The 281,258-nt window shown below is 47.4% G+C and overlaps 10 protein-coding genes, 2 long non-coding RNA genes and 1 other non-coding gene across 30 annotated transcripts; 8 read left to right on the forward strand and 5 right to left on the reverse strand.

The window, feature by feature from the left end:
- Positions 1-381: 381 nt before the first annotated feature.
- CIMIP3 (ciliary microtubule inner protein 3) lies at positions 382-1,941 on the reverse strand. Its single transcript, XM_061197440.1, has 2 exons — positions 1,867-1,941; positions 382-711 (listed from the first exon to the last, which is right to left on the reverse strand). Exons 1-2 carry the CDS (start codon positions 1,939-1,941, stop codon positions 382-384), a joined length of 405 nt encoding a protein of 134 aa, XP_061053423.1.
- Positions 1,942-7,507: 5,566 nt separating this feature from the next.
- On the forward strand, positions 7,508-13,663 carry LOC133094476 (uncharacterized). The gene is made up of 4 exons (XR_009701469.1): positions 7,508-7,577; positions 7,832-7,940; positions 10,333-10,518; positions 13,078-13,663. It is a non-coding gene; the product is annotated as an uncharacterized LOC133094476 (long non-coding RNA).
- A 2,155-nt stretch (positions 13,664-15,818) lies between these two features.
- Positions 15,819-48,204, forward strand: C7H6orf132 (chromosome 7 C6orf132 homolog). 2 transcript variants are annotated; one of them, XM_061196222.1, is made up of 5 exons: positions 15,819-16,139; positions 25,524-25,630; positions 40,306-40,381; positions 42,474-45,744; positions 46,356-48,204. In XM_061196222.1, the coding sequence occupies exons 1-5, from the start codon at positions 15,995-15,997 to the stop codon at positions 46,471-46,473; spliced, it is 3,717 nt and encodes a 1,238-aa protein (XP_061052205.1). In that variant the 5' UTR covers positions 15,819-15,994; the 3' UTR covers positions 46,474-48,204. The 2 variants fall into 2 exon arrangements, with proteins under 2 accessions (XP_061052205.1, XP_061052206.1); XM_061196223.1 differs by lacking the exon at positions 15,819-16,139 and adding an exon at positions 24,215-24,351.
- Positions 48,205-49,373: 1,169 nt separating this feature from the next.
- On the forward strand, positions 49,374-52,153 carry LOC133095205 (uncharacterized). The gene is made up of 3 exons (XR_009701561.1): positions 49,374-49,584; positions 50,321-50,489; positions 50,977-52,153. It is a non-coding gene; the product is annotated as an uncharacterized LOC133095205 (long non-coding RNA).
- A 3,556-nt stretch (positions 52,154-55,709) lies between these two features.
- On the reverse strand, positions 55,710-81,379 carry TAF8 (TATA-box binding protein associated factor 8). 4 transcript variants are annotated; one of them, XR_009701562.1, is made up of 9 exons: positions 81,332-81,379; positions 80,406-80,562; positions 78,256-78,354; positions 77,843-77,905; positions 76,342-76,466; positions 73,935-74,082; positions 72,364-72,506; positions 56,078-56,203; positions 55,710-55,891 (listed from the first exon to the last, which is right to left on the reverse strand). XR_009701562.1 is itself a non-coding variant. In XM_061196224.1 (9 exons), the coding sequence occupies exons 1-9, from the start codon at positions 81,374-81,376 to the stop codon at positions 64,437-64,439; spliced, it is 981 nt and encodes a 326-aa protein (XP_061052207.1). In that variant the 5' UTR covers positions 81,377-81,379; the 3' UTR covers positions 62,942-64,436. The 4 variants fall into 4 exon arrangements, 3 of the variants coding, with proteins under 3 accessions (XP_061052209.1, XP_061052207.1, XP_061052208.1); XM_061196224.1 differs by lacking the exons at positions 55,710-55,891; positions 56,078-56,203 and adding exons at positions 62,942-64,497; positions 65,259-65,398; XM_061196225.1 differs by lacking the exons at positions 55,710-55,891; positions 56,078-56,203 and adding exons at positions 64,422-64,954; positions 65,259-65,398.
- Positions 81,380-82,404: 1,025 nt separating this feature from the next.
- Positions 82,405-162,341, forward strand: CCND3 (cyclin D3). Of its 4 annotated transcripts, none has more exons than XM_061196232.1 (5): positions 82,405-82,759; positions 156,228-156,443; positions 159,742-159,901; positions 160,515-160,651; positions 161,113-162,341. In XM_061196232.1, exons 2-5 carry the CDS (start codon positions 156,273-156,275, stop codon positions 161,278-161,280), a joined length of 636 nt encoding a protein of 211 aa, XP_061052215.1. In that variant the 5' UTR covers positions 82,405-82,759; positions 156,228-156,272; the 3' UTR covers positions 161,281-162,341. The 4 variants fall into 4 exon arrangements, with proteins under 4 accessions (XP_061052215.1, XP_061052216.1, XP_061052214.1 ...); XM_061196231.1 differs by lacking the exon at positions 82,405-82,759 and adding an exon at positions 88,009-88,090; XM_061196230.1 differs by lacking the exon at positions 82,405-82,759 and adding an exon at positions 155,003-155,335.
- A 1,323-nt stretch (positions 162,342-163,664) lies between these two features.
- On the reverse strand, positions 163,665-172,720 carry BYSL (bystin like). 2 transcript variants are annotated; one of them, XM_061196227.1, is made up of 7 exons: positions 172,152-172,720; positions 168,803-168,953; positions 166,278-166,416; positions 165,818-165,951; positions 165,052-165,212; positions 164,844-164,946; positions 163,665-164,342 (listed from the first exon to the last, which is right to left on the reverse strand). In XM_061196227.1, exons 1-7 carry the CDS (start codon positions 172,573-172,575, stop codon positions 164,000-164,002), a joined length of 1,455 nt encoding a protein of 484 aa, XP_061052210.1. In that variant the 5' UTR covers positions 172,576-172,720; the 3' UTR covers positions 163,665-163,999. The 2 variants fall into 2 exon arrangements, with proteins under 2 accessions (XP_061052210.1, XP_061052211.1); XM_061196228.1 differs by having other exon boundaries at positions 164,167-164,337.
- Positions 172,721-172,876: 156 nt separating this feature from the next.
- On the forward strand, positions 172,877-216,664 carry MED20 (mediator complex subunit 20). 2 transcript variants are annotated; one of them, XR_009701470.1, is made up of 5 exons: positions 172,877-172,992; positions 176,450-176,604; positions 180,182-180,435; positions 182,169-182,439; positions 216,608-216,664. XR_009701470.1 is itself a non-coding variant. In XM_061195060.1 (4 exons), exons 1-4 carry the CDS (start codon positions 172,979-172,981, stop codon positions 182,382-182,384), a joined length of 639 nt encoding a protein of 212 aa, XP_061051043.1. In that variant the 5' UTR covers positions 172,877-172,978; the 3' UTR covers positions 182,385-184,146. The 2 variants fall into 2 exon arrangements, 1 of the variants encoding a protein (XP_061051043.1); XM_061195060.1 differs by lacking the exon at positions 216,608-216,664 and having other exon boundaries at positions 182,169-184,146.
- A 29,721-nt stretch (positions 216,665-246,385) lies between these two features.
- On the forward strand, positions 246,386-255,245 carry USP49 (ubiquitin specific peptidase 49). The gene is made up of 5 exons (XM_061195059.1): positions 246,386-247,744; positions 249,376-249,580; positions 252,369-252,477; positions 253,031-253,236; positions 254,178-255,245. Exons 1-5 carry the CDS (start codon positions 246,422-246,424, stop codon positions 254,366-254,368), a joined length of 2,034 nt encoding a protein of 677 aa, XP_061051042.1. The 5' UTR covers positions 246,386-246,421; the 3' UTR covers positions 254,369-255,245.
- On the forward strand, positions 251,731-251,803 carry TRNAW-CCA (transfer RNA tryptophan (anticodon CCA)). Its single transcript has one exon. It is a non-coding gene; the product is annotated as a tRNA-Trp (tRNA).
- A 5,352-nt stretch (positions 255,246-260,597) lies between the features above and the next one.
- On the reverse strand, positions 260,598-262,000 carry TOMM6 (translocase of outer mitochondrial membrane 6). Its single transcript, XM_061196242.1, has 3 exons — positions 261,787-262,000; positions 261,139-261,243; positions 260,598-260,916 (listed from the first exon to the last, which is right to left on the reverse strand). Exons 1-2 carry the CDS (start codon positions 261,912-261,914, stop codon positions 261,147-261,149), a joined length of 225 nt encoding a protein of 74 aa, XP_061052225.1. The 5' UTR covers positions 261,915-262,000; the 3' UTR covers positions 260,598-260,916; positions 261,139-261,146.
- A 153-nt stretch (positions 262,001-262,153) lies between these two features.
- PRICKLE4 (prickle planar cell polarity protein 4) lies at positions 262,154-268,291 on the reverse strand. 8 transcript variants are annotated; one of them, XM_061196238.1, is made up of 8 exons: positions 268,198-268,291; positions 266,798-267,098; positions 266,065-266,211; positions 265,449-265,556; positions 264,612-264,749; positions 264,115-264,318; positions 263,346-263,550; positions 262,154-262,872 (listed from the first exon to the last, which is right to left on the reverse strand). In XM_061196238.1, exons 3-8 carry the CDS (start codon positions 266,197-266,199, stop codon positions 262,499-262,501), a joined length of 1,164 nt encoding a protein of 387 aa, XP_061052221.1. In that variant the 5' UTR covers positions 266,200-266,211; positions 266,798-267,098; positions 268,198-268,291; the 3' UTR covers positions 262,154-262,498. The 8 variants fall into 8 exon arrangements, with proteins under 8 accessions (XP_061052221.1, XP_061052219.1, XP_061052220.1 ...); XM_061196236.1 differs by having other exon boundaries at positions 266,653-267,098; XM_061196237.1 differs by lacking the exon at positions 268,198-268,291 and adding an exon at positions 268,099-268,187 and having other exon boundaries at positions 266,653-267,098.
- A 750-nt stretch (positions 268,292-269,041) lies between these two features.
- FRS3 (fibroblast growth factor receptor substrate 3) lies at positions 269,042-277,795 on the forward strand. 2 transcript variants are annotated; one of them, XM_061195061.1, is made up of 7 exons: positions 269,042-269,126; positions 270,752-270,895; positions 271,919-272,007; positions 272,916-273,102; positions 275,119-275,280; positions 276,111-276,268; positions 276,552-277,795. In XM_061195061.1, the coding sequence occupies exons 3-7, from the start codon at positions 271,942-271,944 to the stop codon at positions 277,464-277,466; spliced, it is 1,488 nt and encodes a 495-aa protein (XP_061051044.1). In that variant the 5' UTR covers positions 269,042-269,126; positions 270,752-270,895; positions 271,919-271,941; the 3' UTR covers positions 277,467-277,795. The 2 variants fall into 2 exon arrangements, with proteins under 2 accessions (XP_061051044.1, XP_061051045.1); XM_061195062.1 differs by lacking the exon at positions 270,752-270,895 and having other exon boundaries at positions 269,048-269,126.
- The last annotated feature ends 3,463 nt before the right edge of the window (positions 277,796-281,258 follow it).

Consider the following 281,258-nt stretch of genomic DNA (forward strand, 5'->3'; position numbering starts at 1 on the left):
CACTGGGAGGGCGTGGCCAGTATGGACTTTGCTTGGGACTCAGGCTCTGGAGGGGAGTTGGGGTTACTCTTGGGGTGAGATGATGAGAATCAAGTCTTTCCAAGTCTTCAGGCACCTCTGGACATAACGTTGCTTACAACACCCCTGTGGCCTCAGTCTACCCACCCATGGCCACCCATTCAGATGCCAGGGAAAGGAAGGACAAACTTTAATTGCTGCTGAGAAGTGAGACCTCCCTTTGCCATTGTTGACAGTGGGCAGGGCACAGCCGTCCTAGCCCAGGCACTTTCTGCTCCTCCAGGAGGGAGCAGCCCTTCCCCTCTGGGACCCGGGATCATGGGGGTGAGGGTGCAGGGTAGGGGGCTTCTGACTGGCACAGGCCTACGAGCACCACGAGACCAGGTTGGCAGGAGGCACGTCGAAGCGCTTGCGGGTGTGGTCGGTGTCCCGGCGGTACAGGTAGCCGCAGGTAGGCTTCTGCAAGGTGTAGAAGGGGTTCAGGGTGTTGGAGTACTGGGAGGTGTAGAAATTGAGCCTGAACTTGTCCGGGTTCTGCCCCCTGGGGTCCACCACCACCGGCACATAGGCTGCCGCCAGAGTCTGCGCATGGTCCTGCTTCCACGACCGGGACAGGGGACAGCGTGGAGCCTTCACCTTTTTGCCTGATGGCATCTTTGGCCCATGGCTGGGTACTGAGGGTTTCTGTGAGTCCTGGGAGGAAGGAAAGAAGGGGAGAGCTGGTGCATCGGACACCGGGACTTTGACCGCGAGGGCCAGAGGCAGGAGGGAGGGGACAGGGGCACTGGTCAGAAGCCCACAGAGCCGCCCTGGAGCTCTGCTGGCCCTGGAGCCACTCCCCCAGGCTACAAATCTCAGGGGAACCCATCTTCTCTCTGCTGAGGCCCCAGGGAACTGGGAGGGAATCCCTAGCTGCAGAGCTACTAGAAGTTGAACCCCTGCCTTCTTACAAAAGAAACCCCCTATACCCAAGTCGTAATGTACATTCTTTTGCATTTAATTTACAAACTATTTGCCCAACTCAAACTTGCCCAGGGCTTTTCTCCAAGGCAGTCTCTGCTCCCATAGTTTCCTACCCAGCAGTATATGTGCCCTCAGCTTTGCACTTCAAAATTCTCCCTATCCTTCCAAGCCAGCAGCCCTCATGACACCTCCTCCAGGGAGCCTCAGATGCTGCAGTCTCTGCCCCCATCTCACCCTCCTCTGTGCCTTCAGGCCCTCCTCTTGGGATGTGGTCCTTTGCTGGGCTGGGACTAGGGTGAGGCAAGGGTGTACATTTTAAGGAGGTACTTACACTCAGACTCGTGCAAGGGCATGGTGAGTGCTTCCTTACAATATTTTGCGCCCTAGGTGCTGTGCTTGCCTCATCTTAACCCCAAATTGTGGTCCTTCCGGGCTCTTGCTAATGTCCCAACAGCCCGTAAACTGCTCCCAGCGATCAGGACCACATCCTATTCACCTGTGTCTCTGGGGCTTAACCCAGTGCTGGCACAGAGCCAAGCTGGAGAGAGGGAGGGGTGCACGAGCCATCAGCAGCCTTCCCAGACTTGTCCAGCCTCAGCCTTGGGACGCAGGATTACAAGCAGAGGGGCAAGCACCGGAAATGAGGTATGACAGTGATAATCAACGCTCATTTTTCACCACCATTTACGAGCACGGCGCCAAACTCTTTAAGTGGATTTTCTCTGTGAATCCTCACATTAACCCTTTAAGGAAGGTATACTATTAGCCCCATTTATAATTGAGAAAACTGAAGTAAGGAGGTTATTCCCATGTTTCGGGTCACGTGGCTGGTAAGGAGCCAGGTTGCGATGGGAACCCAGGCCTGGCCGACCCCAGGGACCACACCCTGTACTCCACAGGGTGTACTGCCATATCCACAGCACTGTGGGGCAGGGCCTGCCGATTCATTTCTGTCCTCATTCTGTCACCTTGCTGAGCCCTTGCCAGGGGTGCTGGGTGGCAGGCGAGCAGTCAAGGCGTCCCCTCCCCAGCCCTCAGGCTCGCTGGTGAGAGAGGGCAGCCCAATGCCTCAGTTTGGCAAGGACACTCTGGGGTTTTGAATGCTGGATTTCGGTTCTGGGTCTGTGGACCCTGCACAGACAGGATGACACACCGCGAGTGTGAGGTTTCTTCTATGAATTATCTCTTAGTGCAGCTGAGGATGTGACATCAGTTGCACCATCTTTTCGTGCAAAACTATTCCTGAGCTCCTCTTGTAAACCAGGCTCTGGGTGTGGAAATAACAAAAAGACACTACACATATGAACACAAATATGAAGCCCTGGGGAGCAGGGTTCCTAGGTCTCGGCACCACTGACACTTTGGGCTGGATAAATCTTTGCTGTGGGGTTGTCCTTCAATGAAGTATGCTTAGCATCAGCTCTGGCCTCTGCCCACTAGATGCCAGTAGCCCCCCATCCCAATTGTGACAGCCAAGAATGTCTCTCGCATTGCCAGTGCCTCCTGAGGGCAGTGAGAATCACTGCTATAGAGTCCATGACGATTTCTTTATCCTCAGTGTTGAGGCTGACGGCCTGGCCCTGCAGAATTTTCCTTTCCTGGGCCACAGAGGTGGCTTGGGTTTTTTCCATGTTAAGCATGATTCTGGGGACTTCCCTGGTGGCGCAGTGGTTAAGAATCCGCCTGCCAATGCAGGGGACATGGGTTCGAGCCCTGATCCAGGAAGATCCCACATGCCGCAGAGCAACTAAGCCCCTGCGCCACAACTACTGAAGCCTGCGTGCCCTAGAGCCCATACTCCGAAGCAAGAGAAGCCATCGCAATGAGAACCCCATGCACCGGAACGAAGAGTAGCTCCCGCTCGCCACAACTAGAGAAAGCCCGCGCGCAGCAACAAGGACCCAACACAGCCCCCACCCAAAACAAAAAGCATGATTCTGAGGTTCTGGTCCTCCTGACACCACGGGAAGGTTCATCCTGTGGCCATAGAGGTGAAGGAACTGCAGAGGCCCCACCTCCTACCAGCCCCTGCTCCCCAGCAGTCTTGGCCACCTGGAACCTGCACCTCAGGCTCGGGAGCTGGTGTGAGGGGTGACAGAGGCATGTGCTTTCAGAAGAGTTGGTCAGGGGGATCTTCCTACAGGGGGAAGGGCAATGCTCTTTGCTAACAGGATTGAGAATCTACCAAGTGCTAACCACTCAGCTCTGCAAAAGCCCCGAAGAGCCATTTTGAGATGTTACTCCCATTTTTCAAACGCAGAAACTGAGGCTCAGAGGAACCTAAGCTTTGCCTAAGTTCACACGGTTAGTGAGTGGCGTGTAAGAACCTTGAAGAAGTCGCATGACTAGTGACCAGTTAGTGCAGGAACCAGGATTTGCATCCTCCCCTCCCTCTCCACCCCAGCCCAGGCCCTGGGTCTCCCGTCAGTTATGCCCCAGCTGCTGCTGCTGCCCCTACACTTGGGACCCTGGTTAGGGGGGCCCAGGACCCCCAGGACATCCAGGGACGAGACCCACACAGAAACCGGGGCAGAGGGACAGCCCCGGGGAAGGGGAGAGGGAGGAGGAAGAGAGAAAGGAGGAGGAGGGGGAGTGGAAGAGGAGGTGGATGGGGGGAGGAGGAGGAGGAGGAGGAGGTGGATGGGGAGGGGGAGGAGGAGGAGGGGGAAGGGGAGGGGGAGGAAGAGGAGGAAGAGGAGGAGGAGGAGGAGGAAGAGGAGGAGGAAGAGGAGGAGGAGGAGGAGGAAGAGGAGGAGGATGAGGAGGAGGCCCAGGCAGTCCCAGCCTTGCCCTGCCCCTTCCGGGGGCCCAGCCAGGCTCCAGGCGACTAAACTCAGAGGGCTGAGAACACCCTATCCGGCCAGCTCTGGAGGGAGGGTGGGGCCCACTGCATATTTTCCAGGTTAACGTCTGGTTTCATTTAACCATCTCCTCCCCTCTCAGGAGATCCTCCCTGTCAAATGCACAGCGTGTGTGTGTGTGTGTGTGTGTGTGTGTGTGTGTGTGTGTGTGTGTGTGTGTGTGACTTTAGAGAAATGGTTCACAACTGGGTGTATTCCCCCCTCCCAGGGGACATTTGGCAATGCCGGGAGACATTTTTGGTGGTCACTACTGGGGGGTGCTACTGATGTCTAGAGGCCAGGACGCTGCTAAACATCCCACACTGCACAGGTCAGCACACAGCCACACATCCCCACCCCCGCCCCCGCAAGGAATGATCAGCTCACAGGGTCAATAGTGCCAAGGTTGAGAAAACTGGTTTAGAGGTTGAAGGAAGATCCCCATCTCCCCTATCTGCTTCCTGCAGCCTTAAGCCTCCCATTCCTCCTGTTCTATGGGGGGATGGGGGTGGGGCAATGAAGCTTAAAGGGCAAGGAGAGGGTCCCACCAGCCCCTTCCCTCCCTTCAGAATCTCACTACCCTGTTTCAATTGGGTTTTGAGTTAGAACCAAAAGAAGGAATCTGACCCCCTCCCTCTATGACTTCCACCAAGGCCTTTTAGATATACAATGTATACGTTTTCCCCTTATACCAGGATGTAGAATGGGGAAGAGAGAGACTCAAGCGTGGCACTTTCTGAGTAGGGCAAGAAGACATTGTGATATGTCTGTCCTCCCAAATACTTCAGGCCCCTTGCCCATCTGCTGGCCTAGCCCATGCCTGACACTCCACCATTAGTACCTCGCTTTTTCACGGAGGGCCTGTGCCCTGTGAAAATGCAAATAGCATTGGGTGAGGCAGCTGGCGAAGGCTCCCAGGGCACCTGGTACTGGAAATGTGCCTGGCCTTTGGAGTTTGAAGGCTGAGCTCAGGACCAGACTCTGCCCTTACAGGTCAGGCATCCTTGGGCAAGTAGCTGAACCTCTTTGAGCTTTACTTGCCTCATCTGCAAAATGGGGCTAATAAGGCTATCTACTGCACCAGCTTGTGGTGGCGGGGGGAGGGTGATGAGTCGCGGGAGCTGTAAAAGCAAATGGTAATTATCATCAGCCTCGTCCAGCTCCTACACCGAGGTGTCAACACACTCCCCTGAACCTTTATGAGCACATATTTGCCTGCGGTGTGGACAAGGGGGACTTTGAAGGGAGTCAATGGGAAGGCCTAGCGGGGGCCTCAGCTCCCTCAGGACGCCGTGTAGCAGGACGGCCTGGAATTTAAATTCCAGCTCCACCACCCACTGGGTACCTGCTCTCAGTGAATTTTTTTTTTTTTTTTTTTTTTTGCCACACCGCACGACGTGCAGGATCTTAGTTCCCCAACCAGGGATCGAATCTGTTCCCCCTGCAGTGGGAGCATGGAGTCTTAACCACTGGACCACCAGGGAATTCCCCCTGGTAATTTATAATACGCTGTGTCTGTTTTCCCATCTATGAAGTGGGAATAACAAGAGAATCTATCTCATAGTGTTACCATGAGTTAATGAGATATTCTTGGCAAGGTACGTAGACCTCTTCAGCACTCAGTAAACGTTTGCCAGCATTATTACTTGTCACAAGTTTGCCTAGGAGGTGGGACCATGCAAACTAACAGTCCAGGAAGCCTCTCGGGGAACTGAAGGGGCAGGAACCAGAGGAGTTGATGGTGGCCCACTTCCTGCCTGCATCCCCTGCCTCCTGGGAGACAATGACAGCTCCACAGTTGGGGAACAAGAGTCAGGCAGTGTCACCGGCACCTAAGCCTTTTGTAAGAGGCCTTCAGCTCCCAGCACAGGTGGGCCTGGCTGGGGCCTTCATGCTCCTTTCTGCCAGTCAAACTTCTTGTGACCTTGGGCTGCCCTAATCCAACACTGTGATGTCATCCTACCTGGGACATCCTTGACCAGGGCCTTCCTTGGTGATGAGATGGAACTTCTGGTGGCCAGGGGCTCCAGAGGTTTTCAGGGACTCTTGGGAGGGTACTGGGATGCCAAGGTAGGGAGAATTGTATGGGGCTGGGGGCATTGTGACACCTCTTTGACAACACAATTCCTTCTATCTTCCTAAGGAGATACAGGGGCAGGGCTGAGGGCTGAAGTTTCAAGGTCTGGATGGGTCTTACAACCTTGATACTGACTCACTCTGCACTTCCTTCTTCCCACAATTCCCAGGACCTTTGAGCTGTGGGTAGTGGGGTGAGTGGAGAGAGGAGGAAAGCATCCTAGTTATTCAGGTGCCTCCAGCAGTCCTAATATTCCTCCAGGCACCCTCATGTTTCTCGTGATTTCATGAGAGATCACTGGCGGGGAATAAATGTAGCCAGCCAACTCTCCATTCTCTTTCTTCCTCTCTTTCTATCTGCCTTCTAAAGTACAGAGATGAAGGATGGGTGGATGAATGGATGGATGGATGGATGGATGATGGATGGACACATGAACCCATGGATGGACAGACAAAGGAGTGGGAAAGTGCATGGGCAGGTGGATGGATGTGGGCAGGTGGATAGATGGTGGATGGGCAGACCCTCCTGATTTGAGCCCTGGTCACCTTCTTAGTCTCATCTCCTGCTATCTTTTCCCTCACTCTATGCAGTAACTACTTTCTTAAACATGCCCTGGGACTTCCCTGGTGGTCCAGTGGGTAAGAGTCTGTGATCCCAATGCAGGGGGCCCAGGTTCGATCCCTGGTGGGGGAACTAGATCCCGCATGCATGCCACAACTAAGAGTTCACATGCCGCAACCAGAAGATCCTGCATGGCAACTAAAGATCCCGCATGCCGCAAGGAAGATCCCACGTGCCACAACTAAGACCTGGTGCAGCCTAAATAAATATATAAGTAAATATTTTTTTAAAATGTCCTGCTCTCTCCCCTCTAAGCCTTTGTATTCAATATTTGCTGTTCCCTTTCCTGGACCACTTCAAACAGGGGGTTAGGAGATGAAGGGATGGATAGGTGAGTAGACAGGTGTCTGGGTGGGGTGGCCATGGTTGAGTGGATGGGCAGATGGTCAGTGAGCGGATCGATGGTGGGTTGTTGTGGTATAGAGGATGGGATTGCAGGCCCAGGAGCCAGACTTTCTGAGCTTGAATCCTGGCTCTACCATTTTATCAGTTGTGTGACATTGGGCAAGTAATTGACCTCTCTGTACTTCTGTTTGCTCATCTGTAAAATGGTTGGGCTAAAGGTCCCTAACTAACAGAGTTGGGCAAAACACTTAGGACAGTACCTGGCACAGAGTGAGCTCTCAATAACTATTAGCTTTTATTATGTTTGGGTGGGTAATTGCTTTGAGGGGTAGGTGGCTGAATGGGCTGTCCTCTCCCCATCTTCAAAACCTGACCCCTCCCCACACACATCTCCTTAGGGTCCCATCTCCCCAACACCAGACTTGGTGAGCACCTTCCAGGAATGTGTCAGAAACGCCACATGTAGGAGTGCCCTGGGCTTCTCCCTGAGTCAGTGGGGGAGGAAAGGCGGAGGACCAGGGTGGTGGAGGCAAAGCAAGCTGGTGACTTCCTGCCCTCAGCCCACTGGCTTGGGCTGGGCCCAGGACTTGTTTCCTTCCTGGAACTGTGTCAGCACTGACTGTTGGGCATGGGGTAGATTTTGGGGCCCACAGGCAGATTGGGGGTTGAGGTGTGGATGACTTGTACGCTCTGCTCAGATTGTGAGATATGAGGTAATGACCATCAGGTGTGAGCCCTGATGGTAATGACCCCTAATTTCTGAGGAGGCTGGGAGAGGCCAGGAGGGGAGGCAGGCAGGGAGGAAGGGGAGGAGGAGCAGCCCTGCCGGAGCCTCTGTTCAGGGATCTCCAAGGCTCTGGGCAGATGATATCTTGCTTGGGAGAGGGTGGGGAAGAGGGAACGGGAGCTTGGAGCAGGGCCTGCTGCATGGTAGGCGCTGAGTTATATTGTTATTATCATTTCTAAGCTCCAGACAACACTGAATCAGTCCTGTCTCCGGGAAGCCCACCCTTTCTGACTTCTCTGCCACATTCCCAGCGTGAGTTCATTTTATTCCTCATCAAAATTCCCGGAAGGTAAGGACGGTGATCTGTACCCCACAGCGCTCAGTGGGTGTTTGGGAAGGATGGGGAGAGCTAGTGAGACTCAGGGCTGACTTGTGGAGCCCAGGAAGATCCAGAGACCACCCCCACCCCTTGCCACACACACACCTCTGTTGAGGTGCAGGCATGTGGCTTTCAGGGTCCTGCTACTGCCTTGCAGGCTACTTAGAGGTAGCCTGCTTATTTAAACATCCTCTCCACTCCTCCTTACCTGCTGTGTGATTTGGACAAATTACTTAACCTCTCTGATCCTTACTTGAGTTTCCCTTGTTGGACTTCAAGTACAGGTGTCTGAATTATTCCTACAGCTCACTTCATGGTGCATTATCACCACTGGTCCATGAAGTCCTCCTCTCTTGTTGTATTAATTTTCCCTCTTTATCTCCAGTCTCCAGCCATGCTCTCAACCCACCCCCACCAGAGGCAACCATTCAAATGTGCTTAATGAGTATCTTCTTGTTCATATGTGTTTGCAAAATATATATTGTTGTTTTGTGTGTAAGTAGTGTTCATTTACATAAGTGGTTTTGTGTGTTTTAGATCTCATTATGTTGTTTACTTTGATCGCTACGTTCTGTTTTTTAAGATCCATCTGCGTTGCTATACGAGCATCTAGTTCCTTGCTTCCAAATGCTGTGTATCCCTTCTCCAGCCAGGTGTCTCCAATTTCCCATCCCCACAAACAGCACTGCAGTGACATCACATCCACGTCCCCTTATGGACCAGGGTGAAGGTTTCTTTGGGGCCTACTCCTAAGACAGAATTGACTGGTCATAGAGTATGAGTAGATGTCATTTGAAATCTTCTTTTCTCCATCCATAAAATGGGTGTATTGCCCCTTCCTTGCAGGGCTGACTTGATGGTAGTGGGTTAGTGCACATAATCCACTCGACCCCCGTGTCTGACACAGAAAAGATGCTCAGTGAATGGCAGATGCAGCTGCTGTTCCTTCCAGGTCTCAGGGAGAGAGAGACACACACACACACAGAGAGAGAGACACAGAGAGAGAGAGAGAGAGACAAGCTGGACCCAGGAGAGGTCGCATGGAAACGCACCCAGGGCTCAAAGTCCCCGTTCTAGTGTTGGTCTCCAGAACACGTGAGAAGTGTTGCAGGGCTGTGCTGATTCCTAGAGGGTAGGGACTGATCTTGAAGCCTAGACCTCCCACACCAGAGCACAGGACTGGTGCAGAGGAGACGGCCATGCCCAGGAAATGCTTCCTGTATCCCAGTGCTCACCTCGCTTTCCTCAGAGACCCCCTGTACAGGAGGGCCAGACAGCCTCATATGCTGTTCTGCCTCTGCTCTGCAAGCCAATGAGCACTTTAACGAGATGAGAAACTACACCTGAGCATTGGAGTCCGCCATCCCATTTTACAGATGGAGAGACTGAGGCTCAGGAAGGTTCCATGGTCTCACGGGAGGTTAGTGGCAGAAGAGCCACTAGACTCCACATCTCCACACACCACCCCCACCCCCATCCAGTGTTCTTTTAAAAAAGAACGTGTATTCCATGCTAAATTATGTTCTTTATTAGTTGTAGAATTTTAAGTTAAAACAAATGATCTACCAACAGAGCACATTACTGAAAAGTAAAAATCCCACATGTAGTCCTGGCATTCCCCCTGAGCCATCTCCACGGTCTTGTTTCCTGCTAACCCCTGGCCATTCACAAATACACTTTATCTACCTGTAGTCACAATCTATATGAAATTTTGTTCTTTGCTTTTGTACTTAACAATCTTTTTTTTTAACATAGACACATGACTTCAGATGGTGGGATGTGTTTTACAATGGGATGTTTTTGTCTGGCCTTCGAGGTAACCTTGTAGGCACCTGCCCCACCCTGTCTCCTGGGCCTCGGTGTAATTTTCCTTCTTGAGTTTCTTTGTAGAATTGGTACTGCTCTTGTGCAGCCTCTCAGGGCCTCTGTTCTGTCTTTGTATTCTCTGTTTAGCACCTCCATGCCCAAAGTCAGGGTAGGGAACCGGGGCAGGAGCACGTAGGTACTAAGTAATCATCATGAGTCAAGACTCTCTGCTTGGTATCTTAACCCTTTATCTCGTTGAATTGCATAAAAACCTACATTAATAGCCCCTGTTTTACAGATGAACAAACTGAGGCTCAGAGAGGGAGGTGGTAACTCAGCCAAGGTCACACCCTTGCTAAACAGCACGGTCAGGATTCAAACCTATTCCCCAGCAAGGGTCTTTCCCACTATGCCATGGTCCCATCCACAGAGCCCACAGTTACAAAGTGAAATGAGTCTCTCCCCAGCACCCCGAACACACCACTCCCTACCCAGGGCTGGGCCTTGGATCCTCACACTCTTAGGCACCAGGTAATGACCCTGACCCCCTTCTCAGGATGTAGGATTCCACACCAGCCAGACTTTCTCTCAGCCTGATGACATCTCCTGGCACCTGCCCAGCCCAGAGGAAGGCCAAGGTTGGGGGGATTGAAGCCCACCCTGCCCTGCAGGCTGAAGGGAACAGTTTCAGGAGCTGGTCTGGCAGAAGGTGTCTCCAGCCTGGAACACGGGCCTGGATGAGGTGAGCTGCAGCTCAGTGGCATGTGGGAGTTGGCATGACAGGAGTTTTGACTTTTGCCCCTGCAGAGCTAGCCGCAGAGACCTGGGTCGGGGAATGAGGTGACTCTCAGGGTCTCTCAGCCTGCCTTCCCCCCACTCAGAGTGCACTCCCCCAGCCAGGAGTGTTTGGCTTTGTTGGAGGAGAGACCACAGCTCTGACAAAGGCCTGGCTGGGTCTCTGGGGAGACTGCACCTGCCAGGCCCTCATCCCACCCCATATTCCAGAACCGGCCAGTAAAGTTGGCTCTTGGAGGTGACTAAGTCATTGCTGAGCCGAGATTTAATTACAGGATTGGGCTTTTGGCTGTTTCGACGGGAGCCTGTTATTTGGCTGTTTCTTTTCCTGGGGGAGCAGGTGTGAGGTGTTGTCATTAGATGGAGTGGGGCTACAATGGTCTGGGGGGCTGAGCTGGACAGAGAATCAGGTCCCAAGCCTGCTCCAGAGAAAGCCTCCAAAGCTGCCAGAAACTGCCCACCCCTCACGCACCAACATGGGAGTGGAATCTGGGTGAAATGGGTGGTGTAAGGGCAGAGAGAGCCCTGCTGTCCAGACTCAGCAGCCTCAAACCCTTCTGGTGTGCATGGGTCACTCTCGTTCCCCCCTTTCCTCCATCCCCAACCAAAACTAACGCCAAAAGCAAGGGGACCAGAAGGAGGAGAAATGAACAAACACTTGAGGAGTGGCCCCTGGGTGCCAGGCCCTGTGCTGGCACTTCACATCCTTTATCTTATTTAATCTACTTAACAACCTTCAGACGGGGGTACTGTTATTACTCCCATGTTACAGACGAGGAAACGGGCCCAGAGTTCTTGTTGTTGTCGTTTTTTCTACTTCCCTATATGCAAGCTGTTTACCAAGCCCTTCCTTTCTTCCTAAGAAATGTCCTACAAACTAACAACTTTACTTTCTGTTTCTACCACCAGCACGCGTGTCCACATCCCCTCCTGCTTGTATCAATACCAACTGATTAACCAATGAACCAATCAATTACGCAGCCTCTCTTAGCCCCTCAGCCTACACTTTCTCCTTCTCCTGGCCCTTCATCCAGCGCTAGATGATCCTTATACACAGCTGTTACCACCAGTCACCCTTGCCTGCTCCGTTGCCTGGTAACCACTGACTCTAGGCCTGAGCTTCTCAAACCTTAACATGCTCTTGAATCACCTGGGGGTCTTGTTAAAATACAGATCCTCTGCTGGGTACCTTAATGCAACAGCTCACTGAATCTCACAATGGCCTTAAATTAATAGCCGGTTTTACAGAAGAACAAGCGGAGACCCAGAGAGGTTGCCCAACGTCTGGAATGGAGCCAGAGATCCTACATTTCTAGTAAGATCCCAGATGATGTAGAGGCTGCTGGTTCGTGGTGGTCCACACTTCTAGACTAAACTCTCCTGCTGAGTTATTTTTTTCTTTAATTTTTAAACAGCAAATATATTTACCATGGTTTGAAAATTAGAAACTGTAAAAAGGTGTTCAGTGAAAATTCTCCCTCCCACTCCATTTGCCCAGTTCCCCCCACTTCCCCCCAGTAACTACTTTTACTAGTTTCTTATGTATCTTTCCATAGTTTCTCTGTGCCAATACAAGCAAATATGATCATACTTATCCTGCCCCAAATGGTAACACACACACACACACACACACACACACGGTTTTGTCAACAGCTTATCAGTTTATCTTGTAGATAACTGGACACAGTCGGCTGACTCATTCATTTTTAGAGTTGCATTATTATTCCATTGTGTGAATATGCCATAATTCATTTAACCAGTCATTGTTAGCTGGACAATCTGGGTTGTTTCTGATTTTACCAGCTGGCCTTTTTAAGCCCATCATACCCTGGCCAACCTTGCTGTGACCTCCCTTCCAACCCCCAATTCCCAGCTCCACCATCCTAAGCCCCTGCAAAGGTCTTTGCTCCTCCTACATGCCCCCCCATGCCCCGATCCTCCAGACCACCCTGATTGCTCCTCCTCTGAACCTCTGTTAATTCCACTGTTAGTCTCCCCCTCATCATTTACCTCCCCACCCTTCATCTCTCCATGTGTCTCTCCCTGTCTCCCCAAATAGACTAAAGCAACTTGAACTCAGGAACCATGTCTTTGATTTCTCTGGATCCTTCACAGCCCAGAGCTGCGCACACAGCGGTTCTCAAGAATATTAGTTGTATGGTGGAAGTTGTACATGAATGGAGCCAATGGATGGTGGCTCTGCTGGGGATGGTTCAGGGTGTAAGAGCCCAGGAGCAACCCAAGGTGGGAGGGGCCTCGTACCTCAGAGGTCTCCAAGAAGGAAGCCCCTATCTCATGCCTGAGTGTCTAGAGCACTTGGGTGGGTTGTGATGATGTCCAGGGTATGATGGGGCATCTGGGGTCCCCTTGTGCCCTTCCTGTGTGGACAGTGGGAGGAGCCATGATGTGGAGATGGGGCGTGGAGTGACAGATCATATGGGTATGTGTGGATGCCCTAGAATGGGCTCCTTCTGGTCTCTATTAACATCTTTGTCATCCTTCACAGGCCAGCTCACATCTCAATTCTTCCAAGAAGCCTTCCTGGACTTCTCCAGCCCATGCTGACCTCCCCTCCTCTGAATTCCTGTTGTGTATGTATTAGTGACAGCAGTCACTGTTCTGTACTTGGTCATCATGGTCTGCCACCTTGAATCATGTAAACCCAGCTTCCTGATTAGACCCCAAGATCCTCCATGGTAGAAATAAGACTTCCATAATTCTCTTCTATCCCCAGTTATCAAAAACCCTGAGCACAGCACCAGGCAACTGGAACAGCCTCCACAAATACTCCTTGAATGAACAAGAATTGGTTCCAGGAGTGCCATGGGAGTGGGTGGGATAGGACAAGGTTGAGCACAGGTGTGTCACCACCCAAGAACATTTGGGAAACACGAGTGTTTTTAAAGATGCTCTGTCCCCCAATCTGTTCCTCAGTCCCTCCCCTCCTGGTGGGAAAACAATGACCTCACAGCCACAAGCCTTGAGGGCCCTTCTCATCCTGTCCCTTGACACTGGAGGGACTTTTCAAAAATGTCACTGTCATGAAAAACAAACAAAAGCAGGGGACTGCCCTAAATTAAGAGATTAAAGGAACATGACGAGCAAATGCAATGTGTGAACCTTGATTGGACTGTGGACTGGAAAAAAATCAAAAACTAAAATGACATCTTGGGGGGATAATTGGGAAATTTTTAATGTGGAGTATATTTCAGATGTTAATAGTCTATCGATCTTAAATCTCTTGAGTGTGATAACTGTATTGAGGTCATTTAGGAGAATGTCTTTATGCTTAGGCAATGGATACTGAAGTAGTGGTGGGTGTGGGGAGATGTGCCATGATATCCACACCTTTCAACTGTCAGTAAAATGAAAAATATGTGTGTGTGTGTGTGTGTGTGTGTGAGTACAGGTGGTCATTTTACTAGTCTTTCAGATTTTTCAAGATGAAAAGTTGAAGGGAAAATATCTGGTACAAAGAGCAGTGCCACCTCAACTGTCTGGGAGAAAGAGGAGGAGAAATGTAGCAGGGGTTCTGATTGGGTAGCTCAGGGGAAACACTCTATCTGTGACTTGATCACCCCGCACCCAGCCTTCCACCCCTGCTGCCCAGAAAGCATCCAAATCTAACCCCTTGGACTGACTCTCCCCTACTCTCTGCATCTTTCACACAGTCTCCCGGGTCCTCATCTGATGGGACCTCCCCTGGTGGACAGCCACCCCCAGCCTAGCTAGTATAGAACTTGAAGCAACTTAAAGGTTCACAGCTCGTCTCCCTGGAGAATGAACTGAACCTCTGTGGGCTTGACCCACCTGGAGTTTTTAGAAATTACATTCACTTAGAGGATGAAAGGGACCCCTTATACACTGTTGGTGGGAATGTAAACTGGTGCAGCCACTATGGAAAACGGTATGGAGGGTCCTCAAAAAAATAAAAATAGAACTACTATATGATCCAGAAATTCCACTCCTGGGTATATATCCGGAGAAAATGAAAAAACTAATTCAAAAGATACATGCACCCCAATGTTCACAGCAGCATTATTTACAATAGCCAAGATATGGAGGCAAGCTAAGTGTCTATCAACAGATGAATGGATACAGACGATATTTCATTTATATGTATACAGATAAATGTGTATACATACACACACACACACACACACACACCCCCAATGGAATACTACTAGGCCATAAAAAGAATGAAATCCTACCATCTGCAACAACATGGATGGACCTAGAGGGTATTATTCTTATTAAAATAAGTCAGACAGAGAAAGCAAATACTGAATGCTATCACTTATTTGTGGAATCTAAAAAATAAACCGAATGAATATAACACAACAGAAAACAGACTCAGATATAGAGAACAAACTAGTGGAGGTGGGGAGAAGGAAGGAAAGAAGGACAAAATAGGGGTAGAGAATTAAGAGGCACAAACTACTATGTATAAAATAAATAAGCTACAAGGACATATTGTACAGCACAGGGAACATAGCCAATATTTTATGATAACTTTAAATGGTATATAATCTATAAAAATATTAAATCACTATGTTGTACACCTGAAACTAATATAATGTTGTAATTCAACTATATTTCAATTAAAAAATATATATTCACTTAGCTTCACAGAAAAAAGAAAAAGAAAAGGAATTTGGTGTTTAAAAAAAAATGCCAGGATTTAGTCATCCTACATGTTCTTTGAAGCTCTGTCAATGAGGATATTTTCCGCCCTAGTCATCAGATCGGGACACTAGTTTTTTGCTTTTTTAGTTTTTTTATTTATTGCTTTTACCTTTTTTTCTTATGGGCATTGCCTTACAGGCATGGAAGATTCCTGGCCGGCATTTCTGAGGGCCCCTAGAACCCTTCAGCGCGCGCGCTGTGGCCGGCCACTGCCCCAGTGCTGGGCGCAAGAGTCGTTTCCGAAGTTCCGGATCGACCTGGTCACGCACCTCCTGAGAAGCTGAGAACTGGCCTGCGCCCTCCCTTCCCGGGGGGACGAGGGGTGGAGGAGGGGGGCCGGGAGGCGACCCGAGGGAGGGGGTGGGTCGTCTCCGCGGCTGGGCGTGGGCTGGGCGAGGTCCCGGGCCCACCGGGCCCCGCCAACAATGGCCAGTTGTGGAAGGAGGCGGCAGGAATGCAGCCGGGGGAGTCGGGCGGCGGGGCGGCGGGGCGGCGGCGGCGGCGGCGTCTGCGGGGCGGGGCCGAGTCGCAGCCGCAGCCTCTTACCTGTCCAGGTAGCTCGCATTTCCCGGCGAGCGGCGGTGCCCGCAGCACCTGTCTCCCGGTGCGCGGGCGGGGAGGACGGCGCGGGGCATGGCCTGGTAGAGGCCCCTGGGGAGACGGTGAGGAGTCCAGTCCGGAGCAGGGCAGGAGGCGGAGGGACGGTCCTCCCCGGCGCCTGCTCGGCCGGCGGCAGCATGAAAAAGAACCCGACGGTGCAGGGCACCTTCAGCAAACTCTTCGGCAAGAAGCACGCCAACCCTCCCGCCACCTCCCTCTACGCCACCAACCCCCCCTGGATTTTCACCCAGGAGGCCCCGGAGGAGGGGACCCGGCACTTCGGTGAGTGCGCCCGGGAGCCGGAGGGCGCAGGGCTGCCGGGCGGTCCCCCCACCCCGGGGGCGGCCTTCCTCCCGGGACTCCGGGCGATCCGCGGCCTCGAGGGCGGGAGACGCGGCAGCGCAGAGGGGAAGGAACGCGTTTGAACCTGTGTGCTGGCCGGGCAGGAGCCTCCGGCGAGAGAGGTGTCTCCGGGAAAGGGAAGGAGGGGCCCCTCTCCACAGCGAGGTTGGAGGCCTTTGCGGGGGTCCCCGCGTCTGCTCTTAGTCCCTCTTCCGAAGTGTTTATTTTCCCTCCTCTGTGGAAGTTATGTTTGCGTTATTGTTGTCAGAAAGGCTTCCCGCGGTTTGCAGTGCCCTCCCTCACCCTTCCCCCCAGCAGTACTGTTGAGTACAGAGTGTTCCCCTGGATCTGAGGACTTGGGGGTGGTCCTTTCAACCCCCCACTCTTTCCGCTTCCTCCGTCTCCCCACCCCCAGTTCCCAGCCCCGCTTCTCCTGGCCCGGGGTCACAGGCAGAGAGGGAGCTGCTATCTGCGCGCCCACACACTTGGCTCTGCCCTGGGGAGGCCCAGGAAAAATCCACAGGAGCCACTGCTAGCGGGATACCAGCCTGTGCCAGACACCAAGTCACTGATTGGGGTCACAGGCTCTTGCCAGGTCAACCTGGGGCCCGGGTTGCCTATGAGCTCAGAGGGAGAAGCCCCAGACCCGACAGGGGAGGCTGAGGAAGCCCCTCCTGACTGCCAGCTGCCCCTGGCCCCTGAATCAGGGTGGTGTGTCTGCAGGCATCTGAAAACACCATGCCCACCCTGCCTTTGGGTTCTGCCTGTGGGTCACCTTATCACTGCATCTTTCTGCAGTTTGTACCCTATATAACTGAGGGGGAATCCAGGGGGTGGGGACAAGAATTCACTTCTTGTGTATGATCTGAGCTTCTGGGCCCAAGGAGGGTCACCCATCACTGCTTTACCTCACCTGCTTTCATTGTCACCCCATTACCTTCACTGACCTTTATGGCCACTGTGTGGGGACCCACAGAAGATGTTACAGCCTCAACCCCTGCTACTGGATTCACTTCAGCACCCAAGTTGTCACAGTTGGGACACAAGGCACCATGACAGGAGCAGGGCAAACAAAGACGTTGCCTCTCTCTGGCCCAAGGATCTCAGACCAGCTGGTGAACAGAGCTGACCGAATGCTGTTTAGCCCTTTCTGAGTCTTTGCTATAAAAGAGTAAGTGCAAAAGGAACAGAGAGAGATGACCTCTGATTGGAACTAGCATGTGAGCTGAGAGGGAAGGGCACCCAGCATTTCGAGAGCAAACAGCAGGAGCAAAGCCTACGAGGGCCAGGGTGGCTTGGAGGCAGGGTTTAGGAACTTAACAAACACACATGTCCTGCCAAGTACAACTCTGTGAGGCCTAAACGCCTCTCCTCGCCTGGGTCCCAAACATTTATTGACCCCTTCTTAGGTGCAAGGTACCGTTCTAAAGTCCTTGTGTTGTTGACTTGTTGAATCCTAGCCTATGATCCTGTTTGACAGGTGAGGCAACCAAGGCACAGCGAGGTTAAGTAACATGCCCAAGATCACACAGCTTTAAATGACAGAGCCAGGGTTTTCTCAAGTGTACAGTTCACTGATTTTTTTAGTAGACTTATCAAGTTGTGTAACCATCAGTGCAATTCAGTTTTGGGACATTGCCATTACCCCCCAGTTTCCCTCATGAGGCACAGCCAATATTTGAACCCAGGCAGTGGGGGTCCAGAGACCACACTCTTAGCCGGCTTGCAGAGTGGACTTTGTGGAAGGTAATCAAGGGTGAATTTGACTGGAGGGGCATCTGCTTGAGAACACCTCCCCCCTCACCCCCCCAACTCCTTCCCCAAGGGGAATGCCTTACACACTTCTGTACATTTTTGCCTTACATACTTCTCTACATTTTTGCCTGCACTGAACAGACTGCAGGTGGGGTTCAGTCCCTCCAGTAGAGAAGTGCAGGCATGGTGCCCTGTCACCTCTAGCCAACTGCTGCCTCCACCAGCAGGGCTGGAGCCCAGGGAGGCACCTCCTCCCGTTCTCCAGGGCAGGGCTGGGTCTCCATCTGACTCAGCCTGGTTGCACCACATGGAGGGGTGGGAAGCAATGTGCACCCAGCAGGATGGCTCTCCAGTGTTTCTGGGGTGTTCCTCAGGGTGCCAGTGGGTGTAGCAGAGGTCTTCCTGCTGAACAGGACATGTGCTCGGAGTTGGGGAGGGGAAGGACCAGTGTTGGGGATTCTGGGATGTGATGAAGATCCCAGACCTGTTTTGGAGTCCACCTCTGTCAATAAGTGGGGGCCTAGCCACTCTCTGGGCCTCAGTTTTTTTCTTCTGTTAAATGGGTCTGGTGTCCAGACTGCTTACAGAATGACTTCTTGAGGTTGGGATATGGCAGTGCTTTGAAGAGCATTGAAAGGAAAAACACTAAAACAAGGATTGGCAAATTATAGCCCATGGCCTGTTTTTGTAAATAAAGTTTTATTAGAACACAGCCAGCCATGCCCATCATTTGCATATCATCTGTGATTGCTTTCATGCTACTAAGGGCAGAGTTGAGTCACAGCAGCAAAGACAGTATGGCTCACAAAGCCAAAAATATTTACTAGCTGGCCCTTTACAGAACAAATCTGTCAACTCCTGCATGATTTATTATTGTCAGGGCATTTCCAACTCTGAGCACTTCCTGCTTCAGTTCCTGTAGCTGAGGCATGTAGAGGCCATGATAAGATCTCAAAGGGGTTGGGATTAGAGTTTCATAGGGTCCCTGAGTCTGTGACATTCTCTGAGATGCTGGCGGTATCCAGCCCTTGGAGAATAGCCGGTAGGATGGAGGGGGAAGAATCAGTGTGGGAGTGTGTAAGGGAATTAAGGAGTAACCACTTGCTCTGTGGCTACAGTCATGTAAAAATCTGTTTGCACAAGGGTAGGCTGGGTGCAGCAGGTAAAATGCAAACAGTCATGTGAAGGTGGTGACAGGTAAATTTTTCTTTACAGGATTTCCCTAACATTTATCCAGTAACTATTAGAAGGGCTTCACTTAATGCGATTGCAATCCTAATTAAGCCTCCTGTGAGCCCACACAAGGGTCTTAAAAGGCTGCACAATTGCTTTTAAAGTACGTGAGAAAGCAGAGATGCGGATCCTTGCAAATCTCACGATAAGGGACTTGCTGCAGCCTGAGACAAGGCTGCCAGTCACTCAGGACTCCTCCCTTGCCTCTTGGATTAGTTGAGCCAAGCTTCTTTATCTACCACCACCCCACCCCACCAATAGGATGCCCTGATTGCTGGGGGCCCTTCTTTCTTGTTCCTCCAAAATGTAAATCACCTTCCTCCCAACCACCTAGAACACTTATTTAAAATGCAGATTCCAGGGGGCCCACCTGGGGTACATGAAGTCAGAATCACTGGACTAGGACCCAGATTCTGGACTTTTCACCAGCTCCTGGGTGATTCTTTTATATGGGAATATTTGAGAATCCTGGGGTTTCCTTCCCCAGATGGAGCTGGGCCATTCTCTTTCCCCTGAGGACTTTTTGCAGTTCTAAATAAATGTATAGGGACTGTCCCAGCTCCTTATCCAGGAGAACCCCAGTGCTCCCTAAGGTGGCTACTGGTTCTGGTATTCCTGCTCCTGGGGTCCCCTGACCTGGTGTCTCAGGCCGGGCTAACAGGTAGGAAGCCATGAACCCCAGGGGCTGAGCACATATTTCTGGCCAGGGACAGGCTGGCACCAGCCTACCGAAAGGAAAGCTGACCTGTGCATGGCAGGGGTGTGAAGGAGATTTTTGTTTACTCCTGTCCCCTGGAGGTGTGCTGTGGTTTGCTTGCAGCTCAGTACACACACACATACACACACACACACACACACACACACACACACCCTCTCTACTGCCCCATTATATAAGCTCCTCTTGTTCCTGTAGTTCAGCTCAGAAAGCCAGGCCCTCCCTTGACCACTGCAGACTGGCTACAGGGTGCCCTTTCTCTCCCAGCCAATAAATTAATAACAATAATAACATCATCATGATTATTATCAGTTATTTATTGAAACAGGCACTATACTAAAAACTATGTTTTCTCAATTGAGGAAACACTCAGAGGCTCAGATAGGTTGAATGACTCAAAGGCATTTCAGCTCAAGGCAGCTCAAAAATTAAAGTGCATCCAATCACCCGGGACCTTGTTAAGATCAGATCCAGATGCACTTTGAGAAGTTCCCAGGTGAAGTCCGGCAGGTCTACAGGCCATACTTTGGGTAGCGTGTCCTAGCCTGGAAGTGGAGGGCCTGTTTGCTGCACTCCTCCCCCCTCCAGTACCCAACCCCAAGGCTCCTCCCTTTGTGCCCGCCCCCCGCACTCTGTGGCTCCAGCCCAGCCCAGCCCAGTGCCACCTTCAGAGTCCCCTCTGCGCTTGGACAAAGGCCTCTCTCCGGCGCACCAGGTCAGACCTGCTGGAGCTTGCTGGGACAGACCAGCCTTTTCAGGTTCCTGTCATGTGGCCCTGTTAATTAGCAAGGAAGAGCCTCATCAGCCATTTGTGGGTTACATTCACCTGGGGCCCCCTGCTGCGTCCCTGAAAGGCTGGCCTTCCCCTAGTGGCCAAGGATCAGATACCCAACTTCAGTGGGGTAGAGGTGAGGGTCTGTTTTTGGGTTCTGGGTTACACTGGTCAAGGTAGCAAACTCTCCCAAGCTAGAACACCACCGCTTTTAAGCACCTGGAATTCGATGAGACCTGTGGCCAGTGCTCCTGGGGCCATTTGGGGGCTCCTGGAAATTTGGGACCCCACACCATTACCCCAGCCTTCCTCTCACCTCTGCTAGCTTTTTTGTCTCCCTTGATTTTGGGAGGCTTCTCCCCAAATGATCCCCATTTGCCAGGTGGGGAAACCCAGCCTGAGTCCTCAGGTGCTACATGGAGGAGCTGGGGTGTGACCCCAGATCTGATTCCGAGATGCATTTGTCTCCTCTAGACCTCACCAACTTTCCAGTCTCACTCTGCAAGAACAGGAGACCAAGGAAAGAGATGCTGAATCCCTGTGTGATTTCCTTGCTGTCCTGGCTGTGACCAGAGGGAATTGGATTCTAGAGTCAGGTTGCCTGGGCTTGAATCCTGGCCCCTTTTACTCACCAGCTGTGGGATCTTGGGCAGGGGACTTAACCTCTCTGAGCCTCAGTTTCCTCATCTGCCGAATGAGGATAATAAGAGTACCTCCCACACAGGTTTTTTTAAAAAACAATTTTATTTATTTATTGGCTGCGTTAGGTCTTCGTTGCGGTGTGCAGGCTTCTCATTGTGGTGGCTTGTTGCGGAGCACGGGCTCTAGAGCACACGGGCTTCAGTAGATGCGGCGCGTGGGCTTAGTAGTTGTGGCTCATGGGCTTAGTTGCTCCGCGGCATGTGGGATCTTCCCGGACCAGGGCTCGAACCCGTGTCCCCTGCATTGGCAGGCAGATTCTTAACCACTGCGCCACCAGGGAAGCCCTGCACAGGTTTGTGAAGGGGGATGTAAAGAGCACTTAGAATGGTGCCCAGCTTGTAATATGGCGTATCAGGTGTCAGACAGTTACATTTTTATCATTCATTTCCTCTCTAGTTTGGGCCTGTCTAGGATCTGGGGAAAGAGCTAAATAACTGTCCCAGAGCTCAGCCTCCATGGAGATCCATTGGCAGCTTTCGGGCTGGGGGAAGAAGAGCATTTTATCAGACTTTCAACCCTGACCTTTGTAAGTAAGCGAATGCCAAAGACCCAATGAGAGGTTCCTCCTTTTGGAGAGAAGGAGAAAGGAAGGGCTGGAAGTGAGGCAGCCACTTGTGCCCAGCCCTCAGCTCCCCTAAAGCTGGCTGTTCTCCCCTCCACTTAACACACACACACACACACACACACACACACACGCCCTGCCCCAGACTGAGAGAACCAGGTCAGCCTGTTCGGGGAGAGGCAGCAAGCCACGCGCCATGTGTAAGGCACCCCATTATTTGTGCCTGGAGCCCAGCACTGCAAGTTGGGGACCCCGTTTGAGCCCTGGCACCACCACCACTGCTCTGAGACCTTGGACCAGCCCCATCCGTTCAGGGCCTCAGTCTCCCCATCGGCAAAGAGGGCAGCCCCAAGGGTCCAGACGCAGAGCTCTCCCTGACAAGAGGGCAAAGGGCCACCCGCCTGCCAGTGGCTTCCCCACCGTGGGTAGAGTTGTTCAGCCTCCTGTCTGTCTCCGGCTTCACCTCCTCACTGTCCATTCCTTTTTCAAGAGGCCCTCCTTTAATCTCTTCAATTGAGGAGGGGGCTGCTTCCCAGGAAGGCCCATTCTAGTATCCCTGACACTGATCCTAGCAACATTCATTTACTTCCACAGGAAAATCCCCAAGGTTGGACTCTATTGTCTTTCTGTTTAGTTTTGGACCTTGACCGTGAGGCTCAGAAAGCCCCAGCCCTGACCTTGAACTCTTGGGGACCCGGCTTATGGTAGTGGCCACACTTGCCTCACCTGCTGGTGTGCCTTGACCAACTGGGAACTGAGCCCAGGTATGAGGGGCCCAGGGAAAGTCTGTCAGGTTCTAGACACACCTCTTTTTTTTTTTTTCTTGAAATAACATACGTTTATTATCTTACAGTTCTGTAGGTCAGAAGTCTGACACTGATCTCACTGGGCTAAAATGAAAGTGTCAGCAGCACTGTGTTCTTTTCTGGAGGTTCTAGGGACGAATGTTTTCTTGCCTTTTCCAGCTTCTAGAGGCTGCCTGCACTCCCTGGCTCGTGGCCCCTTCCATCTTCAAAGCCGGCAGTGGCCAGCCGAGTCTTTCTCACATCACACCACTTTGACTCTGCTTCTGTCATCACATTTCCTTCCCCGACTCCCAGCCACACCTCTTAGAATGGGGAAATCAAATTGCATTTCCAAGAGGTGCCCCCTTGGGAGGGAGCCACCCAGGCCTTCCACTTCTGTCTCTACCACAGCTGCTCGCCTTACACAGGTATTCCAGAGAACAATCGTATTCTTAGAAAGGGCTGCCCTGCTCAAAACAACCACAAACCAACTGAGACAACAGTGGCTCAGAATCAGGGCTGAGTCATGGAATCTGTGAGGTGTGTAGAGTGGGTGCATGTGGGGGTCGGATGGCCCCGGCTCAGACCTGGCTCTGCCCTAACCGGTGTGGGCCTTGGGCAAGCTGCTTCACCTCCCACCCCTCCCCAGCACTGCTTCTTGGCTACAGCCAAGCCTCCCATACCCTCCAGTAGCACCCCTGCCCCTCACACCCCCATCCTCCCATCCACATCCTATAAATGGCGGGATCAGGATTCCCCACTTTGGGAGCAGTGTGTACAGTATAGTGGTTCAGAGGTCAGCCCTGGAGCAGAGACCCCGGCTTCACCACTTACTCTGAGGCTTTGGGCAAGTTATTAGATCTCTCTCTGTGCCTCAGTTTTCTCATCTGTAAAACGGGGATGGTGATCATACCAATTGCAAGGGGCTGTTTTGAGAATTAGATGAATTAATAATGTATAAGATGCTTAGAAGGGTGCCTGGCCCATTACAAGTGTTCAATAAATTCTACCTAGTCTTATATTATTACTGCTATTATAGTGATCAACTTGCCAGATTGCTTGCTTCTAAAACTCCTAGGCACACAATAAGAGTAACTATTCATATTGTGGTAACTCAGCTGCAGAAAGGATGCTCCCTAGACCCCAACACTGGTGCAGAGATTAAATAAAATAATGAGAGGGAAGGTCTGCTTGGAAGCATGCCTGTGTTAGTCCCCACCCCACCCCCAGTATAACGTCTTGGTGATCAAAACAGCACTATCTAGAGAATGTCCCAGGAAATCCTGGTGTCCACACACAGATGCTTAGAAGCCAGTGAGAATTGGGTGGGTTTTAGTGGTAGCTGTTGGGGGTGTCCAGTTATTTCTACTTTTCTTGTTTCTGATTGTGCCAAATCTGCACTCTTACAACCCCCCCTCTCCCTCCCCACCCACCATCTGGCATCTTGGTCTCCAGCCTTAGGCATGGAGCCTGGCAGCCACCACTGGGGAATCGTGTTTGCCCAGAGTGGACGGGACGGAACGGGGCAGCGCTGGGAACTAGAATTTCCGGGGACATGGGGAAAACTCGCCATTTTGGCCCCTTTGAGAGGTGGAGAATCTGGAATGTGCCAGCCGACTCTCTGCCAGGTAGGGCAGCACATAAAGGACTCTGTGTCCTGTTTCTGGGGTGCTCCCCGGAGCCTCCATGTCACAGTCAAGGCCCTCTATGTGGGAATCTTTAAACTCTTGCACTTTTCTCCTAAAGTCATGTGCAAGAGGCAAAGTAACCACCATTCATCCAATGTTCCAGTTAGTAGGATTCTGGTTAGTTGGAATTTTGACCTTTCTCCTCTTTCCCCTCTGGCTATAGAGGAAGAGGAAGTCCCTCGGCCCTGGTAAATGGAGAAAGCCCTCCTTGCTCATGGCCCATGTAGTAGGAGGTCCACAGTGACCCCTGCCTCTCGGAGGTGACAGTGTGTGAAATTCTCATCAATGTGTGTTAAGAGTCATGAGGGAGATTGGTTGAGAAAACGATCTACAATAGTTCCCACTACTGTAGAAACAGCCCAGAGCACAGGTCCAGCAACTAGAGGAAGAGAAAGGTCCTGTATTGTCTTCCTGCAGAGGACGGGACCACATTTACTGACACTGTCATTGTTCCCGTTGTACAGATGGGAAAACTGAGGCCCAGAGAGGTTAAGCCACATGGCGAGTCATTGGCAGAGCTGGGATTTGTACTAAGTCAGGTGGAGCCTACCATCCTATTTCTGCTCTGTCCTCAAGAGCGCATCAGATGGAGCCATGCCCCCAACCATTGATGGTTTGGGAGCTAAAGAAATCTTGGGTTAGAGGAGTCCAGAAGGTGGGTGCTGGGCCACTGGGCGGCCTCATCTGCTCTGCTTGTTCCAGATTAGAAATTCAAACACTCAAGAGAAAAGCCAGCTTGTTTTCCTCCCTCTCTCAGAGATAAGCTTTAGCTGGGGCCTTGATCAAGCTCTCAGGGCCCCAAAAGGAGGAACTTGTTGTGGGAGTGAAGGCTCAGGACCTATATGGGGTGGATGAGGAGAGAGAGGACTGCTGGCGGCTGAAAGCCTCAGGAGACCCTAAGAAACTGCCCCTGGAGTCCCTCCCAATCCTGCTTCACTTGGTCCCAAAAGCACACGCCCCACCCGTAGGATCTTGTTATATAAGAGGTGCTGGGCTGGGTCCAGCAGGGGCCACTGCGTGGCCTGATTAAACTCAGTTTTCCTGATTAAACTCCATTGGCCCCTGTGCCTTTGATCTCCAGCTCATGGTCTCCCCTCACTTGTCTCCTCTAGACGGCATCTATTATGGAGACAACCGATTTGACACAGTGAGTGAGTCAGGAACCGCCACGCTGAAAGCTCGGCCAAGAGTCCGGCCCCTGCTGACCTTTCTTCCACTGGTGAGTACGGTTCTGCCCTGAGGTCTGTGGGTCTGCTCTGGATGGGCCACCTTGGCTGTCATTGAGGAGGGAGCCCCACCTGCCCTGGCCCGAGTGGTCATCAGCCTTACCCTCTGTCCATTCCCTTCCTTCCTGATGCCAACCCAGGGTGGCTACTGGGAGGAGGCATGGCTCATGGCAGGAAGGCTGGGATTAGGGGTGTCAGCTCCTCCGAGTCGTAACCTAAGGAGAGGTTATGGGGAAGTTGCGTGCAGAGGCAGTGCAGCAGTGGGTACCTCCAGCTCAGCAGGATTCATATTCCACAGTCACCGATGGCTGACTGCTCTGTGCCAGGCCCTGCATTGGATGCTGGGATTCAGAGATGATTGAGCCAGCATTGCTCAAGGAACTCCCTGCCCAGTGCAGGGGATGAATCAGTAAACAGACTATTAGAACATAGGCCAGAGCAGGAGTAGCCAATCCAGCTACAGGGCAGTGATCAAGGAAAGCTTCCTGGAAGAGGTGGCACCTGAACTGTCTCGAAGGTCAAATAGCAGTGACCCTTGGGAGAAGGGCATTTGGGACTGATTTGTTTGTGGGTCTGAAACTGCCAGAAACCAAAAACTCCCTTCTGGAACCTGTGGCTCGGCTTTTGTTCTCTAAAGGGAAAGATACTCAAAACAACTGCTCTGTGACTGGGTTTTCAGGGACAGCCTAGACCAGTGCCATCCAATAGAAATATAATGTGAGCCTCATGTGTAATTTTATAATTTCTAGTAGCTACATGATAAAGAAATAGGTAAAATTAGTCCAAAGATGATCATTTCAACATTTAATCAATGTAGAAAATACTGAGATATTTTACATTCTTTCTTTCATACTAAGTCTTCAAAATCTGGTGTGCCACATTTAGAGCACACATCCCACTTCTGACTAGCAACATTTCAAGGGCTCAGTAGCCACTTGTGGCCAGTGGCTACCGTAAGCGACAGCCCAGATTTAGAGCCTAAACTGCCAGCCTCATAAATTCCAGGTTCACTACTGTCTGTGAGACCTGGGTCCCGGTTGAGACAATACAGTCACTGGGATCACAGCATCCCATACCTCCATGGGGCTCTGTTCTGCCTCGACTGACAAGGCACCTAATCCTGGTCTGAGTTCTCAGGGGCCCGTTAGACCTCACGGCACCCCATGCCTCAGTCCGGGGCACCCACAAGTTCTGTCCAGCACTGCCTAGCACAACCATCTCCCTCGCACCATCACTGATTTTTTCTGGGTTGTCCAAGCTCACCAACCAGACCCCGAGATTCTTTGTGAGAGGGACTGAGTCTTACAGTCTCCTTGCTGCGACCCCAAGGCCTGTATGTGGAGGGCTGAGCACACAGACCTCTGGGAATACAACTTTAAGTAATTTATTTTCTACTTACAAAAGCAATTCACGGACATCACAGACGAATAGAGAGGGTACACCACCACCAACAAAAAGGTATAAAGCAAATGAGTCCACCCCTAACTTTGTTTCCAGAAATGCATAAAACTGTTTGTTACAGGGTTATGGCACCCATACATGCAGATGAAATAATTTTGAGATTTTCTATCGCTGGAGGTGAATTCGATTCTCTCCCTTCACCTACTCCCAGCACACATACTAAGAATTACAGTGGTGGGCGCCCAGGGCTGACACACCAGTGCCTGTTCTGGTTGTTAAAATATTTAAATAAATGGCTGTTTCCCCTTGAGTGGCTCTTGCTGTCCTGGCTCCTCCCTCAGATCTGCACCAGCAAGTAAAGGGTTAATGCGGCACAGCTGAGTTTGTTCTGATGGGCCGGCATCCTGTATCCCTGCTCCCACCCACACACCCACCCACTTTGGGCCCCTTCAGTAATCAGTGCAGGTCCCTGCCTTTCTGCTCTCCTCCTTTCTGGCTTGGGTCCTCTGGTTTGGATCTGGTCTGGGCCAAGCAGAGCATGAATGGGGGCGCTGCACAGGGTTAGGGACTGCTGGCTGGTACTGGCTTGGGAGCAGTCCTTCTGGGCAAGCCTCAGACCCAGTCCCAGGAGATGGGGCTTCTCGCCACCAAACTCACGGCCCCTCACTGGTGAGGGCGAGGGAATAAACGCGCTGTGAACCCACAACTTAAAGGGGCCTCGTCGGGTCCACACCAGCCTCACTTTACATTGGCAGGAACTGAACCCAGAAAGGGAAGGTCATTCCATGCCGTCGGTGCCGGCTGGGTGGCTTGTGTGGTCCTAGCCAGTGGCAGGGCCATGAGATTGTGGCTAACACGTGGGGGGCACTTCCTGTGTGTCAGGCACCATCCCAAGTGCCTCGCATGTGTTAACAGAGTCATTGGAGCCACCCTCTTGGGAAGATGCTGCTGTGAATCCCCATTTTACAGGTAGAGAAACTGAAGCACAGGATGGGGCAGTAACTTGCTTAAGGACAGGCAGCTCATAAGTGGCAGAGCTGGGATTTGTAGCCAGGCTCCAGGGTCCGAGTTCTATTCAGGCCGTCCTATCTTCCTCTCCACCCACGGCCTAGAAGCTTTTTTTCTTCCCTCCCAGCACCAGCCCGCAGCACCGCCTGCATCTCCCGTGTCTGCCTCTCTGAACCCCTGCCTGGCAGCCAGGGCTTTCTGGGCACCAGGGCTTTTGCCTCTGTAGGGTCATAGACCCCTTTGAGAGCATGATGAGGCTATGAGGCACGTACACGTAATTTTGCTTACAATTCCAGCAGAGGGATCTCAGGCCCCTGGAAGCCCACCTATGATGCACCTTAAGATTAGGAACCCTGGGCATGGTGGCCCGTATCCTGGGGACATGTTTTACTCCTGACTCAGGTCGTAAGATACAAAGCAGCCCCAATATCCTTCATCAACGGCTCCTGGGTTGAGGGGAGTCTGACTCCTCTCCCTTAGGCTCTGGGCTGGGTCCTTTGCTTTCTTCTAGCTGGGGCAGGAGGCCGGGAGAATGAGAGGCAGGAGGACAGAACTGTGGGTTCACACACAGACACACGTGCGCACACCCTGACCCCCAGCCCCACCGAGTTGGGGCAGGGGTGGGGAGCTGGGTCGAGGCCAAGCCCTGCCTGACGCTGTCCTAACCAGCTGGGCCTTGCCCCTCCCTCTCCTCCCTTCCCACACTCAGGGGACACCTCCCAGGCCAGGCCACGCTGGGGCAGGGGAGGCTCAAGGTGGCGATGCCCATGACAGGCCCATGCTCTTCCTTGAGCGCCGTCCGGGCCAGGCCGTCTTCTGGGAGCACTGTCGCTGTCAGTACCTCTCAGGAGCCCGCAGAGGGACTGGTGCGAGAGGGGAGGGCAAGATGAGGCAGAGAAGGGCCACAGCAGGTGCTTCTGGCCCCTTCCTGGAGCTTCCTTGCTCTGTTTGAGGTGAAAGTGCAGAGAACGAAGAAATACTTTTGCAGGCAGCCAGCAGCCAAAGGCCAATTATGAAAAGGACCTTGGGATCCCTCAGTGACTGGGATGGGATCTGGATTGATCCTCAGGTAACTGGCACCAGTGCCTTCTCTGCCACTGGGCTGCAGGGTGGCTGAGGGCCAGGCCCTTCCTCTCCCAGGGCCTCTGGCTCCTCACCCACCAGCGGGGGTTATACTGGATGGTCCACTAGGGTCTCCTCAGCTGTGACTTTCTGTGTTAAAATAACTTGCTAACGGAGGGGCAGGAGGTGGGGTCAGCTCCCTGGAGCCCCCCAGAGACTCCAGGCCCTCTGAAAAGGACGTGCTTCAGTCACCAGGGCCACCCCACTTCCTGCTCTGCAAGCTCCAAGGAACTGGATTAGAATCGCAAACTTCAGAGCTGGGGTAGGGGCGGACCTTGGTGCTCATCAGGATGAGAAAACTGAGGCCCAGGGAGGGGAAGGTCCTGCCCAGGCCACACAGCTCAATGGAGGTGGAGACAGGACCCAAGCCTAGGTCTCCTCCTCTCGATCCAGTCCTGTCTACACCACGTGGGCCTGGGCTGAGTCGGGGAAGGATCCTTTCTCCCCACTTCCTTCTACCTCCAAGGGGAAGCCCGGCCCAGAGCTCAAGCCAGAGCCTGTCCCTAGCTTTTGAGAGCTGAGCTGGTGGAACAACTGGTGGAGGGAAGGTCGTACTTTTCTCTGGGGCTGCCTCTTGCCCTACCCTACTCTGAACCCAGCCATCTCCAGGGCGATGCATATGAGGAATTAAAAATTAAATGCCAACGTGGCGAATATGGGGAAACTGGCTGGACAGGTCCCCTGGGCTGCCCCAGGCGGTGAGAGCTCCCTGGGTCACCCCACCCTCTGAGTCAGGCAGGCCTGGCGGTGACTAGGGAAGTGTCAGCCTGGGTTCCGGGCAGGAAGCCTGACTGTTCTGGACCCTGCCCTCTGTGAAACGCAGAGATGCAGCCCGAGTCAGCTGGATTTCTCCTTCCCACTTTTCCACTCCATCCCCCGCCGTGGGAGCTCATCTCTGAACTCAAGGCCCAGGCTCCCTTTGGGGTTGGGGTTTGAGCTCCTTAGGCTGAGCTGGGATGGGCAGTCCTTATTGGCTTTCGAGTGATTCACGTGGCTGACGTTAGCTGGGAGGGCTGTCAGGTGGGGGAAGCTCCATGCGTTCCTGGGGGGTGGGTGTCAGAAGCTTGCAGCCAGTGTACGGATGGAGCACCCTCTCCCCACCGTAGCCACCCCCGCCTCTGCCCACCTGGCTCCTCCTCCACGGTGGCGGTCTCAGCCTGAACCTCCAAAGCTCCACCCACACCCTTATCCTTATCCACACATGGCCACCCCTTGGGCTCAGGGATGTGCACCCCCAGCTTGGGCTGCCCTCAGAAGGACTGACCGGGAAGGAAGCTCTAGAAATGGGCTCAGGGCCATTTAAATGGGGGATTCTAGGGACCTTGGTGCCTGGAGCAGGGTCAAGAACGGGGTGTTGTGGGCTCTTAGGGCATGTCCCTTTGATCCCATGGACTTCTTGCCCTAAAGGGAACCAGAGCAGGGCCCTCTGTAGCTCAGAGTCCAGGGCAGGACCCTGAAACGAGGGTCTAAGAGCAATTCTGGGATGGCAGGCTGGTCCAGAGGAAGACGGCCTTGTTGGTGGAATTCTCTGTTCCCCAGGAAGGGGGTGTGAGCTGTGGCAGAGGGTGGAGGGCAGGGCGGGGAAGTAATGGGGCTCTTTTTTTTAATGCTCACTGGTTCCCAGCTTCAGAGAAGCTGCTGTGTGGGGAACACACCCCGCACCCTCACGCTGCCCCGCAAAGCCAGGAAACAACTAACCGGCTGGGCTTCACCCAGCTGGGGACGTTGGGTGCCTGGAGGGGTTTCCTGTAGCTCTCACTCTGGGGGCCTGTCCCCCTGCTCCCCCAGCCTACAGCAGTGTCCCCAGCCGTGCCTGGCTCTGACTCTGACTCAGAGTCATCTCCCTCACCCCCTGCAGCTCTACACCTCACCCTGAGGTGCCCCAGCAAGGCTACTGGAGGAATCTGGTGAGGAAGTTTGCATTCCACAATGTGTCACTAAGGCACTGAGCTGGCCTGTGTCCAAGGTCAACCGTGTGTGGCCCATTGGCCAAGCCCCTGGTGACCCACCCTTGGGGGTTGCCTGGGTTCTAAGGAATCCCAGGCATGAGGATGTGTATGTCCCAGGCCAAGGGAGGCCAAGGGGGCAGGGCTGGGCCCATCGGTGGGGTAAGGCTGTCCCCTGAGCCCTTGGTGGTGCAGCAGGGGGCTAGCAATGGGCTCTGACGCCCTGTAACATTAAAGGTGAGACAACCTCATCCTGAATAGTGAATGCTTTCCTCCCTTCCTCCTTCCTCCTTTCCTTCCTCCTTCTCTTCAACTCTGAAATGTCTGTGGTTGAAAGGGCAGTAGGAGATTCCCGGCTACCTGACCCTGACTACGGGGAAGCACCCATGTATCTCTTCAGGTCCAGCCGGGCAGACACATCCCGGGAGCTGTGCCCAGGCAGAGTGTCCATGGACTCAGGCCACTGCTCACCTACTGAGCCTTGTTAGGACCTGAGGGCCAGGAGCCCGGGGAAATGCCCTTCCTTGAGTGCTTCTCTGCAAGATCTCTTTAGGTGTGGGGTGTCACAACAAACCTAAGGGAGGTGGGATCAACTCCATCTTACAGATGAGAAAACTGAGCCTCAAAAGGCGAGAGAGGGGCACACTTCCTGACCACTGACCTTGTGTCCGATTCTGTCTTTGAGATGATGGAGTTGAATTAAGATTGCCAATCTGGGGACTTCCCTGGCTGTCCAGTGGTTAAGACTCTACATTTCCAGTGCAGGGGGCACAGATTTGATCCCCGATGTGGGAACTAAGATCCCACATGACGCGTGGTGTGGTCAAAAAAAAAAAAATTGCCAATCTGGTCTGCTTGCCTATAAAATCCATGCTCTTTCTTCTTGATTACAAGAATTAAAAAAAACCCCAAAACTATGTACTGTGTGCTTTTTTAAATTATGAAGGAAACAGAAGTTCATTGTGAAGAACTGAAAATAGAGACAAGTATAAGGAAGAAAATATATATAAATATTCTTGGAATGGCACTTCCGCCCCCAGCCTCCCTGCCAGCTAATCATTGCTGGGTGACTTTTCAATATACGAGGCTGTGACGGATTTTAAAGGGCTGCTTGACTGAGCTGGGGAGCTGGCTTGCATCCCTCTGTGAGGTGGGTGAGGTGACCAGTGATCTTAGCTTCTGGGTGTTGTCTGGGTGTGGGGACGCAGAAGGCCTGAGGCCCAGTTCCATGGGGAATGCCCCATCTGGCAGGGCCAGGGCTGGACTCTACCCAAGGCATTGAGCAAGGGCTGCTCTGTGGCAGCAGTGCCGGGAGTGGCCGTGGCCGTGGTCGGCTGCCTGTGGCTGAGGAAGGAGGCTCCAGTGGGCTGGCCCAGCAGAGGTGCTTAGATGCTCATTTGCATGTTCTCTGTCGTTTCCATTGCCCACAGGTTGGCGCACCCCTCTCGATGTGGGGCTGCCATCGTCCAAGGGCCACACACTTCTCTCTCCTGAGTATACTTGAGGCACATGCCAACCCCTGCAGACAGCACCCTGGGGAGGGGGTGAAAATCTGTGATTTTCCCAGGGCAAGCTCACTGAGTGTGGGGCAGCCCCCAGCTGACTGTGACAGTCACAGGCCCACATCTGAGGCCACCAGTGACCTCAGGCCCAGCCCTGCACACTTGGCCTCACCCTGTGGCTCCTGGAAAAGCAGCTTCACAAACTCCTCCCTCCCCCTCTCCTCCTCCTCTATCCCCTCTTGCCCCTGTCCCCCAGAGAACTCTCTGGAGACAACGATGGGGGTCTGTCCCAACACCTTGTCATGGAGGGGTAGCCCTGAGTGTCCAGGCTGCCACCCACATGGCATAGGTGAGCCGAGCACAGATGGGACACCTTATGGGCCTGGGCTCATGGAACACCTTGCTTGAGGTGATCCTTAAAGAGCGTTCACAGAAGAGGGAGGGAGGCCCTTTGTTCTGGGGCGGGGGGGTGGGGAGCTGGCACCGGAACACAGGTTTTACACCTCTCTGTCCTGTGTTCTTTCTACCTCTCATTCACTCTTCTAGGAATTTTTTCACTCATCGAACACTCATTGAATTGCCCCATCTGTGCCAGGCTTGTATAAAGGATCAGCCATCCCCCTACCCACAGGTAGGCTGGGCTGGGGCAGCAGAGACCACAGTCACCTGCAATGGCCTCAATTTGTACTGGAGGAAGAGTGTGAAGACGAATACTGTAGTGGCAAAGAGGGCAGGCTCTGAGGTTCCAATATCGGCCCTGCTACTTACTAGCCGTGTGCCCTCGGGCAGTGTACTTAGCATCTCGGTGCCTCAGTTTCATCTTCTATAAAATAAAAACAATAACCTGCCTCTTAGGGTTACTGTGAGGATTAACTAGGCTGCTACATGTGAAGTACTCAGAACAGTGCCTAGCACATAGTAGGCACCTAATAAATGTCAGCTGTCGTAATAATGCACACAGGGTGAGGAACACACTAGGAAGAGAAATTAACTTGGGCTGAGGTTGCCAAGGAGGGCTTCATGGAGGAGGGGCATTTAATCTGGGGTTTAAAGGATAACCAGGAGTTTGCTGGGTGGAAAAGGGCATCCGAGGCAGAATAAGAGCAAAAGCTAAAATAGATAACTAATAAGGACCTACTGTATAGCACAGGGAACTCTTCTCAATACTCTGTAATGACCTATATGGGAAAAGAATTTTAAAAAGAGTGGATATATGTATATGTATAACTGATTCACTTTGCTGTTCAGCAAAAACTAACACAACATTTTAAATCAACTATACTCCAATTTAAAAAAAAAAAAAGAGCAAAAGCAAGGCTGGGGAGGCCTGAGAGGATGTGGGAATGAATCCCAAACAGCTGCAGTGGTTCTCCATGGGTGGAAGAGGGGGGCGTAGCCAAATCGTCTAGGGGCTTTTTCTTTTTTTTTTTGGCCGCACCGTGTGGCATGTGGGATCTTAGTTCCCTGACCAGGGATCGAACCCACACCCCCTGGGAGTGGTCTTTCTGCCATACTGAAGAACCCTGCTGCAAGGAGCCCATTTGCTCATGAATGAGTCAAGTCTCATTCATGGTGGGAAACAGACAAGAACCACTAGCTGGAGCCCAGAGTTTGTGGAGTGGGTGGGAGAAGGTGGCAGGAGCTGCAGACAGGACAGCTTATGAAAGGTCTTGAACGCCATGTGAAGGTGTTTGAATTTCATCCTCTGGACCAATGGAAGGATTCTGAGCAGGGAAGGGACCTACTCTGAGATGCATTTTAGAAAGAACATCCTGGCATCAGGTTTGAAGAATGGAGTGAGGCAGAGGCCAGGGCAGTAGTCTGTCTGTCTGTTTGTCTGTCTAGGTAAGAGACAGTGAGGACTGAAGGAGGGCCGAGCTTGTGGGGTGGCAGGAAGGGAGGGACTCAGGAAGTGCCTGGCAGAGCCGGGTGAAAAGCTAGGGGTGCTGGTGATGATCAGATGCCTGGAAAAACAGTGATATCTAACTTGGGCAAGTCACGTAACCTCTGTGCGCCTCGGTTTTCTCATCTGTAAAGTGGAGGTAGCAGTAACACCTATCTCATCTCACGTTGTGAAAAGTAAATGAGTTAAGAGATGGAAAACACAGAAAGAGCGCATGGTACTGAGTAAGTGCTAAGTAAGTAGCCGCTGTTATTATTGTTGTTAAGGTTGGGAGTACTGGGGATGAGAGAAAGAGGTGATGTGAGATGCTGTCTGTCCAGTGGACCGACAAACTCTAAGTCTCCCTCAACACCTTCTCTTTTGATGTTCTTGTCTTTTGTTTGCTATGCTTTGTTTAACTTTTTAAATTGTAAGATACACACGTAACATAAAATTTACCATTTTAACCATTTTAAAATGGACCATTCAGTGGCATTCAGTAACTTACTTTCTTTGAATTTTATTTATTTATTTTTTATACAGCAGGTTCTTATTACTTATCTATTTTATACGTATTAGTGTATATATGTCAATCCCAATCTCCCAATTCATCCCACCACCCCCTCCCCCGCTACTTTCCCTCCTTGGTGTCCATACTTTTGAGTAACTTTTTTCTTTTATTTATTTATTTTTGTCTGCATTGGGCCTTCGTTGCTGCACACAGGCTTTCTCTAGTTGCGGTGAGCGGGGGCTACTCTTTGTTGCGGTGCGCGGGCTTCTCATTGCGGTGGCTTCTCTTGTCGCCGAGCACGGGCTCTAGGCGCGCAGGCTTCAGTAGTTGTAGCACGCGGGCTCAGTAGTTGTGGCGCACGGGCTTAGTTGCTCCGCAGCATGTGGGATCTTCCCGGACCAAGGCTCGAACCCGTGTCTCCTGCGTTGGCAGGCGGATTCTTAACCACTGCGCCAGCAGGGAAACCCAACTTTTACTTTTTAACCAATCCTAATGTGCAGAGAAGTTGCAGGAATAGTACAAAGAACTCCCTAGAACCTCCACCCCCATTCACCACATTTTGCCCCCATTTGCTTTATTTGCTCTCTCCCTCTCTTGATATTTATACATTGTTTCCTCCTGAATCATTAAAGAGTAAGTTGAGACACCCAGTCCCTTTACTCCTAAATACTTACGTATTCACAACATTGTAAATCAACTATACTTCACTAAAAACAAAAATGAAACAAAAGCTTACATATTACGTGTGCATTACATAAGAACAGAGATGTTCTCTGCACAGTTAGCAAATCCAGGAAGTTAATATTGGTATGATACTGTTATCTGATACACCTTTTATATTCAGTCATCGCCAGTTGTCCACTAAGGTCCTTTATGGCATAGCCTTGCTCCATCCCAGGATCACACAGTACATTTAGATGTCACCTCCAGGCCCTCTTCTTAAGGAGGCTCTACCTTAGTTCTCTGAGGCTAAGGGAGACAGATGAGGGAGTTCAGCTCCCGTGGAGATGGATGCCATTCACACTGAACTCTGTCACTCGATGCCAGCTGCCTGGGTCCCTGTGGTGAGTGAGCGGAGGGGTGTGCCTTCCGGGTCTGTTTTCCTAGGACTAGCATTAAAATGAGTTTGTATTTGCCTTCCCCGAATCCACACCAGTGGAAGGGACAGCTAGGTGAACCACCGGCGGCCAGGTGGGCGTGCGGGGAAGGAGCAGGGCCAGCTGGGGCTTGGGGATGCGGGGCTGTGTTCAGTTCAGTACAGGGGGCTCCCGAAGGGGTGAGGCTGGGCTTTGGGACCTGCCCCAAGGGTGGTGGGGCGTGGAATGCCACAGCACCTCAAACACTGCGGCAAGGTTATAGGTGTGTCCTGGGACGCCCATGTATGTGTGTGTGTGGCGGGGGGGTGGGATGGGGGAGCTAAAAAGCCTGAGCTGCTGTTCCAAGGCCACTCAGGAGACAGATTTCCATCCTGTGGTCTTTTGGGGTCTAATGCATTTTCAGAGCTGAGATCAAAGGTGGGGTGGACAGTGTTACCTCCAGCCCATAAAGTTCGTCCGTCTTCCTCGTCCACATGTAATTATAGTTAAGCACTCAGGGTGACCCAGAAGGTGCTTCTAGGACTCCAGGCAACTTTGATTGTTCACAATGTTTTCACCCTTGTGGGGGAGAAGATTTAGAAGACATACTCCTTCAGCGAGCACTGGTTTCCTGGGTTTCCTATTATCTCATTTGGTCCTCATAATGGCCCTGCAAAGCAGGAAATATCTCCATTTTGTACGTGAATAAAATGGGTCTCAGTGATTTGTAGAAAGGGTAAGTCGGGAGGCCTAGGTGTGCACCCTGGCTCTGTTAAGGGATTTGAGATAACATAGTGCTGGCACACAGTTGGTGCATAGATGATAGATTAACATCATCATCGCTATGGCTCATCCAAGGTCACACCACTGGCAAGGAACAAGGTCACACCTCATCCAAGGTCACACCACTGGTGTGACTGGTGGTCACACCACACCACCACACGTGTTCACTGGCAAAATCCAGAGCATGAATGGAATCCAAAGACTTTTGATGATAAGTCCCCAGGTCTTTCTACTTTCCAACTACATGCAAAAGAGTAATCGAGGGATCTCAACCCTGGCTGTTAAAGGCCTGGCCTACATCTTATCAAAATCAGAGTATACATACTTGATGGGGGTTATTAGACAATCAGTCGTGTGTGTGTGTGTGTGTGTGTGTGTGTGTGTGTGTGCTGCATCTCAGAATGCAGGATCACTGGGTTTGAGAGATGTTAAGAACAGGTGTGTGGCCGTGTGAATCAAATAGAGGCAGAAGAAAAGAGTAGATGATGGAACAAGGCCATTCCAGCTTCAGAATTCTTTTTTTAAATTTATTTATTTATTTATTTATGTATGGCTGTGTTGAGTCTTTGTTGCTGCTCACGGGCTTTCTTTAGTTGCGGTGAGCGGGGGCTACTCTTCGTTTCCATGTGCGGGCTTCTCATTGCAGTGGCTTCTCTTGTTGTGGAGCACGGGCTCTAGGTGCATGGGCTTCAGTAGTTATGGTGTGCAGGCTCAGTAGTTGTGGCCTGCGGGCTCTAGAGCTCAGGCTCAGTAGTCGTGGCGCACGGGCTTAGTTGCTCTGCGGCATGTGGGATCTTCCCGGACCAGGGCTCAAACCCATGTCCCCTGCATTGGCAGGCGGATTCTTAACCACTGCGACACCAGGGAAGTCCCCAGAATTCTTTAAGAACAAGAAGATGGGTTGTTTGTTGCCCTCAAATGGCCAGAGAGTAATTCTGAGATTGCCCTTGGTAACCCAGGGTCTTGTGGATATTTCTGAGACATCTACCTTGAATCCCCCTTCTTATATATTAAACCATTAAGTCTAGAGAGTTGGCACCATCAGCCCATCAGCGAGTAACAACTTGGCTTACTATGTGTCCCGCTTTGGGGGATTCATGTAAAAAATGTCCCTGGGCTCCAAGGAGCAACCACATCTTATTGGAGGAACTGGGGGAATATCTAGAGAGCAAACAGAAGTGCTCCCTATGGGGCTTGGCTGTGGGTTGCTCTGAACAGGGTAGGTCAGTGTGGGCTGGTGCAGACAAGGGATGGCTCCTTAGGAATAACAACAAGAGCTAACATTTATTGGGCTTTCACTACATGCCAGGAGCTAAGTGCTTTTTGTGTATTGCATCACTTAATCCTCACAGCTTCCCTAGAATAGGTAAATTCTATTTTAATCACAGTTTCATAGTCAGGGAAACTGAGAGTTTACATCACTGGCACAGTCAGTACAGCTAGTAGGTGACAGAGCCGGAATTCAAATCCAGGCAGTCTGGCTCCAGATCTTCCCCTTCCCTGCTACCATCTTTCTAGAGGGGCTCAGTGAATCCTTGCAGGATGAGAGACTTAGACTTTAGAGAAGCAAAATACCCAGGGGTGGGAGCTCCACAGACCTGGGTTTGACAGCACTGGTCATGTGACTATAGACAACTTACCAAACATTTCTGAGCCTCCGCGGTCTCTGACAAATGGGGATAGCTTCTTCACAGAGTGGTGTGATGGCGATCACATGTTTAGAGCACAGAGCAATGGGTGGTATTGTTAGAAATGGAGGGTGGGAAGAGGAGCACAGCCTGACCAACACCCAGCGTCAGGGATGAACGTGAACCAGATGTGTGGGTTGGAAGGATCCTGGAGAGGGAGTTGGTCCAGCTAGAATGCAGGATGGCTATAACAGGTGAGTGGAAATAAACATTGGCTGGGAAGGATGAGGCCAGGGTGTTGAGGACCTTGAAAGTGACCATAAAATGCTCCACAGCTCCTCCAAAGGACAGGTGTGTGGACGTTGTTGACATATGGAAATGTGTGTTTGGGGAAAAAAAAAAGAATGTAAAGTAGTATGTACAAACCGACAGCTGTGTAAACACATTATGGTCTGCCAAGCTTAGAGATCAGAAGGGCATCTGCAGTGCTGTCGATACTCCAGTTCACCACTTTTTACTTAGGTACTTTTCTGTAAATACCTAATGAAAACTAAGAGTGAACAGGAGGCCAGGCTGAGGGGTTTGGCTTTTTATCTTGTGGCCATCCCTGGGGAGTCACGCAGAATTTGTTTGTTTGTTCTGTTCTAACTGAGATACAATTTATATACAGTTGATTCTCATTATTTGAGGATTCTGTATCTGCAAATTCTCCTACTTGCTAAAATTTATTTGTAACCCCCCAAATCAGTACTCAAGATGCTTTGGACCTACACAGAGTAGTGAAAAATTTGAGTCACCTGATGCACATGGGCCCTGCTGAGGTCGAACAAGACACTTTGCTTTCTTGTTTCAGCCCTCATGCTGTAAATAAGCATCCTTTTCTATTTAGTGCCATGTTTTTTCATATTTCTTTGCTTTTTGTTGGTGATTTTGCTATTTAAAATGGTCCCCAAACATAGGGCTGATGTGCCGTCTGACATCCCTACATGCAAGGAGGCTAGGTGAGGTGCCTTACAGAGAAAATACGTGCGTTAGGTAAGCTCCGAAGGTGTGAGTTATGGTGCTGTTGGCCATGAGTTCAGTGTCAGTGAGTCAACGATAGATATTAAATAAGGTCTCTTTTTTTTTTTTTTTAAAACATCTTTATTGAAGTATAATTGCTTTACAATGGTGTGTTAGTTTCTGCTTTACAACAGTGAATCAGTTATACATATACATATGTTCCCATATCTCTTCCCTCTTGCATCTCCCTCCCTCCCACCCTCCCCATCCCACCCCTCTAGGTGGTCACAAAGCACCGAGCTGATCTCCCTGTGCTATGCGGCTGCTTCCCACTAGCTATCTATTGTACATCTGGTAGTGTATATATGTCCATGACACTCTCTCACCCTGTCACATCTCACCCTTCCCCCTCCCCATATCCTCAAGTCTATTCTCTAGTAGGTCTCTCTAAATAAGGTCTCTTTAAACAGAAACACGCATAAAACAAAGTTATGTATTGATCAGCTGATGTAAGTGCCTTGACCAAGGTTTACAGGAACCTAACCCTGTATTTCCCTCGGGCATTTTGATCCAGTTTTTGCTAATTGAGTGTTCGCAGCAACTTTACAGACCCTAACTACCGCGAATAACAAGACTCGACTATATCATAAAATTCACCCTTTTAAATGAGCCCTTTTACATTTTAGTATACTCACAAGGTTGTGCAACCATCACTGTGGATTTTCCAGCAATAAAATGGCCTCACGGAGCAGCGATTTAAGAACCATCTGTCTTTCCCTGTCCCCTAACTGTTCTGCTCTCTTTCAGGATGCCCAGGAGAACCATGGACTGGCTGTGCCCACCCCCTCTGTCCCAGACAGCTTTGCAGACAAACAAATGACAGGTAAGAGGACCCTGGGCTTGGGGCTTGTCCATCTTTCTTTTTTTCCTCCTTAAGCCCAAGCATCTGGTCCCCCCTCCCCAGCTGGTGAGAAAGCTGGAGTCCCCAGGCCTCTTGGCTGCTGGCTGTTGTGGGTGGGAGATGAGGAGAGCCACGGTCGGCTAAGGCCCAGTGGGGGAAGGATGGTGAGGGCCGAGGCCAGAGCAGGAACAAGTTCAGCGTGAGTGGTAGAGAGAACCCTGGAGTCAGGCAGACCTGGCTTCGAGTCCCAGCTCCCCTGCATACTAGCTTCGCTCCCTGGGGCAAATCACTTAACCCCTTGCACCTCCATATCTTCCAATGAGCCACGGGCAAGACAATTCCAGTTCTGGAAGAGTAAACTAAGTACTGGATGGGATGCAAGTCACTTCTTGTCATACCCTGCTCAAAACCCGCCAGTGACTTCCCTTGTCACCCAGTGGAAGGGTTCTTACCAGGACCGCCAGAATCTGGCCCTACCTGGCCTCATCTCCTGCTGGCTTTCCCGTCTCACGCTGCTCCGCCATCCCGGTCTCCTTGATGCTCCTTCAATATCCAGGCACATTTCCACCCTCAGGTCTTTGCGCTGCAGTTCCCACTGCCCTGACTGCTCTTCCCCTGCACGTGTGCACAGCTCTCGCCTCCCTCTTTCCCTCTTTGCTCCAGTGTCACCTTCTCAGCCAGGTCTTCCCTGACCACCCTATTCACATTGCACCCCTACCACCCCTCCTGGGTTTCCCCCATATTACTCATCACCTAATGTGGTAGTAATTTACTAATATATTATGTTTATTGCCTGTCTCATTGTCCCATTAAAACACAAGCTCCACGAGAGCCAGTATTTTGACTACTTCTTGGTTTGTCTTTTACTGCTGTGTCCCAGCTCCTAACACTTGGGTGCTCAATGGGTGTTGGTTTTCCCCCTACCCACTCTTGGTCTGGCGTTTGTTTTGAAGTCAGACAGCTGGGAGGAGCCCTTCAGAGCTGCCCATTCCCAGGTTTGTTTCTCTCTGTGCTAGAAATTGAGAGGAGGAGAGGTGAAGGACAGGTGCCCCTCAGAGAGAAGTAATCAGGGCATCCTGGTGGCCTGCAGACAATAGGGAGGGGGCAGGGACTGGGGCCAAGAAGGGAGGGATGTGAGCCGCTGAGGCCAGGGGGGCTCAGCATCTCTCTGGCGCCTCGGTCGTCCAGGTCACCTCGTTTCCACAGACCCCCATCCATCCTGCAGTCCAGCATCTGTTCCAGAAGTTCTCTATGAGGTGGAAAGCTGGGTTCTTGGTAGATTCAGGATCTTTAGAAAGCAGGAGTTGCTCATGCAAATTTCTCCCTCCCAAACTTTCACCCAGACTTCCTTACTGAGGTCTCCAGGCCCCTGCCCCCATCCATGACTTCCTATCTCTGCCACCTTCCCTGTCTGCCTTACGCTGAACGAAAAGGTAAGCACAGGTGGTAGTAGTCAAAGTGATTACCGTTCGTTAAGCACCTACTATGGGCCTAGCACCTGATAAGCTCTTGCCATGCATTTACATGAAATCTCTTGCTTAATCCTCACAACAGCTTTATGAGGTAAGTGCTGACATCGTTCCCATTTTTCAGATGATGAAACTGAGGCTCAGCAAGGTTAATGAGTGTGTCTCAAGTTACACATTTAGTAAGTGGAAGAGCCAGGATTTGAACCCTGGCCTTTCTGGCTTTGTACCAGCCAAGGCACCTGTAAGAAACACTTGGTGCACTTGAAGGGCCTAACTGAAGAGAGTTTAGTAAAGGGATTATATACAGGACTGTGAGCGGGGCAGAGAAGGGTGAGCCTCGGGAGCCTATGGAGAAAATTTAGCACAGGCTCTAGGGGCTGTGCCAGGGACAGGCAGGGGCCCCTCCCTAGAAAGAAGAGGGTCACTCCCAGGAGAGCTCAGGAGACCCGAGACATGGCTGCTCCTCACGCGGTGTTCAAAAGGAAAGGCACGAAACCGGCCAGCTACTCTCTCAGGAGCCCACCCCGCCCTGCCCTGGGCACTCAGAGATGGGCAAGCCCGGCTGCCTTCTCGCCCTTCTCATCTCTGCCTCTCCCTCCTTCCAGGCACCAGCAAGCTCATCAACGGCAACCTCCGATTATACAGCTCTGTGGGGGACCTAAGGCCCGGGCACTATGGCCAGGACTTGCTCATCCCCCCGCCACCCCCAGGCCCAGCCCCGGCACCACCCTCAGACACTCCGCAGCCTCAAGAGGAGCCCTCACCACCACCTCCACCTTCCACAGCTCCCCCGCCTCCCCCGCTGCTGCTGGAACCCCCGTCCCCGCCCAGCGTGGCCCCACCTCTGCCCCCAGTAATGGGGGCCCTATCCGCCGCACCCCCCCTTCCCTCCCCATCCACACCCACCCCTCCGGACTTCATTCCCCCTGCCCCACCCCCACCCCTTTTGCCAGCCCCGGCTCCCCCAGCTCCAGTGTCTCCTCATACACCGGGGACTCACCCCTTCCCCGCTGCGGGTGTCACCAAGTGGAAATCAGAGGTAGCGGTGAGTGACGGGCAGCCAGAGGCCCCCAGAGGCAGCCCCCCCAGGAGCCCTGCTGAGCCCAAGGGGAGCCTCCTGGGACCGGAGACCCACCTCACCTTCCCCAGCTCGCTCAAGGTGCCTCCCCCAACCCCAGTCAGGACTTCATCCATCTCCAGTCAGGAAGCACAAGGGGCTCTTCCTGAGGAAGGAGAGGCCACCAAGAAGGCCCCCAGTCGACTCCCACTGCCTCCCAGCTTCCACATCCGCCCCGCGTCCCAGGTCTACCCCGACAGGGCCACTGAGCCAGACCATCCCGAGGAGCCCAGGGCTATGGCACCAGCCAGTCCGAGGCCGAGCCAGTCCCAGGCCTGGACAAGTGAACAAGCCGAGACTCCACCTCCAGCCCCTCCCCTGCCCCCTCCTCCACCCCCACTCCCTCCCCCAGCACCCCCCCTGCCCCCAGCTGCCCCTCCTTTGCCATCTGCTGAGAAGGCAGCCCCTCCACCGGCTGGGGTTATGAAAAGACCCAAGTCCAGCTCTCCTGCTCCCAAACCCAAACTTGACCCCCCCAGCCCGGAGGACACAGCCTCTTCAGAGTCCGTGGACTGGCGGGATCCCAGCCAGATGGCAAAGCTGCGGAACGAGCTGTCAGCCTATCTCTGTGGCTCCAGGAGAGAGGACCGGTTTGCCAGTCATAGACCAGGCCCAATTGCAGCCTCTCAGGGAAAGGAGAGCCAGAAGGGCCCCAGCCTGCCAGAGAAGGAGGCGCCCCCAAGCCTGCCCGAGAAGGAGGCGCCCCCAAGCCTGCCAGAGAAGGAGGCACCCCCAAGCCTGCCAGAGAAGGAGGCGCCCCCAAGCCTGCCAGAGAAGGAGGCGCCCCCAAGTGTTCCTGAGGAGAGTCCTTGCAGCCAGCCAGAGAGGAAGGCTGCCACCAGCCTGACCCTCCCTCCTGTGGACTACATCCCCCAAGACTCGCCAACTCCTAGCATCTGGCAGATCCGGAATAAGTTGGAGGCCCAGCTTTCCTCATCAGCAGAGAAGGAAGCCAAGCCCAGCAGAGGGTCTCTGCCTCCCAAACCTCAGCTAGAAGGGGGAAGAATCTTTGAAAACAGGGCTGATAACGGCAAATTCTCCAAGCCCGTGGCCAAGAATCTGCCACCTCTATCCACCACCCCTCTGCCAACCACACCACTCCAGTCCAAGGCCACGCCTGGACCAGCCACACCCGGACCAGCCACACCACCCAAGGCCACACCTGAGCCAGCCACACCTGGACCAGCCATACCACCCAAGGCCACACCTGAGCCAGCCACACCTGGACCAGCCATACCACCCAAGGCCACACCTGAGCCAGCCACACCTGGACCAGCCATACCACCCAAGGCCATACCTGAGCCAGCCACACCTGGATCAGCCATACCACCCAAGGCCACACCTGGACCAGCCACACCACCCAAGGCCACACCTCTGCCCACCACGTCATCCCAACTGATAGCAGAGAAGAACCTAGTCCCAGCTGGGCAGTGGGAGAAGCCAGAACATCAGGAACTTGCAGTGCCCTCCAAGTCAGAGGCAGAAGGGCGCTCCTCAGAGACCAGTAAGCCTACACAGGGAGCCCTCTCATCTCCAGCCCTCCCCCCAAAGATATCCCCTGGCCGAGAAGAGGTGCCATTTCTCTATAAGCCCCATCGCAGCCAGAACAGCCCCAGCAGAGATGTGGCCGTGGTGATGCCCACCCTGTCCAGAGGAGAGGCTGTAGGGTCAGGGAAGCCTGTGGAGGTGAAGGAGCCCCAGGGGCTGCCAGCCAAACCCCCTGCCTCAGCCCAGCCCGCTGAGGAACTCCTCAGGCATCCAGTGACAGGGGAGGTGGTGGAGCAGGGCTCCGCGATGGCTCTGCTCCTTGCAGCCAGGCAGAGGGCACAGAAGGGGAGGTCCAGAGGGGCTGCCCTGGGCCAGTCCTCCCTGCCAGGGAGTCTCCATCGCCACACCCAGCCCAGGGCAGGCTCTGACAGCATCTTCTACAACGACGGCCAGCCCAACTCCTTCACAGTGGTCCCCAAGGTACCCAAGGAGACTGAGAAGGACCCCCAGCTAACCTCGCCAGGACAGCCCAAGGTAACCAGTCAGTGGAAGCCCCAGCCCCGCAGAGACCCAGAGGGCACGGAGCCCAGCCGCGTGTACAGCTGGACAAAGACGGAGCCGCAGGCCCCCGTGGCCTGGGAAAGACCAGCGCCCTCCAGCCTCCCCCAGGGCCGCCTGCTGCCCAAGTCCTCCTCTTTCCCTCCTCCTTCCCACAAGAGGGAGGAGGTGGAGTTCAACTTTGAGGTCATCCCACCGCCGCCAGAATTCAGCAATGACCCCGCGCCCCCGCCCCGCGCCCTGCAGTATCTGGGGCGCCGGGGCTCCCCTCCCCGGAACAACTTCTCAGACTTGGGGCAGCTCGCGGACGCGGGCCCCGCTTGCGGCTTCTCGCTCTTTTCCGCCAGAGCGGGCCCCTCCGGGGCCGCCAGGGCCCTGGACCATTTCTCGGGCGGGGGCCGTTCGCTTATCAAGAAGCGCCTGTACGTCGTCGGGGAGACCCACCGCAGCCCCAGGCTGCCCCGGGGCGGCACTGGCCGCAGCCCGACCTCCCCCAACTGCTTCGGGCCGCAGCCCAGAGGGCCCTTCGCAGCGCCCGGAGGCCCGGAGATGCGGCGCGTCAACTCGACGACGGGTCGCGCGCCCCCCGCCGGCCTGCAGGCGCGGAAGATGTCCCTGGAGGGCGCCCCCCGCGGAGAGGCCAAGTACAAAGCGCCCGGCGGCGGCGGCGGCGGCAACTGCGGCGACTGCGGCTGCGCCCCGGCTACCCGCAGGTGAGTTGCGGGCCAGGGTGATGGCGGGAGCCTGGGCTGGGAAGCCAGGGGAGAGGGAGGCTCTCCCCTGGACCATGGGGGAGCTGGCCAGGCCACGGCCATCAGTCTGGGACATTTGGTTTTCTCCCCTCTGGCTCTCAGGGCAGAGAGAAGGGGGAGGGAGGCACACTTCACCTGGAGAGGGCGCCTTTGGCGCTTCTTTACCTGCTTCCTTATCTCCCGTTATCTCCTTTGTTTTCTCTTTCCCCCTCCTCCTGCTTTCCCCACCAGCTCCCTCTTCTCTCTCCTCTCTCCCACTCCCTGGAGTCCCAGTGGGGGGTGGGGGGAGACCTGAGTGGTCCTTGGGTGCTGGGATTTCCCGTCACAGCGATGCGTCCAGAGCCAGGCTAGGAGGGAAGGGTTCTGAGCAGAAGGGTATGAGGCATGTACTCTGGCATCAGGGCCTAGACGGGAGGGAAGCCCTGTGTCTGGTGAGTCAGTACTGGGGTCCCACTCTGGGGGTGGTAAGCCCTGAGCTTGTGGGGCAGCTCCATTGTGCTGAGCCCTGGGGGAGATGGAAGCGGTGTTGGTTAACCAGATATTAACCTCATCTCTCTCCTGCTCCCCACCAGGTCTCCCCACAGCAACCCCCACTATGGAAGCTCCATCAACACATTCACCGTGAGGCCCGGGACCCGCCATCCCATCTCCTGTGCCTACTCGGGGGCCCATAGGAAGGCCCCATCCTGAGCCCAGGGTTTTCCCAGTTCCTCTCCAAGGGGTCGGATCCAGGCACTTGTTTTTGTGGGGGTGGGAGGGACGCAGCAGGTGTTAAGTAGCCTCACTCAGACACAGAGAAGTCTGTTTCCCAAAGACAGACAGGGGGACAACAAGTGAAGCAGCGGCCCCAGGAAGAGTAAGATTGAACTTCTGTTTCCCAAAGCACTGGTGTGGCTGTGGACTGTCTGCAGATGGGGGTGGGAGGGGGAAGGAGGGAGGAGAGGAGGGACCTTTAAGGAGCTGGAGCCTGAGTTTTCACTGTCTGGTACTATTTGCTTTAGCAAGGCTTATTGTAAGCAGTTTTCCAAGCAGGCCTACTGAGCAGGTTCTAAAAGCAAGGGCTGGAGTGCTCGCTTAGAATGGGAACCCATCGGGATGGCTGTGATTGCTGGTCAGGCCCTCTTGAGGGGCTGAGGCCCAGCCCTGTCTGGGTTGGGGGTGCAGGGTGCTACAGGTTGACCTCCTCAGCCTCCACCAGTCCTCCAGTTGCCACTCCCAGAGGCGACACCTGGGATTCCTAGCATAGAAGCCACATTGAGGTGTGAGCAGGAATATGCATGCACAACATGTAGAGAAGGTACTGGAACAAAGTGCTTTTCATTGACCAAGGGTGGGGATGGGGTACTGGTGGTTCATTTCTCCCTGGCCCTGAGCTACAGGAAGGCCTAGAGAGAGAAGACGTGGCAGGTTTGGGATGGAAGACAGAGGATTAAGGCTTGCTTTTCTATTCAGACCCAGGCAGCCATGATTTGGGGGATCGGGCCCAAGGAGCCAGAAAGCCTGGGGCTTGACACCAAAGGCCTTACATCGCCAGGTCCTATATGGGATTTGGAGGGGCATCATTCCCAACCACCCCTCCCAACCCCAATACTACAGGTCTCCAATATTACTGAGGCCTTAGAATGTGTAACCAAGATGCCAGAAGGCCTTGTAGAGTAGAAGGTGACAGAGATGGGAATAGAGGTCTGAGAGGAGTTTGCTGCAAGTATGGAACGTGTTTTGGAAAGTCAAGAGTGGCAGGACTGGGCCAGTTCAGAGCAGGGGAGCCCTATCAGTAGGGTGACCATTTGTACTTTGCTGGGAAGTCTGGGTTTATGCCTGTTTTCCAGTGAGTGAGAACCCCTTTCACTTTCAAAAAAGTCCTGGTTTAGATAATATATGGTCACCAAACATATCAGGAAACAGTATTCTTTGGTCAATCTTCTGTCTTCAGGTCTTGGTGGGCCGAATTCCTGGGGCCAGGCCAAGGAAGGCTACCTGGGTAAGGAGGATGGGCAGGGGGTGCCCACCTCAGAGGAGCAGGCTGGTAGGGGCAGCCAGGAAGCAGTTCCCTTTGGGGGCACGATGATGGACCTCTATGATTTGTGCTAACCAGACAAGGTAACGGGGTGTGGGGATAGCAGATGACCACTTCAGGGAAAGAGAGTGCAGGGGTGGGTGGGCACCCTGGTGGGGCAGGGTCTGGTTACTTGTGTCTAAGAAGCGAACCCCACCCCAGTGCCAGCACTGGCTCTATATATATGTATGTATTTTCCCTGTACAATGTTTTATAAAAGAGTTCACTAATTTATCTGCTGTGTTAAGGCTTGAGGGGTGGGGTGTGGATTCCCAACTGTATCTTGCTCTGGGGTGGGCAGGGAAGGACTGATTCTCACTTGGCTTGGGAAATAAACAGGCCAGTTTGGATGGCCTCCAGCTCTGTGGCTGTGGATTGATGACTGGGAGCTACTGGGGTATGATCAGAGGTTGGGGGAGCTCAGCTGGGGAAGGCTGAGCGCAGGGTGGTGGCTGAACTGGAGACATTATGCTGGACCAAACTCTCTCTCTGACCCTTAGGTTTCCTCATTCTCCATTCTCCAAGTCCTTCAAGGGGAAGGAGCAGAGCTGAAGTCTGGTGATAACAAACTGTGCCCTTAAGCAAGTCTCTGACTCTCTGAACCTCAGTTTCTTCTTCTGTACAGTGAGCGTGATAACCTACCTCATAAGGCTGTTGTGAAGACTAGAGACAGTCATGTGTTCATTTAACAAGGATTTGAGTGACTACTAGATGGCAGGCACTGTGCTTAGCACGGATATACAGCCATCAACACACTGACACGCCTCCTGCCCATGGCAAGACTGTAGTCTCGTGGAGGAGAGAGGATGGAAGGAACGCACAGAAACAGCCTCTATTATAATAAGTGGTAGGAAGGGAAGGAACAGGACTATGAGAATAACTGGAGGGTGGGAGAGAGAAGTGGATTTACTTTGACTGGCTGGTCAGGGGAGGCCTCTTGAAGGGGTGACGTTTATGCCAAGTGTCCAGCACGTGTCTGGTACTCAGGAGTCGCTTAGGAAACTGCATCTTTGGGTGGGTGATGACTACCTTAACGTTTGCATGTGGCCCTTCACGGTTTTCCATAAAGCTTTGACATGGCATCTTTAAATTTCCCAGAAGAGGAAACTGAGAACCAGAGGTCATCTCAAGACAGTGTGAGGGAGAGAGTGTGTTTCTTGTGTTTCCCGTGTCTGAGCCTTTTGTGGGGGGTTGTTGGGAAAGGGAGGCTAGGAGGACAACTCACTTATTCAGCAACTTGTGCTTCCAGGAAGGGCCTCCCTCTCGCATCCTGGGGCTCCCTTGTTCTGTCTCTCACCGTCCCCTGCCCTGTACCGCGAGGCCCTCATCTGGTAACAGAGTGAGGACAGGGGCCCTGCCTCTGGCTGCTCCTCTGTCCCCAGCCCCACCCCTGCTCCCTCCTAACTCTTCTTTCCCCTCGCCTGACAAGGAAGGGGCAGCGGGAGCGGAGGGTTGGGGCATCAGGGTCCCACATCTGGCCTTGCCTCTGATAAGCTGTGTGACCTTGGGTCTCGGCTAACTCATCTCAGAAGTGATGGGGATGGGCTCGTGCTGTGTCTGGGTCTTAAGCTGTGTTGGGCCCAGACGTCTTCAAAAAGCTGATGAGAGCTATGGATCCTCACCCCAGAAAGATACCCCACATGCATTTTTACACATTATTTCAGGCACTCCACAGGCACCCCCCCCCCCTCAAACTGGGCTCCGTGGACTTCACGCTGAGCACTCCTGATGCAACGGTGGTCATGGTAACTACCAACGCTTAATTTTGACAGTTTGGAAAGTTTGTTCCTTCCCTCATTTACTCACCACAGTCCTCTGAAATGTGTTGGCCTCGTAATACTCTTAATTCCATGTTGCTGATGAGAAAATTAAGGCTCCAAGAAGATAGGTGAATTGCTCAGAATAGCCCACCTGACTCCAAACTCTGTCTGCTTCCTCACAGCCGCCTTCCTTCTAGCTGTATCCATTCCCACCCATTCATCCCTCTCCCAATCACACCTCCCCCGAACTTTATACGTTTCTATCAGAGCAGGGATGCAGGAGGGCCTGAGGAGGGAAAAGCTAATACAAAAAGTTAATGGGTGTAGGTGGCACAGGTGTTCCTGGATCGAGTTGGTTGCACCTTGGTTTCTGGAGCCTCCTCACTGCTCCCTGGACGTGGCCCAAGCCCCAGGGGCTAGAACCCCTCTCTGAGGCCCAGCCCAAAGCAGCAGCGGGGGCAGGTCCTGGGGCCTGCAGTCAGCAATACTTGAAGGGTCCTCTTCTCCCAAAGGGAGCACAGCTTTCTCCAGGGCTGGGCTTCATTGAAACAGAGAGGCTTCCTCCCACTCCTACAGGAAGCTGCAGGGGAGAGGTGCCTCCCACCTGGGAGGCGTAAGGGAGGAGCTTCCTAAGTGCTCAGATGTCAGGCGGGCCTGCCCCTGCCTGCTCACCCACCACCTGCCTACCCTCAGTGGCCTGTGGCCGCTTTCATCTCTGCAGCTCGAAGGCGATGCTGGCTTCCCACCATGAGTCAGCTGCCCAGGATGGGCGGCCATTGATTCCAGGCAGAGGAGCTGGGCTTCTTCCCTCTGACGGCACAGGGATGGCCGGCTGCTGCAGACCCGCTGTTGGGGCCTCGGGATGTTTTTGGCCAGGAAGGTGAGAAAAGGTGAGCTTCTGGGAGGGGGCGGTGACCAAGGCAACGCATTGCGAATGCTCCCTCTTTACCTGGATGATCCTGTGCTCCCTGCCCAATGCTCAGAGCTCTAGAAGCTTTGTTAACACTTGGCACAGAAGAGCCACTCCTCCCTCCCCTCCTTGAGAACCATTCTCTGTGCGTCTACAGAACGTGCTCTGCTGTCTCCTGTCCTCCAGCCTGGCTCCCTTCCTCCGCCCAGGTGTCCCGGCACCTCTCCTCCTCCCAGTCTTCCGTCTCCATAGTTTCCTTTTCAGGAGACTGAGTTTCACCCCCGTCTCACCTGCACCTGAGCTCCCCATTTCTAACTTAAAAGTGCCCTCCCGGCCATTTCCATGTGGATCCCTGCCAGCCACTCAGATTCAGCCTCGCCTCTCCCCTTACTTCCCTCTCACAGGATCCTGAGGCCAGAGCAGCCAGACTGATGGCCTCACTACTCTACCCCTTCTGCTTCCTCAAGGCTGACTCGCCCTTCAAGCCCAGCATAAATCAGCTCCTGCGGGAAGCCCGCCCCAGCCCTGCGCTGCTTGGAGACCCCTCCCTCCTCCACACCGCTGCAGCCACTTACCTTGGCTGGCTCTTCCTCATCCTTCAAGCCCAGCTGGACATCCCTCACCCCCTCTGCCACATCAGCTCCTGTTAAAGGCCCCCAGTCCCCCTCGCATGGTGTTACTTGCTCCCCATCTCCCTCCCCCAGCAGCTTGTATGCTCCACAACTCATGGGCTGCCTGTCTTATTCATCCCAGTATCCCCCAGCATCTAGTGCTGCTCCTGGCACCAGCAGGTACTAATATGTGTCTGCTGAATGACCACCTGTTAGTATTTAATCAAATGCTGTCACGCACTATTTAAGTTCCTTGAGGGCAAAGGCCATGTCTCCCTTGGACGCGTGACCACATAACCCTCTTGTTTCTACATGTGTGTGACCTGATCTAACGCTGAGGTTCCTGTGTGACACAGAGTTATGGTATTAGGGATGGGCCTCTTGCATTTCATCATAAAGGCGTCAAGATGCCTTGAAGAGGCTCCTGCCTGATGGGCTGAGACTCGATGCCCTCTAAGGGGAGACACGAGGGACTTCCCTGGCGGTCCAGTGGTTTGGACTCGGTGCTATCACTGGCATAGACCCGGGTTCAATCCCTGGTCGGGGAACTAAGATCCCGCAAGGCATTCGGTGCGGCCAAAAAAAGATAATAAGGGGAGACACAAGGAGCTGGGCAGTGATGGTACCAGGTGTGGCCCATCTGGTCCTTACAGGACGAGGCATGGGGGCCTCGGGCAGCCCTCGTATCATCAGGTCAGGTCCACTGCCCCCTGTGCCACCTGGAGCTGCCAGTGCCAGGCAGCCCAGCGACCTGCACTCCACATTTGCTCCTCTTCTGATCTCCTTCCATCCTCAGCACCCTGCTTGGGCTCTCCAGCCTGTTCCTGTGCTACTGGGGCCACTGGAAATGTTTCTGCCAAACGTGGATCACACAACGAGAAGGAACAGCACCGCTGGGGGCCAGGGTGGCAGAAGCCAGTCAGGACCAACCTGTTCACTGTCCCACCCACCTGGAGAGCCCTCCCTCAGGAGAAAGCCTTATGGTTCTAGGGGTTTTTTTAAATTAATTAATTAATTAATTAAGTTTTTTTGGCTGCATTGGGTCTTTGTTGCTGCCCACGGGCTTTCTGTAGTTTTGGAGAGCGGGGGCTACTCTTCGTTGCGGTGTGCTGGCTTCTCATTGCAGTGGCTTCTCTTGTTGTGGAGCACAGGCTCTAGGCGCGCAAGCTTCAGTAGTTGTGGCACATGGGCTCAGTAGTTGTGGCTCATGGGCTCTACAGCGCAGGCTCAGGCTCAGTAGTTGTGGTGCACGGGCTTAGTTGCTCCGCGGCATGTGGGATCTTCCTGGACCAGGGCTCGAACCCGTGTCCCCTGCATTGGCAGGTGGATTCTTAACCACTGCGCCACCAGGGAAGTCCCTGGTTTTTTTTTTGTTGTTGTTAAACAGCGAGCTCCCTGCACAGGGTTCTCAGGGCCTAGGAGGGATCTACGCAGAGTGGGGACCCAGCAGACTTGCTGTTTTCCATTTCTCCCACTTTAGTGTGGGATCACGTGTCCAGTGCTGCTCTCAGGGGTGGGATGCCACTGGCACCCCAACTGCGGGATGCTCCCTTCTCATTCCTGAAAATTGTATTTCTTCAATCTTGTCTTCTACAGACTGAGCCTCCGGTCTCCTTTAAGATTTCCTCACAGCAGCGGTCTATCTCCTGCCACTTCTTGTCACTGTCATTTGTTTTCTGAGCCACTCAAAGAGGGTTTGGTAGTCTCCTGCTTCCTCTCTCTCTGTCTCTCTCTTTCCTACCCTAGCTGTGATCTTCCTGCCCTTTGGCTCAAAACTTTCCAGCATTTGTTCCAAATAGCTGAGGTAGCACAAACCTCTATCAATTCAATCCCACAGTTCGGTGAGGTGGCGGACACCCAGTACAAGGCCAGGAGGCAGGCAAGAGGCTCACAGTCAAGTGCAGGAGACACACACACACACACACACACACACACACACACACACACGTAACTGGAATATAAAGCAGGAGAATTCAAAGTTCTCCCACCCAGGGGAGCCGGGTGGTCAAACAGAGCAGGTGACCACATGGGACACACCGTTTGTTGGCTCAGTACTGTGGTTGGCCCTCCTTGCTGGCCTGTGACCAGGTCATCAAGGCTGCCCTCAGCCCTGTGACCCCGGAGAGAGTGCATGCACAAGCGTGCAGAGGAAGGAGGGCTGCTGTCTGTTTGCCTGTTTCTCCTACAGTCTCTGACACTCAAACCCTTGGGAAAGGGTACCTGTTATTGCTGACACAAACACACACACTGCTGATATCTTTGGTGACCTCTTGGCCATTTAAAGCTTCTCTTGACATTCACTTTAACCTGATTTCTCCAGGGAGAGTGGAGGAGAGTGAGGAAAGGACGTCTGTGTCACTTGCCTTGGTGTCGAGCACTGCTGTCCTTGCCCCATGGGTCTAGCCTGAATCCCTTGTGTGAATCTCGTGTGTGCATGCGAGGCAGGTTGTAACCAGCAGGTGGCACTCTACTCACAGGTGCCTGACCTCAAGCCCAGGAGATGGAGTTCAGGTTCAGGTTCTGCTGAGGTTGACAGGGGTCCCCTTAGGATCCTGGCACGGAGCTAAGTGCTGTCCCGTCTGCCAGTATTTCTCAGAATAGACCGTGCATCAGAAACACTGGAGGACTTTCGTGAAAACACAGATCCCTGGGTCTCGTTCCCAGAGCTCCTGATTCAATGAGTTTGCAGTGGGTCCTGAGAATTCACATTTCTAACAAGTCCCCAGATGCGGCTGCCAGTCCTGATGACTCAAGGACCGAACTTTGAGAACTGCTGCTGTGCAGTATCCCATTTAATCATCCCACCCCTCTCTGGGCAGGCAGCATCCAGGTACCAGTGAAGAAGCTAAATTCCCGACAGGCCAAGCGACCTGGCCTAGGCCACAGAGCTGGAGAATGGGGAAGAGCCAACCAGCATGGGCTGCTCTGCCCTCTGCCTCAAGGGCACTGCGGCTGGGGTGGGTATGAGCCCCTCTCCTGCGAGGGCAGTAAGAGAGCAGGGTAGGGGTAAGCAGGGTACTGAAAGGAGGCACGGGGCGCTGTTAGGCTGGCAGTCATTCCTGGTGTCCACAGTGTAGACGCACTATTGCTTCTGTTGAAATCTAGCCTCATAATACTGGCCAATGAGCACTCACACCGTGGACGCCGTGCTGCCGCCCTGACATCCCTCCCTTTTCAGGACCGAATCTGTGGCTCCCCCAGCGGCTGACTGGGCTCAGCTGGGTCCTTTCCTGGACCGTCCTTTCCATGCAACTGCTTTTTTTTTTTTTTTTGTATTTTATTTAATTTATTTTTTTATACAGCAGGTTCTTATTAGTTATCCATTTTATACATATTAGTGTATATATGTCAATCCCAATCTCCCAATCACACCACCACCCCCCATGCAGCTGCTCTTTCCACAAGAGACCCAGCTCACCCAAGGTCATGCCTGCTCCCTGGGGGTGGCCCACAGTCGCTGACGGTCCCTTCTTCCAACTCAGGACAACTCTGAAGATGCCTCATAGCTCCAGGGCTCCCCAGGGCGGCCCAGCTTCTCCCTCTGTCCTGCCGCCTCCCCTCCTTACCCCGCAGGTGTGCATCCTGAAGGCTCTCCCCAAACACGTCCTGCACACAAATCTCAGTCTCCCGGGAACCTATCCTGCCACAACTTGTTATGTACCAGGCACTGTTCTGAGCATTTACGCATATTATTTCAAGGAACCCTCCCAACATCCCCAGGATGTAGGTATTTTTATTATCCCCAGTTTATGGATGAGAAAACAGAGGGAAAGGCTAAGTAACTTGCCCAAGGTCACAGAGCTAGCAAGCTGCACAGCCAGGATTCCTATGCAAGCTCTGAAGTGTTACACACACTGTCTTCTAGAACATTCCTGTGGTCTAGTCGCGAAGAAATTAAACAAAGGAAACAGTTGAAGAAGATACATTCTGATTTGAGAGGGAAAAATAATCTCTACTATTCCCAATTCTTTTCCACAGGCCTCTCACTGGTGTCTGAACACGCAGCCCTGGTGCCTAATTTTAACTCAGTGGTTCTTATGGGGGTGGGGACCTTTGGCAATGTCTGGAGACATTTTTTTGTCAGACCTGGGAGGCTCCTAAGGGCATTTAGCAGGTGGAGGTCACAATTACTACCAAATGTCCTACAACAAGCAAAGCCAGCCCAAAATGTCAGTAGTACTGAGGTTGAGAAACCCTGTAATCTGGCTTTAAAGCCTGGTCCCTCAGCTGCTTTTACTTTGAAGGACTCCCAGCGTGATGACTACTAGGGAGCAGGCTTTGGTGAAGGTGATCAGAGATGTCTGAGCATGGGGGTGGAAAGAGGCTCTGGAAGGCACACCTACTTGCACATCTGTCCAGTTAGTAGGCACATGCAGTGAAATCACAGAGGCACAAAACCACTCATCGCATCGACACTTGAAAGAACAGAAGGCTGGAAACTACCTAAGTGTCCATCCACTGGGAGCAGGTTAAATAAATAAGCTACAGTAAAGCCATACAATGGGACACGATGCAGCCAAAAAACAGAAAGAAGAAGCTTTTTATTATTAGCGTGGAACTATCACCAAATATACTCTGAGAAGTGGGAAATAAAAAAACATGGATAGTTTATACATGGATAGTTAAACATGGATAGTATCTACCATTATATAAAAACGGAAGAAAGTATATACGGGCATTTGTGTTTAATGTATAGACTATTTCTGGAAAAATACATAAGATAATATCGATATCAACATACTGGAGGCCTCCAACGAAGAGAACTGAGAGTCTGGGAGAGAGGGGAGGAGGGGGATGCTTAGTTATTACTTATATCTTTTTCTGTCTTTTAAATGTTATACTGTGTACATATATTATCTATTCAAAATTAAATAACTTTTTAGTAAAGTAGAAAAAAAAAAAACGTAATAAAATGGAGATGACGGTGAGCCCCCTGCTCCAAGAGGAAGAAAAATACCTTGAACTTGATTCCAGGAGTGAGAGTGCCATGGGAAATCTTTACCCTCAGGCCAGCTGCTGCCCACTTGTACCCAGGCACTGTCAGGTGATGCTCAGAGAATTAGAAACTTGTTTCAGTACGAGCCTGAGTAAAACAGAAGAATGACAGACCCACTATCAGTGGCTGAAGAAAATTCATAAATGAACGCCTAACAAAATCCCAAAGAAATACCATTAAAATTTGGGGCCCCAGGGTTCTTTCATGATGACAAATAACTGACAAGGCTTGGGTCATTCCTCTTGTCCCCATACAAACACTTCTAAGAGCCTCTGAGGATCCCGGCCCTTCTATTTAAAAGCTTCTCAGATCATCAGCAACTCACCTGGGTAAAGGAGATGGGGCAGGGCCCCTTCCAGCCCTGAACCCCCACCAGTTCAAATGACCCCTTTCCTGGGGCAACCCTGGTACAGAGCCGGCAGACGCGCTCCAAAACCCAACCTGCCCAGAGGGGGTTCAATCTGAGGGCCAATGCCACGGAGGGGACTTCCGCCAGCTTTACAAGGAGAAGGCTGGTGACCGCTGACACCAAAGTAGCCTCACAGGAGAAGACCGCAAAAGGAGGGCACAGGGGCCTCAGGGGCTGTGCTGGGGCAGCCGCTGGTCACCTGCCCTCCCGCCTTCCCTCAAGCCATCTCCGCCCTCCCCTGTCCTTACTCACCTCTTTCAGAAGTTTCACTTGCTCACCACCCCCCATTCAGACCTCAGCACAGCCTCTATCCCTCAAGTCCTCAAGTCCTCAACTCCGACCCGCTATTGACAGTGGTTCCTCTGTCTTGGTAAGTGGTGTTCAACAGCTTCCAGTGTTTATCCGTCTCCCTGACTACAGTGCGAACACCCCAGGGGGAGGGGGTTATCCATGCGTTTGTGTTTCCCCCTCTCCCCTGGGTACCGATACAGGGCTCAGTCTGCAGGGAGCAGTCACTCTCAGCCTTGTTGGCTCTCCTGGGGAGAGAGAAGGAAACTCACTTCCCCCCAGTTCCAACTCACTGAGGAGACTCACTTCCCCCCAGTTCCATCATGTTTGCTAAGTGCCAGACTACGTGAAAATTACTGAAGAGAAATGGTGTCTCTCATGTCCCTCCGACCAGAATGCCACCCAGGAGCCCGAATGACCCTTTGATAAGCTAAGTCAACTGCTGTCACTCCCTGGCTACCCATCTCTCTCTGAATAGCACCTAGAGCCCTGACTCAGGCCCAGGAGGCTCTGCACCGACTGGGCCCTGCTCCTCCCCGGCCCCCTCTCCCACCGCTCTCCGGGGTCGAGGAGCCCACACCCTGCCTCAGAGCTCCTGTGCTGGCTCTTCCCTCTCCCTGGAATGCTTTTCCATGCAGCTGGTCCCATCGATGCACGCGGGGCCCTGCTCAAACAGCTCTCCTTCTCCACCCTTTCTAAAATGGCACCCTTTCAGTACCCAGCCCCTTTCACCTGCCCCTCCAGATCCGTTCGCTCACCACTTCTCCACCCTGCACAGGGCCCTGGGAGGCTGGCCGCTCTGCCTGCAGGGACAGGCCCCACGCCCTCTGGCTTCCATTCAGCAGAGAACAGGCAGGATCCCGGAAGGTGGGAGGGGGCAGGAGGCCAGGCCATTAATCCCCGGACCGGCTCTCTCCCTGCAGGGTGGCTGCCGCCCACTGGCCCCTCAATGGCCACAGCCTCAGCTCTTAGCAGAAGGGTCTCACCTCGGCTTCTCTCCAGGTTCTAGTAACTGATCCCTCCCCTCCCTGTCACTCACCCAGGTCTGGTACCTATGCTGTGCTCCCCTATGCCTTGCCCACACCTTTGGAGGTGATCCCTTTATTAAACTTTCCTCAAATTACCCAGCTTGAATATACTGTGGCTTTTCTTTCAGGCCCCCAATTCACCACCCATTACATGCCTATGGTTTGTGAGCTGTCTGGCCCCCAAATAGACCAGAAGTTCAGAGAATACAGTGGCTTAGTTATCCTCTGCTGCATCCCAACGTCTGACTCGGCGCCTGCGCACAGTAGCTCAATAAGTATTTGTCGAATGAGTGAATGAAGAAGGGAGGGATTGAGGTCATCTGGAGAGAGGATGTAGAGGCTGGAAGGACAGGCAAGATTTTAGGAGGCGATGGGGAGGAAGAGCACAAATGAAGGCACAGGAGGCAGTGGTGATGAGGATGCCGCCTCCCCTCAAGGCATAAAGACCTCTGTTTCTGTCCTTCTTAGCGCTTCACAGTCTGATGATTTTGGTCTTTGTTTTCTTTGTATGTCTTCCCACTAGAATGGATTCCCTGGGGGCAGGGGCCATGTCTGTCTTGTTCACTATGGTATCCTTAGAGCTTGGCACAGTTCCTGACATACATAGAAGGCACTAGATCCATACTTGTCAGATGAAGGAAAGATATATGAGTTATCCAAAAGAAATGGTGAATTGGTAGAGGACCTGGAAAGCCGGGTTGGGCAGTTTGGAAGTCGCGTGGAGAGCAGTAGGGATGAACTACAAGTCCTAGTGTGGGGCTGGGGGTCGGGGGACAAAGGTGGAGCTTACAGGAAGACGAGCCATTGTTACAGGGTCATTATTCATAAACCACGCAAAACTCTTCAAGGAATGAATAAAGTGATTAGCAGCCTCACCATCACGCTCTCCGTAACTGGTTCCGTTTCTAGCTCCCTTCCCAGAGACCGTGTGGGTGTGCGGTGGAAGCCACTCTACACACAGTAGTGTCAATGCCTTTGAGGAACAGAATCATGCGGTCTCGAAGCAAGAGTGTGACAGGTAAAAAGCATGGACTTGAGCAGGATGCCTGGGGGCAGGACCGCAGCTCTGCTCCTCAGCAGCCAAGCAGACTGAGGTGTTTCTGAACTCCTGGGTCTCCAGGTCCTCAACTGCAAGTGGGGACAGTAAGAACATTGAGGTAATTGTGAGGATTAAATGAGTCAATACGTGTAAGACACTTAGAACAGTGACTGGCACGGGTTAAGTTCTCAATTAGTATTAGCTTGTGTATAATTTTAAAAACAACACAAAAGAAAAAAGAGAAGTCTGGCAATGGAATAACATCGTTTATAAGGCACAGGTACAGACGTTCTCATTAAATCCTCCTGATGAGGTATCATCACTATTCATTTTATGGAAACTGGTTTGGACGCTTAGGGATTTGCCCTAGATCTCAACAGCTGGTAGGTTGTGGTCGGGCCATAAGTACAAATGTCACCGAGTCCTGTTTTATTGAACCACATGCCTCTAAGTTGAGCGACTTCAGGATTCCACAAAAACAAAGCCCAGGAAAGCCAGTTCCTTTTACACTTGTCCCCCCACCCCCGGCCCCCTGCCCCCAAAGCCAGGCCACTTTGTTCCTGGTGTTTCAGTTAAATGCACTCATCACCTTTTAACTGCCTCGTGGTTAGAAACAAAGGAAAGGGGCATCCTCGTCTCCATGCCGGAGCTGGGAGGGACTGCTGTACACTTCGGAGATGTGAAACCCAGTGCAATGTGTGGATCTTATTTTAATACTAATTCAAACCAGCCAATTATTAAAAAATAAAAACATCTTTGAGACAACTGGAAAAATCCAAATATGAACTGGATACTAGGGGATGTTATAAAATCACTGTTCAGGGGCTTCCCTGGTGGCGCAGTGGTTGAGAATCTGCCTGCTAATGCAGGGGACACAGGTTAGAGCCCTGGTCTGGGAGGATCCCACATGCCACAGAGCAACTAGGCCTGTGAGCCACAACTACTGAGCCTGCGCGTCTGGAGCTTGTGCTCCGCAACAAGAGAGGCCGCGATAGTGAGAGGCCCGCGCACCACGATGAAGAGTGGCCCCCGCTTGCCACAACTAGAGAGAGCCCTCACGCAGAAACGAAGACCCAATACAGCCAAAAATAAAAAATAAATAAATAAATAAAAAAGCTGAGCTCTCTGAATTTAAAAAAAAAAAAAATCACTGTTCATTTGTTAAGTGTGATATTGATATGGTGATTATGTTAAAAAAAGAAAGTCTTAATCAACCCACACAAATATGCCCCCCATACAAAAACCTAATTTTTGACAAAGGTACAAACATCGTTCAATGGAAGAAGGGTAACTTTTGATCAAGGGTGCTGGATCAATTGGACATCCTCAGGCAAAATAGTGAACTCAACCTAAACCCCAACCTTATAAAAAAATTTACTCAGGGGAATTCCCTGGTGGTCCTGGACTCCATGCTTCCACTGCAGGGGCCCGGGTTTGATCCCTGGTCAGGGAACTAAGATCCCTCAAGCAGCTCGGCCAAGAAAAACCAAACCAAACAAACAAAAAAACCCCAAAAACCTTAAAAAAAAATTACTCAAACTAGATCAAGGCCTAAAACATAAAACATACATCTATAAAAATATTAGAAAAAATACAGAAAAAGATCTGCAGGACGTAGGGCTCAACCCAAAAACACAATCCATAAAAGAAAAAATACATTGGATTTCATCAAAATTAGAAACTACTGCTCTGCAAAAGATCCCTGTGAAGATAATGAAAAGACCAGCTTGTAGAGAAAGTATTTGCAAACCACACGTCTGACAAAGTTCTTGTATCTAGAATATATAAAGAAATCTAAAAACAAAGAAGCAATCCAGTTAGAAAATGGACAAAAGATTTAAATGGATAATTAACCAAAGAGGATACACAGACAGCAAAAAAGCACATGAAAAGAAGTTCAACATCTAGGGACTTCACTGGTGGCGCAATGGTTAAGAATCTGCCTGCCAGTGCAACGGACATGGGTTCCATCCCTGACTGGGGAAGATCCCACATGCTGCAGAGCAACTAAGCCCGTGCACCACAACTACTGAAGCCTGTGTGCTCTAGGGCCCATGCTCCGCAACGAGAAGCCACCACAATGAGAAGCCACTACAATGAGAAGCCCACGCACCTCAGGGGAGAGTAGCCCCCGCTCGCTGCAATTAGAGAAAGCCCGCGCGCGGCAACAAAAACCCAACACAGCCAAAAAAAAAAGAAAAAAAGATGTTTAACATCTAGCCATTAGGGAAACGCAAATTAAGATCACAATGAGTATTACCGCACACCTATCAGCATGGCTAAAATTTAAAAAAACGGTAACACCAAATGTTGGCGAAGATGTGGAGAAACTGGCTCACTCGTACACTGCTAGCAGGAACGCAAAATGGTACAGCCACTCTGGAAAAGAGTTTCAGTTTCTTTTAAAATGAAACATACAGTTACCACAGGACCCAGCAGTTGCATTCTTGGGCATTTATTCCAGAGAAATGAAAACTTATGTTTACATAAAAACCTATACACAGATGTCTATAGCTGCTTTATTCTTAATAGCCCCAAACTGGAAACAGCCTAGATGTCCCTCCTTGTATGAATGGTTCAACAGACATGGTACATCCATACCTGGGATACTACTCAGCAATAAAGAGAAAGGAACTACTGACACACACAACCACCTGGATGGCTCTCACTCGCTTATGCTAAGTGAAAAAAGCCAACTTCAAAAGGTCACAAACTTTGATTCCATTTATATATTTTTTAAATAAAATTATAGAGATGGAGAACAGAGCAGTGGCTGCCGGGGGTAGGGATGGGGAAGAGGTGAGAGGTGGATGTGGTTATAAGGAGACAGCATGAAGGAACCTTGTGGTTATGGAAATGTTCTATATATATTTTAATTTTTATTGGAGTATAGTTGATTTACAATGTTGTTAGTTTGTTTTTTTTAATAAGTTTATTTTATCTGCTACATTGTTCTTTTTTAAAAATATTTTATTTTTTTGACTGCGTCGGGTCTTAGTTGCAGCACATGGGATCTTTCATTGCGGTGCGGGCTCTTCGTTGTGGTGTGCAGGCTCCAGGGCTCATGGGCTCTGTAGTTTGCGGCACGCAGGCTCTCTCGTTGAGGCATGCGAGCTCAGTAGTTGTGGCGCGCGGGCTTAGTTGCCCTGCAGCATGTGTGATCCTAGTTCCCCGACCAGGGATCAAACCCGCATCCCCTGCATTGGAAGGCGGATTCTTAACCACTGGACCACCAGGGAAGTCCCTACAATGTTGTGTTAGTTTCTTCTGTAAAGTGAATCAGTTATACATATACATATATGCACTCTTTTTTAGATTCTTTTCCCATATAGGTCATTACAGAGTAATGAGTAGAGTTCCCTGTGCTATACAGTAGGCCTTTATTAGTTACCTATTTTATATACAGTATAGTGTGTATATGTCTCAATCTCCCAATTTGTCCCTCCCCCTCACAATGTTCTATATCTTGATTGTGAATCTACACATGACAAAATTGCATAGAACTACACACACACACACACACACACACGAAATGGTGGAATCTGAATAAGCCCTGTGGATTGTACCAATGTCGTTTTCCTGGCTTTGATATTATACTACAGTTATTCAAGATGCTACCAATGAAGGAACTGGGTGAAGGGTACATGGGACCTCCCTGAACATTTTTTTTTTTTTTTGCAACATCCTCAATCTATAATTACCTCAAAAAAAACTTTAAAAAGTCTATCAGATGCATAACAACATACTTACAGATTACATGACATAGCTCTTAGATTTGTTTCAAAAAATACTCTAGGAATAAAAAATAAAAGAAAAAAAGTAGAAGAAATAGATGAAACAGAAAAGATGTTGATAAGTGTTGAAGTTGGGTGAAGAATACATAGGGAAAGTATATATACTTTCCTCTCTAGTTTTGTGTTTGCAGACTTCCCAAATAAAAAAAGTTTTAGACAGTTGAAAAAGGGTACTCTGTCCAACATAAGGGCTAAGCCTTACTTATTGGTATACAGCTTTACTCACTGCTATAACATTTGCATACAAATTAAGTTCAAAGCTTATAATTCTGTTTCATTTACAAAGTTTTTATTATGACCTTTTATTAAGAGCTCATAAATCACATGCTTAATCTGGCTCTGTTGACTACTTTTTCCCTCCATGATTCCCCCAAAGTTATAAAAAATAAAAACTTATAAATATCCATTGAGGATTATGCACAGTTTTTACACGATAGTCAGGTCAATGTTTCAGGTTGTCCGACCATCTCCCAGTGTCTCATGCAGAACAGAATTACAGCAGCAAGGCCTCTGAAATCTCAACAGCAGAAAGGGCAATTCTTTTCCAAATCCCACCTCATCCCTTAGTGTTACAGCACTCAACAGGTGCTTGTTTGGGATAGTAGCAGGAGGAATTGCTGGGATGACTGCTCCCGGGAGCGGGTGAGAACAGCAAGCCGGGAAAGTTTCAGCCCTGCATCTGCCATGGCTCAAACCTGGAACTATATTTAAACTCAACAGGCCAAGAATCACCAAGAGCCAAATGGCAAGTTCAGAGGGGGTCAGCACAGGCCCGATCTGACTTTCAACTGGAAGAGTTTCAGGTCACTACAAACCGGAAAAACTCTTATTTGGTCCAGAGCTGGGGAATCCGATTTTCTCACTCAGTATCCTCTCTTCAGTTGCTGACGAGCAGCACTTTCCTTCCAGCCAGTGGGATGAAATGCTTAGAGAACAGTGAGGCCAGAGGAACATGGAGCCTGCTGTCAAGTCACCAGGTTTTTCGAGTTTTCAAATTCACCAAGAGGACAGAAGGTTAAGAGATGACTGTGGAAGCCGAGTATCAGGAGAGCTCAGCATGGACCTTAGGACACTAACCCAGGATCTCCTCCTTTACCCTGTGTTAACCTCCAGGTGTCACTGGCATTTCTCTTCCTCCAACTTGGTTTTAAAACCTCTTCCTTTGGAGAACAGTCAAAAGGTATCAGCTTGCCCAGCATCTTTCTTTTTTGGTTTGTAGGGCACATCAAGGATAAAGAGGCAAAGAGGCTGGACAGATTCAGACCTGCAGGCTCTTCTTGGCCCACTTCTGCCATAAGGTGGGCACATGGCCTTCCATCCACTCCAACTTCCAGCAGACCGAACAGGTTTCTCAGCTTTCAGAACATGAGGCTAAGCCCGGCCTTCAAAATCTCATCCCCGCCACCTCCCAGCCCCAGCAAATCCTTTTCCTACTGCATAAAACCAGTGATTCCTCCATCAAATCACAGCGTAATATATCCACTGATGTAGGCTCTTGTCAAAGAAAATCTCTTTTCCCAGGATGGGGCAGAACTTGGTTGTTCCCAAGCACACGCTCCACAGAGGGACAGTAAATGATAAACCTCTCAGGAGAGGGCGCTGCCCTGCTTTAGGAAGCTTTCATCAGATGCTGATGAGAGAGTCAGTACTGCCTTTCATTCTACTCCACACGCATCTGCTTATGCCTCCTGACTCCTGCCGGCCCCAGACCGAGGCTGCGATGGGTGGGCCTCCTGTTTCCAACATGTTAAAGGAGGGAAAGTCACCTTCGATCAGCCCGACAGGGCACGTGGAGCCCAGGTGAGGTGAGAAGTAAGGAGGTTCTAGGACGATAAAATAGGTGCCACAAATTGTCAGTCAATAAAAGGGGTCAAGATATCCTGAAATACAAACTAAGCAAACAGTCTTTCTGGCAGTGAGCAAAGCAGGCAAAGAGCCCTTTCTTTCCTGCCACCTTCCCTGGTCTCCCAGGTTTCAAGGAATCAAGTTCCATGATTATAAATGAAGTCACTGGCTGCTCCTGTGCCCCACGGTATGGCCCGGTTGACTTAAAAAGCCTCATTGTTACCATCGTATCTTCATCAACCCAAACATCCAGTGAAAACAGGTAATCTTAATAGAGAGTTTGCTATTAAAATCATGCCCGGTCACACCCTAGAGCCTCAGCTCGACCCCGAGGCAGCCACCCTCTTCTTCCCTCGAGTGGCTTTAACTCCCCCAGGAAGGTGGCATCCACGTCTCTCTACAAGGCAGGCTTCCTTCTCAGCTCACGAGAGGGACCTAGAAAGAAGAGGAATCCATGGAGCCCGCCTGGTGGGGGCCCCAGCTGCTCTCCTTCTTGCGGGGGAACAACTGCTGGGCTGTGAGGGTTGGTCCCTGGGCTGCAGGATGCTCAACCTCCATGCAACAAAAGGTACATGCGGGAGATGAGGACAGAGAGGAAAGGGGAAAATATTCCCCTCTCACCAGAGTAGCTCTCCCCAAGGTTCAGAACCACTGGTGAGCCTCTCTTTTCTGCCAAGGAGCAGAGAAGACCACCTCGGTCGGCCAGGGAGGCCTCTCTGCACCCTGGCCTCCAACTCACTTCTTCCTGCGGATCTTGGGTTTCTTCACAGGCCGCAGATAGGGGTTATCGATGATGTTCTCCTCCCCGTTCCGGCTCCCCGACAAGGAAGGGTTCTGCTGCAGGACAGAGGTGTTCTCCTTCTCGGCTCCAGAATCATCCTTTGAGCAAAAGCCGAAATAAAGCAAAATACCAAATGGCATAAGGAAAGAGATCATGCCCACGGTAAGAACTACTGTTAGCATCCCTTCCATTTAGAAATTAGAAGCCCAAGCACCACCTTTTGGCTAACGTGCCTCTCTCTGCCCCAGACGAAAGGAGGCCAAGCAGCGGCTGCTATCAGAGGAAGGCGAGAGCACCAGCTTTGACACAGTGGAGCGCGGAACACCAGACCCTGAACCTCTTCAGAAGGCAGGGACAGGAGTTAGAAGGAACAGAGAGCTGGGAGGGGCAGAGTCAGGGGCTACAATTTAGACGCTTCAGGGAGGAAGCCCAGCCTGTGCGGAGACAAAGAAAAAGAGAAGTGGCTCCCGATGCCCTGCAGGACTGAGAGCTACAGGACTGAAACAGATCATGTGCGTAGGGCACCCCCTGGACCAAAGCTCATGTAAATCACAATCGATTTTCCCGCAAATTCTCAAATATCTGGTACTTGCAACATGGTACAAATGATCATATCCCAGCAGAGGCCAGAAGCTGCTCAAGGCCCGAGAGCTCCCATGAAGGCAAAGCAGCACATGCAGGCACCAACACAGGAGCATCCTCCAAAATCTCCATCTGCAGCCCGTGGATCAGGCCTTTTGCTGTTCGTTTTTTGAGGAAAGTGATTTTGGAGAAAAGCTTATAAGTTTGAATATATTCAATATGATCTCAGTTAAAGATTTTTTTAAAAATCACAATGGGATGTCGACATAGAAAACAGTAATATGTTGAAGTTTTACAAACGGCTTCTGGAAATATGGGTGATTGATTCTCCTTTCCTTTTTTACACTCTCTTCTATTTTCCAAGTTCTTTAAAATGAGCAGAAGCTGCAGGCGAAGGGGGTAAAAATCACACGAAGCAGCGCAGGCCCAAGGGGCTGTAAGGGACCAGGAGCAGCTGGTTGGGCTGCGCCCCCTGGTGACAGGCCAACGGTTCTGTCACTGGGATTCCTGTTCTGTAACTTGAGGCAAAAGAGGACTTGACCTTAACCAGGAGATTATGCTGTCAGAAGACAGCGGGACAGTGGACAGATGGCAGGTTCTCCCATAGGGACCACTGGCCTAGGACGGCGGCGCCAGTCTGGGCTCAATGAGACTGAAGAAAGCATGACTCTGAGGTTCGGCTGCGTGCCCTCTCACTGTCCATCAGCTCTGTTCTCCCCAGAGACCCAGAACATTCAGGGCCCCTGTGCCTTCCCTCTCCAACACCCAGTCCGGTGGCACTAGAGTCATTGTGGACCTCCTGGAGGCTCCCTTGAAAGCGAGTACCCCAAGATCAGCCTGGCTGGCTCGTGCCAGACTAGGTGCCGGACACAACGTCTGACCACACCCAGACCTGCCTTGGATACTGGGCTCTGACGTTTCTGAAGTTCTTAACGGCTTGGTTTAGTAGCTCACCCCTACCCTCCTCCTCTCATCTCTCTACAGGAAACGCCCGACCTTCAAAGTTATTGGAAGTTCAACTGTGCCTTAAGTGTTTCCTGAGATGATTAGGGTGGAGGGGACCCAGTCAGGGGTGCCCTGGGATCACTGCTGGAGGCTCCCTTGACTCAGCTCGCTATGCCTCATGAGGCCAGGACTTGGGGCACGAGTCATGGGACAACAGGCTTCTCTTCTCCCAAGGAGAGCTTCTGGAAATGCCACTTTCTTTGCTGTCTTTGGGGACAGGCAGCCTTGAGATGGGGAGGGACAGGAGGAGTAGACAAAAGAAGTAAAGTACTAAAACGACTGAGATTTGTAAAAAAAGGTGGGAGTAGAAAGGTCTGTCAGGAGCGACCTGGGGCCTGGAAAGGCCAGACTCAGGGCATGTGTGCACGCCCCTCATGCACCCGCCTCATGCACCCCATGCGCCCTGGGTGACTGCATCCAGCCTCACAGCTTCTACCACCACTTCCACGGCAGCATCCCCCACTTGAACCTCCCCAGCCCTCACCTCTCCCTTGACCTCCAGGCCTGCACAGCCAGTCGCTCAACCACCTGCCATCTCCACCTGGCGGTCAAGCAGGCATCTCGAATTCAACGTGCCTAAAACTGAACCCCGGGCACAAACAGCTTCTCCCACTGTCTTCCCGTACTGTCCTCCCAGCTGTCCAAGCCCAAAACTCTGCAGTCACTCCTGCTTTCCTTCTTTCTCTGGCATCCCACAGCCAATCTGCTGGGAAAACTTCTTGGCCTTATCTTCCAAATACAGGCAGAATCTGACCACTTCCACTATCTCTACCGCAACCCCCCTGGTACGACCCACCAGTGTCTCTTACCCAGATGGACAACGGCCTCCTAACTGGCCTCCCGCCACAGTCCCTCCTCTGCCTACCCCATTCTCACCAGCGCAGCCAGTGCTCCTTGGAGAAGTTCAGACCTGCCTCTCCTCTGCTCCACACCCTCCCAGGACTCCCACTTCATCCAATGAAAAGACAGTTCTTAAAACTGCTCACAAGGCCCCACCTGATCTGACCTCTCCCTCCCCTCCCCCAGCCCCACCTTCCTCAGTCACACCTCCACTCTCCTTTGTGCTATTCCCCAGGGCCTTTGCACTGGCTGTTCCCTTTCCAGGACACTCTTCCCCAGATATCCACATGGCTCACTCCCTCACCTCCTTTAAGACTTTGCTCAGACGTCACCTTGTGATGTGTACCCTGAGCACCCTATTTAAAACGGAAACCTCCACCCTTAACCCTGGATCCTCCCCTACTCAGTTTCCCCCCCGTAGCACTTTCATCTTTAACATACTATATAATGATGTATTTACGTATTACGTCTATGGTCATTCCCCCACTGCCAACACACAGGCTCCCGAGATGCAGCTGTTGTCTTTGTTCTGGTCACTGATGTGTCCCAAGCACCCAGAACAGTATCTGGTACTTACCAGGTACTAAACAAATACTTGCTGAGTAAATGAATGGTACAATGTTCAGAAAAGAGTAAAAGTTGAGACACTGGGATTGCCTGCAGAAGTTCAAATGTATGAGAAAATAATCCTCTGATACACCAATTTAAAATGAATAGCCCTGGGACTTCCCTGGCGGTCCAGTGGTTAAGACTCTGCGCTTCCACTGCCGGGGGCGCAGGTTTGATCCCTGGTCAGGGAACTAAGATCCCGCATGCTGCGCAGTGTGGCCAAAAAATAAATAAATAAATAAATAAAATGAATAGCCCCTTCATGTTCCTAGATGGAGTAACCAGAACCAAGTTAAACAAAGTAACTACCTAGCAACAGTCCTTGACAGCTGTGACCTTGATAGATAAAAGAACAATTTAAAACACCAGTTACTGAACTTACCGTAACAATGTCTGTAAATGCTAAAGACAGAAAACCACCTAAACATCCACAGGGGACTGGCTCGCTAAATCCACACAATGGAGCAGGAGGAAGCTATGCGGAGGGATGAGGCAGCTCCTCACATACAGCGAGCAACGACCACCGAGAGCGCCACAAAGAAAGCAAGCAAGGGGAAAGAACTGTTTGTGCTTAAAATAACAATGAAAAAACATCTCTAGAAGGATTCACAAGAGACTGGTGACACTGGTTGCTTTGGAGGAGGGAAAATGGATGACAGGGAACAAGGACAGGTGAAAGACTGTCACGATACATCTTTCCGTACATTCTGAGTCTTAAACATATGATTGTATTTGCCAGTCCAACGAAATAACAAGCCCAACTGACTGTCATAAATTGTTGCTGGAATCCTTTTCTTGAAGTCTTTTTATTTACTTATTTTGTACAGAAGAGCATATGGTCATACAGCAGGGGCAGGGGGGCAGTGGGTGCCATGAGCTGCCATGTGCCAGGCACCTGATATGGATGAGCTCATTTTATCTCAGGCTCCTCACTTCCCCTTGAGGTAGGTGTTCCTACTCCTATTTGTATTTGTGAGGAAACAGACTCAGATGCTGGGTCATGCAGCCAAAGTCACTTAGCTGGAAAGTACCCTGGTCTGGATCTGAGGCCAGGTCAGTCTGACTCTGAGGCTCAGGTCTTTCTACTCTTTGCTGTCTGGCTTGGCCTCTGGGTATCCAGGAGTCCTCAGGCAGTTCCTGGCATCCTTTCAGCCTCGGTTCACTCACCGCCATGACCTCACCTATGTCATTACATTACCCGGAGTTTTAGATAACACATCTGCAAGCCCTTTAGCTGCTTTGTATTTATAAAGGGACGGTGATGTTTGTTTAGAAGACTCCGCCTTCTCACAAGGTGAACCTCATCTTAGTCCGTGACCCAATCACCGTATCTCAGACCAAATTAACTGAGTCCAAAACAGAAGTGTAGAATAACAAAGCTCCTCTGCTCTATGTAGAGCCATGGGCTCCCAGCCCTAATTCTGAAAGGAATAATTCAACATTAAAGAAATGTGTGTTCAGGCAAGGGAGACCTTCAGCAAATACTAGAGTCAGCACTGGCACTCTCCACCTTCATCCTGGGGCCTCACACCTCAGAGAACACGAGGAACCCTCAGTCCAGCTACAACCACTGAGCCATCCCTTGCCTAAAAGCCAGGGCCAACCTTAAAAGATGGATGAATGTGGTAACCTGACTCTTAGGGTCCTGTAAGCTTTAAAGGCATTAGAGCTTCAGCAGGTCTGTGACTCTACTTGGCACTTTCTCCCCTGATGCATGAACAAGAGTGGGTCTTATCCTCTTACTTGCCGAGTACAATACATCGTAACCAGAAAAGAACACCCACAAGTTTCGACGAGCACACCTCCCCCCGCCGACCTCTGTCTCTGTGCCCACACATTTTATCTCCTATCCTGGCTCTGAAATGTCCACAATAAGGCTAACCCCTCCTTTTGGGCACTAGATCCCATGCCCTCTCCCTTACCAAAGATCATCATTCCAAAATGTTTCTTTCTCTCCTGCATCAACTTTACCAGATCATTTTCATCAGCATACAAACATCCTGTTATTTCTTTTATCTTAAAAAACAAATAAGGGACATCCCTGGTGGTCCGGTGGTTAGGACTCCACGTTTCCACCGTGGGGGGTCCACGTTCGATCCCTGGTTGGGGAACTAAGATCCCGCAAGCTGCAAGGTGCGGCTAAAAAAATCAATACATAAAATTTAAAAATAAAAATAAAAAACAAATAAAAAACAAAACACCTCCCTGACCTCCTTAATTCTTCCCCTTTAGTTACCGCTCCATTTTCTCTCCTTCCCTTCACAGCAGAATTCCTTGAAACCATGGTCTACATTAATGGAACTTTCTGTGATGATTTAACTGTTCATATCTGCTCTGCCCAGTAGGGTAGCCACGAGCCACAGGTGGCCACTGAAATGTGGCTGGTGTGACCAAGGAACTGAATTTTTTTGTTTTATTTAATTTACATCAATTTAGACTTAAATAGCCACATGTGGCTCCTGGCCACTGTAACGGACAACACAAGTCCACACTCACTGACTCCAGTTCCTCTCTTCTCTTTTTCTTTGAATTCACTTGCTCTCATTCTTCTTGAAATTGCCATTGTCAAGGTCACAAACTACATTCCCGTTGCCAAATCTAACGGGCAACGTCTCAGTCCTCACATGACTGGAACTAACTGCAGCTTCAGACACAGCTGATCACTCTCTTCTCCCTGAAACACCTTCTTCCCTTGGCCTCCGGGACGCCACAGCCCGCCGCCCACCGCCCCCCACCCCCGCCCCGGTTCTGCCACCTTTCCCGCTGTGCCTTCTCCATCTCCTTGGCTGGTTCCTCATATCCTCACCCTCTGAACAGCGCAGAGCCCCAGGGCTCAGTCCTGGCACCTCTTCTCTATTTTATCCTCAACTCGCCCCCTAGGCACTCACCTGGTCTTGTGGTTTAAACACTATCTACACGCCGAGGACTCCTAGGTTTGCATCTCCTGAGCCCAAGAGCTCCTTGAACTCCAATGCGCCTATGCACCTTCTTACCTGACCCCACCACCCGTATGTCTAATAAGCATCTCAAACTTACCTCTACTCCTGGCTTCCCCCCTACACCTGTTCCACCCAACCGTCTCACCTGTCTTGGCTGAGGGCACTTCCATCTTGCCTGCTGTTCAGGAAAAAACCCTTGCATTTATCTTTGACTCTCTTTCTCTCACATCCACTCCATCAGTCGCTTCTGCTCCAAAAATAATCTAGAATCTGACCAAATAATCTACCTGTGTCTTCACCTCTACCACCATCTCTCAGCTTCTTGCACCAGCCTCCCGACCGGTCTGCTTCTGCCCTCACTCTCCGTAGTCCACCCTCGACCCAGCAACCTCTCCGATCCTGAGATCCTCCTCCGCTCAGCACGTCCAGGGGCTCCCATCGTACTGACAAAAAGCCCAAGTGCTTAGGTACCGTTAAGACCTGACTTCCCCAGGAGCTCTCTGACCTCGTCCCCTGCTCTCCTCCCCCCTTTTGCTCATGCCACCCTAGCCACCCTGATGGCCTTGCCGTTCCTCAGCACAACAGCGCCCACCTCAGGGCCTTCGCATCTGCTGTTCCCTCTGTGGGGAACGCTCTACTCCCAGATACGTGCGAGCCTTGTTCCCCTCAGGTCTTTACTCACCTGTCACCTTCTCAGTCACCCAATCTAATACCACATCCCCCAGACCCATACCTACTCCCATCTCCTAATTTCTCACTTTTCCTTAGCTCCATGAGGGCAGGACATTTTGTCTATTTGCCTCCTGCTAATTCCCTAGCACCTGGCACCTGCCTGACTCTGGCAGGTGCTCATTCAATATTTGTTGAATGAATGAATGGATCCCCGGGACACAGACTTATCCCTCGAGCTAGAGATCGTGTCACAACTGGATCACCGCGGGCCCATCATGCAAGTCCCTAACATGGGGCCAGAGACCTGAGGTAGGTCCTGTCCAATCCCCAGGGTGGCCTGAGAGCCACCTCTCAGGCAGAGAGCAGCACGGGCTACTGCGGGGGGCATGCTGAAGCGGGCAGAAGGCAGGACCCACCGTGTTGATGTGAAGAGGGAGGTTCTCTGTGTCTGTCTGCTCATCCTGCTCCGAGGAATCCGTCTCCTCCATTTGTTGCATCTCCAGCTCAGACGGAAGAAGAGCGGTCAGGTAGGGGATGGTGAAAGGCCTGGCAGCAATCACTGGGGGATTGGAAGAGAGGCCGAGAGCCTTATGACAGATCAGCGAGCAGCACTGAACGACAGTGATGGCTAACACGCTCGAGCACTTACCACAGGCCAGGCAGTGTCCTACAGGCGTTACATGTTATCTTTAATTCTCGCCTCCACCCTATTAAGTAAGTACAATTATCAACCCCATTTTACAGATGGGGAACCTGAGGCCCGGAGAGGTTACGTGACCTCCTCAAGCACACCGGAAGTGGTGGAGTGGGATTTGAACTCGGGCAATATGACTTCACAGCCTACTTTTACCAAGTACCACTAAAATCAGAGAGAACTGGGGCTGAATCCTAGCAAAGCATCAGCTTAGTGATCTTATACCCAAGGTCAGTTAACCCCCCAGCCTCATTACTAGAGCAGGGATATGGATCCCGTCAACCTGAAGGACTCAAGTCCCGATAGCGGACTTGAGAACTCTCTGCATGGAAGTATATCCACTGAGCTAGAGGGCACTTCAGGTAAATGAGTGACCCAATTCCTCCAAAAAGCACTGAGGCTGAGTAGGAGAAATCACTGGTTAAATAAATAAATAAATAAATAAATAAAAAGAAAGTCTCTGTGCATACTTCCATGGTAGAATCTCATTATCAGGAGGCACTCGAAGATTATTTTTAACGTGGCTCAGATGTGGGGTCCTGCAGACAGAAAGAGCTGGGTTTGAATGCTATCTACTCTCCGTGTGACCTTGGGCAAATTATTTCATTTCTCTTCTCTATAAGCCTTGGCTCCTGGAATGGTGGAAGTAACAGTTCCTAACTCAGAGGCTCACTCGAGGAGTTCATGAGATAACGTAGGGAAAGTGAGTAGCACAGTGTCTGGACTCAATAACTTAGCCGCTGTGGTTCCGGGGCGAGGCACACAGCGAGAATCCAACAGAAGCTTGCTGACTGAATGAATCATCTAAACCAATCTCCCTCACTCCCCTTTGGAAACACTGAGGCCTGTGGAGAGGAAGGAACTTGGTCACATGATGAAATGATAGTGCTGAGATGAGGAATTATATGGTAGCCCTGTGAGAGGACGTCGTGAAGGCAAAGCTTGGCAGAGGTTCTTTAACTGCCCTGCCCCCTGACACCAGGGTCCTTCTACCACCAGGGCTGCCCCTTCTGCTAAATGAGCCTCTCTGATGCCTGGGGCTCAGTCACCCTCGAGGTAACCTCAACTCAATGCACTTCAAGTGCCCAATCCCAACAGAGGCCATTACTGTTTTGGAGTCATCAGTTAGGGACAGGCCCTTAAGACCTAGAAAAAGGAGCCAGAAATGAAGAACAAGTTCCACCCAAGACAAGGACAAAGCTTATTCGTTTCTTCCAACGACACTGAGAGAGAGGGAAGATGGGGCGATGATCTCAGAGGACAAGCCAGGGTCCACAGAGGGGAGACACTCACAGGGAAACGTGCTGACGTCATCTTTGAAAAGACTCTGGGTCTCGCCAGTCTTGGCCATAAAACGGGTGAGTGCCCGCTCCACGTCTCGTCTCTGGGATGCGGCCTTCTCCCGCAGGACCTGATAGTCCGACACGGGCTCACGGTACGTCTAAAGGGAGAACAGCAAAGACACTAGAGAAATACCAATGACTACACTGCCCTCCTCGGGTTCCTGCCTTGCTCTTGCTCTGTCCTCCCACCCTTTAAATGACCCCTACCGTCACTGAGAGCAGAGATCCCCAAGGGCGGTGGAAGGGCAGAAAGAAACAATATAAGTATGATTAACATTTACTTTGAATCTTAAAAGTTAAGAAACATACAAACATTTACATTTACGTGATTGATCCTGGGCCTTCATTTAGCTCCAGCGACAGCTGGACTCAGGCATAAGAGACACATCCTGAAGGGAGAGTGGGAATTCCACCCTCACACACCTGCCGGGGAAGCCCTGCCGGAGACCACCCAGGGGCCCTCAGTGTAACATGACAACAGAATTTTCTGACATGTTTAAAATCTTCCCAAGATGAAGAATTTAACAGGATTCTGAACACACTGGTTCAAAACATGAAAATGCAAGATCTTACAATTATTTTTAAGACAACTGCTTGACATTTAAAAAGTTGGAAATTTAATAGGAAAATTTTAACATAAGTCTTCAAATAATTGGTAGATGAGAATGAAACAAATTAGTTTTATGATTTATTAAGGGCAGCCTAAGATCCCACCTATCTTTGTACTGTACCTTTTTCAACTATGAGAGCTGTTAAAGTATCAAAATGAACTTAGAACCAGACCTCCTACTTCGTATTCCACCAAGTATTAAACCAAGATTTCAAAAAATACAAAAGCTGAGGCTATAACGTGGCTGCCACTAAAAAGGAGCACCAGTTTCCTGAACCTTTAATAAGGGTCAGATGATCTTTCAACGTACATTGTTTTAGTACTATGTTACATTATAACATTCACGTAAATGAGCAAACAAATACTGAAGCATGTGCTTAATACTGTACTGACAGAGATATGCTACAAAAGAGTTAGAGACTGCTGTGGGTTGAATTATAGCCCCCTAAAAAAAAGACGTGTGGAAGGCCTAACCCCCAGGACCCCAGAATATGATCTCATTTGGAAATAGGGTCATTGCAAGATGTAATCAGTTAACATGAGGTCATATGAGTAGGGTGGTAAGAATCCGATATGACTGGTGTCCTTGTAAGAAATGGCCACGTGAAGACGGAGATACAGAGAGAGGGCCGTGTGAAGAGGAAGACTGGAGTGATGCATCTACAAGCCAAGGGGCGCCACGAACTGCCTAGAAACCACCTGAGGCTGGGCAAAGGTTTCACAGGGAGCCTGCCAACACCTTGATTTTGGACTTCTAGCCTCTGGAACTACAAGACAATACATTTCTGTTGTTCTAAGGCACCGAGTTTGTGGCACTTTGTTACAGCAGCCCTAGGACACTAATACAGAAAATCCTGGTCAAGAGCAATGGCTGTGTTGCAATGGTGGATGACCACCTGCTCCTTTCCCCCCGTATCCTGAGGTGTGGAAAAATCTCCTGGAGGACTTGCCCCAACCCTGCATCGTGGCCATATTTGCACCAGGACGCAGTGTGGAGGCGGGGACACAGGAAGCGAGTAGAAGAGCCTCTGGGGACTCCTATGCACACTGTACCTTCCCAAGGGAAGGTGAAACTGCTAGAAGGCAAACTGGAACACGGAGGACATGTTCGGAGGACATCTGAACTAAGGAGGACAACTAGACTTGTCCCATACAGACCCAGAGCTCACAGTTATGATAAGTTCCATTTCATATTACCAAGTTTTATTTTTTGGTTTTTTCTGGGGGGGCCACACCATGCAGCTTGTGGGATCTTAGTTCCCAGACCAGGGATTGAACCCAGGCCCTCAGCAGTGAAAGCACGGAGTCCTAACCACTGGAATGCCAGGGAATTCCCCCAAGTATGTTTTAAGTAACTCTTTCCCTGATTTCAAAAATAACTCTCACCTATTATGCAAAATTTGGAAAACTCAGAAAAGCACACACAAAAGAACAGTTACCTATAATCCCACCAAGAATTACTACCGGCATTTTGTGGAATGTGTCTTTTCTCTACGTGGCTAGGTACTTCTGTGTTTGGGTGGGACAAGCAAAACTGTGCCAGCTTCAGTTTCTTTATTAACTATATTTTTGCCAGCAAACTGGAGAAGATAATTCTCCTTTGCCAAATTGTCTTCCAGTGAGGAAAGACATTCTGAGTTCTGAACTACCCTGTGACCAACAAACTTCTGGACTCCAGTCTGACAGCCAGTCGAATGGAGTCTGCTTTTGCATCAGTCACAGCCCCCAGGGTGGCCTTGTCACTCACCGGAGTTTTGATGTAGGTGTGGGGGTCGGGGAACTCGGGAAAATGGCTGGGGATGTGTGGCGGGTGGGGTCGGTTCTGTCCTGCAGTGAGGGCCTTGGGGGTCACCGGCTGATTGGTCACTGGAGCTGCAACAGAGTCACCGGCCGTTACTCTTCCACCCAAGGCCTTGCGCCTCTACCCACACCCTCCTTTTCTCAAAGTAAATGCTGGACCCCAATGTTCTATGCAACAGGCACTTTGTACTTCTACCAATAAAAGGCCTTTAATGGCTTGAGGACCCGAAAAGGTACCTCCGCCCCCCAACAACGCCCGGCGCGGCATGAGCTGGGGTGACATTCCCATCTACAACAATCTTGCCTGCACGCCTCTTAGGTCGGTGAGTGGGGGGCTGAGACAAGCTAACTACATAAAGAGCAGGCTGAGGACCTAAGGAAGTTAGGTGGGCTGCTAACTCCTTTCAAGAACCCAGGTAACAAAGACAGACACTGAGCCAGGGTAAGTTAAGTGATGGCCACTGAAAGCAAGAGGGGTTGAAAATGGCACCTTTCACTGCCACTTTGAGAGGAGCATCTTAAAACGATGTCAGCCGGACTCCCCTGGTGGTGCAGTGGTTAAGAATCCACCTGCCAATGCAGGGGACGCAGGTTCTATCCCTGGTCCGGGAAGATCCCACGTGCCGCGGAGCAACTAAGCCCGGGCACCACAACTACTGAGACTGTGCTCTAGAGCCCGCGAGCCACAGCGACTGAGCCCGTGTCGTGCTGCAACTATTGAAGCCCGCGCGCGCGTAGAGCCCGTGCTCCGCAGCAAGAGAAACCACCGCAATGAGAAGCCCGTGCACTACAACGAAGGGTAGCCCCCGCTCGCCGCAACTAGAGAAAGCCCGTGCACAGTAACGAAGACCCAACGCAGCCAAAAAAAAAAAAGATGCCAGCCTGAAAAGAGTGATGAAAAAAAAATCTAGTGAATTCTCCCCAGGTCCTGCAAACCCAAACTAGTTACTCCAATCAACTCAGTTTATGGCACTCAGTGTATCTAAGGCAGAGATCATCAGACTTTTTGTATAAAGGGACAGGAAATAAATATTTTAGGTTTTGCAAGCTGTGCAGCCTGTCACAACTACTTAACTCTGCCATTATTGCATGAAAACAACCATAGATAATAAGTAAACATGGCTGTGTACCAATAAAAGTTTATTTACAAAAACAGGAGGTGGACCACGTTAGGCCTATAGGCCATAGTTTACTGACCCTTGATCTAAGGAAGAACAAGCACTCTCACATTTTTCAAGTAGCATCGAGATGGTTTACCTTTCTGGTGACTGAACTTCACATCCTAATCCGACTAGCGCAAATAATGATTACATGGTAGGTAGCCCCAAATAATGGAAGGGAGCCTGCAACGAAGCAGTAGCTACACACCAATCCCTGCCCTACTCAATCAATTCATTCCACCAGCATTAATTGAGCACTCCTGAGTACCTCAGTTCAGAGTCACTTACGGGCAGTGATGACCATCCTCTGAGACCGTTTTGCATAAGCAGGGAGAGTGTCCACATTGAAACCTAAGAAACAGGAGAACAAAAATCACCGCCCAGACCACTGGATACTGAACATGGAAGGGGAAGTAATACTGTGGTGAAATAGTTTAAACTCCCAACTCAAGAGCTTTGCTGCCACTCAAAAGAAGCTCCAGCAGAATCCCTGAAGAGGGAGTTAGGAGGCCTCTTAAAGGGGTTCAGAGGAACCCTCTTTTGATAACTCTCTCAAGCTAAAAGCAAACCAGGAGACTCACGAGGGGATTTAAGAACGCTCAGCAGAGGGGGCTGCCTCCTGGGGACTCCTCTCTCTCTCTCTCTCTCTCATGCCTCCAACTCAGCTGCACTGAAGAAACGGAAACTGGAGGTGTACTCACCCATCTCGACAAGGGTGACCACAATATCTGACAGTGTGGGCTGCGTCCTGGCTGTGTGCTCACAGTAAGACTTGGCACTCCTCCCAATTTCTGAAATGTCTAGGAAAGGATCAAAGGCAGAAAGTCTTACTCTCAGTTCCCAAATAGTTAAACATAGAATTGCCATATGAGCCAGCAATTCCACTCCTAGGTATCCACCCAAGTGAAGGGAAAACAGGGACTCAAACAGAGTGCATGATGTTCATAGCAGCACTACTTGTGCATCCACGTTCACAGCAGCACTATTCACAGTAAACAAAAGGTACAAACAACCCAGTGTCCATCCACAGATGAATGGATACATAAAATGTGGTCTATCCATATAATGGAATATTATTCAGCCTTCAAAAGGAATGACATTCTGATACAAGCTATAACATGAATAAACGTTGAAAACATCATGCTAATGAAATAAGCCAGACAGTCAAATATTTTAAGATTCCACTTATATGAGGTATCTAGAAAAAAAAAATTCATAGAGACAAAAAAATTGATTAGGGGTTACCAGGAGCTGGGAGGAACGAGGAATGGGGAGTTACTGTTTATGGATACAGAGTTTCTGTTTAGAATGATGAAAAGTTCTGGAAATGGATAGTGTTGATGGTTGTACAACATTGTGAGTATATTTAACACTACTGAATTGTACACTGAAAAATAATTAAAATGGTAATTTTATGATATGTACATTGTGCCACCAAAAAAAAAAAAAAAGGTCTTATTATCTGGTTGTCAAGTTTTTGTTTCTTCTACCTGAAGCTGAACCTCTTTTCAGCCATGCTAAACTCCTTCAGGGGAAAGGGGAAGCATGAAGCTGGGCTCCATGAGTGGGTTTCAGAGGTGGATGGGCAGCTCCATGAAAATTCTGAAATTGTGCTGAATTTTACATACAAAAAAGCCTTTTTCTGGGACGGGTCCACAGGTCAAAACCATTTTCGTAATAAAACGAGACATTCTTTGATTTTTTTAGTCTCATTCTCTCATGCAGTTTTCCAGAGGCTATGTCACCTATGATGACATCATGGCTCTGCTGGATAATGGAATGTGCGCTTGTGCATTCTTACGTTTTAAAATGTTCTCAGTTTTATTTTCTAATGTGACAAAAATCTCTATATATAAAGCCCATGTATACAAAATTCCTTGGGGTCCTAAATATTTAAGAGTCTAATGGGGTTGGAGATGGCTGCTTTAGGAAAACATTTGGTATTCTGAAGTTCCAAACATCAGCTGCAGAGAGTCACGTCAACCCAGATCACGCCCTTCCTGGGGCAGCCCACATCTCGTGACTGATCAAGACCAGACTACAAAGGCAGGGCTTTGGGGGACTGATGTCAGATACTCTGATGGGCAATAATTGCTCCAGAGCGCCCCACTGAGTTGGCCAATTCTTTGTTTGGCCTGTACTGCAGTTCAACTTCTCTCTCTGCCTAAACCTTTCTCTCACTTCCATTCATAGGGTTGATTCCGCCCTCAAACACCTTAAATACCCACAACCCTCATTCCATCTTCCCCTCCCCTCCCCTCCAAAGGCCCAAAGAGGGAAATACAGTGTACATGCACAAGCCTATGTGAGACCGTTCCAGGCTCCTAAACCTCAAGATACTTCCTTTTAAAAGTGGGGTTTTTTCTTTTTTCCATTTTCTAAAACTTATTCACCCTCACTCTTTGTATCACATAATATAGCACTTGATTATCTAATGTGTGGCATCTATTTCATGGGAATTAATCCTGACTCTCCAATGAAACTGTAAGTTCTTCGAGCATAGAGAACAAACAGCAATAATAACAGCACCTACAAGTCATCCAGAGCTTACAACGTTCCCAGCTTTGACTGTTTTACATATACATCTCACTTATACTCAAAACTCCAGGAGGTACAAATTATTATCCCTTTTCACAAAGGAGGCAATTGAGGTTCAGGAGGTTTAGTGGTTTACCCAAGCTATTAGGTGGCAGAGTGATGACCTACACCCAGGTCTATTTGATTCTAAAGCCTGTAAGTCACTTAACAATGCTCTTCTTTTTCTTAAATCCTCTCTAACACTATCACAATGCAGGACACAGAACAGATGTTTGGTTGACTCGAAGAAGGCCTATTGTTTCCTGGTACTTACAGCTCTGCAGCATCTCTGTCAATGTTTCCACAGATGCTTTCTCAGCGCTCTCAAACCCTGCCTCTGTCAGCAGGGAGCTCACAACCACTTGCAGGGTTCGCCTTCGGGCCAGATGGTAGTTATCAGCAGGGTTAGTGGACTGTTTACTTCCTGATCTCTGTGAATCAGCAGCCCAGAAAGAGAAAACATTTTCATCCAGAGGACAAGGATGCAATCACAGAGTTCACATACTGCCAATGGCAAGCAAAGGTTCTTCTGCTAAATACTTATTAGTGCTTAATAAGATGTGGTAGTCCCTGATGTTTAGACTTACAGCTCTTGGCCAATTGAGTAATAACTGAGCACCCCGGGGGCTCTAAATTCGGAGACAGCCTTTCTGCCTACTTAATACTTACACTTCCAATAACAAAACGGCTGTTTTCTACTTTCTATTTTAGCAGATTATCAGAATATATAGCTGAAGAAACACACACGATGGGATTGAACTCATATCCATCTCCCAGAAAAAAGTGACCTCTCTCTTGTTCCTCCCATCTCCACACCACTTTGCTAACGAGAAAAATTAAAACAACAAACACATGAGGCTAAGTAGAGGACCTACAAGTAGGAAGTATTTTGAAACGGGAATCCCTCCCAACTTTGGCGAGCCAATAAGAAGGCGAAAGCGGCCTCGTTGCCCCAATCAGGAGGTGTTCCGGGCTCCCAACCCCCCAACAGAGAACGGGCCAATCAGTATACAGGTCCACCAACTCAGGAGGTAACCGCCGAGTCTCGAGAAGGGGGTCACGTACGACCTGGAAGACCCTCCTCCACTCAGAGCTCATGGTGGGGCTGGATTTCTGGGTATAAGATTGTAGCCCAGGCTAGGGGAAAGTTACAGAATGCCCCGACTCTCTCGGCTTCGGCCCCGCGCCTCCCGCCCTTACCGTTCCGGAGCTGCCAGCCCCGGCAGTGGCCGCCGCGTCGGCCATCTTGCTCTGGCGTAATGTGCCTGAGCGCAGGGCAGGATGGGGCTTGTAGTCACGGGGCGGGGAGGAGCGGCGAGGGGGCGGGGCGACACGCGCCCCTCTGGGCTTTCCTAGGCCCAGCGGGGTCGGGAGGGTGTGTTGGGTGACCCCGCTCACTTGGCCTTATGTGAGCGGTGCGTTCAGTAAGCCCCGGAAGTGGCCAGGAAAATGGGCTCTCGGTGTTACACCTATCTTGAAATGAAATCGCTTTTCGTAAAAAGCACATCCCTGGAACACTCCAAAGTTGCCTGATAGCAACCTCTGCCTGGGTCCCGCTGGGTCCCCATCATTTACTCTCTAGGGGAGGGGTCTGGGATTCTGTATTCTTAAAACCCCCAGGTGATTCTTCTGAGCGGGAAATTTCGGGAAACCTTGTTTTGTGCTGGCGGCCCCAAAGCCTACTTGGACCTAGATCCCAACAGCCACCCAGTCCAGGTGTTCCAACGCATCCCGCTGCCTTCTCGCCGTGTATTAATCCGTAGGTATTTGCCGGGCAAGCCGGGAAGCGCCGGCGGCATGAGGCTGCCCCTTGCCCGCCTTACTCCCAGGCCGTTGCGTCAACGTGGTGCATGTGGTTTTCTGCGGTTCCCTCGTGGGTCAGCCTCTCCGGATGGGAGTCCTTCGTGCACCACGCCTCATTCGTCTCCGTTTGCGGGTGTCTGGCAGGACGCAGGGGCTGGGTTTGAATCCCAGCACTCAGCAGCTGTGGGATTTCGGGCACATTACCTAACCTCACTGTGCCTCGGTTTCCTCTTTTGCGAAACTGGGATGGGATGGATAGCAGGGGGGAAAATGAGCTAATACACTCAAAGGGTCTATCACTGTGCAGACGAAGAGTAAGAGGTCAAGAAGCAGCGCCTAATGTTATTTCCTGAGCGGCGAGTGGATGAGTGGAAAACGCTCACAGGCAGATGTCTGGAAACCTGCGCCGCGCCTGCCCGCGGCGCTCACCTGCGGCTGGGGGGCACCCCCGCCCCTCACCGGGGGAACGTGCAGCGGGATGTGCGGGCTGGGGTCGCTGCGCAGGCTGAGCCGCCGGGAGGAGTCGGGGCCCAAACTTTGGCTGAGCGGAGCACCCAGCCCCTTTGTCTCCCCCGCCCCCTCTTCCCCACTTCCTGCCCAGCTTTAAACTCGGGATTGGCGGCGCGGCGGCGACTTTGTAAACACGCCGCGCCTGCGGCGGTGGAAACTGGTTCTGTTTGGGCGCCTGGGGGAGGGGTGCACGCCCCTCGCCGTGGCTGGAGGTGGCGACCCCCTCCCCATCTCCCCAAAGACAGAAGCGAGAGGTGGCGGGATAGAGTGTGTGCAGCCACAGTCGGTGCTCCGGGGGGCTCACCTGCCGAGGAGGTAAGCTCGAGGGCTGGAGAAGCCAAGATAGATGGATGGCAGCGTCTGCCCTCTTCGCTGGGGCCTCCAAGCTGAGGCTGGACACCTGGGCGGTGGGTCTGAGGTGGGGGGGTTAAGGAGGTCATGGTGTCCTCATCACCTCCCGGTTGTCTCTCAAAGCTCAGGTCAGTTTCTTTCTGAGTTGCACGTGGCTGAAGGGCGGAGAAGCCCCCCAAAGCCCTGAGCTTTCTCTGTGTCTGCACAGCCACCCTCCAAGCTGATCTGGAAGCCCAGTGACCTCACTGGGCTGTCTGTTGTCGTTCTTCATACCTCAGAGACGGGGTGGGAGGCGGAAGGAGGGCAGAAGCCGTGTGGGCAGGGAGCCTTGGGGTCATCCTGCCAGCCAGGGCCGAGGGAGGAGGCCAGAGGACGGGACTGGAAAGAGGGACCTCTCGGTGGCGGTCCCTCTGGTGTCTGATGGGTACACAAGTGACGGCTTTACCCTCTTCTGTGTCTTTTAATGTGTCAACAAGAGGAATAACTGAAGAAATTGGTTGCTGTTACTGAGGGAGCCTTAATGTATTCATTTGCAAACATTGATTGAGCACCTACTGTGTGTGGGATTGGATGGGATGCTGAGCGTGTGGTGATGTTATTCATCCACAGTGATATCGCCTGAGTGATAGAACAACAGAGACGAAGTGTCAAGTTGGGGTGGCTGGGAAGGCTTCAGAGAGAAGAGGACATTTGAGTTGGGTTCTGAATGATGAATAGTCACCAGGCAGAGAAGTGGGGGGAAGTCTTTGTGGGAACTTACTCATTCTGCAGAGCTGGACTGAACCCTGACTGTGGTGTTGGGCATTGGGAAACAATAGGGACCCAGAAACAGTTCTTGCTCTCTTTAACCCACTGTCTAGACCTGAAGAAGAGATAGGAATGAACAGGATGAATTCGGTGAAAGGCATGTTTCTGGGCTGGTCCCTAAGACCCCAGAAATTCCCAGCTAGGTGCATCTGGGAGAGTCTACCCCAGGGTGATGTAACAGTCATACAATCCTGGGGTACCCACCCCCCATCCCTGGTTGCTAGGACTGTTTCTTCTAACAAATCCTTGCTCTATGCCCCCCACCTCAATTCTCTTTGGAACTAGACATGAGTGAAAAGAACTGGATCTACCATTGCTTTCCTGAAGATTCTTCTGCTCTTTCAATTCCCAGGCTCATTTGAGAGATGGCTGACACGGTGAATTCTTTCACCCCCTGTTTGCTGTGGCTGCACTATCTGCACAGGCTAAATATTGGCGATACAATGGTAAACAAGTCAGAGCTTCTACTCCTCTGGAATTTAGGAGCAAAAGTATATCTGAGAATTCCAGCAGGATCCGTCCTTGAGACCATGACCTTCATGATCCCAAGTGCCTTTTCTTTCCCATTTTCCTTCCTTCAAGGGTTCAGAATACTAGCTAAGGCTTATATAACACTGTCAGGTACTCTTCTAAATGTTTTAGGTGTAATGTCTCATTTAATCCTCCTAACAGTTCTATGAGGTAAGCACTAGGCTTATCTCCATCTTATAGATGAGGAAACTCAGGCATGGAGGAGATAATTTTCCTAAAGAGGACAGGGTTGGGATTTAAACCCGGGTCACTTGACTTGGGAGACCCTGTTCTTAACCATTTGGCTAGTCTGCCTCCTTGACTGACCACATGGAATGTGCCCTTGAGCCAGGGGCTTAGGAATTTCCAAAAGGGAGTCTATGGTCCCGCATCTCGGGTGATACAGAGGAGAGCAATCTGTTAGCTGAGTGTGGGCGCTGGTGCTGTTTACAGGGAGCCCCAGCAGGCCTGGAGTAGGGTTGTGGGGACTACACAGAGCTGGTATCCTTTCCTAATGGCCGTGTGTGTGTGTGTGTGTGTGTGTGTGTGTGTGTGTGTGTGTGTGTTTCTCCTGAGTGAGCCTCAGTCACCAAGAGGAACAAACCAAGGTTTGATGCAAGAAAGATGCATGGAGGTGATGTGCCAGAATCTGGGGAGATGGGAAACCAAGATACCTCTTTTGCTGGGAATCTTTAAGAGCAGAAACCCTCAGATTCTAGATTCCAAGGGGAACAATCCAGCTTTGTAGCTGAGTAAGGAAGATGGTCAGGGAGTAGAAGCAATCTTAAGATGCGCACCTTACTTCCTTATAGCTGTTGCATTCCAAAGCTGCATCCCAAAGCTGCATCCACGCATCTGACCCCATCCCTCTAGGCAGACTGGGACTTGCCCATGATGCCAGCTGGGCCACAGGGCAGAGGTTCCATGGATTCCAGCCATTTTTCCACTACTTTTCTGAAACTCTAGATTTCTCACATGAGCCCTCTAAACAGATCTGGGGAGGCCCAGAGGCTGTCCCTCTCTGCCTGCAGTCAAACTACCTCTAGCCTCTGTCTTTGAGGGAGGGGTGTGGGTTGGGGGGATGGATGTTGATGCTGGGAGTTGAGGGTAGAGGGTGGCCACACCGAGATCACTGGTAAGCAGGATGTGAAGGTCAGAACTGTGTGGACCTCTAGGCCACTCCTCTACACAGACACCCTCCTTCCTCCTCATCGTAGGGTGGGGTGCGATGGAAGCCTCGGCATGCCCCAGCCCCCTGCCCCAGGCACTGTTCTCTAGGTTGAGAACAGGTTGTACTCTTGAGAAACCACAAGAGGAAGTTTAGGGAGGGCTGGGGGTGGGGAAAGTTCTGGGGGCCCTGCCAAGTTTCCCTTTCTCTGCTGAGCCGGAGGTGTGTTTATTTTGGTGTGTTTCTCTTGCCCTCAAAGACATTTAAATTTTAAACCCTCTGTCAAGGCCTGCCGCATTACGTGTGTGTGTGTGTGTGTTTATGCGTGTGTGTGTTTATGCGTGTGTGTGTGTTTATGTGTGGGTCGGTGGGGGTGTGGAGGTGGTCAGACACCCCTGGAAATAGGATTGCAACAAGGTACTCATTTGTTGGATTTCACCTGGGATTTGTGCTGGATGGGAAAGGCTAACTAACTCCACAAAGTCTTGTTTTCTCCTCTCTGCCCTTTCACCTTACTCTTCCCCAAAGCGCTCCCTACAGCTCCAAACACGAGAAAAATGTGGTTATAATGGCCACTTAGGAGCTGAATGATGTTGCCAGGAGCTGTCCTAAGTGTTCTACCTGCCTTATCTCATTTGATATTCACCGTAACTCCAGGTAGTAAATGCCTCTATTCCCAATTTACAGATGAGGAAACTGAAGCTCAGAAAGGCTTAGAAGCTTGCCTGAGGTCACACAGCTAGTAAGCAGCAGAGCCCGGATTTGAACACTGGTCTATCTGACTTCAGAGCCTGTGCTCTTGACGTCTATTTAATCCTCAAATTAGAGCATCAACTTCCCCAACCTATCAGACCCTGCACAATAGGAGGTTGAGATCCAAAGATGTTTTAAAATGGTGCTGCTAGTGTGGGGAGGGGGTGGTTTGGGTATAGAATTGGAAGAGAGATTCTCTGGAAGTTAATATATTAAAAAAAGATACCCGAGGGAAAGGAAGATGTAGTGGGTGAAAGGTTAAGGCCAAACTCTGGAATTTTGAAGCACTTGGGGAGAAGATTTGGGAGGGATATTGTAGCTGTGTTCAAACATTTGAAAGGTTGCCTTTGGTAGCCCCCAAGTAGGGGACTGGTGGAGACAGATTTCCAAAAAACATAAGCATTTTCTAACAAATAATTGCCTAATCCCCTTCTGCAGAAGTGAGTTCATCATCTAGGGGAGTCTAGAGCACATGCCTGGGAGGGGCTTTTGTGAGCAAGAAGGCCTCAGAGCCCCTTCCACCTCTAAGCCTCCCATGTGATTATTGACCTGCTTCCCTCCCCATCTGTCCACCAGGTGGAGCTGTTGCCCAGTGTGTGGCTCCAGGGCTGCTGGATGGGGTCGAGAGCGCCACCTGGTCCTTCAGCCACCAGCTGGTTTCCTGGGGACTATCCCCCACCCCTTCCTCAGCAATCTACACGCCAGGGGCCAGAGAGCCACTTTTGACCCAGCACAGCCCCTGTAAAATGCGCTCTCAGGTTTCCTCTGGGCTCAGGCCAGAACAAGCAGGCCTCCGCCCATGGGGCAGTCTCTCTTCCCCAGGTCAGGGATTCCCCTCCCTCCCTTCCTTCTTTTGCCCCTCCTTGACCTTCCTTTGCCCTGGAGGTAGAAGGATCTGTGTCAGGAGCAGAGGGCGAGACCAGCAGCCCTCCTGGGCATGGCCTTTCCTAGCATTTGAGGGCATGACACCCATGTCATGTCATCTCTTTTAAGATACTCAAAAGCCGCACCTCTCGGAAACTATTTGCCCTCAGCGGCCTGACCAGTTCTCCCACCCTGCTTAGAACAACCCCAGGACAGCCACTCCTAAGGAGAGACAGCAGGGGCCCAGACGTTGTCCCTAGGAAGGAGGGGCAGCACAGGGCTTGCCTGGTGCCTCGTTTGTTGACCCAGATCTGCTTGCTGTTCTCTGCCCCGCCCCCCAACCCTCGCCGCCCCTTAGAAAGGCCCAGGGCCACTGGGGCCCCAGGGGCACAGCAGGCAGGGCCCTGCATGTGCCAGGACAGAGGGTGCAGTTCCAAGCCCTGTGGCCAGAGGGCGCCATAGAGGCCAGGCCCAGAGAGCAAGGCCATAACCAGCATGTTTCAAGCACTTAGGAACTCACTACCCACCACCCTGTCAGGCAGGAGGCCCGTTTTATAGAAGAGCAAACCAAGGCACCGAGGGTTAAGCAGCTGGCTTCCAGGTACACAGCAGGACAGTGGCCGAGCTGGAAGTCTGACGTGGCCGTTTGGCTGTAAAGTTTGTGCACATGACCACTAATCCGTGCTTTCTCTCATGGAGTGGCTCAGAGGGGCCTGTGCTCAGTGCAGAAACCACCCAGGTTTGAGTCCTAGCTTGGCTTCTTCCTGGCTGTGTGAAACTCAGTTTCCTTACCCGTCAAGTGGGTGTAACTGTAGTCCCTACCTCACTGGCTCATTGTGAGGATTAATCGTACTGATATTCGTCGAGTGCTTACAATGTGCCAGGTGTGATCTTTTTTCACTGTAGAATTTTTTTTTTTTCTTTTTTTTTGGCTGCACCGTGTGGCTTGTGGGATCTTAGTTCCCTGACCAGGGATTGAACCCGTGCCCTCGGCAATGAAAGTGTGGAGTCCCAACCATTGGACTGCCAGGGAAATTCCCTTGCCAGGTGTGAAATTTTTGTGTCCTCACAGCAGCTCTGTGAGAGAGGTACTATCATTATGTCTTTACAGACAAGGACGCTGAGGCACAGAGTGGATACACAGAGCAAGGAGCCGAGGCTTCAGGGCCCACGCTCTGCACCAGGCTTAGGAGGTAATACACTCAAAGCCCTGCCAAGTGCCAAACAGGTCATAAACCCTTATACGTGATACCTCTGTCACCATCATATCATCATCACAATCATCTCCCAGACTGAGCTCCTGGGGCTGGGCATGGAGGGCTGTCCAGAAACAAGGGGGCAGCCCTGGTTTCTTTCCTCACCATCCCACCAATGACTTCATCTCATCCTCTTTTCTAGAATAAAAATCGGCCCACCAGTTCTGGCCTGTGGTCAGACAACTGGACAGAATAGTTGAAATTGGGACAGAAACTCCCAGTTCTGGCCCCAGTGCTGTCTGCTCCAGCTCGCCCTGCCTTCTGTTCTCTGTTCTCTTCCCTCCAGGCTGCGTCTCCTGGCCCCTCCTCTGGGGGCCCCGAGCTCTGGGAAAGGAAGCCGGAGCAGGGCCTCTGACAGATGCAGACCTTGGCCTCCAACTTGGCCTCCAGCTGGAGGTGTTAGAGGCTGTGGGAGGAGGAGAGGACTGGCCAGGGGACGGGAGGATGGGGCACAGAGGGCCCCGAGGCTGCCTTCCCCTGTCTGTTCTTCACAGACTCTTCTTCCTGAGCTCTGGTTTATTAAGCTCACTCTGCTGGGTGCTGAGGAATCAGCTTGGAATAAGACGCCAGAGAGCATTTACTCTACTCTGGCAAGTGGATATCACAAGCTGTCTTTGGATTATGGAGGGGAAGAGTGCTGTTTCCTCCCAACACCAGGCCCCTGAGAGTCAGGGCTGCTTTTTCCTTTCCTTCCAGCCCTATTCCCTTTTCTCTAAGCAGGATCTACTATAGAACCACAAACTTGGAGACTGTTCAGAGGTGGAATCTATTTTCATCCCAGTGAGGGAGGATCTTGGGGTTATAAACTCTCAGATGTACTGGATGGCTGAGCGTAGGCCAGGGTGTAGAACATTCTAGTAGTTTTCCCAGGCCCTCTCTCTTTTTCTTTCCAGTCAGCTGGTACCTGCTGGTCTTAGGGGCAGCCACCACCTTTTCTTAGAATTCTGCCTTTAGGACCAGGCTGAGTTTTTCCTCTTGGGTCTCTTGGTCTCCAAGTCTTTTTCTGCCCGGGGCCCAGCCTCTTGGGTTCTAACTCAAAACTCTTTCCAACCATTGGACATGAGCTTGGTGCTTCCTGGGTGGTCCTCAGAAGTCTTGCATCTCCCCTGCTTCTCCTCTGTTGCAGCTTCTAGGAGTCATTTTTGGTATTCCTTGTAGGAATCTATTGTGTGGATTTTCTCTGAACCCTCATTTCTTCACAGGCAGGTGGCAGTGAAGACTTTGGGGGTAATAAGCGCATATGTTTGCACAATACTTCCATGTGCCGGTGACTGTGGAAAGTGCCTACGTATAATATGTACCATGTGTAAATAAGTTTATAATAAATATGCATATTTATTAACTCATTTCTCATTTACTCCTCACAAGAATCCTCTGAGGTTTCCTCACTTTGCAGATGGAGAAACTGAGGCAAAGAGGTTAAGTAACTTGACCAAGGTCATACAGCCAGTCGGTGTTGAGAGCCCGGTGCTGAAAGAACCCTGACCGGAGTCAGACTTTTCGTGCACACTGTGAGTGTGCGTGTGTGTGTGTGTGTGTGTGCGCGCGTGCACCTAGGAGTGCCCATCCACCAGGGGCAGTGTGAGGGGACCCCAGGTTCCCTGTTGAGATGTCCTGAACACAGCATCAGGACCGGGGAGAGCAGGCTGGTAGGCCCCTGAACTGCCTGTGTGTGACAGTGTATTTGTGTATGATCTGCACATCTGTGTGGAGGCATGATGGTGTGGATACGCATCCCCCAGGCAAGCCCAGGGCCTCCTCTGTCCCTCAGTGCTCCTGGCTGGAGCTGCAGGCTTGTCTCCTAAGCCAATCAAGACGGCAGGGAAGGAGCAAGGAGGGCCCTGCCCTGCCCCAGCAGGCAGGTCAGGTGTTGCACACTACCCAGGAAGCAGGAGTGGGTGGTGGCGATGTGAGCTTTGCTAGGTGGGGCTGGGGCCCTGACCTTTCTGGGGCACCCTGGATGAATCAGCCCGACCACAGCTGCCTTAACTGTGACATGGTGCAAACAAGCTTTTCCTCCAGCTTCCTCCCCTCCCCCCTCCATGCTCATTTTCCTTTCCTTTCTCTCCTTGGCAGGGGTGTGCCACCAGGACAGTGGCTGTGGGCATACCTCTTGAGTTGGTGGTTAAGCTGGGTCCTGGTGCTGGACCTGCAACCTTTACCTTCTAGATACTCCATCCCAAAACGGGCAGCAGCTCCAGCCCGGGGTGGAGGCCACGTACCGTGCCCAGAGGACAGGGCTGTGTAGATGTAGGACTCGTGAGTTCACCCACCTGGCATATCCCTCCAACAACATCTATAAGCCTCAGAGGTTTTGTCCATTCCTCATTTACAGTAGAGCCACATTTTATGCTGTGTTGGGTTCACAGTCAGTGTAAAAACAAAACACGTGTCAACATTACTATTTAAGTCTCCTTAAACCACTCCTAAAACACAGTATGCATGGCTTGGGCATTCTCTCCCATCTCTAAGAATCTCCAGCACAGCCAGTTTTCATTGGGACAGATGGCAGAGTCTTTGGTGGAAGATTATGCTGAGCTTGGGGAAGGGCCCACGTTGTATGAACAATACGTGAGTTTCTGAGGCTGGTTGGTATCTCCTCCAGTAGATAATACTGGATTTGTGGTAGTTAAATGTGCACATTTAGGAATTCAGTATGCATTCGCTTATGGGCTCTTATGGGCTCCCTGGGTTGCAAGAAAGGTTTGAGTGACAGTACTGTGGGAATCTGGAGGAAGGAGCAGTTGCTTGTGGATGGAACCAGGAATTTCTCCTCAGAGGTGCCATTTTTACTTATTTATGGCCAAATTGGGTCTTCGTTGCTGCACGTGGGCTTTCTCTAGTTGGGGCGAGTGGGGGCTACTCTTCGTTGCAGTGCGGTGGCTTCTCTTGTTATGGAGCACCGGCTCTAGGGTGCGTGGGCTTCAGGAGTTGCGGTGCGTGGGCTCAGTAGTTGTGGCTTGCGGACTCTAGAGCGCAGGCTCAGTAGTTGTGGCACACGGGCTCAGTTGCTCTGCGGCATGTGGGATCTTCCCAGACCAGGGATCGATCCTGTGTCCCCTGCATTGGCAGGCGGATTCTTAACCACTGCGCCACCAGGGAAGTCCCGGAGGTGCCATTTGAGAAAATGAAAAAGGAGTGGATTTGATGGGAGAATATTCAGGAGCAATTTTAAATGGTGGTTTTTGTATCTTTTTACTTTTCTGAATATCTGAGGTTTTTTGTTTTTTTTTAACTGAAAGCCATATTATAGAAATAATCATTTTTCTATTCTTAATTCTATGGCAATTATTTGGCTTATTTATTCTGGTTTTTTTTGGCCGTGCTGCATGGCTTGTGGGATCTTAGCTCCCCAACCAGGGATTGAACCCGTGCCCCCTGCAGTGGAAGCGTGGAGTCTTAACCACTGGAACGCCAGGGAAGTTCCTAGGTTTATTTATTCTTTATATTATTATTGATTCTAAAATAACTAGCGGCTGTTTCTGTAATCACTATTATTTCTATAAGAATAATTATTCTTCATATGACCACTTCTTGTTTCTTTAATGGTTTAAAATCTCCAGCAACACACTGGGGCAGGGAAGTAAAACATGAGAAAGGGGAGAGGGCAGGGGCATTTCAGAGACCCTCTGTCTGCTTTAACTGACATGTTAGATCTCAGGCAGTAGTTCTCAAACTTTCTGGTCTCAGGAACACTTTACACCCTTAAAAATTATTGAAGATCCCAAAGAGCTTTTGCTTTTCAAAGTTGTAGCTATTGACATTTGATTTCTAATAAAAATATGTTAAATGAGAAATTTAAAAAATATTTATTAATTCCTTTAAAGTAACAATAAAAAAATCATTGCATGTTAACACAGCAGCATATTTTTTATAAGATAATAACTATATTTTCCAAAACAACAAAAAAAATTTGAAGTGTGGCCTTGTTTTACATTTTTCGCAAATCTCTTTAATGCCTGGCTTAATAGAAGACAGCTGGATTCTCGTATCTGCTTCTACTTCAGTCTGTTGCAATATGTTGTTTTGGTCAATTTGTATGAAGAAAATCGGGCCTCACACAGATACGTGATTGGGAAGAGAGGACCTTGTGGACCTGTTCCAGGGGCTTAGTGGGACATGGAGCTGGAAAGAAATTTTGGGGCGATGGTGGAGAAGCGAAATCAACAGTGTTGGGTTGGGGAGTTTGGATTTATTTAGGAGGTAATGGGAGCCATTGAAGACTTTTGAGCAAAGAAGCGACATGATCAGAACTGATTTCTAGGGCAGTAGGCAAGAGAGAGTCTACATAAAATAAAAAAGATTGAAACTAGGGTGACGCAGTAGAAATGGAAACAAGGGGGCGATTTGGCAAAATATTTTGAAGGTAGAAGCAACAGAACTTAGTAATTATTTGGTAGGAAGGTACGAAGAGTCATCCACCCTGTGAAATGGCTCTGCCCTTCCCCTGTTAGGTACCATGTGTACTTCTAAGATGAAGTATGTTGCCGTGTATTGTAGTTTGCTGCTAGCTCGCCTTCTCTCCTACTGGGCTACAGTAGGTGGTGAGTAAATGAATGGAGGAGAATTCAGGGACTACCCCAGGATAGTTCAGCCTGCGGGGCTGGCAGAATATTGGTGCTATTAAGAGAAATTTAAAGACCAAGAGGAAAAGATGTCCATTATCATTAAGTATCATCAAGTAAAGGGTGGGAGGAGATGTCAAGCTATTAATAGAAAATAGTGGGTGGACCTTGAAATATACTGTTCTCTTGGCAAAGAAGTCCATTTTCCTAGGTACTAAAGATTTGGGGAGAAATATAAAAAACATCTAGGACAGATTGGTCTTGATTGTTCTTTATTCTCAAGTAACTCAAGTTCAATTAGGGCAATGTTTTTCAAAATTAGAAATGTCTTCATTTTAACCTATTTCATACGAATGCACACAAACACACATACGTAAAACAAGTTTCATTCACTAAGCAATACTTCCCCTCACTCCAGATGATGTACTTTTGATATTTTCTTTTTTATGCTGTTGTTTCATTTTTTTAAAATGCTGGTCAAGATTAGCTTTATGGCTTCATGACCCAGTAAAGCATCCTGACTTGCAATTTGAAAAACGCTAAGTTGGCCAAGTATCAGTATTTTCAAGGTTCTGTTAGCAACAGAAACAGATTGTCCAATGTAAGGCAAAGGGAATTTATTAGAATAAGGTTGGGAACCCATAGACTCACCAGAAAGGCTGGAAAACTGGGAATGAGCAGAAAATGACAAAGTGCCTGAGGGCTGGGCAGAAGGACGGACAGCATGGTGGGAATGGACGGGCCGGCCCCTCCAGTTTCTGAGCTGCAGGTCAGGCGGGCTGGCTCCTGGATTTGCACTGGGGGAGAGGTAACCTCCTGAAAGGAAGTGACAGTGCTGTTGGAAAGGGGACGGTGTATTTAGCAGCCAAAAAAGAACAGTCTACAAAAGGGAACACGACTTAGGCACATAAAAAGATACCTAACAGTGAGTGGTGTCCCTACACGATGGTAGATCTAAATGGCTGTGTTCTTGCCTGTTGGTGACCTTGCCATGTGGTAAATTCTCCCTTCAGAAAGCAGTTTGGCTAAAGGTATCAAATCAAATGCCTCCAGAATATTCTGACCCTCTGCTTTGGTAATCCTACTTTCCAGGCTCTATACTAATTTAAGTAATTCTAAATGTAGGAAAAAATTTTGTCCATGATGATTTTCATCAGGGTGTTATTATGTACAGTGACAAAAAATTGGAACAACTGAAATGCCTCCCAACAGAGCATGGTTAAAGCAAGGTATACTATATCCAGTAAATGTAATATTAGGTAGCCATTAAAAACATCAAATTGCAAAAATATGTGGTATCACAGAAATTACCTATATGTTAATGTTAAGGAAAAAAATCAGGATGAAGAAGTGTACATACAATACATTTACAACTGTATGTTTTACACACATACACATATATACACACATAGAGAAAAGACTGGAAGAAAATATACCAAAATGTGAACAGCAGTTGTTTTTTGGGGGCAGTAGAACTATGGGTGATTTCTTTTCTACTTTTTCCCCTTTTCTAAATGTTCCAGTTCTGCAAATAACAAGAGAAATGCAAAAAAAGTCATGAGTTGTGTTTCCATAAGTATATAGAAAATCAGTCTTATTATTTTCACAGCATCTCATTGGAGACATTAGGTGCCACATAAAAAGTTGGCACAAGGAATGCAGTGTGACGGCCCGGAGGACAGCCTGGTGTGGCCTGGGAGGTGACAGCTGCCTCTGCTTCAAGTTCCCAGCTGAACGGCACTATCTGCCGACCCTTCAAGTTCTATGGCACCAATAAAGCTGAAATATCCAGGCAACCCTGGGGTGACAGCTTGGGTTGTCATGGCACTTGGGGGTGGGTCTTAATGGGAGATGACTGACTCTCAAGATCCACTTACCCATGGACGGGCACAGGATGGATCTGAAGTAGGCAGCAGGTCTTTCTTTGGGGCGGGGGGACTGGTCGCTCCTTGTCCCTTTTAGCAGCTTGGAGCAGCGGGGAGCTAAGGTAGTGAGCAGGGTGCAGGCTGTATCCCACAGTATCTGCCTTCTGCAGCTCAGCAACAGAGAAGGAGGTGGAGTCTGGATTGAGCCCCAAGATAAGGAATATGCTGCAGCTGACGGGGAAGATCAAAATACACAGCTGTGCCCCCAGGAGAATGAACTCCACATTCTGTTCTCTGACCCCACCCCCAATTCTCACTTCTCCCGAGTGCCTTCGCCCACCCCACCCCACACATGCACACTCAGCATCCCCATCGGCTACAAGGGCCTCCCCCCAGCCTTGGCTTAGGTCCCTTAGAACTTCCCACACTCACTCCCCTCCCTTAACCAGAGGCTCCAGGGCCGCTCTCCAGCTGTCTGGAAGGGAGTGAGTGCTCCGGACAGGTGGCCGGAGGCGGATGGAGAGAGGCCTCATCCAGGGCCGGGCTCCACCTGCCAGACTGGGCCACCCTCAGACTCACATGTGGGCTACTCCAGGAAGGCCCAGGAACAGAAGAGGGTGGTGGTGGTAGCGCTGGCGAGTCTGGGGAAGCTGAGGCAGGACCTGGGGCAGCGTGGGGTGGATGGGAGGAGGGCGTGCAGTGGTCCTGATGGCCGGGTCTGCAAACATCTGGTTCTCACTGGGGGTGAGCCCGACCCTCCAGGAGCTCACAGTCCAGGAGGGGAGACAGACAGCAAGTACAAGATGTGCCGCCTGAGGTGGTCGTTCCTCACCATAGTGCCCGGGGGGACCCCCAACTCCACGGAACCCCCTGCAAGTCTCCCTGTCTCCTGAGGTTTCAAGTTACTACCCCAGACCACTTTCTAGATGTGCTAACCTGGGATTTAAAATCAAGGAGTTAGAAGGAGCAGATATTTCTCCCTCCTGGGGCTGGGCTAACCCCTCGGGCCACCAGGAGTCATCAACACCCTTCTTCTATGTCACCCCCATTCCAGTTCCAACCTGCACAGTGAGACTCAGCTGGACCTGGGTGATGAGGGGCTTCAGGGTAGCGCTGGTTCCCACCACCTAGTACTTCCATGTCCCAAAGAGGTAGGGACTCTGGACATAACTCCTATCCTCCTGAGCTTGAACGTGGACTCTGTCCTCACCTACAAAGGATAAAACCAAGGGGGCCAGATGGGTGGGTGTTGGCCCTGACGTTCATCGGGCACCTTTGCACTTGGTGGGAGGATGATTGAAAGAGGAAGGCAGTGGGGGGCTCCCCAGGCAGCCCATTGGCCTGGCTGCCTGAGGGGAGGGCACCCCTACCCACCACAATGCCCAGGGAGGGTGTGCGTGGGGGTTGCACCACCTTCTCAGTCCCTAACTGCAGGCAACCTGGCAGAGTCCCACATCACTCCACTTAAATGACTCCCTTGAGGTCACCAAAGCCCTCTAATGTCCCACATCTCCAGCAGATTGCTGGGCAACCCCCGCCTTGCATAGTCACCCCCAGCCAGCAGACTCAGTGTATGCATGCTAATACTAGCCAGGACCCACTACATAATTTGCAGAGCCCCTTGTTCAAAACTTATTAAGAATTTCAAGATGGTGGCAACAGAGCATTAGACCAAGGGTGGAACCTTTCTGAGCGCAGGGCTCTGTGTGCCTGCATGGGTTACGTGCCCATGAAGCCAGCCCTGAGGGTCGCTACCATTCATCAAACACTTGCTATGGTGCCAGACCCTGTGCTGGGTGCTCACCACGCATGATCTCATTCCTTCCTCTCAGCAGCCCTATTATCCCTTTTGTGCAGACGAGGAAATTGAAGGATTAGACAAGCCACATAACTTGCTGAGGTCATCGGCTCTTAAGGGCTAGAGTGGGGGACAGAACCCAGCCTGTCTGTCTACAGAGCCTGGGCTCTTAACCACCCTGGGCCGCTCCAGCCCACAGGGCTTGGGTGGTTGCTGGGCAAGGCAGCTGCTTCCCATCCCCTTCTTCTGTCCTATCAGGGACAGGAAGGAAGATGAGGCAAGAAACAGCAGCTGACAGTGCGGCAACAATGGCAGTGGCAGTGAGGGTGGCCAACCCAGACAGAAGTGCTGGGTAGAGACCGTGTGAGATGGGCCCAGGGGTTGTGTGAGCTAGAGGCAGCTGATAGACACCACAGCTGTGCCCTCCACCCTCTCGTCCAATGTGGGCATCACTGAGCCCTTTCCCCTCCTCTCCGCTGACAGCACCTCCAGCTCTGCCTCTCTCTTCCTCTTTAAGGCCGTGGTCTCTTCTCCCCAACTCTCTCTTTCACTCCCTTTCCAGCCACCCTCCACTGGGGAGGTCACTCAGGGCTCTCCTCCAGCTGTGTCCTCAATATTTAGCTCCATGGCAGTAACAACCGTGGTTTAGTGAGCACCCACTATGTGCCAGCCACGCTGCTAGGCACTTTATAGATATATAAACTTGAATTCTCTCCACAAACCTGTAAACAATGATTATTATCCACGTTTTATAAAGGAAGAAACCGAGGCTCAGAGGGGCTAAGAGATTTGTCCAAGGTTACACAGGTTTGCTGCCCTTCCTCACTGCCTTCCCCATAGGACGGAGTTGGCCTGATAAGGTACAGTGGTCCCTGAGCATAGAAGAGTCTTTTCTCACCAAGGAGACAGTTTGAGAAATGGTCAGTCTGAGGGAGGAATGAATTATGTATTGTGAGGGAGGGAGACATTCACCTCCTTTGTGTTAGCTGGGGTGGCATTCCAGGAGGTGTCCTGTCTACCTGGAAGGTCCTCTCTGACACTTGGGAAAGCAGACCTGATGGAGTGAGGTGATGCGGAGCTGAAGGGCTGAGGATGCTGATGAGGAGGAAGGACCCTCTTACACATTTTACCCATTGGCACCTGGCACCAACGAATGGACTGTTATAGGCATTGGGAGAGGTTAGACCGCTGTAATAGAGACCCCCCAAACCAGGCGCCTAAACAAAATGGAAATTTCTCACTACAAGCCTGGGTAGGCGATAGGACCCCTTGTGTGTTGGGGACCCACACTCCTCCCAGGCTGTTGCTTGTCCAGGCCCTTCGATGTTGAAGACAGCGCACCACCACATCCCCTGGGTCCATGACCCAGCCAGTGGGAAGGGAGAGAAGGGAAGGAGGGGGCACGACCCTTCCTTTTCAGGACATGACACCCAAATTGCCAGATCCCTTATCCCTTTAGCCAAAAGTTGGTCACCCACCACATTTAGCTGCAAGGGAGTTTGGGGATCATACATAGTGGAGCTTCTGGTATGAAAGGTATAAGAAGGGGAAGTGGATGCTGCGGGACAATTAGGAACCTTTGCCCCAGGATCTAGATAGGCAGGGACCAAGAGAGCCTGTGTCACATGTGTGAGGATGGCTTTTCTACATGGAACCTGTGCGAGAAAGGTTCTCAGATGGACTTCTCTCTGGGGGAGGCCTAGGGCAGAGGGGCCAGCACCCCCGCCTTATCTCTAGTCAAAGGTAGAGGGTTTGACTCTCCCTCGCCCTGACCAGAAGCCCCCTGGAGGTCCTCAGAGCCCTTGTCCCAGGAGCACTGTAGGATGGGGTGAGGCTCATTGAAGGACACCACTCTTGCCCCTTTGGGTGGCCCTGCTGTTCTCAGATGGGGTAGAGAAGCATCATGTCCCCTCACCTCAGTGATCAGATGTGATCATCTTAAGCATCAGGAGATGGAGAGTTACAGGGCTCTCAGGGCCACGTTTCAGTCTCAGAGACAGAAAGTACGCAGAGTTGAGGCAGGAGGTTGAGCTTTGTCCAAAACAAGGGAAATGGTTCTCCTCTCTGGAGATGTGAATCTCTAGATGCTGACGGACAGTCTTCTGGGCCCATTGTTTGCTTGCTCATGCATTCATTCATTCATTCGTTCATCATTCAGTGTCTCTGTAGTGAGCACCTGCCTCGAATGCCCCAGGCGCTGTGTTCAGTGCAGGTGAAAGAGAAAACAAGACAGGCAAAGCCTCCGACCTCATGGAGCTTACAAGCCCTCAGTGTTCCCTGTCCCCTTTCTGCCTCCCCATAGAGGACAGGACAGGCCATTGCAGCTCTGAGAGCCACCCCTGTGGCTCAGAGCTTGAAAGGCCCAAAGGGAGCCCCTGAAAGCACATGGCAGGCCTCACCTGGGTGCCGTCCTGGGGCGGCTGGGCGGCGGGTGGGTGGGGGCAGAGCAGGCATTGGAGTGGCGGTTCCACTTCCCTCTCACATACTAGGCGTGGAATTGCTTTTTCTCAGTTGGTGAGGTTGGGGGCTTCTCTTCTTGTGCCTGGGGGACATGTCTCCTCTCAGCCCCTCCTCCAGTGCTCCAGTGTGGGTGAGATCCTTCCTCCCATTACCTATGATTCCAGGAAAGAGGGCGGCATGGGAAGGGGAAATCTATGTGGGGACACTTCCTCTGTAGGGTCTTTGGTCTCTGAGCTCCTCTCTGGGCCCCCTTGGCCCTGCAGTCCTCCCGGCTAGTCCAGGAAGAGAGGCCGCAGGCCCTCGCCTCTGCAGAGGGCTGGCTGACCCCCTGCTTCCTCTCCTAGTGCATCCCAGACCTACCGTCCGCCTGCTCACGTTGGCCTCTCTCATTTTATTCCCTAAGGCATGGCCTGGCTCAGGCTCTGCCTGGACCCTGAGTGGACTCCCAGTGTCACTTCATGCGCTCATACTATTTGACAAAAGTTTGAGGCCCCAACACTGGTATATAAACCTAGGGATTTAGGCCAAATAAATAAATAAGACCTTCAGCGTCACGTGCCCCCATCTGTGCAGTTAAGATGGTCAGTAGGAGGGCAGGGGTCCTGTCTACATTCCATATTTTTGGCTTTTAATGTAGGATTTGCACTTAGCAGGTGTTCAGTAGGTGGTGGGTGGTGAATGGATGAGTAGATGCAGACTGGCATTCATAGGAAGCCAGAGATATGGCTGCCTGATTATTGTAATATTGAAATACAGTCAATTTCCATTATTCATAGAGTTATGTTCTATAAAGTTGCCGTGAACACTGAATTAGTGAATCCTGAGCCATTGCTCCTAGGGGAACAGAGGGTTGGGTTCCTTCCAGCCTGTGGTCCCAACATTTTCATCAGCCAACCAATGTACTTGTTTTACGTGTGTTTCTGTTTAAAGACACCTTATTTAATATTTGTTGTTGATTTGAACTCACAGCCCAGGGCACGATAACTCACGCCTGAAGGAAGCTTAGCTAATGCCCATCACAGCCTTCTTGCACTCAAGATCATTGGCACATCAGCACTATGCTTGGGGGCCATTTTAAACAGTGAAATCAACAAAAAGGCCAAAAATGCTGAAAACGTGGCACTGAATAGACTGAAAAAGACACTTGTTTACTGCACAAGAGCTGAAACAAGAGGGCAGAGCGTCCCCTTGTTCGACCTCAGCTGAGAACATGCACGTCAGGTGACTTGAATTTTTCACAGCTCTGTGCAAGGGAGCTCTGTGTCCTCGAATGACCGCAAAAGTGGCAGGAGCATTGGTTTGGGAGTTCCAGAAAAATGTCAGTGAGTAGGCAAATTCGCAAATAGAGAATCCATGAATAATGAGGATGACTGTACCTCCACACAGGTTGATATATACCTGATGCCCCCGGCCCCGGCCCTCCCCCCCCAGCATTCAGCATCTAAGGCTGGGCTGCTGGGCCCAGCATGGCCCTCCAGCGTCCGTGCTGTACCACTGCTGCCTCTCTTGGGTAGGTGGGTGAATTTTGCTGCCCTGGCCTGCACTGGAGGAGGGGTGAGGAAGCCTTGCCCTGCCACCCTCCCCCTTCCGCTACTTCCTCACTGCACATGAGGCCTCCCTGGTGAACCAGACCCACACGTGCATAAAGGGAGGTGGGGTGACACGAGCAGGCAGCCACCTGTGACTCCTCTAAGCCAAGTGCTGCACCAACACCTGGGGAAGACCCCCTGGCGGTTTGGGGGAGACTGTTTTGGCCTGATCTTTATTTACTCCTCACAAAGGAAGTAAATTAATAGCTCTTTGTGTGTCTGTGTGGATGTGCGCGTGCCAGACTGTGTGTGCCTGCTGCACACCGTTAAAAACCATGGCCCGGCCCCAGAGGAAGTGGTAACAAAATGATTGTTTGTTTTATGTTCCATTTACACACCCATCCCTTCCCCACCTCCACCCTTTTAATGTGTGCCCAGAGGCATTCTTTGCCAGCCTGGGATCCAATCATTTGTTCATCCATTTCTTCATTCACTCATTCTGGTGTGTACTGAAGCAACATAGTGCCAGAGGCTGGCAAATGTAAAAGACAGTGTAGAAGAAAGTGAGGTGGGGAAAGGGCCCTTTGGCTTGTGGGTGTGACTTTCTTCCTTTAAGGACATGCTCTCCACTTGGGAACAAGGGTTGCAATATCCCCAGTGTGCCTCTTCTCTGCTCCTGTGGCTGCCTGCCTACCCCAGGCCTCTGTGAGACTTGCCTGGATTACTGGGTGTTTCCATGACATCACTGCTCAAAGACCATTAGAGGCTTCCTTCCCAGGGCCTGTGAAATCACATTCTACTTGTCATGGTGCTCTGGTTCTCCTAGCATCTGGGCTCAACCCACCTTTCCAGCCCTTTTACCCACAATCAACCTCTATCACTCTATTCCTGCCAACAAGAGTGCTGATACATCCTGGGGTGTCCCTGCTTCCATCACTTGGCTCACACTGTCCCCCTTTCTTAGGATGTACTTAGTCCTCCTCTCATCCACCCCTGTCTGTCCAAACTTGGCCATTCTTTAAGGCCCGGTTTAAATCTACTCAGCTGCTCCCCCACCACATATCCCACCTCCTGGGTAGCACATCCTAGTGTATGTTGGGTATGGGTGGGTGCAGCTTCTTGTCCTTACCAGACCGTGAGCTCCTTGAGGACAGGGTCTGCATCTTAGTCGGCTTCCATCTTCTTTCATTCATTCATTTAGCCCATATGAAGGGTGCTGTGCCTGATGACTCTGGGCTCCTGTCCTTGTTTCTCTAATGGTACCCATCCCTGCATATGATACCTTCTCGATAAATGCTGGTCCAACAAATGAAGTCTTGGGGTACAAGTTCTCTATGCTGTGGGCATTCGGAGGTGAGGGAGACCAGGGAAGGCTGGGGGTGAGGGGAGGGCTTCCGGGAGAGCTGAGCAGTCTCTGGAGTGAACAGGTAGAGTTTGGAGGGTTGGGAGATGGAGGCAAGGGCAGGGCAGGAGCATCTTGACCTGAGCCCGGGATTCTTGCTCCAGGCCCTCACGATCACGCAGGTGTCCAGATCTGGGGAGGGCAGTGAGGATAGAGGTTTGAACCATGCACATCCGTGGACAAGGTCCTTCTGAGGACCTGATCCATAGAGTGAAGCAAGGGAGGACAGAGAGACAGCCAAGAATCTCCTGTTTGTTGGGTCAGATGCAGGCACAGAGCAGGGCTTGGGAAAGTCATGCATTCATTCATTCAGCCTTTACTTTTAAGGTTTAAAAAAATTATAAAATGAATACTTGTTCAATATAGGAAATTTGGACAATATAGAAAAACAGGAAAAAGCTAGAAAAATCGTTCATAGTTCTTACCGCCCAAAGACAGCCTTAGTTTACATTTTGTGTGTCTTCTTCTAGCCTTCTCTCTTTATTATTTAAATAATTGTCATGCAATTATTTAAACAGCTATTTAAATAATTGTTAATTTTTATATTTAATTTTTAAGGGAAATTCATTCAATTGAATAGTAAGAAATGTAATTATGAAAGTAAAACAAACTTTATCATTGTAAAAACGTATTATAGACGGGAAGAAAATAAAGGTGCAAATTCTGCCCCACCCTCCAAGTGCCATCCTCCCGGGGAAAACCAGTGTTAAGAGCTGGTATGTGTCCTTCTGAACCTTTTTTTCTGTGCATATACACTCAGTTTTATTCTTTTAAAATAAGATCATAGAATACTGTTCATATGCAATTGTTTTTCTTTTTACAAAGTTAAGGTAATTTTGCATGCCCAATGTTGCATATCCTTTTTTTAACTGCATTTTTTTATGCTATCTAAATTTACGTATCTGACATTATGCAAAATGAATCCATACTATTGAATGCATTACATATGATACAGTTATAGATTGTAATTTACAACTGTTTGAAAATATGGAGTAGTTTGCCTGAAAACACAGGAATATCTAATTTGTACATTTTAGAACATGACCGAAATATCCCATTGGTTAATCAAAATGATTTTTTTGTTGTTGTTTTGTTTTGTTTTGGCCGCACCACGAGGCTTGTGGGATCTTAGTTCGCCCACTAGGGATTGAACCCGAGCCCTGCGCAGTGAAAGTGCGGAGTCCTAACCACTGGACCGCCAGGGAATTCCCCAAAATGATTTTTAAAACTTAACATTTATATCTAGTTAAACTATGTTTTAAAAGGAAGGGGAGGAATTTCCCTGGTGGTCCAGTGGTTAAGACTCCGCACTTCCAATGAAGGGGGCGCGGGTTCGATCCCTGGTCGGGGAACTAGGATCCCGCATGCCAGGCGGCGTAGCCAGGAAAAAATAAATAAATAAATAAAAGGAAGGGGAGATACCTTTTAAATTTTGTTTTGAGTATATAAAACTAAAGGAAAAAGTTATTATTCTAAAATCTCTCAAGTGAAATGAAAATGGCCTCTCAAGTGAACATTTTATGGCTAAAATATAAAACGTTAATTATTATTTTGGAAAAATAAAAAATTCCCAGACCTTGACTTCTACCTACATACCATTTTAAGAAACAGTTTTTTCTATGTCAATATGTAAATTTTTGAATACCTGTGTAACCGTTCGTCCATATTTTACTCAGTCATCGCAGAATTCTCGCAGACCTTTCCTAAGTTCTGTGCTAGGCCCGTGAGACAAACTGTCTGCCCTCTGGAGCTCCCAGGCTGGTTGGGTCCCTAATACCTGAGCAGTTTCCGCTTAATGAATACATGGCTGGACTGGATTCTGTGCTGCTTGCAATAGAAGCTTGCAAGAGGTGGGGGGCTGGGGGTGCAGTCAAGGAAGGCTTTGTGGAGAAGAGACATGGCTATACTGGGTCTTGAAGGACAAGTGGGAGGTCCCAGATGCAGAGGCTGGAGGACAGAGTGGAGGGGCCCCAGCAGTGATGTGACTTATTATCAGCCATCCTCCCGGCCCCGGTGGTTTCTTCCTACTTTTCCCTTGGACACGACAGATTCTGCAAACAAGGGCTCCAGCTGTTTATCAGGGGCCATCCCAGGGCCAGGGGCTCCCACTCCCTGCTGCAGAGGCTGCAGGGCCCTGATTATGGAAACAGCTGAGGCAAGGGACCCAGGGCAGAGGGGGAGGGAGAACTGGAAGGAAGGACGCCAGAAAGGAGAGGGTGCAGGGCAGGGGAGAGCCAGGGCGAAGGACAGGAACGAACAAACCGTGCCCCTTTGTGCTTCCAGGGCGTGCCCCTGCCCTCCTCCCCTTGGAGAGACCCTGCTCCATCAAGGCCCCTTCAGATGGCACCTCCTCTGTCTTCATTCATTCATCACACGTTTCCTGATGACAGCGCTCAGAATTGATTCCTCTCCTTTGCTCATTTAGCAAGTCAGCCTGCTGCAGTGGAAAGAGTGTGAACTTTGGAATCAAGAATCATAGCAGCAGCAGCTACCATGTATGAAGCATTTAACTGTAATGAGCACTGTGATGAGTGTTTTGAATCTATTTTCTCATTTAATACTTGCCAACAGTCAGTGAGGTGGGAATTATTATCCCCATGTAGTAGAGGAAGAAACTGAAGGCTAAAGGGGTTAATAAGCTCGAAGTGTCACAGCAGAAATTCACACCCCTGTCTGAGTCTCAGTTTCCTCCTTTATAACACGGAGATGAAAATAATATCTTTTTCCCAGAGTAGGTGCAAGAATGAAATGAGGTAATGCATATCAAGCACCTGGTACATTCAATGAATGTTGACTCCCACCCTCCCCATTAGAGCCTTCACCACTATCATTCTGTACCATCATTCCTTGGTTTGTGCTAGTTTGAGTTTATATAACATGGTAGAGTGGTTAAGAACATCCATTCTGGAGCTGGACTGCGTGGGTTCAAAATCTAGGCTCAGATCCATGACCGGACTCCAGTTAGTGACATTGAGCAAGTCACCTTAACCTCTTTGATCCACAGTTTCTTCATCTATAATATGGAAATGATAATGGTACCGTGTGTGTGTGTGTGTGTGTGTACTGATATTAACTAGACTGGAAACTTTCTGAGGGCTGGGTCAATTTCAGGAAGGTGTCACCTGTGTTCTCACTGCCTTGATGAGGATACGTGTGGCTGAGTAGTCCAGATAATGGTACGACAACAGGACAACAGGTAGCCATATGTCAGTATTCTTCTCCCTATAAAAGAAGTACTTGCTTATTGTAGAAACTTTGAAAAATATAAGGAAAAAATGAAAATGAACCATGATCCCACTACTCAGAGATAATCACTGTTAACATTTTGGTATATTTCTTCTCAGTCTTGTTTCTTTTTCTAAAAATTAATTAATTAATCTATTTATTTATTTATTTGGCTGCGTCGGGTCTTAGTTGCAGCATGCAGGATCTTGCATCGTGGTGCACGGGCTTCTCTCTAGTTGTGGTGCGTGGGCTCTCTAGTTGTGGCGCAAGGGCTCTAGAGCGTGCGGGCTTAGCTGCCCCTCGGCGTGTGGGAGCATAGTTCCCCGACCAGGAATGGAACCTGCGTCCCCTGCATTGGAAGGCGGATTCTTAACCACTGGACCGCCAGGGAAGTCCCTCAGTCTTGTTTCTATGTAGACAGCTATCTTCCTATAATTGGAACCATGGGCTATATTACTGACCACGTGCTATACTATATCCTCCACTGACCTGGTTGTGTATAAGATGAGCATTTCCAAATGCCATTAAAATATTTTTTGAAATAGGGTTATTAATGGTATTTTGTTTCATTTTGTTTTACTGATGGAAAGACAACGCACTGAGGAGGTTGATTAATAAATTGATAATGTTCTGGAGGGAGGGAGGTCCATCCCATTGCATATTTTCACCAGTGACTTGGGAGATAACGCAGGTGGCATGTGATCAGCTGACCTCTTTGTGTCTTATTCATCTTGGTGTCACATACATTCCTGGGTCCAGAGCAGTTGTACATTCATTCATTCCACACATATTTATTAAGTGTCCATTATGTGCCAGGCATTGTTCTGTGTACTTGGGATACATCAGTGAATAAAACGGGCAAGAATTCCTTCCCTTGTATAGCAAGGGGTGGGACTGGTAGGGCAGACAGCAAGCAGTACATGCAATAAATAAGCTAGATTACAAAGCTCGTTAAAAGGTGATAAGCATTATGGACAAAACAAAAATATGGAGCCGGGTAGGGAGGATAGTATTGGAGAGGGGGACATTTTGCAGTTTTATATAGGATGACAGTGTCAGTCTCACTGAGAAGGAAGCATTCAAACAGTGATTGAAGGGACTTCCCTGGCGGTCCAGTGCTTAAGACTCCACGCTTCCACTGCAGGGGGCACGGTTTCAATCCCTGGTCAGGGAACTAAGATCCCGCATGCCGAGTGGCATGGCCAAAAGCAAAACAAAACAAAAAAACAGACAGTGACTTGAAGGTGAAGAACTGGCAATGTACCTATCTGGGGTGGGGGAGGGCGTATAACAGCAGAGGGAACAGCCAAAGCAAAGACCCTGGCACTAGAGCCTCTTAGAGTGTTTGAGGAATAGTAAGACCAGTGTGGCCGCAGTGGCGAGTCATTCTTGAATGAATGGCTGGACACTGGGAGGGATAACCAATATGTTGGTTTCGAGAGCCAGGAATTAGATCTCAACAGGCTGTAACTAATGATACAAATTTAATAAAATATAAACAAGAACAAAGTTGGCTCTGAAGTTAAAAAGGCCTCTGCAAAGCAAGTTATCTCAAATCCCTCTTGTTAGTAGACTGGGTGTGAACGATAAATTACACAAGTACAGGATAAGTGAGATATGGCTTATATGTTATAAATATTCATTTATTCAGCATATATTTATTGAATGTCCGCTATGGGCCTGGACTCGTCCTAGGTGTTGGGGATTCAGAACAAGTCAAAGCCCCTGCCTTCATGAAGCATACATTCTAGTGGGTAGAGACTGACACTGAGCAAACTCAGAGACGTAAGGTGATACTGGGTGGTGATAACTGCTGAAACCAAGAGCAGTGAACCATGGTTCACAAGAGAACTGTGGTTTAAGTTGAGTCTAAATTCATTCAGTCAACTGTGTGATGCAGTTGCCAAAAAGCCTAATTCCATCTGCGGCTGTGTGAACAGAATGCCCAGCACTAGAGAGGTTGTGTCCCCCCTGCTTCTGATTGTCAAGCTGGACCTGGAGTGTTACATTTACATTCTAGAAGGACACTGACAAACGTGAACTTATTCAGGGTAGAATAGCTAAGATCATGGTGGGGGGGTGAGGATAGAGGTGCTATAACACCATCCAGAAGACAGAACCAGAATCAGTGGGTAGAGGTTCCAGAGGGTAGGTTTCAACTCAGCAGGTTGAGGAATTTTCTAGTGGTCAGAACTGACCAGTAATGGAATGGGCTGTGAGAGAGGATGAGAGTCCATTTTCCAAAAGTGTTCAAAAAGAGCCTGGATCCACCTGTCTCAGGATATATATGAGGATATAACGAATCTGGTAGAAGCTTGGATTTAATCTGTATGGCTCCTTCAAGTTCCAGGTCATACTGTCCATGAGAAGAAGAAAAGATTTTCTGCATATAACTTGTAACATAGAGAATTCCACATCAGCCACATATTATTTCCACAATAATTTCCACAATAGCCAACAACCACCAAGGGCATAAGTAGAATCTCAACATGTAGGAATCAGAAGTTCCGAGAACTCTTTCACTCATCACTTTAGTTTGGTGTCCAGATCTGGGCTCCAGAAGCTTCGGAGCGTTAAAAAAAAAAAAAAAAGTTCAACAGGAAGGCCTTGGGCTGGTCAGTGGACTTTTCCCTCCTCACCTTTTTATTTTGATAATTTCAGTTAAAGAAAAGTTGCAAGAATTGTACAGAAGATCCTCATATAGTCCACTCAGATTCCCCAGATGTTAACATTTAATTACATTTGTTTTGTCATTCTATCTCTCTAACTCATACACACACACACACACACACACACACACACACGTTGACTGTAAACTGAAGACATAATGTCCCTTTACTCCTAAACACTTTAGTGTGTATTCTTAAAACAAGGTCTTCTCTTACATAACCCAAATGGAATGATAAAAACCAGGAAAGTAACACTGATACAATACTAGTATCTAATCTACAGACCTTATTCAAATGTCACAACGGTCCCAATGATAAGCTTATAGCTGAAAAAGAAAAAAGTCCCAGATCACATGTTGTATTCAGTTGTCATGTCTCTGTAAGTTTCCTTTAACCTGAAATGGTTCCTTAATTTTTCTTTGTCTTTCATGACGTCAACGTTTTTGATAGGTAGTCAGTGGCCTCCCTCTCTGAGATGGTCAGGGCCTGAGAGCGCCCATCTTCCCCCGCCGCCTCAGTATATACTGATCCATACTGTGGGTCCTCAGTTCTCTGGTGGGGGGTGGGGGATGAGATTCGGGTCTTTTATGTTCACTGTTTCCTCCCTTCCCACCGGAGCCTCTGGCCCCTTGTACTTTAAACAAGCCTGAGTTTCTCAGAGTGGGGCCCAGTGTGTGAAATTGTACGAAATTTATCAACATCTCCTGCGGGGTGCGTCAAAAATACACAAGCCAGGACCCCCCTCCAGACCTCCTGAATCAAAATCTTTGGTGGGGAGACCCAGAGCCTGCCTCTTTAATAAACTTCCCAGTGATTCTTACAAATTTGAGAATTGCTGTTGAAAGCCCTCATCGGATGATTATAAAATGATGGATTGACTGACCCATTGACTGCTTGGATGAAAAGCGGAGGTGTGTTTCTATGGGGGACAGACCAAGAGGAAAGTTTAAGATTTTCCTGCCAATTTTCACAGATCTATTTTTCTGTCACCTAAAACTACTCTAAAAATAAAGTCTATTCTTTTTTTTTTTTTTTAATGAACGTTATTGCCCACAGAGTAACTAAAGAGTGTTGTGGAATGTTGTAGGACTGAAAAACAGAGTGTATGGTGGGCAGGGACTATTTCTACTCAAACTTCCCTCTCTGCAGCGTGTCCCATCAGAATCAGAGGGAAATCGGCAGGTCCTGACCTGGTTCCAACCCCCCATCCCGGCCCCCCGACCCCTTGCCCAAAACTCTAAGAGCCTGGGGGTAACAGGAGACAGTTGCTCCACACCCCCAGAGGAGCCCAGCTGTTTCCTCGCCCCTCTGTTCAGCCACCTGAACCCATTCACAGTTTTCCTGTCAGTTAACCCGGCCGCAGGGCAGTGTGGGAAGGGGCCCCTCTAGATGGGGTGGGGCTGTGTTTCATTTACTGGTGTCTTTCCTCCGGCCTTAGCTGAACAGGTGCAGGCAGAAGCAGCTGGGTGAAATGAGGACAGCCTTCCTCTCCTTTCCTTTCTCCTCTCCCCCCAACTCCCTCCTCCAACCCAGCCACCCTGAAGCCACATCCAGTTTCCTCCCCAACATTCAAAAGCTTTTCTCCCCCTACACGTCCACCCTCCATCCATCAAAAGGCAGCACCCCCTGGGGAGGGGTTGCTTTAACTGGCAGGGGACATGGTTAAGGGAAAGTGGAAAGCAGTAGGTTTGCACTGCCACCTCCCTTTCTGTTCTGGTGGGGTTTGTTTTGTTTTTTTAAGAAGGCAAGGTGGAGAGAGGGAAGTGGTGTCTTAGGAAAGGAGGGGAGGGCTGTTCCCGGGCCTGGGTTGCTGACTTTACCTATGGCCTCGAAGGCATTGAAGAAGCCTGATTTTGAAGTTGGCCAACCTGTCCCCTTCAGGGCCGACTCCCCCTCCCTGTCTCCTAAAAGAATGAGACTGGTAGTGATGGGGAATCAGACTCATATCCACATTCTAGAACAAAGGTACTCGAAGTCAAGTGTACATCCACATCCCCTGGAGGGCTAGTTAAACTGAGATTCTAATTCAGCAGGACTGAGATGGGGCCGGAGAATTTGTATTTCTGATTTGTTTCCCAGTTGATGCTGCTCCTGCTGGCTCAGGGACAGCACTTAGAGAACCAGTGTTCTAGGGCTCCCCTTAAGACTCCTGATAAGTGGGCTCTGCCTAGCCACCGCTGGGAGAAGAACAGGTCACTCAAGGAAGCTGGGCCCCCAGCGGTGGCCTTATCACTGAGGCTCAAATCACAACCCTCCCCCCTTGCAGTTCTGTGTGATTCAGCTCAGTTTGGATGGGACTGTGGCTTAAGAGAAGAGGACAGAAAGAAGACCCTGTCTGTCTGCTTTCTCCTCACTACCATGGCCAGCCCTCCTCTAAGTGATGCCTCCTGCCATCTTGAATCTTTTGTTTCCATATCTTCTTCCCTGCCAATTGTAGGGAAAGAGATGCCCGTGTGTTCTCTGAAGCTTACCCTTCAACTATCTGCTATGGAATATTAGGCAGCTGTTCAAATCATGAATTTAATCTCTATGTGGTGACGTAGGAGTGATCTACCATGACATAGTATAGAGTGAAACTGCTCAATTCTAGGTAGAAAATATTCCTGCTTTTGTAAAAAACCACCAACCATAAAGTTATAAATGAATATATACATAAGTATTTACATGCATTCAGACAAAAATGAAGTCTGGAAGGACCCTTTCCAGACTGCCAACAGAAATTAGCTCAGGAAGATGGGAGATTTCACTGTTTATGTTCTCTAATCCTGTATTTTAACAAGCCTATCTCACTCTAATTTAAAGCCAGTGACCTACTGTATAGCACAGGGAACTCTACCCAATATTCTGTGATAACCTATATGAGAAAAGAATCTAAAAAAGAATGGATATATGTATATGTATAACTGAATCACTTGGCTGTATGCCTGAAACTAACACAACATTGTAAATCAACTATACTCCAATCAAAATAAAATATTTTTTTAAAAGCCAGTGAACTGCAAATAATAGAAAATGGCACAGCTCTGGAAAGCTGTACTGTGAACTAATAACAGTAGGAAGTAGGAGATAGGGCTGAGGGGTCTTTCACTGCACACGCAAACACACACTGGACTGTTCGAATTTGTTAAAAGGAGGATTATTAGTTTTTTAATTAAAAAAGGAAACATAGGCATTAAAGGAAATAGATGGCCTCCCCTTCTCCTCCACCCTTTCCCTGGCAGCCCCTGGCTCGCCCGCGCCAGCTGCTGCCCCAAGCCCTCCGCACTCCTCCAGCTGCTGTGCCATCTCATTCCTTCCTGTCACCGTCAGATTTCTCCACTGAGTGGCCTGCACTTGCTGCCTCCATTTCTTCAAGAGCCATTCTTCTGATTTTAAAGAAACATTACATGTTTTTGTTTGCCGATGGCCAGCATTCCAAAGAAGAAAAAAAAAAATCTCATAGCCTTAAAACAGCATCCACAAACAGGACTCGATCTGGTCCAGTCCTATCTGCTTCTCACTGCACCCGCATGTCCTTTCATCATTGTAATCTGCACAAATGCTATTTTGTGTCCTGAGATTGTTTTACGTCACCTAATTTTGTAAGCCTGTCTGTGTATGGACACAGCATCATTTCTTCTCTGAATGGTACTATGGTTGTTTAACCAGGCCCTGATTGTTAGGCCTTTGGGTGGTTTCCAGTTTTTTGGTATTTATTCATTCATGATTTAACCCCCTTCTTTTGGGCCCTGCCTCCTGCCAACCTATAAAAACTGCCCTCTTAAAGGTCACTGCTGTCGGTCTTCCCTCCAGATCTACCAGCCTCTTCTCAGTCCTTGACTAAGCCCTTGTCCTGACTTTAATTGAACTTGGCCTTGTTAACCATCCTCACTGCCACCCACCAGCCCATCCATCAAACCCTTCGTGAAATTCCAGCCTCCCTTCATTGGCTTTTGTTTTTTTTTTCTTTAATCTTTTTTTCTTTCAAATACAGACATTTTTACATTTTCATTGTAAAAAAAATAACATCACTAATAAATGGGTAATATAGAAAGTAAAAATACATTTTATTTTAAATTTCTTAATTGAATTATGAATTATATGATTTGAAAGAACATGAATGCATATATATGAATATATGTGTGTGTATATATATAAATTATAAAGCAGAAGTACAGCATCACCAATTCCATGGATGCTTCCTGTGTCCCCCTTTTTGCATCATCCATCTAATAAACCCCACTGAGATACTCCAAATTTTGTTTATTTTATCATTCTCCTAATTAATTTTAATAAGTTGTAAATTTGAAGGGGTTATAGCTAGACAAACGTATCATCTATCTATAATAACATTGTTTCCTTCCAATTCTATACCTTTATTTTCCTTTGGTGTCTGCTTTTGCTAGGACATCCAATTCACTGTCAACTAGAAGCAGGAATAGCAGACATCCTTGACTTCTTCCTGAATTTAAAGGAAATGCTTCTAATGTTTTCCCACTAATAATAAGGATTGCTATAGGTTTTTGGCAGATGCTCTTTAACAGATTAAGGAAGTTTCTTTTTATCTCTAGTTTATTGTTAAATTTTATGAGGGCTTCCCTGGTGGCACAGTGGTTAAGAATCCACCTGCCAATGCAGGGGACATGGGTTCGAGCCCTGGTCCGGGAAGATCCCACATGCCGTGGAGCAAATAAGCCTGTGTGCCACAACTACTGAGTCTGCGCTCTAGAGCCTGCGAGCTACAACTACTGAGCCCGCGTAATGCAACTACTGAAGCCCGCGTTCCTAGAGTCCGTGCTCCACAAGAGAAGCCACCGCAATGAGAAGCCCGTGCACCGCAACGAAGAGGAGCCCCCGCTCGCCACAACTAGAGAAAGCCCACGCGCAGCAACGAAGACCCAACGCAGCCAAAAATAAATAAATTAATAAAAAAGTTTTTATGAAATGCTTTTTCTACATCTATTGAAATTATCTTATGGGCTTTCTTTTTCATCTATAAATGCTATAAATTACATTAATATTTTTATGTTAAACTTTCTTTGCATTTCCAGGATAAATTCAATCAGAACATGATATATTATCTTTTCTATATACCGCTGGGTTTGATTTGCTTATATTTTGAACAAGGTATCAGCATCTATGCTCATACATGATATTAAGCTGTAATTTTTCTTTCTCATACTATATTTGTCTAGCTTGGAATTAAGGTTTTACTAACCTCATTGAATAAGTTGAAAATATCTCTTCCTTTTTAAATTTCTAAGAAAAGGTGGTATAAAATTGGAATTGTTTTTTTCAGTGTTTGGTAGAGCATTCCTATAAAACCTTCTGGGCTGTAGGAAGATCTTAAAGTACTGATTCAAATTTTGTTTATGGCTATATGTAAAGTAACCATATGCATTCTGGTTTGCCTGGGCTAATAAATCTTAGGATTTATTCTGCTACTCTTTGTTTAACTTCCTAACTTCTATCCTTGATTTATCAATTTTGAATTCTTTTTTCTTTTCTAATATATGAAAAGGCTAAGGCTTTATATTTCCCTATAAGTGTTAAGTTGCATCCTGTAAGTTTTTTTCTTTATTAACCATACCTGTCATAAAATGCACAGATCTTAAGTATACAGTTTTATGAGTTTGGGCACAGTAAACACGCACGTTACAATCATCCAAATCAAGATATAGGATATTTCCCTCATCTGAGAAAGCTTTCCTTTCTCTTGGGTAGGTACCTACAAGTAGAGAAGCTGAGTCTTAGTGTAGGCATCCCATAAGTTCTACCGTGTGATATTTTCATTATCATTTAGTTCCAGTTCTTAACAAGTTTCCATTAAGATTTTTTTCTTTGACTTTTAAGTTATTTGGAAGTGTGTTTTTAAGTTTCCACGTGTGGGACTTTTTGTTGTTGTTGATGATGATTTCTAACTTAATTGCATTTTGCATTTATAACACTCATTTTTTGAAGTGTTTTGAGACTTGCTTTATGACTTATGGTGTAAATTTCAGTGCTTAAAAAGAATATGGGAACTTCCCTGGTGGTCCAGTGGTTAAGGCTCCATGGTCCCAATGCAGGGGGCCTGGGTTCAATCCCTGATCAGGGAACTAGATCCCACATGCATGCTGCAACTAAGAGTCCACATGGCACAACTAAGAGTTTGCATGCTGTAACTAAGAGCCCGCATGCTGCAACTAAAGATCCCGCATGCCACAATGAAGGTCCCGTGTGCCACAACTAAGACCCAGTGCAAATAAATAAATAACTATTAAAAGAAAAGAATATGTATTTTTCAATTCACACATACACACATATATACATTTATTTAACAAGTTTGACATATATACACACACATACATATATAAATAGATATACAAATATATAGATACATACATACAGATATAGGTCTCAAGCTTGTTAATGGCATTGTTCAAATCTTCCAAATCCTTTCTGATTTTTGTCTGTCTGATCTATCAATTACTAAAAAAGATGTTATCGATATTAAAATCTCCTACCCCGATTGATAAATGGTGGATTTATCAATTTCTCCTTATAGTTTTGTCAAATTTGGCTTTATATATTTTGAACCTTTGTTATTGGGGATGTACAGTTTTAGAATTATTATATATAATTCTAGTAAACAATATTATTGTAGCAAATTTTCAAGTCATCCTATAGTGACTATCTCTTACAATGCTTTTTGCCTTAGCACCTATTTTATCTCATGTTACTATTGGCGTCAGCTTCCTTTCAGTTAGCATTTATTTAGTATATTTTTTCCATCATTTAATTTTCAGCCTCTCTATATATTATTTATTTTCTATCAATGCTTTTAATGAGGCCTAGATTAGAAGTCAGAAGACCTCTGTTCTAGTCTCATTGTTCAGTAGGGTGTAAGAATACTTGCATTGCACACTCCCCTTCACCAGTGTTGTGAGATTCAAATGAGATAAGATATGTGAAATCACTTTGCAAACTTTAAAGTATTCTGCAAATTATTGTCCTAGCCACCTAACAATGAGCGTCCTCAAAAGCTTGCTTAAAGCCATAGTGGTTAAGAGCTTAGTTGGTTAACAGAGTCATGCTTTTGCATTTGCAAATACTATTTCATAGGGCAGTTGCAAGATTAAATGTATTGGGGGGGTGGTGGTGGGATGAATTGGGAGATTGGGATTGACATATATACACTAATATGTATAAAATAGATAACTAATAAGAAACTACTGTATAAAAAATAAAATAAAATTCAAAAAAAGATTAAATGTATTAAAAGTACTAAATTATGTGGGGCATAGTGAGTGTTCAATAAATAGTAACTCAATATTTTTATGATTATGATTATTATATTGCTTTTGCTTTTACCTGAATTCTAGCTCCTCAACTTACCAGTGTATGACCATACGCAAATTCCTTAACCTCTCTAAGCCTCAGCTTCCTCATCTTTGAAGCTAGAATAATAATAACTACTTCATAGTGTTGTTCTGAGAATGATGTAAAATGATGATGAAAAGAGCTTGGCACTGTGCCTGGTTACCGTGATCTTGAGGATCTCTTCTGCTATTAGAGTTCTTTTTTTTTTTTTTTAATTTATTTACTTATTTATTTATTTTTGGCTGTGTTGGGTCTTCGTTGCTGGGCGTGTGGGCTTTCTCTAATTGCAGCGAGCAGGGGCTACTCTTCGTTGCAGTGCACGGGCTTCTCATTGCAGTGGCTTCTCTTGTTGTGGAGCACGGGCTCTAGGCGCACGGGCTTCAGTAGTTGTGGCATGTGGGCTCAGTAGTTGTGGCTCGAGGGCTCTAGAGTGCAGGCTCAGTAGTTGCGGCACACGGGCTTAGTTGCTCCGCGGCATGTGGGATCTTCCTGGACCAGGGCTCAAACCTGTGTTTTTAAAGCATTCTGTCTAAAGCTAAATTCTCCATCCTTTATCCCCACCAAATCATCTCAACTTCTTGAGCACCAAAGTGATGGGCTTATGTCAAACCCTATCCTTCAGGAGCTCACTACCTAATAGAAGACTGACCCTAAAACATCTGCTAGAAATGCCATTGTGGAAATCCATACAAAGTGCTTCAGGAGACTCTACAGAAGAGATGAGCCCTGTGGGGACAAGGGTGGCCAAGTCGGAGAAATCTTCCCAGACCAGGGGAAGCCCATTTCCCCATTTCCACCAAACATACCAGAACCATTGTCTATCATTCTGCCAACATATAACAGACTGGGTTTCATAAAATTAAACAGCTCTTTTCACTTCATAACTTCCAAGCAGTGACTCAGGCATCCAGGTTCTTACTTCTTTTGGTGACACAGGGTTCATGTTCTGGAAGTCCTTTATTAGCTTTTTCTGCATCCTACTCTAAGTGAGAGAGTGTGAGGGCTGTGCTAGGTGTGCTATGTGCCTGAAGAGGCATCATCATCGCTGCCCACATTAATTGGTCAGACCCAGTGGCTGGCCGCAGCCTAACTGCATGGGAAGCTGGGAGTTGTAGTTTCCCTGTGTACCCAGGAAGAGGAAAAGGGATTGGTGGGCTTCTAACCGGTCTTAGCCATAGCTGCCTCAGAGACATCTTTGACAGCACCCTCCCCTGACTTGCTCCCTTTGCTGCTCTTGTGAAAGCCTGGGCCACAGAGCAGAGGGCCATCACCTCAGTAATCCCAGGTGTTCAGTCCCAGCTTGATAAGACCCACAACTGTTTTTCTGCCATCTTGTTCACTTTAGTAATCCTTCCAGCTGAGAAAAAGTTATTTTGGCACCCGGACCAGTGTTTGGCACATAGTAGGTATACGAGAAGTATTTTTGAAATGTGTGAATTCTCTCAGCTCTAGGAATTGCTTAGAGGTTACTTAAAAGTGTAAATTAAACTGAGCACTTGGGTGGGCTAAGAGAGAGAGAGAGAGAGAGAGAGAAAGGGAGAGAGAGAGGGAGTGAGGGGGACAGGGGAGGGGAAGGTGGAGGGAGCTTTTGAATACTTCATAATCAGGGCTGGGAGGACCTCTTTTTTTTTTTTTTTTTAAGAGCTTGTTTATTGGTCACAGCTGAACTGCTCCTGAAGGCAAATGAAAACAACTCAGTGCTAGAGGCTTTCCAGCGTGGCTGCTTCCTTCCGTAGAATCAGAAAGGAAAAGTGACAAGGCTGAGCAGAGGCCCCAAGGGACTGGAGCTGGAAGGGAAGCTTTCACTGTGCCCTCTTGGCACTTAGGGAGCCCGCAGAGCGTGGCCGAGCACAGACTCTGATGGGTTCACAGTCTAGTTTGGCCACCTCTATCCGTGGGACCCTGGACAAGTTACTTAATCTTTTTGTGCCAGTTTCCTCATCTGTACTATGAAGATAATAATACCTACCTCCCCTGGTTTTTAGATTAAGCAGGTTAATGTAATAAAAAGCATAGACCAGTGACTGGCCCAATGTAAGCGCTATGTAATTGTGGATGTTGTCATCATTAGGGACAGAAAAGAAGTGGTCGTAAGAAATCCTAAAATGATAGATTGGAAGAGCCCTTAGTGGGGACTGTGTCTAATCCCCAGCACCATGGGCTATTCTTGGTGTCCAGTTGGATTCTTGTGCTGCCTCTGGTTTTCAGCTCACATGATGGCTCTAAGCTATTTGGTAAAGTAGGTGAAATTTATTTTAATGGCTTCCTAAATCCAGGCTGCCCCAGCCCAATCTCTGCCCCGCCTTGCCTGTTTTGCCCCCAGTCTGCCTTTTCTACCCCAGAACACTCACGCTGTTCCCCACCACCCAGATCTTCCCTCAGCCACCCCCTCACCACCCCACCTTAGTTCTGCTGGATCTCTGTCCCAGGATCGCATTCTGCACATCAGTGCCAACTAGTTAATCTGATAAAAGGATTGCTCTGAAAGTACTAATTGGGGATGGTGCAAAGGTTGCTGCTTCATACAAAGGTGCATTATGACTGGGGCCCTTCTCGAGAAAATGCCCCACCCTTTGTGTCCTGGTTGGTGGGAGGGAGAGATGGAACAGCTTTCCAGCTGGGAAGTTGGAGAGATTTAAGGCCATCAACCTTCCCTGAAAGAAGACAGATCCTCTCTGAGCTTCCATCCTGTTGGCTGGGGAGGGGATAGATGAAGATACTGGCAGACACTTGGCAGGGGAACATGGCAGGGACCTTTAATCAAGATTTCTAGACACAGAGCTACGTGCTGAAGGGGGTGGGGCAGGATATAAAAATGGGTTAGACTTGTCCCTGCCTTCCAGGAGTTAGGCAAATACAAGTACCCATTTAATAAGCATACAAAGTAAACTATGTCACATGCTAACACAGATACAAATCAGAGTATAGACAAGGATGAGAGATCCATTCAAACTGGAGGTTCCTGATGATTCCATGAAAAGGCTGATGGTAGCCTTAGAACTGAGTCATGAAGAGGATTTTTTTAAAGTATATTTAGTTTTTTACCAGTACTAGAAAATCTACAAATACTAGAGCACAGAAAGAAAAGAAAATCATCCACGATCTCACTATTCAAGGCGACCTCTGTTATCTCCAGATAATGGGGTTACAGGTGATTTTTGTTTGCTCTACATTTCTGTATTTTTAAGTTTTCTATCATGAGTTTTACAATTTAAAAATATACATTCATAAAAACAAAAAAATTAAAACCCAAAGACAACTCAGGCTAACCTTTCAGTGTGTTATCCTCTTAGTTATTTGCAATATACAATTTTTTCATTCCATTCATACAATGATACATACCTGCTCTTTTCAACTTCTCAGCATTTGCCCTGCTGTTATAAATGCTTCGTAAATATAACTGAGTGATTGTGGATGTAATTCATATGGTCATTTCCTTCCATTGGGCTGTAAGCTTGTTTACAAAAATTTGCTATTCTAAATAGTCCTTGTACATTCCTATGCATAAGTCCTTTTTTTAAATCAATAAACTTTATTTTTTAGGTTGACAGCAAAGCTGAACGGAAAGTGCACAGAGTTCTCGTATAACCCCTGTCCTCACACATATACAACCTCCTCCATTACCGACCCCACTCTTGACATCCCCCCCAGAGGGTACATTTGTCATCATCAATGAACCTACAGTGTCACATCATTTTCACCCAAAGTCCAGTTTACATTAGGGTTCACTCTTGGTGTTGTACATTCTGTGGGTTTTGACATGTGTCCACCTCTGTAGTATCATACAGAGTAGTTTCACTGCCCTGAAAGTTCTCCGTGCTCTGCCTGTTCATCCCTTCCTCCCTGCTGAACCCTGGCGACCACTGATCTTTTTACTGTCCCCATAGTTTTGCATTTTCCAAAATGTCTTATAGTTGGAATTACACAGTACATAGCCTTTTCAGATTGGCTTCTTTCACTTAGTAATATGCATCTAAGATTCCTCTATGTCTTTCCATGACTTGATAATTCCTTTTTTTTTTTTTTTTTTGCACTGAATAATATTCCATTGTCTGCATGTACCACAGTTTATTTATCTATCCACCTACTGAAGGACATCTTGGTTGGTTTTAGGTTTGGGCAATTATGAATAAAGCTGCTGTACACATCCATGTGCAGACTTTTTTTTTTTTTTTTTTTGAATGTTAAGTCTCCTGGATTCAAAGAGCTGCCCTAATTTTCTTTTTTTATTTAATTTAATTTAATTTATTTATTTATGGCTGTGTTGGGTCTTCGTTTCTGTGCCAGGGCTTTCTCTAGTTGCGGCAAGCAGGGGCCACTCTTCATCGCGGTGCGCGGGCCTCTCACTATCGCGACCTCTCTTGTTGCGGAGCACAGGCTCCAGACGTGCAGGCTCAGTAATTGTGGCTCACGGGCCTAGTTGCTCCGCGGCATGTGGGATCTTCCCAGACCAGGGCTCGAACCCGTGTCCCCTGCATTGGCAGGCAGATTCTCAACCACTACACCACCAGGGAAGCCCAATGTGCAGACTTTTATGTGGACATAAGTTTTCAGTTCATTTAGGTAAATACCAAGGAGCACAATTGCTAGTTCGTATGGTAAGAGTATGTTTAGTTTTGTAAGAAACCACCAAACTGTCCTCAATGTAGCTGTACCATTTTGCATTTCCAACAACAGTGAATGAGAGTTCCTGTTGCTTCACATCCTCACCAGCATTTGGTGTTGTCAGTGTTCTGGATATCCAATATGTATATAGTGGTGTGAAATAATAGAAAAAAATGTACATTGGTTTCTGCCCTGGGTTCCTGGCACAGAGGAAACCCTTGTAATTTCCTAAGTGATAAGAGCACTAGGAGCATCTTTTGTTCTAATATTTGGTCTTTGACCCCAGTTCCTGATGCAGGGCTCCTAAATCCCTTGGAATTTCCTGGGTGATAGGAGAGTCTTTTGTTCTAATAAGGCAACTCTGGGTGGGCTCCTGGATGGCCTCAGGATATGGGTTGGCCACCAGAAAGATCACGCCATGATTAGAAGCTTGGAATTGTCAGCCCCATTCCCCCATTCTCTAGAGAGGAGAGAGTGGCTGGAAATCAGTTAATAATTGATCATGCCTACATGAGGAAACCTCCATTAAAAATCTCAGTAGCGTGGGGTGGGGAGTTTCCAGGAGGGTGAACATGTTCACATACCAGGAAGGTGATGAACACCACCTCCACTTGGGACCCTCCCAGACCTTACCCTATGTATCTCTTCATCTGGCTGTTCATTTGTTATCCTTTATCATATCCTTTAATAAGCTGGTAAACTTAAGTAAATGTTTCCCTGGGTTCTGTGAGCTGCTCTAATGAATGAATTGAATCCAAGGAGGGAGGAGGTCATGGGAACCTCTGATTTGTAGCCACGTTGGACAGAAGTTGTGGGTAACCTGGAGACCTACTACTTGCAACTGGCATTTAAGTGTGGGGCAGTCTCGTGAGACTGAGCCCTTAATCTGTGGGATCTGACGCTACCTCCAGGTAGGTAGTGTCAGAATTGAGTTGAATTGTAGGACACCCAGCTGGTGTCAGAGAATTGCTTGGGTTAGGGGAAAAAACACACACATCTCGTGTCAGAAGTGTTGTGGTGTGGTAATAGTGTGAGAGTAAAGGAGAAAGACATACAGGAGGAGGACTGTGAGGTTTTTCGTATACAAGTGGTATCTCATTTTTGTTTTAATTTGCATTCCCTAAGGACATATGATGTTGAGCATCTTTTCATATATTTATATGCCGTCTGTATGTCTTCTCACAGTAAGGTATCTGTTCAGGACTTTTGCCCACTTTTTAATCAAATTGTTAACTTTCATATTGTTGAGTTTTAAGAGTTCTTTGTATACTTTGGATCACAGTCCTTTATCAGATGTATCTTTTGCAAATATTTTACCTCAGTCTGTAGATTGTCTTCTCATTCTCTTCATATTGTCTTTCACGGAGCAGAAGTTTTAATTGTAAAGAAGTCTAGCTTATCAATCATTTCTTTCATGGATCGTGCTTTTGGTGTTGTATCTACAAAGCCATACCCAAGATCATTTAGGTTTTCTCCTGTATTCTCTCTCTTTTTTTTTTAATTTTTAAAAATAAATTTATTTATTTATTTTTGGCTGCATTGGGTCTTCATTGCTGCACACGGGCATGCTCTAGTTGTGGCGAGTGGGGACTACTCTTCATTGTGGTGTGCAGGCTTCTCATTGCCGTGGCTTCTCTTGTTGCAGAGCACGGTCTCTAGGCCTATGGGCTCAGTAGTTGTGGCACGTGGGCTCTAGAGCAGAGGCTCAATAGTTGTGGCACACCGGCTTAGTTGCTCTGCGGCATGTGGGATCTTCTTGGACCAGGTATCGAACCCGTGTCCCCTGCATTGGCAGGCAGATTCTTAACCACCAGGGAAGTCCCTCTTTTTATTTTTTTTGTAAATTAATTAATTAATTTTATTTTTGGCTGCATTGGGTCTTTGTAGCTGTGTGCAGGCTTTCTCTAGTTGCGGCGAGTGGGGGCTTCTCTTGTTGCGGAGCATGGGCTCTAGGCTCGCGGGCTTCAGTAGTTGCAGCACACGGGCTCAGTAGTTGTGGCTCGTGGGCTCTAGAGCACAGGCTCAGGCTCAGTAGTTGTGGTGCACAGGCTTAGTTGCTCCACGGCATGTGGGATCTTCCTGGACCAGGGCTCAAACCCGTGTCACCTGCATTGGCAGGCGGATTCTTAACCACCGCGCCACCAGGGAAGTCCCTCTCCTATATTCTCTTCTAGGAGTTTTATAGTTTTGTGTTTTACATTTAGGTCTATGATCCATTTTGAGTTAATTTTTGTGAAGGGTGTAGGTCTATGTCTAGATTGATTGATTTGCATATGGATGTCCATTTGTACCAGCACCATTTATTGAAAAGAATATCTTTGCTCCATTGCACTGCCTTTCCTTTTTTGTCACAAATCAGTTGATTATATTTATGTTGAGTCTATTTCTGGGCTCTCTATTCTGTTCCATTGACCTATTTGTCTATTCTTTTGTGAATACCACAGTGTCTTGAATTTGGGTAGTGTCAGTCCTCTGACTTTGTTCTTCTCCTTAATATTGAATTGACTATTTGGGGTCTTTTGTCTCTTCATATAAACTTTAGAAGCAGTTTGTCAATATCCACAAAATAAGTTGCTGGGATTTTTATTGGAATTGTGTTGAATCTTTAGATCAAGTTGGGAAGAATGGACATCTTGATAATCTTGAGTATTCCTGTCCATAAACATGGAATATCTCTCTGGCTATTTAGTTCTTCTTTGATATCTTTCATCAGTGTTTTGTAGTTTTCCTCATTTAGATTTGTACTTAGGTATACATCTAACAAAATAAATAAATATTTTGTTTTTTGGGGGGTGCTAATGTAAATGGTAATTTCAAATTCCATTTGTTCATTGCTAGTTTATAGGAAAGGAGTTGGCTTTGGTATATTAACCTTGTATCTTGCCGCCTTGCTATAATCACTTATTAGTTCCAGAGGTTTTTGATGTTGTTGTTGATTCGTTCAGATTTTCTGTATAGACAATTATGTCATCTGTGAACAAATATAGTTTTATTTCCTCTTTCTCAATCTGTATACCTTTTATTTTATTTTCTTGTTTTGTTTCATTAGCTAGGACTTCCAGTACAATGTTGAAAACAGTGGTGAGAGGGGACATCCTTGCCTTGTTCCTGATCTTAGGGGGAAAACTTCAAGCTTCTCACCATTAAATATGATGTTAGCTGTAGGTTTTTGGTAGATGTTCTTTATCAAGTTCCCCTCTATCCCTAGTTTACTGAGAGATTTTTAAAAATCATGAATGGGTTTTGGATTTTGTCAAATGCTTTTTCTGCATCTATTGATATCATTATGTGATTTTTCTTCTTTAGCCTGTTGATGTGATGGATTATATTAATTGATTTTTGAATGTTGAACCAGACTTGCATACCTGTAATAAATCTCACTTGGTCGTGGTGTATAATTTTTGTATAATTCTGTATTATTGGATTCAATTTGCTAATATTTTGTTAAGGATTTTTGCATCTATCTTCATGAAAGAGTTGGGCTGTGGTTTTCTTTTCTTATAATGTTTTTGTCTGGTTTGGTATTAGGGTAATACTGGCCTCATAGAATAAGTTAGGACATACGCCTTCTGTATCTATCTTCTGAAAGAGATTATAGAGAATTTAATTTCTTCTTTAAATGGTAGAAAGAAGAAATTAACACCCATCTGGGCTTGGTGTGTTCTGTTTTGGAAGGTTATTAATTATTGATTCGGCTTCTTTAATATACATAGGCCTATTTAGATTGTCCTTTAGTAATTTTTTTAAGGATATATTTCTAAAGGTAGGATTCCTGGTCATGGGTTTGATGTGTGTGTGTGTGTGTGTGTGTGTGTGTGTGTGAGATTCTGGAAGTAGTACATGCTCATTGTTAAATAAATAAACTGGATAGAAATATACCAAATAAAGAAGTAAAAGTTTCCCAACAACTCCCTTCACCAGACAGACTCCACAGAAGTGATCACTATTAATTGTTTGCTGTGGATTTTTCCAAACATTTTCTATGCCCGGTTTGAATATTTTGAAAGGCCTTGATACCTATTGATAAATTGCTTTCTAAAAGACCTGTAATAAGGCGTGATCATTTCTAATAGGAGTGAGGTTTAATTTTTTTTTTCATTTTTTTTAAGTATAGAAATAGAGCATGTTACTATAGACAATAAAGAACATTTTTAAAGGAAAAAATTTAGATCACCCATAGTTCCGCTATGTAGGATGACCAATAGTAATGTTTTAATTTTATTTATTTTTGGCTGCGTTTTGGGTCTTTGTTGCTGCGCGTGGGCTTTCTCTAGTTGCGGCGAGCAGGGACTACTCTTCCTTTCGGTGCGCAGGCTTCTCATTGCGGTGGCTTCTCTTGTTGCAGAGCATGGGCACTAGGCGCAAGGGCTTCAGTAGTTGTGGCGCACGGGCTTAGTTGCTCTGCTCCACGGCATGTGGGATCTTCCCGGACCAGGGATTGAACCCGAGTCCCCTGCATCGGCAGGCGGATTCTTAACCACTGTGCCACCTGGGAAGTCGCAATAGTAATGTTTTAGAATGTACCTCTCTGGGCATAAAACAGGAGCACAAATCGCAGATGTCATGTGACAAGCACAATGCACCAGATCAAGAGATAGAACATGTCAGTTCTCCCCGCCAATCATGCATTGATACTTTAGTATAGTCAGAATCATCTTCTCTAGCCAAGTTTGTTTATTCGTTTTTGTTTTTTAACCATCTTAACATTCTTTCTTTACTCAATTTTTTTCTGACTTAATATAGTGAATATTTTTCCATATCTTTAAAAATTCTGCATAATCTTGGGATGATTATCCAAGTATATGTAAATATTTATATCCCTCTCTGGCTTTCTTAGACCAAATTCCTAGAAGAATATGAGTGTTTTAAAAACATCTGGGGGAATTCCCTGGCGGTCTGGTGGTTAAGACTCGGAGCTTTCATTGCCGAGGGCCTGGGGTTCGATCCCTGGTCGGGGAAGTAAGATCCCACAAGCCACACGGTGCAACCAAAAAAAAAAAAAAAGTTTGGTACTTATTGTCCAACTGTCTTCCAGAAACATATCAAGTTTACACTCTAAAGGTAATATTTTAACGGGGAGGGAGTGTGAGAGGGAAGGAGAGAGGGGGAAAGCTAGGGGATGCCCAGCACATGGCCATTATTCATGGTGACTTTGCTGAGACGTGGCCAGCTTGATGGCTGGTGGCTCCTTCCAGCAGGTTGGCGCCCTCAGCTTTATGGGTCCGTGGCCTGAACATTCATTTATTCATTCAACAAATATGATTGAGCGCCTTCTCTTGCTCTGCATTGTTCTAGGTGCTGAACATACTTCATGGAGAAGGCAAACTTCCTGCCCTTGGAGAGCTTACATTCTGATGGGGCAGTCAGACCATAAGCATCTAAACAAATGAATATGTAATATGTCTGACAGTAAAAGAATTAAGAAACAGAAAACAGAGTCTGGGCATGGAGAGTGCCTGCCTGGGCATGTTGGTGCCATTTGAATTGGGCTGGTCAGGGAGGGCAGTAATATTAAAGTTGAGAGCTGAGTGAGGAGCTGTAGGAAAATCTAGAGCCGTTCTGAGTCTCAGTCCTGGCTGGACATAAGAATCACCTGGGAGAGGTTTAAAAAAAGAATCCCAGTCCACACTCCAGGCCATTTGAACATGAATCTCTGGAGATGGAACCCAGGCACCAGTATTTTTTAAGTGCCTTGGGTGATTCCAGTGTGCAGCCAGGGTAGAGAACCAGTGGTTTAGGGAAGCTCTGTCCAATAGAAATGCATTTCAAACCACATATATAATTTTAAAAATTCTAGTAGCTTCATTTAAGAAATAAAAAGAAACAGGTGACATTAATTTTAATAACATTTTAATTTAATACATCGAAAATATTATTTCACCATGTAACCAATATAAAACATTATTAGTGTGATATTTTACATCTTTTGTACTAAGTCTTTGAGATCTGGTGTGTATTTTACATTCAGAAGCGCATCTCAGTTTAGACCAACCACATTGCAAGTGCTCAATAGAAACTTGTGGCCACCGTATCAGCCAGCACAAAGGAAGAGCTTTCTGAGCAAAAGACCCGAAAAATTCTTGAGTCTGAGGTGCAACTAGGGGGCAGGTGTGGCTGGAGGGGAGTAAAGGATGGGGGGAGTGGTAATAGATGAGGTCCAAGAGGTAGTCAGGGCCTAGCATTTTGGATTTTATTCTAAATGTGATGGAAAGCCATTGGTGACTTTTAAGGCCAGAAGTGGTTTGCTTTAATTTACTTTTTTAAAAGACAGTTTGGCTGCTGCATTGGAAACAGTCTGCATGGTGGCCAGAGCGCAGCAGAAAGGTCTAGATATAGGCTATTACATTAGCATGGGTGACAGATACAGGCAGCTTGGATTTGAGATGTCATGGAGCAGGTACTGAAAAGTTTTAGGATTCCCAGCAGATATTCCAAGGCAAAGCCCTTTGGAGTTGCTGATGGACTAGATGTGATACGTGAGAAAGAGAAAAGTCAAAGATGACTCCAAGAGTTTTGTCCTGAGCAAATGATGTGGGGCTGGGTTTGGGGTAGGGAGTGGAAATAAGTTTGGGAGGAAAATAAGAGTTGAATTTAACCAACAGCCAGTAAGAAGCCAGGGCCTAATACATCACCAAAGACATGAATCCTGCCAACTTGAATGAGCTTGGAAGCAAATTCTTCCCCAGTGGAGTCTCCACATGAGAATGCAGCCCAGCCAAAACCTTGGCTGCAGTCTTGTGAAACCCTGAGCAGAAAGCCCAGCTAAACTCCTGACTCATTTGAAACTATGAGATAATAAATGTGTATTGTTATAAGCCGAAAACAAAACAAACAAGGAGTTGAATTTAAGCATAGACCAATCAACATTGGGTGGTGTCCTCTAAAATCTAGAACGTGTGTGTCAGCAAAGACCCAGGGGGTATGAAAAAGTGCAGGAAGTGTTCAAGCAATGGAGATCCCAAAAGGCAAGAATATGTGTTGGGGCAGGGGCCAGGGTATGGAAGAAATAGGAGATAAAACACACTGCAATAGATCATAGAGGGCCTTGAATGCCAAACTAAGGAATTTGAAACTTATTTGATAGGCATGGGGGGAACTATTGGAAATTTTTGAGCAATAACTGATAGGATCAGAGCTTAACTTTACACTGACAATTCTATGTTTAACAACATGAAAAATGCCCATGAGATAATTTTCACTAAAATTTTAGGTATAGGATGATTAGAGCCAAGTTTTTTTTTTTTAATCTCATGTCTGAAAAAAAAAGGCTCATGTATAAAAAAAAGAGACTGGAAGGAACATTATCAAAATGTTTAATAGAGATGGTTTCAGTGGTTGGTAAGACTATAAATAGATTGGTTTTCTTTCCTTTTCTTTCTACTTCTTTATATTTTCCAATTTTCTTTAATTGAGCATAACTAATTTTATAGTGAGAATAAGTTTAAACTAACAACTTAAACGTGTCCAGGATTGGAGGATTCTTTTGGATGGAGAGAATGGAGGTAGGGATAGGAGAGGATGAACTGGGGCAGGGGCCATGGGAAGAGGAGGGAAGTGGAAAATGTATTTTTTTGCCTTTGAATTGGATGCATAAGGAAGCCTTACCACAAACGAGTGTTGTGGTTAAGAGGATGGGCCCTGGGGCCAGGCTGCTGGGGTTTGAATCTGAACTTGGCCACTTACTTGGGCAAATTACTCTCTGTGCTTTTTTACAATCTGTAAATAGGAATAACAGTTGTACCTACCACATAAGGTTGTTCTAGGAAGTAATTGAGTGAATACGTATTAGCCATTTAGAGAGAGCAGTGTTCAGCTCATAGTGGGCACTCAATATATTAGCTATTATTCTTGTTACTCCCAGGGACCTGGCCTCAGTGGAATTGGTGCTGAAGGTGGGTGCAGAATATGTATTGGAGTGGAGTGGGTAGACAAATGTTATTGAAGCATTATTCCTAATAGTTTAGATCTAATTCTTTTTTACACTTTTTAAAAAACTTTTTAAATTTATTTTTTGGCTGCGTTGGGTCTTCGTTACTGCACGCGGGCTTTCTCTAGTTGCAGCGAGCGGGGGCTACCCTTCGTTGCAGTGTTCAGGCTTCTCATTGCGGTGGCTTCTCTTGTTGCAGAGCACAGGCTCTAGGCGCGCGGGCTTCAGTAACTGCGGCACACAGGCTTAGTTGCTCCGCGGCATGTGGGATCTTCCCGGGCCAGGGATCGAACCCGTGTCCCTTGCACTGGCAGGCGGATTCTCAACCACTGCACCACCAGGGAAGTCCCAAGAATATATTTTTTATAAGAATATATTTGTACATTATACAGTTTAAAAAAAATCTTAGTAAAGTTTTTTTGAAAATAGATTGGGCTGTCTCAGAAATTGTGAGTTCCCATCATTGAAGAAGTTCCCACAAGTGCTGCATAGATCGTAGGGGGGCGGGTACAAGCCTGTGACTGCAAACTAGTTTTCATCAGAGGATGTACTGGGTTTTTTACATAACTAGACTCATTCCATTAAAGGTGTTGTCCTTTATTCTGAGCCCTCTTAAAGGGTTTGGTGTTCAGGTATTCTTTATTTTATGAAATATGGTATATATAGACTAGGTTTTTTCCCTGATAACCTTACTTGACAACAGTCTTACTTTTTGGTCTCCAAAATTTTGGGGGAAATTTTATTGGTCTCTGAAATGTAAATTTCTGGGAACTAGAGTTGTGGGGAAAGTGAATAATTTGGTTAGGCTCAATGAGGTGCCCCTGACTCCCCTTCTGACCCTAAGATTCTCTCATTTCAGGGCCCAGGCTGGACCCCTCATGTCAGTGAGTCATTCTGCAAATGTGAGCTTTGAGATGGGGGGATTGGGTAAAGATGCGATTGGAGCCACACAGCTCTGCCGCTACAACTGTCATCTAGTTCTTCGAATATACCCTCCTGGCAGAGAGTCAGACTATTTTAGGGACAGCTGCCCTGTGGCCCCTGAGCAAAGAACAGCTGCACACAGCCTCGCATTTGAGCTGGCAAGTGGAAAAGGAAGGCTCCTGGCGGGGAGGCTCTGTGCTGTGCTGTGGTGCCAGGAGGTGTTGTCCAGGTCAGTCCAGTAGGCTCTCCACCCCAAGGAGATGATAGTCTGATACCTTTCACGTGCAAAAGACAGCTTTGTTTTCACAACTTCTCAGAGCCTCCATTTCCTCATATATAAAATCAGAATAAGAGTAATAATAATACAATCTAACAGCTTCAGTGATGTATCTCTCCCTACTTCCCTCACCTCCATCCAGAGCTGGAAAGCAGAATCAGACTCTGAGAGATAGACATGGGGTCAAAAGAGAATGGATGGAGCACAGGAATGCAGAGTTACCTTAAAGAGACAGAATGGCTTCCAGACCAACAAGGCCTAATTGTCATTGGACCAGGAAACTAACATATCCATCTACTTTCTAAGAAAAGTCCGTTAGCCCTGGATACTTTTTTTTTTTTTTTTTGGTCATGCTGTGCAGCTTGTGGGATCTTAGTTCCCTGACTGGGGATCGAACCCGGGGCAGCACTGAAAGCACAGAGTCCTAACCACTGGACTGCCGGGGAATTCCCAGTCCTGGATACTTATTAAAAGAGGAAAGAGGTCACTGAGTGGAGAGGGGGCCTGACCTAGCGATTATTCCCTATTGTGGAAAGAGTCACCACTCGGGCTGTGCCCCGAACACTGGAACCCTGTGGCCCCTCCCTTAGTTCAACCCCATACCCGCCTAGCCCCCTTCTGATTCCCCTCTGGTCCCCCCTGGGGAAGGGCCTACCGGGAGAGAATGTGCTGACCGGAGGCCCCTGGGTGCCTCTGTCCTGTCCACTCAGCAGCTGTGTCTCGCACTGTCGGTTAATACTTGGCTGTGTGGGGTGCGCAGCTGTCTTAGGGTGCTGGTTACCTGGAGTCCCCCCGGGAGTGGGGGCCCCTCTGAACATGTTGGCAGGTCCAATTTTAGAGGCTGAGGAGGTAGGTCCGGCATGAGGTGCCTTCGCTAAGGTCACGCTGCCCGGGTGGCCCTGAAGCCACCTCCCCAGGCAATGCCCTGTCCCTTCCCCCGCTCTAGTTTCTCCAGTTCAGCTCCCAGTGTTCCTGTGAAGATGAAATCAAGACTTCTCTGGCGGTCCAGTGGTTAAGACTCTGCGCTTCCACTGCAGGGGGTACGGGTTGGATCCCTGGTGGAGGAACTAAGATCCCCCAAGCCAAGCTGCATGGCCGGAAAAAAAAAAAAGGGTGAAATCAGTTAGTGGAGGAGAGAGCACTTTCTAACATGGTTAAGCATTGTACACATGTAAACGACGATCACTTTTAAATGGGATCATGTGTGTGTAAACTCTGAAAAAGTATAATGTGCCATATGAATTACTGTCATTCTGCTGGAAGCCCAGAACCGTGGGGAATTGACAGTTAAGCTCAAGAGAAATAGCAGATTGGCCCCCACCCCCCTGCCGCCTTTTCAGAGTTAAATTGATGACAGGGCCCGGGTTTACGCAGAGGAAGAGCCAAGGTGGGAACTGAACCGTGCTGTGGTTCAGCAGGTGGCTGCCTCCCTGTGACCCCGGCCGGCCGAGTTGTGCTGTTGTTGAGGGTAACGAGGGCGCTTGGGACCCTCCATTAGGAGCCGGCTGCAGACAGCCTTCGAGCTTCCAGTTCAGCTCAAGGGCAGTGCGCCCCATCACGTGGCTCACCAGACCCTGAGCTCGGGCTGTTGTTTTTCCGGACCAAAGTGGGCCCCAGCCACCCCCAGCTGCTCGCGTTAGAGGGGAAGGGACGAGGGTTAGCGCCTGCTCAGCCAGCTCTTATGGATGATGGACGCCCCTGCCAAGGCGCCCACCTGAGCTGGATGCAGGCACAGCTGGAGTAGCTCAGGTGTTCCTTTTCGAGGTGGCGCGTTCTAAGCGACTTGGATGTGCATTTATATTTAGAAATCACTTGGAGGGGGGTTAGAGGCAGGGTGGCGGTAGGGAAAGATAATATCAGATTAGCTGTTCTAAGGGTTTTACATGTGTTAGCTCATTTAATTCGCACCTCCCAAAATCCCCATGGTAGATTTCATTTACAGTAGAAGAAACTGAGGCACAGAAGGCTTAATTCACCTGTCCAAGATTGTACAGCTATTAGAACGTGACAGAATTGGGATTTAAACCAGGCAGGAAGTCTGACTGCAGAGTCTAGAGCTCTTTTTATTATTATTGTCATTTTTCGGATGCACACTTAAGGCAGAGAGAGACTTGTCAAGGCCACACAGCTGGTGGTACGTGGCAGACATGGGGTCAGTCCACCTCCAGGGGTCACACTGATAACTACCACTCTATTCTACATCCATGGTTGATATTATGGTATTCAACCATAATATATAATATAGTATAATATTCTATTATAGTATAATATTTTATTGTAAGGTTATAATTTATTTAATAAATCCTCTATTGTTGAACATTTAGGTTGTTTCCATTTTTTAGTATTTTAAATAAATGCCAAGATTTTTTTTTTTTGAAGAGAGAGAAATGGTAGGAATGTTGTTTGTTTTACCAGTTTATTTGTTTGTTTTAAAGGATTTAGAGCAGATGGGCTGAGCTCTCTGAGGCTGGAAGTGTTGGAAGCTTCGAGCTGACTGCTTGAATGGAGAATGAAATTCTGATTAGGAATGGTGCCAATGTGGAGAGAAGGAAAGAACAGATTCTATGCTTGAGCCCAGAGATTTGGCATTGCCTGCTGAGATAGAAAATTTGGAATGCATTTCAGAAATATCTGTCATTCCCACTTTGGATGTTTTCATGTTCTCCAGCATTTTCGAGCCCAACATCTCATTGACGTTGCCCAGACACACGTGGGTGGGGCTGGACAGAGGGTGAGGCCCTTCTCTTCCCCAGATCAGCCAGGTGCAGCCATCCGGAGTCACACCATCTGTCCATCCCGTGTCTCTTGCTCCTTCTGCACCTCTCCAACTCAGTCTTCCTTCCAGGGTACCCCTTTCAGTGTCTATATCCCAGGTCAAAAATAGACAAGGAGAGCTTCCCTGGTGGCACAGTGGTTAAGAATCCGCCTGCCAATGCAGGGGACACGGGTTCGAGCCCTGGTCCGGGAAGAGACCACATGCCGCGGAGCAACTAAGCCCGTGCACCACAACTACTGAGCCTGCACTGTAGAGCCCGCGAGCCACAACTACTGAAGCCCATGTGCCTAGAGCCTGTGCTCCTAGAGCCTGTGCTCCTTAACAAGAGAAGCCACTGCGCACCACAATGAAGAGTAGCCCCCGCTCACCGCAACTAGAGAAAGCCCGCCCGCAGCAACGAAGACCCAATGCAGCCAAAAAAAAAATAGACAAGGAGGCCTGAGGACATCACACATGGTAATGATCGTAAATGGCCTTCTTTGTTGAGTCCTCAGCCTGGCACTAAGTGCTTTCCAGGCCCCATCTCTTTTATCCTCACAACAGCTTTATGGGATGGGGATCACTATGAGACCACCATTTTGTAGAGGAGGAAAAGGAAGCTTCAAGCGGTTAAGGACTTGCCCAAGACCATGTAGCCAGGGCCTGGGGGAGCCAGGATTCAGAGCCAAGGCTAATCTAAACTCCACAGCCACCTCGTGTTAACCACCATATCTACCTTGCAGCCTTCATGATGCACTATGAACAGAGAACACTCTAGCTCTGGGTGGGGGCAATCTTCGGAAAATCAGCAAGAACACGTTCAATAACCTGCGTATATGTACTCCAGGTGGGCTCACTTGGAGAATGCCAGAACTGCAAAGGATCCTGGGAGTCTGTTTTCCTACCTTATTTTTAAATTGTGGCAAATGAGGTCTAGAGAGATCCACCAACTTGCCTAAGGGTGAGATGATGGCCCAACCAGATTAGAACCAGAGTCTTCTGATGCCCACCCCATAGCTCCTCAAGAGGCAGGCAGCTCTTAGCTCTACTCTGCAGGGAGGATTGGGAGCAAAAGGATGAGTCAGTAGGCAGGTTGAGGGGAGGTAGGAGTAGTTTGGCACCGCTGGGCAATGCTGGGGTCCAGGGGAGCTGTGGAGGCACAAGGGTCCTCTAACTGTCCACTCTTGACTCCAGCACACACTTGAGTTCCAATTCCACTGTCCTGAGAAATACAGGAGGGGGCAGTTGGCAGAAAGACAATGTTGTCTGATGATTAGGAGCCTGGGCTCTGACATTAGACAGACTGGGATTCATATCCAGGCAAGGTGCTTCAGCTCTCTGAGCCTCAGTTTCTTTATCCACAAAATGGGGGTAATAACTACTTATTGTGTGGAGCCACGGTGAGAAAGAAATGAGATAATGCTTGTAAAGAAACTGGCACAAGTTTGTGGAAAGAAGAGAAGAAACTTGGGGTTGTCTGAGTTGGTGGAAAAAAGAGAACATAAAACTGGTAACCAAATATATGATTTCAACAAAAGGCCAAGTATTTCTTAATTTCATCTGATTCATGATTTCTCACAGGCGCTGTCAGGGTGGGTGCTCGTTTCATATTCCCCACGTGGAGGCGGGTTGTGTTGGTGGTGGGAAATGGCTCTGTGACCTCTCTTTGGTGAAGAGGAATGGGTTAGAGTTAGTTGGGCTCACGAATAACATGGGATTGCTTTTTACTTCCTGTCTTGAAAGGGGTGGGGGAGATAGAGAGGAAGGAGGATTGTTAATATAAACTTGAAATCCAGATTTTTTTTTCTGAAGTACATGTCCTCAGCTGTGTGACCTCAAATGAACCTCTCACTGTCTCAATTCTCTCTTTACCACAAGGTCATTGAGATGGCCACATAATAGCCACTTTACATGCAGCATCTTGTTTAATCCTTGAGACAAGCCTGTGAGATAGATATTACCATCCCATTTTAGATAAAGGAGAAAACTGTGGTTCAGGGGAGGTTAAGTTACTTGTCTAAGGCCACACAGCACACAGCCAGCAAGGGATATATCTGTGATTTAAGCCCAGGACTGACACCAAAGCCCATGTGCTTTCCACTCTGCCCCAGGGTAGATTCAGATTTTGTTGGGTCTAAAGCTTATGCAATTTTGGGGGGCCCTCTTTAAGAAAAACAATGCAAAATCCCAAATATAAAAGGTACAAAAGTGAATATTTATTTAGATTTTGAAATGAAATCACGACATATTAGAAAAATGTTAAAGATGAAAAATATCACAAATGTCACAAAATCAGAAAAATAACAGAATATTTGTGTTATCTACTTGATTCTCCTCTATAATACTTTTTTCCTACATCTTTTGGCTGCATCCTCTTTGTATCTTCTTACGACAGTTTCCATAGAGAAAATAAAAAAGATAACCCAGTGTTATCTAGCATGGTTGATTGGAGGTTTTTTAAATTATCGATGGTTTAGAAAAGTTTATTCCAGCTTCACAAGTGACTGGTGATATCATATAAATATTAGGATAGTTGTCGAATTTGGGGAAAACTCCATCAAAGTTCCTGCCATATGTGAGCCATAAGATTTTAGGGCAAGTTATGTTTTCTGGTGCAGTGATTTATCTAAAATAATCTTTGAATTGGTGACACATCTTACCCTGTTTGCTGTCAGCTAAATGTTATCTTCGTTGATAACCACTGTTTTATCAAAATCAGCAAAAAATTCTAATCTTCTCCAATAGTTTCCCCTCTCCTACCCCTTGATATGGAATGAAGATGGTTTACATTAATAAAGACTCATAATTAAACTCCTTTCTCCTAAATCTATGACCTTTTAAAGGGAATTCATTACAAAATACCGGATGTGAAAATATTTGAAGCATTTGGATGATCTGGCCTAGAAAGGGGAAGGCTGGAGGAAGCAAATAAATAACCACCTTCAAGGACATGAACCTTAGTGGGCAACAGAGTCACCAGGGTGTATCTGAGACTTTGATTCTGGGATCTGGGGAGGGGCTCAGGTAGCTGCCCAGTTACCAGTTTCTGCAAGTCACTTTGAGCAAGTGTCCTAAAATGGATACAAAGAGTAATAGAGAAATTTGTGAGTGTGAGGACAGCTGACAGCTGCCTTGCTGTGGACTCAAAGTGTGATCCCTGGTTCAGAATTGCTGGGGGAGCTGGTTAGAAATGCAGTATCTCAGGCCCCACCCAGAACTGCTGAATCGTAGTCTGCATTTTCACAAAGTCCCCGGGTGGTTCTGTGCAGGTGATTGTCTGAGAAGCCCTGGACCAGAGACTAGCAGAAACTTCCAGATGTGCCCCATCCCAACTTGGAAGCTGGTCTTTTTCCCCTCTGTGTCCTTTGCCTTGGGACCTGGCCTGTCTTCTAGCACTCATCCATTGTGTTGATTCATTGTATCTCTATTTCCCCTCCCACTGGGCTGTGAACTAAAGGACCAGGTGTATTCCTCTTTGATTTCCAACCCCTCTCGGTGCCTGGCACACAGGAGGTACCATTTATGGAATGCCACCGGGTGCCAAGAGTTTTGCCTCTCTTACCTCCCTTGGCCCTCCCCTCAAGCTTGTGGACTGAAACAAATACCCCCATTTTACACGTGAAGAAACTGAGGCTCCGTCGCCTGCCTAGTGTCATGAGTGGCAGAGCTGGAATCCAAGGGGTATCTGATTGCAAAGCCTTCAGTAGGGGATTAGTAAATGTTTGTCCCATCACTTATTGACTTGATTATTCATTCAAGCATTCATTCGTGTTTTAATTTATTCACTGAAGAGACTCAGGGGAAGATGAGGAAGAAGAGCGTAGGATATACTTCCTCCTGGTGAACTATTTTTAGAACAGGTGCTGGGTGGTGTCAGCCTTCCAGGGGCAGGGAGCTGGGCTGCCCAGGAGGCCCCCAGCGAGTCCGGCCTTGGGAGCGGGGACGTGATACTCCACCACCGCCCCACCCCTTTCAAAATGTCCTCCATGACTCAGCAAAGAAACCATGGGTCTGAAATCAGAGATGAGGGCAAAAAACCCTCAAAAATGCTGTCTTTTTCTGGAGGAATTTCCCTTTCATGTCTCTCATTCCTCTGCTAGGGAATCCAGGAAGCCTTTGGCCTGTGGTCAGCTGTGACCCCCAGTCTGGTTTCCTGGGACTCAGCCCTCCTCCTCCTGCATCCTCCCCAGGCCTGGGGACAAGGTCAATTTTTCTTCTTCAGTGGTCTCTGGTTTGAGGCCGCCGGGGGCTTGCCCAGTCCATGTCTCCTTAGCTTGTCCTTAAATCATTAAATCCAGATCCTGGACCTCTCAGTTTCCTCTGTAAAGCGGGGATAACAATAAATTTGAGGATTAAAATAATTAATTTATGTAACACATTTAGAACCATGCCTGACACACAGTATATATAACTGTTTCTGTTGTTCTTGTTATCATTAATTATGAAGCAGATATTCATACCTGGAGGAGACTTGGATGAACTTGTGCTAAACTTCTTCCCTTTCCATTTGTTCCAACCTCACCCCAGAATGTGTGTGAATTCTCAATTATCCATGTTGTAGAGAGCTTAAAGGGGCAACTGCAAATGAGGGAGTATATGAATAAATTAGAAAGCTCCCGGTTGCCCTTTGACAATGAAATTCTTGTAAATGGATAGGAGGCATGAGTCAATAGATTGTTGGTTTGGGAATAACCACATTCATCTTGGGAGGGGGTGGCCCTCTGAGAATGTACGATCCTAGGAGAGATAGACCTTCCTTCTAAGAGGTAGTTTACGGATAGACTGAGAAATTCAGCATGAAGATATATAGGAAGGAGAGAGTAATTCCTTGCTGGAGCGGGACTTGTGGCTCAGCCCTGGACGTGTTTCATAACCACCTGGGGATAAACATACAGAACCTGGGCCCCAGGCCTAGAGATTCTGGTCTCCCGGTCTGGGAGTGGAGTAGGGGCATCAGAATTCTTCATAAGCTCGGCGGTTCCCTGGTAGCCTAGTGGGCCTAGTGGTCAGGATTCCAGGCTTTCACTGCCATGGCCCGGGTTCAATCCCTGGTTGGGGAACTGAGATCCCGCAAGCCACGTGGCGCGGCTAAAAAAAAAAGGATTCTTTACCAGCTCACCAGGTGATCAGGAATGAAGCCAAGCAGTAAATGGAGACAACGTAATAATTACAACACATACCATAAACTGGACATTGGAGGTGCATTTCTCTCCCTCAGAACCACCCCTACAAGCAGCTTATATGATCCCCATTTTATAGGTGAGAACACTGAGGCTCAAGGTCACACAGCAGAGCCTGTATTTTAATCTAGATCTGAGTCTACAGGCCTAATAGATAATATTTTTGTTACATTCCACACTGCAGGAGGTCAGCCTGGAAGAAACTTCTCAGAAATTGAAATTAAGATCCTCTGCTCTGAGGTAAACTATAAAATCGATACATAATGGGTCAGAGCAAAAATAGGCAAACTGATCTAAAGAGACACAGAGGCTTCTAGAGCCAAGGAGGGCTCGACCTTAACCCTTGGCCTCTGTTAACGTATCTGAAGAAAGAATGCGTCAGTGGGGCTGGGGGGTGCTTGGGCTGAGAGAGGGGTCCTGGCCCTGCTGACCTCTGGCAGCATCGTGATCTGGCATCAGCTCTTTGCTTCAGCTTTCTCCCTTCTCTCCCCACCTCTCTGGCTGTTGTTTCCTTCTGAGGCTCCTCTTTCTCCACTTACCCCTTGAATGTGGGTGATCTCTGTATTCTGCTCTCCCACATTTCCTAGGTGGCAGTATCCAGTCCGGGGCTGGGTTGCCTGTGCTGAGGACTTCAGAGGTGCATGCATACCCCTGACGTCCAGGCTCAAGGTATCAAGGTCAAGGTCGGAGAGAGGGGAGGGTGTCTGCAGCCAGGGCCAGAGTTCACGCTCCAGCTGGGCCCATGTTGGCTGTGGACCTTAAAAGTTATTTTTTTAGTCTCAGTCTCTTTACCTGTGAAATGGGATAGTAATGCCTACCTTAAATGATTGTTGTGAGAATGAAAATAGACTCAGCATTCCAAGCGCACAGTAAGAACTCTATAAATGACACCTATTTATTATGTCCAGCCGGTGTGGGACTTCACTTGAATGTGGACACTTCAACAGCAACCTGTGAAATAGAGAATCTTTTCCCCTAAATCTGTTCTTCCACTTAGATTCCTAATCCTAGGAAATAGAAACACCTTCCTTCAAATTGCCGAAGCCAGACTCCCAAGAGTCAGCCTGGACTATTCTCCCCACCACCATCCAAATGGCCACCGAGTTCCAGTGATTCTGTCTCCTGCATTTCTTCTATTATCATAAGCTGCCCTTGGAATTTCTCACTAAGTTATTACAAGAACCTCTTAACTGCTCACTTAGTTTACTCTTCCTGAAACTCCAAATGCTTATGTACTCAGGTTCTGGTGCAGATGAAAACCCTTTAATAGCTCTCCATTGCCTTTGGGGCACAACTCAGATTCTGCTGCAGCCATAAAAAAGTCCTTCATTATCTGCCCTGCCTTCTGTCCGGCCTCCGTTCTTGCCACCATCCTGTCTTGGGCCCTACCTGCTGGCAGTACTGAACCACACACCAAATATTCCTGGTCCTCACACCTCACTAAGCATCACTAAGTCTTCACTAGGAGAAAAACCACATACACACACACGCACACACACACACACACACACATACAGCCTGGAGCAGGTGCCCTTCTCCCGAGGTTTCCATCTGTTTTTCCAACAGGACTCTGAGCCCCCAGCTCCCCTTGGGCATCTCTGGGGGCCTGGTATGTGGCAGGCTCTCAGTAGGAGGCTCTCCTAATAAAGCGTAACATTGCATGGGGTGGGCCATGCACAATTCTGTACAATTTACAGCCTCACACCTCTGTGGGGTCTGTTTGCTTCATTCATCCATTCTGCTGTATTTGTTGAACACTTCCCTCAAGCCCTGGTCCAGGCACTGGGGATGTGGCAGGGTTAGGAGGATGGGAATTCTAGAGGTAGGGGAAGTGGCTCCCATTTTATCTAAAAAGGTCAGGAAAGCCTCTCTGAGAAAGTGAACAGTGAACAGAGGCATGAGAGAAGGGGGAAGGGTGCTGTGTGGGAAACTAGGGGAAGAGTGGTCCAGGCAGATGGAATAGCCAGGACAAAGGGGATCACTAGCCCCATTTGACAGATGAGGAAAGCAAGAGTCTAGGTTAAGTCATCCAAAGTCACAGAGTAAGTGGCCACGCTGGGTTTCAAACCCCAGTTCTGTAACTCTTGACTCACAATGTCGACCATTGCTCTACACGGTCTTTTTATTTATTTATTTATTTATTTATTTGTGCCAGGTCTTAGTTGTGGCATGCAAATTCTTAGTTGCAGCATGCATGTGGGATCCAGTTCCTTGACCAGGGATCGAACCCAGGCCCCCTGTATTGGGAGCGCAGAGTCTTAACCACTGCGCCACCAGGGAAGTCCCTACACGGTCTTTTGTGGGAACAGTGGGCGCCTTGGCTGAGGACGGGCTGCTCTGTTCACCGTGCCACACTCTGGTTGGACTTTGACTTCCCGTGTCAATGACAGCATGGGCAGATCAGCTGGTATTGAGGTTCGCCTGTGGCTCTGTTTTTCTGTTTTGTCTTTCCGTTTCTTTCCATGGCCTTTATTGGAGACAATTAGATTGTGTCTACTCCACAGGCAGCCTCAAGAAACACACTTTCTCCTGCAAAGCTGAGGACCCGACCCCGAATTACGATGACTTCGCAAAGGCACACTTCTCCTGGCTGGTCAGTAGTCAGAGTGGCCTCTGTGGACCCTGTATCTCACCCCACAGCTCCCTTCAGACTTCAGCAGAGAAACTGAGGCGAGCGTCTCTGCAGGGGTGATATATGAGCTGGCCTTGAAGGACGTGGAGCATTTCAAGAGCGGTGGGGGTGTGGGGTTTAGGCAGAAAGCAGTGTGTGAGCTGAGCAGGTGATCCGTGTTGGACACTCAGTGGCCCTGGAGTATAGGTCGGAAGGGGTGGGGGCATTGGAGGGGAGATAAAGCTGGAGGGAGAATTTAGGGTAGATCATGGCAGCCTTTTTTTTTAATGGCCGACTTTGCATGTCCGTTTCAGATAAGTGGTCTGGATTTTGCCCTGTAGACATAGAGATTTTAAGGTTTAAAGAAGCAAAGGGAGCACGTGTGCATTCCTGAAGTTTTGAAAGAGTGGTTGGGCAATCCTGGGGAACACAGGCTGGAGAGGGTGAATGGAGGTAGAGAGACCATGGGAAAAGAGTATTGCAGCAGTGCTAGACTTAGCTGGGAGCACCGGAGCCTTGAATGGAAGGGCCAGATTCCAGAGACATTTTGGAAGTAGAGGTGACAGGATCTGCTTATAGGTTGATGTGGAAACTCGGAGCCAGAGGAGCTGAGAAAGACTAATGTCCACGTTTTCGTCTTGGGTGACCCAGTGGATCATGGTTAGCCAACACAGAGTGCAAAAAAAAGGAGAGATAGGTTTTGAGCATCTTGTGTTCGAGGTGTCTGTGTGACATCCACGTGGGGGTGTGGGCTGGGAGTTCGGGATGAAGGTTAGAGCTGGAGAAACATGAAAGCTGAGGCTGAAGGAATAGAGTGAGGTCTCAGAGGTGTACGTGAGAGGAGAAAACCAGGGCCTGGGCTTAAGCCCTGGAAGATGTTTTTGTAGTTCTAGAGGCAGGTGGAGGATGGAGGAGCCAGGGGAGCTGTGGATGAAGGTTTTGATTAAGGCATCACTGGGACTGTTTGACACACCTCAGAGTCCGATGGTAGGTGACAGAGGGCACATCTCAGGGAGAGCACACGGTTGACCTAGTCTGGGTTATCTGCTCAGAGGCACTCAGACCAGGGGTGCTTCCGGTCAGCCTGGACTTGTTTACATGGCCTTTGTGCCGGCTGCCTTCTTCCTCTGCATACGCCCAGCCTCCCGCTGTTGAGGGGAAACTCCTGAAAGTGGGTATCCTGACCTCTCCCTGTTATTCTCCGGGAAGCTCAGCCTAGGGCTTTGCACCCTGTAGGGCACCGGATGTGGGTGCTGAATGACCAAGCAGAATGGATGACAGCGGGGAACTTGGTCTGCTGCTTCTCCTTGAGTACCTTTTTAAGGAGAACATATCGTTTTGTGGAGTGGGTATAACCTGCTCCCTGAATCTTGAGTTGCTTCAGGCTTGCTCCATCCATTGGTCCATCCATCTGTTCTGGATCAGACTTTTCCAGTGTAAATATCTACTAAAAGTTGAGTACTTTGAATATGGGACTGGGGGGCTCCCAGCACTTTTCACTCATAAGCTTACTTACATTACAACAGGCCTCTGAGGCAGATATTACTACCCTATTTTGCAGGCGAGGAATCAGATAATTTCTCCCAGGTCACACAAGAAGTCAGTGGCAGAGGTGGGATTCAGCCCAGGTCTAACTCAAAAGCCCCTATGCTCTCAATCATTCATGCTAAGGCCACCCTAGGTAAAAGGTGATCATATAATTTATTAATCCAATCTGGAATGCTTTTTAAAATTTATTTATTTATTTTTGGCTGCATTGGGTCTTCATTGCTGCGCGGGGGCTTTCTCCAGTTGCGGCGAGCTGGGGCTACTCTTCTTTGCGGTGCGCGGGCTTCTCACTGCAGTGGCTTCTCTTGTTGCGGAGCACGGGCTCTAGGCATGCGGGCTTCAGTAGTTGTGGCACACAGGCTCAGTAGTTGTGGCTCACGGGCTTCGTTGCTCCGCAGCATGTGGGATCTTCTCGGACCAGGGATCGAACCCGTATCCCCTGCATTGGCAGGTGGATTCTTAACCACTGCGCCATCGGGGAAGTCCCTCTGTTTAACATTTGGAGGAACTGCCAAATTGTTTTCCAAAGTGGCCGCACCATTTTACATTCCCATCAGCAGTGTAGGAGGGCTCCAATTTCTCCACATCCTCACCAACACTTGTTATTCCAAACTGGGCACTTTTGAGAGTGAAAGGGTGCACCATTAATAATTATATCAGGACAACCAGTACTAACTGGAACATATTCTACTTAGATACAAAAAGATTAGAAGATTCAATTCCTGATTTCAGGGAACTTTCTGGCCACAGGATGAGTCAAAGCCCCAAAACCCACATACTTGAGTCAATTGAAGAATCAAGCAAAGGTAAATTATTAAGAAGGAAAGCAAAAAAGAAAAAAGGAAAGCAAAGTACATTTTGTTTCCCCCAGGCGACTGTATTTTCTTTAAGAGAAAAGAACTGTCTTATTTGTCCTTGTATTCATGGCCCCAGGAGGATCTTAGCATTTGATAGCGTGTCAATGAAGATCTGTGGAATAAATGAATGAATGAGAGAATAAATGATACAAACACTCTTGGAGGGAATGTTAAAAAAAAAAAGAAAAGAAAGAGTCACCTGGCTTGGATTTGTGAGTTTGGGGGAAACATGGATCTTTTCTAAAAATGTATTTTTTTTGCTCAGTGTTTTAACAACACTAATGACAATTTAAAAAGGAAAAAGTAAATAACCTACAATTAGAGGGATCTTAAACTGGATTTTGCAGGTGTGAATGACTGAACAGAGGTGGAGGAAAGGCCTTCCAAGCAGGGGAGTTGCCTGAGCAGGGAGTCTAGAACCACAGCCATGTCTTTATCCTACAGGAGGTTAACAAATTTGGGGAATAAAAAGATGTGGTACCCACCCCCAGGAGTTTCCAGTCTTTTGGGGAAACAATGAAAACAGTTTGTAACAACCTTTAACTGGTTGTGTGCCCTTGGGCAAGTCAGTTCCCCTCTCTGGGCATCAACAATCCTTTTGTCTCAAAATTTCCCTGAATCTTTCAATCTTACAACCCTGCAAGTTTCCTGAAATTGGTGGGCCAGGAGCTAGGCCTTGAAGGAAGGAGCTAGATTTGGAGAAAGGATGCCAGTGGTGGGTGATAAGGTCCTGAGGTGGGCTGGAGTGCTCCAGCTAAGATAAAATGGGATGGGGTGCCTTGGCCCTCTTGAAGGAGAACTTTAAAAGCCAGGCTGGTTGACTTTTAAATTTGACCTGATAAGCAGGTCCTTGGACTGGAGATGAAAGGCATGTCTGTGAGAGATTAATCTGATGGCTCTGGGCCACGGATCCTGGATCTATCTGGAAGCAGGGTGAAGACCTAGGGCCTGTCAGGGAGGCTTCTGCAATAGTAATGTAGGCCCAGCCTTTCAAAAGAGGGTTTGAGACTCCTTCGGTTAGTCTTATGATACACATGGGTTCCATGGAGTTTCATTTTCCTAACCATAAGTAATTTAAACCATTATTTTTATAATATAACAGTTATGACTGTATTATGGACCACATGCCAAATGTATATATATTTTTAAGGCAGAATATTAGACTTTCAGGTTTGCAGAAGGCAATTTTAAATTATGCAACCAGATTCCTCAGAGAGATGAACTCTCTCTGCTGTCAAGGGGGTTTACTTTGGTGGAAAATTTTGAGAAATTTGCTAAAAGCCTACTGGAGGAATAGGAAGAGTGGGGTCTAAGTGAGCTTCAGAGAATGGTTTTGTTGGGCCAGGTAACTAATTGGATATAGGAAACCCAAGAAAGGAAGAAATCCAAGATGGCTTAAAATCTGAGGACTCTGAAGAAAGATGATGCTATTCATTAAAAAATGTACAAGTTAAGAGATGGGTGGGAAATGATGGTCTGCCTTGAGAACATTGGGCACAGGTGGCCTTGAGAACAAAGGACTGGTTAGGATGGCCATGGAGGAGGAAGCAGTAGCCCTTGGTCTTTCCCTGCCTTTGCTAAGGCCCTCAAAGCTCTGTCCAGTGGCCTGGCATGCTGGGCACTTTGCCTGGTTTATTTTCAGTGTATCACTACTAAATAAGATGTTTACTGTAGGATTTTATTAGATGCCCTATCAGACTAAGAAAGTTTCCATCTATCCCTTCTTTGACAAGAGTTTTTTCATATTGTAAATGGGTGTTGAATTTTATCAAAAACTTTTTTGGCTTCTGTTGATGTGATCATATGATTTTTTTTCCCCTTTAATCTTTTAGTGTGATGAATTATATCGATGTTTTCAAAATAAACTACCGTGCATTAAAAAAATTTTTTTTTTCTATTTCTTTATTTACCTTATTTATTTATTTTGGCTGTGTTGGGTCTTCATTGCTGCACAAGGGCTTTCTCTAGTTGCGGCGAGTGGGGGCTACTCTTCGTTGAGGTGCGCAGGCTTCTCATCGCGGTGGCTTCTATTGTTGTGGAGCACGGGCTCTAGGCGCGCAGGCTTCAGTAGCTGCAGCTCACGGGCTCAGTAGTTGTGGCTTGCGGGCTCTAGAGCGCAGGCTCAGTAGTTGTGGCACACGGGCTTAGTTGCTCCGCGGCATGTGGGATGTTCCCAGACCAGGGCACGAACCCGTGTCCCCTGCATTGGCAGGCGGATTCTCAACCACTGCACCACCAGGGAAGCCCCTACCATGCATTTTTGGTATAAAGTCAATAACATATTGCCCTTTTTATATATTGCTGGAGTCAGTTTGCTAATATCTTGCTTAGGATTTTACATTCATGTTCATAAGTGTAATTTTCTTTTCTCATTTTGTACTTGTTGGGTTTTGGAATCAAAGTTACACTAAAAATGAGTTGAGATGTGAACCCTCTTCTTACATTCTCTGCAAGAGTTTGTATAAGATTGAAATTACTGTTTTCTTGAATGTCTGGTGGAGTTCTTTGCCTGTTTGCTATTGAAGGCTGTCCTATCACGTGGGTGATAGTAGAGAAAGGAACTTTTATTTGGGGAGTGAAAGTAGCTTGAACAATAAGGAAAATATACTATCTCACACATCACAAAAAGCCCAGAGGTAGGTGGTTCCAAGGTTGGTTAATTCAGCCACTCAACAACATCAGGGAGGGAAATTTGTTCTGATCTTTCAGCTGTCATTCTCAGGTGTCAGCTCCTTCTCTCATTATTGCAAGATGGGTGCAGCTACTCTGGGCATCACAGCAACATGGTTAAGAGTGTGGGTTCTGTAGCCAAACCTGGTTTCAGATCCCATAGCTATCTGACGTTAGGTGAATTGCTTAACCTCTCTGTCAGATGGAATGATAGTAGTGCTTTACCTCAGAAGTTTAATGTTATATGGATTAAATGAATTAGTTTTTTTTAACTCTTAGAATAGTGTACATAGTAAGCATCCAATAAATATTAGCACATCTTACTCCATTCTCACCTGAGGCAGAAATGAATCTATTTTTCTCTTGCACTCCACTTACTGAAGCCCCCTTAGTAGACTTACTTCACACCTTATGGCCAGAATATGACAACTGCCCATTCCTAAACCAGCTGTGGAATTATCATGATTTGGTTTGGAAGAATTTAGGTTCAACCTCTGAGACAGGGGAGTGTCGGGCCTCCCCTGAAACAACCATCTGATACCACAACAAAATCTGGGTTCTGTCTGCAAGGCCGAAGTTGGGGTGGTGATAGTGGGGACTTTGGGGGTGGCACAAAGAGGGGCACAGTAGGATTCCCCATCCCTACTTGTTGTCCACAGTATTCCTTGGAATCACTCCTTAGATTTGCCTACCACTTCACAGTTTACTTCATGCTTTTTAACTCGTGCATTATCACATCTGGTCTCAGAACCATTCTCTAAGCAGTTTGGGCTCTTGTTATCCTCTTTTATAGATGGGGAAACAGGCTCCCAGAGTTGAGGTACTTGCTTGGTTCTGTGTTTATAGCTGGTACAGAGCCGGGTCCTGGGACTTAAACTGAGGTCTTCAGATTCAAAACTCTGCCTTTTGGTTTTTTTTTGGCCACATCATGAGGCATGCGGGATCTTAGTCCCTGACCAGGGATCAAACGCATGCCCCCTGCAGTGGAAGCATGGAGTCCTAACCACTGGACCGCCAGGGAATTCCCAAAACTCTGCCCTTTTATTCCTCTTCCATGAATTCCCAACTGTCTGTCATTTACATGCTGTCCTCACAACTGCCACATCCATGTGCCTCCTCTGCTATTGTCTACTTCATATTTTCAAAATTAACAGTTTTTCATTAAATAATGTATCTTAAAAGGAAGCTTGATAGGACTTCCCTGGTGGCGCACTGGTTAAGAATCCACCTGCCAATGCAGGGGACACGTGTTCGAGCCCTGGTCCGGGAAGATCCCACATGCCGCGGAGCAACTAAACCCGTGCGCCACAACTACTGAGCCTGCGCTCTAAAGCCTGTGAGCCATAACTACTGAGCCCACGTGCCACAACTACTGAGCCCACGTGCTGCAACTACAGAAGCCCGCACGCCCGGCGCCCATGCTCCGCAGCAAGAGAAACCGCTGCAATGAGAAGCCCGCGCACCGCAACGAAGAGTAGCCCCCGCTCACCGCAACTAGAGAAAGCCCATGCACAGCAGCGAAGACTGAACACAGCCAAAAACAAATAAATAACATAAATAAATTTTAAAAAATAAAAAAGGAAGCTTGGTAAAGCCCCAGGTTTGATGTTCTGGTACACATACAACTTTCGAATGAGTGCAAAACTGTTAAAAACATTTTTATTCAGGATTAGAACTCCTGCCCTGGCGCCTGCGTTTGAATCCCACCTCTGACGAGGTAGCACACGCTCTCTACCCATATGCCCATGGACCTCACATTTTAGGGTGCAGCAGCCCCCTTCCAAGCCCCAGCCTTGCGACTTTGCCTGATGGCTGTTCTGGCTGTCGGCCCCCGGTGCCATGCCCACCACCACCCAGGAAAGCTGGAAGTGCTGGTGTTTAATTCCAGACCCACCTCCATCCCCAGCAGCCCTCAACCATGGCTGTTAGGAGTTGATGGACAGGTGTCCCTGTTCCCTCGCCTCGCCCCTCAGGAGCAGGTCCCCCAAGGCATGGGCTTTTCATCATCTACCAGAGTTCCCAGAAGGACTGAGTGCCACTACCCCACAGTGGTAACTGACCCAATGATGCATTCTTTACCGGCTTCCTTCCTCTTGGGTCTCATTTCCCCACTCTTTCAGGTGCTTCCTGGAATCACCTCCCAGGTACATTACTTCACTTGAATCCTTGTCTCAGAGTCGGCTTCTGGGGAGCCCAAACTAAGACCACCACTTGCTCGCTGTCTGGTGTTGGGTGTTACCTAACTTCCCTGTGTCTCTCTGTTCCCATCTGTTATAGGAGGGTAATAATAGCACCTGTGCCTCTTAGAGTGAACTGGTAAAGCTCTCAGTGCCTGGCTAAGAGAAGGTGCTTAGCAAGTGGGATCTACTACTATTATTACTACCTAAAATTCCCAACTGTGGGTAGGTGCCCCACAGTTGGGAGCTAAACTTTCTCTGGGTGCCCCCTTCCTGCCTCTCCCCTCTGATGCCCCCACGTACCCTCTGAGCTCCTTCAGTCCCACTTCTTCCACCGTAGGCTGCCTCATGGAATTCAGGTGCCCAGGACCACCCCACCAACACCACTCCCACTGCAGCCCACCCATCCCATCACACACAGATCACCCTGCCTGCCTCTGATGGGGGTTGCAGATGCCCAGGTAAATAAGTCTTCTGTCCTAATGACATCTTGGGATTCTCCATGATGCAGGATCACCATAGTCATCCAGTCCAGACTGGAAGCTCTTAAAACGGAGGCTTCTCATCTCTGACTCGGGTCCAGCATGTTCCAGTAAGTGTGGATTGTTAACGATCACTGCTACCTTTATTGAGCACTTACTATGAGCCTGGGGCTGTTGTAGGTACTTTCTCTGTATTAATCCTTACACCCACCCTATGAGGTATGTGCTGTTACTATCCCCATTTTGCAGATGAGAAGCCTAGGACAGAGAAGTTAAGTAACCTGGCCAAGATCACACAACCGGCAAATGGCAACCTAACTCCAGAGCCTCTCTTACTTTTCATGATGCTAAACTGGTGCAGGGCTATCTCGTGCCTAGAATGAAGAATACTGGCTTCCTTGCTTCCCAGCTGAAAGTCCAAAGACCAGTCGCTCTTTGCCAGGTGTTTTGCTGTAGCAAGTTACCCATCCAAACCTGAGGCCCAGATCTCACCTCACCCTTAGCTGTGGAACAGGAATATCAAACAGGAAGGTCTCATTTATTCAGAACCCTGGCAGCCAGAACAAGGAAGAAAAAGCACATGTGTGAATATATAGGCTGTTTTCTAATTTTATGATAAGGAGAGACTTGACAGGTTCAGGCCAGTACCTGAGGTTTCTGTTCACAAGCAACGTATGGACTAGAGATTGCAAACTGCTCCCTGCCCATCAGATCCAGCCCATAGAGCATGTGTGTGCCTTGGAAACTAAAGGAATTGGATGGCTCCTTACCACAGTGTAGCAAAAGGCTGGGGCTAAGCAGAGCCTCCTGGCTTTGTGGGGGGAACACATGCTGTCCACTGTGCCCAGCCCCACCCCTCCCCACTGGCCCTGTGCTCTAGAGCTCCTCACTGACCACGAGTGAGTTGCCATTTATGATGCAACTTGTGCTGGTGTTTTTCTCACATCCAGTTTGTCTCATTCATGCATTCATTCATTCATGCAAAAAAGATGTTTTGAACACTTACTATGTACCAGGCACCGTTTGGTTTTGGTGGGGTGGTGAGAGAGCGGACAAACTATAAACAGAACATGGAGGTAGAGTATAGTGTATGTTAGTGATTAGTGGTAAGCGGAAAAATAAAGTGGCGAAAGGGCCCAGGGAGAATCAGGGTTGGGGTAGGATGGCCAGAAAAGGCTATATGAGAAATGTGACTGAGTTAAAGCCCAAAGGCAGTGAGGGAGGGGCTTTGGGGACATCGGGGGGCAGAACATTGCAGGCAGATGGAACAGCAAATACAAAGGGGACATGTACACCTGGTATGTTCCAAGAGTAACAAGGAGACCAGTGTGGCCAGAGCAGAGTGAGTGAGAGATAATCACATGAGTGAATGGAGAGCCCTGGGGGGTTGAGACTAGACTGGATGGGGCAAGGGTGGACCAGTGATGCCCATCAGGAGGCCACCACCCCAATCCAAGCAACAGATGATACCGCTTAGGCCAGGGTGGTAGCAGTAGAAATAGAGAAAAGGCAAAGATTGGAGATGTGTTTTGGACATAGAACCAATCAGAAATGGGTGATGTGTTGGATGTGGGAGACCAGTCAGGACAAAGAAGAATTGAATTTGGACCAGGGAGGTAGCAGAGGAAGAGAAGAAAAGAGGGTGGATTCTGGAGATATTTTGAAAGTAGATGTTCCATGCTCTGCTGATGGATGGATGTGGGATTTGAAAGAGCAGAGTCGAGAATGACACCAAGTGTTTTGGCCTGAGCAGTTGGAAGGATGGAGTTGTCATGTGCTGATATGGGGAAGCTGGTGGGAGGAGCAGGTTTGTTGAGGGAAAGCTTAGGATCTCCGTTTTGGAGAAGTTGAGTCTGAAGTTGCCTATTGGACATCCGTGTGGAGTTGCCGAGAAGGCACCCTCCTGTGTAAAACAGAAACAGAAGACAGGTCAACTCACGTGCCCGCTCTGATTTGGTAGCCCTGTCCAGAGTGCTGTGTTGACATTTTTAAAAAATTATTTTTAAAATTATTTATTTATTTATTTGGTTGCGCTGGGTCTTAGTTGCGGCAGGCGGGCTCCTTAGTTGTGACACATGGGCTCCTTAGTTGCGACATGCATGTGGGATCTAGTTCCCGGCCAGGGATCGAACCTGAGCCCCACGCATTGGAGTGCTGAGTCTTAACCACTGCGCCACCAGGGAAGTCCCGGTGTTAACATTTTTTTAAAAAATAAGTTTATTTGTTTGTTTGTTTATTTTTGGCTGCGTTGGGTCTTTGTTGCTGCGCGCGGGTTTTGTCTGGCTGCGTCCAGCGGGGGCTACTCTTTGTTGCAGTGCGTGGGCTTCTCATTGCGGTGGCTTCTCTTGTTGTGGAACACGGGCTCTAGGCGCGCCGGCTTCAGTAGTTGCAGCACGCGGGCTCAGTAGTTGTGGCTCTCAGGCTCTAAAGCACAGGCTCAGTCGTTGTGGTGCACGGGCTTAGTTGCTCCGCGGCATGTGGGATCTTCCCGGACCAGGGCTCGAACCCGTGTCCCCTGCATTGGCAGGCGGATTCTTAACCACTTCACCACCAGGGAAGTCCCCGGTGTTAACATTTTTAAGGCCCATTCAGGCTCAGTGGGAAAGAGTTTCTTGATCAATAGTGAAGCCTGTCTTGGGAGCTGGATAGACAAATAATGGCGAACACTGGGTGTAAGACATTCCACTGTAGAGTGGGAAGAAAATGTGAAAAATTCTATTCTATGTGTTTTTGTCTTACACTTTACATTTTCTTCGTATGTTCTATAATGTACATAATATGTTAGAGTAGCAGGTTTGGACATAGTTTATAAATTAAGTATTCTGTATCCATTGGAAGAGTATGCTCAGTTTTTACTGGGGAATGGATGAACAAAAACTTTTGGAGATTACTGATCTGAAATATTTTACAACAGATGCTGAAAATAGTGACCTGGATTACTGTAAGCCCTGACGTGTCTCCTGAATCCTAAAAAAATAAATGTTGTTCAGTTTGGTTTAATGCTTAATTAAAACAATTGGCTTTCCAAAATGCCAGTGTTATCAGAGACTTTTTTTTTTTTTTTTGGCCACACCGCACGGCATGTGGGATCTTAGTTCCCTCATCAGGGATCAAACCCGTGTCCCCTGCAGTGGAAGCACAGATTCTTAACCATTGGACCACCAGGGAAGTCCATCAAAGACTTTTTTAAAAAAGGGTGAGGAACTATTCTAGAGTAAAGGAGATTAAAGAGGTAACAATGCAAACACGATCCTCGAATGGAGAATGGATCTCGGGTTGAGAAAGCAAAAAGCTATGAAAGGCTATTACTGGAACAACTGGGGACCTTTGTATGTAGATTGTTTGTGGTATTGTATTAGTATGCAATTTCTAATTGGGATCATTGTTTCATGGTTACTGGGAGACTGTTGCATTCTTAGGAGACACAGGCTGAAAAACGTAGGGGTAAGGAATCATGATGTCTGTAATTAGGTCTCAAATAGTTCAGCAAAATACACATAGGAATTTAGGTGAAGGGTGTGTTAGTGGTCACTGTGCTATTCTTGCAGCTTTCCTGTAGTTTTGAAATATTTCCAAGTAAAAATTTGGGGGGAAATAGTATTCATATAAGTCTCTCCAGTTCTCAGAAAACTAGGAATCCGATAAAGGCATGTCAGACCGCTTTTCATATACTGGATTGTTTCATTAACCAGAACACTTGTCGTCTTCATCCTTTCTGAAGCAAAGAATTTGCCAAATCTTTCCCACCACTGCAGTAATCCCTGGCATTTATTTTCCAGGTGCCTCCACATCCATCATATTACATTTATTATCATAAATAGTCCCTATAGATAAAGAAATTTGTGCCTGTAAATTCCACAATCACGATGAACTTTTTTTTTTAATGGCTCACCATATGCCAGGCACTGTTCTGTGTGTTTGACACGAATGAGTGCATTTCATCCTCCCAACCACTCTTAGGGGTGGTATTACTGATAGTTAATTCCAGTAGGGGATTGTAAGTAAAGAAAAAAGTATGGGAGACCCCTGTAAGTTAATAATCACTCAAGAGAGCAGGGTTGCAAAACTGAGCAGCCTTGCTTAGCAACAAAATCCTGCAACATAAGCATGGTTTCATTACTATCATTCTCATTTTCAGAAAAGGAAACTGAGGCACGGAGAGGTGGTATAATTTGCCCAAAGTCACACAGCCAGGGAGGGTGGAGTGACAGAGCAGTGTGGCCCCGGGCCCTGCAGTGTTCACCACCAACCCCCTGACCATGTACTTCACACTGTGAGCTGGATCACCTAAGTTTGCTGGAGCTGCCATTCCAGAAGGAGGGCTTCTGGTCCTCAAATTTTGCTTTTCTCTGAGGGGTTCCGGGTGTATGTTCATAGGAGAAAGGGTACTCCTTGAGAGAGGGAACAACAACAACAGCAAAACTACCATCTTTGAATGCTCATATGGGCCAGGCACAGGCAAGATGCTTTCTGCCTGGTTAGTCCTCAGAACCCCTTTGCGGGGTAGAACTATTATTATCTTCATTGGACAAAAGAGGAAACGGTGGAGCTAGGCTTTGAACACAAGCAGCCTGACCCCGGAGCCTTGCCCCAGCCCCCCACCCAGGCTGCCTTGCCTCTACCTGCCATCTCAATGGGTCTGATGGTAACAGCTACAGAATGTAGCCTGTGGGGTGATGGGCCTCACCCATCACCTTGTTCACCCCCTCAGTTCTCAAATGGGGACATTCCAATGCTGAAGAGGAGGAGGAGTGGGAGAAGGAAGAAGAGGAAGAAAGCATTGCATCCTTCCTCCTTGGGGCTTTTCATCTGGCCTGTGACATTCCATTCCCACCCCTCTAATTTGCCATTTCATTGAGCAACTTTTTCTAATTGAATGCACCTGGGCAGAAACTCCTCCCCATATTGGCCCTGGTCAGTGCTTTGGCTTTTTTTTTCTTCTTTTATGAAAAAAACAAGGGGAGCCCCTATTTCTTTGAGGTGGAGGTGCTTGGTGAAGTTCCCAAGCAGATAAGCCAACCCTCCAGAAACTCTTCTGCCTTGGCGCTGTGTTGAGCTCACCTGCCTCCTTGGAGGACAGCCGGCTTGTAGCTGACCTTGGCCTGGAGGCCCAGGATGACTCTGCTCTGGGCATGGCAGTCCCAGCCAGGGGCGAGGCAGAGGTATCCTTCAAAAGGCCCTGCTCACCAGGAGCCACCTTCCCCAGGGTGCAGGTGTTCCCCTTCCTCAGTAAATCAACAACTAATAAGTCAATTCGCACTCATAAAGGAGCACAAGAGGCAGTAGAATAAAGTAGTTAAGAGCATGAATTCTGCAGCCGGACTCCCTAGGTTGAATCATGTCTCTACCACTTATTAGCTTTGTGACCTTGGGCAAATTATTTAGCCACTCTGAGTATAGGTTTCCCTTTCTGTAAAATGGGGGGAAATAATAATATACTTCTGAAAAAAATAAAAAATACTGGTGATTTACTGTCTCATCAAAGATGCACAATCTTCTTAACAGTCCTACTCAATAATTCTGAAAGTAAAGAAACATCTTCCTTCAGGACAGATCTGGTTTCTGGTTATGTACTTAACTTCAAAAGCTACATTTTTTAGTCCCCCTAAAAGCCCTTTACACTTCAACATCTTTGCCTCCCCATAACTTCATATCTAATCTTTATAATTTTAGATTCATTGTTCTCCTTAACAAAAGAGTGCAATGCAATGATTAGTTAACTAAAGGAACTTCTTGCTTGTATTTTTGAAGAGAGTAGACGACTTGCAAGATCAGACAGGTACACAGCATACATTCACGCTGACACAACAAGAGCTGTTGAATTAAAAAATTTATGCAGATTACTAATAAACCACTTTTCATCTCGCCAGTTGGTAGAGGTGCTTTTTTTTTTTAAAGTAGATATCTAATGTTTGTTCATTAGATTGGTTCAGCCTTTCAGCAGGGAAATTTGGTAATAAGAACTGTATCAAAAGCCTTAGAATGTTTCATAACCTCAGATTGAGAAATTCCACTTCTAGAAATTAATTCACTTCTAGAAATAATCATGAGTGTGCACAAAGATATTACCACAAAAATATTTTACAGTATTATTTCTAATAGAGAAGAACTAGAAACTATCTAAATTGCCAACAATACAGGTTTGGTGAAATACATTATGATATATTCACTCAATGGCATACTAGGAGGTCATTAAAAATATGTTGTAGAATATTTAATGAGATGGAAAATGTGTTGACAGTATACTTTTTAGTGAAAAAAAAACAGCTTACAAAACTGCAGAATGATCTCATTTTTAAAAATATATGTGTTTATTCAGAGAATAATTTTAGAAAAATAAACATTGACATTTTAAAGGGTTATCTGGATGGTGCAATTGTGAGTAATTATTATTTCCTTTTTTGTGTGACTTATCAGTATTTTCTAAGTTTTCTACAATGCAGGTGAATATTTCCATGATAAGAAAACAACAAAAAATTATTATATAAAAAAGAACAATTCATTGAGAAAATGCTTAACGCAGAGCTTGCCTCTTCTATAGGGTGTCATTTCTCTAGTAACTTGCTTCCTTAGCGTCTCCTCTCCTTGGAGGACCCCAGGAGAGGCAGGGATCCCCAAGGCCTCCTCCCATTTGGAGCATTACTGGAGGCTTGTGGTTTGCCTCCTGGTCATGTGGAATCCAGCTTTGGACAAGCTGCAAAGTCCCAAAGTTTGGGAGGTAGAAGAAATGGCAACTGGAAGATTTTATATAGAGTCTGAGCAAGAAACTCCTCCAAAAAGGAGCTAGTTTTGGACTTCCATGGTGGTGCAGTTGTTAAGGATCCACCTGCCAATGCAGGGGACACAGGTTCGAGCCCTGGTCCAGGAAGATCCCACATGCTGCGGAGCAACTAAGCCCGCGAGCCACAACTACTGAGCCCGCGTGCCTAGAGCCTGTGCTCCGCAACAAGAGAAGCCACCGCAGTGAGAAGCCAGCCCGCTCTCACTGCAACTAGAGGAAGCCCGTGCGCAGCAACAAAGATCCAGCACAGCCAAAAATAGATAAATTTATTAAAAAAAAAAGAAACTGATAAAAAAAATAATATATTGATTAAAAAAAAAAAGGAGCTAGTTTCTCTGCCCATGTTTTCCTCAGACAGAAACTAAGGCCGACTTCAGGGTTTGTCCAAGGCCACACGGCCAACTTAAATGACAAGGTGAGGCCTTGAAGCCATGGCCTTTCCGCCCTGTTGTATTTCTAAAATGTGCTGATTTAGACTATCTCTTCTCACACTTTAATATGCACAGGAATCACCAGGGATCTTGTTGAAATGCAGATTTTGATCCAGCAGGCCAGGGATGGGCCTGAGGGTCTGCATTTCTAACCAGCCCTCAGGCGATGAAGATGTTGCTGGCCGGGGGATCAGTTTAAGTAGCAATGGTGTAGAGCACAGATTCTAGAGCCAGATCGTCAGCTTCCCAATCCTAGCTCTGCCACAGACGAACTATTATTATAGTTACTGTACTTCAGTTTTCTCAACTGCAGAATCAGTATGACTTAACTCATAGCTTTTTCGTGAAGATTTAATAAGTGCTTAGAACACTCTTCACTAAGAACTAGCTATTATTATTTATATTCCCTAGAGCAATCAGCGAAGGGCGAGGTACGGTTTGACGAATGAATGAATAAACTTTGGAGAAAAGTTCTTCCTGGGCGACTGGAGTCAGAGAAGCAAAATGGGAGGGCTCGGAGGTGGGGAAGAGGCCCACCTCGAAAGAACTTCTTTCCACTGGGTGGTCAGAAGGACCCGGAGCGCCCGGAAGCCGGCCGGCCCGCGCCCCGCGGACCAATGCGGCCGCCCGGGGGGAGGGGGAGCGCCCGCCAGCCCTTTCCGTCTGGGCGCCGGAGGCCCCGCCCCCTGGAACGTCGCGACGTCCGAGCATTCCACGGTTGCTACTCGGTCGCGAGGGGCGGGGCGCCTGTCAGGGAAGCGGCGCGCGCGGCGGCGGGGGCGGGCTGAGGCTCCGCCGCGCAGTGCCAGCGCCAGCGCTAGACCCGCGCCCCGCGCTCTCCGGCCCGCCGCCTGCGTTCTGGCTCGCGAGCCCGCACTCCCGCCCTGCCCGTGCGCTGCCCGAGTATGGAGCTGCTGTGCTGCGAGGGTACCCGGCACGTGCCCCGGGCCGGGCCGGACCCGCGGCTGCTGGGGGACCAGCGTGTCCTGCAGAGCTTGCTCCGCCTGGAAGAGCGCTACGTGCCCCGCGCCTCTTACTTCCAGTGTGTGCAGAGGGAGATCAAGCCGCACATGCGGAAGATGCTGGCGTACTGGATGCTGGAGGTACCGCCCGGAGGGTCTCCCCTCCCCCGCCACCCCGGCGTCCACGGCTCCGGACATCCCGGGGCCGCCCTGTCGGGACATCCTGGTCCCAACAACAATCAGCAAGATGTTTCTGTGGCGCAGATCCCCGGGGCCTGGCCTTTCACTCCTTTCACTCGGGCACCCTACCCGGCTACCTCCCTGGTGTCCCTTTCTTTCCCTTCTCCAACCCTGACTTTGACTGCCAGTTGTTTGGCACCCCAAGTAACCCTCTCTTCGGGCCGGGAAAGCGGGACAAGGGCCACCCTCTCCCCTCCGGCTTCTCTCAGCGTCTCCCGCCTCGCTCCCCCGCCCGGTCTTCTAGGGAGAGCGCGCCTGGAAAACCCTGGGCTCGGCCGCCCCCGCCGCGGAGCCGGTTCCTGTGTGTCGCGGGGTTCTGGCGGGGAAGGCGGTGGGGTGGCGCGCTGTTCCGGCAGTCAGGGAAATGAAAAGTGCGGGAGGCAGCCGCTGGCGTCTCCTCCCTTCCCTTTGGGTGTGTGCACTGGGTGGCGGTAATGGGGTTTAAGGTCCCAGTTCTCTGGCTCCCGTGGGGGACTCTTCCGTCCCCTCTCACCCTCGGTATTGGTGGGGGGGGGGGCCAGTCTCAGTTTGGAATCCTTAAGGGAGGGAGCCTCTGGCGTACCCCGCTTCCCCCCACCCCCGGGGGGAAGGAGGCACCGCAGAGGAAGTGGAGGGGGGACGACACCTTGGGGAAGGCGCATCCTGCGTATTAGTCCTTGTCACTGTAAGTACACCTACCCCCTCCCGATTCTTGCTCCCTATTCCACTTCCCTTCAGCGCACCACCCCCCTCCTTTAGTGCTGCTGCGTTTCCTTTGCCTCTGCCCCAGAAGTGACTGTGCGCCCTCCCCCAGGTGTGTGAGGAGCAGCGCTGTGAGGAGGAAGTCTTCCCCCTGGCCATGAACTACCTGGATCGCTACCTGTCCTGCGTCCCCACCCGCAAGGCGCAGTTGCAGCTCCTGGGTGCGGTCTGCATGCTGCTGGCCTCCAAGCTGCGCGAGACTACGCCCCTGACCATCGAAAAACTGTGCATCTACACCGACCACTCTGTCTCTCCCCGCCAGCTGCGGGTGCGTGCATAATCCTCCCCACCCCCCACCCCCCCCAACACACACTGCCTTCTCACTAGGAAAAGGAAAGCTAAGACCCTCAAGAGGCTTTCTGTCCCTGGGGAGGGTAGCAGAGGCTTTTTTTTTTTTTTTTTGATAAGAGATGGGACAGTGTGGTGTGATGGTCAGGGTAGCCCCCAGCCCGGGCTTGCGCTGCCAGCATGAACCAAACCCCTTCTCCTGACCTCCAGCGGGTGCCACTCCTTCCTGGTCTTTCCCCCAGATAGCAACAAGTCAAACTGCATGTCTACACTCACTAGTACTTTGCCTCTGGGTTTACACAGCCACCATGAGTTATTTATTGGCAGCAGCAGGACATGCCTACGCACCCCCCCTGGAGTGGGGGAGTGGAATGTGCTTCATGTGGGGGAGGGGGGCCGCCCTGGTTGAGTCTTTATCCCAGTGTGTGGACTTTGTGATCGAAAAGCCTCCCAGAGCAGATTATAGCCAGGGTTGCTGTAAGGAAGGGCCAAGGAGTTTCATCCCACCTTCTTTCCTTCCTTTTATATCCCAGGAGAAACAGCTCCTTCCTAATTCTCCATTCGCTAGCCTCACTCTGGGAAACTTGAGCAGCTGCTTCAGGCCTGTGGAATCATCTCTTCTTTTCCTCCTTAGCCAAAGGCCAGAGCTGAGGCACAGACTGGGGCTGAGCTGCAGCTGCTTCCGATGTGATAATGATGCCCTGTCCCCTGGCCCACCCACTCTGACCAAGGTCTTTCATAACACTGTGGGGAGCTGCTGTCACTCCTGTGGTTTGGGAAGTGGCTCCCTGGGCCTCTTGCTGGGAACTTGGGCTGGGCTCTTCCCGAGGCAGGACAGGGGAGACACCAGTTCTCTTTCCCCACTGAGCCTGGAGAGGAGGTGGGGGAGCTGCTTGGATCTGGAAGAGGTTATTTAGGGCGTGCAGATCATCTCCCGAGGGGCGGGGGTGGGGGGAGAGGGGTGAGCTGGCACCTTCCTCCACCTTGCTCTACAGCGGCCCAGTCTTCTCTTGACCCGGAGAGGAGTCTCTGGGCCCCATCTCCCGGGGAGGAGGGCAGCGTGCAGGCTGCTGTGATTGGCTGGCCAAGAAGCCAGGGTACTGGGGCCCCCGAGTGCTGCTTGTCGAGGAACAGGATTCCTCTTCCTGCCAAGTAGCTCTCGGAGATGGGAGTAGGAGGCCGGAGTTGGGAATCCGGGAGGCCCCACAGCTCTTTGTGATGAATCTGGTAGTTTTTGGCAAGTCTAAAGGTGGAGCTGGTTTTCAGGGCTAATGAGCAAGATGTTTTTGGAGGGGTTTAGGCTAGAAGGTAGAAAGGGACTTCCTTTCTGTGAAAAGATTAGGATGGGGTGTGTGCCTTTATGTGAGCAGAGTTTTTCAGAACAGGCCAAAAGTCCTCCCCATGCCTGAGCTGGGGGGTGGAGTGTGCTGATCGATGACTTCCTAGAAGGTCAGAGTTGGAAGGGACCTCAGAGAGCTCCAGTCAGTCCAAATCCTCGTGCCACAGAGAAGGTTGGGGCCCAGAGAAGGAAGGAAAGGTCCTGCCTCAGCATTGCACTGAGGCTGAGGAGAATTTGGATGTTCTAGCACTCAGGTGGCCTAAGAGGTTAGGGATGTGATGGAAGCTGCCAGGGGTGTGTTCTCCGCCAACTGAGGGCTGAGGTTCTCAGGGGCTGCCCTGATACAGGGTAAGGTGGCTGCCCTCGCTCACGCAGGACCCTATGCCTCCCCACAGGGAAAGCCCCACTCCAAGTTGCCTTCTAGATGTTTCCTTGGATGCTAGGTGCTTTCTGTTCACTTTTTTTTTTCTAAAGGTTTTTTTTCTTTTTTTAAAATTAATTAATTAATTAGGCTGCATTGGGTCTTCGTTGCTGCATGTGGGCTTTCTCTAGCTGTGGCGAGCAGGAGTTACTCTTCCTTGCGGTGCACAGGCTTCTCATTGCGGTGGCTTCTCTTGTTGCGGAGCACGGGCTCTAGGCACGCGGGCTCAGTAGTTGTGGCTCACGGGCTCTAGAGCGCAGGCTCAGTAGTTGTGGCGCACGGGCTTAGTTGCTCCGCAGCATGTGGGATCTTCCCGGACCAGGGCTCGAACCCGTGTCCCCTGCATTGGCAGGCGGATTCTTAACCACTGCGCCACCAGGCAAGTCCCTCTGTTCACTTCTGAGTTAGGAGTTTGACCACTGGGACAAGCACCAGGAGTAGAATGCTAGCTTCTCTGCCAAACTTCTTCCCACTCCAGGCCGGGCTGTTTTCTGTGGGGCTCTGTGAGAGGTTCAAGAGGATGACACCTAGGTGGGGGCCAGGAGAGGGACAGCTGTGACTGGGGGGCCTCAAAGAGGTTGGATGGGGTTGCCATTTCTACCTTAGTAAGGGGTCAAACCCATGAGTTCCTTCCTGAGATAAAACAATGAAGAAATCCTCATGTGTGCAACTCAGAAACGGGGCCAGGGCTGGGAACCCCAGATGAGTGGATTGGGGTGAGGCTCCCAGCCTCCCTCTAGGACCTAGCAGTGGTATAGAGGCTAGGGCAGGCAGAGAGGTGGTTTGATCCCTCAGGGATCATCTGGACCCATCCTGTTTGGCTTGGCCTCCACTTCTCTTCCTAAGACTCAAATGGCACTAGGCACTATGGGTTCCAGCCAAAGAGGTGGAGTGGGGTGCTCTATCTCAGCCCCACACCCCAATGTCCCACCAAGGGGATGTGGGTTGGGTTGGGCAACCTCCACTTTGAGGAACCTCAGCGTTGGCTCAGTGGCTGTGTCACAGGAGGTGTGGCCTCATGCTCACCCCAGTTGCTTCAAGAGGTGTGGACTTGGCTGGGATGCTGAGTTGGGGGCAGGCTAGTGACCTCCCCTTTCACAGATCCTTGGGATTATGGAGAGTCTTTCTGCTTCATGCCAGAGGAGCCTCAAGTTCATGGTGATGGTGGTGGTATCTGCTGCTGCAGTCTTTTCTTTCAACCCTGGCTGGAGAAGTGCTCAGAGCCTTGCAGGAAGTCAGGAGAAGGCCTGGATTACTGGATCCCAAAAGATAACCCAGCAGGATTAAAAGAGATAATTCATGTAAAGCATGTAGTTCTGGCATCTAGGAAGTGATCAGTAGGGCTCAAAGCAAGTGCCCCCACCTCTTCCCTGCCACGGTGCCAGTCCTTAAATTCAAAAGCAGAACTGGGGTCCTGACCTTCAAGTGTGATGGGCTTCCCTCCCTGTGAGACCTCTGCTTTACTCCCTCCCCTTCCTTTCTTTAGCCACTGACCCTACCCTCTTCCTCAACCTCCAGGACTGGGAGGTGCTGGTCCTGGGGAAGCTCAAGTGGGACCTGGCCGCCGTGATTGCCCATGATTTCCTGGCCCTGATTCTGCACCGGCTCTCTCTGCCCCGTGACCGACAGGCCTTGGTCAAGAAGCACGCCCAGACTTTTTTGGCCCTCTGTGCTACAGGTAAGAGTCCTACACACATTTTTACCAAGCCAGGGAAATCAGAAGACTTGGAAGGGTGAGCGGTAACCAGGAGATTCTGGTTTCTTGAACTGATTTCTTGAACTGAAATCCTGAACAGATTTCTGGTTTCTTAAATGTCTTCTCAAAATTTATTTGTGAAAATTCTATTCCCTCTGAGTCCCCAGTCTCAATACAGAAAAGCAGCAGAGCTGTATGGGATCTCAAGAGACCACCCCCCCACCCCCCAAGTATGTAGGTAGGTCACTGAGAGCTTAGAGAGAAGTGACTTGCCCAGGGTCTTACAGTGACTAAGTTGAGAGCAGAAACCAGGTCTCTTAACCCTAATTTTGTGTCCACACCAGGAAGAGATTCATTCACTCCCTGGTCCCTGGCCAGGATCACTTACAGACCACCCTGGACCTGACCCTCTCCACGAAAGAGCCCCTTTCCTGCCTTTCTCCCCTGCTGCTATCTGACACCACTCGCTGCTGGGGTTTTCAAGAAGACCCCTGCTCTATTCATACGGCCTGGCACTTTCTGGGTAATAGAAGGTGCGTGCTGGTTGTTATCCTTGAAACCACCCTTGCCTCATGGTCCCCTCTTTCTTTCCAAGATTACACTTTTGCCATGTACCCGCCATCCATGATTGCCACAGGAAGCATTGGAGCTGCAGTGCAAGGCCTGGGTGCCTGCTCCACGTCTGGGGATGAGCTCACAGAGCTGCTGGCAGGGATCACAGGCACTGAAGTGGTGAGTGCTGGGCAGCTGGGCAAGTGGCCTCAGTTCACGAGGCAGCGCTATTCCCTGAGCCTCCAGCAGAGGGAGCTGTCGCCCCCCCACCCTGGTCTCCACTCCTGGTTTCAAGTGCCCTGCTTTTGGGGCTTCTGTGGCCTTTTATCTCCTTCCTTGGTCTGGAGAAGAGCAAGTGTCTTGGGCGGGCTGAAGGGCACTGTCCCTGGGTACCCTTTTCTTGTCAAAGGGTGTGCAGGAGTGGGGGTGGGGGATTTGGTGTCAGGTGCTGGGCTGCTCTCACACCCTCTTGCCACATCCTCTTGCCAGTTTCTGAGAATTGAAAGCTGATTCCTGGGGTTGGGCTGTGGCCTAACCTCCCCAGACTTCCCTGTGTGCTGGGAGGTGTCCTCCAGCACCTGCTGCCACATGCTATGGGGGGAGGGACGTGGCCCTTCCTCACCGTTCCCCCTTGTTCCCAGGACTGCCTGCGGGCCTGTCAGGAGCAGATTGAAGCTGCCCTCAGGGAGAGCCTCAGGGAAGCCGCCCAGACCTCCCCCAGCCCAGCGCCCAAAGCCCCCAGGGGCTCCAGCAGCCAGGGGCCCAGCCAGACCAGCACTCCCACAGATGTCACAGCCATCCACCTGTAGCCCTGGCGAGGCCCCCTCGAGTGGCCACCGACAGCAGAGGAGGGGACACTGCCACCCCCCTCCCTGCCTACAGGAACGAACCATGCCACAGCTGAAGCCCGAGGGGGCTCCTTCCTACTTGCCTGTCGCGAGCCGAAGGGGTCGGGTCCTACCTATCCCTGCAGTGTGCACTAAGGGGCCTGGCCAGCTGCGGCTGGTGGCCAGTCAGGCTCCTCCTTCTCCTTGCATCTGACCAGCTCAGCTCCATCCCGGTCCTAGCTGGGGGTGGGCCAGGCTGGCCAGAGATGAAATTGAAGTCTGTAAAATACATGTACCAGCATTCCTTTTGGGGGCCCCCTTATCTCTGGGGCTCTCGTATTCTCAACTGCCAAAGTTGAACCCAGGCCCTTGGCAGTGAAAGCGCGGAGTCCTAACCACTGGACTGCCAGGGAATTCCCTAGTTACTGCATTTGGATTGGGGTCTTTCTGAAGAACCCTCACATGTTCTAGACACATGTGAGAAGAAAGAGTGGACATCTCCTTTCAATGCACTTGGAGGCCCCTGCATAATCCATGCTCTCAGCTGCTCCTAGAGGGAGGGGCCCTGGCCTCTGTCCGAGGGGCAGGAACCAACCTCCTCGCTTTGCTTTCCGCTCAGCTTCTCCTGTGTGATTGGGGGGTGGAGGGGCACTGCTGAAGGAAGAGGTTGTTTTAATTTATTAATTGCTTTGAGTACAGCTGTAAGAGGGTGTGGTGGGGCCCATCTACCCTGAGTGGTGGTGACCCTGGTGGTTGCTGCATTCCTCCCCTCTCCTACCGCTAGAGGATCTTCATGGGATCTTCATGGCCTTGGCCGAGGAGCTGCTACAGCCTGGGGTGGGGCCACGCCCTCCTCTCCCTCTGGCCCTCTGCTCCATCCTGCAAGGCTCTGGGGGATGAAGCAGGGATGACCTGGAGGTGACCAAGCCCCCTGTCTGGAGAGGGAGGCAAGCCCTGTTGACACAGGTCTTTCCCGAGGCCACAAGGTCCAGGCTGGTGGCCCAGGACCATCATGCTACCTTAATAAAGATTCTGAAATAAAACTGTCTTTGGCTTCTTGGGTTGGATGGCAGTGTGGGCAAAAGCCTATTTCTAGAGGGTGGAAATCAATGGTCTCAAGTAGGGGTCATCAAGCCTTTTCTGTAAAGGACCAGAGTAAATACTTCAGGTTTTGTGGACCATATGGTCTCTGCCCCAGATACAGTCAGTTTTGCTTCATAACGTGATCTACGCATTCCTAAAAATCACTGCACCATGCAAAATTGCACAATAAAAACCACAGGGCTTATGGGGAAAATGGGGCTTGAGGCACAATACTCATACTTAATGAGGGACACTTTTTTTTTAAAAAAAGGAAAGATAGTGCTTTTACACATTAAATGGTTAAGAAACATACTGCAATAAACATGGCCCTTTATCTTGAAAAACAAACACCTGAAGTGTGCTGTGGAAGTGGAGGTCGGAAGGATGTGGAAGGCGGGTTGTAACACCAGATGTGGGTGTGGTGCCAACCCGCAAGGTGAACTGGTGTCGCTAGCACATGTCTGAGGTATGTGCATTTTGTGTATCATCTGGCTCGGCTCAGCTGGGTACAGTTTTCTGCTTTCACCTAGTGTTTCTCAAAGACAAAACTGCATATAAATGTGAAATTTGCTTTATGATCAAATTCCTCCCAAATACAGTAATTAGGCTGGAACAAATTCACATTCTCCAAAGCAAATAACAAGGGTTCTAGCCAGACTGTACTCGCCTCTGCCGCTGTGGCATGAAAGCAGCCAGACAGAACATGGAAATGGATAAGTGTGGCTGCATCTTAATAAAACTTTATTTATGGACACTGAAATCTGAATTTCATATAATCTTCACCTATCACAAAATACCCTTCTTTCAATTTTTTCCCTAGCCATTCAAAAATGTAAAAATTCTTAGCTCACAGGCCATAAGGAAACAGGCATGTGACCCTGGTTTGCCAACCCTTGGTCTAAAGCTTTCATTAGCTAAGAAAGTTAGGGAACTGGTCTGGTGGTGACCCTGGGCCTGACCTTTCTCGCCTCTGTATCTCCACTTTCCTCTAGGTGCTTCCTCCTAGCTCTTCCAACCACAGCTGAGATCATCTTGTGAACAACCTCCTGGTTGCTGGCATTCTCCCAAAGTAGCCTGTGTCAGGGGAAGGCAAAGGCTGTGCCCTCTAGGGGCTGGCAGGGTGGGTACAGCCTAGAGAAACAAACTTGTCTGTTTGAGGGGGGCACGGCTCCCATGTAAACCGGGGAAGAATCCACTGCTACACAGGAGCAGGGATGCAGCGCCCACCTCCACAAAAGAGGGAAAGCAGAAAGATCTCCATCCACCACATCAAAACACTGAAGTTCAATAAATACCTGCCTTTTGTTTTTATCTACCTCCCAGTGAACTGACAAAACAGCCTGAGAGAAAGTACCCATTCCAACCCCCAGCTGGGAAGTGGGACTGTTGGGCTGTGGAGTCTCAAGGTCCCAGAACTGAGCAGGGATGCAGGCCTAGAATGGAAGAGAGAGCCGGCCAGACTCAGTTCTCCCTGTCAGGAACTGGGGAATCAGAGGCCCGTGACCTCTCGTGGCCCTGAACTGGGTCTTCAGCTATAAAGGCTCAGTGTCACCTTTAGTCGGCAGCAGGGATCCTGGTGTCCTCCCATGCCCTGCAGACCAGGACGAGCACTGCTTCCTCACTCCATGGTGATGGGAACATCTACATCTCGGGGGATGGCACTCTGAAGCTCACGCCTGATCTCGGGGGACAGCAGGGGATGGGGCTGCAGCCGGAGCAGTTCCAGGAGGGCCTCCTTCTGCTCTGTGGCCAGGTCAGCCTTGTAGCGCTGGACCAAAGTCAGGAGGCACTGGTGCCAGAGCACGGGCAGCTCACGCTTCTCCGTCCGGAAACCCAGGAAGTGGAAGACCAAGGCGTCCAGCACCCGGTAGGGCAGTGCGTACTTCTTATCCAGCAGCAGCCGCAGGAAGATGCTGGTGGCACCGCTGTACTCCATCTCTGCGATTTTCAGCATGGCTGCACTAGTGGGGAAGGGAGGTAGGGAAACGCTGGAGGAAGGCTTCTCCTCTGCTGGCCCTTACACTGTGCTATCCCTAAAGGGGGAATCTCCGGCATTCTTTTCACCTCCCCTATCTAACTCCCTCGACTCCAGTTAACAGCACTACACTGACTCACGCCAAATCCCCACGTCTGGCTCAGACTGCTTGTCTCAGTATTCAACTAGAATAGGTCCAAACGTCCTGAGATCTCCACCCCTAACTTACTTTCTTCCCATGTTCCCCATTCTTTCATTCATTCAACTATTTACTGAGCACCTACCATGTGCCAGGCCCTGGGACCTTGTTCCTGTGGAACTGACATTCTTGTGGAGTAACGATACACCCACTGGCTTAAATGAGCTGCAAACCCAGGGCTATGCTTAGCTCCTTCCCCACTCTGCCACCCCCTCTCCATCCCCAGTCCTGGGACTCTGCCGTCTGGAGATCCACCAACCAGTGGTCCTCCACTCCCACCGACACTACCTGGAGTGCAACACAGGGATGGAGCACTTGGTGATGATGCTGCCCACGATGATGGCTTCCCGGAGGGTACAGGTGCCCGACTCGCACAGCGGGATCAGGATGCCTGGGGAGGGGCAGAGGGGCAGTCACTCTAAGCCCAGACTGAGAGAAAGGAGGTACTGCAGGAGCTCCAACCCCTCCCTTTCGTAACTGCCTCCTGGGTTCCCACCTTTAAACCAGGCTCCAGGCTTGAATAGAGCCTTCTTCAGTGCCATGTAAAGATGGAAGTTGAGTCGTTTGTACTCAGCGATGTCATCTCGTACCCGGGGGAGCAGGACCAGGTTATAGAAGCGCTGGGCCATACGTTCCTTCAGGTTAGAGGCGAAAATCCTAGTGTTTTTGGAGGAAACGGGGGAGATCCCAGGTCACTTAATAGTCTGGAGCTGGCCTTTTAAATATCAATGTGGATGGTACATGCAAGAGATCGGAGGGTGTGTGAAGCGAGCTGGGTGCATGCAACACCCAGGTCAGATGAGAGAGGGAACTACGATGAGGAGGGGCTACGAGATGTACCCAAACAGGGTGAACAGTGTCTGTCTTTGGGTGAGCCAGAGCTCTCCCAGGCAGACAGGTACCCAGCTGTTCACCTTCCCCTCTCCATCATGGGTCCCCTCTAACCTGCTGTCACCAGGGACTTGTGCATGCCTGGGGAGCCAGAGACTTTTGAGGCCACCCTGACACCCTAGGGTTGTATCCTCGTAGTTTTGGGCCTCTCCCCTGGAAGCTCATCACAGGACATTCTTAACAGGGTCAACAGGGTCTCGGCCCCAAAACAGGAAACAGAAAAAGCTGGGAAAATGATGACATAAAGAAGCACAAGAGAGTGCTGTGCGGGCAAAGCTAAGATGTAATGGCAAAGGGAAGGAAAGCCTGTCCTTCCCACACCCAGCTCTTCCCTACAGACCCAAAGCAGTCCTGACCCCCATCTGCTCTACCTCGTGGCTTGGTACATGGCAGCAGCGGTCCAGGCCTCAGGCTCTGTGACGTAGAGGATTTGCTCCCAGTTGGAGAGGGCAGGGATGATCTTAAATGCCTTGGGCAGTTTCCCACTGCGGTACTTAGACAACACCTGATGATGAGAGAATAAAATCATCATCGTCATTAACATACACAATGTTTACCAGGTGCCGGGTGCCAGGTACTTGTCTGGGTGCCTTTCATACATTAACTCACTTAATCCTCACAACCACCCTGTAAGAAGGTGCTATTATCATCCTCATTTTCCAGTGGGGAAACTGAGACCAGAGAGTCAGTAAGCAAGAGAGCAGGACCCTGGAGCCGCGCACTCTGACCCCTGAGCCCGCTCTCAGCCACCAGGCCTTATTTCTACGAGAGATGTGGGCACCCAGAGCCCCTGTGAGGGTGTCCCATCACAGCTCTCCTCTCAGCTCTTACCTCCCGGACCCCTCTGTAGACCTCCAGGACCCGGGGGTCCAGCTGGGGCACAGGGAAGCCTGACACCTCGGACATGACTGTCTCGACTTCCGTCTGCTTCTCAGTTAACTTCTCCATGATGATGTCAGCTAGAGTGCGCCTGGGAGAAAGGGAGGGAAGGGGTGGGAGTGCCGTGCTCTCAGTCCAGGAAGCTCTTGACTCCCCACGCAGTCCCTTGAGAGCCCCGATAAACTTGCGATCTTGCTGGGACACGTGACCTCAGTCCCCTCTGGGCCCAACCACCCAGCACAGAATCCCTGCAGAGCACAGAGGACCTGGCAGTCATTCAGCTCAGCATGGAGCTGACAGTCGTGTGTGGAGGTGAGGAACCTAGCCTCTGAAGTCAACCTGCCTGGGTTCAGGTCCTGGCTCCTCTGCTCCCTGCATGACCTTGGGCATGCTACTCTGCCTCTCTATGCCTCAGCTCCCTCCCCTGTAAAACAGGAATAATAACGGTACCTACCCTCATAAAGTTAACATGAGGAGTAAAAGAATTAGTGTACGTACTCTACTTGGAACTATTAGTGATAGTAGTAATAAGTTTGTGACAAGTGTTCCTATTTCAAACACATCCATCACATGCTGCCAGTGTGCTGAGGACTCTCCAGTTACAAAACCCTGGTCTGCCCTCTCCAGAGTACCAGACACACGTCAATTATAAACCAAGATTTCTGGTGGCTGGGATCATTAGGGAGAGACGATGGCACACACTTACCCCCCTTTTAATTTATTAAAGTTTATGGAAAGAGGACCAAGATGAATGATCTTTTTTTCCCAGCCTCCTTAAGCACAATCAGACCATGATGATTCAAAATTATCATTACATTGGGCTTTGGTGCAATAAAGGTGTCTTCAGGGTCTGCTGAAGTCTATTTAAAACGGCTCCTTAAAATAGATAACTAATGAGAACCTACTGTATAGCACACGGAACTCTACTCAATGCTCTATGGTGACCTAAATGGGAAAGAAATCCAAAAAAGAGGGGATATATGTACACATATAGCTGATTCACTTTGCTGTAGAGTAGAAACTAACACAACATTGTAAAGCAACTCCAATAAAAATTAATTAAAACAAAACAAAACAAACATGGCTCCTGTCTTCCAAGGGCAGGACTTTCCAGATGTACCCTCACACTGTCCGTGTGACACCCACGTGAGGTATTGTTATTCCCATTACTCAGACATGGGAACCGATACGCAGAGGGGTTAGTAACTCACCCAAGGTCTCACAGCTCACGAGTAGGGGAGTCAAAGCCTGGTCTTTCAGGTTCTGAAGGTCAGGCACCTTACAGTACATATGTGCCCCCAAACTAAATGGCCTCTGACTGCTGAGCTCACGTGGGTCTAGCCTGATCTCTGAAGATGCCAGCTGTCACCCCTCAAGACTGTCAGGAGCCCCTGTCCCTAGTAGCTTTACTTTTCTGTTGACAACAAGCTGGAAAACCATCCTGCCAAGCTTGTCAGAATGGGCTGCGAAAGAGGAGTTACAGGCGCTGGGTGGGAACCTGAGAGGCTCTCTGGTGGGACCAGCATGCACTTTATAACATCCACCTCAGCTGCTGGGCATCACACTGGGAAAGGGGCTCATGGCTTCATTCTGCCCCTCAAATACTCGGCCACGGAACTTGTCGTTCAGCCTCCCTGCCTTCCCACAGTATTACTAGCAATGAGACATGCATGAACCCAAGAGCCTGAAGAACCAAGAACAATGTCACATTAACATCACATGGTCAGAATGAACTGGTTGAGGGCCCTTATCCTAGACTCCCCTCTCCTGGGCCAAAATCCACGGGCTCCGGAGTTTGAACACAGGAGCTTAAAAGCCTGCATGTTTTGGACACAGCATTTACTACAGATGAGAATGAATTAGTGGTTCTAACTGGGGGGTGCTTTTGCCCCCTGGGGGACATTTGGCAATGTCTGGAGACAATTTTTGGTTATTACAGCTGGGGGGAAGGTCACTACTGGTATCTAGTGGATACAGGTCAGGGATGCTGCTAGACATCCTAAACTGCACAGGACAGCCTCCACAGAAGAGAATTATCCAGCCCAAAATGCAGGAGTGCTGGGGCTGGAAAACCCTGGATAAAATGAAGCTTAGGGTATGAAAAAGATGTGGCCAAGGAAACTGAGCTCACCACTAAGAAAACTGAGCATACCAAGACCAAATGCAATGGGACAGATCACCCAGAGAGAGAACAAGGCCTGCAACTGTTTGCCCAGGTAATCCAGGCAGTTCTAAGGCAGGCAGACAGAGCGGGGAGGAGGTATTTTGAGTCTGGGTCATCCTCATTAAGAACAGTCCTTTGAGGATGGGCCACTTTTGTCAAGGCGGTTCCCCACAACTCGCAATGCTCAGGCCCTTCCCAAAGGTGCGGAATCAAAACCCTGCCAGGACATACGCTTCTCTGCATATAAATCTTCTTCTCTATAAAGTTGCTACCAGGACCCGCTCTCCTAAATCCCAGGCCGTGCCAGCCCTACCTGGCAGGAGGGTTCTTGTTCATGAACATCTCAATGGCCCGCTCATCCTCGGGGTCCACAACCACCTCCGCATGGTAGCCTGGCCCTGTCATGGTGGCAGCCTTCTCCAGAGTGGGCCACTCCTCGTCATCTGATCCATCCTGTGGCACTCCTGGACCCGGAAGAGGGGAGATGAAATGGGTGAGCAAGGTAAGCGATGGCTTAGGAATTCAGAGGTTAACCATCATGTATATGGTCCAGGGCTGGCTTGTAATAGACACAGACGTGCAAAGTGAAACAGGTGATGCAAATGCTACCTTCCAGTCCCCGGGGGCACACAATCTTGCTTGAGAAACAAAATGTACACATATGAACCAATGAGACAGTGATAGTAGTAAATAACAGTTAACACACTATACTCAGTTATATAGCACGAACTCTTCTAAACACTGTACGTAACCATCATAAACCCAAGAAATAGATACTATGATTATACCCAGTTTCAGATGGGGATGCTGAAGCACAGGAAAATTAAGTGACTTGCCTAAGGCAGGAAATCTAGGTCTAGACTGTGCATTCTTCACCTCTTTTACACGCATGGTAGGGCTTGATTATGTGCCAAAATGAGTGGCAGCAATGGTATATACCACAGGCACCCAGAAGACGATGAGTGCAGAAGATGGTTAGGCTCTGGACAGGCAATATGGGAAATGAAGGAGTGTTTTCCAGACCTGGGTAACAACACTGGCAAGAGGGTTTGGTTACAAGAGTGTCTGTTGGGAATTCCCTGGTGGTCCAGTGGTTAGCACTCTGCGCTTTCACTGCCGAGGGCGAGGGTTCAATCCCTGATCAGGGAACTAAGATCTTGCAAGCTGCATGGGGTGGCCAATAAATAAATAAATAAATATTTAAAAGTGTATAATCAATGGTTTTTTAAAAAAAAAAAACCCAAGAGAGTAGACATTTGCAAGAAGTAAGGCTAGATGGGTAAAGTGAGGCTGGGCAGTGAGTTCAGATTTCAACAGTCCAACCCATCTGAATAACTGATTATTGGAAGACTACAGCTGGCTGGGCGTCTGAAAAGGGAGGTAATAATCTAAGTGGGGAGATAAAACGCTACACATGAACAGGTCATTAAGAACAGAGACAGTGTGTGATAAAAGCTGAACAGGGGGGAGGCGAACACGTGCCAGATCTTTTGTCTCCACATGCTAACAACTCCCAAATCTGTACCTGTAGGTGGACCTCCCTTTGCTCCAGACCCTAACTCCAGCTGCCTTCTGTAGAGCTGGGTCAACAGGCACTTCAACCTTCACCTGTCATCAACCACACTCACTCCCTTTCCCTCCTAGGTCTACACTACTCACTGTGTTCCACATTTAAGTAAATAGCACCACCAGCCAGCCAATACTAAGCCAGAGCCTGGGCAGCAGGCCTGCCTTGTCCCCTGCCCTCACACCCAACATCCAATCAATTACCAAGTCCTATTCCACTGTACCTCACAGAATCCCTCTTAAAGCCTTCACACCCCTGTCAAAGCCTAGGTCAGTATCACCTGTTGCCTGGATTAATTCGACAATCCCCTAACTGGTCCCCATAGTCTCCAATAGCTCCCCATTGTCTTTAGGGCAGCCTACAAGTCATTTGTAGCTCTCGCTCCGACCTACCTCACCATCATTCATTCAGCAAACAACAAGTGCCTACTATACGTGAGGCACTGTTCTGGGTGCTGGAATATAAGCGAACAAGAGAAACAAAAACATTCTGCCCTTATAGAGCTTACATTCTAATGGGGGAAACAGACGATGAACTAATATGACATATATTACATTAAAAAAAGACAAATGCCACGACAAAAGAAACGTAGCAGAGTAGAGAAGCTGGAGCGTGGAGACAGAGGTGGGGGTGTTGCAATTTTTAATGGAGTGGTCAGAGCAGGCCTAGGGGAAGCAGAAAAGGTCAGACTGTCAAAAGGCGCAGATCACACAGGTCTTTGTAGACCCCTGTAATCCTCGAGCTGTGCAGCTGAGAGTGGACTGTAGCGGGTATGGAATACTAATTAGCAGGCTACTGCAATCATCCAGGTAAGAGATCATGGTGGTTTGAACAGGATGGTGTTCCCAGATGGTGAGAAGTGATCTGATTCTGGATATATTTTTAAGGTAGAGTCAAAAGGACTTCCTAATAGATCAGACGTGGAGTGAGGAAGAGAGCAGTCCAAGGTTTCTGTCTGGAGCAAATGGAAGGACATCATGCCATTAACTGAGACAAAGTAGACTGTGGGTGGAGGTTTGGCAAGATGGTCAAGATTTCTGTTCTGGACGTGTGAAATTTGAGATGTCTCAGACTTCAAACTGGAGAGGCTGGAGAGGTAGCTGAAATATAAGAATCTGGGTTTCATGGAAAAGATCAGGGCTAGAATATGAACTGGGAAGCAGTTACCAAACAGATGGTATTTAAACCTTGAAACTGATGACAGCACCAGAGCAGTGAACAGAAGTGAAGAGAAGAGGTCCAAGGATGGAACCCTATGCCACTGCAAGAGGTTGGCGGCAAAAGAGGAGCCTGCAAAGGCTACTGAGAGGTGAGGAAGTTGTAAAACAGGTATGTGATGTCTTAGAAGCCAAGTAAAGGTACTGTAGTCAGGAGGCTAGTGTTCCATTGTGAACATTGCTCACAGGACAAACGAAAGATGAGAGCTGAGAAACAGATTAAGCAACTTGGAGGTCAACACTCCCAGCCTAATAAGAAAAAAATTGACCACCTTTTAATTAATCTCTCTCCCTCTTTAGCCCCTAAACAATATTGTTCTTTGTGCTCAGAGAACTCCCCACTTCTCAGGTCTTAGCACAAAGGCCAAGCAATCTGGGAAGCCTGACCCCCAAGACTAATGCTATTGTTATCAGAGAAACTACACTTTATCACGCAGTGCATTATTCTAATTGTCTATTTCATCGTCTTTCTCCTGGTCTAGATTTTAAGATCCTGAAGTCAGGTATGCGTCTATCTTGTTTATTTTTTTACATAAACCATCTAAACTCCTAGCACGATGGAATGTACATAGTAGACATCCCATAAGTATTTACAGAACAAATGGATAAATACTAGCAGAACTTAGTGGCGTGAGCAACCACATCCCGTTGGCCTAACCTTGGGGGTGCCTAAAAGCGAGTGCCTAAAACTAGGAGTGGGAGTGGAGGGCACTGGCCACCCTCATTCCGCCTCCGGGTTGGGTGTCCCATTCCATTACCTTTGCAAGAGTGTAATACGGCCCCCTGTTTTTTTATTCCAAGCTATTCCCCTTCCGGAACCTTTCAGCCATCCACCCCAACTACCCATCCTCTTCCTCGTACCCACCCCGGCCACTCACCCAGCCGCGTGGTGCGCTCCCGCGGCGCCGCGGGCCTGCCCCCGGTCCCATGCTCGGCCTCGAGCTCCTCTTGCTGTTGCCGCGCTTGCTGCAAAATCCGTCGTGTCAGCCGGGGCCCCACGTACTCTTCCTCCTCTTCTCCGGTTCCGCGACGCCGTCGCTTTTCCCGGGCCCCTGCCCGCACCGCGTCCCTAGCCAGGATTTGCTCGGCCAAGGGCGCATGCTTTTCCTGACCCCCGGTCCCGCGGGCCGCCTTCAATTTGGGCATTTTTCTCGAAAGCCTGGCCGGGAAGTTGCACACGTGTGGATGGAGGAAAAGCCCTGAATGCGCTTGCGCAGTAAACTCCCAGCGCCCAAGATGCCTCACGGAGCTCACAGCGCCCCCTCGCGTTGGGAGGCCGGGACTGCCACCAGCGCCCCCCATCGCCTAAAAGAGCTCACGGGTCTTGGAGCTGGACTGCCGAATAAACTCATTGCATTTAATGTTGGCTTCTCTAAGCGGTGGCAGTCCGAGCCACGCTTTCCTAGCTTCACGGATCTAGGCCCAGCACTCCCAGTCGAACGGAAATTCACCGAACGGGAAGCCGGGGGGGGGGTGGGGGGGGTGGGGGTGGGAGTGGTGGTGTCGGGCAGTGACGTCACTGGGGGCGCCTAGACACGCCCCTTTTCCTCGTGGGCTTGACGACTGGGCGTTCTGTTTTTACGTTATTTCCGGAGCGTCTCCCTCCACTGGAGCTTGCATTAGCTGGGCTGCTTCACCTCGTGTGGGTTGCCGGAGAACACTGCATTTCAGTTGTTTGATCCTCCCATCATCCTGGCCCGACACCATGGGAGTGACTTGGTAGGACTTCAAGGGATTTTGTGGGGGCGGGGCTTGGGGTCTTGAAGGCCCTCGGAGCCTCCAGTGTACCCGGGAGGAGGATCGGGACCAGGGTCCGCCGCCCCCCGGGAGCTGAGCAAGATGTCCTCGGGTTGTGTGGGTGAGGGGGCCACCGTGAGGGCTGCGGAATCTGCGGGACTTTTCCCGCGGAGATGCGCCCCTTCCTCCTGGAAGGCGGCAGGTAAAAGGTTTTATCTTAAGAACCCATCAATTGTCGTGTACCTCCTTCCCTTTTTCTTGGTACGTTTTCCTGCCCGTGAGGCCATAGTACTGCCTGGGGTGGAACTTTAGGGTCGGAAGTAGGATATCGGGACTAGGACCCATTTGCAGGCAGGGCTGGATGGGTGGGGGATAGGCAACAGGGAGACAGTATCTTTTTAAGGTTTTCGCCTGCCCCTCCCTACAGCCACTAAATGCGGTTACACCAGCCTGTGTCTGGTCCTAGTTTGGCCATTTTAAGATCTTGGGTCTAGAGGAAAAAAAGAAGCTATTGGGAATTAGGAGATTGGGATTCCAGGCACATCACCTCTTCAGGACCTGTTTCTTACTATGTTTAATTATATGGTTGGTTTAGTTTCTATGGACTTATTATCTCTAACATGTTGTAAGTCAGTGTGGCAGGGAAAGATGTGGGCCTAATTTTCTTGGAGGCATTAGTTCCAAAATGCTAGATTTCAGGGCTTTAAATATATATATATCTTGAGCATCTTTCTGGTCAGAGAGGGCTAGAGACCAGGGTATCTGAAATCAATGGCTCTAGGCTTCTCATATAAGAGCCTGTGGGAACTCGTCCTCCTGGTAGCCCAGGTCTTGCAGGTTTGTCGGTGACTGCACATTTGCTTCCTGCAGTTGACATCATGAGTTTCCTTCGAAGTCCTTTAGTGTAAGAAGGATGTGAGGAATGGGAATGAAAAGTTTGCTGAGGACTTCCCTGGCGGTCCAGTGGTTAAGACTCCACGCTTGCACTGCAGGGAACTAAGAGTTCCGCGCCTCCCTGGTCGCGGAACTAAGATCTGGTATGCCGCGGGGCGCAGCCAAAAGAAAAAAAGTTTGCTGCACAGAGGCATGGAACCCTGTTCTTTCAGTGCAGAAGGCAGACAGAGGGAAAGGGCTCTCTGTCGGTTGGGATGCTTCTCAACGTTTTCAGGCTTCTAGGACTTCTGACCCCAGTAGCATTACCTTAGGGATTCTCTCTCACTCTTTTTTTTTTTTTTTGGCCTTCTCTGTGCCTTGTGGGATCTTAGTTCCCCTACCAGGGATCGAACCCTCGCCCCCTGCATTGGAAGTGCAGAGTCTTAACCACTGGACTGCCAGGGAAGTCCCAGGGGTTCTCTTTTATTTCAAAATCAGGCACATCAGCATCATCATCATTGCTTGTTAGTGCTTTTTCTGATGGAGAATAGGGACAATTTTTTAGCAACAGTAGGACTCTATTTTTATAGCTTCATTTAGTTGATTATGATTGATCATAAAGCAATGCAGTGTCTCCCCAAATTCAGCCACATATGACTGTATTTATGATTTTTATATAGTCATATAGCACTTGAACTATTATTTATTTGTTTATTTTATTATTTTTTGGCTGCGTTGGGTCTTCGTTGCTGCGCGCGGGCTTTCTCTAGTTGCCGTGAGCGGGCTTTCTCTAGTTGCCGTGAGCGGGGGCTGCTCTTCATTGCCTTGTGCGGGCTTCTCATTGTGGTGGTTTCTCTTGTTGCAGAGCACGGGCTCTAGGCACGTGGGCGTCAGTAGGCACGCGGGCTTCAGTAGTTGTGGCACTCGGGCTCAGTAATTGTGGCTCGCAGGCTCTAGAGCGCAGGCTCAGTAGTTGTGGTGCACGGGCTTAGTTGCTCCGCGGCATGTGGGATCTGCCCGGACCAGGGCTCGAACTCGTGTCCCCTGCATTGGCATGCGGATTCTTAACCACTGCGCCACCAGGGAAATCCCCTGAACTATTATTTATTAATGTCTTCTTTAGATTCTGTTTCTTTTCCTTAAAAGTATTTTAACAGACAACTGTATTCCTGGGGAAGCATTCTGGCAGAGTGGTTAAGAGCACGGATATGGAGCCAGCTCGCCTGGCTTTGAAATTCGGTCACGCCACACCACACCAAGCTTTGTGACCATGTGTGAGTTATTCAACCCCTCTGTACTTCAGTTTCCTCATTGGTAATGAAGAGATAATAATATTATATCTTATAAGGTTGATGTGACGATTCAAAGAGTTAATTTATCTAAAGGCCTTTGGATACTGCCTGGCACATAGTTGGTTCTTGGTGATTGTTTCCTACCACTCTAAAGGGGAAGCCAGTTTCACTCACCATAGAAGGAAATCTTGGAAATAACTTTTTGTTTCGTTGTTTTGGTTAAATTCTTTTTTTTTTTTTTAAATACATTTTATTTATTTATTTATTTATTTTTGGCTGCGTTGGGTCTTCGTTGCTGCGCGCGGGCTTTCTCTAGTTTCAGCGAGCGGGGGCTACTCTCCGTTGCGGTGCATGGGCTTCTCATTGCGGTGGCTTCTCTTGTTGCAGAGCACGGGCTCGAGGCACGCGGGCTCAGTAGTTGTGGCTCACGGGCTCAGTAGTTGTGGCACGCGGGCTCTAGAGCACAGGCTCAGTAGTTGTGGTGCACGGGCTCAGTTGCTCAGCGGCATGTGGGATCTTCCCGGACCAGGGCTTGAACCCGTGTCCCCTGCATTGGCAAGCGGATTCTTAACCACTGCGCCACCAGGGAAGCCCCTGGTTAAATTCTTGTACATACTGTTGCCTCTCACTCCCAAAGATTAGAAACTTGAGGCTTGCTTTCTCTTTGATCTCAGGATCCTTAGAACTTTCTGCATCAATGGAAATGTTCTGTGTCAGCACTACCCAGTACACTAGCCCCCAGCCATGTGTGGCTGTCGAGCCCTTGAAATGTGGGTAGTGTGCAGCTGAGGAGTTGAAGTTTTAATTTGTTTTATTCACTTAAGTGTAAATAGCCACATGTGGCTTGTGGCTACTGTGCTGGACAGCTCACGTTCAAAGTGTTAGAGAGTTGGTAAAAACAATAACCCCAAGTTGAGGCTTTCTCCTTGATGTAGTCAGAACTGAAAGAAATGCAGAGGAAATCCCTTTCTCATCGTATAATTCAGTGTTACTGCATGCTCAGTCTGTATGCCACCCAAAATCTTCTCTTGAACATTGGCACACATACCACACTTGGGAAATGCTGTTGCCATAGACCTGAGTCCTGAGACCTGCTCTGGTTCTTAGCAAAGCTCTCAGGGACTGTGGGCCTCTGTTTCCCTGTCTTTAAAATGAGGAGGTCCGGGTTGATGGTGTCTAAGGTAACTACTGGCCCTGATGAGCTGTGATTCTGTGGGTGAGTGAGTGACTCAATGAGTACACGTGCGTGATGATTTTGGTCCTCTCTCTTCCAGTGTGTCCCAGATGCCCGTGGCCGAGGGCAAGAGTGTCCAGCAGACCGTGGAGCTCCTCACCCGGAAATTGGAGATGCTTGGAGCAGAGAAGCAAGGAACATTTTGTGTGGACTGTGAGACCTACCACATGGCTGCCTCTACCCTTGGCAGCCAAGGTCAGTGAGAGATGGGTCTATGGGATGGCTGGAACCTGGCTTGGAGTTAATAGACATTCATGTTCATTGAAACCTTTCTGCTCTTCTGCTGAGGGTGGTATTCGTGGACATGCGGCAGATGAGTTTCTGAATTCGTTGATTTTTGACTTCATCTCTTAGACTGGGCCTGTGTTGTAGTCTTTTTGCACTTTGCACTTTTAAATCAGTGTTTCTCAGAGTGTTGGTCACCAACTAATTGCCTCAAAATCCTCTGGGTTACTTGTTAAAGGTGCAGGTTCCTAGCCCCCCGCCACCCCGCTTACCGACTGACTGGTAATCAGTCATAATCTACGTTATAATAAGCTCCACAGATGGTCTTCATGCACCCTTAAAGTTGAGAAAGACTCCTTTGAGGCTCAGAAGTCTTTGCATATGATTCTCTTGGAGCTTTAGAGCTTTGGGAACTTTTGTAGAAAGGCTTCCTGTTTCCCACACCTAGCCAGTGGCCTTGGCTACCTCCTTAGCATAACCTTGATCAGCGAAACAGCTTTTGTTTTAAATGCATTTCAAGGTGAGATGGGCTGTGGATGGTGGTGTTAGGGAGGTAAAGAGGATTTTTGAATAGGAATTAGGGAACCTGGGTTCTCTTAGTCTTGGCTCTGTAGTAACTTGATTTTGGATGGTTCCATAGCACAGTGACTAAGAGCCTAGGTCGTGGAACCAGATAACTGAGTCCTGGCTCTGCCACAACTAACTGCAACTTTAGGTCATTCTCGCAACCTGTGACTGTTCTTATGCTGGTCACTTGCCTGTTTCCCCAGGGATCCATTACCTGCACTTCTCCTGCAAACTACATTTGCAAGGCCCCCCTGTAAGTTATCTTTGACCAGTGAGAGGCACGGGGGAAGATTCGAGGATGGAAGAAAGAGAGTCCCCAGTCTCTCTCTCCCTCTCCCTCTGCCTTGGGCTGTGTCTCTGGCTGTTGCTTCTTCCTTGGTTCTAGCTCCTGTTCAGCAGCCCTTGTTCCTGGCTCTCATAACAGCACATCTTCTCTTTTTCCTTCCAGCCTTAGGGATGGTAGTGGCTCCCTGTGTTGCTAATCTTTGGGTGGCTTCACCATTCCATTCGATTTTTCAGTTATTCCAACCCCTGTACTTCATTCCCTGTATTAAATCCCCTCTAATGAAACTGTCTGGTGTGGGCTTTTTTTTTTGCACCCTTCCCAATACAGTTCTCTTATCTGCAAAATGAAGATAATCACAGTATTTACCTCCTAGTGTTGTTGTGCTAATTAAATAAGTTAATACATGCAAAGCACTTAGAACAAAGATTGTCATGGAATAAATGTCTAGTAAATGGTAGCTAAGAACTGAACTGAATTTCATCATCAGTAAAATTGCAGTGTTAACATTTGTTTTGACTGCAATAGGAAGAACACAAAGAATCAAAAGAGGGAACGGTTATGAAAGCATTTGTAAAACAAAACACTTGTATATAGACATAAGATAGCATGCTACTTCTGAGAAGCTCTTTGGCCTGGGCTCTGTTTTCCTGATCAGACCTTTACTTTCAAGGAACTACAGTCTAGGTGGAGAAACAGCACATTCTTAGCAGGCAGTGGGGTAGAATGGAAGGAGCTCAGAAGGCCTGGATTGGAGTTCCGGTTCTGCTGCTTTACTGGCTCCGTGCCTTTAGGTCAGAAGTTCTCACACTGACTAGCATTAGCATCACCTGGAGGGTGGGAGGGCGGGCTTGTTATCCCTCAGATCGACCCCCCCACCCCTCACGAGTTTCTGACCCAGTAGGTATGGGGTGGGACGGAGAATTTGCATTTCTAACAGGTTCCCAGATGGTGGTTGGTGCTGCTGACCAACCTGGGACCCAATCTGGGACCCAAATCTTCAGTTGCCTTTCAGACTGTTTTCGAGACAGTGAGAACACCTGCAGACTCCCGTAGTATGAATTAAGCATGTAATCACAGTGAGTCTGCACAGGAACAGAATGCCAGATTGGCTTTGGATGTCTTTTTACTAGAGGGTTGAAATGTTTCGAACTGTATTTCTCAGGTGAAAGGTGTGTATTTGCAGCAGGCAGTGGGGAGGGCATGGGGGGAGGTTGGTGTGGAGCCTGGTGTGTTCAGGAAGTGGCAGCACAGTGGAGGCCTGTGTAGAGGTCACAGCGCCCCCCACCTGTCTCCTCACTCTTTCCTATCGCTGCGCTCTCATCCCTGCCTGAATCCCACCCTCTCTTCATAACCTGTTTTTTCCATGAAAGTTTTTCCTGCTGACTCTTGCCCACTTTGATCACTTCCTTCCCTGAAGTCTTTCCTTCCTTCCCAAGACTTCTGGTCTCTCCCAGGCAAGCACTTTTGTTTTATTGTCTTCTAAAGAGTTTTCCACCTATCTTTAGTGAGATTGTCAGCTTCTTGAGGCCAGGGGCCAAGCCCTCTGCTTGTGTGCCTCTTAAACCCTGACACAGTGTTGGGGGTAGTTTAAGTACTTAATAAATATTTGGGGTTGTGGCAGTCTGTCCGTTAACTCTTGTAGTGAACAAACCTTGCTTTCCATTTTTTGCCTTCTTCCATTTTCTACTTAACTAAAAATCTATACAGCTTTCCTTCCTTCTTGCAGGAAACCTATAGTAATCAGTGAGAAAACTCATTTCTCAGAAACTGGAATGGGTGAGCTGGGATCTGAAACTGGATCTTGTGATTCTAGATCCTGAGTTCTTTGTGCTGTAGTTGTGCTGCTTGCTTCCCAAGTCGGCTAGATGTCTTAAAATTCTCTAAAGGCTCCCCGTTGCCTTCAGGATGAAGTCTGAACTTGGGCACGGGGACTTCCCTGGCAGTCCAGTGGTTGAGACTTTGCCTTCCAATGCAGGGGCTGTGGGTTGGATCCCTGGTTGAGGAACTAGATCCCACATGCCGCAACTAAGAAGTCTGCGTCCTGGATCCCGTGTGCCTCAACTAAGACCCAGCACAGCCTAAATAAATAAATAAATAAAAACAAATAAGTAAATATATTTTTTAAAATCTTTAAAAAAAAATTTTTTTTAGATGAACTTGGGCATGGAAGAGAAGGCTCTGGCCTCCCTTTCCAGCCTCGTGCTCAGATACTCTTCTGTGGGGCCACTTCCTATGTTTCAAAGAGGGAGGAGGCCAAGGAAGGTAGGGATGGACAGAAAAGAGAGCAGCTGCTTCGTTTGGTGTGCTCAAATGCTGTTACTTTTATTTTCCTTAATATGTGATACATGACTATACAAAAGACCATATGTAAATCCTCTCTGAGTTATTAGTCATCATCCTTAATCATCCATGTGTGAGCCCATCACTCAACTTAAGAATTAAACCATTATCCACTGTCGAAGTTGCATGTGCCCCTCACCTTTTTCTGTAGAGCGGGTGGGTTATACCACATGCCACCTTTTCCTCTCCCTTCCTCTCTGGAAAAGGCTGTTAGCAAGGGGCTTCCCTCCACCGCCCTCCAGGACCGTTGAGGTGATGCTGGATTGCTACCTGGCTTCGTTCAGCACATTGGACTCTACTCCGCGGTTTGCTGACGAAGGTCTTGATGCTGAGTAGCATCTCCGTCCCTTGCAGGTCAGGCCGGGAAGCTGATGTATGTGATGCACAATTCCGAGTACCCTTTGAGCTGCTTCGCCCTCTTTGAGAATGGCCCTTGCCTTGTTGCCGACACCAACTTTGATGTGCTCATGGTGAAGCTCAAGGGCTTTTTCCAGAGTGCCAAGGCCAGCAAGATTGAGACCCGGGGCACCCGCTACCAGTACTGTGACTTCCTAGTGAAGGTGGGCACGGTTACAATGGGGCCCAGTGCCCGAGGCATCTCCGTGGAGGTAAGACCTCGGTGAAATAGGAGCATATGTGCTGAAGGGGCTGGCTCTGCAGATTTCCACGGCTCCTGAATGCAAACAGATGTTTCTACCTACCTGATTCCTGTCCACAGAGCCGCTGCGCTTCCTCTCCCTGCGTCTTTTACCCTTTCTTTAATCACTCAGGGACTGTCTAGCCCAAGATAGGAATGGGAAGCTGGGTTCACAGCAGGTAGAGAGCTTAGGAAGGCTGACTTGCTAGAGAAGGGGAGGGATAGTCGGGGGGGGGGTGGTGGGAGCAGGTGAATTCTGATGTGGAGGGACCAGTCACCCATCACAAGGACTGGAGCAGACCAGGGCAACTTTCAGTGCAGTTAACTTTTGGGAGGTGGAAAAGTTGTGCAGCATGGGAATTCCCTGGTGGTCCAGTGGTTAGGGCTCGGTGCTTTTACTGCTGGGACCTGGGTTCAATCCCTGGTCAGGGAACTAAGATCCCACAAGCCGCCACGGCCAAAAAAGTTGTGAAGCAAAGATGTGCCTTTCCCTTTGACATGCTGTCTACTCTCATGGTGTGTGTGATGACCTCATCTTTGACGTATACACTGAAAATGACAAAGACGGAGTGTGACAGTAGCTGGCTTTGGGACCAGTGAGAATCTGCAATCTACCACGGTCCCCCAAAAAATAATAAGTAAGCTACAGGGCCTGCCTTTTGAAAATTGATGATTTAGTAAGAGAGCAAGGCCCAAACACACAAACTGTTTTTGAAGTTAGTCTATAAGAAATGCCATAAAAGAGGCACAGATTGCTCTGGGAGTTCAGGCCAAAGAGAGCACTGCTGACTTTGGGGATTGTGATGCCTCCTGCAGGAGTAGCATTTAAGGAGGGACTTAAAATATAGAAACCGGGGATAGGTCAGTCCCAAGAAGCACCCCAAATGAAGAAAAGGGCATTAGTGGTCATTACTGCTATGACACTCCAGGGACCTCTAGAGCCAAGATTTCCTGACCCTTTCCATTTGTGATACACCTTGCATTTGCCAAGACCCACTGGAAACCCAGTTTGTTTATCCTTCACGTTTCCAACTTTTTAGTACAAACACACCCTGGCTGTTTCTTTACTTGTTTCTCCTTATGGTTACCAGTAATTTCCCCTGCCATCTCTCCAGTGAAAAATTAGGAGAGGAAAATGAGAAAGCCTAAGATATGTATCCTTTGGCCCCTGTCACATGGGTTGGGAAATTATTTCTTAGGGTCAGAGCCCAGGTTTTATCTACTTAGGGAGTAATGTTTGGTCTTGAAGTGACTTATGAGCGCATGTGTCTACCTTACCCTCTACTGATCCCCCCAACACACACACACTCACACACACTCACACACACTCACTCTGTCTCTTGCTCTTCATTTTCTCTCTGAAAATTTTCCTGAGCTCTCCATGAATCTGCATCCAGCATAGCTGGGACTATATAGTTCTGAGATAATTCAAAGGGTCCTAAATCTGCTTCTGGGTCTTGTGCGTAGGACTGTGGGTTGATGACCCCAAGATGAGACTATCTGAGCCTAAAGGGAACCATGCTGGGTGTGTCGAATCCCTGGTGTTTGGGTTGGATATTTCCTGTGGGGCAGCACTGTGCTAGAAGGTGTGTGTCTTTGCCTCAGGGTTGAGGAAGAGGGGCACAGGGGGCAAGAGGCGCACGAGAAGCAGACTACCTGTCCTGGCCCTCGCTTACCCTCCATCTCTGTTCTTCTGGTCCCCAGGTGGAGTATGGCCCCTGTGTGGTAGCTAGCGACTGCTGGAGCCTGCTGCTCGAGTTCCTGCAGAGCTTTCTAGGCAGCCACACCCCAGGGGCTCCCGCTGTGTTTGGGAACAGGCACGACGCCGTCTACAGCCCAGCAGACACCATGGTCCAGTACATGGAACTCTTCAACAAGATCCGCAAGCAGCAGCAGGTGCCGGTGGCGGGGATTCGTTAATGACTGGCAGCTGCCCAGCTGAGCTGTCGCCAGGGGGACTCCACAGGAGGAGCAGGTGCTGCACCCTCAGGCCTCTGCACCCCAGAAACCCAGGGCAGACGGGAAGGTTTCCCTCCCTCTCTAGTTCCCAGCTGTGGCTTTTGTTCTGGGGCTCTGGACTCCCCTCCTCTGACCCTCACACACAGCCCCCCAACAGCTGTTTCAGCTGGACTTGGCCTGTCCTCAAGAACAGTAATTATGAAGAGTAGAGAAGTTTGGAGCTTTCCTGCTTTAGGGGAAAAGATAGGATGGGGGTGTCCCTGCCTAGTGAGGGTGGGGAAGGCAGTCTGTATTGCTAACTACTGGGGATTTGGTCCAGGCCCACAGTGGACAGGCTGCAGGTTGTGTTTGGGCTGGGCTGTAATAAAGGCCTCTCCCTCTGCTCAAAGGATGTGGCTGGGCCCCTCCTGGAAAAGGAGTAAGAGGCACAGCTTATTTGATGGCTATGATTTTCTGACCTGTTTGCTGAAGTGAATTGTGAGTTCACTTTTCTAGGGTGTTGCCTGAGTCCTTTGAAGTCTTCCTCTGGACATCTTTCCATTCTGTTGTGAATTATATTAAGGCACAGGCTAAGGTGCTATAACAAGGAGAACCTAAAGTACAGTGGCTCTTAGAAGTTTGTTTTTCTCTTTTCTAATAGTACAGAGGTAATCAAATGGTCCAGGGCAGATTGAACTCCACAGGGTCATCAGGAACTTGGTTTCCTTCTCTCTTGTTCAGCCACCCCTAGGGTGTTGTCCTTGGGTGAGTCAAAGTAGACATTGGCTCCATGTCCACATTCCACTGGGGAAAGAGAGAGAGAAAGCAGTTCCTTTTTTAAAGGACGTGACCTGGAGTTGCTTAAATCACTCTGGCCACATCTTGCTGAAAGGAACTGTGGGACATAGAGCCTCTTATTTGGGTGGTCATGTGCCCAGTTAAAATGCTGGGGGTTCTGTGACTAAAAGATGAAGGAGAAAATGGATGTGGGGACCCAGTTAGTAACCTCTGCTACACGGAGCTCAATGGATGTACCCAGGAATGTTCTTGGCTATTACTTTGCAGAGAGTACCCCTGTAAGCAAGCCATTCGTTTATGAGTTGGATTGTGATAGGGCTGATGCCAGAGCCACTTTAGCTGGATTAGTCACACGGGAAGTCACTTCCACACCCCTTGCCTAAGTCTCAGCATCAAGACCTCTCCAGTTCTCATGCGCCCAGAGCTTAGGGTTAGACAGTTGACCTCGTACTCACACTGTGCTTCATGGTTTCCTGAGCTCTTTCTCCTCATCTCATTTGAGCCTCCAAGCTGCTCATTTGACCTACATTGTCTGCCTACCCCACTCCTGCTGCAGAAATGTTCAGTCCAGCTAGCATTGAGATACACAGAGATGGTCTTAGGAAATGTATTAATGTACATACTGCAGTATTGTCCTCAAGGATACTGTCCCTCATTGAAGGCACCTAAAGAGAAATTGTTTTCAGATCTAAGTGGTCAGATCTAAAGCCTCTGTAATAAGAATCAGGCAGTGGTCATGTTTCCCTTTTAGCTTTGGCTGGCAGGAAGCTCAATTCAGCTTTCTAACTGTAGGACCTGTCATCTGTGTTTCTTGTTCTCACCTCCCCCGGCTTCTTGTTTGTTTCTTTGCTTTGTTTTTACTTTTTTAAATGGAGGTATGTTTTACATATTATTTACACATAATAAAATGCAGAGTTTTTTTATGTTTTTGGCCTTCTGATTTATGTTTGCTTTTGTCTAGATTTATCTATTTGTATTTTTCTGTAGGCTGCCTCAAATCTTCTATGAGATGAGATAGCATTTTGAACATAATGTGTTCCCGAAAATATATAGAAATTGAGTGTGGTAAATATAACTCCAGACTTATGCATTATAAGGAGGGGTTCCCTAAAAACTAAAAAAATAGTATAAACTCCCTAACTAACTATGCCTTTTAGACATAATCTTGACTCATAAATTTCCAGCATTCTTCACTTTTGTTCTTTTCCCTTATTTTGAGCACACATTTGACCAAGATTTAAGTCCAGTAAACATCAGATCAAGCTTTAAGAATTGCCACTTTTTGTCCATCTTTGTCCTTTGCGTCAGTTAAAGAAAGCTTATTACTAAAAAAGGCGGGTAATGCAATACATTTCTTAATTTAACAAATTCAACTCCACTAGCAAAGTTGCCAAAACGGAACTGGTAACTAGAGGGAAGGGCTCAAATGTCATCCAGCTTTTGTATGTAAGTCTGAATGGGGCTTTCAAGAGTAGTTTAGGATTGTTGGTGTATAGTTTTTGAAAGTTCAGGTTGAATGAAAGTTGAGGAGCATTTGTATAAAGGGAAGAGAGGCATGGTTATCCTCATTTTAAAAATGAAAAAAACTTAAACTCAGCTAGTAAATGGAGATGCTGTATTTTGGGTTCAAATCTGACATTCCTCCTTTTACACTAGACTGTCTTCCTGTCACTCCTTCCTTTGCTTCCGGATGCTTTACCCCTCTCCCCGTCTGTAGCTACCCCGAAAGAGCAGAAACCAGGACATTTCTGGGATTCTGCTAACATGTCACCTTGGTGTGTACCTTTGTCAGAGTCACATAGAAATCTGCCTACCTTGACTGTCAGAACCATGCAGGGCAGCTTTAGCGTTTACCTGGTTCTCCTTCACTGTAAGATGGGGAGGCGGTGGCTCCCAGGGGGGTCATGCTGAGAGGTGAGGCTGGAGTCAGGACCAAACTTCAGACTCAGGACTCATGGCTCCCAGCATGTGACAAAGGGTGGCACCTGGACCTCTGTGTGGTGCCAGGTGATTTTAGGTGGAATGTGGAATACATTTTTATTTTAGTACTTATGCCTTATTCTAATGTACATTAGAGAAAAGTATAACTGGCACTTTATGTCTTAGGATGAGGGTAAATAAGTTTTTTAAGAAGAGTCCACTTAAAGGGAACTGTTAAGTTATAGTGCAGGTGATACCTGCAAAAGGCAAAATCTGGAGGAGGAAGGAGGATGCTAGCATTTGGGGAAACACTAAGTTTCATCCACTTCATGTATCCATTGGTAGTTCCTGCTCTTTCCTCCTGTGCTGTTCTGATTCTCTGTACCTGTTTCCATGCTGCGTCCCGCTTGCTTTCCTCAGGTCTTGAGTACCAAGTCGTCACATGTCCCCCACTGTGTATTGGTGTCACTGCTCCACTGAGGGAATACCTAGGGACTGGCCACTCCTCCCCACCACCGGGTCTGCCCCAACCCACTGTGTCCAGTGTTCATTCCTCAGGCTTCAGGATGAGTGAAAAGTTTTCTCTCCGAATCCTGGAGGGAGGGTGAGGGGAGCAGTTAGAAGCGTGTCCTCCAGGTGTCAAAAGTTGAGACCTAAAATATGGGAAGGGCTCTAGGCTGAACATTTTGAGGACATTCACAGTGGATTTAGAGCCAGGCAGGACTGATGTGTGGCCTTTCCCTCGCCACAGCCTCCCTCTCCATATCTGCTGCTGTCTGGGAGCCTTGGGCTGCAGTCCCCGGTCACAGTTGCTGTGTGGAATGGCTGAGACCGGCTGGGTTACAAGTTTGGTCCTCTCCTGGGGGGTTGGTGTCTTTGGCCTTCAAACAGTCACTTGTAGGGGGGATTCTCCCCCAAGGTGAGAACTCTGCCATTGTGTAGAGCATTCCAAAATCAGTCTCTTGGGTTAGAAGGGACCCTTGAGGTCACACAGTTTGACCATCATTCAGTATTCACATCTTTACACCATCCCTCCCAGAAATCATGCAGCATTAACTTGGCCTCATCTAGGGAAATCTGCTCCCTGTGTATTTCATTTTTGTCATTACCTCTGAGACAAAAAGCAAAGCAAAGCATTTTGCTAGCTGTCCTTTCTCTTGCAGGTTGTGGAGACTGTGTGGTACTTAATGAGGGAGTAGACCATTAGTTGGGGCTAGAGTATGAGCAAGCCGTGACTCTTAAATGCACTGTGGGTTCTCAACCCCTGAGGGGAGCCTCAGGAGGCCTAAGATGCCTTGAAAGTGGACACGGCTTTGTGTATACGTGCAGTTTTCTGGGCATAGGATTTATAGGGTTCATTAGAGTATTTCAGAGATCCGTGGTCCAAAAAAAAGAATCTCTAAAGGGAGTACATCGTGAAGGGGAAGAGCAGGAAGACAAAGATAAAGCAGGTGTGACATACATCCGGCTGACTTACTGCAAGCGAGACCTTCCGCTGACTTTTGAACCCTCACCTCGGGTCCCATCTAGGGATTTCCCGCCTTCATTTTATAGGTCTTCAGGCCTTTCAGTCAGTTTCTGGGAAGCTGGACTGTGTTCCTGCTCTTTTCTTTCCTATAGGTTCCTGCTTCTCATCTTGTCACTACGTATACATACACACAACCTCTCAGAAATGAGTAGGAGCAAATATGTGTGAAGCAATCTTTATAGTACTCTTTGTGGCCCCAGGAGTTACTCTTCCATTATGACACACTCCATGGGATCTGAAAATCATCCTGTTGTAATGGCATTTTGCTTAATGAGCGTATTTTCATTTTTCAGGATGGTGTGATTGATGAGGCAGAGAAATAGTTCCTTGCCTCTGTGATGAAATTAGCAAGTTAAAAAAAAAAGATTCTTGGAACTCTCGGAGCAAAGATTCCTAATTCTCTTGTAGTGTCTGTTTTATTCCCCAACATATCCCTGCCCCATCAGATGGCATAGACCTGTTTTTAAGGTTAATCTGAATTCTACTGAGTTTTCTTTGGAGGCTTTAAAAAAGAATTTAGGGACCACATTTATATATCCTAGATTGTCCCAAAGGCAGAAGTCAATATTGGACATCTGTTGTGTGGGAAAGGCAAGGCTAGGAATGTGGAGGTGACAGGTGTTCCGAGGCAGCCTACTAAATGGAAGAGAACACTGCTTTAGGAGACAGATGTCTGGGTGCTAGCCATAGTACTGTCCCTAACTTGCCAGGTAACTTCAATCACGTTGGCCTTTCTGGATCTCATCTGTGTAGTGGGAGTAATGATGCCCTCTTTCCGTATTTCATAGGCTTGTTGAGAGGCTCAAGGGAGAATAGATGTAAAGAGTGCTTTGGAGGCAAGGTGATGCTGTCTCTGCTCTTGCATCTTTTTAATGGTGCTAAAGGTATTGTGTATAGTTAGGATGTTTGAGATGGGAAGCTATAGGGTTATTACTGCTTGGTAGCAGGTTAAAATTCTCCTCCAGTGCAAAGGAAATAGTTGTAATAGAGAACAAGCAATGTGGAGAGAGAGTCCAGAGAAAGTATCTATCATACAGGTGTATTTTTGTAATCAGTGAGATCAGTGAGCACAGTTGTAGGGACCATTTCTAGAGCATGGAAATATATTTTTAATGTTTACTCATAGTGTTGGAATTTTACTTGTTCTCCTACAACCTAAAGGAAAAGAAGCTGAGCTTTAAAAAAAAAAAAAAAAAAGTGGGGTAGAAATGACTATATTTTCTTTGTGTAACACATCCATCCCTGTTTCCCCTCAACTCCCAAGCCTTAGTTGTGCCTGCTTCTGAACTGCTTTTTAGGTGCCAGTGTATATGGTGACTGAAGAAAGTTGTGTCTAAAGAAAGTTCAGTGTTCCTGATTCTGTTTTCCATTCCTCATTGATGAACCACCTAAGCTCTTAACTCTGAAGCTACAATAAAACCTTTTTGTTAGCTATCTTGCACAGCCTTTTCATATTTGAATTATCTAAAATAGCCTTCTTATTCTTTCTGCTTCCATCTGATACACAATTCTCAAACTTTTTGGTATCAAGATTCCTTGATGCTCTTCAAAATTACTGAGTACCCCAAAGAGCTTTTGTTTATGTAGGTTATATCTATTGGTACTTACCTTATTAAAACTTATTTATAATGAAAAATGAAAGTATTAATTCACTTAAAAGTAACAATAAACACATCACATGTTAACATAAGGAAAATATTTTAATGAAAAATAACTTTTTTTTCAAAGAAAAAATTTAGAAGAGTGGCATTGTTTTATATTTTTGCAAATCTCTTGAATGTCTGACATAATAGAAGACAGTGGATTCTAATATCTGCTTCTGCAGTCAGTGTGTTGAAATTTGTTGTTTGGTTGAAGAATATGAAGAAAATCCAACCTCACACAGATGTGTAGTTGGAAAAAGGGAGAAGTATAGTGATACCGTCTTCCAATAATTGTGGATGTTTTTTGATACTACATCACAGCTCCGCTAAAGGTTAGTTGCAATGTGGAATCTCAAATTCTATCAGTGAACTTTTTGTACTCTATTATATTAACGTGTATTTTGCACTTTAAAGGGATCTTTTACCCATACACAATTTTGTAGCATCATGCATTGGTCATCTGGGAAATACTGCTGATCTTTTAATGTTGACACATTTCATTTTGCAATATTAAAAAATCCTATTTGTTAATATCACCACCAATCTCATCAGAAAAGTCTTGGGAAGTTTTGCCTGAGAGCTTGAGTTTGATCAATGCTGTCAGGCTCAATTTGTTTATTTTTGAGAAAATATCTTTCAGATACCCAAGGCTGAATGACTATAGTTTATCTGTTAGCTGTTCTTCCAAGTAAAAATGGTATTGCATGAATTGCTAATTCAGCTCAAAATTCAGAGAAATTGCACAAGTTCTTTTCCTCAAGAAAAACATTGTAAGGAACAAAAGTGCTTTATGCCTACATCCACTTAATCACATAGAAGAGTATTATTGAAAAAATTTGTTCTTACATAAAACAAATAGTTTTTATTTTAGTGCTTCATCAAGGACTTCCTTAAAGTGACACAGATATTATTTTTTTCCTGTGAATGGGTGGCAGTGAAGAATACCTTGACTGCTAGTACAATTTAGTGCCATTGGCTTGATTTGTGTTAAGGCAGCAGCAATTTTACCCATTGTGACTTTTGTATCATTAGTGCAAATGTCATCACAGTGACAAAGGCAAGTAATATCTTATTACTGTGAAAATAGTTTTGATTTCAGGGACCCTCCTGAAAAACGTCTGTAGTCACCAGGGCTCCGCAGGCCACACTTTGAGAACCACTGGTCTAATACATACTCACAGCACTGAGAATCACAGCCCCCATTGCTATTTTGAGAGCACCCCTTCCTTCAGAAGTCTTAAGTGGCTCCAAAATACTTCACTCAAAAAAGCACCTATAATGGTGTCACATACTTTGTTAGGGAAATAACATTGAATAAGATCCAATCTTTATTCTCCAAGAATTTTCTCGAGGGTCTGGGGAGTAAGAGGAGAAAATAGATGAGTTATAATGTAAGAAAAGAATTCCTTAAAGAAAATTCTGTTAAAGGTGTTAGACAGCAAAGGGAATGCTAAATTTTAGGTCTAACTCTGAGCTCTTGAACCACATGGCAAATCCTCACCAAGTCAGTCAGTCAACCACTAGGTCTTCTCCTTTCATCAAACGTCTAAAAAGCCTAAGTTAGCTACCTTTGGAAATGTTTTCACAGGTTTGGCTCCGGGCATTGTAGATTCTTGCTTACACATGCACCTGCTCTTTCCCCCTTCTTATTTTATTTGCTGTTCTTTGGCTTTTGTTGCTTCTCTATTTCATATTTACAGGTGTGTAGCTTTGAGTCAGTGTAGGTGGTAACACATATGTTTATTTCTTTTCCTTGCCCTTGTACTTAAACGTAAGCCTTTACCTGTTTTATTAGCCTTGCGTTGGGTGATGTAACTGTTGGTCTTATTTGGAGGAGGCCCCCCCCATCCCAAGCTATGTCAGGGCAGTGCACCCAAGAGGCTGCTCGGGAAGGAAGCCTTTTCTTAGAAGATTTGTAGAAATAACCGCTGTTCTATTTCCCTGGGGTCTCCATCCCCACGATGTGCCGAACTTCAGTTTACAGCAGCGAAACTCTTAGGGGGATTTCCATAAAACAGCTGAATTCCGACTGGGTCATCAGTGACAAAAGTCAGACACGTGCTCACTCGCCTGGGAGCCAATAGTAACTTTTGCAAAAGCTGCCTCAGGAAACCCCACAGTTCGGAAGCTGCATCCTTCGGACACTGAAAAATAATAGTCTTTTAACAGAACAAAACAAAAACCTAGACGGGATAATGAGAAAGGCTTTTCCCCTTGGCATTGGGAAGCGATGTCAAAGACGCTCCATCCAAAAGGCGTGCGGGGAGCTATCGTAAAATTCCTTTACAGTTCCGCGGGCTAATGGGCTGGGGAGAAGGGGGCGGAGATGGGCTCGGGTGAGTCTCTGGCCCTTTAAGGAGGAGGGGCAGGCGTAAGACTCTGTACCTTTAAGAGTCTCTTTGTCTGGAAACCTCCTTATTTACCCTCCTGTGCTTCAACCAAACTTCGACCCGCGATTCACAACGCCCCTCTACGCCGCCGCCCCTTACGGCAGGCTCAAATCGGCCGCGCGTCGGTGGCTAACCCTAAACTTGGCAACCGCGGCGCGAACCCTCGGAGGGGATGTCTGTGTCGGGTCAGGGCCCAGCGCTGCGCCGTAGGCGCAATGCGGCGCCCGGGGGGCGGGGCTCCGGCGGGCGGGCCAATGGGTGGGCAGGGGGCGGGGCCGTGTTCGGTTGTCTCGCGCCCTGGTGACAGCTCGCGCGTGCTGATGATGGCGGTAAATAGAGGGGGGTCAGGGGAGGGGGCGGAGGAGGTGGGGAGGCAGCAAAGGGGATAGCTCCAGGGGGTGGGGGGACGAGGACTGGGGAGGGCGCGACGGCCAGGGATCCCATTCTGAGACTCGGAGGCGGGGACAGGAGTCTCCGGCACACTGGCCCTCCCCTTTAAAGAAGCAAAACCTCACACACCGGGTGAGGGGCGACAAAGGCGGCGCGCGCCTCACGGGCGGGAGGAGCGGCGGCAGGGGGCGGGACCGCGGCGCCGGCGGGCTGGGGGCGCCCGGGGCGAGGGCTGGCGGGAGGCGAGCGCCGGCTGTCCGACAGCGCCGGCCCTTTATTTTGGCGGGGTGGGCGACCGCTGGGTTTGGGGTAAAAGCCTTGAGGGGAGAAGGGAAGGAAGGCTTGGGGGCGGTTGGGGGGAACGGGTCTGTGAATGAGACGAGGAGGATTAAGGGGAGAAAGGGTTAGAAAGCAGGGAGAGGAGTGAGAAAAAGCCAGCCAAGGAGGTTGGAAGGAGGCAAAACCCAGGGTGGGTGATAAGGAAGCCGGGCCGGGAATGAGGTTAGGAGGGCCGGGAATGAGGTTAGGAAGACCGAGCCTAGGAAGACGGCTCCTCGGCTTAGGTGTGAGAGCAGCGGTTTGGAGGGGAAAGCTCTGAAGGGGATGGTGGTGGGGTGAGGGTTACTGGGGTAAGAGTTGGAAGTGGAAGGCAAGGAGGGGCAGAGCTGGGGTAGTAGTTGGGAGTAGAGGAGAGAGAGTGATTAAGAGCCAGACGTGACAAGGGTGTGAACTAGTGCAGAGCGAGATGAGCTGAAGGTCTAGGACCGGCGGTGGGTGGGAACTGCGAGGTTCTGAGAAAGGTATGGGTTAGTGGGTGGGCAGTGGGTGTAAATTCTTGAAAGTGAGGGAGGGGGAATGAGAGACTGGGCTAGAACCAGGTGGAGTTAGGAATAAGTGCGGTGGGAGTGGAAGGGTGAAAGGAAATAGAGATGAGAGATGGGGCGTTTGTAAGACAATTCGGGGACCAGAAAGCTGAAAGGAGAAGAGGGTGAGGGTGTGAGAAGTGATGACGGTCTGGGACAGGGTAACTGGGGAATTGTGTTAACTGACGAGGTTCAGCAAGATCCGAGGTACAAACAGGGAGGTTAAGAGACAGGGTGTAAAGCGGACCACCAGAGGAGCAAGGAAGAGGTGGGCCCCAGGATTTAAAGGATGAGATGGGGAGTGAGGGAAGAGAACAGGGTTAAGGGCAGCTTGGGGAAGCCTGATGGATGTAGAGCTGGGGTAGACTGCACAGGGGTGGGAATTAAGTGTGCAGTTGGGGGAGATGCTCCAGAAGGTCCTCGTGGATCAGGGCAGAGACGCTGTAGTGAAGGATCAAGTGTAGGGAGCCTTTGGTGCAGAAGAGGAGGAACCATGGTGAGTGCAAAGAGACCTAGAGATAGGGGCAAAAACCAAAAAGTAACAGTGGAGGTAGGGGGTGAAGGAAAGGAATTCTTTGTTGAGAAGAGAACTGTGAGTGTGTTGAAACTGTGAGTCCTTTTGTCCGTGAAAGTAGGATATTCCAGAAACCTCTTTCTCTCTTCAGGGAATCTTGAATCTGCTTCCACCTTTCATGGCTTTTTAAATCGACTTTTCATGTCCACTTTGAAAAGATGAGACCCATTGTGATTTGATTTTGTTCTTGTATGAATGATGAAGCATCAACTGGGTGCTGAGAAGCTCTGCATTTCACCGGTGTTGTGATAATGGGAAAATGGGTTGTATTTCCAGTGTGGCTGTGCCTGTCTGGTGTGACAGTGTTGTGTTGTAGCAGTGTGATAAATGACAAGCGCTGGGCAGTGCTTTATCGACAGCCTTTTCATTTTCAATGGGGAACACACTGTTGTTGAGATAGAGAAAGATGAAAATCTTTTTGTTTTGTTTGATCAACCAGATTTCTGCCTAATTGTTTTTGGTGGCTGGAGAATATTGAGAAATCATTTCAGAGAAAGGCGAATAGCCAACCAGGGAAGTTTGCCGGGGATGACATTTAAATTGGGGCAGTGAGGACAGCTAGTTCCTAAGCTACCTTTAGCTTTGTGTGGGACTTTTTATACTGTAGTAGGGAACTCACCCATTTAACAAAAATGGAATAAAGAAAGGGAGGTTTAGAATAGTAGAGGATTTTAGGTTAAATAATGGGTTTATGGGTAATTTTTATCATGAAAAAACCTCTAAGATAATGCAAGCTGGAGCCTTGGACAGCTCCACTGCCTCTCCTGTTTTGTAGTTGTGAATAAAAAAGATTAATATTTTCTAGAAGAAGCTTTTGATTTTTAAGACACTTTTGGAAATTAAAAGGAAGTAAGAAATTTGGGACAAAATTTAGGTTATTCTTTTTTTTTTTTTTTTTTTTAGAAATTCACGGTCTTTTATTTATTTATTTATTTATTTATGGCTGTGTTGGGTCTTCGTTTCTGTGCGAGGGGTTTCTCCAGTTGCGGCAAGCGGGGGCCACTCTTCATCGCGGTGCGCGGGCCTCTCACTATCGCGGCCTCTCTTGTTGCGGAGCACAGGCTCCAGACGCGCAGGCTCAGTAATTGTGGCTCACGGGCCCAGTTGCTCCGTGGCATGTGGGATCTTCCCGGACCAGGGCTCGAGCCCGTGTCCCCTGCATTGGCAGGCAGATTCTCAACCACTGCGCCACCAGGGAAGCCCTTAGGTTATTCTTAACCAAGTATTTTGTTTTGATGATTTTTATCCTGAAGCTTTTACATTTAGCTAAGAATATGAATGATTATTTGCATTTGATGGTGCCAAAGATAGTATATAATTTACTTAAGAAAAAAATGCAAACTATTCTCGAGACTTATTTGAGGTTATTTCGTTAGTGTACATTCAGTTACACAAAGATGCTTTTTCTTCAAAGTTGTGTAAATTTTGGATTGCCGCTGTTTTGTGGGTATTTGTATAAATGACAAAGATCAAATGGTTGATAGCATCTGTGATAGTTAGCAAAGATTAGATTTTGATTAGTGGATATCAGAGACATTGGTTATTAATGTATGTGAATAATTTAGGATCTTAAGTCTTTCTGGATGCAGCTGCTATGTTCATGGATTCTAGATTCTGTTGAGAGGTGTTCAGGGTGACTAGATTGATTTAGCAGTTTAACAGGATTTTTAAAAATTACTATTTTTCCTGCTAAGTTTCAAGAGGATTAGTCTGAAATGTTAACTTTCAAGCTGAAGAGTAACTTTGGTATGAGGCACCTGTTTCTGTGAGATATGTGCGGCGTGTTCCCTTCGTTTCTAGATGTGTCTGGCATTGCTAGTAGGTTGTACTCTGTGTGTGTGGTATTGCCATATTTATTTATTTATAAATATTTAAATATTTATTTATTTATTTATTTTGGCTGCACCGGGTCTTCGTTGCAGCATGCAGACTCTTAGTTGTGGCATGCAGGCTTCTTAGTTGTGGCATGCATGTGGGATCTAGTTCCCCAACCAGGGATTGAACCCGGGCCCTCTGCACTGAGAGCGTGGAGTCTTACCCACTGGACCACCAGGGAAGTCCCGCCATTTTTATAATGTAATTGTTTTGTACCTGATATCTTTACATAAATTATTTTAGACTTATTTGATAATGATGAAGAAGAAAGTATAAACTATAAGCTAAACAAAGGGAAAGTCCGTTTGGGTCTTATCTATTGTTTCTGTATGCTGCCATAGTGTGTTAAATCACCACTTCTCGTTGTGAGTGGTTATTTCTAAATTGATATTTCTTTTTTTAAAAAAAAATTATTTATTTATTTATTTATTCATGTATTTATTTATTTTGTTGGGCTGGGTCTTTAGTTGCGGCAGGTGGGCTCCTTAGTTGCGGCTCACAGGCTCCTTAGTTGCAGTGTGCATGTGGGATCTAGTTCCCTGACCAGGGATTGAACCCAGGTCCCCTGCATTGGGAGCGCGGAGTATTTTTTTGTTGTTGTTATAAATTTATTTATTTTATTTATTTACTTTTGGCTGCGTTGGGTGTTCGTTGCTGCACGCGGGCTTTCTCTAGTTGCAGTGAGTGGGGGCTACTCTTCGTTGCGGTGCGTGGGCTTCTCATTGCAGTGGCTTCTCTTGTTGCGGAGCACGGGCTCTAGGCATGCGGGCTTCAGTAGTTGTGGCACGCGGTCTCTAGAGTGCAGGCTCAGTAGCTGTGGCGCACGGGCTCAGTTGCTCCGCGGCATGTGGGATCTTTCCTGACCAGGGCTCGAACCCGTGTCCCCTGCATTGGCAGGCGGATTCTTAACCACTGCGCCACCAGGGAAGCCCCGGGAGCGCAGAGTCTTAACCACTGCACCACCAGGGAAGTCCCTCAGCTGATATTTCTAAAACTGAAAATGGATAATCTTTTAGTACAAATAATACTATTTATCAATAAGGAATCCAGTGATATATTTAAGCTTTATCTTCATTTGTTCATCAAGTAGAATTCTACTCAATTTACTTTATTTTGGCTACAATCTTATGTGCTAAGCCGAAAACTTTTTTCTTGACTGCATTGGGTCCTCGTTACTGACCGTGGGCTTTCCCAAGTTGTGGCGAGTGGGGCCTACTCTTTGTTGTGGTGCGCGGGCTTATCATTGCAGTGGCTTCTCTTGTTGCAGAGCATGGGCTCTAGGCGCATGGGCTTCAGTAGTTGCAGCACACAGGCTCAGTAGTTGTGGCACGCGGGCCCTAGGGCTCGTAGGCTTCAGTAGTTGTGGCAAGCAGGCTCAGTAGTTGTGGCTCCCGGGCTCTAGAGCGCAGGCTCAGTAGTTGTGGCGCACGGGCTTAGTTGCTCCGTGGCATGTGGGATCTTCCAGGGCCAGGGATTGAACCTGTGTCCCCTGCATTGGCAGGCAGATTCTCAACCACTGCGCCACCAGAGAAGTCCCTAAGCCAAAAACTTTTAAGTTTATATATTCAACAAGTAGGTTGTACATAATTAAATGTTTTTCTGGTTAATTGTAGATTCTTTGGATGGGAAGAGACCTTGAAAGGACTTCTAGTTTATCCTTCAACTTCAGTCAATATCCCACTTAAATCATTCCAGGTAGATAAAAATGTATCCTATTTGTGTAAATCTTCAGAGGTAATGTGGCAACCTTTGTAGGTACTGCTTTCCAGCATTTAATTATTTTCTCTATAAGGACAGTGTCTTCTGTCTAAGCAGAACACAATACAATATTTGTGTTTGTTCTCTCTTGCCCCTTTCTTGATTTTTGAGTAAAAATACCTGCTTACTATAGTATTAAGAAGACCCCATTTCTTTGTAAACTCAGTAATAGTAGCTACCCATGTATAGTGCTTTTGTGCCAGACACTGTTGTAAGCTCTTTGCAGATTGTAACTCACTTACTCCTTACAGCAATCCAATGAGGTCAGCACTATTACTGTTCCCATTTTACATGTGTTGAAATACAGGCTCCTTGAGATTAAATGACTTGCCTGAGGTTATATTCAGACCTTTCTACAGCTACTTGTTTGATAGTTGATAATCTTGTAATATGGATAATGCTGTTTTTTTGTCAAGTAGTAACTAAATGATACATTTAATCTTTCTTTTTAGTTTATAAAGTAGAATAAGGTGGGGATGGGATTTGAACCTTGGCATTTTGTGGGCAGTCTGCTTCTGTATTACCTCTGCTTGACTGTTGTGAAATGATCCCCCACCATGCTCTTCTCCACATTATTTTAACCCTAACCAGTTTTGTTTGCCAATCCTTAAATTAGCCCTATGGTTCTGTTATTAACTGTTTCTCAGTTCCTTCCTAGATGGGAACCTGGGACAGATACCAATAAGGGCCATATTTCATGCAAAGATTACATCACGGTTCTTACATGCTCATATTTTTTTTGTTGCAAAATTGTATTTATAAAACAAAACAACCCCAAATCAATAAAATGCCTAATTGCATCGCAGATTAATGAATTACCTTTTTAGCTAGAAAAAGGCCCTGGACTTTTCCTCAGTGGGCAACAGTCTCTCATCTGCAAACCTGTATGATATATAACAAGTCCATACAGGTTTGCAGATGAGAGATTATTGCCCATTGAGGAAAAAATGGAACTCAGATTTCAGTGTGGCTATCCATAAGCAAAATCTGTTCAGACTCTTGCTGATTTTTTCTATCTTCTCTTTATGTGTGCCTATGCAAGCAACATACTAAATACTATTTATTTGTGCTTTAATTTGCTTAGATAATTGACTCACTTTTTTTTTTAAGACTTTAATTTTTTTAGAGCAGTTTTAGGTTCACAGTAAAATTGAAGGGAAGGTACAGAGATTTCCCTGCCCCAACACATGCATAGCCTCCCCCCATTATCAACATCCCTCATCGAAGTGGTTGATTTGTTACAATTGACCTACTCTTTATTTTTTTATTTATTTAATTAATTTACTTTTGGCTGCATTGGGTCGTGGTTGCTGCGCGCGAGCGTTCTCTAGTTGCGGAGAGTGGGGGCTACTCTTTGTTGCGGTGCGCGGGCTTCTCACTGCGGTGGCTTCTCTTGTTGCGGAGTACAGGCTCTAGGTGCGCGGGCTTCAGTAGTTGTGGCACGCAGGCTCAGTAGTTGTGGCGCATGGGCTTAGTTGCTCCACGACATGTGGGATCTTCCCGGACCAGGGCTTGAACCCGTGTCCCCTGCATTGGCAGGTGGGTTCTTAACCACTGTGCCACCAAGGAAGCCCTGACCCACTTATTTTTCAAAATAACTAATAATTAGTGTTTTCTAAGTGCCCAGCATGAGCTAAGTAGGTAAATTGTTTGAAACTCAAAACAACCCTAGGAGAAAGCTTTTTTGTTACTACTCAATTTTTTTCTGACTTTGGATTTTTTTACAATGTTTCAAACCTTATAGAAAAGTTGCAAAAATGATACAAGGAACTTCTATATACCCTTATTCAAATTCACGAATTATTTTTTATTTTGCCCCATTTGCTTTATCATTTTCTCTCATGTGCGTATATTTAAACAAGTAAATTTGAAAAAAAAAAAGGATATCCAGGCCTTACTTTTAAAAAGAAAAGGGAAGAATGTTTTGAGTATATCAGCAAGTTGGTATGTGTTTGATTTTAGTCAAGCATGTGAAGCAAAGGAATCTCAAGGTTGGATTTGAAGTGGATTTTGTCGTTTTATGGTTTGTTGTCTTCACTGTATTTTGAAAAACATCCCTCATTAGCAAAAACTGTCGTGGTCTGCCCTTTTGTAGGGGACCTCCTTAGCGCCTGGCATGATGTGGTCACACACAGTGGGTCCTCAGTATATGCTAGTTCTTGATGATGTATGGGTGATTATTATGTGAAAATAGGAGCCACAGCGCTGTTCAACACCGTGACTGAGACATATGTAGGTAAAATACATACTTTACCTAAAGATCCTTATGTTGCTTCAAGGAACTAGAAAAGATCTAAGTGTAAAATAGACTGCCTGAGGAATATTGATTGCAATTAATACAAGTAGGTTTGCCTTATGGTAAGGAGAGGAATATAAATATCTTAACATTCTGTTACCTCCCCCCAAAATTAACAGAAATTTGCGGAGTCTTTTCAGTTGTCGTGATATAAGGAGATTTCACTGACCCCCACTCCCGTTGCCCCTCCAGCTCATCCTCGGTCTTTATTAAAATGGTGGCTTGTCTGTTTGATAAAGGCATGACCTGCAGAATGAGGCCTGTCTGATTTCAGTGAAAGGATTATTAACTGGATTCCGACAAATGTAAAATACAGCAGTTGAAGCCACCTCCCCTCCTCCGTTAGGTGATAATCAAAGCTATGAAATATCGCTCTGTATTAAAGCTGATTGTAATAATGAAAAACACTTTGCTCTCATAAGGATGAGAAGATTACAAATTATTTGGAAAGCATTCTTTCCAGTCGTGTGTTATTGTTCCTGAGACATGGGCAGTTTTTAAAGACTATAATACTGTTCCTTTGCCATTTACATGTTAATAGAAGTCTGAAAAGTAAGACACTCTTCTGAAATTTTCAGGGTTGTTTTTATTATGTGTCAAGTTGTAAACAGCATTCTGTGACAGGTATTTTCTTTCTTTTCTTCTATTGAGCTAATTAGTAATTTACACTCTAGTAACATCTCTTTCAGCCTCGCTGTGTGAAAATGCCTGCTACTCTGTGCCTTCTATGCAGCCTGGGCTGGCAAATGATCAGGGGCAGATGTTGGTTAGCATATCAGAAGGATCAGGGATAAAATTTATTTTTGTGTTGTATTTTTATAAACATACAGGCTTTTGTATCTGCCCTTCCCCTGCCACACCGTCCCCCGCTCCCTCCCCCAAACAGAAATGTTATGACCTCCTATAATCCAGAGCTACTGCCCTTGATTCAACTTTGGATTGTTTTCTATTCTGTCTCCCACCCTCACCCCCACCCCCACCCCAACGTTGTGGGATTTAGGGGGGATTAGCAGGGCAGTCTGGCATAGTTTAGAGCCCAGGAAGCTGGTCTTCACTGCTCCCTCCCATCGACAGAATACAGAGCTTTTTTGTCATTGTCTTTAGAAACCAGCAGTGCTTCTCTTGCTGGGCAAGTTATTGAGGGGTGGGAGGGCAGCACTGTTGCTAGTGAGTTAGGAAGGTGCTTTTATATGACAGTTGATTCTCTCCAAAGGAAAGATAGGCCCTACTTTTCCGTCAGCTTTTTCAAAATGCAGCCGTGAGTGACCAAAAGACAATTTACAGCTTGCCTTTAGCACTTTGTCACACTGGTGTTCTGCTCTCTCCTGCCCCCACTCTGTCTCTGTCTTTCAGTCTCTGACATGGAAAAGATGATGCGTAGTATCTGTCATGTGTTCACTCAGATAGGCCATGTGGGCATGTTAATGTAGCACGAGCTTTTGACTTTGAAATAAAGTCTTAAGTATCAGTTTGTTCTGTGAAGAATATAAATTTAAATTGAGAAAGGAAGGGCAGAGAGGGGTTTACTGATTTATCAGTTCTGAGCCAAAACCTTTCTAGAATGCTAGATAATTTGTGGTACTTATTTTTTCAGTTATGGATACTAATTCATCGGGATAATAAGGTCAAAATCCCTGTTAGAGCTAATTAGAGTCTCCCTGACAAAAATTGTTACCTGGAGGTGGCCACAAAGAAAATCAGGTGAGAAAATGTGTGAATAGCTCAGTTCAACCATCGTTGCTAATAGCATTATAATCATAGACACCTAGCCTTTGACAGTGAATCAGCGTTCATGTACAGAGGGCATCTCGTTTATGTTAGCATTCACTGAGTATGTGGGGCTCTGTTAGTGTTTTGTTTTCATAATCCAGAATGTAGAATGTTTCTATGGTTGGCCATTGCTAACATTTACTTTTTTTACTCTCCTTTTTCTATGTTCTAATATAACCACCTATATCAGTTGTCTTAATTATATTGGATGTTCATGGTTAGATATTGATTACACTCTTGTGCTTTAACATTCAAAAGAGGTCAAAGGTCAGATTAATAAACAACATATGAAAAAGTAAAATATCAAAGTGGCCTGATCACACAGGGGTGTTGTGAGAAAGTAAAAATAAGAAAGTGAATGTATGACTAGGAAGTTGAATATACTCTTTTAAAAGAAACATTTCTAAAATATATGGCATAATGTGAAGAACTGATAGCAATGAATTTCAAGTGAAAGGTAAGTATTGTGCTTTAGTGAAGAGATCAAACTCATTTGTGGTGGCGTCATTGTCCACTCCATGCTAAAATCCCAAATCGGTTAAATATTACCAGTCTCCCTAGTTATACTGTTTAATGTGCTTGAATTATTTTTTTTCTTCATAGGCCGTTCAGCTTAGCCTACAGCTAATAATAAGTTCCAAATCTATTTAAGCTATAAATTCTAATTCTACTCATTTAAATAAACATAACATAAAGCATAAGTACCACTTTTTTACCTATTAGATGAAGAGATTAAACAAGTTGATGATAGCTAGTAGTGATGAGGATGTGGGGAAATTGGAATTCTCACATACTACTGATGGGAACGTAAGTTCCCTTGAAGGTAAATTTGCAATGTCTGTTGGAATTTTAAATGTGCGTACCCTGTGACCCAGAGATTCCACTTCTAGAAATTTGTCCTATAGATATATTTATACATGTGCATGAAAAATATGAGTACAAAGTTTTTCTTTATAGCATTGTTCCTGCAAAAAAATGATGTCTGTCAGTTAGGGACTGGTTAAGTAATGTATGGTGGGTCCATACAACGGAATACCACTAAGCTATTAAGGAATGCAATGAATCTTTATTTGCTGATGTAGAAAGATGTCCATTGTTAACTTTTTTTTTTTTTAAGTCACGTTATAGGACAATAAGTATAGAATATTCCTATTTTTGTAAAATGTTAAGGAGTGCTGTTGAGGTGTTCCCTTTTTTGGGGGTAGGTATTCACTTTTACTCTATGTACTTCTATAGTGGTCACTTTCAATAAGCACGTGAAGAAGGGGTTAAGTGGGAACATCTTCATGAAGGAAACTTCCGTGGTAGTAAGGGAGGAGAAAGAAGCTAGCTAGAGAAGAGAACTGCTCCTTTCATATGAGAAAGGATATATGAGATACATCAGTCAAGTTTTTAAGTAAGAAATGAGGACTGGAATGGCAAGAAGAGAGGATATAGTGGAAGTTGAGAACATTTGGTGGAGATTTTAAAGACAGTGATAAAGAGCTTGCATTTGATTTGAAAAATGATCTATAAAATGGAGATGATAATAATACCTAGTCCACTGGGTTGTTGTGAGGACTGAAGTAAATAATGCATATAAAATATTTAGAACAGTGACACATAGTAAGTGCTCAATGTTAGCTATTATTATTGAATGAAAATACATTATCTTTTGTAAGCCAGAATAAATTAATGCGTTGTCTTTTATTGTGTGCGGTGATGATTCTGCTAACCCCACTGACAGACATGTAGTTTGGGTTTTTTTCCAGTAGTATTGATGGTTGGCCTAACCATTCCTAGTCTTCACCTTTGATCCTCCCACCTACTAACACTTAGTATCAAAATCTGAAAACTGAAATCTGAATACATTTTAGAGCTTTAGACATATGATGTCCTACCAGTTGCTATTGGGTTTGTTTACCAATATTATCATGTATACTAGCTAACATTTGGGGCTTATAAAAAGAGGGGAACAGGTAATTTGGGGGGAAAACATCATTTTCTGTGCCCATGGGATATGGAATAGATATGTCACTTTGCACCGAATGTGTTAATCAGGTTTTGTTAGCAGTGCAATGTAATGAGCATATTAGCTACAGCACCTTCATTGGCAGCCAGCAGTCTGCTTGTGAAATCTTTTAGAAAACAGAAATCTGGCGAGAAGTATTCCTGAGCAGTGGAAATATCTTTGGGGGGAAAATAAAGTAGAAGAAAATTTTCTACCAAAAAGAAATTGTTTCACTACTGCGAACCATGAGAAAAGTTGTTTTACCTGTGGGCTAAGATGTGACGACATAATTTTTTACGGCTTTAAAGTGAGTTCTTTTCGTATTTCGATTTTTCATTTAAGTTTGTTATTTAAAGAACTTCAAGGTATATTTCCATTTGATGAAAAATATTGATAAAACTATTTTAAGAATGGTGAATTTCTCATTTTATAGTATATATTCTAATGTAAATTATTTTCCCCTTCCACTTTCAGTTAAAACGTATCTTAAAACATATCTTTTTGTTGTTTTTAAAAAAATCTTCAGCTGAAATAACAAAAGTTTATATTTAAGCACAGCACTTGGCACTTAAGAGGTGTTCAATAAGTTTTTATTGAATAAATTAATGTATGCATGAATGAAAAATATTCTGAATTTGGACTTTATACTCTGTGATTTGGGCACAGCCTAGCATTGCTGTATAAAGGCCTTCTGTTCAGCTCCCGTTTTCATGCCCATTTTCCTCTCCCACTCCACAAGCACCCTCTCAAATGTGTTTGACATATGTCCTTGATTCTATATGCATCTTTATAAGATACTTAGTGATTTGTGTGTGTGTGTGTGTGTGTGTGTATCTTTAATTCTGAAATTGCTCATTATACCACGCTGGCGTAGAATTTGGCTATAGAATTCTCCCTGTAAAAATGCTGTAGATCTTACTCTAGTTTTTACTTTTTTGGTCAGCACTGTTTTAAGATCTGTGTGTGCATATTGGGATGTACTTTTAGCTAATTGCTCCTAACTTCAGCATGGTATTCCGTGGTGTGTATCATTCCCATAGTGATGGATGCCTAGGCTACCGCAAACAATGCTACCAATAAACAGTCTTGTCCATGTCCATTATGGACACGTTTGAGAATTTCTTTGGGATACAGACTCAGGAGTGGCATTGTGGCATAAGTATTGTCAGGCTGCTGAATGGTTGTATCACTTTACACCCCACAGGCATTGCATTCCCAACCTCCCCAATACGTGGTATTGTCCACATTTCTAATTTTGGCCATTTAATAATGTCTCATTTTAATTTGTATTTTCTAATTACTAGTAAGTTTGAGCGTTTCTTCATATTCTAGTTAGCAATTTCCTTTCTGTGAAATAAGCATGAAAGATTGAACGTAGTATTTTATTAATTTTTTTCAAGCTGGAGGAACTTTTGGTTATGCATTGTATTTTGTAAGCTATTAATATATTTTCTCAAACTTTAAAAAGGGAAGAATATCATCTTTATGCAGAATCTTAAAGTATTGTTTTTCTTCCTGATCCCAAGAGATGATGAAACAAACTTTTTTCTAAGTATTCAACTTAAAAGCTATAAAGTATGCTACAGTTAAAGCATCTTGCTAATCTAGTCTCACTGTCTTCATGTATGCTAAACATTGAGAGCAAGTGTTTTTGCCAGAGTAGATTTGGTGGGAAAGTGCTTCATTGTGTTAGTTAAAAAAAGAAAATCTCCCCTGGTCAAAAATCAGTAGACGATTATCAAAAAAATCAGATCCAGCTGCTTCTCCCTGTTTACAGTCTCCCTAGATGTCAGGAAACTGAGTAAATAGCAGGCAGCACCTTCTCTAACTTGCCTTTCCATGAAGAGCCCAGCACTTGATTGAGGAGAACCGTCTTAGCACTCATTGAATATAAGCAGATAATATCAAAAATGATGAACAGATACCATATTATACTCCTCATTTTTCTATGAAAGGGCAATAGAAAATATGGATGTTTTGGTTTTTAAAGTGTTTGTGGATAGAGAAAGGCATATTTCCTAATTGAGATGCCACTTCTCAGGGTCTTCGAGAAAGTTGGGCAGCGGTTTCAGATTTGCATGTGAATCTCACTCCTGTTCATTTCAGGTCTCAGGAAAGGAGGAGTGACTGATTTAAAATGCCCTTTTCCTTGTTCAAACAGGTTCGCAGTATTTGTACTTTCCTTTCCTGAGGAAGCAATGCAGTTTTTAAGTGTTTTCATTTCTGACCAAGATGTGATACAATCAAATCGTTATGTTGACCTTGGTTTAGCATCTGCCTGGCTGAGTGGAAAAGGAATATTTAATTTGTGACATGATTGACGTAGCCATAAACCATGAACTTTTCCCAATAATACCATAATATGTTAAAACAAATTACTCCTTTTTCTCTTTTTGCTGATTTTGTGGTTATGTCTTTTGAGTAAGTTTCTATCAGCAAAACATTTTTTCCTGCTCTTAATTTTTTTCAAACTAAGCCACACTGTATGCTAAGATGTAGAGTTTTCCAAGTGCTTTGATTTTGCTCTGCCTTGAAAATTACTGTTCTTCTTTCATTATTTTTTTTTTTAGAACATAGTTTTTTTTTTTTTTTTTTTTTATAAATTTATTTATTTATTTTTGGCTGTGTTGGGTCTTCGTTTCTGTGCGAGGGCTTTCTCCAGTTGCGGAGAGTGGGGGCCGCTCTTCATCGCGGTGCGCAGGCCTCTCCCTGTCGCGGCCTCTCCCGTTGTGGAGCACAGGCTCCAGATGCGCAGGCTCAGTAGCTGTGGCTCACGGGCTTAGTTGCTCCGTGGCAAGTGGGATCTTCCCAGACCAGGGCTCGAACCCGTGTCCCCTGCATTGGCAGGCAGATTCTTAACCACTGCGCCACCAGAGAAGCCCTTCTTTCATTATTTTTTTCCTCAGAAATCTTGCTTGGAAAATCATATTTTTAGATGTGATTTTAAAATGTTCTTTTTAACCTTTTCAAGAATCTTTTAAAATTTAATATTTATCAATGCTAAGTCTGAATATAGCATAAAAAGTGTACTACCTGCTTTTCTCCTCCCCAACATTCTGCTTCTCCAGAGACCTCCATTTTCTACTCCAGCAGTTCTTTTGGTATTTAATGCCATTTTCTCTAAACAGTAGGTTAAGCTGCTGTTTTTAAAAATCTGTATAGGGTTTTCTCTAGACCTGAACAGCTCTCATCCTGGGATCTACCTTCCTGAATAGCCTAGGTATTTTCTTCACCTCCCTGTGTTGGAACTCCCTGTTTCCTGGACCCCATATCTTCCCCCTTCATTGTTTACATTTTAATTAAGCAATTCCTCCAGAAGGTTTCTAAGAAAAGGGTACATGGGATGTAAATCTGCATGTATGAAAATGTCTTCATTTTCTCTCATAGTTGATTTATAGTTTACCTGGCTCTAGAATTCTAGATTGGAGAATATTTTCTGTGAGTTTAAGGGGCATTGCTATATTGATTTCTAGCTTCTATTATTGCTGTGAGAAGGCTGGTGGTGTTCTGATTCTTGATTTTTTTCCCCCTCCTTGGTTGGTTTTAGGATCTGATCTTTGTCCCTGATGTTCTAAAATTTTATGATAATCTGCCTCACTTTTTTTATCTGTTGTGCCGGGCACGCTGAGAGCCTTTTCAGTTTGGAAACATAGATTTTTTTCAGTTCTGGGAGATTTCCTTGAATTCTTTTTTCTTTTTCTTTTTTTTTTTTTTGGCTGCATCGGGTCTTAGTTGCAGCATGCGGGATCTTTTCCTTGTGGCATGGGCTCTTCGTTGCAGTGCGCGGGCTTCTCTCTAGTTGTGGCATGTGGGTTTTCTCTCTCTAGTTGTGGCACACGGGCTCCAGGGCACATGGGCTCTGTAGTTTGCGGCACGCGGGCTCTCTCGTTGAGGCGCGCCAGCTCAGTAGTTGTGGCACGCGGGCTTAGTTGCCCCGACCAGGCCTCGAACCCGTGTCCCCTGCATTGCAAGGTGAATTCTTTACCACTTGACCACCAGGCAAGTCCCTTGAATTCTTAAATTATAACCAACCTCCCCCTTCTCCCCCTTGCCCCCCGTTTTCCTCTTCTTTCTCTCTGGAACACTTATTTGTGTTTGGAACTTGTGGACTGATGAGTCCTTTAATTTTACCATCTTTTCTATTTCTCATGTTTTTGGTCTCTGTTCTACTTTCTGGGATGTGTCTTGAACTTCATCTTCAGACTCTTCTAATTAGTTTTATATTTTCTTTATCATTTTTGATTTTCAAGAGGTTTTTCTCTGAATGCTGCTCTTTATTGTTTTCTATTTTTGTTTCATGGATGGAATAACTCTTCTCTGTTTATATTAGTTACAATTTTTAAAAGTTTTCTGCAGCCTCCAGTATCATCTCTGTTTTCCTTAAAGTACCTTTACTTGATCGCTTGTTTTGGTCTTTCTTTTAGGGAATTTCCTTAAATGTATGGCCTTGGCCATCTTACTCATATTCCAGACTGAGCTACTGAAAAACTGAAAGCTGAATTTGCCTGAGTGGGGGCTTCTAAAAGTTAAATGGTGGTCTTCATTATAAGGTGATTAGCCAGGAACCCAATTTTGTGTGTGTTGGGGGTGGGGGGTCACCTCCAGCAGTCAGTATTTGTAGGTGTTTTTCTTTTCTCTTAGCCAGGTTTTCCCCAGAGAGAATGCTCCAACCATCGGCTTACACACCTGCCTTCAGCATTTGGGGAGCTGAATGGGGAAAGAGCTGGGGATATCTACCTTTCAGGATCTCAGCCTTCCTTGAATCCCCATCTTTTTAGACTGGTCGGCCTGCCCCTAGTTGTGCCTAAGTCCAGAGTCTCTTTAGTTTCCAGAGAGTAAATTCCCTTCCTGTGACCAGTGGCTGCTTGGAGTCAGGGTGGGAACCTTGGGGTAGAACTTTCACCCTGTGCTCCTTTATTCAGCCCTGCCTGCTGTTCCCACTTTCAGATCATTCTGAGCTTTTCTGGTGTTTCCCAGCACAATTCAGTTTGCTCTGAGCTTCCCCTTAACATGCTCTTAGTTTTTGCTTTCTTTATTGTGCTAAATCAAATAGCTAATCAATCTGCTTTTCAGCTTTCAAAAACTTTGTTGTAGTTGTTTCCTTTCCTAGTCTTTGTCCTTATGAATTTTATGTTTTTAACGCCATTTTAATGGAGTTAGGGAGAGAGCAGAGGTATGTGAAGGTGTTCAATGCATCATTTTTCATTGAAGATCCAAATTTATTTCTTTGATGCCCTGTTTCAACACTACTTAATAGGAAGAGGGTTTATAGTGGTTGAAAAATTTTGCTACAGTAACAGAATTGTACAAGATATAAATTCATTTGGTCTTTGCTACCCTTTTGGGTTAATGCCTAGCCTATAGCTTGCTATAAGAAAATGACATCTAAATGACTTTGGGAAGTTTGCAGATAGTATAATAGAAATTTAGGTCATTAAGTAACTTAAATATTCCTTTTTCAGATGTGGAAACTGAGACCCAGAGAGCAGAGGTGGCTTACCTATGGTCACTTATCTGTTTAGAACTAGAACTGAGTCTCTTCCCCAGTGTTCTTTTCCTTGCCAATGTGGTTCTGTCTTCTCTCATTAAAGTAGCTGGAAATAGGAGCCCTTTATCATGGCTGATGTCACCCAAATGTCCTGTTAGTTTAGTGTCGGCTTTAGGTTGCAGTCATGGAATTTTTTTTTTTTTTAATGTTCTTCTTCCTGTTAAAGATTGGGGTCTGGTTTTATTGGGGTGAACTTTAAAACTCAAGAAAATTTGTGTCTTACCCTTTTAAAGATGTTTCTGTTTTGAAGAATTTATATTGAGCATTTAAAAGGTTTCTTTTTTCTTCCTACTATTCCCTTTTCAGTGGCCTCCAAAAGTTCTTTGTCAGAGAGGGCAGAAACTCTTTCCTGAATGTAATTATAGCAGATAAAATTATTTAGAACAAATTAGTATGGCTGTTAAAATGTTTAAAAAATGTGGAAAAAGGAAACATATTGTAAAAATGTCAAGTTTCTTTGGAGAAATCCTAGAATGCTTTCTCTATCAATTTTTCAAAACTCAGTTCTCAATTCTCCTCTTCCAGGACCCCTTCCTGCATTTTACCCCATGACATAAAGCTTTTGTCTTATTTCCCTTTCCCTCCTATATTTTGTACTTTGTACCGTTTGCCCCAGAACACTACCGAATTCGTTGTATGTTGACTAGGATTCTTTGGTGATTTTCATTTATATGTAAAATTCTTGTGGGCAGAAACCCTGCTTTATACTTTTGAATAAAGTCACTTCTACACATATTTATGGAGTGCCTTCTTTGAGGCATTGGGTTCCTCTGTAGGTCCCAGCATCTTTGGGGTACACGTTAGGACACTGACAGGTGCTGATGGTTGGGAAAACTCACCTTTTCTCCAGTCACTATTAGGAGACGATTGAAAGAATGGGCTTTGCCCCTTCCTTTGTGTCACGTTGGTGACTAGTAATAACAGCTGGGAGCAGAGCGGGAAAAGCCTGTTGTTTGGAAGCTAAGGAGTCTAATGTTTCCTTAACTGGAAAGTGAACATGTTGGAATAGAAGCCCTCTGAGCTTCCTTACACTCTCCAGATTTCATGATTATAAAGAGGTGCTCCTAGTGAATCAATGACACCCTTTAAAACAACTGACCCACAGAGAAAAATGTCTCTTAGGATTGAGTGGAATCCAATGGAAATCTTTCCTTGACTGAGCTAAGCTGTTGCATACATAATCTGAAGTACCTGGAACACTTAGAATGATTAAGCATTGTTTTCTTGTTGTTGTTGTTTTCCTCTCATCCTCTTCTAAGGTTAAATAATGCTTTCTCATTATTATTCTTTGGAAATGTATTAACTTTTACTTTTTCCAATTTTTTAAAATTGTGAAATATGACATACGTGAAATACATTTTAAAACATATGTACATTTTAAAGACTAGTAAAACAAAAGCTGGAGTAACATCCTACAAGTGTAAAAGTTCCCTATGTGATCCTCCCTCATGTCCCATCCCAGGTTAACCACTGTCCTGACTATTATCAAGGAAGTTAGGAATTTGCTTCCCTTTATTATGTTTTAAATTTCTAAACTTGAAAAATAGCCTAGTAATGAAAGGCCTTCAGTCTTTTTACATGTATATATATATATTTTTTTTAATTTATTTATTTTATTTATTTTTATTTTTGGCTTCATTGGGTTTTCGTTGCTGCACGCGGGCTTTCTCTAGTTGCAGCGAGCGGGCTTCTCATTGCGGTGGTTTCTCTTGTTGCAGAACACGGGCTCTAGGCTCGCGGGCTCAGTAGTTGTGGCTTGCGGACTCTAGAGCGCAGGCTCAGTAGTTGTGGCACACGGGCTTAGTTGCTCCACGGCATGTGGGATCTTCCCAGACCAGGGCTCGAACCCATGTCCCCTGCATTGGCAGGCGGATTCTTAACCACTGAGCCACCAGGGAAGCCCGTATATTATATGTTTTACACAACGTAATACTAGAAAAATAATAGGTAATATTTATTGATCACTTACCTCATGCCACTGAGTTTTCTGAACTCTGTACACATTGTAACTCCCTAATAATTGCATGAGGTAGGTGAGGAAACTGAGTCATGGAGCTAGGAATTTGGTCCCACTGGGATTCTAATCCAGCCAATCTGAGTCCTAAACCTGCTCTCTTAACTACACCTAATTAGGGTATTGTCTTATAATTTGATGCAATTTTATATTTTTAATATCTGCATCTGTTTTGTATCTTTGAATACTCTAACCAGATCACAAGCTAGAACAATACAGAGTTGGAAAGCTCTGCAGGCGTTAGATCTTGACCAAATATCTTCTCATTGCTTGACACAGATATACAGTCCATCAAGTTATCTAAATCTTATTATATGTTTAGTATTGTCCATTTCAGAGCACTCCTAAAATGTTTATTTTATAAATGTTATTTTTTATGGGAATTTTCAGGGAAAACCAACAATATCACTTATATCTGTAGTGTAGTGAATAGTGATATTTCACTTAGAGTTAAACTTTTAAAAGAAGAGCTTTGATTATAGGAAGCATTTTCTAATGTAATATTTCAAAATTCTTTTAAAAAATAGTTTTATGTTTGTAAGACACAAGTAATTTTTGGCACTTGTTTAGATATGGTCACCAAGAGATAACTTCTTTATACAACAGTTACTGACTCTATTTAGTGAATTAATGTTTCCTTTACAGTGTTTTCTCTAAAAACAGCTGTAGTGACAAGTCTTTATGTTTCAATTTTAAAATTAGATACTGTTTCTGTAGAAGGAGTACAGATTTACAGCTCAGTAGCTCCTGAACAAGGCATATAAAGTGCCTTAGAATATTGCTATCTGCCAACTAAGTTTTACCATGGCACAAAACTTTACTTAAATAAACCTCATGTTGTTTGCCGCTGATGTGGAGTTACTGGCAACTTAAAGCAATTATCTTGGGCCTAGGCGCTGCTGTTTTCTTGCTGTGTGATATTGGACTAGTCATCTAATCACCATTTGAGTATCCATTCTTCATCTGTAAAATGCCGCTGATGTCTACCTCATTGTGAGCATTAACTGAGCAAATATATATGAAAACCTCTCACACAGCATGGTATCTAGTAAAAGTATTATAAATGTTTGTAAATGTTCTCTTCCCATTATAAATTGCTGCTCTGTGCTGACAAAATTGTTGTATGGTATTTATAAAATGTGCTTGGTAATGACCAAATTAATGCTTTAAAAATGGCTTGAATGAATGCTGGCAGACTGAACTCTATCAATTAGTAATATTTATCATATGTGGAGATTATAAAAAACAGGATTATATTTAAGCACAGTGATGAAATAGCAACTCCAGCACATGCTATATGGAAGGTCATTTTTGTGGCTGACACTGCTGCTCTACAAACTAAATGGGATTTGGTCCTGCTTTTGTTTGTATATATTTATCTTGGATAAGTGAGAATGCAAGCTTATTATGCTATTGCTTTTAGGTCATTTTATTTTTTGGTGAGAAGGAATTCCCAATCTGGCTAAGGTTGTATTTTCTTTATTCCTTATTAAGTAGTTAATTAAGACCAGAATGTTATTTGAAACATAATAAAGAGAAGCAAATTTCTAACTTTCTTGATAATAGTCAGGACAGTGGTTAACCTGGGGTGGGACATGAGGGAGGATCACATAGGGAACTTTTACACTTGTAAAACACAGCTTCATAAGCCCATGGACCAAGACTTCCCTGGTGGCACAGTAGATAAGACTGCGCTCCCAATGCAGGGGGCCTGGGTTCGATCCCTGGTCAGGGAACTAGATCCCACATGCATGTCGCAACTAAGAGTTCACATGCCACAGCTAAGGAGCCAGCGAGCTGCAACTAAGGAGCCTGCCTGCTACAACTAAGGAGTCGGTGAACCACAACTAAGGAGTCCACGTGCTGCAACTAGGGAGCTGGTGAGCTGCAACTAGGGAGCTGGCGAGCAGCAACTAAGGAGCCCGCCTGCCGCAACTAAGGAGCCCACATGCTGCAACTAAGGAGCTGGTGAGCAGCAACTAAGGAGCCTGTCTGCCACAACTAAGACCCAGTGCAACCAAATAAATAAATAAATATTTAAAAAATAAAATAAACCCATGGACCACATTTCTGTCTAATGCTGAAAAAGCATTTTAATAAATAACTTATAAGATTCATTTGGCAAGTGAACTTAGAATTTACCACCTAGATTATTCTGAACCAAGGTCGAAGTGTGTAAATGCAATCCTAGCACACTTTGTGTTTCACAGAAAATCATAAATCTGTCTGTTTTGCAGTTTCTGTTCAGAGGTCCTGAATTTGAACTTAAAACATTATTCAGAGCCGTTAATGGGTAAAACCCATGGCAAACTAATAACTTAGATCTTAGAACAGTAAAGTCAGCAGATCTTAAGCCCGTGTTCGTGCTGTCCATACTGCACAATGTTTTATGTTTCTTTTTGCTTTATTCCTTACCCTGGTGATATGTACACAATTTTAGAATTTTAAATTTGAGTGGGACTGGAGATCACATAGCTCTTCAGTGGCAGAGTGTGGACTGAGACCCAGACTTCCTGCTACCTAATCTCACTCTCTCTCTTCCCACCAGTCTATGCTGGGCTTCCTAACTTAGCGGCCAAGAGAGATTTAATTGTGTTCTTCTTAAAATTCGATATGAGATCTCTTTATTTAGTTGTGGATGCATGTAAACTTTTTCTTTATTTAGTTGTGTGAGTTTCCTCTGCCTTTGTATCTTCCAAGCCTTTTGGCCCGTTTTTACTTTAATTAGATATGACTGATCGTTTTTGATTTAAAAAATTATGTATGACATTATGACTTAAAAATATGTCATTTCATAGACTTTCTGCCCTATTACCGAGAAAGCATCTAACTCAGGTTCTGAGCCACTGGCTCTTTGGCAGAGACAATGAGAATATGTTTTCACTCCAAAACAATCAGCATTAGCTGTAGCTTCCTGGATTATCACACCTGCTTTGTCTACTCTCAGGGTTGTCTTGAGGCATCTGAGAGATATGTGGGGAAGCACTTTGAAAAGCATAAAGTGCCATAACAATATGTTGCATGCATGCATTCATGCACGAGTCTTCTGATTAATTGTATACTTGAGACCTTTTGTCATAAGACATTTTGTTACATGAGCTCATAAATTGGAATATGAGCAAAGATGTGACTGGGTCAAGGGAAACACTTAAATCCAGCAAGGACTTGCTGATAGGAAAATTAAGGAGTGAATGGGTGGTGGGAAATAAGCCTAGAGTGTTAGTGCCTTAGAATGTAAATGGAAATAACAGATGGACTTGAAAACTTTTTCTTTGTTTAATATCCAGTGTTTTCATTCTTTCATCAATATTTATTGAGCGCCTAGTGAGCACTAGGCACTTTTTTAGACATCACTGTTGTTCACAATTAGTAAGATAAGATGCTACTGCTGTCCTCCAGGAGCTTATGGGAAGGCAGTTACAGACAAGATACAACATAGGATAATAAATGTTTATATTTTGGAATGTGCCACATGGCTGACCTTGCTGAAAAAGGTGCAATCTTGGTTAATTTCTTTTTTTTTTGCCGTGCAGCATGCGGGATCTTAATTCCCTGACCAGGGATCGAACCTGTGCCCCCTGCAGAGAAGTGCAGAGCCTTAACCACTGGGCCACCAGGGATGTCCCTTGGTTAAATTTTTATCTGATTTAAATTTATTAATATTCTCTTGTTCAACTTTTTAAACTTTTAAAACTATGAAATTTGTAATAAAATATTTTGAGGTATATAATATAAATCTGTATTTTAACTATATATAAAATATATATATTTTAGATAACCTTTATTACCTAAAATATGGATCTTTTCTACTTGGTAAGTCATCTGAACATTCGCTACCTGACTACATTAATATTAGAGATCTCTTAAAGAAAGGGCATTGCTGCTGTCACCTTGATGTTAGTCGCTGATGCTAGATTTTCTTTTTTTGGGGGGTAGGGGCTGAGTTGGGTCTTTGTTGCTGCTCTCAGGCTTTCTCTAGTTGCGGCGAGCGGGGGCTACTTTTCGTTGCGGTGCTCAGGCTTCTCATTGCGGTGGCTTCTCTTGTTGTGGAGCACAGGCTCTAGGCATGTAGGTTCAGTAGTTGCAGCAGGCGGGCCCTAGAGCGTGCAGGCTTCAGTAGTTGTGGCACGTGGGCTCAGTAGTTGCAGCGCACCGGCTTAGTTGCTCCGCGGCATGTGGGATCTTCCCGGGCCAGGGCTCGAACCCGTGTCCCCTGCATTGGCAGGCAGATTCTTAACCACTGTGCCACCAGGGAAGTCCCAATGCTAGTATTTCTTAAGAGCAGAAACCTGGGTTTGAATCCTAGCTCTGCCACTTATTAGCTGTCAAACTTATTTGTACCTCCGTTTCAGTGTCTGTGAAATGGGAATAAGGATAATACCTACCTCATAGTTATTGTGAGAATTGAATGAGTTAATATATGTTAGAGTGCTTAGATGAGTGTCTGGCGCACATTAAAGGCTATATAAGTGTTAGCAGCCATCATCATCATCATTATTGTTATTTGGCAGAATAAAAGTAAGTTGAGTAAAGTTTTCAGGAATGGATTTTCTCCTCAATCCCTGAAAATTACTCTAAACTAAAGGTAGAAAGATAAAGGAAGGAAACTAAACATTTTTTAGTCATCAGCTACGTGCCAGGCAGCATGCTAGCATTTTACCTGCATTTTCATTTAATCCTTACACCAGTGCTCTGAAGTAGATGAGAAAACAGGCTCAGAGAAGTTAAATTACTTGCGAAAGGTCTGGTACGGCCACCGTGATGATAACTGGTCTCTGTTACTCTACATCCTGTACTCTTGCATTGCACATGCCACAAAGCCTGAGAGTTCAGCAAGTTTCACTCATGATAGGTACACTTGGAATGTGCTTGTTAGGGACTTTATTTCTAATGACGGTTTAAAGGGATGTCATCCACATTTTTACTTCCTACTGCAGTGATTTGTTTTATATATCTGAATTTCCATCCCCCCTATTCAAAAGTATATTACAGTAGTATAAATAATATAAGTGGGACCTAGATGGAAAATATTTGAATGTGGGTAGTCTTATTAAGTTTGCAGAATTAAGCTGACCTATTATAATTTCCCAGTTTTCAAGATCACCATCATAATTATCGAAGTCATTACTCCTCAAATTAATAGCTATTTCATAGGGCTTTTAAGCCTAACCTCTGTGTAGTTAACGTATTCTAGGTGCTCAGTATAGAACTGATTATTTTGGTCAGCTTTTGGAGAACATCCAGAATTAATTCAAATAACTTGGATTTAAAAGTAATTAAGTTAACTTTTAACGGTTTGGTGTTCTCATATTGAAAGTAAGGCTGTTTGGATAGCAAAGAGGGAAATTTTATGGGGAATTCCCTGGCAGTCCAGTGGTTAGTACTCTGTGCTTTCACTGCCGAGGGTGCAGGTTCAATCCCTGGTTGGGAACTAAGATCCCACAGCCACGTGGCGCGCCCCCCCTCCCCCCCGCAAAAAAAAGGTAAAGAGGGAAATTTTATGGATGTAAAACACCCATCCATACAATGTCAGCTTAGCTTCCTGGATGAGGTTGCCTCAAACCCCCAACCTAGAATGTGGAAGTTGTAAGCTCTTCTCTTCCTGAAGATATTTGTGCATTTCCTGGGTTTTATCATCTTGCAATTGCTTCTGCCTCCTAGGCCCCTATTTTTCTTGCCTTGTGCCTCTGATGTGCACCATGGTGCCCTCAGATGTGATACTTGGCTCCTTCTCTGATTCTCAGAAAGGCCCTATTCATAGAGGGCATTTGTATTTTTAGTACACCTAACTGAAGAAAGGAGGCAAAATAGAGGTGGGTGAGCCCTATATTGCATTAATGCAACTTCTATTAAGGCATCCCTGTTCTGAAAATGTTCCAGACTTCCCTTGACTGGAGAACTTCACCCCCACGTAACCCCAGCTTTGCTCCACTATACTAACTATCCTTTTCTCCTCTTCCTTTCCCTTTCCTCATCATCCTTCTCTCTTTCAGAAATAAAATAACAAGTTCTTCCCCTTGTCTAGTGTAAAGCAATTTCCCTTTCTTGACAGTCATTCTGGGATCTTGACAGGCATTCTGCAGGGAACCGTCCACCCCAAGGGGACTGAACATGAGTGGTGGGGGACCCTATTGAGGGAACATATTTTCACAAAGAAGGCTTCTTCTAAGAGGAATTCTTGTGTTAGTTATTAAGATAGCAAAATAGAGAATTTTTCATCTTGTTACATGGTGGCAGACGGTGTATTAATCTCAAGCTTATTGAGTCCTGCCTCCTCAATAAAGTGTCAGAAACCTAAAAATTGATTATGCATGTAATTTGTCCAAATTCTACATTCTAGATAACTTTGACTAATACAGTGTCCTTGCGTATAGAATGCATGCTGCTTACCTAAAAGTCATGAACCCATCTAACACAAAGATGTCACCTCCTGGCATCTTTCATTATTACATATTTCACTTATACAAAAAGAATTTTGGCTTTTGAAACACAATTATTTTTGTTGCCATGAAATTGTTTTGGTTTTTCTGACAGTTTCAAGTTATATGCAAAGACAGTGTATAATCTTTAAAACCTAAAACAAATGCAGAAGTGCATTTCTCAGGAAGTAAACCTTTCGTATTTCCATCAGCCTCTTCATAAATGACTGTCTGGTTGCTCTTAGCTGAAAAAAAGATCACAGCTATTTTTTTTTACTCTTTTACCTCAATTTTGAGGACTTGTGGGGATTTCACTAAATGGCATTGTAATACACTGATCCTGTTTTTGAATTTATAAATAAAATTCATGAAATTGCTTTTCTCTTACTATATATCAGCCCAACCTTACAGAATTTTTTTCCCCTGTAGGTAATAGAGAAGAGGAAACCTAACCAATGACTGTGGAATAATATGGAAGAAGATGGAAAAAACTTGTTTAATGAGTAAGAAATAAAACTATAATAAAAAGTTATTCATGAAAACTATTCACAATAGTATTATGTATGACCAGTCTGTAATAGGTGGCCAAGGTTGGTATACTATTAGAGTGAGTGATCAGTGATCAGTCACTATCTTTGTTTTATTGCCATTCTGAGCTTTCACCACCTTTCTTACCCTTGTGAATTTCTGAATGCTATGAATTGCTTAAGCTAAGAGAGGACACAGCTATATTTGAAGAAAAAGATGGGACCTGGAGACCAGCACCCATACTGAAACAAGTCTAGGGTAGGTCTTGAAGCTAACTGGTGGTTGGATAGAGACAATGTCTGTCATGACCTCTCAAGAGTGTTAGCAACCCCTTCTCGCTCTCCAGATATTGCCAGCTGCTGTGATGTTAGGCTCACCCTGGGGATCCTGTTCATTTAGCCAAGTGCAGATTGTGTGTCAGGTGATAATCAAATAGAATTCCACAGAAAATCCAATAAAAGGTGTAACTAAATTTATGAGATATAAAAATTTTAAATTACATAAGTCCATACATGCTTATTGTCAATAATTCAAACATTATAGATAACCAAACCTATCTGAAACTTAGCCCCCCCTCCCAGATAATATAACTGTATGATATGTCTTCTTCTTTGCCTACTGGTTAAAAACTTGGGCTTAGGAGCCAGACTGTTTTTGACTAGGCATTATTTTTTCTTTTTTTAATAAATTTATTTATTTATTTATTTTTGGCTGCATTGGGTCTTCGTTGCTGCGTGCGTGGGCTTTCTCTAGTTGCAGCGAGTGGGGGCTACTCTTTGTTGCAGTGCACGGGCTTCTCATTGCGGTGGCTTCTCTTGTTGCAGAGCACGGGCTCTAGGTGAGCAGGCTTCAGTAATTGTGGCACGTGGGCTCAGTAGTTGTGGCTCATGGGCTCTAGAGCGCAGGCTCAGTAGTTGTGGCATGTGGGCTCAGTAGTTGTGGCACGTGGGCTCAGTAGTTGTGGCTCGTGGGCTCTAGAGCGCAGGCTCAGTAGTTGTGGCGCAAGGGCTTAGTTGCTCTGCGGCATGTGGAATCTTCCTGGACCAGGGATCGAACCTGTGTCCCCTGCATTGGCAGGCGGATTCTTAACCACTGTGCCACCAGGGAAGTCCCTGACTAGCCATTATTAACTTGACGTTTGGGCAGGTTAATTTCTCTGTGCCTCAATTCCTTGGGTATAAGTGGGGACAATAAAATGCCTATGTCATAGTGATGTTGAAGATTAATTAGTTAATCTATATAAAAAACTTGGAATAATGCCCGGAACATAGTGAGTGTTCAGTAAATGTTAGCTATAATTTTCTTATGTATCCCAGTTAGCATTTTTATGTACCAACCTTCCACAGATGAATTTTTTTCTGATACACCGCAAGAGTTAAACCATCTTGAATAAGGTCAACCCTGATGGCAAGGATTTTTAAATTTTTTCATGAATGTTTTCTTTTTGGCTTTGAGCTTCATTTCTCTCAGAGTATGCTGCTAGACTATGTGTGAGAATAGGGTTATACACCTTCAACTCTTACTACATATCTTATGGTGTAAATGATGCTTACAGGTATGTATGAATAAACAGCTGTCTTCGGGCTATGATAGTTTCATCTTACCCATAAAAGTATATCTATGTCAAAAAGGATGCACAGTTCTCTTGTTTCTAGATAGCGATGTCACATTTTCTGTAAAGATTCCTTTAATCTATTTTGAAGGACAAGTCTTCCTGAGTTTCTTTTTTTCTTCTTTCATAGAATCATAATAGTTTTGAATATGTCTTTGCTATCTTTTCCATGACTTGTCAGCACTTTCTTAGGTAATACAGACAACTACCTATTTTAAGAAGGAAGGGGACTTCCCTGGTGGCTCAGTGGTTAAGATACCGCCTGCCAATGCAGGGGACATGGGTTCGAGCCCTGGTCCGGGAAGATCCCACATGCCATGGAACAACTAAGCCCGAGAGCCACAACTGCTGAGCCTGCATGCCACAACTACTGAAGCCCGCGCACCTAGAGCCCATGCTCCGCAACAAGAGAAGCCACCGCAATGAGAAGCCCACGCACCGCAATGAAGAGTAGCCCCTGCTCACTGCAACTAGAGAAAGCCCGTGTGCAGTAACGACCCAACACAGACATAGATAAATAAATAAATAAATAAATTTATTTATTTATTTTTTTAAGAAAGGAAGGACACTAAAACAGCCACCTCTTTTTAATATTTTCCTCCTGTATTGTTCTGGGGCTCTAGATTATTATGGACTATTCTGTCTGCTGTGACGTTTTTTTCTTTCTTTTTTCAAAAAAAAATTTATTCATTCATGTATTTATTTTTGGTTGCGTCAGGTCTTAGTTGCAACACGCGGGATCTTTCATTGCGGCATATGGGCTCTTTGTTGCAGTGCACGGGCTTCTCTCTAGTTGTGGTGCGCCGGCTCCAGAGCGCGTGGGCTCTGTAGTTGCAGCACGCGGGCTTAGTTGCCCCGCAGCATGTGGGATCTTAGTACTCCGACCAGGGATCAAACCCGCGTCCCCTGCATTGGAAGATGGGTTCATAACCACTGGACCACCAGGGAAGTCCCTGCTGTGACTATTTTAGAAGACAAATATATAAAAACAGAAGTTAACATTGACTGAGTATTTATTATGTGTCAGGCAGAGTTTTAAGTGCTTTACTCATTTATTCATTATCTCATTTAATCCTGTCATCCACTTACGAGGCAGATGCTGTTATTATCTTCATTTTAAAAGCTGAGAAAACTGAGGCACAGATTAAGTAACTTGCTCAGTCACGTCGCTAGTGCAGCTTCAGGATTCAAACCCAGGTCCTCTGCTCCAGAGCACGTGCTGTTGATCAGTGGGGTGCTGGCCTAGTAATAAACTTAGAAGGTTTGCTAAGGTGGGTGTGGATTTAAATAATAAGATAATAAAGCCAAATATTGCCTGAAAAAGTCGCCATAACTAATCTGTTTCTGCTTACTTGTGGAAAGGAAAATTTGAAATTGTGTATCTTCTTAAATTTGGGAAAAATAATGGTGTGAGATGATGTGAGATTCATAAATAATTATTTTTTTCTTGACCATACTTAAATGAATACAATTGTTTTACATCTTTATGAATTGTTTGTAGTAGATAGAAATCACCTGAATCTAGCTAAGGAACAGTACATCTTTAGAACTGAGTTGATTTGTAGATTACCATTTAATTGCTATTCGTAGAAACATGCAGACAGAGGACTAAATTGTGCAGCAGGTTGGAACTGATAGGTAATTGGAAATTGTTCTTTTGTCCTGTTAAATAATATTTGAATGACAGTCAGCAGGAAGTTGTTGAAGAGAAGAAAAGGCAGGAGAAAGGTGACTTATGGGTCTTATAATTAGAGTGTCACAAGTGATGGTCTAAAAAGTAAATGTAAATTAACAATCGACATTTATATAGCAACTGGAAGGAGTTATACTGCGTGGTTTTTGTTCTGGGGTTTGTCTTGTCAGAGAGAAATACTGGCTTTTCTTTTCTTCAAATAACAGTTCATTTCCTGTTGAAATATGGTAAAGTACAAAGAGTAAGCATCATTTAAAGTAACAACGAATATGCTGATAAAATGTTTTGGCTTTACTGTAAACTGTGGCTACAGGTAGTTATGTTTTCCTCTCTCCCATCTTCTTGAACTCTCTTTCCTTGTTTGAGAATCCCTTCTGAATGTTCATCAAAGTTATGGCTCTTAGTGTACATATCTTTTTTTTTTTTTTGATGTGAAACATTTTAAAAATCTTTTTTGAATTTATTACAGTACTGCTTCTGTTTTATGTTTTGGTTTTTTGACCATGAGTTGGCCGCGAGGCATGTGGGGTCTTAGCTCCCCGACCAGGGATGGAACCCGCATTGGAAGGCAAAGTCTTTTACCACAATGTCTTAAATTGTGGCCCAGGAGCCCCTGAGACCCTTTTGGGAGTCAAAGCTATTTTCATAACAATATTAAAACATACTTGCATATGAGTATGCAGTGGAGTTTTCCAAAGACTTCATGATGTACAATCAACTGAATTCAGACTCTCTTCCTTATTCCAGACACTAAAAAGATTTGTAAAAATGTAGAATAAGGCCACTCTTCTCATTAGATTTACAATGAGAATTACTGAGGTTTATCTCTACATTAGAACATTACAATGACCCCAACGTGGGCCAGAAAGTCACGGTGCTCTCTCTAGTGACTGGGCGGACTGTGCCTGCCACACAGCACCTCCATGTAGGTTCTAGTGACATCCTGATTGGTTGCGGCTGTGTCTCCCAGTCTAGAAAAGTGAATATTCTGTTCCTTTTTCATAATTGTGCTAGAGGGTATGTTCCAGATTATAAGGAGCTGTGGAAATATGCATTTAAAGGTGAAAGGAGGGTTTGGTTTTAAGGAGGAAGACTGTCCAACCTTGCCAATCAGTGACCCCACTGATATATACCAAATTCAGAATGTTCTCTTTGTATTGGTTGCTCCCAACTTTGGGAGGACCAAAAGGACCTTTCAGGACAGCCTTTTATTTTTCAGTATTAATTGAGCACCTATGATGTTCCAGTCCTGTTCTAGGGGCTAGGACTGGAAATAAGTCAGTGAACAAAATGAAAGCAAAAAAACCTCTACCCTCACAGAGCTTCCATCCCAGCCTTTGAGTCTTTTGCCGTAGTCACAGCTCCCTCTTCAGGGGAGTCTGAGCTCATGGTAGCGTAGCTGCTGTGGAGGTTGAACACTGACTGCTGTCTCTCAGTGGCTGAGTGCTGAGGATATAGAGTGGGAACTGCTTGACATTTTGTGATTTTTTTTTTTAAGGGCACCAAATGGTCTGGGATTTTTCAAATTTTACCTGGAACCCCAATATAGCAATAAAGGTGGGCCTATCCAGTTACCCTTGTTATGGTTGTTTTAATCTTATTTTGTTTTCAAAGTTAGCGCCGCTTTTGTCAAAAAGTTTAACTTCTAAAAAAATTCAATACCAACTGATGTTAAGTTTATTCTAATTGTTTTTTATTATTTGAAGAAAAATGTTCATATATGCGTGAGATTTTCATTGCCTGGTGAGTTGCTCCCAAGACCCTATAATTTGTTTAATAGACTTTTATACAGAAAGAGATTACTTGGCTCATTAGATTGAGTCATTTAATAATGGCTGGAAGGTTAACTAATGTGGCCATCAGACTCCTGCTCAGCGGCTGGGTGTCTCTTGTATCACTCACAACTTCAGCCATTTCCAAACGCAGACGATTGGGAATACCATTAGAATATTAATGGAAAAAGAAACTGACATGCCAAATGTGAATGGCCAAAAAGTGTCCCTAAAGATTATTTTAACATTTTTAATTTCCAAGAGTTCTACATCAAACTTGGCCTTCCAGCTTAAGGAATTCTCAATTGTAACAGGAGTGCCATGAAATAATTGCTTTTCAGCTGCTTCTGCTTCTTTTTTTTTTTTAAATAATTTTGACAAATCTTGATGTTTTCAACATTTAGATTTTTTTAAAAATTATTTATTTATTTATTTATTTATTTTTGGCTGTGTTGGGTCTTCGTTTCTGTGCGAGGGCTTTCTCTAGTTGCGGCAAGCGGGGGCCACTCTTCATCGCGGTGCGCGGGCCTCTCACTATCGTGGCCTCTTTTGTTGTGGAGCACAGGCTCCAGACGCGCAGGCTCAGTAGTTGTGGCTCACGGGCCTAGTTGCTCCGCGGCATGTGGGATCTTCCCAGACCAGGGCTCGAACCCGTGTCCCCTGCATTAGCAGGCAGATTCTCAACCACTGCGCCACCAGGGAAGCCCCTCTGCTTCTTTTTCTTTTTGTTTCTTTCCTTCTTCTCTTATAGTTTTTATTTGTTCTGCCATTTCACTTAATTTTTCTTGCACAGCTGTCACTAAAGTAGAGATCATCACCATACCAAGGTTTTCTTCTGCCTGTAATGCTAATAATTATTTTTAATGTCTGAGACATCATTATCTTCTAGATGTTCCTGGGAGAATATTTCCTAGAGGGGTGCCTCATCTGGGTACTTTTCACTGTATGTAAACTTGAGGATAGTCTAGACAGTTTCATCACTTTCTTCAGCCTCAGATGTCACAGTAATAGTGAAACTGGGTAGATTTTCTGATAACACTTAGCAGGACCTTGTCAAGTGAAACATTACTGAAGGAGAATGTGGTCTCAGGAGAGTCCATTCATATTTTGGAAGACTTTGTTAGGGAGGTTGAATTAATGTACAGTCAAGCTGTGAAAGAGTTGGGGTAGATTGCATGGCTCCTTGCCATCATCTGTAACCATGGCCCTCCCTGATGCCCATGAATTGCCCAGACATCCTGGTGGCCACGGCATTGGCCAGGTGGGCTCAGGTGCAAAGATCCAGGCTAAGAGGCTTGGGGCCCAAAGCCAGGCCAGGAGCAACACCTGCTCCCTCGGCAAACTTCTAAAAGAAGAAGGTAACTTCTGAATCCATGCCTTCTTCATTTACTGCCTAATCTGTGTGTAACACTCCCTTCTACGTTCTGTCCTTTGGGAATCCCTCAGACCCATCTTCCCTAGGAAGGCTTTGTTTACAGGTCCCTGAATGACCTTCCTTGTTCTTTCCCAGGATTCTGTAGACTATAATAGCCAGAAGGACAAAACTATAAGGTCAGTTAATAAAACAAATAATATAAGCAGGTTCATGTGTAGTTTATATTTATTTATAATTAAAAATAATAATGCTATTATAAAAATAGAACTATATAGAAGTAGCTCTAAAAATAAAGTGGCTTCTATCCTGTAGATAAGTATTTCTCAAACTTCTGACATTTGTATACCACTGCATGATTTTTACCACATTCCAGTAACACCTGTAGAGTTACTTAATATTTTTCTGTAAACCATATTACTTTTTTTTTTTTTTTAACCTAAAAGCCTACTTGAATCTCACCCTAAAAAATATCTATGGAGTTATGGATTTTCTATTCTTTTATAAGACACATTGTAATCATATATGACTACTACGTTTAAAAATATTTGCCTCTGGAGAGTTCCATTTCTGGATAAGACAGAGTAAGCACACTCAGCCCAGTGTCTCCCACTGAATGCAGCTAAAAACCTGGTTAGAACTCATGGAACAGCAATTTGAGGACTCTGAAAAGTCAATAGTAGCAGGTGGATTAGAGAAGACCAGGATTTGAAGTACCGCCATTAGTGTCCCCTGGCCTGGACGGCGTGCAGCCCACACGTGGAAGTGGGCACCAGGCATGGACAGAGAGAGCTCCAGGAGAAACCCTCCAGTTTTGACTTGAGTGGGAGAGGAGAACACTCTTCTAACACTCAGAGAAAGACGGGTAGAAACGTCCTCCTTTAAAAAATTTGCCTCCCTTCTCTCAGGCCCCAGCCGCCAGGCAATCTTGTGATGTTGGTGCTGGCAGTGACAGCAGCAGGGACCCACAGATGCCTAAAACTCTTAAGGGAGAGGAACATTCCTCTCCAGTTGGAGAAGCTATAGTCCTAAAAAGGACCCCTCAGTTTTTTTCTTTCTCTTTGTCTTCCTGTTGCCTAGCCCTCAAAATATGTGACAGAATGGGATAACAAAAGCCTCAGCTTTCTGGCTAGAAGACAGAAAGCGAAGCTCCAAGGAACTGAAAAGTACCTGGGAGACAGTGGAGAAGGAGGAGCTCAGGAAAGCAACCCCGTAGAATTATTTGTGAACTCCTGGGTCCACCCCTCAACAGCACATGCATGGATCTGATCCTGAACAGCATACTGAAAACTATTAGAATCGACTATGAGATAAATCTCTGTCCAGGGCCTAGACTGGCCACTGGGTAGCGCTCATGCCAGACAGATCCTAATACCTCTGCAAAGGCTTGACTGTGGAACTGATACTTAAACCATACCTCACAGAAGGGTTGGTTGGGACTTGTGATCTGAATCCAACCAGGTTGATTGCTTGCCAAAACAAATATTAACATTTTCCTTAGGATTTAAGCAAGACTCAGAATCTCGTAATATTAAAACAGTACAAAATTATTCAACCTACAAGAAACGAGGAAAACTCAACTAATGGGAAAAAGACAACCAATAGATGCCAACACTAAGATAATACCTCTCCCCTACACATGGATTATGCCCTTCCCTTCGATTTGATCGGCAAGCCTAGGCCACATGCCCACTGCTGGACTTGTGACCATTGCCAGGGGGTGCCATGCACAAACTGGCTGAGACCTCACAGGACCCACCCCTGGAGCTAGTGCTTCTCCTGAAGCACATGGCCCTATGGAGGAAGAGTGGCTGCTCAGGGTAAAAGCAAACAAACAAAAAGACCAACTCCTACTTTCAGACTTCATAAAAACTTATCTAACTTTGCTCTCGGATTTTAAGGGACTTTTCTATGGTAAGGTACAAAGATGATTGAGAAGAGATAATCTATCATAGGACTCAATACAAATTTTATTAAGCCCTTTGTGTGTTTTCCCTTTGTGTATGATTCTTTCTATTTTTATATTTTAGGCAGATGGGTAAACATGCCTCGAGGCTAACTGTCACTTTAGCACTGAGATAAATAACTGGTTGAAGAATACAGATGTAATGAGCTACACCTTAGCCTTTGTAGCTGAAGGTGACTGACCAATAATTACCATCTAGCCAGCGGGTCCCCACCAGCTGTCCACGGTGGCCCGTGATTTGCAGCTGCAGCCTCCATGTGCTGAGTTTGGCACTGTGTGCACCTGCCATCCTCTCTTAAGAAAGAAATACTCCAGGTGCTCATCAATGCTCCCTAGGTTTATCTGCCACTGTGATTTCTCTGAGTCCCCAGTGGTGCTGTGTCATTTTAAGTCTTGCTTTAGTGTGTCTTCAAAGTGTTTCTTTTTCCTATTCTGCTTGAGTTATCTCTGTTTAGCTCATCACACAGCAGCTACTTGGGAATGCAAAGCTGAGCATTTCAGAAAGCATGCTTGAGAGAGAGGCTACTGAAAGTGGTAGAGCTTATTAATATTACAAGTTCTTAAAGTGTTAAGTGCGTCAAGTTTCGAGTTGTGCAAACGTTTTCCATCTGAAAAATGTCTGAAAGAAGGTAGTTTTAAATTGTAAACAAACCTGCAGCATTAAAATGGCAGGATCAGATTGTGAGGGACTAAACAGTTGGATTCCACTTGAAGAGGTGTGCCATATTGTGTTTTATAAGAAATATACATTTGATCATTCAGATGACCAAAATATATTTCTCATATATATTTGGTCTTTGTCCACAGTTCCTGGCTTACAGCCTCCAGAACCCATGGACTTTCCTAAGTACTGAATGATAGAGGTGTCTTTGGTTATGTTAATGAGGTGACTTTTGGAAAGCACCTAAGGATGGGAGCTGGTTGCCAATGAAGCCAACCGTGTGATTAGAGGGTGGGAACTTTTAGTTTTGCCCCCTGACCTCTGGGGTTGGGAGTAGGGCTGGAGGTTGAATCAATCCCCAGTGGTCAATGATTTAATCAACTGTGCCTGTGTAATGAAGCCTCCATAAAAACCCAAAAGGATGGGGTTCAGAGAGCTTCCACGTTGGGGAACCAGAATGCTTCCATGTGCCACTGTGCTGGGCCCCCAGCTCCATGGGAACAGAGGTCCCTTTGTTCGGGACCTCACCCTATGTATCTCTTTGTCTGGTTGTTGATTCATATTCTTTGTGATAAATTGGTAATCTAGTTAGTAAACAGGTTTTCCTAAGTTCTGTGAGCCATTCTAGCAAATTAATTGAACCCAAAGGGGGAGTCATGGGAACCTCTAATTTATAGCCAGTTGGTCAGAAGCACAGGTAACAAACTGGGCTTGCGACTGGTGTCTGAAGCGGAGGTGGTTTAGTAGGACTGAGCCTGTGGAATCTCATTCTGTCTCTGGGTAGTGTCAGAATTGAGTTGAATTCTGAGGCACCCTGATGGCGTCCAGGAATTGCCTGTTGGTGTGGGGAAGCCTCCATACGCACACATGTTGAATTGGGCCCAGGAACCTAATGTAAGGTGACTGAGAAGAGTCCAGAGTAATAATTTGCCCCGAAATACCTGTACATTACCTTTATAATATTGGACCAATGGGAAGAAGAGTTTGTGTGGGTCAGGTGGAAGGATCTCAGCAGAGAGCATAATCCTCGTCATAGTCCTAACTTTGTTGGCAGTGTCAGTGTGTGATGTGGAGCAAGTCACAGGATCACTTTACATAATGACTATCATTTCTTGAGCTCTGACTTGTGCCGGGCATTGCTCTAAGCATTTTACGTATGTTAATTCATTTAATTTTCACAACAACCCTATGAGGTAAAAACTATTATTGTCCCCACATTACAGATAAGGAAACTGAGGCCCAGAGAGATTGTTTTCCCAAGACCATATATAACTAATAAGGACAGAGCTAGAAGTCCAAACCCAGCAGCTTGGCTTGAACTTTTAATCACACTATGCTATACTGCCTCTCAGTTTATTTGTAAATGACACATTAAAAATATGTACCATAACTATTTTACAGAGTTATAGGAAGCAGAAAATAAAATAATAAAAGTACTTTTAATAAGGAAATAATGCTATGCAAAAGAAAACTATAGCCAAGAGCCAACACCAGTGTTGGCAATTACCATGAGAAACCCTTCTCTAGAGGACTGTGACATTTATCTATTTATTTTTTTAATATTTATTTATTTATTTGGTTGAGCCAGGTCTTAGTTGCAGCAGGCGGGCTCCTTATTTGCGGCTCGTGGGCTCCTTAGTTGCGGCACATGGGCTGCTTAGTTGTGGCATGCAAACTTAGTTGCAGCATGCATGTGGGATCTAGTTCCCTGACCAGGGATCAAACCCGGGTCCCCTGCATTGGGAGCGTGGAGTCTTATCCACTGTGCCACCAGGGAAGTCCTGAGGACTGTGACCTTTAGAATCATAGATTCATAAGGTTAAAAGACTCTCCAAAGCTTTGGTCCAAGAGGACTTTATCTAAAACAGTGGTTCCCAGATTTTTTTTTTTTTTTTAATTTCATGGATCTATAAAATACACACTTGCATGCACACGTGTATGCCAACCCAAACTACCATCTGTTATCATCGCCGTAAGAGAAAGGGCACTTAACACCAAGAACATGGAGAGATACAATATCTTAACAAAGATCAGTGTTTCCCAAGAACAAAACAGATAGGAATCTTACCCTGGCCAGTGGGATTATGGGTCTGAAGAGTAGTTGGGGAATGCCTTCATCTGGACTGGTGGGTTTAGATCCTGTTTGGGTTAGGAGAAGTTACCTTGGGATAGAATGAACTCCCAAGTGATTGCATCAGTCATATCAGTTGGAAGCACATTCAGGAAAATACTAGTTGAACTGTAGTTTACCTTGCTTCTTAGTAAAGCTTTTAGTGTGTTTGCTTTGGCAGCCTAGTAAGAGGCCATTACCTACTTAGGTTCTCTGTGTTTATTTCTCATCTTCCATGTGAGATTGAAAATGCTGAGATCACAGGTCTCATTTGTGCTGAACAAATGTTTTAATGCTTTTTCTTTAAAAAAAAAAAAGGAAAAAACATGTAAAATTAACATCTTAACCAGTTTTGGTAAAAATGTGGTAAAAAAAAATACCATTTTAACCATTTTTAAGTGTACGATTCAGTAGTGTTGAGTATATTGACATTGTTGTGAAACAGATCTCCAGAACTTTTTCATCTTGTAAATCTAAAACTCTATACACTTTTTCTCCTCTCCCCAGTTCCTGGTAACCACCATTATACTTTGTTTCTAGGAATTTGACTATTTTAGATACCTCATGTGAATGGAATCATACAGTGTTTGTCTTTTTTTGTGACTGGCATATTTCATTTAGCATAATGTCCTTAAGGTTCATCCATGTTATAGCATGCGTCAGAATTCCTTCCTTTTTAAGGCTGAATAATATTCCATTGTGTGTGTGTGTGTGTGTGTGTGTGTGTGTGTGTGTATACCAGTTTGTTTATTCATCCATTGATGGGCATTTCGCTGATGATTAGTGATGTTGAGCATCTTTTCAGTGCATGTTGGCCATTTGTATATATCATCTTTGGAGAAATGTCTATTCAGGTCCTTTGCCCTTTTTTTTTTTTTTTTTAATTTTATTTATTTATTTATTTTTGGCAGTGTTGGGTCTTCGTTTCTGTTGAGGGCTTTCTCTAGTTGCGGTGAGCAGGGGCCACTCTTCATCGCGGTGCGCAGGCCTCTCACAGTCGCGGCCTCTCTCGTTGCGGAGCACAAGCTCCAGACGCGCAGGCTCAGTAGTTGTGGCTCACGGGCCTAGTTGCTCCGCGGCATGTGGGATCTTCCCAGACCAGGGCTCGAACCCGTGTCCCCTGCATTGGCAGGCAGACTCTCAACCACTGCCACCAGGGAAGCCCCTTTGCCCATTTTTTAATTGGGTTATTTGATTTATTTGTTGTTGAGTTGTAGAAGTTCTTTATATATTCTGGATATTAACCCCTTATGAGATACATTTGAAAATGTTTTTTCCCACTCTGTAGGTTGCCTTTCACTCTGTTGATTGTGTCCTTTGATGCACAAAAGTTTTTAAATTTGATGTAGTCTACCTCTATTTTTGCTTTTGTTGCCTGTGTTTTTGGTATAATATCCAAGAAATCATTGCAAAGTCCAATGTCATGAAGATTTTCCCCTATGTTTTCTTCTAGGAATTATATAGTTTTAGGTCTTATGGTCAGGTCTTTAATCCATTTTGGGTTAATTTTTGTATATGGTGTAAGTTAAGGGTCCAGCTTCATTCCTTTACATGTGGATATCAGTTTTCCCAACACCATTTGTTGAAGAGACAGTTCTTTCTTCACTGAGTGGTCTTGGCACCCTTGCTAAAGTTCATCTGACCATATACATAAGAGTTTATTTCAGGACTGTCTGTTCTATTCCATTTGTCTATTTGTCTTTATGCCAGTACCATACTGTTTTATACTATAGCTTTGTGGTAGGTTTTGAAATCAGAAAGTATGAGTGTGTTCTTCCAACTGTGTTTTTTTTCAAATTGTTTTGGCTCTTTGGAGTCCCTTGAGATTCCATATGAATTTTAGGATGTATTTTCCTATTTCTGCAAAAAATGCCATTAGAATTTTGATAGGGATTTCACTGAATCTGTAGATCATTTTGGGTAGTGTGGACATCTTAACAGTGTTAAGTTTTCCAATCCATGAACATGAGATGTCTTTTCATGTATTTGTGTTTTCTTTAATTTCTTTCAGCAATGTTTTGTAGTTTTCAGTATACAAGTATTTTACCTCCTTGGTAAGGTTTATTCCCAAGTGTTTATTCTTTTTTATTCCATTGTAAATGGAATTGTTTTCTTAATTTCCTTTTCAGATTTCATTGTTAGTGTATAGGAACACACTGACTTTTGTATGTTGCTTCTGTGTACTACAACTTTGCTGAATTTATTAGTTCTAACTGTGTGTGTGTGTGTATGTGTGTGTGTCTGTAACCTTTAGAGTTTTCTACATATAAGATCATGTCATCTATGAACAGAGGTCATTTTACTTCTTTTCTGGTTTAGATGCCTTTTGATTTTTTTCTTGCCTACTTGCTCTGGCTAGGACTTTTAATACTATGTTAAACGGAAGTGGTGAGAGCAGGCATCCTTGCCTTGTTCCTGATCTTAGAAGAAAAGCTTTCAGTTTTCATCATTGAGTAGGATGTTAGCCATGGGCTTTTCATAAACGGGTTTGGGGGTCCCCAGAACTCTGCAGTCACTCAGACCTCAGGATTTTGGTGTTTTTAACAGATGGATTATTGCGTCCACTACATTTTTCTTCTTTTGAACTTCAGTCTCAGAAGATAAAGCCTTATCTGCAGTTTTAGAGACATTCTGTATCATTGACATGTATGAATACAAAGTGAGGATTCCTTATTTCTTAAACCTGTTCAATGACATCAGCACTTTCCATTAAAGTCTAGGTCATATCTGGAACAATTTTATGAGATATTTTCTTTACTGGCAGACTCATAAGCTGGCCTCTTAGAATAAGTAGTGCATTAAGTGGTCCCTTAGAAGTCTGTTGATTGGTCTCTTGGAATATGTAATGTTTATTATTTTGCTTCTGCCAATATTAGATATGATTTTTTTTTACTGATAGTTCCATCAAAGCAGTTTAGTTCTTATTAACTCTGGTAAGTTCTTGTGTGAGTGATAGGTATAGTGGTAATGTATGTGTTTTGATAAATTGGCTGTAGTGGAGTTGGGTGATTTGATGGGGACTTTACCGTTGGCTATAGGCTGTTAGTGACCAGTAACTTAAAAATAACTAACTGAAATTTACTGAGATGTCAGACTCAGAAGCGCAGGTTCAGAAATGAAAGGTTTAACTTTAGAATAATTACTTTCCTAGTTATTGATATGTATTTAAAGCTACACGTAATGAATCACGTATTTACCTTGTTTCATTATATCTCACTGATATTATAACTTGATAGGTATGGACAACGTTCAGCACAGTTACCACAGGCAACATGGGAAGGATGCAGGAAAAAAAATGATGAAGTCAGTGAGGCTTATTTTTTTGTTCTCATACCGTTTTTTAGGGACCTCCCTCCTTGCTGTCCAATACTCCTTAAGGCTCAAGTCTCCCTTCTACCAGGGTATCAGTCAGTGATTCATACTTTTCTTTCCCTCTTTAGTTTCTTCCTCACTGCATTTAGCTATGCAGTGTCCTGCCCCTTAGCACCCAGCTTTCTGCTTCCTGCTATGGTAAATTAATCTATGCTTAATTATTAGCAGTTGATTGGCTTTATGTGTTTCCCTTATAAGATTTCTCTGTTTGCCTTTAATGAGAGTGTCAGTGCCTAAATCCAAGTGGTAGGACTCACTGGCAGGCCAGGAGGCTGATATCTTTAAAATAGGAGAAGTGGCTGGGACTTGTGGGATTTAAACTACATGAAGTTTGCTGCCTGGGTGTGCACTGGCTTTCTATTCTCTTGTGCCAGCTCACTATAGTTGAGTTCCCAGAAGTACTCCTGCTTTATTCTTAACGAGAGATGAGGGTTCATGCACAGTTCACGTCTTTGAAATGCCTTCTATGCCTTATTTGAAAGAAGGCCCCTTTTATATTTTTGCCACGCAGCACATTCTGTTGGACCTGTAAGTATTCAATGGGCATACCCCTGTTGGAGAGTGTGAGCTGAGCCTGATTCTGCTTCTTTAATTCAACAGCATTTTATGGTGCTCTGGGTTTGTTTTTAACATCTTAATTGGACTTTTACTAGCCTTGCTCTGTGTTGCTATTAAACACAATTTTTAAAGACCTAAGAAAAATAGATAATAAATAATAAAACCTTTTAATTTGTTTTGGAAAGATAGTGATTTTTCTCATTTTTAATATAAAAGTATCCTCTAATTTCTCATTTAAGAATATTTTAGTATGAAGACCTTATTAGATGAAACTATCTGGGTAAAGTCAAGACCAGATAGTCAGTTACTGTAAGCTGCTCAATTAGCCAGCCTGACTCTAAGCCCTGTGGAAGCAAAAATAGCTTTTTGGGAATGAGTGACAAGGTGGCCAAGTCAGCCAGTACTTTGTTTAGAGTCAGTCACTTTCAGAACGCAGTTATGTGGCCATCTCATTTGAGTCTCCCTCAGAACAATTCTTTGAAGTAGGTATTATTGCTCCCCGGTTTTATAGACTTGAGAAACTGAGGCTTATAGTATACTTTTATACTTGGAATGGTATGTGTGTGTGTGTGGGGGGTCCTCCATCATTCAGTTGATTGCCTTCACCATCCCAAAACACACCCACACTCTCACACCCACGCTCCTTCAGAGAGGTTGGCTGGGTGTTGAGAGAGAGATTTTGCTGCCCGGTACACTGGAATAATGTTAGGAGCTGTCCATGAAGGAAATGAAGATCTCTTGAGAGTTGGAAGGGTCTGCTTACAGGATTCCCTTCTACTGACAATTTTCGGTAGTGGCCTCTGGGGAAGCAGAGTAGAAGTTACCTTGGTACCTTGGCTGATATGAAATTTCAAATGATTGACACGACCGACTGAGGCTGTGCTATATAAGCCCCTCTGCAATAAGCCGAAGAGGTCTGCACTTTGCTGGTCATAAGCTTGTGGAAAAAGAAGTGGGGGGTTCTTTTTGCAGTGATTAGTGCTACTAGAATATAATTCCTTGGGTTCTCCATATGCCATAAATATCATCAGACTGCCTGTCCCTAAATCCTATTTTCTAATAAAAGCATAGTAAATCATATACGCCCTGCACTTATCTTCAGCCATCTTGCTGATGCCTGAATTTTTAAGATTATTGAAACAGTTTCCTCAGTGCTGTATCCTTTTTGAAAATAGATAATACATGATTTTTTTTCCCCAAAAGGTACAAATGTTGATGACTCTCTCTTTTCCATCTCCACCCCCCGTTTGCCACTACAGGGCATGTGGTGTTACCAGTTTCTTGTTTATCTTCTTAATTGCATATGAGAGAGAGATTGTGCATGTGTAGTTTTTTTAGTCTTGATGCATATTATATACACTATTCTACCCCTTTTCTTTTTCACATACTGTATTTTGAATTGTTGTACACATAGGCCTGCCTCTTTAGAAAACAAAACAAAAAACTACTGGTGGTTTCAGTTATATGGCCAATTTATAATTTATTTAACCTGTTCTAAATTAAAGTGCCTGAGTGTTTTCTTTGTAGCTTCAAGTTTTCTCCTTTTGTATGTATGTAACAAATACCGCTTTGTATTTGGCCCCTTCTCTTTGGACATCTGTCTTCTTTGCTCTTGAAATAAAGTGCTGAAAAGTTGTGTCTCGGGACTTCCCTGGTGGCGCAGTGGTTAAGGATCCACTTGCCAATGCAGGGGACATGGGTTCAAGCCCTGGTCTGGGAAGATCCCACATACCGCAGAGCAACTAAGCCTGTGCTGAACCTGAGCTCTAGAGCCTGCGAGCCACAACTACTGAGCCCGTGTGCCACAACTACTGAAGCCCGCGCGCCTAGAGCCTGAGCTCCGCAACAAGAGAAGCCACTGCAATGAGAAGCCCACGCCCCACAACGAAGAGTAGCCCCCACTCGCTGCAACTAGAGAAAGCCCAGGCGCAGCATCAAAGACCCAACACAGCCAAAAATAAATAAATACATACATACATTTTTTAAAAAGTTGTGTCTCCATTTATGCAAAATATGATGGACCTCCGTCCTGACAGATGTGCTTTGGTATATTCTTGGGGAAGGCACAGGATTAAATATACTACTATCCTTTTAAGAAACAGGACATCAGGAAGATGGGGTTTCCTTTCTTTAGAGCAGCCACTGAAATCACCAACTAATCCTGACGATCCATTTGTAAATTCTAGTCAGGTTTATTTTCTATTCACAGAAATTGTTCCTTCTTTTCCTCTGCAGGCAGTTCCTAACATATATATGTGTCTTTCATACAAATGGCCATGTGTGGAAAGCCCTCTTTAGCCATGTGGGGAAAGTGGGAGGAGGGAGATTCCCAATTTCACTGCCTGGGCTACAGCTGGGAAAGCAGTTCTTGGCATTTTAAGTTGAAACTTTGAATTAATTTTCTCAGAATAATGCATTTGATAGTTAGCTTCCGTAGTGGTAGCACTAGTATTCCGGTATGACACCAAGGATACATGATGGACTCAATAAGCTTTTTTTTTTTTTTTTTTTTTCATTTTTTTTTTTCAATAAGCTTTTTAACTGGACCAAGTGCTATTTGTAACATTGCTTCTATGAGAAAATACATTCCAAAGTCTCAGCTGAAAACAACCTGTTGGTTGATGTTTGTGAATATTGTATTGGATCTTTGTGGCCAAATTTCGCTTCCCCAGACATCACATGGACTGGGAGTAACCTTTATCTGACTGGAGTCAGAGAAACAGAAATATTTTTTTTAATATAATTTTTGTGCTACTGTTTTTTGCTGTGACTACAGTGAAATTCAGAAAGGCATAGGATGAGCTCCTTGCCACCTGGATAATCAGAGTGAGGAAGAAGCAGAATTGCAAAAAAAAAAATTAAAGAGATTTTCCTTCCCAATAAAGGAGGAAGTTTCAGAAAGAGAGAAAACATTACACTAAGCAAGAACATTTCAACAGATCAACTAAAGTGGCTTTGTGCCCCCAAAAGAGAAACATCCTCAGGAAATTTTTGTGGGCAAAATTCTGGTGAAGTTTTTGAAAGAAAATTTGGGGGGCTGGAAAGAAGTTGCTACCTGAGTCTAAAGGGTATACTTGAGGCCCAGACGAAAGGACTATGCAAGCAATCTCTGTGACTAACACTGCCAAGAAAAACTGCACTGCTTTGGTTGGGTGTGTCTTGAGGGGTGGGGAGGGTGCATCTCAAGGTAAGACTAGATATGATGGTAAGATGACAGAGATGAAAGGTGTCTCATAATTTGTCTAATTTGTGAATGGTTCATATCTCAAGGTTTTCTTTTGCTATCAGAGAGTATATTGTTTGCTTTTTGTCTTTAAAAATGTTTTTTTGGAACTTTTCAAGCATACACAAAAATAAAGGGAATAGTATAATGAACTCCATGTGCCCATCAATCAGCTTCAACAATTATGAATGTTTTGACAATCTTGTTTCATCTATCTTCCTGCCACTAGAGTATTTTAAAGCAAATTCCATGCATTGTAATATTTCACCTATAAATACTTGAGGTGTCTCTAACATATGAAGACTGAAAAAATACAGCCACAGTACTATTGTCACATCAAACTAATAATTATTAATATTAGCTAATACTTAGTCTGTGTTTATTTTTATTTTTTTGGCTGCGTTGGGTCTTTGTTGCTGTGCGTGGACTTTCTCTAGTTGCAGCGAGCGGGGCTACTCTTTGTTGCGGTGCGCAGGCTTCTCATTGCAGTGGCTTCTCTTATTGTGGAGCACGGGCTCTAGGTGTGCGGGCTTCAGTAGTTGCAGCACGTGGGCTCAGTAGTTGTAGTGCGTGGGCTCTAGGACGCCTGGGCTTCATAGCTGTGGGCTCTAGAGCGTAGGCTCAGTAGTTGTGGCGCACAGGCTTAGTTGCTCCGTGGCATGTGGGATCTTCCCGGACCAGGGATTGAACCCGTGTCCCCTGCATTGGCAGGCGGATTCTTAAGCACTGCACCACCAGGGAGGTCCTAGTCTGTGTTTAAATTTCTCCAGTTTTGGACTGGGGGTTTAAGGGAGAGAGGCTGGGGGAAAGGATTACAAAGGGGCATGAAACTTTTGGGGGTGATCGATGTGTTCATTATTTTGGTTGTGGTGATTTCACAAGTATATGCAAAATGTATCAAGTTGTACACTTTAAATATGTGCAGTTCACTGTATGTCAATTCTACCTCAACGAAACTGTTAAAATATAGTGGTATAGCTAGAGGCAAACAGTATTTTAAAAACATTTCTCCCAGTTTTCTCAAAAATATATTTTTATATTTGGTTTGTTCAAATCAGGATCTAAATAAGAACCACACATTGCATTTGGTTGATATGTTTTTAGGTTTCTTATAATCTGTAGCAAATCTATCCCCCCCTTTTTTCTTCATGTCATTTATTTCTTAAAGACTCCAGATGACTGATCCTGTAGCATTTGCCACACTCTGATTTGGTGCGTTGGCTAATTGCAGCCTTGTGGTAGTACGTTCCTGTCTCCCACATTTCTTATAACTTGGTGTTAGATCCAAAGGCTTCATTGGACTCAGGTTCAGTTTTTTTTTTTTTTCTATTTTATGAATATTGTTTTATAACTAGCTTTTTTTCACTTAATATACCAGATCATCTTTGCATGCCATCTATTCATTTAATTTTTACTGAGTTACACTTGGTAAGATAATTTTAATGGCCACACAATTTTGAGTCTGTGGTCTGCTTAACCAATCCTGTTGGACATATAGGTGTATTGGTCAGAATGCATTCAGTTGCAGTGTTGGAAACTGATACCAAAAAGTTTATCCAAAAAGGGGAACTTGGTGTCTCTTGATATAGGGAGGGAAGAGGTAGGGTTGGCCTCAGAGTCCTCTGGATCCAGAACTGGAAGTATCATGACTGTCTTTCCATTTCTCTGCCTTAACTCTTGGCTTCTTTGGTACAGTCACTCATTCTCTGTCACTTCAGATGGCTCCTTGAATGGAGCTGACCACAGGCAGCTCCAGAGTTACAGGACAGTCCCTGCGGAAGGCTTAACAATGCCAAAGGAGAGGGAGCTCTTTCTCTCACCTTCAGGTTGGGGAATCTCTGGAACAGAAAGGCTCAGAAAGGCTCACCTTTGGGCAGGTGCTCACTCTTGGACCAATTGCTAGCGCCAGCAGGCATTACTCCAATTGCCTTGGCCTTGGTCATGGACCTGCCTGTGGTCAAGGGGACAGGTGGGATTTATAGACCCATTCAAATGGGGGGAGGCACAGTTTTTCCTTGTAGGGAGGTGGGGGAGGCTCGTCCCAGAAGACTGGAAAATATGGTGCTCTCCAGATAAATATAAGCCTTGTCCATTATGTAGGCTGTTACCAGTTTATGCCATTAAATATTTGTGTGTATAGCTAAACATTGAGCTAAAGTTTAAAAATACAGATTTCTCCAGATCTCTGTTGCATTTTTCTAAACAACTTCAGAGGATTAGAACAAATTATCAGAGTGATAGTACAGTATAAAAACTGAAGAATTTTAGGTCCCACACTATTCTATTTCGGACCTTAAAAACTGAGTGTTCTAGCTTCTAAGTACTTGGCTGTATGTGCTTTTCCTTTTATTTAATAAATTGGTTTCAATTTCACCAACTCCTGTTTCCTGAATTAAGAACTTCCTGCATTAGGAAGTTCATTATCTGAATTACAACTTGCTATAATCGGTCCACAGAGAAGCCAGCAACACTTTAAGTTGTCCAGGAGTCTGAGCAAGACTCCTTTCATCTGTTCTCTCAAGAGAATCAGGTTGTGTGTTGATGAAACGTACTGTGCATTACTGCTCTCATTTTAACCACATTATTATTTTTTTTTCACACACACACACTGTATTTTATTTTTACAAGAGATAAATAGACTGACACCAAGCATTGTAAATGGATGACCACAACAAAAGCAACAATGATTGCAATTACCAAACACGAAACACACTCATACTATGGCATAATATAGACATTCAGTCCAGTAATCCTCCACTGTAACAGCTCCTTTACTTTGCAGTGAAAATTGATTTGTATATTCTTTGCCTCTGAGTCCTTGTGGGATTTTTTTTTTTTTAATTCAAACAAAAAGTCACAAAAATTATAATCATCCTCATCAGTTCACTCAGTCCCATGTAATTAATTTTTTTTTTCATCTTGATCTTTTGTTAGCACTTTTATGAGTTCATCAGTTTTTAATTAGAGTTCTGAAAATGCTTATTCATTCATTTTATTCAAATTTATTTATTATTTATTTTTGGCTGTGTTGGGTCTTTGCTGCTGCACGCGGGCTTTCTCTAGTTGTGGCGAGCAGGGGCTACCCTTTGTTGCGGTGCACAGGCTTCTCATTGCGGTGGCTTTTCTTGTTGCATAGCACAGGCCCTAGGTGCACAGGCTTCAGTAGTTGTGGCACGTGGGCTCAGTAGTTGTGGCTCGCGGGCTCTAGAGTGCAGGCTCAGTAGTTGTGGTGCACGGGCTTAGTTGCTCTGCGGCATGTGGGATTTTCCTGGACCAGGGCTCGAACCCGTGTCCCCTGCATTGGCAGGCAGATTCTTAACCACTGCGCCACCAGGGAAGCCCAGGTTCAGTTCTTTTAGCAAGAGTACTTTATAGGTGATGCTGCTGTGAACCTCTTATTGCATCATAGCAGGGAAGCATATAATGTCTGGTTGTCCTATTTTCAATGTGAAATTGATCACTGGAGTCAGGTGCTGTCAGCCTTATCCATCCATTGTAAAGTTTCCTGTCAGCTTTCACCTAGTGGTTGAAGGAGCTACTGACTAGATCCGTTATTTCATTAGGGGTATATTATTCACTTGTGTGTGTATATGTGTCTGTGCGTGTGTGTCTATGCAATTTTAAACAAATGTATTGAGATGTAATTTACATACAATAAACTGCATGTATTTAAAGGGCACAATTCTAGAAGTTTGACATATATGTACACTTTGACATATGTATACACATATGAACACACTTATGATGACTGCCCAGCTGCTGTAGAGAACAGTGTTTTGGAGGCATACTGCAGGGACAAACCATAATTCCTGCAGTCAGATATTTAAAGGGTAAACCCTGATTCTCTCAGTGGTAGCGATAGAATTTTTCCTTGTGGCAGTGGAGTAGAAGAGGGAGCCTTTAGTTTGGACCTTGCCTTAACACTAGCTTGTCAGGGAGATCATACTAAAAGCATCACCTGGTTTGATCTGGAAGGGCCACAAATTACTAAGCTCTGAAGCAGACCTGTTTAATCCTTACACAGCCAAACTAGTTATCTCCACTCTCGGCTGCCACTTCTCCACACAGAGTCACAGGTAACATTTCTGTGTGTGTGTGCGCGTGCGCACACGCGCGTGCACAGGCTCCCAGTGTATTCAAAATTTCTCTGAATTTTATATGAGCAGTATTCCTTGGCCCCCTTGCGCCCAGTCTACTATCCTCCTGGAAAAGGGGTTAAGTTTTAGGCACAGACCTCTTTGGCAAGAGTAGGTTAATGAATCAAAAAGTCTGATCCTTTGAAGGCCAGCTAGCTTTGTTCCACAGATGGCATTTCCTTAACCCCCTGTCTGTCATCTTACATGTCTTGATCATCAGGAGACTTGGATGAAACAGTGTGTATAACTCAGTACATGATCTCAGTGTGTATAGCTCAGTACATCACTGCTACCAAACAAACAACTGCAAAACATATTCAGAAGCTTCATCCTGCAAATAGCATTAACAGTAGTATACCATAATGCGGGTATCAGAATGGGAAGATCCAACCTGAGACCAAGCCTCTGTAAGGAAATGGACAGATTTTATATGCAAAAGTATTTATGGGACTCTGTGAGTGTACTAAAAATTATTGAGTTGTGTGGTTTAAATGAGTGAATTTTATGGTATGTCAACTATATCTCAATAAAGTGGTTTCTAAAAAGTGTGAGAATTAAAATACATTAATAGAAATGATACTTGATGTTCTAGAAACAGACGAAATCATCAAGAAGAGAGTTGAGGACAGATCTTAAGGAGAGTCTATATTTCAAGGAAGAGAGACACACATGAAAACAGAGAAGGTGTATTTACAGACGTAGGAAGAGAACAGTAGCCTAAAATGCAGGAGTGAGTGTGTGTTCAGTGTCAGGGGCAGAATAGATGTGGATGGGGACTGAGAAAGGACTGATGAACTCAGCTCTGAGGAAATTGCAGAGACCTTTGAGAAAACAGTTGCTATGAAATGAAGGTGCGAAGGAGTGAGTTGTGAGAAAGATGAAGCTGCACATTATTCTTGCCAGAAATAAAGTAGGCAGAAGGAGAAAGAGCCTAAAAATAGTGTCAAGGATAGCCTAGAGGCAGGGCAAAGTTGGGTCTGCGTGTTTTTTAGACAGGAGAGACTTGGGCATGTTGCAGCTGGAGAGGAAGGAGGCAAACAAAAGAGAGCAGAGACTGAAGGTACAGAGGGCTTACACCCAATTCTGGCTCTTAATACAGTTAGATAAGTTGGTATTTGGCACAGAGCAAAGCATCTGTACTGTGCTGGTCGTTCTGTCTTTGTCATCTCCCTGCGCTGTGGCAATCAGGGTTGTGTGATGGCTGGCTCTCTAGACGAACTCTACTGCTTTCTCACTGAGGAAAGCAGATCCTAATGCAAGTGAGAGAGACATTATTGTGCAGACATAACCTTAAATCTGTAACTCGTGATTAAACAGGCTCATTCTCGAACATCAGCGCTTGATTACTGACGAGTGATGGCCAACCTCGCAAGGCTCCGGCGCACCCAGCGCATCAGCGTACCATCGCCTGTGGCCAAGAGCCGCTGCTTAAGTGGCCGTTCCGCTCTCGGGTTTAAGAGCTCAAGAACACATTTGGTTAGAGCTTCCAACCTCGTCCCAGAGAATTCAGCCTCTGCAGGAGTCTCTGAGGGACGGATGCTCTGACCTACAGGTTATCTGTCACCCATCCACCCACCCACCCCCACATTCAGGGAGAATGGAAACGAAGGGGAACAAGGGAAAGTGCAGCAGCTGTGAGGACCCTCCACCCCTTCAGCCATCTTCCCCCCTGCCACCCCGCCGCGTGCTCCCCCCTACACACTGCCCTTAGTCAAGGGCTAGCCTCACCCTTCTCAGTCTCTGTCCCTAGTTTTTGTTTTTGTTATTTTGTATCTATTTCTTTGTTTTGTTTTTATTTTAGCCATAATGCAAAAATTCAAAAGGCTAGTTTCATTGTACTTAAAATACAGCCTTTTAAAGCCCTATATAATACTCTAAAATGTAGCATTCTTCCCTTTTGGGTTATTAACTGTATCTTAATGTGATTTCTACCTTGTTTTAAAAAATGTTTTTCTTAATTGGATATTGATACTAAATTATATTTTCCCATATCTCTTAGAAATAAACTGTTAGCTGAAAATAAAATTCATTTTCAACACTTGTTATTTGTAAAAATGTGTTCATTGTGTCTTTAAGCACCCTTTGCAGGTTTTGTGGGACATGTAATGTAGGGTACGTGTAGCAGGTTGAAGGGTTAAAATACCCTGCTCTGTCGCATATGGCGGTGAGCAGAATCGCAGATGTTGATGATACCACGTAATTAGTATTCTTTTATGTAAATGAAGGCCGTCAGCATGTTACCATAGTGTCTACTCTCTCTGAAGCTGGAATTTATGCCGCTTGGTCTCACCAAGATCAGGCAGGATTTTTCCACTATCCTTAGTCAAGAACTGAGAAGAAATCAATATGATGAGAGAGAAGAAATGCAAATCTCCCTAAAGTAGATTCTCTTAAATTTTTCCTATTTTGTTTTTGTTGAATTTCTCCCCAGAAATTTTATTTCCGGTGATGCTGTTATCCATTTCGGATCAGCTAAGAAATCTATTTGAGAATAATTGGAATAGTCCAATTAAAAGATGAATCATGTTTTCAAGCTATAGGTTTTTGAAAGATTTTATAATGCTCAGTCATCTCTCTCATACAGAGACCTTTAAAAAATGATGTGATAAATCTAGAAGTTTCTCATCAGAACAAAAGGCAAACATTGAACAGATTCCATTACCTTCTTTTACTATTTGGTGATATTAACTATAGTAGAATCCTTTTAAATATTAATTATGGTTTTTAGCTCAAGTTGATTCAGATTTTTAAAATAAAACTACACTACTTAAAGAAGCAAACACTAATATTTTGTCAGGTTTGCTTTCCCTGTATGCAGATTGATCCAGGGTGAGCAGGACATTTATTTACAGTTACTGATCTACTTAACGATGGAGAGCTATTTAGGCACATCATGTTCATTCCCAGTTACACTGCAAGTTTCTCTCTTTTGGATACTGGGTGCCTGTCACACTGGATGATATATGTTTTAAGTGGAAGTGTTAGGACTTTTATGACCTTTAGCAATTATGAAGGAAAAGGGGTCCATGTCAGAAAAATGTAAAATAGATTTCTTCTTTGTGCCTGTGAGTGTTAGGCCTTGTTCTTAAATAAAGTGGTCAGAGGATGTGTGAGGGGTGAGTGAAATACATGGTCTTTCTTGAACTGAGTACACTCAAGATTGTATTCTCTTTATTCTCTATTGTGTGCGTTGACTTTTGTGTCACTTTTGAGTGATTTCCATTTCATGATCAGCTATGTTTTTCCTCTAGAGAAGCTAGTCTGCCTAGGTTAAATCAGTGTAGTGAGGTGCAGAGTAGTCCTGTGTTTTCCTGAATGGATTTACTCTGCCATATGGCAGGTTAGTGAGTTGCCACGACAGATCTGTAATGGGAAAAAGGCTGTGCAGGAAAGGATGTGCGTGATCAGCAGATTTATAGATCAGAAAATGAAATTGGAAGAAAGAATTTCCAGAGTGCCCTTTCCATTTGACAGCATTCCATGAAGAGGGTGTGGAATGGTTTTTTAGTGTTTTTCTGTTTTGGCTTTTGGTTGTTCCAGCATGTTTTTTCTAGCACAGAAGTTGATTCCATAAGGTATCGGTGTCCTGGGTGTTGTGTTGCTGTATTCCTGTTAATAGAAATATTCTCTCTTTGTAGGATTTGAAGCTGTGCTATGTTTCATGTGATAAGATCTCAGTAGCAATTAAATTTCTGAAGACACATCAAGATTCCTTTTGGCTAAAATGGGGATTTGTCAGGTTTTGAGTTAGAAGAGGCTATTCAGACATGATTCAGTGAGTATTGAATCTTCCAAAGGGAAGAAAACAAAAAGAAAACCCAAGTGAGCTAAAGATAGTATGTCCTGGTGTATTTTTTTTTTTTTTTTTAAAGATGACAGGTTTTTTTTTTAACTTTGGGTTCATTTAATTTATTTATTTATTTATGGCTGTGTTGGGTCTTCGTTTCTGTGCGAGGGCTTTCTCTAGTTGTGGCAAGCGGGGGCCACTCTTCATCGCGGTGCACGGCGCCTCTCACTATCGAGGCCTCTCTTGTTGCGGAGCACAGGCTCCAGACGCGCAGGCTCAGTAATTGTGGCTCACGGGCCTAGTTGCTCCGCGGCATGTGGGATCTTCCCAGACCAGGGTTCGAACCCGTGTCCCCTGCATTGGCAGGCAGATTCTCAACCACTGCGCCACCAGGGGAGCCCCTGTCCTGGTGTATTTAAATCTGTGCTATCTAATACTGCAGCCACCAGTCACGTGTGGCTATTTAAATTTAAATTAATTAAAATTAAATAAAATTAAAAGTCAGTCCCTCAGTTTCACTAGCCACATTTCAAGTACTCAGGAGGCACATGTGGCTAGTTAGTACAGTATTGGACAATGCAGATAAAGAATATTTCCATCGTTGCAGAAAGTTCTGTTGAACAATGTCTAAGTGAAAGATCTTGAGAAATAAAATTTTTGATTGATTCTTTGATTTCTTTGATTTCTATGAGGAGTTCTTCATCCCTATATAATTTACTGGATTAGTACAGTGGTTCTAAGGTTTTAATGTACAAATGAATCATCTGTAGAACTTGTTTAAAATGGAGATTTTAGACCCCTCTCCCAAAATCTGATTCATCACATTTGGAGTCATGACCAGAAATCTGTACATATGACAAGTATCCTAAGGAATTCTGATGCTGGTAGGTGGTTCAGAGACTACATTTTGAAAAATATGAAGTTAGTGACAAACTTGGGAATTGCCAGTCTTTTGATTTTTTTTTTCCCCTTTTCATTCTTTTATTACTGACTTTCTTTTGTGTCCCCAGTAATTGGTTGTAAGCATCATGTGTATCCAACTTAAATTCTTGATTGGTAATAAGTAGCAAAAAGACAATTCATTTATTTACCGTTTTATCTTTTAAATGTATGTCTTTTTTAATTTGGCTATGCCCTACAAAAAGTAAACAGAAATGGTTATTTCAATACTGTTCTGGTCTGTGTGGAGAGGTAATTCTGACAGAACACCTTTGACTACTCAAGAGCTGAGCACCCACAAGTCTTGAAATTATAAAGAATTATAAAGAAAATTTTCTTTTTTAAAAAGAAAAATAGAGAATTCCCTGGCGGTCCAGCGGTTAGGACACAGTGGTTTCACTGCTGTGGGCCCGGGTTCAATCCCTGGTCAGGGAACTAAGATCCCGCAAGCCGCACAGTGCGGCAAAAAAAAAAGGAAAGAAAGAAATATAACACATGATCTCCTCTCTGAAGGAGATTATAGCTAGTTAGGAAATGGAGAAATACATCCACAGAAATGACTTAAAGGGCACTTAGCAACAAGTCAATAATTAGAAAAATAATATAGTAGAAACTAAATCCTGACAGTACTCAAAGGAAAAGCATGATCTGACTTGATGGAAGATAATCTAGGTTACTTTCCTTTGTATGATTTAAGGATTTCTTATATAGGGACATGGCCTCTGCCCACTGGAATGGGCAATTTAAAAATGGGAAGGATCTCTGGTTTGGTCCTGTGGTATATTTGTGGGTTTTAGCAATAGGGCCAAGCCAAAAAAGGCATCTGGAAAACCAACTAAAGGAACTACTCAGAGTGCTTTGGATTTAGAACTTCTCTGGGTGACCCCATAGTCATAGAACTGTATTTGCTCACAGAAATGAAAGTGGGCAAGAAATGGGGTGAAGGAAATCCAGTTTATAAGAGGAACTGCCTTTAGGGAATTTAAATGCTGGTATTGGGGGGTAAAATAGTCAAGTTTCCAAAGAATAAAAGGTTTTCTTTTAAAATAGCCTCTTTCTCTTGGAAAAATTGCTTATTCGGCTTCTCTCATGAACAATGTTGAAGAAGCAATGTTAGAAAGACAAAAAAAAAAAAAAAAAGCTCAGTATATTACCAATGTTTTTAAAAATAAAAAGCATTTTTACATATATCATCCAGAAGGTTTGCTTTTTTTTCCTTTTGTCTCGGTAGTTTGGTTAAATACTGTAATACCAGTAGCCACTACACCTCTTGTCCTACGAGTCAGATTTGTCTAGTTCTGTACTTAACTATTCTTTCAGTAAGGAAGGTAAACGTTTTCCCATCCTTTCTACAAGATGTAAATGTTCTTTTCAAAAAGACACTTTGGCTTAGTCCCTCAGGATTGCTGTAACAAAAATATCATAGACTAGGTGGCTTATGAATAACAAACATTTATTTCTCACAGTTCTGGAGGCTGGGAAGTCCAAGATCATGGCACCAGATTCCGTATCTGGTAAGGACTAACTGGTTCATAGCCATATGGCTGGCTTTTCACGGTGTCCTCACATGGAGGAAGGGGTGAGGGAGCTCTTTTATAAAGGCACTAATCCCATTCTTGAAGGCTCATCCCATGAGGGTCAAGCCATTCTTGACCTAAGCACCTCCCAAAGGGCCTACCTCCTAAAACCATCACCTTTCGGGGTTAAGATTTTAGCATACGAATGGGGAGCAAACATTCAGACCACAGAAGACAAAATGTTAGATTGAGGCTCAGTCTACCTACTTAGCTGGATCTCTGGACTCAAGAAAATAAAAATGATACTTTGTACTGCAGAGGACTTTCTCTTTCTTACCATTTATCTTTTTTACCCTATCTTCTTATCTCTACTTTGAAATACAGTGAAACCGACCTGAGAGTGCCTTTTTATTTGAGAGTCTTCATCTCTCCTACTGGTATGTGAAACGCTGTCTATGTCTCTCCTCTCCTTTCCTCTGCCCTGTCCCTTTTTGCATGCAGCCAGGATCTTGTCAGTATGAGACAGAGAGGCTTTCACTTCCAGGACATCATCAATTCAGAGATGGTTCAGAATACAAGTTTCTTTCCCCTGGTGGCCAGTTGGGTGCAATGTGAAATAAGGGTAATGACATTTCCAAATCAGCCTTACGTAAAAATTAGCTGATATTCAAGAATTAAAACAGCCTTGGAAAATGTAAACTTACACATTAGGGCTAAGGTCTGGCGTTTAGTATTTTATGATTCTGTCTTTTTAAGGAACTTAACTGTCTTTCTGTTATACCCAGTCTATGCCAAAATTGCTTTTCTTTTTCTTTTTTTAAACTTCCTTCCAAAAGAACCAGTTTTGAATTGAAAACTAATGAATATTGAGTGGAAAATGCCGGTTGCAAGCCTTTTTCTAGGAAAATATTCTGCTGAAAGCTTTCTCTTTCTCTCTCTCTCTCTCTTCGAGGGCCCTAATCGTGACAGGTTGAAAGAGTGAAGACTTCCATAAGACATGGATAGATGCAAACATGTAGGGCGGTTGCGGCTAGCCCAGGACCACTCCATCCTGAACCCACAGAAGTGGTGCTGCCGGGAGTGCGCCACCACCGAGTCCGTGTGGGCTTGTCTCAAGTGCTCGCACGTGGCCTGCGGCCGCTACATCGAAGATCACGCCCTCAAACACTTCGAAAAGACTGGACACCCACTAGCCATGGAGGTCCGGGATCTCTACGTGTTCTGCTACCTGTGCAAGGACTACGTGCTCAACGACAACCCGGAAGGGGACCTCAAGCTGCTGAGAAGCTCCCTCTTGGCGGTCAGGGGCCAGACGCAGGACCTGCCGCTGAGGCGCGGGCGGATGCTGCGGTCCATGGCCTCGGGCGAAGACGCCGTCCCGCCGCAGCGCGCTCCTCAGGGACAGCCGCAGATGCTCACGGCTCTGTGGTATCGGCGCCAGCACCTGCTGGCCCGGACGCTGCGGCTCTGGTTCGAGAAGACCTCGCGGGGCCAGGCCAAGCTGGAGCAGCGGCGGCGGCAGGAGGCGCTGGAACGCAAGAAGGAGGCAGCGCGGCAGCGGCGGCGCGAGGTGAAGCGGCGGTTGCTGGAGGAGCTGGCCAGTTCCCCTCCGCGCAAGAGCGCGCGCCTGCTGCTGCACGCGCCCCGCGCCGCCGCGCCGCGCGCGCCCGCTGGGCCCCGCCCCGCGCCGCGCCGCGCGCCCGCCATGGCGCCGGGCGTCACGGGCCTGCGCAACCTGGGCAACACCTGCTACATGAACTCCATCCTCCAGGTGCTCAGCCACCTGCGCAAGTTCCGTGAGTGCTTCCTGAACCTCGACCCGTCCAAGACGGAGCAGCTGTTTCCCAGGGCCGCCAACGGCAAGGCCCCGCTCGCGGGCAGGCCGGCCGGCAGCTCGGCCACCGAGCTGTCGCCCAGGAGCCACGGGGCCGAGGCCTGCGAGCGCGAGGGCCTCTGCTTGAATGGCGGGGCCTCCCTCAGCAGGAGCCTAGAACTCATCCAGAACAAGGAGCCCAGCTCGAAGCACATCTCCCTCTGCCACGAACTGCACACCCTCTTCCGCGTCATGTGGTCCGGGAAGTGGGCCCTGGTGTCGCCCTTCGCCATGCTTCACTCGGTGTGGAGCCTGATCCCCGCCTTCCGCGGCTACGACCAGCAGGACGCGCAGGAGTTTCTCTGCGAGTTGTTGCACAAAGTGCAGCAGGAACTCGAGTCCGAGGGCACCAAGCGCCGGATCCTCATCCCCTTCTCCCAGAGGAAGCTCACCAAACAGGTCTTAAAGGTGGTGAACACCATATTTCACGGGCAGCTACTCAGCCAGGTAGGTGTGTGCCCAGCCCATCCCCAGCTGCCCACCACACTGGAGCGGGGCTGGTGTAGTAGTTAGGCTTCCGGTGCGTAGCTCCCCCAGGCTGTTGGCCTAACTAGGGTAGCTGACATTGGTCATAACTATGCACAGCTGAGGGCGGCCACTGTACCTTTTACTGTACTGTGCGACGGCCTTGTTGGTGAATTTGCCTCCTGTCTTAACAGGCAGATTTTTAGTTTAACTTGCCATATCATTTCACTTTCAGTAAATGTCTTTAATCTTTAATGATGATACGGGTAATATAATATTCCCATTGTTACAATCAAGTACCCATTGTTGACGTGCCATCCTTTGATCAGTTTTAGGAAATTGAAGAGTTTGCCTATAACCTTGGTTCCATAGTTGTTTGAAAGAGCACTCTACTTTCCAAGGCATTCTTTACATACAAGGGAGGCAGGTGGCTAGGAGGATGCCAAAGGGTAAGCAAGTCTCCCTCCTGTTCCCCATTACCTTTCATTTCCTTAGCCATCTAAGGACATGAGTGAAGACTCATAGATAAGGCTTTGTGAGAATATGCAGAAAGAATTTGTAGAGGCAAAGAGGTGGGCAACTTAAAGAGATTCAGGTGGCTTCCCTGGTGGCGCAGTGGTTGAGAATCTGCCTGCCAATGCAGGGGACACGGGTTCGAGCCCTGGTCTGGGAAGATCCCACATGCCGCGGAGCAACTGGGCCCGTGAGCCACAACTACTGAGCCTGCGCGTCTGGAGCCTGTGCTCCGCAACAAGAGAGGCCGCGATAGTGAGAGGCCCGCGCACCGTGATGAAGAGTGGCCCCCGCTTGCCACAACTAGAGAAAGCCCTCGCACAGAAACAAAGACCTAACACAGCCATAAATAAATAAAAAAATAAAAACACACATTTAAAAAAAAAAAAGATTCAGGTAAAACCTCTACACTATGCTACTGAGGTTTTGTGTCCTGGTATTTAGGGTTTTAAAAGAATGATGAGTAGGATGGGAAGAGGAAGTTTATTTAGGCTTTTGTTTTTCAGCATGTGAAAGGGGAGTGTTTCTCGGCACTTCCTCTACCCCCCTGAGGGTCTGTAGGAAGAAAGGTGCATCTGGGACTGTCAGCGGGGGAAGAGGTCTAATCACAAGGTACTTTGAGGCTCTTGGAACACAGGGATCAGTGTAGGGATGCTGCAAGAAACAAGGGCAAAAAGAGAGGCAAGTTGGACTGGATGGAAGGAGCAAAGTCTGGAGAGAACAAGAGTATGAGGATGAGAGAAGCAGACAGGAATCTGCAAATTCTCCATCTCAGATTGATGATGCCTTGACTCCACGGTAACTTTCATATGTAATACTGCAACATTGAATGGCAAAGCATGCTTTATGAGAGAAGAGAGAAAGGGGTAGGTAGTAATAACTGTGCTGTGTGGTTTTCCAGTTCCAGCTAGCGTCATGGTTAGAGATACATACCAGAAGTAATATGCTCTAATTCTCTTAAAGTTATGTTTATTATTTTAATATTGCAGTTAAATGTTTTTGGAAAACTATACACTTAGTTTTGGTTGTTATGTGCTAGCAAAAATGTATGTGGGAAGCATGGAAGTTATATAACCTGTAAACCAATCTTTTCATTCTAGGTCACATGTGTATCATGCAATTACAAATCCAATACCATCGAGCCCTTTTGGGATCTGTCCCTGGAATTCCCTGAACGCTATCACTGCATAGAAAAGGGGTTTATCCCTTTGAATCAGACTCAGTGCCTGCTCACTGAGATGCTGGCCAAGTTCACGGAGACAGAGGCCCTGGAAGGGAGAATCTACGCTTGTGACCAATGTAACAGTGAGTGCTGGGGGGAGGGGTGGGTGTGTGTAACTGGAATATCAGTTTAAGGTGTTTCATTTGCCACTTTAGTCAAAAGTAACACTGTAATATTGAGTGGTTTTAAAGCATCTTTTAAAGATTTTTTTTATCCTATTTTCCTGAAAACAAGCATATGGACATTATATGTTAAAAAGCAAAACAAAACCTAGGAGTTGGGCCTCCTTTGACTCCTGCTGCGATTGACATTAGTTATCTTGGGAGGCATTTGAAAGTATGGATCCTGAAATGGGGACTCCAAGAATGTGAGTACTTAGCTTCATAGTGTACAGGGGTCCTGCTTAAATTCATGAATACAGAGTCTGACAGTTCTTATTTAAAGTTCAGGTGGCATAGCCTGTTTGAGGGCTGTGGTATCAGAAAAGTGTGCTTTTGTCCTGAATTTGTAGATTTAAAGTACAATGAAACCAAGAAAGGAAGTTGTATGGTGCATTGCTGTATGGCAGCTTCATAGTTATTTTCACATGCCTGAAAGGTTCACATCTCAGAAGGGTCATAAGGAAGTATTTCTCTATCATGGCTTTAATTGTAAAGTGGAATTTTTTCCATATGGCTCTGTGAGTATCTTATGCACCCCCCATCCCCACCCCCATGTCTTACCACACTAACACTTACTGCTTTTGCTAACCCAGCATGTACAGAGGAAATGGAGAGCAAATACTTTGAAGCTGATGTTTGGGTTTTTGGCATATAGAGATTTGGAAACTAAGATGAATGGATTGTGTAGAGATCTGAAATCAATTTGCAGCCATACTGTAGTCTGGACTACAAGTTTTGGGAACAACAATTTTACGGTAGCCCTTTTAATACTTCTGCACATGGTTTTTTAAAGTAGTACACCGTGGGAAACCTGTTCTCTGTGAAGAATCAGGATAAAAATCAAGTCACACCTGCTATCATTTTGCCATTTTTAAAACAAAATTTGAAGTGCTGTATTTGGTTAACCATAAACTCACCTATCCTGTTCCATATTGAGATATAAAGGCAGTGACTTAAATTATCTTATTAGAACATTGTTTTTTCTTTTTAAAATAGTGATTCATAAAGCTTTATACTTGTAAGGAACAGAAGGATGTTAACAGCCTTAACTCTATCATTCTTGGACTTGATAGATTAGGCAAGAAATACTTTTTTATTTTTGCAAGAAAGGATTGTTTTTCTGGTTGCCATACGTGCCCATTTTTCAGTATTTCTATAGACAGGTTCAAATAGCAGGGAAGGAAAGCTATGGTGAAGGGATGAGATGCATTGATCTGTTGCTTGTGAAAGTTTCAAACCTGTCAGTCTTCCACCTTTCTGTGTGGCCAGCTTAATCAAATGGGAGACAGAACTGATCAATCTCAACTGAATCAGTAGTATCTTTTTCTTTGTGAATTTCATTTTAGGGAAACAAAGCCATATTCTATTATTGTCTTCATCTTAGCTCACTTACTCCCTCTGCTGAGAGTAGCAGTCACTGCCAAGATTCCCAGGCAGAGCTGCAGTAATTTTCAAAAATCTGCTGGTGAACAGGAATGTAAAATAAGGCCAGGCCCCTCTTTGAATTCTCTTTCCACTCATGCTCTCACATATCATGACTACCAGCCCTAGTAAAAGCTGCAGTCTATTATGAGAAGCAACAGCTACACATCCTATTGTCACAGAAAGCTCCTTGATATGTCATCTGGCTGTGACTTGCTACCTTTCACGAGTGGTACAGAAAGGACTTCGAAATCAGATGCCAAGCTCTACAGACACTGAGACCATGATTTCAACAGCTCAAAGACAATTAGCAGGCACCACAGTGGACCACTAATTTTATATTCCCATCCATTCACCGATTTAATTAATATAATAACAGAGCAGTCATCAGTAAATGGTTATAGAGAAGGCTTCTGATGGGAGTTAAGAGAACTTCATTTCCACTGTTTACTTGTGGTAATTTAGAAATGCATTTCACCCACAATTCAGTATTTTTAGAAACAAAATTGGAGTCTCAAGCACTGGTTCTGCTTTGGACTGGGTGTATTTGGCCAGCCTGTCAGCCTTGTCCTGCATGTCTAGCAGTGTGCTGTTACCAAGAAACATGTTTCAGAAAATAGGTACGGCATAAAAATATAAAGCCAGGGACTTCCCTGGTGGTCCAGTGGGTAAGACTCCATGCTCCCAATGCAGGGGGCCCAGGTTCGATCCCTGGTCAGGGAACTAGATCCCACATGTATGCCACAACTAAGACGCAGTGCAGCCAAATAAATAAATAAATAATTTTTAAAAAAAATAAAAATATAAAACCAGCAAAGTTTCTTTTCTAAATATTTGTATAGGCCACAAGCAATTCACATGGGGAAAAAGTCTGTTTAAACACGCTGTCCTTTAGTAATTCTGTGTCCTCTTACCTTTTCCCTAAGCCTGAAATATATGCATTATCCCCCATTTCACAGGAAAGGAAACTGAGATTCCTTTCAGACAGTGGGAGGGACAAAGGATGCACCTTACAACTGAGTCAGCCTTCTTTAAGCAGCCATCCCAAGAGTGCCACACAATCACTCCTTTCATCTCAACCAGAACTTCCATGGCCACTCCATGCAGGCATGCGAGGCTGGGAAATGCAGTCTTAGAGAGGGTCACATTGCTCCCCCAAATATAATTGAGGTTTAATACTGAGAAATAAGGAGAATGCATATCGAGTGGCAAGTCACTGTCTCTGCCATAGCTCAGAAGGAATGAGTCTCCTCACAATCTATGTCTTATGCCTTCCCAAACCATATAGGCAAACGACGAAAATCCAATCCAAAACCCCTTGTTCTGAGTGAAGCTAGAAAGCAGTTAATGATCTACAGACTACCTCAGGTCCTCCGGCTGCACCTTAAAAGATTCAGGTGAGCTTGCTCTGGGGCGTCCCAGGTGGCTGTGAGCTGTGGGAATAGCTACTTCAAAGGCTTTGGTGAAGGCAAATGTCTTCTTCGGTGTTGGGAGGAGAAGCCTGTTCCCTAGAGGCCTCACGCTTTCCATGGAGTGTATGGTTCGTGCCCAGTGAAGCAAGCTGATGTCGGGGGCCAGGACTGGGCTTCTGCTCTCATGGTCCTATTTAATCAGCTAGCCTGCACTTGGGTGTCTGTGCTTGAACATTTTCTAGCCTCGCTTGGGCTTTTATAGATTCATCTTCAGAATAAAGTATGAGATAATCTGTGAAAAGGAGGGCAGGAGGTAAAGTACAAAAAGAGTATTGCCTGAACTGCTTGTTCGGGGATTTCTAGTTTCAGAGAACATGCAATATTCACAGGAAATATATGTGAACATTGATTACCACTGTCTTGTGAAAGAAAACCAAATCCAGAAGGTTAAATTTTCTCCGTTCCCTGTTTCACCTACCTCTACCTCTGATCACACATGCCATTTCTTACTAGTAAGAAGTTTATATCCATGTTCTAGGTGGTCTGGCCGTAGTCACCGAGAGAAGATTGGGGTCCATGTCGTCTTTGACCAGGTATTAACCATGGAACCTTACTGCTGCAGGGACATGCTCTCCTCTCTTGACAAAGAAACCTTTGCCTATGATCTCTCCGCAGTGGTCATGCATCACGGGAAAGGGTTTGGCTCAGGACACTACACAGCCTATTGCTACAACACAGAGGGAGGTGCGTGCGCTTTACTCTGTGGGGTGGGGGACACAAAAAAGGGTTGGTTTGTCCACATTTCATTCCTTTTATTTAATCTATAGGGGGATATTACATACATTAAAATCCAGTGGAAAGAATTACGAAAGATGGATTCAAATTTTGGATATATCACTAAGTAACAACATTTGATTGTTCTAAGAATTGACAGGAACTAACATGTAAAAGTGCTGAGCACGGTGTCTAGTATGTAATGGTCAGTTAATGCTAGAGATTATTGTTGTTATTAATACTTCTGCTGCAGACTTCAGTTTCATTCTTGGTTTTGCAGGGACAATATGACCTATCTAACTTCATGGAATCTCACTAGCCTCAGCTCATAATAAAGCTGAGGACACTTACTGAGCACTTACTACAAGGGCCCTTCCCAAGGAGCTTTCAGTCCTTGCCCTCAGAGCAGAGCCTCTCAGCTACTGCGCTGAGGCAGGTGGGCTGCAGATGTGTTTTCAGTAATGTACCCATCCTGAACCCCTCAGCCCTTGGGGTGGCCAGAGTGAGCCTGTAAAAAATAACTTTTTATTCCTTCTAAGTTTTCCTTTATCACTTCTCTCTATTTACACTTCCCCTCTCCTCCTCCTCCTCCTCTTCCCATCTCTTAGCCCCCAGTCTCCTGTCTGTAGAAAACCCTAATGGGCAGTGAAGAAGCCTGAATGAAATGAAATGAGGACAAAAATTATAGTCGGTCGATACTACAAGCAGTATTGTGGTGGGGCTTGCGGGGTTAAAACCAGTGGTTTCAGGGAAGTCTGTTGGTTTCATTTACTTTTCTCTTCCTCCACCAACAATCAAGGGTTGGATCTATTCAGAACTCCTCTGTCCCTTTCCTCATCTCCTCGTTTGCCTGGTGACTGAAATATAAGTTGGGTAGTCATTTTCTCTCTTTCTTTCATTTGATTTCCTAGGTTTTTGGGTCCACTGCAATGACTCAAAGCTGAATGTATGCAGTGTCGAGGAAGTGTGCAAAACTCAAGCCTACATCCTTTTTTACACTCAAAGAACAGTTCAGGGCAATGCAAGAATCTCAGAAACCCAACTCCAAACTCAGGTGCAGTCCAGCAACAACGATGAGGGCAGACCACGGACCTTCCCCTGAATGGGAGGCACGTATCGAGGACTGGCTTGCTTTTAAACTATTGGTTTCTATACATCTTTCCTCGTATAGGAAATAAGGTTTACTGCAGGAACAGGTTACTAGGTTTGCCTCACTGGGTCTAGAGCAGAAGGTGCCAGGTGACTCATGTGCTATCATAAAATTTGTAGCAACTTTCTTTTAAATGGGTTTAGAAATTCCCTCCTTCGTTAAAACAAATCAAAAGGAGTAACTTCTATGAAGACTCTTTCATCAGTTGCTTCTGAATATAGAGGGATCTGGGTGGAGGAAAGAGGGAGTAAATTGGTCATATCCAGCCATGTTCTTGCTATTGCATGATTCCCCTGCTAATCAGGACTCCTTGCAGCACCAGAAGAACCCTCCTGATGTGAGCAGCCCTCGACAGAGCACGCAAGGAGGGGCCCTGGGCTGGCAGCTTGCTGGATAGGATTGGTTCCAAGGCAGGAGGTGAAGTCTAAGGATTTTTTCCTACAAAGGAAGTAGCCCTCAAGGGTTGAAAGTCTGCAGACTTCCTTTTTTGGGGGATAGCAGTTGAAGAGTGGAATGAGATGCACAGAGGAAATTTCTCCATGTGAAATGGGAGGTTTTTCGTGTGTCATACTCTCCCTGGCTGCTGCTGTCATTTAATCATACCACATCTTCTGAGATGGCATGAACATCCCTTCATTCTAAAGAAGGAGCAGTTCACATGGGGAAGCAAGAAACTGGTACATGACATGTTCTTTGTGGCACACTGAGCCTAAGGGCACTCCTGGCTACCTAGTTCTGTAGCAAATCCCTGGTTCAGGTCTAGGGCAAGCACATAGTTTGGTTTAAATTGGTCTTTGGGTCAGTTGTCTGAGGCCTTCTCAGAACTCAGTTAGGGGGTGGGGGTGGGGGGATAGCCAGTGGTCCAGGGCTTATCTAAATGCCTGTCACCCACTTCACCTTGGTGCAGCATGCAGCTTTTTTTAACCTGCAGCTTATTTCCTGTTCACAAGATGTGGGAGCTTTTGCTTTTCTAAGGCTTAGGAATCCTCCTCCTGTATGTCTGAACAGTTTATTGTTGACAGCCCTGGCCTGTTTCCTCCAAAATCTGCTAATCCCTACTGTTTCTTTACCCACCCACACTCAATCCATCAGAGAAAAAAGCAAGAGTGCCCTGTCCTTAACTCCAGTGCTAGTAAAATATATCTTTCTTTTTTAAACTGGGTCAGTTTCTAAGTGGCATGAAATTGCCCAGATGGAAACTCTCTGCCCTATCAGGCACCACTGAATTTCCCTTTTCAGTCCTTCGCTTAGACTCACTAGTAAAAGTGAATGCAAACCGTAACTCTCACTGTGGGAGTGCTGCAGCCCGCCTCAGCCTGTCACTCTGAATGCTCATCTTTTGACTGAGTATGTCATATTAAATTTCAATTCAGGTAGAAGTACAGTTGCCACCTGAAGAGGATAGATGTGAAGGGAGTTTGGGGAGGGATGGGAAGTTGGGAAAAGAAAGGCTGAAGAATGAGAGTCAAAGGTTTAGCGATGTTGAGGAACCACATTTCCCGAGCAGATCTGTAGCATTTGCTGTTGACCTCTTTTGAGATGAATTCTCCCATAGGACCTGCCAGACAGCACTGAGACTTGGAGGAAATCAGACAGAAAATGGCTCACCCTGATAAGGAAGAGGAGTGACTATATTTTAAATTAAACTTGCTTTTTCCAACACTGTGAGGTTTCTGTAATATTTAGCTTTTATTTGGAAGCGATAGCGTATGGCATTTTTTATGCTATTTGGTTTATATTGTCTACTGCAGGCTTCTTTGTACAAGCTTGGCCCGGGCTTACCCTCACCTGGACACTGTTTTAAAGTGTCACAGCTGCCCATGCTGTCAGAGGCTCTGACGTGAGGCTGTATCCCCTAGATCCACATTTTTAAGTTGGCATGATTGGTGATGACTTTTTGTGGCAAGAGAAAAGCGCATTAACTCAAAAAAACCCAAGGAGAGTAAAAAGGGAAGGAAAATATAAATTGTGCCTCATCTTTCATTGAATGCTATATTTATTATTCTAGAAAAAGAGAACTTACAAATGGAGAAGTACTAATAGAGCATCTACTTCATCCCTCAGGCTGTCCAGGGGAAAACAAGAAAAACAAACATCTAATAGAAAATTAAAAGATCTTCAAATTTAATTCTTAAAAATAGTTTTATACCAAGTATTAAGGATTATTAAGCAAAGGACTTTGTAAAATAAGTGCTTAACTTAGCTGAGCACACATTGTATCAAATTAACAAAATCATTTAAAATGAGTTGGAATAGAAACCAATACCAGAGTCCTCAATGAGCTGCACACACTTGAAGGTGCCCCTGCAGTGAGACACCTCAGGTACCCAGAGGCAGCAGCACTAGACGCTGTTGAGAAGTTAGTATTTATGGAGATTTTAATTAAAGAAAAGAGTTTCCTGCTGCATAAGCCAATGGCTGTTGTGAGGGAAATGTCCCTTTGCCTTTAATTTATTTACATACTGGAAGCAGATGAATTTCTTAGTTGCATCTTACTTTAAGTCGAAACATTGTTAAGGAGAAGAAAATAAGAACCGGGTAGAAGTTGACTAGATGCTGCCAAATCAAACCCAAGATCTCCTAACTGAACCTTACGAGCCTGCTTCTTTCCCAGACAAGTAGTTGGAGTCCCGTTCTAGGAACCCTTTGTAGTTGGCTGGTGTGTTTACTTTTTGTTGTAGCCAGCCAAGATGAATGCACCCTGGCCCCTCAAAAAGGATTTTACCTCAGTCTAGCTTGACCCTCATACTTGTGGTTGCCTCTGAGAGCATCCATGCTAGTGTTTTTTTAAAAAAAAAAAAAAAAAAAGATTAGGAATGCCCTCAATGGCCAGGAACTGAAGCTCTTAATTAAAGGTGGGCAGACCTCTTGCCTGCTTTGATCCAGTCCCTCTCAGGCTGATGGGGGCAGTGCCACACTGTAAAGAATTTCCAGATGTCTCTTACAATGTCATGAATAAAATTGGAAACTACAGAAGTGTTAATGTGTCCTATGGACTCAATAGCAGAGTTTATTTTTGTTTTTAATGGCAAGGCTTCTAGAGTCAGTGATTGTATGAGTTCCCTGCTCAGGCTATGCTTACAGTTTCATCAAAGTGCAAGAACTAATGAGGTGGGTTGGCTGAAAGTGGAGCATGGCCCTAGCCAGGTCCCAGCATAAACACAAGAGAGGTCAACAGTAGTACAGAATGAAAACTTGGTTGGGTGTTGGGGGTTGGCATGTGGGTGGGCAGGGAGGGAGAAATGGAGTTTGTTTTACTTACTGATAAAGCTTTGTGAACTAATTTTATACAATTCATAAAATTTGGTGCCTTGTACCCAATTATGGTTTGCATGGGATTGAAAAGATTAAGGGAAAGGATTCCTTCTTGTCATTTCAAGTGGCAAATGGGTCTGTATAGTGTAAAGGACATTTGGTGTCAGACTTTTTAAAAGCATTGCATATCTTGTGTGTGTGAAAGCAAATTATTCTTACCAGCAGGTTCTGAAATTTTTATTGTAATATCCAAAATCTTTGTGTTTGATTACTCATCAGTGTCTCCTTTTCAAGGCAGACTATGTACCCCATTCTTTTTTGCCACCCCTTTTATGTTCCAAACATTAACTCAGACCTTTTTAAAATCAGGCTGGGAGGGCTACCCCTTCCTAAACATATACTATATTCCTATCTGGGATTATATCTTATAAGTGGAAGGGTTGCTTTTCCAGCTGGTTCGGAGAGCACAAATATTCAGAAAAAGGTCTTTTAGTTTTTCTAATGCTGGGCAACGTATGATAGAAGTCAAATAAAAACGGTTCCTCCTGAAGTGGTACCTTCATTAGTTCTGAAGTTCTTTTGCACAAAATTTCAGGAAGCAGTGTAGAACACAATCCCCTATATATGAACCTTTAGATTGTAAGGCAAGCCAGTGCACTGTGTAATATGCAAAAAAGAAGGCTCAAAGAACCTGTCCCAGCTCCCCAGCCCCATTCCCTGGCAGCTGCTGACTGGGATGGTGCTGAGTGGCTGTGGAAGGGGAAAAGACCCAGCCTGCTCACCTGCAGGGCTATAAACACAGCATGTTCCTTTTACTCCCACCTTAAGGTTTCCAAGACTTCACCAAAGGGTGTTTAAAAAGCTTACCACTCAAAGCACATATAATAATTGGATCCCTCAGCCTAATTAGGTGAGGAGGTTGTATCTTTGGAATAAAACCTCCCGTGGCCACTAAGTTTCTTTACCAGGTAAGTATGAATCTCCCTGGTAGTTCAGATTCTTTTTTGAAGTTAGCACTAAAGCTGAAAAGCGCCTTCTAAATATGACTGTGAGTTTAGTTTATATCTTCCACGTTTAAATTCACCATTTCCTTGGTCTAGGGCTTTGACTTTTAACCACTGTGTACTCAACCCAAGCACTGCTCTAAGTACACCACAGCCACTAGAGCATTGAAGTGAATGGTCATTTTGGTGGACTTTCTCCATACTAACTTCTGCTGGCATGTTTCTATTTCAAATCTAACTAGGTTGTGTAAGAGATTTTCATAGTACTGTCATACTATGTTATGTGTTTATATCCTGTCATACGGTGTTAACTAGCCTGGGCTAAACACCGTATGACAGGATGTGAAACTGACTTCCCTTGAGGAGAAATGTTGTGTTGGAATGATGAAAGCCAGCACTTTCATTTATGGAATTAATAATTATTCATCAAAATTTGAGGAAATTGTAGATTTGGTAGCTTTAATCTGCTAAATTCTTACCACTTTCAGGAATTAAGCCAGTTTAAATGAAACGTTACCTTACCAGCTTTATGGCTTTATAAACCAACAGTGGCACTGTTACTTGAAGCTAAAACATTAAATTTTAAGTGAAACTTGAATTATGCTTTTGGAAGCTGCCGTGTCTTTAATTTTGGCCAGATTTTGATTTTTAGCTTTGAAAATTTTTATCAAATAGAACTGTTCACAATTATGAATAGATCAGGTAGCAGACTTCAAGGATGTAAGTTTCACTCCTATAAAGAACAGGAGGTGCTGGTATTTCTAGTCTTAGCGCAGTGGTCTGATGCAGGCTGAAGGGACTTAAAAGTTTCCTTCCTGGTCACCATTTGTGGGGGTGATGGCTTTAAACCTAAGCCTTGCTTCATGTATGTTACCTTTCCTCATCAGATATAAACTTGTCAGAGCATCTGTGGTCCCCATGTAGACTCTTAAAAGGATCCTGCCTTCATGTTAAGCCAGCCACAGACCTGAATTCATACAAGCTCAAACTCCTTCCTCCTGAGAGATGAGACCTCCTCCCTGATTAATGCTCATAAGAGAATGGTGCTTTTCTTTAACATATAAAAAATCTAATTCTCTAACAGCTTTCTTAATCACATTTATGCCAGCAGGATCAAAAAGGACCATTTTATTCTGTTTACCTTTAGTGAACAGATTGCTAGAGACAACACCTGTCAACTAACAATTAGGCCACTATGGTGCATTTATACTGACTCTCCTTTCTAATTCATGTCCTTTAATCCCATACCAGTTCCGTAAGAGACTCAGCACAGAAAAGTAGTATGTATTTTTTTAAAATGCCTAGTAGAGCAAATCAACTAGAAAAATTGCCAAGGGGAGCCTGTCACTGTGTCCACACCTTTCTAAGCCTATGTGATTCTTTCCATGCCAGTTCCTTACATATTCCATTTCCAAAGAACCCCAAACTCCTGGACAGTGGCACTACCATGAATTTTAGGGTCAGAAAATAATCTATTTCCTTGTGAAGGAAGCAGCTTCCTCAAGCAGTGTCACTTCAGTACCCACTGCCCAGGCTTACTTACACCTTGCCTCTACCTGCACCTCACTGCCCTCAAATCCCACTGTACTACAGCAACAATGCCTCCCTGGTGCCTGGAAAACCCAGCCGGTGCACTAAAATGCTATGCAACACCAAATGACTTCTTCCCTTAGTACTGCTCAAAAATGGAAATTCATCAACAATATGCTTCATCCTATGCTAACATCAATGAACGGTGGCTACGGTTTTCTTTTTTTCTTTTAATATGAAGCAAACCATCTCTGTTACAATCCATGTTTGGGGCTTGTTCCTGTCTCTCTCAAGTGTGAAATATAAATCATGTTTTTATGATTTTTGTAAATCTTGACTTTTTACACCTTGTTTTTGTAAGCCGAAGTTTCTTATTAAAAGAATAAAATGGCTGTCTTTGTGTACAGTCTTTATTTGTTAAAATACCATTAGAATATTCCTCAGGACAAGAGCAAAGATCATCCCCTGCAGAAACTTTGGAACTATGTACAGAACGTTACAGAACACAGGACAACACTTTAGCTGAACCCTACCTGCTGACCAGAGAAGGGTGTTCTGAGTGGACTCAGCAAAGAAAAGGAAATCAAGCAGGGAAGAAAAGGTGCCCATCTGAATCAAACTTCAGCCGCCATCAGGGCAAGTCTTGTGACGGTCACAGATCGGAGGCTCTGTTTTTGGAAGGTTCAAGTACAGCACAGGGGTTCCATGTGTCTACAATCAGACAACAGGTGGCATTAGAAATGTAAAATTACTAGAGGGAAATTGGTAAGAGACTCAAATCCCTTGGAACATCTGGAGACACATCTAACTAGGAATAGCCAAGGGTTTTACATCAAGTCTCTTATCTATTACTTTGTGAATAGCTGATATAAATTATTTCTTCTCCCAGTCTCTAGGACTCCTAAAACAGGCAGAACAGTGGTTAATGCTTACCTTTACGGCTACACCCCAGGCTGAGGTGCCATTAGGTCAATGTCACTCAAATTCCTGGCCAGCCAAACTCCGGCAGCAAAGAGTCCCAAATTGAGGATCAAGTTCCTGGAAAAAATGCATCCCTTTAACCCTGTGGTCACTGAGTCACGTGTCTTTGGTCAGTGAAAGATGGGCTGGGGGGTGGGGAGAAGCTTCCCATCACCACCCTGGAAACCACCCCCTCCCAAGGCAAAAACACTTTAGAATAGCAAGAGCATCGATCGTTACATAATAGGTTGCGCAAAACCCACATGGTTATTTAAGGTTCGTTTCTACGTCTAATAAGAGTAGGGTCAAATGCAAAACCCAATTAAGTACTCCTCCAGGGCCGAAAAGCCTGTTTACGTGTTGGCGCCTCCTCTCCCCGGGTCTCCGCGGGCAGGGTGAGATTCTCTAGACAGAGCCCGGTGACTGAAAGGAGCGCTTTGGCCGCACGGGAACTCTCCCGGTCAAGGACCTCAGCAAAGCACAGCCAGAGCCACGAAAAGGCCGAGATACTGGCGGTGTAAAACATCCGGAGGGCCCAGCCTCGGCGAAGAAGGAAACCTGGCAGGTATATATACGTGCGCGAAGGGCAGGAGAGCGACCAAGCTCCCGTGCCTCGGTTACCTGCGGAAGTCATTCCTATCGGTGGCGAAGCGGTAGACGCCCCGAAGCCAGTCTCCCATGTTGTCTGGAATTTCGGGAGCTTCATTTGCCGAGCCCGCAGCGATCACGCCGGCCCCACTGGAAGCCATAGTAGCACCACAGCGCTCCGCAAGGTCTCTCACCACGCCCCTTGTCGGCGCCAGCAGATCACGCAACTTCCGGTCTTGCACTTCCGCTGGCTACTCGCCGACAGGGGGCGCAGTGGCTTGAGCTCGGTCAGACGCCGGGAGTGAGAACTCCCGGGCTGCCAGTCCGCGACCTCTGCCGGGAGAGGAGCGCCGTCCAGCTCCAACCTTCCCTGGTCGGGTTCCACCTCCGGCTCCCTCCTGGCCTTCGGCTGGCCCACCCTGTCAGTCACAGGTGGTCTCTGAGTGATCACTTCGTTGGCTTAGGAGGAGGATGCTGAGGATGGGGCTGCCCAGCCTGTGGGGGTGGCGTAGGGTCTCACTCAGCAGGGGATGCGTAGCTTTGAGGAATGGGGCTCCCCAAGAGTCTCCATGAAAAGTCATAGAATGTGCGGGCTAAAAGGAAGCACTCCAAATTTGTCATTTCGCCGCCTCTCCCAGCCATAGCCCTGATGGCGATCAGTCTAGGATTTTTATAGGGGGAGGAGAGCTTTGCTCTCTCACCTTACACATCACCTCCCCCGCCACCCTTTTTCCGGGCCGCGCCACTAGCAAATGGTGCAATGCTTCCTGGAGGTGTCGCTGTCCCCAGCTTGGAGATTGCCGGGGGTCTCCCAGGGCCGGGGAAGGCGCTGGCCTAAGAAAAAGCCTTCGGGTTCCGATTCAGAGGAAGAGGAGCAGGTGGCGCAGGAAGCGTCCTCCTTGGGATCAAGGGGAGTCTCTGGGCAGCCCTGCTCTTGCCCTTTGGGTGTCTCCGCCTGGTCCCCAGCTCTACACTCCTGCTCCGGGCTGGATCCAAGCATCCCCCTCTGGGTTTCCAGACTGGAGCTGGCGGCAGTAGAGAGAAGGGCTGCCCGGGAGATAATCGCGGCATTCCGCGGGGCGCGGTGCCAGTCTTCAACTCCGCCGAGCTCCGCCTCCCCTGTTCCGGGCCGGGTCAGAAACGCCCATCTCAGAGCCGCGAGTCTCCCTCTCCCAGATCTGGGCGGGGCGGCCGCCAGAAGCCAGTCCCAGTCGGGGCCCAGCCTCCCGCCCCGCCCCCGGGCCTTGCGCGCCGCCGCGGTGAGTCCTCTCCCGGCTCCCCGCCCCTCCCCGCCTCCGCCCAGCAGAGGGCGGCCGCGGACCCAGCCCAGGAGCGAGTCCCGCGCCGCAGCCTAAACCGCGGCGCGGGGTGGGTTCTGGAGGCCCTCGGAGCGCTCCGGCCAGGGACGCGCGGTGAGAGCTGCGGGCCCCGAGGCTCGGGTCTGGGGGTGCGGTGGGGGGGGACGGGGGCGCTGCTGGAGGGGCGGGACGGCGTGGGACCGGGACGAGGGTCCCAGCCCGGGAGAACCCCTCCTCAGCCCAGCCCAAGCCGCTGCCCCCTTCCCCTTTGATCTACACCTTCTCCTCTCTTACCCGGGGACGCCCTGCCTTCCACTGTCGGGGCCGGACTCGAGCCGGCATCCGAATAGCGTCTCTCAAAGCAGCTGGGGCAGCAGGGTCCGCCGCCCGGCAGGGCATAACGTCCCCCGCCCAAGGGCCCGGCGCAGTCCTGGCAGCAGAAGTGGTTCTCGTGCCAGCGCCGTCCCTCGGCCTCGGTGCAGCGGCGGGAGAAGATCAGCTGGGAGAGGGAGAGGGGAACGGCTCATTCATTCATTCACTCATTCATTCATCCAGTAACCACGCCTTATACCCAGTTGACGCTAAAGCACGTCTACAGACATTCCCATTTGATCTACTCAACCACTCTCGGATGCGGGGAGGGCTGATTGGCTTAGCCAGGATCTCCCAGCTAGCAGGTGGCACAGCCTGAAGAAGTGCGACCTGGGTCTCCTGGACGCCCAACCCAGGGTTCCGTGCAGCCTCTTGTGCGGACATTGAGGGAGTTCCTCGCAGGAGCAGGCCCAGCACTGGGCACCCGACGTACTGAGATGAACGTCTGTCTAAGAGTTCCCGCTCTGGAGGAATTCTCTCAGTCCAAGAAAATTTGGAAGACTCTGCTTGCGGTGAGGGAGGGCACAAAGGCAACGAGTCCCAGGTGCCCAGAGCTCAAGTCAGAGCAAAGGGAATACAAAGTTCTCAGTTCTCTGTTCCCCACTCCGTGGTACTGGAAGAGGTGTCCCGTTGCATCTGCCACGTTGGACCCTGGGCAGACCCCCTCCAGCCCCTCCCCTCGAGGCTGTACCTGGTCACAAGCCGGGCAGCGCGGCCGCAGCAGCTCTGCGTGATGACGGCCGCAGTAGAGACGCCCATCGTGGTAGAAGTAGATGAGGTTTATCAGGGCCTGGCCACAGGCCTGGCAGGCAAAGCAAGCCCGGTGCCAGCAGCGCTGCTCTCCTGCCCGAGCTGCGAACACTCCGTACTCCCCTGGCCTCAGCTGCTCCCTGCACTGCGGGGTGCGGGTGCTGGGCTGGTCAGAGGCCACACCACCCTCCTACCTTCTCTCCTGGCTCTTCCATCCCAACCCCAACCTAACTGTTCTCCCCATATTCTGGCAAGCCCACCTCCACTGCAGGCTCCACGAAGAACCCCTAAATTTGGTTTCCCTTTTCCCTAAACTTTGCCAAACTGTCAATCCCCAAACCCCTTTTCCCCCTCCAGAGTCCCAGAAGCCAGCCCCTTCTGAAGAAGTGAGAGGGCAAAGAGGAGGAAGGGGAATATTGGGGGGAGGGTGCTACATACCTTTTCACAGGTGCATTCTTCAAGCTTGGGAGGTACTAGGCGGGCCACCCCCTGTCCCAGGGCCTCCTGCCTCCGCTGGGCACAGAAGAGCCGCAGCTCAGCCAGCTCCTCCTCCCCAAGGGCCAGGCAGTAGCGCTCCTGCAGAAACAGATGTCCACTGTGACCGGGAGAGCCCCAGCAGGCAAGGTTGAAGTTTGACTGGAGAGGGGAGGTTTAGCTGCTGGGTCAAAGGAAGGTTGTGAAACCTCAGGGAGGTGCAGGAGATAACAGCACAGAAGGGCACTGAGGAGAGGGAAAGAGGGAAAAGAACTGGCATAAGTCCACCTCCGTCTCACTGCCCCCACCCCAAGAATGGTGATTGCTCAGGTCCTGACAGCCCTACAGCACTTAGCCCATCTCCATATATTTAGATCCTGGCTCCCAATGAGCTGTAGCTTAATATCACTTCCCACTGTATTTTCCCTATTTATTCCCTATTCTCCTGCCTCGCCTCCCCAGCTGAACTGTAAGCCTTTAGACTGGGCACACATAGGCCCTCAATAAATACTTAACCACCATACTCTCTACATTTGTACATTCCATTATCAGTTTCAAAAGCTGGTCATGTCCATTTTCTCATTTGCTCTTCAACTAAGCATTGTGGTGGGCAGAGCAGATGTTACTGTACCCATTATGTAGTTGTGAAAGCTCAGGCTGGGGGTGGGGGATGACTTCCCCCAATTAGTGGCAAAGCTAGGCCTTAGATGCACATCCCCTGCCTTTTGGACCAAACTTCTTCCCACGGTAAGTAAAGAAAGGGAGGCAAGAGAGAGGAAAGCTGGGGAGAGGGAGACCCACATCACTGTCCTGCGGAGGGAGCTGCTGCAGGAGGGTCCGGAGTCCAGGCCAGCTGGGGGGTTGGTTGGTGTCCAGGCCAGGGTTCCCCAAGCTCAGGACTTCATGATCCTGAGGAAACGCAGCAAAAGGAGAGAAGCAGAGCTCGGCTTTTCCTTCCTTCCCCTTCTTTCCTTCCCTCTTCATTGCCACCTCTTCGCCAATCTGGAACAACATCCAAGCACCCCCCTCCATTTGGAGGATCCTCCTTCAAGATCACAAGGACAGCTGATCCACTCCCATGTTTGTGGTCTGACTGAGGCAGGTTAGGGGGGGCACACTCCAAAACAGCTTCCTTCTTAGGCTTGAAATCACCCCTTTCACGCCTTAGGGCCAAAGTCCCTAGGTTCTGCTTTGACAACACAGACCCCCTAGGAGAGTATTCATGTATTCATGTGGATAAGTTTAAAGAAGTTGAACCCTGTGTCCTGAGAGGGCTGTAGGGACAGGGATTCCTGCAAAGAGAAAGGGCTGCAAGAAGTTGGGCACAAAGGCTAACTACCTCCCACTTGGTGGAAATGGGAAGAGGCCCAAAGGATGGAGGGGATGTTGGTCTCAGAGGGAAGGGCAGGACCCCTACCACCTGAGCAGAGGTTTCCTCAGGGTCCTCCTCTGGCCTGTGACCTGGGTTGCTGTCTGAGTTGACTGGTGGATTTGGCTCCGGAGGGGTCAGCCTCTCCCCTCGGTGGGGCCAGCCAGAGTTCAGCAGTGACATTGGTGGCAAAGTCTGCACAGAAAACAACAAGACGCCTCCCATTTATTGGGCCACGACAGTGTGCTAGGCAGGCTAAATGCTTTATGGGCGTTATCTCCTTCAGTCCTCCCAACAGCTATGTGAATCAGGTGGTATTCTTATCACCATTTTACAGATGGCCCAACTGAGGCTTGGAAAGCGTACATGGTCTGCCCAAGGTCACACAGCTAGTAAATGGCAGAGCCAGATCTTGAGGCCAAACCTTTCACCTCCAGAGTTTCTGAAGCTCAAACTCGGGGGGGGGGTCTCCCAAGATTGGGATGGAGGAAACAGGAGGCCCATAGTGGAAGGAGAGGGCATTTTGCCTTTCTGGTGAGCCTTTGGGTAGACTGGACCCTTGTTCCCCACCTCCCCAGCCATAGCTCCCACCACTTCTCACTGTGCACTCAGCACCCAGTGAGCCTACTTCCTCACCTCTCCCTGCTTTTCCCGCTGTAGGCTTGGGCTGGGTGAAAGGACCACTTCACCGGGAGGCCCTTCTCAGCCTATCCAGCCCATACCAGCTCTCCTTTCCCTGAGCTCCAGAAATAAGTACAGTGGGTGCCCCAAGATTTAGCACCTAATGTTTCTCTTTGCTCCCTGTGTCTCAGCTCCTCATCTAGTCTATCAGCTCCTCCAGGACAGACGAAATCCTGTGCTTCTATCTCTAGTGGCAACTTCATTGGATAATTCAAAGTGCATCTCTTCAGCCCTCCTCTGGGCAAGCCCTGGTATGGCCACAGTATCTTGGGGATAGGGGGTGACTACTGAAGTAGAAAAGGGATGGCCCCTGCCCTCAAGGAGCTCATAGTCTACTGGGTAAGGCACAGATGAAACCAGGCAGGATGGGGCCAGGGTTCTGGGCAGATATACACAGCACCCTAGGAAGAAAAAAAAAAAACAGTAAACTTTTCTAGAATGTTTACCCTGTGCCAGGGACTTTTCCAGCATGTTACATAATATAGTCCATCCTCACAACAATCCTGTGAGGTACTTTCTATTATCCCATTTTATGGCTGAAACAAACTGAGGTTAAACTTGCCTGAGGTCACGTTAGAAGGCTAAGGGAAGCTTTAGAGGAGGCGGTTGCCTTTGAGAGCTGGGTTGGAATCTAACGGCAGCTGGGCACAGGAAGCCATCACCAAATCCCTGGCCTCTATAAGACCCAGCTTTGGGGCTGGGAACAGGGTTTGGACTGTGACAATTATAGTGCTTCCCAGCCCGGAGCCCCCGCCCTGTGCCACCCTTCCCTGCTTCCTGGCTCCACACCCATCTGCTTCCTTCCTGTTCTGTCCCTCAGATCAGGTTTCCTGTGGAAGGCAGCCAGGATGGGCTGTTCACACCCAAGGCCAGGAGTAGCCATTTCCCCTGGGGCTCCAGACAACAAGAGATGCTTGGGGGAGGGGGTGGGCATCGAAGCGGGGTATCTGGGGCCCCAGAGGAAACTTGCACCCTCTCTTCCAGATTAGTTCTAGTTTGCATGAAATCATCCCACACAGGAACAACACTCAGAAATCAGTCTTCACCCCTCACCCTTCATCCCCCCAGGGCGGCATAACTCCACGTCCACTTAGCACTGGACCCCACTTACGTGCTGGATTCCTTCCAGAATTCCCCTCCCCCCTTACAAAAGGGACAAGACTGAACCCCCTCCCCGCCCCCGCGCAGGTGTAACCAGTCTCAGGAATTCTACCTTCCCAACCCACCCCTGCCCTGAAGTGCAGAATCTAGGGATTGGGAAGTGGCGGGGGAGGAGGAGGGTGTAAGGGATGGAAGGTTTCCCGGGACAGTGAGAGGAAGAAGGGGAAAAGAAGTGTCTGGTCCCGCCAAGTGCCCTCTCGACAGATCCCCAAAGTTTTTTCTTGGGCATGCGGGGCCCACCTCCGAAGTGGGACGCGGTGTGGTTCCCGAGTCAGCTGGGGTTCCCAGTCTGGCTGCTGGGAGTTTAGGGGAAGGGACGGGACTCCGCCGGGGTCTCACCCTCGCTGCGCGCTGTTGTCCGGGCAGTTCTGGACAGACCCTGCCGTCGGGCCCTTCACCCAGTTCCCACCCTCAGGCCTCGACACCCGCCTCTGCCCGCCCCGGGAGCGCGCCTTCCGCTCCCACGCCCCCCGCGGGCCCTGCCAGCCCCACTGGGGCTGGTAGGGCCGGACGGGGGGAGGGGCCTAGAGCTGCCGACTGAGGAAAGCATTTGAGGGATCTCGGGTGGAAAGTGTGCAGGCTCCACTGCCCCCGTGCCCATGGGCTTAGCAATGGGACCGCGTCCCGGCGGGCGCGGAGCAGACCCTCGGGAGCCATCGTTACGCCGGGTCCTCAAGCACTCGCGGAACAGAACGCCTTTCGGAGCCCGCAGGTCCCCCCAGACCTTCCTTCTGGTCTCCTAGCCCCGCCCCTCTCTGTGTGTCCCCACCCCACCTAATTCCCTCCCCCTTGTCCCCAGGCCCTTTCTGGGGTCCCTCGTCCTGCCCTTCTCCCTTACATCCCTTCAGGCTCCTCCCCCAATCTTTCGTGTTTCTCCCCCGCCCCGCCCGCCGCTCGGGTCCTGTTTCTGATCCTGGGAGTGGAAACCTTTGGTCCTACCTCCGGTCCCCCTCAGCCCCGCCCCGAGCCCCGCCCCCGCCCCAGGCTCCTCCCCGCCCCCGCCGGGCTCTCTCAGTCGCTGGCCCTGAGCGCCCTCTGGCGTCTGCGCATGCTCCCTGCTCCCTACTGCAAAGTCCTCCAAAGGGACCTTCTAGGCTGCGCGCCGGTCGCCCCCGATCGGGTCCGCCCGCCCGCAGCGTCTCGTTGGTGCTACCGGTGACCTCTGACCCCGCCGCCACGGGGCGGGGAGGCCTTAGCTCCGGGCGGGCGGCGGCTGCTGAAGTGGGACCCGGGAGCGGGGCCCGGCGCCGCCCGGGCCGCGGGGCGATGTGAGTCGGGGCGCGGCGGGGCGGGGGCGAGGCGGCTCCACCGAGGCCGCACCGCGCCGCGCCGCAGTCTCCACTCCCTACCAAGGAAGCCCCGGGCGGGCGGTCGGTGGAAACCCGGGGCTGGGGGCGGGGATCCAGGGACAACGCGCGGCCCTGACCTCCCCTATTCCTTCCCGGTATATAGAAATTCGCCTGTCAACCTTGTTACCTAAATCTGTCTCTAAGCCCCCAGAACCACCCCACCCCCACCCCCGGACACACCTTCATGTGTCCTGGAGCCCTCAGAACCCCTCACTCCTGCAAATTCCCCTGATACGCTCACAGAGCACCATTCTCTCCTGGATGCCCCCAAATGCATCCACCACCCTGAAATTCCTCTGAGTCTTCATGCCCCCCATTCTCCTTGCACCGTGCTCTAATCCAAAAAATTTGTCCACATTTCCCTGATCCCTCTCATACGTTTTGAGTCCCTATAACCTCAAACTCCCACCCCCAATCTACACCTGTCTCAGACCAGCGACCCGTCCTCCTGTCCCACCCGATGTAACCCCCCTCGCTGGGCTGTCATGATATGTCCTGGTATCTTAAAGAGAAGTGAAGGGGACAGGAAAAGGTGCAGCGCCCTACCCCATCTTGCACCCTGTAGTTCTTGGCTTCACCCCCAGACTCCCTGTTGGTGGCTCAAGCCCCAATATTTACCCAGCTGTCTGCCTTTAGGCTGTGCATACCTTCCTCATCCTGCTGCCCCCTTCCAGAGAGTAAGCCAGACCAAGAGGGTAGGGGTCCTTTTACCTGGGAAGTGTCCAAGGATGCAGAGCACCAGGGGCCCTGGGAAATGACATTGTTTTTCCAGAGCAGGAGGGTGGGATTTCAAGGATCTCCAGGGTACTGGCTTGTCGACTTGTCCACCTAGGGCTCAGATTACTGAAATTTTGATTGATTGTTAGCATTTATGTTAACTTTTAGGCCTTTCAGAGTTTGGAGAACAGAAAATCTATCAAGCTTCCACATGTGAGATTGAAGGAGCTTGTCCTAGAAGAGGAAAATGTTGATTTTAGCTATGTTTGTCCTACAAACTTACCTCTAGAGGTTATTGAAGCTAGACGTTCCACAGTTGACAGATGTTTCCCTTCAAAACTAAGGCCTTGGGGTGGGAGTTGGGGGTGGTGATGGAGAATCTACTTGGCAGACTCTCCCAGATACTTAGTAGCAACAAAAGACTACTGGTTTCCTGAATCGTAAGCCATTGCTCTTTCTAATACATCTTAGTGTCCTTTTGAGAAAGCTCTCTGTAGAGTTCAAGTTCTCAGCAAAGGTAAGGTGGTGATCTTGGTATTGGTTGTAACAGGATTCAGATGGGGTCTAGAGGTGACTTAAAATGTCCTGGGCTGCCTCAGACTTCAAAGTCACTGATGCCAGGGGAGTCTGTCCCTCTCAGGGCCTATGGGGCTTAGAATTTGTGGTCCCTTTGCTCTTGATCTCACTTCCTTCATTGGTGTTTCTATCCCATTAGGGCTGGAACAGATATCCAGGTGGGATGGACTGACGGCAAGTCAGTTTCATTAACAATTGGGGGTGAGAATGGAAGGTTTCCACTAACCTGTGGTCTCTGTCTCCTATGCTAGGTGAGCCCCAGGTGTGTCCCAGGGAGATCCAGGTGACTTCTCTGCAGACTGCTTGCCATGACACCCCACCAAGAACAGGGGGAATAAAGTGGGGGTCCTTCCCCATGCCCCTCCCATGGTCAGCTCCCCAATGGCCTGGGTGAGGTGAGAGCTGTGTATAGGAGCCACTTTTCTGGAGTTTTCCAAGTTGGGAGGAGTAGAGGGTGCTAGTCAGGATTGTTCAAGGCTTTACACTTTCAGCGGGAGTTCTAGAAAGATACCTAATCCTGCTGATTCATTTCTTGCAGAAAGTTGCAAACCCATAACTTCTGGTTGGGATCGGTCCATGTGTTTGCTTGCTCCCTTAGGTCACTGTAGCCTGGTGGTATCACCTCCATCCTAGGCACAGGCCCAACTGTTGTGACGTCTAATTCTAGTGCCGTAATCCTTGAGGAAAAAAACAGATATTAAGGCCTCTGTTCTCCCCTTTGGACAAAGGGGAGCAAACCCAGCGTTTATTTTTTTAATGAAGAAATACCAACTCAAGGTTATAAAAGTAGTGCTCTGTTTTAAATGTTCAATCTTCTGAGTCTATCTCTTGACCATAATGTAACATCTCATTTGAAGAGAACATCAAAAAGATAAATTTGAGGTGGATGTTGGGATGGTGGTGAAGAAAGAAAAGAGAGGATTTGGATGATGTGGGAGGAGTGAGGTGGAAAAGGAGGAACAAGGAGAAAGGTCCAGGCCAAAGTGTCTGGGACTCCCAACTACAGTTTCTTCACTGAATCTGGAGGAGGGCACTGGGCTGGCACCCAACTCCTGATGCAGATCCCTTAATCTGGGTCCCTACTTTTAACCATGCTTTTCCTGCTGCCCAGGCTGCCCTTCCCTATCATTACATCAGTCAGAATCCTACATACTTCTTAAGGTCCAGATCAACTGTTGCCCCTAAGAAGAGCTCTCCATCCCTCCATCAGCATTAATCCTTAACACGTCCTAACTTGAATTAATGTTTATCCAGTGTGTGTCTGGCCCTGGATTGAGAATGTGAACTCCTTGAGGGAGGGACTGTGAGTCTTAGACAGAGTAGGTGATCAAAACGAGGTGGTTCGGCCAGAGTTCCCCAGAGCAGGCCTTTTGGGAGCTGACCTCGATGACCTTCCTGTCCCTTGTGTTTTTCCCTAGGGCAGGCCGGCTGCTCTGACACCATGGGGAGCTGCTGCAGCTGCCTGAACAGAGACAGCGTCCCAGACAACCACCCCAGCAAGTTCAAGGTACCCACAGCCCCCTCCTCTCCCACAGTCCCAGCACGGCCTCCTGGGCTCGGCCCGAGCTGTCGAGTTGCTTCAGCCTCCCTAGAGAAGGTGAAATGACTGGCTGAGGTTGTGGGCTTCGCAAGCTCAGGACCTCTGAGCAGCGCCAAGGAGGACGGGCTCAGGCCACTGCCTTTTTTGTGGCTCTTGGTATTACTAAGAATGAAGAAATGCTGTAATAGAGTAGCAAAGATTGTGCTTTCAGAATGTTCACTCCTGTCAGTGTATCTTTGTAACTTTACATTATAACTTTTCGGAGAAAACAACAAAAGTCTGTACTTGTGAATTAACATATGTCAAGTATTTCAAACAGTGCTTAACACATGTTAAGCACAGTATTAGTGTTTGCTGTTTGCTTTGGGAAGCTGAGGCCCGGCCCAGTGGACCTGTGTGCACCCCCGCCTTGCTCCTTCCACCTCCCTGTAGGGGGCGCCCCCTCCTCACCCCGGCATCTTGAGGCCCAGGTTTCTCCTGCTCACCAGAAGAGGGAGCCCTCAGCAAGGTCCTGCAGTTGGGGAGGTGGTGGAGGCCTTTATATTTGTTCTGCTTGGGTTTGACTCTCCCAGGGTCTTAAGATTTTGAACTTACAACAGAACCTCTTCTCCCATTAACATCTGGTCCTTGGATACCAGCCATGGACCATTTGGGGTCATCTAACTTTGCACGTCTAACCATCTGACCTTGGGGGTCGACTAACCACCCCTCCCCTCACTGCCCAAATGACAAAACTGAGGCCTAGAGAACTGTAGTGGGTCAGCGGTGCTGCTTCATCCGTGTCCCAGTAATCGTGTGGCATTCCCAGTGGCTCATGGACCTGGACACACTTGTTGGACTCACCCATTAACCCTTCTGTCCCCTGCCCCTGCCAGGTGACGAATGTGGATGATGAGGGGGTGGAACTGGGCTCCGGAGTGATGGAGCTGACGCAGAGCGAGCTGGTGCTGCACCTGCATCGGCGCGAGGCTGTCCGCTGGCCTTACCTCTGCCTGCGGCGCTATGGCTATGACTCCAACCTCTTCTCTTTTGAGAGTGGCCGCCGGTGTCAGACTGGCCAGGGTGAGTACCAGCCCCTGCCTCACGCTGGGATGGGGGCTTGTGTGCCTGGGACAGGTATTGGGGCTGGAGGTCGTAGCTTGAGGGACAGTGGGGAAGTCTGTCCACTTGGCAGGTGTTGCCCAGAGAAGGGAAGGGTCGAGGCCAAGAGCACACAGAATTAAGTGGACTCCCAGGCCAGTGCTTTTTCTCTTCGATCATTGCAACTCCAGCCTGGGTGGCTCTGTGAGGTCATTTGTTGCACAGCCCACGGGAAGGAGCTAGTGCTCCCAGGCCTGGGAAAGCAAGCGATTCCTCCTCCCTCTCTTACTCTAGTTTCAGGGTCCCTCTTGCCCCCTAAGTAGGAACAAACTGAGCCCCAAGTCATACACCCTGGTTCCTGTGTATAATGAAAGGTCAGGCAAGAGCTCTGGCTGCCTTGGGGCTGTGTGCCATGGGAATGATAGATTTGGGGAGGTCCGTGGTATACAGAGTAACCCTCACGAGGTTAATCTTTGTCTCCTGTCACCTGTGGGTGGTGGAGTGTGATGTATTCTGCCTTCTTCCCCTTTCTCCCTGCAGCCAGAGGTCAGGGAGGGGTGGGTTGTTGCATGAAGTCAAGGCTGGGGCCAGCCATGGCTCTTTGAAGGGGTGGCATGGTCTGGGCCTTCTTTGAGGACACAGGCCTAAGCTCTGCTAGAAGGAATCCCACAAGGGATTGTATTCAATGCAGTGCGGAGGTGTGACTGCAGGGATGGAATGAGCAAGCTCCTCTGATGAGGCCACCAACACAACAGTGTGTCTCTGAGGTTGTACTGGCTGGGGGAGCCCTCCCCTCTGTGCACCTTACCTTTGGAACTCATGAGGCAGAAGCAGTTAACGCTGGCTGAGCAGAGAGAGGGGAGGAAGGGGCCTCTCTGCTCCCGGTGGTGATTAATCCACACTGGAGATCCCAGAGGAGCTCCCTAGGCCCCAACACAGGGTTCTTCTAAAACTCCAGGCTTTCCCAGCCTTTTCTAAGCTCTTGACATATCTTGGAATGAGCTATAATAAATAGAATAGAATGAGGAAAGAATAGCCCTATTTCTTCCCCTCCTTTCTATCCTTCTCATCCCATTCCTGCAGACCTCATACCCCAACCTAGTTTGTCTTTGTTTGGAACATGCACATGTACATCCCAAGTGGCTTCCCCTGAGTCCTGGGTCCCACTGTTACACAGGGGGAGTGCAGAATCCCAGGCTGGCCCAACACCCCAAGAGCATCTTTGGATCCCCTGAGTCATGTGTGCTCAGCCCAGTCCTGCTGTGCCAGGACCGTGAGTTGCTGCCTTAGAGTTTGAGGGGCTGTAAGGCTGGCTGCATGGAGGAGCCACATGGTTGTCTTGCCATATTTGTCCTTTAGCTAGTCAGCCCATCCTTCCTTTCTGCACCAGACTTCAAGCTCCATAAGGCCAGGGGCCTATACACAGTAGACAGTCACTCTCTGGCCTGGCACTGGGCTAAGTATGCAGTGAATAAGCAGTGAACAGGACAGACCCTCCCACCCTCAAAGAGCTTAGAGGCTGTTGGGCATAGAGCTGAGGGCTGGTGCCCTGGCGGAGCTCATTTTTCTGGGGAGTAAGTGGTGGCAGGCAGAGGAAGATGGGGGCAGCATGTGAGGTGGAGTGGTCACTCATCTGACACTGTCCCTTCCACTTTGATTTTTTACTTCACTTGCCTTCACCCTGGTGCACACACATCCTTATGAAAAGGATTTAATCTCCGAGGAATGTAGCTGAAGTATTAGGTCTTAAGATGGTGGTAATGGATAGAGTGTGTTAGGGTGGGCCGCGGGGGCCTGGGGCCAGCTCCTCCTGTGGCTCTTAGACTTTGGAGGGTGCTGGGGAGAATGCTCAGTGTGAGGGCCTCTCCCACCCCTCTGCAGGCCTGGGACTGGAGGTCAGGGACTTGTCCTGAGCTCTGTGCATCTGTTCAGCCTCTCTAGTCCTTCCGTATAGGACACAGGGTCAGAGGAGCCTCATTTCTTCCTCTCCTTCTTCAGGGATATTTGCATTTAAGTGTTCCCGGGCCGAGGAAATCTTCAATCTCCTCCAGGATCTGATGCAGTGCAACAGCATCAATGTGATGGAAGAACCGGTCATCATCACCCGCAACAGCCACCCGGCTGAGCTCGACCTCCCTCGGGCCCCCCAGCCTCCCAGTGGTGAGGAGAACCCCCACCGCCTCAGCACCCCAGTGCACACGCACATGCACGCACAAGCATAGCCCCAGGAAGCACCAGTCTTGGAGGCATGAGTCAGGCAGGCAGGCGAGGGGATGGCTGGGTGAGCCAGGCTTCCAGGACCGTCATCTATCATCCAACGACTCCTAGGGATGGATAAGTCCTGGCCTGGGCCAGTCAGGTGACTCAAGTGGAGGCTGGGGAGTCCAGGGTCTTGTATTGATGGATGGTCGGGGAACAGACAGGAAGACATTGGGTTTCCATGGAAACGGCAGTCTGGAGCTGTTTTGCTTCCTTCCTTGTGTCTACTGGATCATACCCATATACCTTTCCTGACGGCTTATGCAGGCATCTCTGCCCACAGCTGTCTGGAGAGGTTCCCACAATTTCTGCTTGTTCATTCACTGTATCACACTGAGCACCTGCTCCGTGTCTGGCACTCCATCGGCTGGCCCGTGGGGGACAGAAGAAATAGGAACACGGTCCTTGATTTCGAGGAGCTTCCCTGGAGCTCAGTGGCAGAGCTGGAATGAGGTGAAGGGTCGGTCCAGTGACGACAAGGTGTGCCTTAAGTGTTTCAGATAAGGCTGTGATGGGGAAGTGGGGTTCAAGCTGAGCTGTGAGGGAAAGGGCAGGGTTTGGAGAACAGATACAAGGTGAAGATAATGGGGGACTGCCAGTTCAGTGGCGCTGACCCCCTGGGGGCCTTGGGAGTGTCTCCCCTCCACTTGGAGGAGTCCCAGGATGCCACACACACGGTTGTAAGTAGTTGCCAGGTGGTTTAAGGACCCCCTTGTCTCCTGTGTGCCCAGCTCTAGGCTACACCGTCTCCAGCTTCTCCAATGGCTTCCCTGGCTGCCCGGGAGAGGGTCTGCGATTCTCAGTGCCCCGGCGCCCCTCGACAAGCAGCCTGCGACACCCCTCGCTTGGGGAGGAGTCCACCCATGCCCTCATTGCCCCCGATGAGCAGGTGAGCAAGTGGCTGCCCGGCGTCTTCCTGTGGGTCTGGGTGGGGGTGGGGGACCGGGAAATATGGCACCTCCTCCCAGTGAGGATCATGAGAGGGAAGAAAGTTGATAGAGTCCCTTCCTGTCCCAAGAAAGGGAGGCAGCTTCCCTGGAAGGTTAGGAGGACAAGGAAGAGGAGGAGACTGCAGCTCCTTTTCCCTGTGCTTCTCTTCTCTCATCCTGTCCGCTGTTCTCTCCTTCCTCTCTGCCCTCGGACCCTCCTGCCCTTGGACTCTTCCCCCGCAGTCCCACACCTACGTCAACACGCCAGCCAGTGAGGATGAGCACCGCAGGAGCCGGCACTGCCTGCAGCCCCTGCCTGAGGGCCGGGCGCCCCTTACCCCGCAGGCCTGGGACCCCGAACAGCGGGACCCACAGGTGTTCCTGCAGCCGGGCCAAGTGAAGTTCGTGTTGGGCCCCACCCCGGCTCGGCGGCACATGACCAAGTGCCAAGGCCTCTGCCCCAGCCTGCATCACCCGCTCCACCACGACAATAACAACGAGGGCCCTTCCGAGTGCCCAGCCCGGCCCAAGTGCACCTACGAGAACGTCAGTGGGGGGCTGCGGCTGGGGGCAGGCTGGAGACTGAGCCCGGAGGAGCCGGGCTGGAATGGCCTCGCCCAGCGCCGGGCCGCGCTGCTGCACTACGAGAACCTGCCCTCCCTGCCCCCCGTGTGGGAGAGCCAGGCCCAGCAGCTGGGGGAGGAGGCCGGGGATGACGGGGACTCGAGGGACGGGCTCACACCCTCCTCCAACGGCTTCCCTGAAGGCGAGGAGGATGAGACCCCACTGCAGAAGCCCACCAGCACCCGGGCTGCCCTCCGCAGCCACGGCAGCTTTCCTGTGCCGCTGACCCGCCACCGAGGCTCCCCGAGGGTCTTCAACTTTGATTTCCGCCGGCCGGGCCCCGAGCCCCCCAGGCAGCTCAACTACATCCAGGTGGAGCTGAAGGGCTGGGGTGGAGACCGCCCCAAGGGGCCCCAGAACCCCTCAGCCCCCCGAGCCCCTGTGCCCACCACGCACCCTGCCCGCAGCTCAGACTCCTATGCTGTGATTGACCTCAAAAAGACTGTGGCCATGTCCAACCTGCAGAGGGCTCTGCCCCGAGACGATGGCACCGCCAGGAAAACCCGGCACAACAGCACCGACCTGCCGCTGTAGGGACGTCCCTCCACCCGCCTGGCAGCCTCCGCCTCCCGCTCCTGTGCTCTGAACCTGCACGCCCGGGGTTGGAGTTGCTTCGCAGAAGGGCCCTAAGGCGGGACCAGATGCTTCCCCGCACTGGCCAGAGTCCCCAAAGGTATCAGCCACTGAGTCTCCCGGTCTCCTCTCCGAGTCGAGTCGGGGACAGAAGAGGGTGACCAGGTGAGGAGGGAGCCGCGACGTAAACTGTGAAGGGCCCCGTGATTGCATTTCGCACCCTCTCGTTATGTCATCTGTCTCGTCTGTCGTCTGTGTGTTTTTTTGGTTGAAATTTGGAAACATTTTGTACCTGTTGATTTTATTTATCAGTTTATTTTTCTATTTATTGTTTTAAATGTAATTTAACATATTTATTATTAATATAATTATTTTTAAATTCTGACTTGGTGGATGATGTCGAATTCTTAGGGAGTCTTTCCTGGCATGGTGCTGGGGTGGGAGTCGGGGAGGCCTAACAGAGGTAGGGGTTTCACTCTGGGAAATTTGGGGTGATTGTGATTTTTGTGACAAGTCATGACCATTTCTTTTTCTCTTCCAAGAAGCTGCAGCCCAGACTGAAAGTTGCCAGGGGTGGCTGCTCTGTCAAAGTAAAGTGACAGGACAGCTAGAGTCCTAGATGCAGAAAGGGGATCTGTAAGGAAAGCTACCCTGATGAGATAAAACCCTGACTCTCTGAGGTTGGCAATGTGTGGGGGAAATTTGTGGGGGTGGGGCGCTACACCAGATTCACCTCTGGAATCCCTCACTGAGTCTCCCTTCTGCCACCAGGTGGGTCCCATTGGGTACTTAACTGCTCTCCTGTACCACCTTGGTCCAAAGGTGGACCCTGGATCCTCCTTCGGCACCGTCAACATGGCAAGGTCAAGATTAGAACCTTTAAACAGGACTTTAATAAAAGCCCAGGAAGAGCAAAAAACAAAAGGGGAAAAACAGTGTAATATGTAACTAAATAATCTGACTTACAAAGTGGAACTTTCCCAGAGAAGTACTCCCCGGGAATGGACTCTTTGGGGCCCCTCTGACCTACTGCAGGGGTGGTCCCCTGACAGAGCCACCACATCTGAACGCCTGCCTGGGAGCCCGGGGTCTGTACAGGGCTGCACACGCCACCCGCCCAGGGCTGGGGTTGCGGTAGCTCCCCTTCCCTGTCCGGAGGCTGCCTCTTCTCTCTTCCTCCTCCCACCAGCCTCCCTGCCTCAAGACTCCCTGTCTCAAACCCCTGAACGGTTAATCTCCAGGAAATCCAGTGTCTGCGATGAGGCACTCAGGGCCCTGGTGAGGAGTGGGAGCAGGGTTTGTCCAAGACTTAGGGACAAGCCTTCTTGTCTCTGGTCACCGTTTGTACCCCAGCTCCCTGCCCTGTGGAACGAGCAGACTTGTCCTCCACACCAAGGAAACAGGCCAGCGTGGGGCCCACCCAATTCCCTTCTCCTCCTGCTGTCTTACCACTGCCTGGGCCTCAATTCTGGGAGCGCCCTTTCCCCTGGGCGGGGATTAGACCAACCAGCTTCCAGACCTCCCTGACCTTGGGTGTCACTCTGTCCAGGAAATGGGCAAAGAGGACTGGCTACAGAGGATGTGAGAGGCCCTTCACCTGGGGCCCAGTACGGTCCCAGGGTACAGCTGGCACCGGACCCTTCTCTCCTTTATATGCTTTTGATCTCTGGACCAGAGGAATCACCTGCAGCAGGCTGGATTCATGCACTTTTCCCCACACTGCGGTAGGGCAGTACTGTCCTCTCTCTGCAGCTAACCCAGACAGGCAGCTCAATTCTGCTTTCTCCATGTCCTCCCGCGCTACCCCTGCTCCTCCTTTTGGTCTCCAAGGTCAGGAGCAATGGACTCTCCAAACAGGATGACCAAGATTGGGGGCAGGCATGGCCGTGCCAGGACCAGGCCGAGGGCCCCTGGCTATGCTAGTGACTCATGGGTGTGCTCAGGACCCTCCTTATTCGTGGACCCTGTCGTGGGGGAGTCAGGAGCTTGGCTTGAGTCAAGAGGCCGGGTTCTGCTGCTGACTTGGCTATTATCTCTGCTCTCTTGAGCATTTGGTCACCCCAAATAGGCCTCGGCTTTTGCCCCTGGAAAACACGGAGCTAATTGTGAGACGTAGCCAATGAGATGATGAACGTGGCACCACTTTAGAAAGCAGACCGACGTGGGCAAGCTGTCTTAACCCAGCTGCTCCCCCGGAAAAAAACCACTGGTCATCACAACTCTTCAGCCCCTGAGACCGACCTCAGGCTCATTGCTGCTCCTTTGCTGAACAACTCAAGGAAGAGCAGTCCCGCCTCACTCTCAGGGGTCCCCAGGTCTTGTTCAGAGCCTGGCGGTTCCCCCAGAGCAAGCTGTAATCGCTTCAGTCTGCATATTTGTGGGGCATTGGGTGGGGGTCCAGGACATGTCCCAGGAATTGGCTTCCAGCCCAGTGTGGCCGCCAACCTTCCCCGTCCCCTCCCCAGGCCACTGCCTCTGACCACAAGGTCTACTCTAGGAATTTTCCTCTGGTGGAGCGGGTAGGGTATGAGCGGACGGCTTTCCTGGCGGGAAGGGGCGGGTGGGAGTGATGCCCAGGAGGGCGACCGCGGCTCCTGTGTCTGAGCCTGCCCTGCCAACATCAGGGCGTGGTGTGCGGACAGAATCTGTTTCCATCACCATCATCGTCCAATGATCCCCACCAACATGGTGAATGTTTGCTGACTGCTCAGTTCTCTTAGTTAGAATCAGGCCCTACCCACCCCCTGGGCGGCCCTCAGGAAAGGACAGGAGCCAGCATCCTGTCCAGGAGTGACATTTCAGGTCAGACCAGGAGGGGCCCTCCCGGAGCCCACCCCTGGGTAATAATAGCACTTTACAAGGGTATAAACATGGGCGGCTTTCCACAGGGCCTTATAGACCATTTATCTCTTTCGGCTCTCTGGGCTGGATTGTTATCACCACAGTGCAGAGGAGGAAGCAGGTCAAGAGGTGAAGTGACTTGCCTCAGGCCATGAAGTTAATTAGTGGCTTGAGCTGGGGCTGCCTGCCAGTCGTGTGTCTTTCCCAGGCACTTCTCCCAACCTGGTCTGAAGGGGCTTAGTTCCCTCAGGTGGGCTGCGGGGAGAGTGTGTTGGGTGCTGCCCCGGACGGAAGTGGGCCAGGTGTCGGCAAGGGCCACATTCCCCAGTGTTTCCACTCAGGAATCTTTTTGAATTCCAAGCCAGGGCCTTGTCTGGTTGACAGCAAGGTGAACCTGATTTCCCCTAGGGTCGGCCCAATGCCCACCCACGGACCCTGCCCCTCTACCCTTTCGATGCCTTGGAATGGTTCCCATTTTGTAGGTGGGTGTGCCGGAGGGGGCCTGACTTCGCCCGGCCCCGCTGCCTTCTCCTCCAGGCATCTCAGCCCCACAAGAGGCCCTGAACTCTGGTGGGTTCTCTGACCAATACTTTCAAGGGGAGTCATACAGGTGGAGGAGGGTTTATAATGAGGGACCCCCCCGAGACCCCAGAAAGGCCGTGGGAGGCTGAGGCAGGGGTGAGAGGGCCTGTGTGGACCCCTCAGGGCTCTGTATCTACAGAATCACAGAGTCCAGGATGGAATCTTGTAGGTCAGCTAAGCTGGGACCCATACGGGGATCCCTTCAACAGGATTCCTGGAGATGCTTATCAGGTTTCTGCTCACACACTCCCCAGACAGGGAGCTCACAACCTCACAAGTACTCCCTCCACTTGGGTCTTATGATGTCCCTAAAACCGTCCCTCAGTGGGT

This window comes from Eubalaena glacialis, chromosome 7 (genome assembly GCF_028564815.1).
Source record: "Eubalaena glacialis isolate mEubGla1 chromosome 7, mEubGla1.1.hap2.+ XY, whole genome shotgun sequence".
Taxonomy (NCBI): Eukaryota; Metazoa; Chordata; class Mammalia; order Artiodactyla; family Balaenidae; genus Eubalaena; species Eubalaena glacialis.

What these genes read in the sequence shown, in the direction of transcription:
- TAF8 (XM_061196224.1), bottom strand. Translation starts at nt 81,376, where the DNA reads ATGGCCGACGCGGCGGCCACTGCCGGGGCTGGCAGCTCCGGAACG. An exon ending in GACAGAGATGCTGCAGAGCT is followed by an intron (nt 78,355 to 80,405) that starts GTAAGTACCAGG and finishes ATCCTTTCCTAG; the next exon opens with ACATTTCAGAAATTGGGAGG. An exon ending in TGACGTCAGCACGTTTCCCT is followed by an intron (nt 72,507 to 73,934) that starts GTGAGTGTCTCC and finishes CCAATCCCCCAG; the next exon opens with TGATTGCTGCCAGGCCTTTC.
- C7H6orf132 (XM_061196222.1), top strand. Translation starts at nt 15,995, where the DNA reads ATGAAAAAGAACCCGACGGTGCAGGGCACCTTCAGCAAACTCTTCGGC. An exon ending in GGAGGGGACCCGGCACTTCG is followed by an intron (nt 16,140 to 25,523) that starts GTGAGTGCGCCC and finishes TGTCTCCTCTAG; the next exon opens with ACGGCATCTATTATGGAGAC. An exon ending in TGCTGACCTTTCTTCCACTG is followed by an intron (nt 25,631 to 40,305) that starts GTGAGTACGGTT and finishes GCTCTCTTTCAG; the next exon opens with GATGCCCAGGAGAACCATGG.
- USP49 (XM_061195059.1), top strand. Translation starts at nt 246,422, where the DNA reads ATGGATAGATGCAAACATGTAGGGCGGTTGCGGCTAGCCCAGGACCAC. An exon ending in CGCTTGTGACCAATGTAACA is followed by an intron (nt 249,581 to 252,368) that starts GTGAGTGCTGGG and finishes CAAACCATATAG; the next exon opens with GCAAACGACGAAAATCCAAT. An exon ending in CTGCACCTTAAAAGATTCAG is followed by an intron (nt 252,478 to 253,030) that starts GTGAGCTTGCTC and finishes TCCATGTTCTAG; the next exon opens with GTGGTCTGGCCGTAGTCACC.
- BYSL (XM_061196227.1), bottom strand. Translation starts at nt 172,575, where the DNA reads ATGGGGGGCGCTGGTGGCAGTCCCGGCCTCCCAACGCGAGGGGGCGCT. An exon ending in AACAAGAACCCTCCTGCCAG is followed by an intron (nt 166,417 to 168,802) that starts GTAGGGCTGGCA and finishes CCTTTCTCCCAG; the next exon opens with GCGCACTCTAGCTGACATCA. An exon ending in TCTACAGAGGGGTCCGGGAG is followed by an intron (nt 165,952 to 166,277) that starts GTAAGAGCTGAG and finishes TCTCATCATCAG; the next exon opens with GTGTTGTCTAAGTACCGCAG.
- CCND3 (XM_061196230.1), top strand. Translation starts at nt 155,138, where the DNA reads ATGGAGCTGCTGTGCTGCGAGGGTACCCGGCACGTGCCCCGGGCCGGG. An exon ending in TGGCGTACTGGATGCTGGAG is followed by an intron (nt 155,336 to 156,227) that starts GTACCGCCCGGA and finishes GCCCTCCCCCAG; the next exon opens with GTGTGTGAGGAGCAGCGCTG. An exon ending in TTTGGCCCTCTGTGCTACAG is followed by an intron (nt 159,902 to 160,514) that starts GTAAGAGTCCTA and finishes TTTCTTTCCAAG; the next exon opens with ATTACACTTTTGCCATGTAC.
- CIMIP3 (XM_061197440.1), bottom strand. Translation starts at nt 1,941, where the DNA reads ATGAGGACAGAAATGAATCGGCAGGCCCTGCCCCACAGTGCTGTGGAT. An exon ending in TACACCCTGTGGAGTACAGG is followed by an intron (nt 712 to 1,866) that starts GTGTGGTCCCTG and finishes CCTTCCTCCCAG; the next exon opens with GACTCACAGAAACCCTCAGT.
- MED20 (XM_061195060.1), top strand. An exon ending in CTCTACCCTTGGCAGCCAAG is followed by an intron (nt 176,605 to 180,181) that starts GTCAGTGAGAGA and finishes CGTCCCTTGCAG; the next exon opens with GTCAGGCCGGGAAGCTGATG. An exon ending in CCCGAGGCATCTCCGTGGAG is followed by an intron (nt 180,436 to 182,168) that starts GTAAGACCTCGG and finishes TCTGGTCCCCAG; the next exon opens with GTGGAGTATGGCCCCTGTGT.
- TOMM6 (XM_061196242.1), bottom strand. Translation starts at nt 261,914, where the DNA reads ATGGCTTCCAGTGGGGCCGGCGTGATCGCTGCGGGCTCGGCAAATGAA. An exon ending in GATAGGAATGACTTCCGCAG is followed by an intron (nt 261,244 to 261,786) that starts GTAACCGAGGCA and finishes CATTTTTTCCAG; the next exon opens with GAACTTGATCCTCAATTTGG.
- PRICKLE4 (XM_061196234.1), bottom strand. Translation starts at nt 266,241, where the DNA reads ATGGGAGGCGTCTTGTTGTTTTCTGTGCAGACTTTGCCACCAATGTCA. An exon ending in AGGAAACCTCTGCTCAGGTG is followed by an intron (nt 265,557 to 266,064) that starts GTAGGGGTCCTG and finishes GCGTTTCCTCAG; the next exon opens with GATCATGAAGTCCTGAGCTT. An exon ending in GCTGCCCGGCTTGTGACCAG is followed by an intron (nt 263,551 to 264,114) that starts GTACAGCCTCGA and finishes TCCCTCTCCCAG; the next exon opens with CTGATCTTCTCCCGCCGCTG.
- FRS3 (XM_061195061.1), top strand. Translation starts at nt 271,942, where the DNA reads ATGGGGAGCTGCTGCAGCTGCCTGAACAGAGACAGCGTCCCAGACAAC. An exon ending in CCGGTGTCAGACTGGCCAGG is followed by an intron (nt 273,103 to 275,118) that starts GTGAGTACCAGC and finishes CTCCTTCTTCAG; the next exon opens with GGATATTTGCATTTAAGTGT. An exon ending in GGCCCCCCAGCCTCCCAGTG is followed by an intron (nt 275,281 to 276,110) that starts GTGAGGAGAACC and finishes CTGTGTGCCCAG; the next exon opens with CTCTAGGCTACACCGTCTCC.